The 249,223-nt window shown below is 40.2% G+C and overlaps 14 protein-coding genes and 1 long non-coding RNA gene across 27 annotated transcripts in view; 6 read left to right on the top strand and 9 right to left on the bottom strand.

Moving 5' to 3' along the window:
* The first annotated feature begins 6,789 nt into the window (after window positions 1-6,789).
* On the top strand, window positions 6,790-23,551 carry ptprc (protein tyrosine phosphatase receptor type C). 2 transcript variants are annotated; one of them, XM_079675935.1, is made up of 32 exons: window positions 6,790-6,915; window positions 7,027-7,136; window positions 10,055-10,081; window positions 11,172-11,378; window positions 11,511-11,648; window positions 11,867-11,896; window positions 12,118-12,390; window positions 12,485-12,724; window positions 12,821-12,934; window positions 13,254-13,388; window positions 13,476-13,622; window positions 14,046-14,198; window positions 15,086-15,300; window positions 15,403-15,463; window positions 15,613-15,721; window positions 16,014-16,051; window positions 16,348-16,457; window positions 16,619-16,709; window positions 17,073-17,149; window positions 17,262-17,298; window positions 17,379-17,476; window positions 17,631-17,756; window positions 17,951-18,108; window positions 18,739-18,874; window positions 19,988-20,137; window positions 20,280-20,370; window positions 20,503-20,639; window positions 20,898-21,023; window positions 21,130-21,252; window positions 21,377-21,537; window positions 22,026-22,161; window positions 22,678-23,551. In XM_079675935.1, exons 2-32 carry the CDS (start codon window positions 7,073-7,075, stop codon window positions 23,002-23,004), a joined length of 4,035 nt encoding a protein of 1,344 aa, XP_079532061.1. In that variant the 5' UTR covers window positions 6,790-6,915; window positions 7,027-7,072; the 3' UTR covers window positions 23,005-23,551. The 2 variants fall into 2 exon arrangements, with proteins under 2 accessions (XP_079532061.1, XP_079532062.1); XM_079675936.1 differs by having other exon boundaries at window positions 6,820-7,136; window positions 14,055-14,198.
* On the bottom strand, window positions 23,415-31,677 carry abhd8b (abhydrolase domain containing 8b). Of its 2 annotated transcripts, XM_079675955.1 has the most exons (5): window positions 31,438-31,677; window positions 27,445-28,167; window positions 26,588-26,758; window positions 26,013-26,229; window positions 23,415-25,926 (listed from the first exon to the last, which is right to left on the bottom strand). In XM_079675955.1, the coding sequence occupies exons 2-5, from the start codon at window positions 28,155-28,157 to the stop codon at window positions 25,642-25,644; spliced, it is 1,386 nt and encodes a 461-aa protein (XP_079532081.1). In that variant the 5' UTR covers window positions 28,158-28,167; window positions 31,438-31,677; the 3' UTR covers window positions 23,415-25,641. The 2 variants fall into 2 exon arrangements, with proteins under 2 accessions (XP_079532081.1, XP_079532080.1); XM_079675954.1 differs by lacking the exon at window positions 31,438-31,677 and having other exon boundaries at window positions 27,445-28,383.
* A 1,609-nt stretch (window positions 31,678-33,286) lies between these two features.
* dda1 (DET1 and DDB1 associated 1) lies at window positions 33,287-36,812 on the top strand. The gene is made up of 5 exons (XM_079652497.1): window positions 33,287-33,636; window positions 34,227-34,307; window positions 34,505-34,556; window positions 34,750-34,811; window positions 34,980-36,812. Exons 1-5 carry the CDS (start codon window positions 33,628-33,630, stop codon window positions 35,082-35,084), a joined length of 309 nt encoding a protein of 102 aa, XP_079508623.1. The 5' UTR covers window positions 33,287-33,627; the 3' UTR covers window positions 35,085-36,812.
* Window positions 36,813-36,964: 152 nt separating this feature from the next.
* Window positions 36,965-74,651, bottom strand: ano8b (anoctamin 8b). Of its 2 annotated transcripts, XM_079652383.1 has the most exons (21): window positions 74,545-74,651; window positions 71,627-72,036; window positions 53,174-53,284; window positions 51,529-51,661; window positions 48,441-48,579; window positions 48,104-48,200; window positions 47,747-47,863; window positions 47,452-47,579; window positions 47,209-47,370; window positions 46,961-47,113; window positions 46,628-46,754; window positions 46,444-46,499; window positions 46,250-46,324; window positions 45,940-46,074; window positions 44,492-44,739; window positions 43,956-44,115; window positions 43,455-43,841; window positions 42,477-42,668; window positions 42,047-42,178; window positions 41,166-41,276; window positions 36,965-40,715 (listed from the first exon to the last, which is right to left on the bottom strand). In XM_079652383.1, the coding sequence occupies exons 2-21, from the start codon at window positions 71,799-71,801 to the stop codon at window positions 39,990-39,992; spliced, it is 3,564 nt and encodes a 1,187-aa protein (XP_079508509.1). In that variant the 5' UTR covers window positions 71,802-72,036; window positions 74,545-74,651; the 3' UTR covers window positions 36,965-39,989. The 2 variants fall into 2 exon arrangements, with proteins under 2 accessions (XP_079508509.1, XP_079508510.1); XM_079652384.1 differs by lacking the exons at window positions 45,940-46,074; window positions 74,545-74,651.
* Window positions 47,267-69,953, top strand: LOC307020866. The gene is made up of 3 exons (XR_013802996.1): window positions 47,267-47,392; window positions 47,771-47,880; window positions 68,481-69,953. It is a non-coding gene; the product is annotated as an uncharacterized lncRNA (long non-coding RNA).
* A 1,478-nt stretch (window positions 74,652-76,129) lies between the features above and the next one.
* On the top strand, window positions 76,130-97,140 carry gtpbp3 (GTP binding protein 3, mitochondrial). Of its 2 annotated transcripts, none has more exons than XM_079652413.1 (11): window positions 76,130-76,268; window positions 76,746-77,017; window positions 77,573-77,659; window positions 78,430-78,512; window positions 79,078-79,197; window positions 87,589-87,661; window positions 88,747-88,890; window positions 90,152-90,317; window positions 92,615-92,745; window positions 93,048-93,234; window positions 93,688-97,140. In XM_079652413.1, exons 1-11 carry the CDS (start codon window positions 76,174-76,176, stop codon window positions 93,917-93,919), a joined length of 1,590 nt encoding a protein of 529 aa, XP_079508539.1. In that variant the 5' UTR covers window positions 76,130-76,173; the 3' UTR covers window positions 93,920-97,140. The 2 variants fall into 2 exon arrangements, with proteins under 2 accessions (XP_079508539.1, XP_079508540.1); XM_079652414.1 differs by having other exon boundaries at window positions 76,144-76,268; window positions 76,749-77,017.
* A 982-nt stretch (window positions 97,141-98,122) lies between these two features.
* Window positions 98,123-105,277, bottom strand: plvapb (plasmalemma vesicle associated protein b). The gene is given in 10 exon segments (XM_079652463.1): window positions 98,123-98,449; window positions 99,506-99,634; window positions 99,807-99,956; window positions 102,687-102,906; window positions 102,992-103,193; window positions 103,680-103,773; window positions 104,196-104,291; window positions 104,293-104,373; window positions 104,742-104,818; window positions 104,821-105,277. Coding segments are annotated over 10 exon segments (1,182 nt in total). The 5' UTR covers window positions 104,945-105,277; the 3' UTR covers window positions 98,123-98,440.
* Window positions 105,278-106,697: 1,420 nt separating this feature from the next.
* babam1 (BRISC and BRCA1 A complex member 1) lies at window positions 106,698-118,980 on the bottom strand. Of its 2 annotated transcripts, XM_079652473.1 has the most exons (10): window positions 118,842-118,980; window positions 118,422-118,466; window positions 116,552-117,000; window positions 109,285-109,343; window positions 109,078-109,198; window positions 108,902-108,980; window positions 108,762-108,786; window positions 108,527-108,656; window positions 108,288-108,374; window positions 106,698-107,776 (listed from the first exon to the last, which is right to left on the bottom strand). In XM_079652473.1, exons 3-10 carry the CDS (start codon window positions 116,984-116,986, stop codon window positions 107,576-107,578), a joined length of 1,137 nt encoding a protein of 378 aa, XP_079508599.1. In that variant the 5' UTR covers window positions 116,987-117,000; window positions 118,422-118,466; window positions 118,842-118,980; the 3' UTR covers window positions 106,698-107,575. The 2 variants fall into 2 exon arrangements, with proteins under 2 accessions (XP_079508599.1, XP_079508598.1); XM_079652472.1 differs by lacking the exons at window positions 118,422-118,466; window positions 118,842-118,980 and adding an exon at window positions 118,017-118,175.
* Window positions 118,860-127,002, top strand: ushbp1 (Usher syndrome 1C binding protein 1). Of its 2 annotated transcripts, none has more exons than XM_079652400.1 (14): window positions 118,860-118,992; window positions 119,890-120,113; window positions 120,359-120,495; window positions 121,008-121,171; window positions 121,388-121,543; window positions 121,707-121,954; window positions 122,499-122,639; window positions 122,784-122,872; window positions 122,997-123,102; window positions 123,364-123,598; window positions 123,882-124,043; window positions 124,701-124,798; window positions 125,372-125,494; window positions 125,906-127,002. In XM_079652400.1, the coding sequence occupies exons 1-14, from the start codon at window positions 118,987-118,989 to the stop codon at window positions 126,069-126,071; spliced, it is 2,055 nt and encodes a 684-aa protein (XP_079508526.1). In that variant the 5' UTR covers window positions 118,860-118,986; the 3' UTR covers window positions 126,072-127,002. The 2 variants fall into 2 exon arrangements, with proteins under 2 accessions (XP_079508526.1, XP_079508525.1); XM_079652399.1 differs by having other exon boundaries at window positions 118,861-118,992; window positions 119,887-120,113.
* Window positions 127,003-137,322: 10,320 nt separating this feature from the next.
* On the top strand, window positions 137,323-146,338 carry nr2f6b (nuclear receptor subfamily 2, group F, member 6b). 2 transcript variants are annotated; one of them, XM_079652436.1, is made up of 5 exons: window positions 137,323-139,102; window positions 140,019-140,113; window positions 142,384-142,709; window positions 143,672-143,918; window positions 144,148-146,338. In XM_079652436.1, exons 1-5 carry the CDS (start codon window positions 138,834-138,836, stop codon window positions 144,420-144,422), a joined length of 1,212 nt encoding a protein of 403 aa, XP_079508562.1. In that variant the 5' UTR covers window positions 137,323-138,833; the 3' UTR covers window positions 144,423-146,338. The 2 variants fall into 2 exon arrangements, with proteins under 2 accessions (XP_079508562.1, XP_079508561.1); XM_079652435.1 differs by having other exon boundaries at window positions 137,324-139,102; window positions 142,381-142,709.
* A 1,852-nt stretch (window positions 146,339-148,190) lies between these two features.
* On the bottom strand, window positions 148,191-165,992 carry LOC307023192 (occludin). 2 transcript variants are annotated; one of them, XM_079656303.1, is made up of 9 exons: window positions 165,738-165,992; window positions 160,325-160,952; window positions 159,259-159,450; window positions 158,854-159,021; window positions 154,613-154,776; window positions 151,490-151,708; window positions 150,108-150,279; window positions 149,886-149,927; window positions 148,191-149,329 (listed from the first exon to the last, which is right to left on the bottom strand). In XM_079656303.1, exons 2-9 carry the CDS (start codon window positions 160,931-160,933, stop codon window positions 149,231-149,233), a joined length of 1,665 nt encoding a protein of 554 aa, XP_079512429.1. In that variant the 5' UTR covers window positions 160,934-160,952; window positions 165,738-165,992; the 3' UTR covers window positions 148,191-149,230. The 2 variants fall into 2 exon arrangements, with proteins under 2 accessions (XP_079512429.1, XP_079512428.1); XM_079656302.1 differs by lacking the exon at window positions 165,738-165,992 and having other exon boundaries at window positions 160,325-161,285.
* Window positions 165,993-168,349: 2,357 nt separating this feature from the next.
* Window positions 168,350-197,142, bottom strand: mfsd12b (major facilitator superfamily domain containing 12b). Of its 2 annotated transcripts, XM_079645905.1 has the most exons (9): window positions 196,864-197,142; window positions 196,173-196,383; window positions 173,391-173,523; window positions 173,125-173,310; window positions 172,361-172,453; window positions 172,194-172,286; window positions 171,874-172,047; window positions 170,851-170,945; window positions 168,350-168,916 (listed from the first exon to the last, which is right to left on the bottom strand). In XM_079645905.1, the coding sequence occupies exons 1-9, from the start codon at window positions 197,132-197,134 to the stop codon at window positions 168,781-168,783; spliced, it is 1,392 nt and encodes a 463-aa protein (XP_079502031.1). In that variant the 5' UTR covers window positions 197,135-197,142; the 3' UTR covers window positions 168,350-168,780. The 2 variants fall into 2 exon arrangements, with proteins under 2 accessions (XP_079502031.1, XP_079502032.1); XM_079645906.1 differs by lacking the exon at window positions 173,391-173,523 and having other exon boundaries at window positions 196,173-196,264.
* Window positions 197,143-199,086: 1,944 nt separating this feature from the next.
* On the bottom strand, window positions 199,087-234,686 carry csnk1g2b (casein kinase 1, gamma 2b). 4 transcript variants are annotated; one of them, XM_079645922.1, is made up of 12 exons: window positions 234,533-234,686; window positions 230,262-231,061; window positions 216,631-216,700; window positions 208,257-208,405; window positions 207,668-207,902; window positions 207,289-207,374; window positions 205,635-205,719; window positions 205,389-205,537; window positions 204,751-204,834; window positions 202,238-202,339; window positions 200,953-201,059; window positions 199,087-200,231 (listed from the first exon to the last, which is right to left on the bottom strand). In XM_079645922.1, exons 2-12 carry the CDS (start codon window positions 230,487-230,489, stop codon window positions 200,177-200,179), a joined length of 1,350 nt encoding a protein of 449 aa, XP_079502048.1. In that variant the 5' UTR covers window positions 230,490-231,061; window positions 234,533-234,686; the 3' UTR covers window positions 199,087-200,176. The 4 variants fall into 4 exon arrangements, with proteins under 4 accessions (XP_079502048.1, XP_079502049.1, XP_079502050.1 ...); XM_079645923.1 differs by having other exon boundaries at window positions 205,389-205,534; XM_079645924.1 differs by lacking the exon at window positions 202,238-202,339 and having other exon boundaries at window positions 234,533-234,685.
* Window positions 234,687-236,426: 1,740 nt separating this feature from the next.
* Window positions 236,427-239,863, bottom strand: dmbx2 (diencephalon/mesencephalon homeobox 2). Its single transcript, XM_079645958.1, has 4 exons — window positions 239,757-239,863; window positions 239,053-239,228; window positions 238,068-238,243; window positions 236,427-237,303 (listed from the first exon to the last, which is right to left on the bottom strand). The coding sequence occupies exons 2-4, from the start codon at window positions 239,219-239,221 to the stop codon at window positions 236,803-236,805; spliced, it is 846 nt and encodes a 281-aa protein (XP_079502084.1). The 5' UTR covers window positions 239,222-239,228; window positions 239,757-239,863; the 3' UTR covers window positions 236,427-236,802.
* A 7,520-nt stretch (window positions 239,864-247,383) lies between these two features.
* Window positions 247,384-249,223, bottom strand: part of rexo1 (REX1, RNA exonuclease 1 homolog) — a 12,415-nt gene continuing 10,575 nt past the window's right edge. The window contains exon 16 of the mRNA XM_079693665.1: window positions 247,384-248,508. Coding sequence (XP_079549791.1) covers window positions 248,420-248,508 — 89 coding nt within the window. The 3' untranslated portion in view covers window positions 247,384-248,419. The remainder of the gene's footprint in view (window positions 248,509-249,223) is intronic.

Genomic DNA, 249,223 nt, shown 5'->3' with positions numbered 1-249,223 from the left:
AGCATATGCATGTATGTGGGGTGAATCCGTGGTAGATTTTGATTTACACATTCATCCTCATGCCGTGTGTGTATATAAATATATATATTTGATATTATACATCAACATTTAATGGCAGCAGGAGGGCGGGATCCACCACATTTTTCCACCTTGGTTTGAATGCACCAGATCTGTCACTACGCGGGGGGTAGAGAGAATGTCATGCAGGAGGTATGTCTTTCTTCATCGTATCCATCCACATAGTATTTTAATTGGGTTTTCTCTCCTCCGCAGAAAAAAAAAGAGAGGGGACAGAGGTGAGAGGTGGAATGAATCATGAAGGGGTGGAGGGGGGCGAAAACATGCTGCTCTGGGTTTCCATCCTCACCTCCCCAGCTATGCCGTCTCACCATTGTGGCCCTCACAATGACTACACTCCAACACACACATCTACGCATGTGCACTTCATCTAGCCCTCAATGGTGTTGCGTGGTGTTGTAACGTGTTTGTATTGAGCCTTATTGAACAATGCTGCAGCTGACATTCCTTCTGTGTTGGATAAGGCTACCTCATAGAAACATAATCACACTGCTAAACCGAAACCGTCTCCCAGTGACTGTCAAACACTCTCTGAGCAATGGACAAACTGATTGAGCCTTGGAAATGGGACAGAGAATGTATTCAGATAAAGAGCATGTGTGGATGATGTGTGTGTGTGTGTGTGGGGGGGGGGGGGGGTATAAATATGGGCGTGAGCATACATGCGCATGAGGGTGTGCGTGCGTTGTATGTTGATGGTTGATGTACAGGCCTGGAGGGCAAACGCTCGGGGCTGCTCTCGTTAAGAACCTGTCAGTCATCGGCAGAGAGGAACCAAAAGCAGTCCAAATCGCAACACTGAGCGCGTGTGTATGTGTGTGTACACGTGTTTGTGTGTGTATAAAATGCATTCAGCCACTTGGCTATTCCTAAAAACAAGTGAGGAGAGAAATGTTTGTGAAAAAGGGGAACAGCTCTAGTGCAACATGAAGCCACACTGCCCTCCAGTGGTTGTAAGTTGCTTCACGATTTCAGACATGTTGTGAAACTGGAGGCTGACTTTGTAGATTTATTAACCAAACATGGGACATACTTGATCACAGAGGAGATTTCAGAATAATAACAAATGTAAACTATTCTCAGACATCACCGAAAGGTGTGGCTTCATGTAAACATTGCACTGTAGGGAGGATTCATTAATAAAGCTCTAGTGTTACTGTGCAATGACACCAAAGAGTGCAGACAGGAAAGAAAAGGAGGAAGTGTAAAAGAGGTTGTTCAGTCTCTAATCTTTAACGCTGTTCACTGGATACATCAAATGCAAAAGTTGTATGTCTTAATTTAGTTAAAATGACATTACAGTACAGCAAAGATCAGAGTATTGTGTTTGTATGTAATAGTGGATGTTTTGGGTTATTGTGTTTTTGACTTACAGTGAGAACTGATCATACAAGTCACTTAAAAGCAGTATTTTAAAGACTGCACTGGGATGTTGCATCTTGTTAATTTTTTGATATATATTTCTGAGAATCAGTTGGAAGAGCTGGATATTCAGTCGCCCCCTCTCACTAGTCACCTCTAAACTTTATCATCAGATGCTATTCTAGCCTATATACCAGATTTGTATTTCTGTCAGATTCTTTATATGGCTTGGTACATTTGTAAAAAGCATGTAGCTCTTTTAAACACTGTAGTGTAATCTTTATGAAACTTTATTATCTTACTTTCCTCACCATAACTTATATTTGAGGTATTCATGTCGTTGTGTCCCTGGGACACTTCACCCCAAATTGCTCCTGTGGGGATTGCCCACAGTATTGAGTATGTAAGTCGCTTTGGATAAAAGCGTCTAACAAGTGACATGTAATGTAATGTAATGTATTTTAAACCTCTAATGAGCAATCAGCAGACATATGTTGAAAAGGGTGCATTTGAATTGCAGAAGGACAATACCCGAAACCTGTAAGCCACTTACAAAGTGTAGGTGCACTGTGCAGAGGGTGGAGGAGGAAAGTTGCATGCATCAGGGTGTAAGGCATACATCGCTTTGCAATCCACTTTTATCACACCTCCCTGTGGTCACAGCTGTGACTGCACAGAGGAACTGACTGCACAAACTCGAGTAGATATTCTGCGGCCTCCCTCCTCTGCTGTCCTCTCCGCCATTTGTTAGGGGCTTTAGATACTTACCATGATAAGGAGAGGAGAGGAGTGAATAGGAGAGGAGCGAAGAGAAGGAGATATGAGAGGAATCTTTTGAGCAACAACCTAAGACTGTAGAAATTGAAGAAAGAAAAAAGAAGAAGTTGGGGAAGCTGTGACACAGTTTCTCATTCAAACCACACCCACCGCTTCAGCCCGTATAAAAACATGCAGAGCTCAAAATAGAGGCCAGACTTGTGCTGTTATCACCAACAATTTCTCATCCTACAGTAGCTGGAAATCAATTAAAGAACATGCCCTCAGTTTACATTTAACATTCACAGTCACGCTATTGAAGACATAGCCGTTATACTTTTAGGCTGATTACATCTTTTTTTTACACTCTTGTTATAGCAATGGGAATGCACCTAAGCTAAGGTACGATCAGAAATTCCCCCAGAAATCTTACTAAACAAAGAAGTTCTGCAATGTGGGAGGAAAGACCGTCTAGTTTCCCTTCACCTCTCAGGTTTCAATCTGATGGATGTAAAACAAGCGCTCATCTGAGACTAGCCAGGGTTGATAAAGGTCAAATGGAAAACAGTAAGCTATGATTCGGTATCTATATTATTTTAGGAGTTTTCACTTCCCACACATAAAACTGAAATATACTGTATAAATGTTGTAGGAAATACTTTATTGTGAGGTGTCCCCCTATCTGTCTCCCCCTGTTGCCACTCTTTATGACAATAACTTTCTCATCTGACTTTCATCAATAAAGCAAATAAGTTTAATGTATTTCTTTAAATCTCTACAAATACATAAATAATATAAAAGACTCTCAGTAAGTAGCATTATTAGACTACTGTGTATTAACGTGTATAGGTTCAAAGTGTGAGCAAACAAAGCTGACAACTAATCCAACAGAAACACAGAAACGGCAGCAAATTGTAATAATTAACCTGCACATTACCCGTAGTTTTATTAGCTGATTCATAAAGAAAATGTCTGCTTCTAAGCAACTGAAGAAGTTAAAAAAGTGATCTCTCTCCGTCTAAATTAGTTGTAAATGTTAATCGTTTATTTCCCCCGGAAAGTTAATCCGTGCTCATATTTAATCTCAGTTTAAGACTGGCAGGTATCAAAACTTCCAGTGCACAGCACACAGACGATGAGAAAATACCTTTTTGTGCTAGACATCTCATGTTTAGGACCTTGAACTGAATTATATTTACATATTGAAAGAATCCCCATTTTTCTAAGAGTGATAACACAAATGTTTTGAGAATAACTGAGAATTTAAATGTTTCTGTTGCAAAACAATATCAGGCACACGTTTTAGAGCCTTTGTGTTATAAAACATGTCTGCAAGGGAACTGTAGATGGAAGAGCGAGACCAGAGGAAACTGGTCACCAAAACTGGGAAAAGTGTGTTTTAACCCAAGTCATGAGTAGAGTTAGCCATCAAACCAAAAGGAAACAAAAAATAATACCTGGTTATCATATTCATATGTTTGGAAACTAGGAAAAGATGACAACATAACCACAGCGTGTCCATGATCATGTAAAACCGTGGTCTTAAAAATATCAAAAGTGACTATTGGTGACTATACAGAATGGAAACCCACAGTCAGATGCCTAATCATGACGCCCTCGCACAACATCAAACTGCATCTCAAATTTAACATCAAATGACATTGACATTGAACACAGTTATTGAATGTCATATATCGGAGGCCTGTGTGTTAAGTCAATAATAGCAGGGTGCTTTCAAAGTTTGATGGAATTGATAAAATGTGTTAACATGAGGCAGATAGACCAATTACTTCCTGATTAAATAGATACTGAGGTCATGTGAGCTCTTTAGCCTATGCACCATTAAAGGGACCGCAGTGTCCACTAACAGCGGAGAGAGTTTAAGTGGATTTTCACAGATTGTGTCATTCTGTCTCCAGTGGCACTTCTTTTGTATCTTTGCCTAATGACACACAACTTCAAGTCTTTTGAAAGTATTTGTAAAGAACAAATAATGATGTTTTAAAAGTGTGACAGTGTTTCAGGGAGACACAGTGGTTAGCTGACAGGGTTCAGTGACTCACTCACTTGATATGTAACTTCTGTTTTTTAATTGTGGTTGGTTTAAGAAAAGACAGTGAGAAACTTAAATAGGCAACAGTTTGTCATTCAATTGAAACGTTGCATTGAATTGTGAAATTCAGACCGGAAAATATTTGTTCTATTTCTTTGTAATTTCCCAGTGTTTGTTGTTGGGATGATCAGGACACATGTTGTGCCCTAGGGTCTTGTGTATGTGAAGTACTATTGTATGAAATGCTTTAACATTATAAAGCAACAACTTTAAATAAGGTGGAGAAGAGCAGACAAAAACAGATCATTCTGAGCAGTGTTTCATGGTGTGATGATCAATTTCCACATCTGTCAGAGGCACGCTTCAGTGAACTTCAGCTCCCCCCTGACACTGATTCCAGCCGTGCATTTTAGCATGTTTGACTTTGTTGTAGGAAAGTCCACATGAGAATAATGGCCCATGAAAAAACAACATTACAATTGTTTCAGTTTATCAATTGATTAATATAATCACACAAAAAATGTGTTATGGGTAAACAGGCTAGTAATGGTCTGTATTTTGACCTCAGTGGCGTGCAAACAGTTCAGTACTGCCCTCAGCAGGAAGCAGCTTCACATTTGTGTTACTTCATAAGATAAGGTATAAGATAAGAAGACAAGATAATATAAGATAAGCCTTTATTCAATTTCTAGAGGAGAATCTGAGTGTTGCAGCATCACAAAGTAATAATAATAATTTAAGTTTAGAAGTATTGATATGGTAACAGATATGGTATAACAGTCTAGCTCAGCTCATAATGTAATAATAATAATTATTATTATATTACAGACTACAATTCCGAAGTGTCCCTGGTAACTCTTTAAAGTGCGCAGAGGCTGTTAAAGTGTGAGAGTTGGAGAGTTTATTCTCTGGAAATTGTAATTTTTACAACAATCACAATAAATGTATATATTTGATCCATGTAAATGTTTGCCTGATAAAAGAGAAAAGGTTTCGGGTTGTTCTAACAGCAATTTAAGGCCTCAGTCAAATAGTAAACATAAAATAGCTTTCTTTTGTAGATTCATCTGTGCAAAGGAGAATGTGCTTGTTGCTCCACTCTTGAGGTTAAGAAGCTTGCATTTCTATTCACATACGACGTTGTAACAAGTCATACATTTTTTGCAGATGTAAGGCCAATTGCTGGTGAAAATGTAATCTATTCTTATTATTTAAATGATGTCCGAACTGCCAACCACATCATAAGACAGAAATATGTTGCGTGACTGAATACAGATGAATTTGGTTGGCGTTTACTTCATTCTGCTTGCTTAAGAGCTACTTCCTGATAATCAGAATCTATATTCTCAGAAGTGGAAATAACCAAATGGCATGTGTGCCACTAGTTTAGGAGGAAATCTATATTTAGAAAATGTGTCAGAAATGTGGTGTTCCCATTGGACTTCAGATTCACATTTATGTTCACCAAAATATATTATTTCTAAGAAGGCAAGCAGCTAGTCTGTAACCTATTTAATCCCATCAGAATAAACACTAATATCTTTCTAAAGGTTTTATGTGATCTACTGTATGTGTTATTTTCTTGACTTTGTATTCTAAATATACCATTGAGATTCACATCACCCTCGCCTTGCTGTAGAGACTCTACCACCTCAGAATCAAAGTGTCTAAATTCTAAAATGGGTCTTCTAAGTTGCATGTATTATTTTCATTCAACTGCATGAACTAGCTGACTGTGTTTCATCCACATTCATCTCAGCCCACCACCCAGTGTGTGAGTCTCGATCCCCGGAGAGTTTCTCCACTCTTCTCCTTCCTGTTTTATCCCCTATTTTCTTGTGTATGTAAACAGAAGTGAAGCATTTAAAGCTCCAAGGCAGAGAATGATGATCAAACACTGTACATGATCAATGACTTTGAAGAGATCTAACAGCCCTTATACATGTATTTCACACAGAAGGAACAGCAGAAATGTAAAAAATCACTTCTGGAGCCAATGGCCACATGTTTCTCTCTGAAGACTGAAAGAAACAACATTTGAGAAAGGAAAGACTGCATCTTTTTTGTCTTGTACATTGTAGTGCGAGCTCCTCGTGCGCTTTTGATAACATGGCCGAACGTCTGTAGGCCTGTAAGCTTAAGAGCAGGGAGGAGTCAGCACCAAATAAGAGGAGCTGTGAGAGGTAGCACTAATGTATGTCAAATGTTTCAGAGGTAAAATAGCTCATTCTGATGTTGAACAGTCTAACAAAAGCCAACTAGACATAGGACATTGACCTGGGAAGCGTCCATGTTGTTTAACATCCCCATTGTCTTTCTCGCTGTCTATTGACATGGAGTCAAACTGTCAAACAATGTGTGCTAAGCATGTATCTAAAAAACCTCCAAATCATAAACTCTAAGTAAAAAAAAGCTGAAGTTCACTCTTTTGTTTCACAAGTCAGATGGTTTTCACACTTAAACACAAGAGAGTGAAGATTAGATGAGAGAAGACTTCCTGTTCTCGTGGTCTAGCTGAAATGAAGCTTCCTGTAACCAAGTGTTAAGGTAAAGGCAGTCTCTTTTTGTGTGACATCACTCCCACTTGCTTGACTTGAAACCAGAGGCGAGGTTTAGGGTTTGGGGAACAAGTCCAGGAAGCTGCGTCCACTGATAAGACAAAAAACGTATGTAGTTTTAAATAACGTCTTTTGACTAATTTTTCTCTTAGAAGTGAGTATAGAATAGGGGATACGCTTCTGTTTGACGGTGACTACCTGCCCGTTGGTCCCCACCAGGACTTTACTGCATGGTGTGTGTCCGAACACACCCTAACTCCTGGAAATGGCAGGTCGCTGTGGACCAACGACCCTGCTGCTCTGGGCTGGGATCATCGCTTTGGCCAACTGTAAGTACCCAAATATTCATTTGGTTGATGAGGAAAGGGAAATAAATGATGTTTTAGAAAGTTGTGCCTTCTTGATTGTCATCGGAAAGTTGTTCAGATGGAAATAAGTCTATATATGATGCAAAACACAAGTGATAGTCAACTGTACCTGATAAGGTCTTTTATTCTTCTGATCTGTTTTTGAAGCATATGGTTGATCGAGTTTATGAGAACAAGGAGAAACGATTTCCATTCCTTAGATAGACATGAATCTGTAAGCGCAAATACGCTTTATAACTTGTTTTTTTTAAACTGGAAAACATCAGCACACAAACTAAAGTCATTTAAACTAAAGCTAAGGGCAGAAATGACAAGCTACAGTATATCATGCCTTTGAGTTGCGCCTCCATTTGTGCTACTTCACGTTTCTTAAAGACATTACAGAGCACACTTGATGTGAGAAGCTGAAAAGTGACAGGTTTGGGAGCCCCTTTGGCATAAGAATAAACAGTTATGTTCCATCAAAGAGCGCTGTTAATAAGAAGACTCTTTAAAACATGTTCTTACACTTGGTACAAAGCTGTGGGAATTTTTGCAATCATGTTTCTGTTCTGCTTTGACATCGTGTGTGTGTGTGTGTGTGTGTGTGTGTATGTATGTGTGTGTGTGTGTGTGTGTGTGTGTGTGTGTGTGTGTGTGTGTGTGTGTGTGTGTGTGTGTGTGTGTGCGCATGCGCGTGCGTGCGCGTGCGTGTGTGTGTGTGTGTGTGTGTGTGTGTGTGTGTGTGTGTGTGTGTGTGTGTGTGTGTGTGTGTGTGTGTGTGTGTGTGTGTCAGAGATGAGAGGATTTTTCTGGGTGTGTCCCTTCAAGTTCTTCACTTCAACCCTAGTGACTTTGGGTTTTGTATAAGATACAAATCTGTGTGCGTGTGGTTTTTGTGTGTGTATCTGTGTGCATTGTGCAAATGTGCGTGTGTTAAGTGAGACCCTCCTTACTGCCTCTTGCATCACTCAGAGTTCTGCTACTGTTGAGCACATCAAATTATTTCTGCTATTTTCAGCTCAGATGTCTGTCCATGTGATCTGAAATAAACCCTTGAATCTATGTATCTTACTTAAGTGAAAGTGTACAAGTATAATCAGATAAATAAATATACTTAAAGTATTACAATCACATCATGCTGTTTCTGCCGAAAAGTGGCCTGTGTAAGGGAAGATATTTATTCAAACAGTACATACTTTTGACATGCAACACACATGTGTACCACAACTTTCCACATCATGACGTTTAAGCATAATATAGCAGCACACACAAACCAGTCAAAGACAAATCCTTTTCAAAACTAAGCTCAACTTTGTCTTCTTTAACCTTTTTAGATTTGTATTATCGATCACATGCACACCACATGTATATATTCAAACCAACTACATGAAGGCAACAGTGCCCCATTAAGATGGAAAATTGTCGCGCTCTCTTTAGCTGCTGCGGGACAGAGTTCTGTGATCAAGAAGTTGACCACTTCCGTGTTCCATTCGAGTCGCCTTCATTTCCTGGTAGAGCAGAGCAGAACACCAAGCAGACTCAAACAGAGCACAAGCAAATGACTTGAGAATTCATGAAAAAAGGGGAAGTTCAGTGTGTAAAATGAAGAAGTGAGGTCACAAAAGTTAGACACGATTAAAGCTGTTTCTCAGAGGAGGGGGAGCGTTTATGTCAATGCAAAATATGAGAAGAAAGTAGAAGCAGATTTTTTGATTGTGATAATGGTGAACCCTGAAAACTGATACATAAGAGATAAATCCAGACACTGTATCAGTTTCTTTACCAAATTGCAGGCAAGTAAATGGTTTCAGGGTCAAGTGTGGCGGGCAACTTTGCACTGTTACATTTATTCTTCTGCTTCTTTTTCTCTCAGATGTGGACAAATGCTTGTAACCTTGGAAAAGGTGATGTTAAAATATCACACTTTTCTTTCCAACTTAACTCTGTAGACACTTATTAAAACGTAACCAAAGGACCAACAAGCATCACTTAAAACTATTCTTAAAAACAACTTTAAAAAAAGATGTATTTATGATAAGAATTTGAGTTTGAATAACGTTTTCCCAGTAGCTTTTTGAATCACTCATAAAGAACAGTTGACACGTCTCAAACAACTTTCTGAAACTATTCAGATCAGTCACCACAAAGTACAAAGGTTGTAAATGTCACTGCAGAGAGCATGCATCTCTGCTCAATGTAGGTAAAAAAGAGCGCCAAACCACATCCTGAGTCTCATTGTTCATCTGTCCCCCATCACATCACCCTCACTGTTCACTGCTGTTACTATTAGGAACAATGAACAGCTGAGATGTGCTAATGGTAAACGTATTCTTAAGTTGTGTATGCATGTAGTGAGGAAACAGCCAAATCAATTAACATTATTATCAATAACACCTTTACATGTAAATGACATGTGCTGATATTGACTTGGTAAAACTAATGTAATGTAGAATGCAGAATGGTATGAATACAATTTGTTTTTGAGATATAAAGTATTTTTGATGACATGACTGGCATGAATGTTATTTTGAATGATAATAGTTTTCTAAAGAAAGGAGACAAAGACCATTAGTGCTTCTACATTGGCTTGTCTTCTGTCTAAACTGAAACTAATCTTGTATGGGGATTTTGTAGGTTTCATCGCAAAGCAGGAAGTAGCGGTTTGCCTTCTGAAATAGCAAATGTGGCTTGTTGCCGCATTGTCATAGCAACCAGGTTGCACAGTGCTGTCTCATGCAGAACTTGATGAGCACGGTTGCATGATAATGCCTCGGCCCAGCAGGAAGGGTTTCATCTTTTTGATGAAGTTGATGCTTTAAAACATAAAAAAATACTTTCCATTTTCATTTTTTCTTGACAAAAAGCCACAATGATTTACATGTATTTTCTCTTTGCAGGTCAAAATACAACTACAGATGCAACCAGTAAGTGGCTAAACTAAAATATTTAACTTTCCTTACATACATAGTATGTTTTAGATAGTTTTTATATTTTGTGCTCACTTGCTTTGCAAAGGATGTATAATTCACATTTATGTTGAAGTCCAGTGCAAACGTATTGTTAAATTCATACACAGTATACAGTCTTACTTTGTGTTAGGGCATTTTACCTGTTTTAAATAAATTACACCTTAAATTAAAAATTAAATAAATTAAACCTCATAGCATCTACACTTTTAGGAGTTTTAACTTATTCACATGGTGTTTGTGCATAATATGTTTATAATATTATACACAGCAATTATCTCATGCTTGTGTCCATAATAAAATGTATTAATGTTTTGTTTCCTTGTCTGATGTGCCTGCATAGTGAGTTTAAGTTAAATACAAGCCACATTTTATACTTTACTGTTACTTTACCAGTACTTTTCAATGCAACAAAAATAGGAATAGGACGAATACTAAATATATGTTGACGTAAATGTAGTTTTGAAAATGATAAAAAAAAATGTAATCTAATTCAATACTCCTTGTTTTATAGAAATACATTGTGAGGGTTTATCCAACAGGTTCTGTGTGAAAGCTGTAGAAATGTGTTATCATAGTCTTGTTTCATCACATCAAACTTTGTTTTTGACCCTGTGAAGAAGCTAAGCTAGGTAGCTATCATGTAACATCACTGTACCTCCCTTTACACAATCCTGTTCGAGTTGGCAACCTTGCTAGGGTTTTGTCATCCTAAAACAGGAAGTATTTAATCTCACAGCATTTCAACTATTCTAGCTGAATTGTCCTACTGAGCACTTCCAGCTGTATGCTTCCTTTCCTCCTCTGGAAATACATTTGGTCTTGCTCTGTGCTACTATGTGTGTTTCAACTTTTCTCCTCTTATTAAAACAAATGTATTTTAGGACACATGTATAAGAATTGACAAGTGGTAACACCATCTTTCTGACAACAGGAAACAGAATGAATGAATTTGCTGAGTTAATTTGTGTTCCTATTGCTCCTTTTGATGAACTAGCGTTGTCATATTGTGTTTGGCCTGATTTATTTTTATTTTCTTGGAACACAGATGTTTCAACCATCTTACCTCCACGCACCAGCACAAATTCCTCTTCAGCATTCAGTTTACCAAACAACACCTCAACTCCACGCACCATGACAGAAACTGCTGCCATATCTCCAGACAATCAAACAACTTCCCCCAAACCTCCACTCAGCACTCCAACACTCACCTCAAACCCACCAATGCCTTCAACATATTCAACTAGTATTTCTGGTAATGTATTCTGCCTCAGTTTAGACTTTTATTGGAAACAGCGTTGAAATCAGCCTGACATTGCTGACATCTGGTAGGACTATTGGCAGAACATTTTGTAGGGTGACCTCTAGCATGCTCTCCCTCTTACAGCCACTGCTGCTCCTCCTACAATCACCTCACCCTCACCCAAACCCACCACCACATTAGACTTGCCGACAAGCACCTCTCAAGCCCAGCCTCAACCTCCAATCACCACGTCCAACACATCAGTGACTACTAATGCCAAAGGTTGGAACGTTTTCTCCTTAACAAGCCCGCCATTTGTTCTTCTATAAGACTCTGATATTACTGTGTTACTATTATGAATGTAGACTACAGCTACTAGCACTGCTAATGAGTGTGTTACGTTAGGTTAATAAAATACACACAGTTGTATTGATGTTGTCATAAGCATATATTAAAATGTTGTTGTTTCTTTTTCTGATCACTTTGAATGTGTTCTCCAGCCGAGACTCAAGCCCCTCCACCTCTGGAGTGTGAGTATCAGTTTTTATTTTCAAGACATAATACAGTTCTTCTTCACACTCACCTTAACAAAAACGTTCAAACATTATGTTGGTATTTCTCCATAGTGTTATCCTTGGCAATGAATGCTATTGCAGAAAGTAAAGTTTAGATTCCCCGGAGAACTTTCAACATCTACAAAGTGTCTGGGATTAAAGGATGTCACCAGGTTTTGTTTTTATTTTGTGTGCAGGTTCTTTCACGGTCACACTCAGCAACTCTGGCTTCAACATTACCATGAATAAGAACTTTACGACTGGCAACTACATCATCAACATCAAAGAACCAGGCCGACCAGATACTGGACACAACTATTCTGTTCCGTTCTCCAATGAAAGCTCAACACATGAAATCAAACACCTGAAGCCCTGCACTGAGTATGAGCATTATGTGGCATTTAATGATGCTGCTGGCAAAAAAACACCCTGCACCTCACAAACAAATACAGCTAAGACAAATGAATGGAGTGAGTATTAATAATTGTTGAATATTATCTTCCTTTTTTAAATATAAGGAGACACTGACAGATGTGTTTGTTCTTTTTCACTTGTGTATTTCAGAAGAAGGTGATATTAAAGATGGCAGCTGCATGTCTGGATATGTTTGTTACCGTAGTGACTGGGACATCAGCTCTTCACTATCAACGTCAAATAATATAACAATTTCAGCTGAGACGTGCAAAAGTGACAAAAATGAGACCTGTTTCAAACCTCATTACAAAGACATTTGCACGGATTTGACTACGACGTTCACTTCAGGAAACTGTAAAGCCTTGAGCCTCACCAGAAACATCACTGCTGGTATGTACAATAGAGTCTTTGTCTGTTTAAAAATGCATGTGGTGTAAACCTCATTCATCATTTTTCATGCATGCACTGTTTCCTTTTTTCCATCAGATTTCTTAAATCCAAGTGAAATAAATCAAACAAGTTCAACTAAACTTCCTGCAGAAATAAAAACAGATTTGCCTCCAAGCTGCAATAATCTCCACATCACTTACAGCTGTCAGGGTAAGAGGAAGGACCAGAAGTAAAGAGTCTGTCACCAACATTATGACTGGATTAACATGGAGATATTCACATGAGATGATCTCACTTTAGAAACACATACAGTTTTATCTAAAAGTGTATTATTATTTGTTCTCGTTCAAGACAAAGTTAAAGTGTTGCTTTGTGCACTGTGTGAATACGTTTTGAATATGATATCTATTTTTCTTGATTGCTGTAAACATCTGTCCACATTTGAATATTATCCAAACCCAGCATGTAAGAGCTCACAGGGTTTTATGTAACTGCTTTTGAAGAAATGTTGTCTAACTTGTGTTTTTAGAAAATGGAAAACCCAATGAGCTGAAGAATCTTACTGTCCTGGAGCCCTACACAGACTACAGCTGCACCGGTCAGATCATGGAGAACAATGTCAACATAAAAAACACAACTGCTATCAAGTTCAGGATTGACTGTGGTACGTGAATAATCACCTTACCTCAGGGCAATGATAATAAAGATAACTATGGAGAAGAGAAGTTTAATGTCTAATGTGTCCCTACAGATCTTGCAATGAGCATCACAGTGACAAGTGTCACCACCACCTCCATTGATCTGAGTTGGACCACAGCCAGTAAGAAATGTGGAGTTGTCCTTCCTGAACTTCAGAAGTTTTCTTATGAGTGCAGCTGTACTCAATCATATGGGAAAAGTAAGTTCAAATATTTAGATTATCTATTTTGTTGCTCAGTTGAACAAAAAATTGGAATTTGGACATTTGAATCAGTGCTCCATGCTAACACTTTAGCATGCTGAGTGAAGGTAGGTGTTAGTCATAACCTGAGATGATAGAACAAGTCAATTTTTCCTGAAGAATATTTATATAATGTTCATGAAATATTATACAAATATATACATGTTGTTAATTTCCACATATATTTGCATAATGACACAATTTGAATACTTTAATTTGAGGGTGCATGGTTAGTGATCTACCAATGAGGGATGTTACTGATTGACTGAATGATTTATTGATTGTTTGATTAATAGCAACAGGTATCTTAACCAACAAAACAATGTGCTGTTGTATAATCCCAATGTTCTGTCTTTGCTTTCTCTATATTGAATCAAACAACTCATGTAGCTGACAAAAATCCATCTGGAGGAAAATGTCAAATGTATGGACTGAAACCATACACCGAGTATAACTGTGCAGTCCAACCCAAATACAACAACGACGGAAAACCTGCACTAAACAATGAAAAAAAGATTAAGACAAAGATTGGAGGTAAGTGTCTAAAATCTCACTTGGATAATATTTAGATCAAAAGTAATATAAACAAATATTTATTAAGGTATAATTTCCTATGTTGTTGAAAGGTACGTTATAAAGTCACTCATTATTTCAATTTGGAACATTAACACACAATTTAATATAATGAATGATTTTAGAATGTTAAGTTATAGTAATTACGTTATAGTACTTAACGTTTTTATCTAATTTCTTCTATTTAATATCATCATATAAATGATGTGACTAATCTTATTCTGTCTGTCTTTTTTTAACAAATGATATTAAATGCTGTGAATCAGACAGCATATCAATATACATCATTGTTTTTCAGGCCATTATAATGAACATTACTCTGTAGTTACAGTCGTTAGTGAAGAACAGTGTTTTTTATTGTATTGTATTTTGCTATAACTCTACCGACCTGAGTCTGTTCTGACCCAACTAAGGATTTAACAAATGAATCAATTTGAACATGATGTACATATTACATTTACGTGTCACCTACTATGCGGCTGCCTATCATATATAATTGCATAACTCATTGTAATTTCCTTTAAAAATTGCAATTTCCATTTCATAAATGTGATGCATGTGAAGTCCAACCTGCAGACTTCCCCCAACACACACTGTAACAGCCGTGTCAGATAAATGACACAACAAAAATTCATTCATCCTTAAAAAACATAAAAGATTAAAGAATAAAAACTTTTTACAATGAATTTATAATGATACATGTTTTCAATGCAACTTTCTTTGATTTGCAGTTTGTATTTATATCCCTACAACCATTCATCCAATGCAGCAACACACTTCTGATGCAAATCATTGTTTAAAATGCTGTTTAAACAAATTGAAATATCACTTAATATGTTTTTTTACAGTGCCTGGAGAAATTAAGAACCTGGTCTGGAATCTTCAAGAGCATAACGTGATTCACGCAACCTGTGATTCTCCAAATGATTTGAATGGACCTAGGAAGCGTTACATCGCACGTCTTTATAGTGGTGGTGATGATGTCCTGATTAAGACTCTGAACCAAACCGAATGCAAGTTTGAATTCAAAGATTTAAGCTACTCAACCAAATACAATCTGCAGGTGTGTATGAGCCAAACATTTGGTTTCCAAACACTATTAAAACTTTATTCCTCATATTTCTTCAAATGCTATATTTCCTGATGAGATCTTCTGTGTTTCCAGGTGACTGCTTTCAATGGACAAAACGAGGGCAAACCCAAAGAAGAAGCTGTCTCCACTTCCTGTATGTAGTGTTTTAATTCATGCCAAATCGTCTTGCATTGTCCTGTTAAATAAATAAATGTTCTGACCTATAAAATATATTCAATACCATAGATTGTGTCTTTAACATAAATGCCACAGCTTTGATATTATGTTCCCATCATTTTACAGATAATGACAAAGCTGTCATTGGGTTTTTGGTCTTCCTCATCATCCTCACGTCTGCGGCCCTGCTTCTGGTCGTCTATAAGATTTACGTTCTGAGGCGCAGACAGTCCCAGTGAGTTTCATTCAGCGTCTTTTTTACTTTCGCCTGGATTCTGGTTATGGTTTATTGCTGTGGTTGTTTTGTTGTAAACAAATGCAACTGCAGGTTTTATACTGATAAATCCATTTTGTCACATTTCCAGTAAATGAAAAGTGATATTATTGCATTATAGACATAACTAACATTACTATAGTTTACTATATTACTATATATGACTATATATCCTCTTTGCTTTCTTTTTCCATTCTTTAAACTGTTAATTAACAAGTCTTTGAAGCCTATTTTCTATTTTTTATTTTTGCAGCAATCTGGGTGAAAGCATGATGCTTATTACTACAGCAAGTGAGTAGACTTCATATTTCCACTTTCCTTTACTTAGTCTTTAATAACATGCTCAAAACAATCTTATGTAGCTGCTACCTTTCTCAAATGATGCATGATGTTTGTAAAAAGATTTGAATGCACACATGTATTCCTTGTCATACGATGAAGAAGCACGTTTCAAGACAAATGTCTGGGGAAATCAATTAAGTACCACATGTACATTGTAATTTAGAATAAGGGTTAGTAACAAATAAGCACTAATCCAGTATTACGTTGTTTCGGTGTCTTATCTTCTGGCTTGTTTGCTGATGTAGACGATGAGGAGAATCTGCTGGCAGTGGAGCCGATCGCAGCAGAGGTCCTGCTGGAAACCTACAAGAGGAAGCTTGCTGATGAGGGAAGACTCTTCCTGGCTGAGTTTCAGGTACATTTGAAACCTTTTGGGACATTGTTTTTCTATATTTATTTGTCTATTTTTGGATGTCAAGGTAGTAAAAGTTGAAGGCTGAACCTAGAAAGTTTGTTTGACATGGTCAGGACAAAGACATCATTTGGCAAATTACATTTCTTTTTTTCTGTTTACAGAGCATGCCCAGAATCTTCACGCGGTACACCGTGAAAGAGGCCAAAAAGGCGTGCAACGCCCCCAAGAATCGCTACGTGGACATCCTGCCATGTGAGTCTGTCCAACAACACATGAAACCATCACTTAGTCGTACCTGGCTTTGCCTACACTCGTTTGCCATAGTGTTTAAACGGTGACAGATTTATTTAATATCTATTCAACTGTTGAGGGAAATGTTGCAGATCTGTGAGCAGAATTTGATTCACAGATGATTGTTTGTGTTGTTGTGTTTTTTTAACTTTAACTCAAGATATATTAAAGTCAATATAAAGAGTAAATTAAAATAAGACATATGCATGTTATGTTTTTAACATAACTATAAACAGCTTCTGAATGGAATTTCAAGAATACTTATCCATTGGGAGTTGTTCAGTCGTCTTCTGTGATAATTATTTATTTTCTGTCCTGAACCAGATGATTATAACCGTGTTCAGCTGACCACTGGAAATGGGGAGACAGGCTGTGACTACATCAATGCCAGCTTCATCGATGTATGAACAATCCTATACTAAAACTATTTCTACTACTACTGCTGCATCACATTACACACTCATGATCTCTTTCTGACAACACACGCCTTATTGACATTTTTTCCTGCTGCAGGGGTACAAGGAATCCAAAAAATACATCGCAGCACAAGGTAAAGCAATTAATCACACAAACACTTCTGCACTTGTCCATTTATATACAGTATTTATGTATATATTGTGTGTGTTGTAGGGCCAAAGGAAGAGACTGTCAGTGACTTTTGGAGGATGGTGTGGGAGCAGCAGTCCTCTATCATCGTTATGGTAACGCGTTGTGAAGAAGGAAACCGGGTAAGGCTTGATCACTGCTTCTCTGCCTCATACACTTTATCAGATATATTCATTCACACTCATGCCCACACTGTGGTCTTGTTTCTTGGAGAATACTGCTGATAGTGAAAATGTACCAATATGTTACTGATGTCTTACTGATTTGCCAAATCAGGTCAAATGTGCGCAGTACTGGCCGTCTCGAGACCGCGAGGCAGAGATCTTTGAGGAGTTTATTGTGAAGCTGAACTCAGAGGACCACTGCCCAGATTACACCATCCGCCATCTCAGCCTTACTAATGTGAGTTCACCGGATAAACTAGAGGACATTTATTTTTTTACTTTTAGCCTGTGTGTGTGTATACATGTGTGTCTGTGTGTAAGTGAAAGCCAGTATATCTGTCAGTCTTTATCTCAATAAATATGAAATGTGAATTAATCTGTGTTTATATATGTCTTCGTGCATGTATGCATTACCCCCCTGTGCGTCTGCAGAAGAGGGAGAAGAACTCAGAGAGGGAAGTGACTCACATCCAGTTCATGAGCTGGCCGGACCACGGCGTCCCCGGAGAGCCACATCTGCTCCTGAAACTGAGGCGGCGCGTCAATGCGTTCAAGAATTTCTTCAGCGGCCCCATCGTTGTTCACTGCAGGTTAGTAGCCTACAAGCTTCAGCTAACAAATACTACACGTTGTTCTAATAATCAGAGTAAACAACATTTTTAATCTACTTCTAGTTGTGATTGGATGTGATTCCATTCTCCATTGTTTCCATTTGTCTTTGAGGCATGATCAGACCATATCTAATATATTCTGTGCTTCTTTCCCAATATTAAGTTCATTACTGATATGCCATACTTGCAATCATTTATACTGTTTATGCTGCATATTGTTTTGGTCATTTTCTATATATATAACAGTCACATCCCTTACAGAATATCCCATTTCTCCACAAAGTGTACAATACATGGGAAGCTTGAGTAATGCCAAACTAATCTTCTAATTGGAAAAAGTCTAATGAAATCACATTTCTTCCTACTAATGACTAAAGACCGTAGACAATCTAATGCACCAAGTACATTTTTTAAAGAGATTTTCAGACAGAACTGATCTTTCATGCTTCAATGACTTAAGACAAAAAAGGGATGACATTTTGAATCAGGGGGACTCATCAACCATTTCCCCTTGATTTGTTTCTAAACTAATGCTCGACTTCACCTTTCCTTGTGACTGATAAACATGTATGGATGTGTATCAGCCTAATGTTATTATCTCATGTGCAGCGCGGGGGTCGGCAGGACAGGCACATACATTGGCATTGATGCCATGATGGAGTGTCTGGAGGCGGAGGGCAGAGTCGACATCTACGGTTACGTGGTCAGACTCCGCAGACAGAGATGTCTAATGGTTCAAGTAGAGGTAAAATATCAACTATGGTCATATTTTGTGTGCGCGTCTGTGTGTCTCATGAGAGTTTAGCTAATCGGTTGAGTTTATTAACACATACAAATAATGTGACTTCAGTTCTCAGTATGAATACTCACCGTGCAAGATCAACCATATAGGAAGTGAAGCAACAGGAACACACAGCTAAACAAAGATGATAAGAGAGACAAAGATACACGTGCAACATAAAGACAACCAGAGAAAACCTTTAAATAGAGGTTACTTTTACAATAGTATGGTCTGGTGGCAAGACGTTACGGCAGTTCCAAGGGCATTTGAATAAATGAACAAGTACAGTTAATTTATATTTGTCCTGTAGAAAGTATAACTTTTTATGAAATGTTAATATTGTCAAGTAGATGATGTAGAATATAATAGACACACACGCAGGTTATTGGGATGACAAAGAATGTATAGTTAATTTCGGTTTAAAAATAAATTATTATTCATCAAATAATCAATTCATCAATTAAATAATCATTCAAATCAATTATTCAAGTTTAATAATGCATCATTTAAAAGTAAACATAAATAATATTTTTTTAATATTCAATATATTGGTTGATTATAACAACAGACCTTGAAAGTCTAAAATCATTTTCAGGTCTCATCTTGACTTTATCTTTTGATTATTTTCAGCTATCTTACAATGAATATACGGGATTGAGTTACACTATGATATAGTATAAATATAAAATGTACATTGCTACTTTAATGTGTGAATTGTGTGCCTAATGTTGTGTGGACTGAAGCTGTCTACTTTCTGACGCCCACCAGAGGGCAGAAGCTGAAACAACTTGTGCACAGTATATGTTTGAGCATATGCAGTGCATTAACAATACAATTCATTTATTTCTATATAATGAGTTCCAATCAGAGGACAAAGAAGGCAAAACTATTTGAGAAATGAACACAGGTAAAGATCAAACATTACAGAAGCAGAATTGTGTTTATTAAATCCAAACCATTCACAGAGAAGGAGAAAGAGTTAACAGGTTGTGGATGATTTCTGTCTGTCTTGTGAATAATGGCTCCATCCCCAAACTGTATATCCTTTTTTTATGAAGTGATGTTGTCCTCACGCAGGCCCAGTACATCTTGATACACCAGGCGCTGCTGGAGCACAATCAGTTTGGAGAGACTGAGACCACTGTGTCCGAGCTCCACAGCACCTTGAGCACGCTCAAACAGAAAAACTCCAGCAGTGAACCCACCTTATTGGACGATGAGTTTGAGGTATGGCACTCCACAGCATTAGTGGTCCCTTTAAAATGTAGTCCTATCCTTTTCCCCCTGCTTACATCTTATTAGTGTATATAGAAGGAACTGTAGACCTTTCTTTAGCACTATGATGAACAGTCTTTGTCTTGCAATTCAGAGACTCCCCATCTATAAAAACTGGAGGACATTCAACAAGGGGCTCACAGAAGAGAACAAGAAGAAGAATCGCTTTACTTCTGTCATCCCATGTAGGTTTCAGCTCAGCAAAGGGGCATTACATTTGACACAATAGAATAACATCCATAATACATCTGAGTGTATGCATTATTTTTATAAAGTGTACAATCATTTACCAAAGTTTATTTTCACTTCTGCCTCAGATGACTACAACCGAGTGTTGCTGAAATTAGATGAAGGACGCAGTCGTGACAGTGACCCTGATGATGAGGAAGAGGAAGAATCATCAGATGAGGAGGAAGAGGATTCATCTATGTACATCAATGCCTCCCACATAGATGTATGATTTACATATACTTTCGTCTAATTGAATAACCTCTTTCTGCGTACTTTACACTTTATGGAAATGGATTCCTGGACAAAAATAATTGTGTTTTTTTAAACTGAAGCATTGTCTTGCTCCTTCCCTGTTGAAGCAGGTTTTGTCTCTTTCACGCAGACAGTTGCATTTTTAAATCTAATTTGAATTCACCACATCCTGTTGGTTAGAATTGTGTGCAACAATAGATGTTTGATGGTTTTTTTCTTGCCCACACAGGGGTACTGGGGCCCACAAAACTTCATCGCAGCGCAGACCCCCCTGCCGGACACCATGGCTGACTTCTGGTTGATGGTTTACCAAAAGAAAACATCTGCAATCGTCATGCTCTCAGAGAGCAGTGAGGTATTAATTATGTTCTGTATGTACCTCGCATAGAGAATAAACCACATGCTCTTAGTACATATATGGTAAATAAACGTTGTGTGTTTGTGTGTTTTCTTGTGAACAGGAGTCTAACTCTATCTACTGGGACAAAGATAAGAAAACATTTGGGGACTTCGAGGTGGAAGTGGAAAGCACGGACACCTCCCCAACTTTCATCACCCGCAACATGCTGCTCCGTCACGTCAAGGTAACACGACAGATGCCTACTGAATAAAGTCTGTTATTTTCCGATGTTTATCATCTATCAGCTTAAGATGAGATGGGTCCTTTCCACAAGCTGTTTTAACCCCCCACACAACTCCTGTCCACAGAGGAAAGAGACTCGGTCGGTGAAACAGTTCCAGTTCCTGACGTGGTCCAACAACGAGCTGCCGGAGAAAGCTCAGGAGCTCACGGACATGATCAAGGGCATCAAGCAGAGCTGTGGAGGAGTAAAATCACAGAGGAACTCACCCGTTGTGGTCCACTGCAAGTAAGACAACCTCAGAACATGTCCTCGTGAATCTTAAAGGGGTAGTATATAATCAGAGCATATCCAAATGTTCTCATAAGGAGCTTTACAATATACATTTTAGAACTTTAAACTCTCTTGGAGAAAACAACACCCTACTGGTTTAAGTTTAAGATGAATGTGCATCAAAAAGGGTGTTACCCATTTTAAGATGTTGTGTTTTCATAGTAAATAACATTCATGAACATAACAGAAAAACATATATATGTCCTTCTGGGAGAGTTTGTATTAAAAAAAAAACATATCATGGCGGAATCTCAATCTAACTGTTTTGTGTGTGTGTGTGTGTGTGTGTGTGTGTGTGTGTGTGTGTGTGTGTGTGTGTGTGTGTGTGTGTGTGTGTGTGTGTGTGTGTGTGTGTGTGTGTGTGTGTGTGTGTGTGTGTGTGTGTGTGTGTGTGTGTGTGTGTGTGTGTGTGTGTGTGTGTGTGTGTGTGTGTGTGTGTCCAGTAATGGCTCGTCCCGGTCAGGGATCTTCTGTGCTCTGTGGAACCTGCTGGACAGCGCTGAGACTGAGAAGTTGATGGATGTTTTCCAGGTGGCCAAAACCCTCCGCAAGGAGAGACAAGGCATGCTGTCCAACCTGGTAAGAAAGAGGAACCAAATATCTGTCAGCCCAACGTTTCACAGCTTGAACTTCTAACAGCTTTGAGTGTGACAAGTATTACATAATATTACTGTCCGTTATGGACATAAAAAACCCCTTATATCTATTTGCAGTCTGCTGTGCTAGGTTTTAGAAATAAAGACCTAAAGAAATATAGATATAAAGCTTTAATGTATTGGGAATGTATTTCACTTTAACCACAGTTTAATGCTGTAAAAACAAAAAATGTCTCCTCTATGTTTCAGTTCCTTTGCTTCCTTCAAAACTTCCTTTAAAAAGTGTATTGAGAAGTGAGCTTTAGTGACTACAACAGCAGGAAAGGCGTATGTGAGATGACTCAAACAGTAACACAGTAACAATATGGCAAAAAGCTGTTTTCTGGTGCTCTTATTTGTGTGCTGTTCAAAGGGTCTCCTAAAAGTCCACAATCAAATGTTTTCCTCTACATCACAGCAACATATCTTGATGTTTTTACTCTGCCTGCGTGTCTCACAGGAGCAGTACCAGTTCTTGTACGAGGCCCTGGAGGGGGTCTTCCCTGTGCAGAACGGGGAACTGAAAGCAGTCCAGGCCTCTTCAGTCGACTCCGTCCAGGTTGTGAATGAAACCAAAGCAGCAGAGAAGCCAGAAGGGGAGAAGGCTGCCAGCACCATCAGCAATGACCAGCAGGGGGCATCAGAGAGCTCTCCTCTTGTGGCTGATGGTGGGAAGGAAGACAAAAAAGAGGAGCCTGAAGAGGTTTCCAGTGTCCCCATAGAGACCACCCCTCTGCAGGACACCAGCAACGGAGCCACGGTTACTGTGGATACTGTGGAGGTCTGAGGCGTCGCAGGTGGATGCTGTGACTTTTACTTTTAGGAAATAAGTGCTTCATCTGAATGCTTTCTTTTAATTATGTTATGAATGTATAAACATTGTAAAGCTTTTACAAAGAGATGTTTTTGTTAAGATTTTTTACAGAATTTGATCAAATATTTTATTGTCAATTTGCTAAAAATATGATTTAAATTAAGTTATAAATATTTTCTTAAAAAAGCTGTAAGAATGCAAATAATAGGTACTGTGAGTGGAAATGCTGTTGTCAAACTAGGGGCCTTGGTAATACTAGATGCCTTAAGTTTTTGCTTTATAATCCTCTTTAAAAGTGCATGGTGCGTTTATTAACTTTAATATAATACTTTATTCAATTGACATTCATTTTCAAACCACCATGCACTTTTTTCCCCCTCAACAAAAACAATTGCTTGAGTCTGCATTTATATATATATGGCATGTTTGAATAATTGAGTTGTTCATTTAAAAATGTTTTATGTGACATTGTGTCATTTCATTAAAGGAGACTTTAAGAAAAAGAGTATTTCTACCAGGACTTTTGTCAAGACTCAAGCCCATTCTTTTTCACACTATAGCCTACTATATCATGCTGGATTTACAAAATGTGAATAACATCTTTACAGGCCTCCAGAAAATATTGTATTAATCCGCTTCTTATTTTGATCCATGGTTTCTAAGTGATCATTTGCTTGATTTCAAACAGTTTTCATTAGTTCACATGAGAGATGCCATGTTGTCAGTGGTTTGAAGAAGGCATTTCTCTGTTGAAAAAAACACACATCACATTTTGATGTTTACTTGTCATATCTCAATCAAAGTCTGTTGACAGTTGTCGGGTTGTTAGCCAAGCTTATTTTTTGTTTTGCTTTTGCTTTCTGTGAATGTGTGCCCCTGTTTTAGGCGCAGAGAATGTCACACACACATTTCATTGTCTTTTAATACACATGGCAAAAGTTGAACTTGACCCGTGTTCATCAAAAGATGCAACAGTGGCCTGGAAAGCTTCCGGCTGATGGTTGCCAGCTGATTGTCTTTGAAACAAATCACGGATCATTTCCAATTTTTTACAACATGATTTTATTAATGATAAGCTGACGCAAGCTTGAGTCTCAAAACAAATGTGATCAGAACTGTCTTCAATTGATCTCGTGAATTCCTTGCTACAATGTCTTTTAGAGCTCTAAATATTCATCATGATTAGAAAAAAAAAGTATAAAAAGACGAATCTATGTATGAAAAACATAAAATGCCGTTTTGGTGAGATGTTGCACTTCATTGAAGCATCTCAATACAAGCCTTCTTATTATTGATTAACATCCCCATCATGTACAAATGATCAGTGTTAAGAAATGTGCCCTTTTTCTACATATAAAGTTATGATTCATTGCTGAGCCTCAACTATTGCTACCTAGTAACAGGATACACTCGACTGAACACACATTTTACTGAATTCTATGGGGGGCAGCAAATATACAGTACTTTCACTTCTGTCTTTATCAGTACTTGATAATGTTACACTTCAAATTCACAACTGAAAGAGTAACAAATCATCTTGTGTGTCTGTTGAATCAAGAAGCAACTAGTGTAATCATTAGGGTGAGTAGTGGGTCAGGTTACTTCTAATGCAAATGCGGGCGTAATATCCTGGTTCACCTCTTAGAGATGCAATTGCCAAAATACGAAATCAAAATGCCTTCCCATTTGTTTGATGTTCCATTTTGTGTATCATGAAACCCTCTGTTCCCTTTGTTAATACTCTCACCACTACAAAAGGTGAGAGATTTAAATGTATAATTTTGCGGTATGGCATTTAAAGACAAAGATACACAAAGCTAGCTCAGCGTGTCACAATTTGAAATTGAAACTGGGTAGGCAACTTTGGAGCAAGAGTAAAGCAAGCAAAGCCACCGCCCTGACACACAAGTAAAAACCTAACATTATAAAAATTACCGTAAATTACAAACATGGCTTTTTTTGGTACTACCGGGTTAGTTTTGGGAAATGTTGTCTGCCTAATGTTTTTATACATTTTTCTATTGTCAGAACATTTTCTTTATCGATGGCTGTTGAGATGTAAAGACAATTCAAACAAATAAAACTACAAGTGCTTCTAAAACGAATTTCCTACCTTAGCTTTCAACCTTAAGAAGTAGACTAATACGGTTTTTTCTTCCATCTACAGTAGCTAGTTTCAATAAGGCTTACTGTCTTAGCTGCTGGTTTACGTAAGGCAGCGTAAGAAGAAGTCAACCAGGAGAATGTTACATACAAAACTTTCCTTTTTCTTTTATTCTCCACAGTTCAGTATTGGAAAAGTCAGAGCAGGCAATCAGGTGTTATCCTTTCTAATATTATAACTTTCAGCAAGGCATGTGACAATTTGTCAAAAATGACCTTTTTTGTTAATTTTCACCGTCGCCCCTCCGTCTCTTCAAGGCACAGCTCCTCTTTTCTCTGTCCCTCAGCCCATCAGCTGACATAACTGATCAGACTTGAATCCCTTCATTTGGTCACATTTTCAGATGTCCAACATTCAGTTGCAACACCCTAAACAGTCTAAGATATTCAGGATTCGAATAGTGCATGGCCAGCCATGACACTGGTAGCTTCAGCTTAACGTTTCAGTCATTTCTTGGTCTTGCTGTCTGGTTTCTCCGCTGTGCCGCTGTTGGATGACGTTTGCCTTGCAGTTGCAGGTCGAGCATTAGAAGGTTCGGATAAAGACTTTGTGTTTTCAGTTCGGGCTTTGGCAGTTTCTGGACGTGCTTTAGAGTCTTTCTTTGGAGGGGCAGGTGTGGCCGGCTCCCACAGGATGAACTCGTGCAGGAGTGTGTTGACAGCCTGAGGACACTCCATCATGATCATGTGACTGCCGTCCTCCAGGACTTTCAGGAAGGCCAATAGGAGGATCTGACAGCATAACAAGAAATTACATTTTGGAATCATCAACAAAGCAGTGCCACTTTATGATTGTTTGGTTGATGAGGCCCACTCACCTCCGCCATGCGCTGGTCTTCTTCGATGGGGACAAACTTGTCGTGCATGCCGTGAACCAGCAGGACAGGGACTGTGATTTCAGCATGGTAGACCTCGTCCCCCTCAGGCCAGTACTGCCCGCTCATCATGGCGCGCAGCACAAAGGACGACACGTTGAAGGCATTGTTGTCTTTCAGAAGCTGCTTCTCCTTGGCACCCTGCCGAGCAAAGCCAGCCCTGTAGGCGGCAGAGCAGATTAACAAACAGCTTTAAAAAACTACAGGATTCTGATAACATTAGAGAACACAACATATATATCACACTTGGCCAAGAACATGTTTGCAATGATCAATGTTTCTATTATATTTTGAAGTCCAAAAGCTTTTTTTCAAAATAACTTTTTGTTTCCCATTATTCTAGATGAATGTTAAGTCATTACAGATTGGCCTGCAGCAACTTTAAGCTACATTGTATTTCATAACACCCTATACAAAAAAGTTATACAAGCTGGATCATTGTTTACTTACAGCAAAATAGCATAAGAAATGCACTGTTCATGGTAAAACAGTTTCTATTTTGTTGCTGTCTGTCTTACTTTAGAAAGCTCCAGGCTAGCAGCGGGGAGAGGCAGTGAAGCACACAGGTGGGCAGGTTGAAGATGGAGCAGAGGCTGGGCTCCAGCGCTGTGGGACCACCTCCATTGATCATCACCATCTTGTGGATCTGGTCCGGATACTCATGGGCCAGGAAGGTACAGAAGGACACGCTGGGGGAGCAGAGCAAAAGGATGGTTACAGGACAGGCCAGAATAATCAGGGTATCCTGTTTGTATTGTGGTTGTGGAAATGTATCATTTAAGCATTTGGGAAATAAAAAGCATTCACTTGTTCACCATAAGAAATAAGAAGAACAGCTGTAATGGCTAAACCCTGAATGACTTGCATTGAGCAATAGTGCATCTTATTGCTTATGAATTCAAATGTTCATTTATAAGAAGGAAATTGTGTTATTTCTCTTTTTAAATCTTAAATAGTCTTACTGTAAGACATACAGCTTGTACACAATTATATTAAACTGATAAAAGCAAATATATGTATATATATATATATATATATATATATATATATATATATATATCTTATATTTTCTTTATCTTATTAAATGTTGGGCATTTTGCATGAAGTTATTACACATTTGTAAAAAACACATTTGCACTTGACTAATCAAACTATCGACTAATTGATTAAACACTTTATCACATTACGTCAATGTTCAGTTCACTGATACTATACTCAATGTATTACACTATTTTTTAAATGAGATACATGATCACAATGCATGTCTGGGCTTCTAATAGTTCTTAATATTATAGGAAAAAAAAAGACATATAATCAGTTATTGGAAATATTTCAATTCAAATGTGTGACATCAATGTTGTGATCGTAAATTTACCCATAAGAATGTCCTATTAGAATATTCCTCTTGCGTGCATATCTCTTGAATATGAGTCTCATGTCCTCAGCCAGGGCATAGAAAGTGTATGCAGCTGCTATCTTTGGTGCTGAGCTGGCCCCGTGACCTGCCAGGTCCGGGGTGATCACCTCGTATCCCAGTTTAGAGAAGAAGTCCAACTGGTTTCCCCAGATATCCAGTGAGCCTCCCACTCCATGGATAAAGAACAGAGCCACGTCTGCATGTGTCCCTTTACAGGCTGATATCTTCCTCTCACAGTCGATCATCACAGTGCGCTTGGGCTTCCATCTTCTCTTCCTGGGTTGCTGCTGCTGGTCAGTCGTTCCAGCAGCCGGTGCTTCTTCTCTTGCTCCAGTTTCAGCTGTCCCCTCTTTTTCACCCTCAACTGGGTTATTTGGTTCTGTCTCTCCATTCTGGGAGCTCTTCTGCTCTGCACCCAAGTTCTCAATAAACAGTTGTCCATTACGATACACTGTGATCTTCCGCTTGCAGCTGACCGTCCCTCCCGTCCCAGTGGGTTCCTCCACCACCGGCCGGTCAGGGATAATATGTCGAACCCGAAGGACACGGCCTGGTTTAACCTCCACAAACTCATAGCCATCAGCTAGTTCTGAGGTTTCTACAGGACCAACAACGTTTGTTGACTTTGAGGACAGGCAGCAGAGAAGACCCTCTATAAAGCTGGTCAGCATGGCTGTCGGTCTGTAGGGAATACAATCATATAAAAACACACATAAATCACCACACAAATGCAAACATGAATGAAACAAGTCACAGAAAACCAAACACACAAACATTATAAAATGAACCAGGTCAACAATCCAGTTTTCAATATAACTAAGCAACAATAAATATATTATAAGGTCATTAAACAGTGGTTAAGGTGAAACCTAGCTTCTTATATTGACTATAAAAATCAACTCTATTACTTTGAATTACTAAGTGAAATCAGGTTGTAATAGATATACACCCTCAACCCATCAACGTCATTCTGTGGTGAAGTGTATTTACTCTTTATTGGAGCCCCACTGAATAGGTAATGTCTGCTATTATTGGCCATTGTACATTTCAAAATTAGTACATTATATCGAAATAAATCAACTTTAGATGAAAATAAAGAGAAGAAAAGTGCAAAATCTGTAAAAGACAATCCATACACAATAAAAACACATCAACAAGATGTTTAGTGGTAATTGAGATTTGAAAGATTTAGCAGATGATTACATCCGGCTCAAATATTTTTAAGTTAAAGCACACATCTCTCTTGTAATGATTTGATTAAATATCTGACAAGATTTGTATTCTACATTCTCATTTATTTGTATTGCTTACAGTACAAGCATCGGTCGAGAATTGTTCTATTAACCAGTAGTATGATTAAAAGTCATGCCATTTTTAAGATAACCTCTTCCTGTTTATCTTCAGTCTTTAAATCTTTACATTAAACGAGCATCTGGAAACATGAAATTAACCATTCAAAAAGTTATTGTGCTTTTACAATATTGCTTTTACCTACAACTCACACCTTTGAGACTTTCTCACAGACATAACTGAGCAGCATCTTCCTACAGTGCAGACTGCAGGGTATAAATAGACGGGACCAGTTATAGCTCCCTGAGTTAAAGCAGCCTGTCATGTGATTACTGCACCGGCGCACACTGCTATAATGTCTGTCAAAACACCAAACAACCTACATGTTCAGTAATAAATGTCATTTTTTAGAATACGGCCTGGTAAGTATGCTTCTGAAATCATGACATGCGGATAGGATACACATTTATATTTAGCAAATTAGAAGTTAAAGTTCTATTGTTTACTCCATATTGCAACCATCTAAAACAGCTAACTCTTCAATCATCAGAGGAGTAAACATCTAAAGAATGGATGAGACTCTGCATGGGTTTGTGTTAGGTTGTCAGTTAATTATCAACCCTGGCAACAGAAAAGGAGCTGAGCAGGGTCTGCAAGTCTCTGCCGGTTGCATTATCCAACCTTCCTGTTGCTCTCCTCCCTGCTAGAGAGGATTATACGCTCTCTCTCTCTGTCTAAATCCACACAACACAATCTGTCAATCTCCTCTCTCCATGAAAACAGTGACACTGTAAATCAAGCTTTTCCCCTCTGAGTGACTTGTTGGATCTTTTTTGCACTTGCAACCTATGCTTGCAACCCATCAGCTGCTGCTTTCACAAGTGGATTATTGACACATTGTATTGCAGCATTCCTGCTTTGCTGGCTATTCTCATGGACTTTCTGCTTACACTTGCACATCCTTTACACAAACAGCAGTATTGTACACTGCTGTGGACCGAGCATGTTAATTCTGTTCTGGTTTTAAGTTTCCATTTACATTAAATACTGATACTAGAATAGACTTTCACCCCTTTTGGACATAAAAACTCCTATTCATCCATCGTGACAAACTTTGAAGTTGCAATTTTCCACTCACACACTTGGAATAACATTAAAACAATCCATCCTGCCATGCATTATCCTGGATTTTTTTCATTGCAGTCTCCCTTCTAGTCCAGCATATATATCAATTCATCAATGCATTATTAAATGTCAGAGAATAGATGGTGTTGATGTGTTCGCATTAAAAGAAGGGCTTAAATGTCAATATCATTGAATGAAAAATACATATGCAAAAGAATCCTGTGAGAGAGGATGTGAGAAAACTATTGTGCAGAATGTTTCAGTTCTCACTTTCATAACATTCCCTAATTTATTGAGTTTGTTGGACTGAACCCTGTTTAAACACATATTAAATGGGAGATGGGTCCCTAGAGAGGAGGACACTGCTTCGGCTTTCCTTGAGTAAAGTTACACAAAATGATCTGGGAATCCATTCACTAAAGTACTGCTGTAGTGGAGCAGTCAGGTGTTTACTTTTATTAAAGGCCAAATCATAATGATAATAAGGAAAGGGCAAGGGCTACACTTTCACTTCAACGCCCCAATTATCAATCAAGATTATTCTGATAACTCTAGAGTCACTGCTTACCTAAATAATAGAAACGATTTTATGTATATGTAAACTTTATTTAATATTAACTTACTGTGTCATTATACTATCCGTTTGCCTCCCTGTTCTTAAAGTCTTACGTTTGGACATATCGTATGATGAAGCACTGCAGTGAGTTTTATTCCTCTTGTGTTGACGACGTACATGGCTTCTGTTGGCAGTGTCTGCAAGAGTCTGTTATGTAAAGATTCACGCAGGTCAGACACCATCAGTGTGCACTGATGCCCAGAAAAGGGCAGATTATCATCATGGGGATTGAAAACAACCAGGCAGTTCATTGATGATAAATAATAATCTGCAGGAATAACATAACATTGATTCCTGAATTTGCACTTGTTCCATGTTGTATGGCACAATTTCATCAAATTTCTGATTTTTTTTATATTTCATGGAAGATAGTTTCATCGTAAAAAAAAACAACAGAATTAAAGTAGTCTACTGGCCTACTGTCACTCTCAGCATGGGATTTTTTATTTTACTCAATTGTGGTGAATACAGTTGTTGAAATGAATTATTGATTCAGTAAACACGTCGTGCTGGCATATTAATTTAATAGGACATAATTTCATACCAGTTTGAGCAAAAATAACATATGATCAATATAAACTCTTCATTCAATTCTTAAATAGATTATTTGGCAATTTCGGGAGGATTAATCTCCTATATCTCTCTGGGGAGATGGCCCCTTCTATTCACTAATTATAATGAAGCGAGTTGAATAGTGAAAGCCAGGCCAGAACATAAACCGTTTTTCCTTGTTATGTTTATTTATAAACTTCATTTTAAAATGTTTAGAATATTCAATAATAGCCTCGGTTAACTGAAACCTAACATGATATCGACCTCTGGTTTGTTGCCAGTAGGCCTAATCTAAAGTATAAAGTACACTTGAACAAAAACACAGACAAGTGAAAAGATAAATACGTGGCCAGAAAGAAAATGCTTACCTTTGTATTTCCAACAACTCCGCGAGAAATATGATCCAATTGATGTGGTTTTCTTATGAAGCATCGAGGAAGTAGAAAGCTATAATCTGTTGCAGTCAATCCAATAATCTAATTTATCTGCTGTGCTGTCGGCAGCCTCCACCTGGCGGACAGTGTTAGCCTACTGACAGCATGGGTTCAGAGGTACTACAACCCATCTCTGTTTCAGCAGCACTTCCACGTCAAATCAGGACGCTTGGAGAAGCTCCAGAACCGGAGAGGGTTTGTATCAATCTATCAACTTTCGGTACGGCTGAACCATTGAAACCTCCAGGCTTACTTTGTGGATGTGAAGAGCTGCCCCCTGCTGCTATGAGACGACAGAGAACAAGTACCTTCACTATTTGAAAAAAAACACATTTATATTAGGCTACGTTCTTAAAAAAGTAGTAATGGTATGTTTATCATAATAATAATAATAATAATAATAATAATAATAATAATAATAATAATAATAATAATAATAATAATAATCGTAATAATAATAATAATAATAATAATAATAATGATAATTTTTAATACATTAGTTTATTTAACATTTAGCCTACTTGCATTTCAAATAACTTTGTTTCTATATTGTGGACCAAAAATGTTGCCCTATCAAAGATCAATCAATAATCTTTCTCTGTGTTCTCTGTATTTTCTCTGTAAAGTTTTCCTTTACAATACAATTTGTGTAATACCGAATACGCTGTGATGGGAGCAGAGTTTATGGGATGCTAAACTCACAGAAGATCTCCATCAGTCCACAACCAGCTTGATGAGCTACTTCTCCCTTTAAATGTGGTTGTTCATTCTTGAGTCCGGCTAGATGTGATACACAAAAGTTCATTTTAACTTTTCATTTAGTTTGAAGCATTTTGCAAGATTTGTTTTGGAGTTGTATGAAGTCAGAAAGACAAAGGAAGGACATGCATCTATCTTCTCCTAGTAAGTTATTGTTATACTATTTTCATGTTTGATGTCTGTTTAACATGAATCATCGATCTCCTCATTGAATACTTCCCTCCATCTTATCAGCAACCTATTCTCCAGCATCATGGGAGCTATTGCTGAGGCTGTTGCCATGGCTGTTGTTGCTAAGGAATTATTTGCAAGGAGTCCAGGAGGCAGGAGCCAGCAAACCACTGAACTATGTTGAGTGTTTCTCCAGCAGCAAAAACTTAGGTCAATTTAAAGTGTACCTTTTTTATAATGTGATGGTCGTAAGAACAGTATACGTTGACATTGATACTGTAATACTGTAGTTTTGAGAGAGATGGCTAAAAATAGCCTATGCCACAATTTACATTAAAAAAGGAATCAAAAACATATTACTTAAAATAAAAAGGATAGAAGTCAAATTGCTGTTTTAGAACCGTGTTAACCTTGCCAAGAGTTTTGCAGAGAGAAAGATCAGTACACCCAAAGCATTTTGCATCTAATCAAGAGGGAAACTTAATCCTTAAAAGGAATATGTCATCCTTCAGTTTATTAGAAATATTCAAAGTCAAAATCAAGTAATTTGTAGATCACTGGAAAACAAAGATATGGTAACTAATGCTGCATATATGCTAGAGGATTTACTGTTAAATGTAGTGGAGTTGAAGTATAAGTAACATGACATGGAAACACTCCAGTAAGTACCTCACATTTGAGTACAGCACTGAAGTAATAGTTGTTGTTCTTGTATTTTTTTTATAATAAGGTCATCATGTGGGGAACCAGTATTTCCGAGTAAATGTTTTAGGGAGGGGCTAAAATCTATTGTGTTCAATGATTGGCTGTCAGGTCAAGCTCTTACCACGTGGGATATATGGGGATAGACCAATTGGAACTTTCAGGGCGTGACCATCGCTACCATCCAGCCATCATGTTAGCTGAAGAAGTCCTTTGCATTAAGCTTTGCTAACTCATGAAATAACATTCCGGGTTACTTTCTCTGTGTATTGTTTAAGTTTTTCATGGACACTATGATTTAAGATGGAAACAACCACTGGTGTGTGAAGGTTGTTGTTTTCTTTGCCGGGAGCACCCTATCTGGACAGCTGTCTCGGATAACTAGCCTGTAAGCTAGCGCGGCTAATCGTAACAGACTCACACTGCCTGCCATCAGACAGCCACTCAAGACCAAAAGTCGGCGTTTCGACGTTGGAAATTTCTACCATCATCATGGAGAAGGTATTTTGTCCACATACGCCAGCTTTGTTACATTATCTTAAGCGTACAGCTCTCAAAGGCTATATGGTAATACCGAGCTAGCTAACTATAGGTAACAGATAGCTGCTAGCTACACCTGCTTCTCCTGTTGGCATTCATTCACCGAGGACAAGCCGGCTTCTTGTTGTTCCCTGAGCGGCTCAGCTCTGACTTGCTCATTTGAAGCCACTTGCTGCATATACTCTCTGATATCACCACCTCCTGCTGGGCACAGGGAGGGCAGTAGGCCCTTGAGCGTGCATGGGCTCCTCAGATGAGGGAACGCCCAACCCCGACTCACTGATAGTAATCCTCTGTCTACATTCATGTGCTCCTCATCTGTGTTTCTTACCACCCTCCGCCTATCTCACACTTGTATTAGCAAACTCTTGTCACTAATGCCAATCGATCATTTGGATTGTTGTTATGAATGGCCACAGCCTGTTTTCTAAATGTAGAATATCTTTGGCAGACAAAACTGAGGCAAGCAGTCTGTAAGGTTAAATGAAATGCAAGATGATGGAAACACAGGGTATAATAATCATCATCATCACCTCACCCTCTTCCCACAGGCTGATTTCTTGAAAGGACTTCCCGTCTACAATAAGAGCAACTTCAGCAGGTTTCATGCAGACTCCGTTTGTAAAGCATCTGTAAGTAGCCTGTGGTAATATGTATATCCTGAGACTGTCCATAGTAATGCTATGAATGTTTTGTATGGATAACAAGCTAGAAATTGTTTAAAAGTGAGCCCATACACTGTCAAAACACCTTAACTAAATAATACACAAACATTTATAATTTGACCCCACAACTGTAGTCTATAACCTTTTTCTGTTTTGTTTCACAGAATCGAAGGCCCTCTGTGTACCTCCCAACACGAGAATACCCCTCTGAACAGAGTAAGTACCAAACTCACAGCTAAGTCAAAACTGTGAGGAAAAGTCTGGGTCTCTTTTCACATTAAGGCTGTTTGTTTGTCACTAGTTGATCAGTGATGTTGTTTCATTACATGCAATATGTGTGGAAGCTGCAATCTAAAATAGCTTTTCACATACCTTTTTCGGTAACATGTTGACTTTGTTTGTTCTACAGTTATTGTAACAGAGAAAACCAACATTCTCCTGCGTTACCTCCATCAGCAGTGGGACAAAAAGGTGAGCATGTGTAGTCCCTTGGAGTTCATTTTATGAACAGTCTCTTTTAGAACTCAGTTCATCAAGAGCCTCGTCATGTTTGGTCTTTAGTCTAGTCGGGTAGCTTGTTGACAGGTAAACATTTTTAATGGTTTTATTGTCTGCTGTGTAATCCTTTGTGTCACACAGAATGCAGCAAAGAAAAGGGAACAGGAACAAGGTGAGGGTGACAGTCCGGCACCCCCAAGGAAAATCGCCAGGACAGATAGTCAAGAGATGAACGAAGACTCATAAGACTGTGTGAGTGTGTGTTTGCATACACAGAGTATAGCCAGTATAAACCAACCAAACGGTGTTCCCAGTGAATGAAATACTTCTAGTCGTTCTGCGTTATGGCAGGATTTCTTTCCTTGCCTGAATTCGAATCTCCCATCTTTCAGCAAAGGAGCCATTTATGGTGTAAAGATTGCATGTGTGAAAACGATGTAACCAGAAAAGATTGGAACTGTCAGTAGGAAACTAAATACTGGCATTTCTTTTATTTATGTTGGCTATTCTCTGTGTAGGTTATAAAATGTTTGTATGCATGCTGAGCTGTGAGTGTGTACAGTATGTGTGAAGTGAATGAAAAGTATCCGAGTAGATTTAAGATCAGAGAGGGACTGGACAGATCAAGTCAGACACTACCCTTAAAAACAGTCTCAAAACTGGTACATGACTTGTGTAGCCTTCTGTCACCTGAAGAGTTCTGATTTGTGCAAAGAAAACGTTTTAATCTGTTATACCTATAATTGTTTATGTATGGCAATGAGCTTCCTGCCAGCCACAGTGCCCACCCTCTCAGTTTCACTGCCCACTCTGCGACCACATGGGGGCATTGCGAGGTTTCTCCACACTGTTTGATTCAACAGAACCAAGACTTCACTGTGAAGATCAGCACAAAGTAGAAGCAACTCTTCCAGAATCCCTGTACATGTGTGTTCATGGTGAAACATTCATATCTTCATTCTATTCCGGGACGTGCTCGTAGAGTAAATGTTGTGTTGGTGAAATATGTTTACATCTAGCACCACCTTCTGGCTATTCGAGCCTAGTAGGAATAGGCTTTTCTGTGAGTTTCAGCTTCTCTTTCATCAAAAGAAGAAACACCTTAAAACGATCTTAAATATATAGTTGTACAATTTCTAATGTTTGTTTTTCTTAGTTGCACAACGAGGTAACAGCTCAGACAGTGATTTAAAAACTATGGAAAGCAATGTCTGGAAAAGGGATAAAATAATAAAAAATCATGTGTGTAAATAATTGTCAATTCCAGAACTAGTTGACCGTATCCAATGAAATATGTATGTGTTGGCCTTTTTGTAAAATAAAACATTCTCACGGACACAATAGAAAATGACCCATTTGAAAGTAAAGAGCCCCGGTGCCCAATGGATGTTACCTGGCCTTGCATGTTGATGTTTTCACAGCTGGGTATTATACTTCTGGATCAGTAATAACAGGGGCTGTGGTGTTATCTTGCGTGACTTTATAAGGTGTTAGCCTAGAGGCCTTACAACATTTCAACATGGGATAGCTGTACTCGTCGCCCTGTCTTTGAGACAGCCCTGGATGTTTTTTGTCTGAGAGCTTGCTTAGATGAAACCAGGGGGTGGATTATATTTTCAGCCATAGAATACACAAAAAGCATGCACAGCAAAGTGCAGTCGCCATCCTGCCTTGTTCCCAAGCTTCAGTTTGTATTGGTATCATATACTATACAACACTGAACAAAAACACATCACTGCCTGGCAGACTCGTATCAAAGCCTCCTGTCCTTCTTGTACTTTTATCAGTCAGTGCTGCAATGTTGGTTTAACAGTGAGGTCATCTTTCTACCCACAGCAGTCCGTTTCTGAAGCAAAACCCACATTATGCTTGTACTCAAATAGACTATCTACAACCCTGACATTGCCCCATTCTCATGTGTTGGATCAGATATGTTCTTTAAACCTTGCTGAAATAAAACTGGATTGAAATTGGGTTTTTCTCATCATGTGGTACTTTAATAGGTGATCATACGTCTTAAATGCTGGTTTTAAAGGATGTTCTGATATGTAAAATGTATTGTGAAATTGTGAATGAAGAATGTGCAGTTGGGATTTTGAAATAACTTGGTCACAACACACATGAAATGCATTTGAAATAGTTTTATTAACTATTGTTCAGGTCTTACAAAAATATGACAAAATAAATTAAAAGAAATAAATAATCCCATTTCCCAGTATTTTTCTTAAAAGATATTTATTTTACAGTGGTTCATTGGAAGAACAAACGGTGTTCAGTAAGTGAGGCTTTCATGAAGATGTTCGGGTCAGGTTTTAATGTTTTTTAATGAGAAACCCATCCGTTCCCAAGCACAAGAAGTACAATGACTAAATTCAGTCTGTTCCTACTGGTTTCACATTAGACTGTCTACATAAACCGAAATCCTACAAAAAACGCAGTTGCATTGAAAGTGAATTACAGACAGTTTATAAGTTTGGCCTGTCTGAGCTAGTGTCTTTATGTAAGAGAAGCCTGTGCTTGGCCCAGTGCTGTCTGTCAAGCTTTCAATGCGTATTTAAGAACCTCCATGTTAACAATTTGCAGTTGCTGCTGTTAAGAAATGCAAAGATGAAATCGGATATGAATAGATAGCATTAACCGACCTGGAGGAAGTATGTCGTGTATGAAGTTGAATTGTAAGATTTCCCTGAATAAGGAGGAACTACAAACATTGAGGAAGGACCTAAACTGTTGCTCTTTTCTCCGCTTTCTCATTTGAGTCACCTCTGCTTATAAATTGTCTTCTTATTTTCAATACAGAAGTTCACAAACTTTGAAACAACAATAAATGGACTCTACTGCATCATAATGTCACTCAGCCCTGAAATCCAAATGCTGCAGGAATAAAGGTTTGGATGAGACTACTACCCCATCCTGTTCTCTACCATGCGTCCCTTTAACAATGACCAGCCTGTCTTTGATAGAAGATATCACATATCTCTCAGCCTTGCACCTCTCATGTTACATCTATAATGAGCCATGACTTCCAAATATAAAAAAGGAACATGCTGTAGATTGACAGTGAAGTGATACTGTGAACACAAAATTGATGCCCTTTCTATTTCCTTATTGCATTGAAAGTCAGTAAGCTATGTGGAAGTACTTTTTGTGTTTTCTTTAGGCATTTGACTTAAAGCTGGACTATACTCCTCGAGAAATGACAGACGCATGAAAAGCATCAACATAAAAATATACGCAAACTGTTTGATGCTCAATGTCAACTTTACTCCTAGACTAGACAGATACTGTAAACGAAGGATGAGATTATGCTTATTACCTCATTTTGAGTCATGGAAGATTTCTTATAAAATCTGAGAAAGAGCAAAACTGAGAGAGCTGACAGTGGACATTGCAGGGACAGAAAGAAACAATGCATAGAGTCTGGTAGAGGATGATGCTGTATGCTGCAGGATATGTGCTGCAGGTGAGGGAGTACAAGTAAGTCTCTTACAACTCAGTGTTATTGCCAAAATCCTAGCCAGAGGTGATGGTGTGGAAATGCATAGTTAATGTTTCTGTCTCAACCTACAGTCTGATGGCCTCTAAACGTTTATCAGTGCGTACCTAATCAAATGTAACCATGATACATCTTCCTTGCAAAGACTTCCCTAATCTGCAGCCTAATGTTGTTGACCAATGTATACTGATGACTAGACACTGGTGTTAGGGGTCAATAGTACATCAGAAGCTGCCTAACAAAAATGTTTTGCTATACAAATGAACTCTGGCGCCACCTTCTGTTGACCCAGCAGAACAGAAATACCTGTTAATGGTAGTTGATGGAACAGTGTTGAAGTACACGTTAAACAGAACATACAGTACGCATACAGCTTGGGTTAACAGTATAGACTGAAAAATACCGCCTTTGTTCAAAAATAAAAATTCCCATCGTCAGCACTGCAATGCTGAAAGAATGCAGCAAATGGTGTGTATAAAAAGAGATATGGAGCTCAACATAAATAATATTGACAACTGTAGAAAAAAAACCAGGGCCAGGTGATTAGATAACATGTACCGTGTGAAAGGAGAAATTAAAAAAAATCCGGCTTTTGCATAATGTTATGAGGCGGGCTGGTGTCAGTCCTCTCTCCTACAGAACGAGTTGTTTTAATGCAGGTTCAGTGAAAAAGTGACTTCTTTACCTCTACGCTCGCTAGCCAAGTCTGGGGTAGACTGACTGCAATGGAGCCCCATCTGTGTTTACAAGGCTCTCCATGGGCTTGGGTGGAGAACAGCACTCAACAGCCATTTTCACATTCTTTTTTTGCTTTTGCTTTTTTTCTCTTTTCCCAATGGTCTCATGGTAAAATACTGGTATGTGACAGCTTGACAGTTTTTTATTTTTAATGAAAAAATCAGCTCACTGTCACAGGATGGGAAGAAATGTTCAGAGCTCAGACATCACCTCTGCTTTGAAAATAAAGCTGGTGATGCATCAGGGATGTAATTAATGGAGGAGTCGCGTGATAATTGATGATAATATTTATAACTGACCAATATTGCTTTTCCATTTTTTTCACTTCAATATAAAAGTGAAGGGCCCAAGAATTCCTCACAGTTAAAAATCAGACAAAAGCTAATGGTCACTTGTGTTGTGACGGCTACAAACACTCTCAGAAGTTATTTGAAGTACAATCTGTAATCCTTTCGTACCACTGTGGATATTTTTATATATTTTTTCCTTCAACGGGCTATTATGTCCTAGTGAGAGGTCAACCAGATCCTTACAATTCATGACTAGAAGAAATCAAGAAACACAGCTCCTCGCTTTAAAGGCTTAAAAATATTAGAAACGCAGCACATGCATTTCTTTATGTATTGCAGACAAGGAAGGATTTGTATGTCTGTGTAGGGTGTGTGTGTTTGTGTGTGTTTATTTAATCATGATAAGAGGGCTTATGTCTTTCTATAAAGCCTTTCTTTTTTTCCTCCTCAAAAAAGAAAACCTAAACAAATCAACTATCATCCATTTCATTTTGTCCTCTCTCTGCTTCAAGTACCTCTACACATAGTGTGTGATAGCATAGAAGGTAGGTCAGGCGTCTCCTCACAGTGAACCCATCACTTCTGCTGTGGAGATGTAACCAGCGACCAGGTCTGTTCTCTCCGGAGCTAATAGACTTTAGAGCTGCTCGTGTCCAAGTCTGTTGCATGTCCGTTCTCTGACCCTTCCCCCCCAGGCGAGGGGATCTCGTCTGGAACACCGTTCAAGTCAGACCTGGATGGCTGTCTGTCTGACGCCTGTGAGGATGATCCTTCCCCGGGTCTGAGCAGCACAGCCCCGTTCACACAGGTCCCCCCCTCAGATTTCCCAAAGTTAAACAGTTTCCCAGGGTTGAAGGCTTTGCTGGGTGACTGAGAACGCTCCTGAGAGCTGCTACCTGATGATGAAGATGATGCTGTGGCATTTGCTGCTGTGGTTGCAGCGGCAGAAGCTGCAGAAGCTTCCTTCTTACTCTCAGGTGATTTGAGGAATTTGAAACTCAGGAACCCGGGCAGCTTGGGCTCAGTTCCAGTGGGTGACTGAGGTGAGCGGGCGCCACTCGAGGAGAACTTGCTCTGCAGCGGGATGATCTGTTTCAGCTTCATCACGTTGTTGTTGGCCAACAGAGAGCTGGGCCTCTTGGGTTTGTCCGAGCCGCTGCCGGACCCTCCTCCAGAACGTGATTTACTACTGTGACTTTTATCGTGGTGGTGATCCCCAGAGGAGTCGCCCTTGCTCTCGTCCCTCTCCCTTTCCCTGCGGGCCATATGTTCTGCCTGCCTTTGCCTCTCCTCCTCCTCCCTCTTCCTCCTCTGCAGCTGCTGGTAATGCTGCTGCGCCTGTCGCTCATGCTTCTGCAGAGGAAGGGAAACAGTCCCTTAATGTATTTACCAGATTCAGCACTAACCTAGCGACACACTACAATACTGCAGTGCTACCATTAGAACAAATCCCTTACTAAGAATTCTGCATTACTACTGCATAGCTCCACTATATCCTAACCTCTTCTCATTGTTCTACACATTGTTTTTCTCTAAAATATCATTGCTAAAATATCAGTTTAAAGTAAACAAATATGTCCAAAAAAAGCTGCAGTGTTGCAGTACAGCTGGTATGCAGCAGAAAGGTGGGCACCTCTGGTGGTTACTGCAATATATTCTATTACATTACAGAACTCTGCACATAATAAAGTCAACTTTGAGCATTTATTCAAACAGCCTGTATTATTAGTGGATTCCTTCCATTTCTTGCGACTTTTTCACGACAAATTAACATTTTTGGTTCTAATGCTGTCACATATTTACCTTGAAGGCTTCCCTGCGCTGATAATCCAGTTTAGCCATCTCTTCTGTGACCCATGTAGGAATGTCAGGGATGGCCACATGGATGACATACTTCAGGAGGATGGCAAAGTGCTGCAGTTAAACAGGCAGGTAGAAAGAGGAGGTTTGGGACATAACAAAAAGAATTATTGAAAGCACAATCACAAATCAAATGTAGGGCACAGTGCTTCAGAAAAGCCTTCAAGGATATGTTACTTGAACACATGTTTGCACATCATCAACTAGGCCATGAAATCCTCCTCCTGATAGGCCCGACTTCTTTATCAGGACAAGACAGAGCTGCAGGCTGTTTACCTTTTTCCAAATATAGGCAGGCACAGAGTGCAGCGCTAACGGAACCTGTGTCTAAATATGTTACAAGTAAGAGGAGAAACATGAAGAGATCTTAAGTTCATGTGTTCATGCTTTATATAAAGATTGGAACATTGGAAACCCAATTCATGCATTACTATACATAACTGAGAACAGAATTGATGTGGTACTCTGTCAGTACCATGGATAGAAAAATAAATAGTTATCGCAAGACACCTTTTAGGTAATATTGAAGCTAAAACTTGATATCGAATTTGTATATCTCCTGGGTCCCTAGATGATGACAATGTGTAGTTATCAGAGATACATCTGTTTCAGTGAAAGAAAACATCTGTAGTTTTCTAATGAAGCCAGTAGAGGAAGGTTCAAATACAAAAAGTAGTAAAACTTTGCACTCTTAATACCTGGAACATTTTCTGATAGCTATACATTTTGTGCTGGCTTACAAAATGCTTGCACCTTCAAATAAAAGTTTGTAAAAGCACTGCCCTAAGCATTTCATCCAGACTTTCAAGAACAAGCTGCGGTACCTCGAGGATGACGATGGAGATTATGGCCATCTCGGGGCTGAGCCATGGAAACAGACGCTGTAGCTGACCACACTGACCAATCAAGTAACAGTTCACTATGATGGCAATCAAGCCCATGGCTTCCATCACAGTCTGTGAAGGAAAAAAAAAAGTTTAACTATTTGGTTTTCTTAAAAGGGACAGTTAACCCCTATCTCAGTTTAGTTCTATTCAGTAATTCCAGACAATTATGATAACGTAATGATGACTGCTACACAGTTACACAGGTACATGATCATCAACTGTTATGTTAATAATAATTTCACGATGGTTATCATTTCAGTTGATTTTTTACATAAGACGGCCTTACTATAAGAAATCGAACTGTTCCTGTCTTTGGGTGACAGTAAAAACCTTTTGACTGTTAACTCTCAGAGAGTGAGTTTCTGACCTGCCACTGGCCGATGCTCTCCACTCTGAGTCCAAACGGCCGCTGCAGACCGGTGCAGAGCTTAAAGGCATCACTTCGGATCTCAATGATGTTGTTGATGAGAGCGCACATGGCAGCCAGAGGGAAGGCTGAGGAGAAGAGCACCACGTAGCCAAACTGGACAAACATCTCTTGGTAGTCCTGAAAGGTGTCCTGAGAGGGGCAGAGTGGACCATTAAATCACAGCTCTACAAGTTAGTACAATCTCAAAGCTACTATTTAGCAAAAAGATGACAAATTAAATCATTGTGCTGTGGTACCAAATAACAAAAAAAGGATGTGTTAACCCTTTATTTAGCTGTAGTATAGTCAGCAATGATATTTTGGCATATAACCAAATGTTATTCACATCACACTCAAGACATGTCTGAGGTGTGATGTGACTGCTGGATTCACGTTGCAGTGCTGGTTTACAACATGTATGAAACCTGAACTAAGCTACAGTAATCATAAGGAGAGTGACAGTGAAGTGTTGACCCAGCTGGCAACATACATTATATGGCTGACTTGTTTACTATTGCACAACATGTTGCAGTCTTTCTCAATCTTTCCTAACTTAAAATAAACCAATTCAAACAGTAAATAAGGATGGGTTCATTTATGTGAGTTTTATGTAAAGACTTATAGAGAAATTAGTGTAATTTTCTTTTTTTGTCTATGATGACTATTGGTAACTCAAGATCTTTGGGAAAGAACGATTCCTGCAGACATGCAAGAGGTTTTTGTTCACTGAAGTTTTCTTTGGAAAGCTGTAAAAGCATCCTAAACCTTAACCCTAAGAATGTGTGTTTCCCAAATATCTAAAACAGAGGTGGTGTGTAAACCTCTATCTTGACAATTGGTCGTAGTGAGAATAATAACAATTACAAAAAAATAAGATTGACATACTTTAAAACTCTGAGCAAAGTTTAAAACATAAGGTCAGTGTGAAGTCCTTACAGAATAGTTCTGCATGCAGCTCTCCATCTCAGCCTGAGTAAGCGTGTTGCTCTCTCTCATTTCAGGGGGGTCGATCCATGATTCCCGTTTTGTCTTAGGCTCAAGTCTCTCTATGCTCCTGCCTCTTCTTCTATGTCGCACTGATGTCCTGCTCTCAGACCCAGAATGCAGCGGGGCGGCGCCGGCAGCAGCAGCATTATTTCTCTCAGCCACACCTCTAGCTCCGCCACCCGACTCCTTCACATCGTGGATGCCATTATCATCGTCATCGTCACACATCTCAAATACAGAGGAAGGGTCCATTCCTTTCTCCACCATAGTGGGGCTCCCCTCATCCATGTAACTGTGGTCTATGGGGGGCCCACTGCAGACTGGCCTTCTGTCCACCTTAATAACAACAACAACAACACATGTACTATATTTACTTTGCACATTTGGGCACATTGCCAGAGCATAAAAACATCAACACTTCCTGAATCGATTTTATCACAAATATTATACCTTCTCTATGAAGCTGACTTTCCTCAGCTTCAAACCGCAGTCGAGCAGACTTTCTTCCTCCGTCTCTCCCTCACTGAACCTCCCGCTGTCGGCCTCGTCCTTCTCACCTCCCTCTTCTTCATCAGGCACCCCGCATCCTCCATTTAAACACTTCTTTTCCCTGAGAGAAATTGAAGAGACACATCAGAAAAAATGAGTGTGTGTTTTAACCACTCACAGCGTTGTCTATTTCCTCAGTGTGCAACTGGAGTGACTCATAACTGCAGGCAGCGCACAGACAATGTCAAGAGTACTGTAGATAAAGTGGCAGAGCAGGTCTGTTTGTTGGGACTAATACTGTGATTGTTGGTTTGAATGACTGTAAACGCTTCATTGTAATCATACTGATCTTATGAGAAAGTGTCTACCTTATTGCATGCTTCAAATGAAATAGTGAAGGATTTGCTTAAAAAGGTTTGACCCCAAATTTGACATGTGCATTTGATTGAAGTGTATGGATTTATTAATCTAATAAGATATCAAATATTGTGTTTCACCTCCTATCTAGATGCCTAAACCCAGGCCTGGTGCCCCTCAGTCCAGGTCCTGGCATGGCGTGGTCGGTGGGAGAGACCTGTGCTTTCCCAGCTGCTAGGCGGGCGTATTTCAGCAGCACTGAGATCAGCAGGTCCCACAGCGCTCGCAGTGTGAGCTCGCCCAGCTTGTGGCGCTCATACAGGTAAGGCTGCAGCACCTCCTTCACATTTTGGAGAAACTGCCGTATTATGAGCAGAGTGGCCAGCATCTGACAAAGACAGTGAAAAACATACACAAAATGAGTTGCCAGGATAAACCCTCATGGAAAAAAAGCTAACAAATAAACCTAAAGACAAATATGTATGCAGAGATTATCCACAAGCAAACATTTCATTGGCATATGGTGCATTGAGGCCGAGGACATGAACATGGACATTCAAGACTTATTCCTTGCTGAACAAATCCAAATCACACACAACAGGATGTAAAACAAATCTTAACTTTTAGGATAATTCAGGCTTATAACAACTTGAGTATATTTACAGAGTTGAAGCTTCAGTACTATGTGTATTAAAAAAGTTGATTGCAAAATAAGTTAATTTGTGTTAAACCTATTGATGTTTATAACCTCTGCCAGAAGCCATGTTGTTATAACCCAGAATTATGCTTTTCTAACACTAAAAACCGAGCAGTCATTACATCTTCAGTCCTCGAATATACAGCTAAAAATACAAATACTACGAATTGCAGCATCATAAAGTAATTGTTTCCAAGTCAAAAGCACAAAATGCAAACAACAAACACAATGTCTTCCTGAGAATAAAACATGAACAACAGATGTTTTCCATTTCAGATACTTTAAGGACTACACTGTGTCTTCATACTGTACTGGTACTGGACAGCTATTGGTTTCTATTGATTTAACTACAATATGAAATCCTGTTTATACAAAGTAAATATACTTTGACAAATACTAGAAACTGGGCTGTACATGTTAGAATAAGCTCAATGAGGTGGCCCTCTGAGGGTGTATCTAAAACAGACACTCAGACTTAGAAATGATGTTAGTATGAAGGGTGTTGTTTCTTAAAAAACTGCTGCTGCTTATATATGCAGATGAGGAGAAACAATTTTTGACAAGACCAGTAAAAAAATAAACGAATCATCGGTAGAAATCAAACACTATCTCTGACAGCTACATATTAAATTCTCTCCCTCATCAAACCGCTCATCCATCATCATTCTGTCTGGTAAAAGTGTGTTTACAAAACATTTGATAATTTTCAGATGCAAGAAATGTTGTATTGATAAATCTTTTTTTGAATCTACAAAGGTTTACACTTTATAACTTTATGGAAAGCAGGTTCAAGTCCAGATTGACAGAGCATGCAAGGTGGGGGGCGAGGTGGTCAGAGAGGGACCATAGACCTCTAGACCAGGCAGAGGGTGTACAGGTCAGGGAGCATACTTTGGACTTGATAAAAGAGCTGAAGAACCAGGGATCAGAAATCATAAGCATCTGGATCTTGAAGAACATGAAAGGCAGCATATTGTCGTAGATCTGCCGCTGCAGACTCTTTATCAGAGACAACACCACCAGCATCTTCCACAGATGGGAAAAGGGATAGGAAATGGGGATGGAAGATTATGGAAATAAATGGATGTAAGCAGAGAAAGCAAAGCATTTAAGGATGGGAGAATGACAGATGTTGAGGCCAAATGAATTCCCTGAAGCTAATGTGCGACAGAGGAACATTTGAACTTTGGATGTTTCTTACCTCTTTCAGGCGCTCCATGTCTTTGAGGTAGAATCCAATGTAAAAAAGGCTGAGATAAGAATTTACAAACTGAAACTGTAAGAGAAAGAAATATCAGGTGTCATGAAGAAGAGCGTTATGTGAAAAGGAATTTGAAAATAAACATGTTTCTAAATCGCATGGGTAGTTTTAGATATTAGATCAAAGCTACTCACAAGAACCATTTTGATGATGAGATTTTTCTCATAGGCACTCTGGAGTCTATAGTTTTCTGGGAAAATATAAAATAAAATCAATGAATCTCAGATGAAAGCAATTTTATTAAGATGATCTTCTATAAGAAATGATCTGCTCTGACGTGTATGCAGATCTGGAGGAATCTGATCACTTTTCTCTCACCCATGTCATTGAGCCAGCAGGCGATTTTCCTGTACACCTCGTCACATGCAGTCACAGTGATAGCTAGCATGATTTTTGGGATAAAGCGAGCTAGCCGGGGCATTTCCTTGATCCCCATCACAAACTCCTGGAGAGACACAATTACAGCTTTTTAACCATCACATCCGAGAAAAACAAAAACATAGGTGTTCAACAGGCTTCATTACATTCACCCATGCAAATAATCTTACCAAACATAAACAAGGACAGATGCAGGCTTAAGCTAAGACATGTATGCTACATTTTAACAAGCAGGACACGTAAAAAACAGGTGCTGACAGCAGCATGACCGACCTGCAGCTCAAAGCAGATGAGCATGACCAGGAAGACAAAGCAGAGACAGAGGATACAGATGGGCAGGCTGACCAGCCACCTGAACACACGCCTCCGCCATGGAGGATAGTAGAACTCCTCACATCCTGTTATGGGACTGCAGCGCTTGACTCCCTGACAGAAAGAGGGAGAGAGAGAATTCAGATTGGGCCTGAGAGCGAATAGGATATGGAGATGGAAGAAGGAGTCAGAGGTTTTGTTTCTCTCACCCGGAACTGAGGCCGTGGTTCCTCCAGCGATTCGGATGGCGTATCCAGTGTTCCCCACTTGAATGCCAGCTCAGCCCCCCTCCTCTTCCACCGCTCCAGAAACAGAGTGGCCCACACCACGTTGAACAGTGCAAACACCACGCAGCAGATGTCACGACTCGTCTGAAACAACACAAACACTCAGGTGACCTTTTTTGTTTGATGATTTCAGTTTTGTAAGGCTATTATAGCTTCTCTTCTCACCTGATCAGACTCAGTGAGCATCCACAACACAAATCCGATCACAGCAGGATACAACATGGAAGTGGTGTAAAATCCCAGCCAGGCAAAGTACATGGCAATCTTCACCCCAAAATAGTCACAGATATCATCTGTAAAAACAAATGTAAAAGTACATATTGCAAAGGATGCTATGACACGACATCACTGCTAAAAGATATAACAGGGAAGCTTGAGCTTGGTTTCTCAAGTGTTGTGGTTGTACTAAGTGTTATGGACTGTGTATCTAAGAGTGTATCTGTCCATTTGTTCTACTGACCTAAAGGCTGTTTCTCACAAACAGCCTGGACCCAGGACTTCATCAGCTGACTGAGGATCCTCTGCTCATGAAGAGGAAACACCTGCTGGATCACACCTCTCGCACTCAGCTCCGGGACTGTCGGGAATAATAAAGTAAGTTAGAAATGACTGTGCATTTAATTTTCTAGAGATAGATGCATTGACAAAAGAAGAGTAGATATGATTCGATATATAAAGTTAAAACTATCAGCTAAAGTATAATATCAAATCAATCAAAAATGATGCCTCAATCTATTTTTAAAACCAAAACCAACTGAGGGATTTATAATCGATATTGATAGTCAAAACACATAACACATAAAGGAATAAAACTTACTGATTGGCTGACCCTCCAGGAAGTTGATATTATGCAGCACCTCCCCATGTTTGGCACGTAAATTGTCCATCCAATATTTAATGATGCTCTGCCTCTCCTGCAGCAACCAAGACAAGGAGAGAGTATAATCAGGTGATGACATATCAGCATATTAACTTAAGATCAGATGGACCTTTATTAATCCCTGTGGGGAAATTCAGTAGTTTAACAGCAACAAGGTAAGATTGAAAAACAGGTGTGTGTGTGTGTGTGTGTGTGTGTGTGTGTGTGTGTGTGTGTGTGTGTGTGTGTGTGTGTGTGTGTGTGTGTGTGTGTGTGTGTGTGCGCTGACACTTACTTGTGAGGTAAAGAAACAAAGCTCACTCTCGATGTTCTCGTATATGTAGTCCTCCTCACAGGAAAAGTTTCGGGTTCCTCCTCCAAACTCGTGCTTCACAGCTTTCCTCAGTCCCATCTCCTCAGCACCTCGCAACAAACTGCAGGACAACATGGAGAGAATCATTTACTCGTTTTTATACTTTTACAGAAATACTGTAAGTGTTCTGCAATTTGAAGCTCTTGCTTTGAGCTCTGAGCATTTTTTTTATATTTGCAATACATTTGTCAAAAATCAGATTTATCAATAATGAAAACAATTGCAGTCAAGTGGACGGCTGAATAGATTCTAGAAATCTAATTCTAGATGCGTAGCAAACAGTTTACTGGAAATTACCACAGTGTACTGGGCCAGTCTTTTTATGGGATTATCAAAACCAACAGCAAACAATACCATTAGCAGAGATGGATTGTCCTTCATAGTGTTAAAGTCATTTGAACTCTCCTCCTCTTAATGCTTCAACCTCATCACTCTCTCTCATCATCTGGTTTCCCATCAGCCCTTCCTCTATGTTTCTCATCTCTCCCTCCCTCCCTCCCTCCTCCTCCCTTATACAGCCCCTCTGTCTATTCTCCCCTTCTCTTTACCCTGTTATTTCTCAGAGTCCCGTCCTTTGTCTCCTTCTCCCCCTCCTCTTTCTTTATCCCATCAGCCCTTTCTCCTCTCCTTCTGTCCTTGCCACAGGCTTTGTGCTGAAATCGCACTAATAATGCAGCACCACGCCCACAGTTCCCTCCAGGCAAACTGCTCACCTTTCTCTGTCACATGTATATATAATTTATACGCACACATGCAGGAGCAAAGGCCAGGTGGGCCTGTAACATCCATCCATCATGCAGCTTCAGGCCGTACAGTGAAGCACGTCCTGCACCATGATTGATTACAGCAGAAATGTGAGGTGTAAGCTTTTGTATCACCGCTGAATACTGCTTAGTGTGCAGCATCTCTACAGAGGTCCTTGACTGAGGGGAGAAAAAAGGCTGTATCTATTTAAACCAACTGTTTAGCCATTCAAGCCAATAACTGCAAGGCTTTCAGAGGTGCGCAGCTCCTGCTCCTGCCAGCTTTTTGTTATTTCATTAAAAACTCCCCTAATACATTTGCCCAAATACTAGGAGTCTTAACTTCGAGACACAGTCAAAGGGCGTGTGTGGACAAAACTAACCTTGTAAAAGAGCAGAATATTGTTTAGGCAATGCACGTACAGTAAGGTTATGCTAATATAGCAAATATCTCTCAGACATAATGTGGAGCATCAGCAGAAACAGGATGCTGCCCAGTCAGAGCTGCGGAAGGACTAATGTATGGTATGTCAGCTAGGAAAAAATGAAGAGGAGGTATTTTCATATTTTATATTTGCATAGAGTATGGTAATTGCTACAATGAAATTATACAATATACTTGTATACTGTTTTCAGAGCAATAACACAGCTTTTTAGCTAATACCTTGTTTTTTATACTTATACCCTCTTCCTTTAAAAAAAAAAAAAGACACAAAGGAAAATAAAGACATTAAAGTTGTCAGCATAATACAAACAAAGCCCAGTTAACGGCAAAGAAAAGCTGGTATCCTCACATTGTAGGGGTTGAAATGAAAATTCTCACTTCTCTAGAATGCTTAGACAATGACTATTCAAGATCAAATTGGAAGGATGAAATACTTTATCTCTTCTATCTCATGAAATGTAGGTCAACTTTTCCAACAGCAGGTGTCTGCGTTTGCAAAAGAGGAGGCTGAGCTTTTTGTCACACAGAAATCATTTTACTTGAGGATTTCATCTAAAAACCCACTGGCACACTTTCAGAAAGCACTCTCTCCACCCTCCTACCACATTACCTTCCCTGTTGTTTTTCCCTTTGTCTTTCTGGTTTACTCCGATCTCTTTCTCTCTTGTTCTCTTAGCATCTGCCTCTATCTGCCTTTCTTTCTTCATTTCTTCCAGCCATCTGTCTATTCCTATTACATTCATTGGTAAAAGGTTTGTTTGAGGCATTCAGTTTTTTTTCAAGTGGCCCATTGTTAAATGCACAGTCAGCAGAAAGGACTCTACATTCACCAAGAGATGAAACACAGTATAGCACAGTAAGTGCCACCCTGATCCCCTGGATTGTATTCCTCAGTATTTATATATCAAAGTCAATGCTGAGATCAAAATGACCCTGGGCTCATCCCCAATTCCCCTGGAGATATTTTCAAAACAAGAGTGAGTGTGTGGGCACTGTAATCAAATAAAATGCAATCTACACTGTTCAGGCTGACTAACCTTCTGCACAGTTTAAATAACCTGCAGCTATTAGCGATGGTGCTTATACAGTAAAACCAGGCATCCCAGTGAGGGAGCCTGACTAGTTATACACTGTGTATGTGCTTAACAACTCTGCATGCTATATGGTAGCTGCAGCCAAATAGAATGCCAATTTTATAAAGGTCTTAAACATTACGCATATTTTTGACTTTGACATCCTGACTCCAGTGGTAGCTAAAACATAACTAAACAACAAACTACCATTTCATTTTCAAAAGCTACTGCTGTGGATTTTTGCCTGTATTTCAGGGTGATAGGGTATTTAATAGACAACTACAGTTTAACCAGCAATATCAACATTATACCTGCAACCGGACAGTGGTTAATATTTTTCAGCTGAAGCCTAAAAAAGTATCTCTGCAGTATGTTTTGTGTTTAATACATTTGTAATGAATGGTTTCGATATCCATCTACTTTCTTGCTTAGATCAAGATGACATATAATACACAAAGGAAAAAAAAAAAGATGAGAAGTTTAAACGTTTTAATCTTGACTCTACTGTATGTACTCTTATAAACTATACCGTTTTCAGAAGCTGGTTGATTTAGAATTTCTCTATTAGATGGCTATATATTTTGTTTTCAATAAACAAATAAAAAAAGTACTCAATAAAAAGGGGGATTAATAAATGTTCACTTAGTTGCAGTTATACTGTCAAGATTAAGCCATAAAATATTAATGACTAAAAACAACCTTGAAAAATGTGTGGCTCACAATAGCCAACATTTAAAGAGAGTGCTTACTTTTCATACGTAGCGGTGACGAAGAACGCGTAGACTCGCGTGTGCTTGTGATGTCGGATTTGGATGATGAGCTCTGGGATTCCTAGCCGGATGTGGTTCAGTAGCCATAGCAACGTGTGGTCATCTATAGTGTCTGTGGCAGGAAATAAAAATGATTAGGCCCACGCATCACCGTAAACACGAGCTGCAGGGAGTACTCCCACATACCTGTACTATTTATTGCTGAGCAGCAGCTGGAGGTTAAGAGTCATAATAACAAACAACACAGAATGACTACTTCTCTGCTTTCTTAGCTGCTGCAGAGATTCAATCTGGCCATAAAAAGCTTCTGCGACCTTCATGCTATGGCGAAGGAAATGAAATGAAGAAATACAATCAATACTGTCATGATCCTTATCTTCATTATCCACATTATATAACTGTATTGATCCACTGTTCAGCGTTCAGGCTGTTCTTTAGTGGAAAAATAAAAACCTAATATACATTTGAGCTTAAATTAAGTTTTCAGCAACAATTACAAATTATTAATTGGGGTTCTAGAAAATAATGAAAATATCCAATTATCACGAACACGAACAATTTGAAAAAGCTGCCTAGCTTGCTCTTTTGGTAGAGAAATGAGAATTAGAGCCCAATTTATTTCAAAATACTGAAATTATCAAGTGAGAAAGATCTGTAAGGACCTTGTGATAAATGTCCACCTTATTTAGAGTTTTATTATTATTTTTCACTAAAAATATGTTTACTGAACAATGTGTGTGCTTTCTTTGATAAAATACATTGTCTGTATCTTAACAACATTCAGGGTAAAGTAATTCTTTAGCATATCTTGATTAATGTCGGGCCAATCCCAAACCACGCCCTACACCCTACCCCTACACACTCCCCCTCCGTGACGGAGTGAACTCTGTGGAGTGACACTCGCAGCTCAACGAGGCTCCCTCCTGTCAGATGGAGGGAGTAAATACAGCGGCAAGCTTTGGGACAAACTCCCCTCTCTCCGGCAGAAACAGGAAATGCGGTAACAACGGTTTCAAATCAGCATCTCTTAGACAAAACATTTAAATTAATAACTCAAATAAAACTCCAAACATCTTTAATTGTGTTATTGTCTCTTTTAGTTTTAAACCTGATTTTTATAAGCTTCTTAGTTTTTGCAACAGTCTGTAAATACACACAACTATATAATAAAATGCAAACATTTACATTTTTCTAGACTAAACACAGGTATGATCCTAAGTTAAAACATATAGTATGAGGTTATCATGAGGTTGTTAACATCGCAGTTTATCAGTGGATGTTTGCTGGAACTACTTGTTAACAGCTTGTTTCCTAACGGACACACACAGCGTTGAGACCGGTCAGGTAGAGACCGGTCTCCAGTCAGCACCGCTGCAGACTCGCTGTTTGGTGGCTTGATAGCCCACTCCCCCTCCACACCGCTCCACACTCGTTGGTATGGAACAGCATTTAATGTGGCAGACCCTCCGCGCAAACGGAGGGGTAGTATGTAGGGGTAGGGTGTAGGGGGCGGTTTGGGATTGGGCCATCAAGTTGTAATCACAAAATAATTTCGGCCAGGGTTAACAGGATATGAAATTAGTATATAGAAATACAAATTTGTGAACATTTATAAGTGCCTGACCTGCAAATGTCATGAGGACATCACAATTCTCCGTGGGCACCGTCTTCATCCAAGACTTATGAGACATGATGTGTCTCCCAGCCTGCAGCAGCCGCTTTCCAAACAACTTATCTGAGAGACAGAGACAGAGAGACGGACAGGAAGATAGACAGAGCCAGTAGAGACAAAGGGGGGAGAGAAAGAGAGAGTTACCTTTTCAGAGTGAAACAGTGTAAAAAGCCATGACATTTTGAACGTTTTCTGCAAGCCCCTCTCCAAAACTCTTACCCCTGCTGCCCTAACATACAAAAAGAAAGACAGTGACACACACAGAAAGACACACACAAACTCATCCTTCTCAGCGGGACAGATTTAAATGTCACAGCCCTTCGCCTCACAACATGAGACTGACAGAGCTTATCCTGCCCTGCCAAGACCAGGGGCCACACATTGTCCACAGTCTCTGAATTGTCACAAACGCTCTCAGCTCAATCAAATCAACACATCTAAATGCAGCTATTTCTCAGTTTGGCATATGCTAATATGCAAACATACTGTATGTATATGTAACATTTTGTCTATGCCAAATATAGCGCTATGACCTCATCCTCATGTGTAAAATTACCTTGGCTCTATTCCCGAGGTCAACAGCACACCAATAGCAGCTCTAATGTAGCCACAGTAATGTCACATTATAACATAGGCAATCTTAATGCAGCAGTCTGAAAGAAAATAAAGCATGGTATATATTTCTTCCTGGGTGGATATGCTATTACGTCATTGGAAATTGTTGTACAGCGTGCGGGTTAAAATTAACTTTTTCTTTGACACCTCATTTATCTGTCATTGACCTACTAGTTTCTCCTACTGATATGTTCTTCAGAAGGGCAGCAGAGCCAAGTGAGTCTGTAGCCAATTTAACCCCAGCCTCTGCTCAGCTGTCAGAGGACAGTTTGTGAAAATCATTTCCCGGGTCCTGAATAATAATGACAGCCGCCTGGAGAGAATGCCCGTCCCACAACAGCTCTGTGATCACTGAGGCATGGAGCATCAGAGGAGGCGGAAAGTGGGGCACTTTCCAGAGATGACACACACATGCACATTTAGTATCTCAGAATTCCTCCCAGAGTATACTATTTGTTTATGCAGTAAAGGAAAAATATACCTTAAAATTAAAAGCACCGTGTCATCCTCCACATGAAGTTAATGTAAATCATATAACTGGTTTACGTTTGCTTTTGAAAGTGAGTGTACACTCAAGGTCATTCCTCATGGCAGGCTATAAATTGAACCAAGATCTCACCACCACTAGCATGATGCTATTAATCACACAGTATTTCTGCGTGTTCTCTGGATCCCATTAACACCTGTCACATAAAAACATCATTGTGCTGCTGCTAAGTGTGTCCCTCTACTTCCTGGAAGAGAAGGGCTTCCCAGAAATAAACCGGATGGTCTTTCCGGATAATTTGTTCTCCATGTATATAGTATTGTACGGAATGTATTTGCATAAGCACTGCACCAACATGCAATACAAAGCTGCTGAGCAAACAGAGTCATTATGCCATTTCTAACAGCTTGGAGTAGGTTAAATGTTTTTTCACTTGAGCTCTTCAGAAAATTGGTCTGTTGGCAGATGACCGGTTTTTAAAGATGCACTAATCAATCATTTTGACATCATGAAGCAGAAGGTGTCATTGAAAAGGGTTAGTAGTACAGAGTATAACAATAATCACACAACACTGCAGTAACCTTCAGGTATACAAAAACTTTTATCGTGTTTTTTATATAATCTCTACTTTCAATGGACTACTTAGTATACATTGAGCACTTGGCCTGTGTTCGTCTCTGGCTTTGCTGCATTTTCACTGCTGTACTACTTTACGAAAATTATCTTTAGAAAAAGCTCTGACAAACCCGCTGTATGCTGTTTGTAGATGTATTTGCCAATAAGCTACAAGACAGTATGCTACCCATTGATCACCAACAACAGACTGACACATTAAGTGATAGCTGGTTAATACAGTGGACATCGAGCAGTTTAAAATACAGATATGTTCCTCTGCATATATTGGTGATCAAACCAGAGCAACACAAAAGTGAAATTGAACATTGGCAAGAAGCACACCTCACCCAAAGAATACTTATGTTTCTCTATGCCTGTTCGATGAGTAAAACAGGCAAAAAAATTGAGCCATTATAGACACAAATGTTTAGTTAATCCAAGGTTGACCTTTTCTTAAAATTCCTCAAAACATATTTAGGGATGGTAATCCTTGTAAAGATAAATCAAAACAGTGTTATTCCATAATTGTACCTGAAAACAGATCTTGAATTAGAGTAACATTACTATTTAAAGGATCCTTCCCAAGTACTTACAAAGAGGTTCTGAAAACGTAATGTGTTTCCACACATCTCTTCCCCTCTGAAGAACAGTTTCAAACATTGAAACGGGCCGAACAGGAAACAGAGTGAGGTATTTTAGACGTTTTAATCTTGAGTGGTACTCCGGGATAGTAAAATCTGACCAACCGCTCCACTGGGTTTAAGAAAAAAGGCTGCAGGCAGTGCTGCGACATGACAGCAATTCTAATGAGTCCTGTATTCATCGCTGAGGGCAACACACACACACACACACACACACACACACACACACACACACACACACACACACACACACACACACACACACACAAGATTGGTTTTACCATTCAACAATGCTTCAGTTCAAAAGCCCCAATACTGAGCATGTTTTTCTGATGGTTTGCATTTATTTGTGTGGTAATTACTTGGTTGAACGAGGACTGATTCATACACGCGTCAAGGGTTCACTGCACGGATTGGACCAGTTTGCATACGTAAGACAAAACAACCCATAATAGATACGATTTAATAAGTTAAATGAGGCGCAGCTGATTTTTCTGTTATTTTATCACAAATCCTTAATGTATACAATTCATTTAGTTCTATTTTTGGTCTCAATCAAGTCGTGAAAGAATATATCGCATTCTTTAGATGTGAAATGCTCCATTAGCTAGTTGCTAAAGGCTGTTTGGTGCTGGGAATGAGATTTTCTGGTTAAAAAGAAGCCTGCTATGACTAAAAATGATGCAAGTGAGATAACATTAAACCAAAACTGCAAGTTGTGCGCCCAAACCCCGAAACAATGAGTTAAATAGCTCCATAGACCTGACCTACACAAAGGACATTGATTATAAAAAATATCAATCGCGTTTTTGATTGTCACAGACCATTATTCTTTTACGTATTTGATTATTATCCCCCCTTCCTGAATGTATATGGAATGTATGACTAATTTCTCAATGAAAAACATACTTAATATTTTAAGTTTTAATGGTTAGAGAAGTTAAGAAGAAGCTTATAAATGCTTAAAAATTATTTTCGGGATATCTCAAGTAAGTACAGCCCTGTTAGTTAATCTCTTTAAAAATAAATGTTTGAAATTACATAGAAAACTCTTCCAAAATGTCATTTATACTGGCAAAATAAGAGAAATGTTCTGAGTTTGAGAGACCCATTTGGCCCTGTATCAGAAACCAGGGCACCGTGGAGCAGCTTGGCCCAGGACGAGCAATGATGCAGATAAAGCTGTATTACTCATGGCCTTCACACTGAGACAACTGTTTCAGGGCAACGCTTATCAGACAGCAGCCAGACAGGCACATCAAGCAGAGTGTCTTTCTGTGATCTGAGTTGCTCTATTAAGCGTGTGTGTGTGTGTGCGTGTGTGTGTGTGTGTGTGTGTGCGTGCGTACGTGTGCGCGCTCTTGAAATATAAAGTACCAAGATTAATAGGGTGTAAATCTGTTATGAAACTCAGGCGAAGCACTGAGATGAAGGTCACAGCCACTAAAGAAAATATGATGCATTTACTGCCTTGGCTGGAGGTCAACTTTTAAGACTTTAGTCAGTCAAGTAGGGGTTATTTTAAATGTTGGGGTCCATGTTCAAGCAGCTGGAACAAAAGTTTGGCTCGGGTCAAAAGAATATATTACAGTTTGGAACGAGAGAGGTTTGCTAATTTAGCTTGATATATAGAGAACACAGGAGTCATTGAGATAATTTATGAAATCATTGCAGTTAACATATTTTATCCTGTAATTTAAACCTAAATCAAATGATGAACTGTAAACGGACTTTAATGTGTGATTAGTAAGGCATCTATGATTAAAGAATCAGGTATTTGAGCAATAACTTGGATAGAAAAGTTAAAGATTAAACAATCTGCCATAAAGCAAAAAAGTAGGCATTGACTTTTCCTTTCCGTTATAAATATAAACTTCCCACTTCCTTTGTATAATGCAGCTATTTCTTTGGTAGAGGGCAGCAGAAATATACAAAACAACTTAATGAACAATTTCTGCAAGTAGATTAGAACATTTACTTTGTACTGCAAACAAACAGTAATTAACTAAATAAACTATTTTATAAATTCAGCTCATATATTCAAATCTAATTTCTGAAGAAAGTGGTTGCAACACAGGTAGACTATAAAATAAAATGCCTAACAAAGAGAAAATGTGATCAGTAAGAAGTTAAAGTGATAACCTGTAAGAATGTTTTGTTTTTTCCTGGGAATCACTTAGGCGATTACCATTAATTGCTTTAGGGTTTTGCATAGAGGCCCCCCATTGACACTCACTGTAGCTTTCTAATGTGCGTTATTCTTTGAACAAGCAGCTGTTTTTGCTTCAGCAGATGTAAAACTTTTAAGAAAATAAATGTCCTTGGAACAACAAATGGTATTAAATGATGTTGAAGGAACCCTTTTTTCATATTGTCCCTTGTTTGTTTAACCAAGAATGCAATTATGAGACGGCAACATGTTTGCCGAGTGACCGCCAATGGTCTGTAATTAGAGGTGTGATCAGGGGATCACTTTACCAATTGATAGCATTTTTTTGTCATTGTATACACAGCCCTAAGGAAACACAAGGATAACACAAAGGCAGTATGTGGGTATAACAGCAAATATGGAATTCATTTTTACAGTTTTAAATGCATACAAATAAACAAAATGCTAAAATGCTTTTCTTAACATTGGCACCTTAATGCCTTTAAAAAGCTAGCATTATTTAGGAGACAAAATGTTCTCCTTTCCTAACTTTCTGAGGCCTGCAGTGCAGATTTACCACACTGGTTTGATGCTGAGGATTTATACTTTCAAAAGCACCTCTAGAAACAGATGCCTTTTTTAAAATATGCCTGGCAACAGTGTGTATTTCCTAAGATGCCTGAGACATAAAGCGAGATTTATCTTCTCAGCAGCAAGTCATTTTGAAGTTTATCTCTTATTTAGCCAGTCTAAGACAGGCAGTTAAACACATAGACATAATGTAATGAAAGGTACATACGCTGACATAACTCCCGAGAGACAATGAGAGAGAGTAGCAAACAAAATAGGAAAAAAAAACATTTCAAATGTCACATCCAGTGAGTTTGTGAATGGACCAAATTACCCTATTAGAACGATTACTGCAGAAAGTGGGACAGAGAGACTAATCAGGTTCAAATCAAACACACAACAATTTCCATTCCCAATATATGTACGTCCCTATCCCATACAGTCGAGTTTACACACAGCCACAGTAGACCAACCGTACTGACAGACAGCGCCTATTATAACCTGTTCCTAAGTCCCTAAACTCACACACAGACATGAATCAACTCACAAAGACATGCAGAAAGGATTAACAACATCACATGACTGCACATGTACATATAGAGAGGTGCACCAAGGGCATGCATACTAAATCATCGCATCATGCAGCTGAAATGTCTGAATTAAATACCAAATCAGACCGTTCCACCTGTGAAGATTATGGGAATCAAGCTGTGGATTCTGCAAATGCAGCCTACATGCCTTGAGGGGAAAAAGCGAACCATAACCCACCTCTCCTCTTATCTGTCTCTTTCTTTTCCTCCCACTTCTCCCTCCCTCCTTCATTCTTCTACTCTCAAACTCACTTTATTGGTTGTCGCAATGGCCGCCTCACTGCACCCTCTCAATGCAAGGTACACAGTCTGCATACATGTTGGCATCAAATCAACAAACACAAACAGTCCCAGTTCCATATTGAACCTCTCTTTTCCACTGGCAGCTGCACACACAGATGTGTTTTGGAGGATATGAAAGCCCCTTCTTCCCGTTGCAGCAGAGCACTCCACATTTCTCCTTTTCACTTTCTTTCACCTTAGTCTTTCAGCTCAGTCTCTCTCACTCCTGGTTATATATTTGTGTTGCTACCATCCATGGCTCTTTCTCTCATCCAAATCCTCTCTCTTAGCCCCCCTGTGCAGATTCTCTCAGTCCTTCCTTCTCTCTGTGCTTTTTTTTCTTTAAATCTCTAGCTCTCTCAGCTCTCCAGCCTTCCCTCTCACTCATGCTGTCTCAAGAGGTATTTGTCATCATCGTGTACACAGAGCTCCCACAGATGATGCCTTCAAAGGAGGCAGAGGGAAAGAAGAGGGGCAAGACTTGATAGTGATACAAATAAACCTGAATTGACAAAGTGCAGATGCTTAAGTGGCAAACATAAGTGTTTTTGGAGAAGCTTTAATTCTGACATTTGCAGTAGCATTTACAAACACCCATCTGTCATTACTGAATGACGGTACATTAAGAAAAGCATTAAATGTTTCCATACAAAGACAAGCAACAACCAGCTAGGCCAACATCAGTGGTGTAATGCATCTTTTATTTGTTTTTCTGATTTGCTATTTGCCTGCAATAATGCATGCTGCTATTTACCAAACATCTTTCTCCAGCCAGCCATTAATAAATAATGCTGACATAGAATAATTACCTTAGGCTTAAAACAGACATCTGCAATGTAATATTACAAATAAACTATATTTTTATTTTTAAAACTGTAAAAGAACCACAATTTAAATTAACAATATTTAGCAGGTAGCCTATATACAGGACTGTCTCAGAAAATTAGAATATTGTGATAAAGTTCTTTATTTTCTGTAATGCAATTAAAAAAACAAAAATGTCATACATTCTGGTTTCATTACAAATCAACTGAAATATTGCAAGCCTTTTATTATTTTAATATTGCTGATTATGGCATACAGCTTAAGAAAACTCAAATATCCTATCTCTAAATATTAGAATATCATGAAAAAGTATACTAGTAGGGTGTTCAACGAATCACTTGAATCGTCTAATTAACTCAAAACACCTGCAAGGGTTTCCTTAGCCTTGAAAAACACTCAGCTTGGTTCAGTAAACTAAATCACAAGTATGGGGAAGACTGCTGATCTGACTGCTGTCCAGAGGACTGTCATTGACACCCTCCATCAGGAGGGTAAGACACAAAAAGAAATTTCTCAAAGAGCAAGCTGTTCACAGAGTGCAGTTTCAAAGCACATCCACAAAAAGTCTGTTGGAAGGGGGAAATGTGTCAGGAAACGCTGCACAACCAAGAGAGATGACCGCAGCCTTAACAGCATTGTGAAGAAGAGTCGCTTCCAGAATTTGGGGGAGCTTCAAAGACAGTGGACTGAAGCTGGAGTCCAGGTATCAAAAGTCACTGTTCACAGACGTGTCCGGGAAATGGGCTACAATAGCCGTATTCCCATGGTCAAGCCACTTCTGAACTCAAGACAACGGAAGAGGCGTCTGACTTGGGCTAAGGAAAAGAAGCACTGGACAGTTGCACAGTGGTCCAAAGTCCTCTTTTCAGACGAAAGCAAGTTTTGTATTTCATTTGGAAGTCAAGGCGCCAGAGTCTGGAGAAAGGCTGGAGAGGAGCAAAATCCAAGTTGCTTGAAATCCAGTGTGAAGTTCCCACAGTCAGCGATGGTTTGGGGAGCCATGTCAGCTGCTGGTGTTGGTCCACTGTGTTTCATCAAGCCCAGAGTAAATGCAGCTGTGTACCAAGAGATTTTAGAGCACTACATGCTTCCGTCTGCTGAAAAGCTCTATGGAGATGAGGAATTCATTTTCCAGCATGATCTGGCACCTGCCCACAGTGCCAAAACCACCAGTAACTGGTGTACTGACCATGGCATTACTGTCCTCGATTGGCCTGCAAATTCCCCTGACCTGAACCCCATAGAGAATATGTGGGGTATTGTGAAGAAGAAGCTGAAAGACACCAGACCCAACAATGCTAATGAGCTAAAGGCCGCTATTGAAGCATCCTGGGCATCCATAACACCTCAGCAATGCCACAGGCTGATTGCCTCCATGCCACGCCGCATTGATGCAGTAATCCGTGCAAAAGGATTCCCAACCAAGTACTGAGTGCATTAATGGACATTTTCAAATGTTTGATTGTGTTTTGCTGTTATAAATCTTTTTTTTTTACTTGGTCTGAGGAACTATTCTAATTTTTTGAGATAGGATTTTTGAGTTTTCTTAAGCTGTATGCCATAATCAGCAATATTAAAATAATAAAAGGCTTGCAATATTTCAGTTGATTTGTAATGAATCCAGAATGTATGACATTTTTGTTTTTTTAAATTGCATTACAGAAAATAAAGAACTTTATCACAATATTCTAATTTTCTGAGACAGTCCTGTATATTTACATGTTAGCATCTAATATTTGCTGGTTAGCACAAATGTCGTATTGGTGCAGTATTGGCACAACAGGAAGAACAGGAAATCTTTCCACTAATCCATATACTATTTAAATCTGGTTACCCCTACTACTCGCCTTGGAGACATACTAAATGAATGTACTAAATGAACTGTTAGATTTGTACATATTTGTAGAGTTTTGTTAACAAGTGAAACCAAATTCAACCCATAATCTTTAGATCTTCAGCTGAATTATCTGAATGAAGCCACGTCACCAGGGATTTGTCAACGTTTTTGAAGTTCTTGTCGCCACATTGGATATGTTGCAGATGTCAGAAATGTGATGCCTGGCATGGATGTTTTGTGCCCTAAAATTCTCGTAATTCACAAGAGTGATAAAAGTATTTGTATATGATGTTATTGAGATTAGCACCGTCTTTGTTCAGGAGGGATATAAAAGGTGTCTGTTCCACCTTGGTGATGAAAATGTCAGTGCTGGTTGATGTCAGAACTCTGGTTTCCTCATTAACAGGCGCACAGAGGATAATAGGGACTCGTCCTTGGCCTCAAAATAACAATGATACATGTGATACTGGAGCCCCCTGTGGCTGTCTGCCAAGAGAAGGACAAGGCAAGACCATGTAGGAAGAATAGAGCCACAGTGCTCACAGCAGAATGGTTAGAAGTATCACTTTTCCACCATCCAACCTTATTTCTCTCCTTTACATCACTTTTTGTCTCAGCCTCTAACTTCAACAACTCCTTTATTTTGTACTGGCTTTTTGTTTCTCTCTTTCTGCCAAGTCGGCTAATCAGATGGTCATTAGGAGTTAGCTGGGTAATTTAGGCGTGCTAATGTTCCTCAGCGAAAAAGCAAAGACGATTGTGCTGTAGGGTGAAATGAGGAAATGATGCAGTCTACTATTCAGTCAGGTAACAATCATGAACAGGAGCCACTGCTTCATCTTTTTCAGGCCCAGACTACTCCTGCAGACAACCGCCGACAGGATATCTAACTGGCAGAATTGAGCATTGTCAAGAGGAGGATTACGAATTATGAATAAGCGAGTGGTGATGATGAATATAGTGGTGTGAATGGCAGCCTTTGTGGAGCAAACAGACCTCCTTGTTGAGAATCGGTAGGCAACTGCCAAAGTGGAGGAGGGGTTTCTGGTAAACACACAGAACAAAGACACACAGAATACACACAATGCAAACACATGCTTTTGGTCATTTCTGTGTTGTGTAGAGCAAGCTAAGAGTCAAGGCAGCACTGTGGCATTTTGGATGATACCAGGTTAGATACCCAGATACAGCGTGGCACAGTACTTTGAAAAAAGTGAAATGGAGATGGCATTGATAATGTACAAAAAATATGCTTGTGTCTTACTTGCCTAGATCAAAACATCTGAATTGCTCTTGATATATGTGAATTCAATATGAAGTTGGTTCTAGCAGCAGGTTAGCTTAGCTTAGTATAAAGGCTTGGCATAGGAAGATAAAACAAGCCAAATATAACGAGTAAATCAATTGGCCTCAAATGTATTGTCAGGCGGACTTTGTCACCTTAAGATGGAGCCATGTTAGCATGTATCCCTGTTTTTGTTCTTTATGCTAAAATTGGCTGTCTGTAGCTTCATGTTAAAAAACCTAATTGAGCATATTATTATATATATATATTATATATTATAATTATACATTGACCTCTTCATCTAATTTAGGGCAAGAAAACAAATAAATACGCTACATGTGCTACTATTCCTTTATATGCTAAAGGTTTACCTAGAAGTCAAAGAGGGAAGCAATCGAGTCACTATGACACAAACATTTATTTTTCAGCGCACAGAGGGTTATATGGAGGACTTAACAACTCAGGCGTTCATAGAAAACAGACTCATACATTTTTAAAATCTGTAACAGAGGGCATGAGTGTCTAATGTAGGCCAGTTACTGTACACCTGACTAACTTTGCCAAACTCAAACCTAGCAACCTTTTTTTCAAGAGTTTTTAGTGGAGTTTAATTGAATTATGGCAAGATATCAAAATTGAGGGGATTCACTTTGTGCAAGTATCTCAGGAGGTCATTCATAATTATAATCATTAGATAATTAAGCACTTAGTGCAGGGAAACTGTCCAATGGGTGTTGGGCAGACTGGGTATTTCTTTGGGAATGTCAAAATTGAAGAAGGAAGGGTAATAAAATAAGGAATTAAGAGAAGAAATACCGTAATATTTAGTCAGTCAGTCTGATACTGGTGGGTTAACTGATCTGTAGGATGGTACAAGTATCTATTCCTGGACAGGAAACATGTGAGGGAGGCTCCGAGTGCGATCAATAGAGGAACCAGTGATTATTGTACATTACTACACCAATCCTCCCATTTCCTTTCTCACTCAATGACAAGCAGGAAGACATCTTTAATGACTTTGCAGGCTTTGATTTCTCGTGCCTTTCGAAAAGGAGCCTGAGAAAGATCAATGCAGAATTTCAGTTTTGACTCATCTAGCCAACTAGAACTGTAGAAGCAGAATACTGTAGGAAGTGTGACATGGTTGTTTCTTAAAAATGTATGATTGAATAGATTGAACTTATTCAACTGATTGAATGGATTGGAGCAACTGATTTTATAGTTTTTCTTTAAGTTTTTCAAGCCTCTTCAGTTTTCTAAAATAAGTACGGTAATCTTCTCTATGTGAATGAAGACAGTCAGGCTCAAATAACTTCACACAAACTATGCTTTGGTCTCATATGCTTAATACACAATGGTCAGAAAGAAATGAAAAGCTGGATATATTTCCCTCAAATAAAAAAAGGTATACGGCAGTGCAGTTTAATTTTCTTGACAGCCCTTTTATTCTGGAATGATGAGACACGGCACAATCGCAGCCTCCAAGGGAAATGATAGGAGTAAAAGATGCAGCAAGCACAACACTGCACCAGAATCATGGTTCTGTGACCACATAACAAAAAGGTTTTAACCCAGCAACAACACAGGTATGTTTTTGCAGTTGGCACAGAATGTTTGTTATTGTATGCGTGATGTCGTGGACTGAATAGAAAACATGGAGAACAGAAAAAGGTAAAGGCCAAGAAAATAGATGAGAAAGAAGCTGCAAAACATCCTGTACTTTACTTTATAAGGTTTTTCCCAGTCAACATTGACAGTGTGCAAATAGATGAGCTGGAACAGCATGTTCCCCCCTTAGTTGTGGAAAGACCACATTCAGATTTGTATTAAAAGGCAGGGGCCAGAATGTGACGGGACTTTTCAGATAAGGACAAAAGATCCAAACTAAACAAAAGGGGGACGAGTGAAAACCAAGACTTTCCTTCAACCCCACTTCAGAGGACCGATCAGCACAAACTCAACCAATACAACTTTATTATTAAACTCTAGCTGAGCTCCCAAAGCTCCTACATAATTATTGTTAACTGTGTATATAATAATATAAATACTTCATTAAGTGTGACTTTCAAGTGGACAACCTGAAAGCTACTTAATAGAAAATGTGAAAGTCATCTTGTTTGAGATGTTTCTTTAATCTTTTAGCAAGAAGGTCAATTTAATACAAATGTAATATTTGAAACTTGACAATGTGAAAGGGGTCGCTCGTAGTGATGAATCTAAAAAGAATTATCCCTAAATCTGCAGCTCCTTTTGGCTGTACTCAGCAATAGCTTGTTTCAGCTCCTTGTTTAGCGTATGGCTGCAACTTTACTGTTCGCTTTACACTCCACCCTCTAATTGGTCTAGTTTTCAGCTGCATCAGGCTTTTCTGGAGCAAACAATAAAACTCATTGTACACAACCTATACTGCAAAAATAAGTTGGCATTTAGAAGCTTGAGATTCCTGCATTTCATAAGGAGATGATCAAAAACATAATTTAAAAGGGAGGTGAATATTAGACTTGCATGTGTATGGTACTTTATTCTAGGTTGTATTTGACAATTAATCTCAAACTAAAGGAAACTTGGTCCTTGGCATCAATGCCATTTTGAAGGTTAATGGCACTGGCATGATTACGGAAAGTTCAACAAGGGCTTCATGCAGTGCCTTGATGACAGATTTTGCTTGTGGCAGGCATACAAATGAACATTGTAGGAACCTATACATCAACAAAGAAAATGGATTAAAAAGGAGATTTATCGAGGGTAAAATTCTAGGGAATAGCTCTGTGCCAAGATCATACTGTATCTGTAATCTACAGCTGTGCAGTGCTCTATGCTAATGTCTGAGCGAAAAGTGTTGCGTCTCCCTTTACAGAGCTGTGCATAAGGCACTGTCTCTGTACACTTCAGTAGGAGATACTGGAAATGGTAGGGACGTAAACAAAGAAGAGAATGAAGGGCACTGATTCTGTTAATCATATTATCAAGCTCGCTTCCTGTCTTACACAATTGCCAAACAAGATAAAAATACAGAGCCACAGAGGGAAAAAGGATGGATATTAGCAGCAAAAAAAAATGCAATGGGAGAGTGGCTTCAGAGTAAACCAGAGTGCGCATTCATTTGGAGCAAACATTTCATGAGGGTGAGGTTCAGATGATGAAGATTGATTGCACATCTCAACCTACTGACAAAATATACCTGCTAAATAAAAGAAGTCACAGGAGGCACTTACAAACAATAGAGAGGACAAAACCCTAGAATACAGACTAACTAAGCCATTGAATGACTAAGCGCTAACTCTGATATGGATAACATTTCTAGTTAGACACCTTTCCCCCATGTGTTGTAGTTTATACTATCACCATCTTTCCCTGGAGGCTGCAGGGTGGCTCATGTGGAGCAATTCCCTTTGAATAAGGTAGCATTCTTCAATATGGTCATCATAACTACTTCCCAAAAAAGGAATAGAATCCACACCTATCAGTACAGTCAATGAGCATAAAGGACAGGGTGACCAACTCAATTATTTTCCCCTCAGGAATGTAATATCAGTTAGGAGGGTCTGTTTATTGACTTTGATCAGAAGTGAGCTTAAACTAACAGATAAGGTCTCTGTGATGGTCTTCCACACAACGCAGGAGACAGGCGACACCAGCAGCATTAAGCTCCGGAGTGTGCATTATCATTTTCCGCTTACAGTTTGATATTCTTCATGGCTATAAATGGAAAAGTATACATTTCCGGAGAGCATGAATGGGGATTTAGAAGTTGGTTGGCTAGAAGCAAAGATGCATTATGGGTGATATGATTAAGCCATTTAAAACTTGAGAATCTAGGGCAAGCGAATCACCACTGGCAAGACAAAAGATTTTTCACCACTATGGGACAGAAACTTCCTCAAACACACCACATTAAATGGCTCTGGATACAGGACTATACATAGCAGTAACAGAGGGAAGCTGTAACCTGAAGGTGTCTGATAGTTGAGGTGGTACTATCATCACTAAATGAAAACCAAGCCTACCAGAATCAGGTAAGACAAGGATCACTGAGCTGTTGGTCAGAGGGTGCGGCCACACAGATCCGCTTTTAGACGGATATAAAGTCAACAGAGTGCGATGCTCTTGGTTTGTTTAAGAATTCATTTGATGCAATAACTACTTTATTGTTTTAACACATGATGGCAACTGTGAAATACAGCAATCATCTCCAAAAACAGGAAGTCCCTCAACATGGGCAGAAATCAACAGATATAGTCTGATACTTTAACTCTATATGCAGTGATACTATTCTGTCTTTTAAAAAATAGTTAAACAACAATTCATTTGAAAAACCAAACAACTTGGTACTCATTGGACTCATTTGTATGTGACCCTATAGTATAAACTGAGTTAGATGCCCACCAAGACGGATTATTTTAACTAATAGCGGTAACACTGACATTTGACATTGATGAAGAAACTCTATTAAATGTGGAATTATTACTTCATGACTTATCCATGATCTGCTTAATAATGTCAGTGTTGGATTGGTGCATCCCTAAACGTTACAAGAACATGAGGTGCTGAATCTTGTGAGCCAATGAAACAATTAACAGCCATACAAATGACCATCAATTGAAATAATAGAGGCACTAACTGCAGTGTTTATCTTCTTTTAACCGGCACCTTATTCTGTAATGATCTTAATTATAAGGCAACTGCTCATAATAAATATAATGTGTTATCGCTAAAAGCCAGCAAATTCATTTTTACAGTATGTCTGATGGTCTGCTTAATTCTTCATGAGATGTTTCCTGCACATCAAGAGATGGTCTCCCAAAGTAATCTTTTAGTTGTGTGATTGATTGATCGACATGATATAAAGCCCGAAATATAGTAGCAGCAAGGTCATTTACCACACTGGATAATGCAACTAATGTGCAGCTCAGTGCTTATTCTCCAAGAGGAGAGGAGAAGGAGAACAGGAAATATATCTTTGTGGAGCAATGAGTGAGAGTGAGATGGGCAGAGAGAGAGGCATTAAGTTCAGACTCATTAGGCACAACACACTGCTGTCATTATATCATACTGCATTACATTCCTCAGCTTCTCCATTAATGAAGCTGTGGGAGAAAATCCAATTGCTCAGTCTGTCTGCGGCTGTGGAAAACAGAGCTTCTTTTGGGAAGTTCAGCATGAGGCTTTTTCCTGTCAACACTGCCCTGCTTTACACTGATGTATTTAAAGCTACCTGTGTGACACTGAACCTGACTAAATCTGTCTGAGGAAAAGCTGAAGTATTTTTCTCTCTGCAGCGAGGGGGAGAGAGCACAGCCCTGACTAAGAGTATAGATGAGTGCAGATCCATGCTTAATACATTTTTCTCATATATTTTGCAGACTGAAAGTGTGCATATTAATGCCAAGCATCAAGGATGGTGTTAAACAGGTTAACATGGAAGAAAATGGACCCTTCAGATCTCACCACTGCCTCAGAGAAGACCGCTATCATACTAGAACCCGGGTGAAAAAAAGGGTTTTGAAACTATTTTAGAACAACTTTATTTGCTGAACATGCACAATGTTTTTTTAAATACCTACAGTAAAACATATTTTTGTATAGTGTAGCACTTGGGAAATAAAAATAAGTTACTGGTTAAGACTGTCCTGTTATTGTGTAACAATTCCTACGTATTTTCTAATGGGCAATTCAGGGCGTCACAGTGGTTGTGAAAGTTACCCATGCATGCATCTTCAATTAATCACTGGGTATTGTTGTCCTGGTGAAAGTAACTAGTCAGTTATTATCTCCATACGCTTATTACTCCATACGGCCGACAACAGTCACTTCGTGTGAGTAAAAGATAAAATAGAAAATGAATAGTTAAAAACTAAGTATTTATTGTACACTAAAGGGAGTTCAAATCACATTTTTTGGGGTATTTGAGATATGGAATTTCAAGATGAAACTCATCCTCATCATCACTAAATTCTCACTTTTTCCAAAGTGAGAATTGTCCTCACAAATGTCCTAAATCCTGAACTACCGCGCTCTCTGATTGGAAGACCACAAATTACATGACCTGATTTCCATAACACAGAATCTTATCAACACTGGCCTCAGAGGGAACACAAACTAATTGCCGCGACTTTTACTTCGCATTTTCTAATGATGGTCGCTTGATTAATCCTTGAAACGCCGGCTTGTGAGTGTTTGAGCTACAAAGGGAGATGGCTGACAGGATCAAAGTCATTCCAGTCTACTGAGGAGGGATTAGGAAAATGTGGTGGGGGCATGGAGACAATCAAGCATCCAAGCCTCCAGTGAGGAATATCCTTCCAGGCAGAAACCGAAATCTAAACTGGAGAAATCAGCCTGACTTTCCGCTGCGCTAGCTGACTGACACAGCCACGTGTGAGGGCGGTTATGTGATATCATGGTAATCCCACTGCAGACCCCATAACCCATTCCATCAGCCTCATGACCCATGCGAGGAGATACAGGAAAGTGGGGGCAAGAGGTTTTAAGATGGTAAGAAAGTCAACATTTCTGATTAACATCCAACCTTTGATACTTATCAACAGCAAACTGTGATTTATTGTGATCTATTGCGAGTATTTTTTGCATTGTCTGAGATTCATGTCAGTATTGTTTATAAATGTAGCCCTCCCTAAAGCTGTCATTTATGATTTCATGGTCAGACATAATATTCCCCAAAAACAAAACAAAACGAGTGGAGGCCTTAGTTGTATTTGACAGTATTTAACACAAAGCAGGTGGTCCTACTGAACTGGAAGGAACATTCTGTCCACCAAACAAGAAAGGTGTTCCCAAAGTGGGTTACATCATTTTGTTAACCCTGTTATATATATATATATATATATATATATTAAATATAAGTTATTGTTTTGTTAGTTGCATTAGTTCTGTACTGAAAACCTATTTGTATTCACAATGTTATCTGTGAGCTATTAGCGCTTATTCATAGCATGATTACAGGTGTAATAAGGGAGCAGCAGGTAGCTGTAAAAATGTTCACATGAGTGTTTGAAGCGTATGCATTACACTATTCACTTGTGTTTGATTGTTAGACCCTGCAGTCAAAGTGCATTGGTCTTTTTTGTAATAAGCTACTATAAAAGAGGTTGTTTCCACTGTTGTTCTTTAACACAGTATACAAATGCCTTTATTTTTCAAGGGGAATTAATTCCCTCTCTCATAATACTCCTTAGTGCTCAGTGGGCTCAAGCAGAGTCTCTGTAGGTTTGAATGTAATTTAACATGTTCACAAACTTTTGATCTCAAATCAGGAGCATTAGCGTGATTAAAAATGTAGACAAGATGACAAGCCATCCGATGCCAGATTCAAGAACCATTATTAACCATTATTAACTCTTACATGAGCAGATGTTTGCTTTTTGTCTCTACTTGTTTAGACTAGTCAGCCTCTTTACATCAAATACTGCTTCAATCTAATGAGGTAACTAATCATCACATTTCTGACCCTTCAACCCCTATAACCCATTCAAGAACCAGAAGTGGCACTGCTGGGTGCATCGGGCTGCTCCAGTCAGCAGCTCAGGTACCTCTACCAAGTGTGGAAAGCAGCGCTCATCGGCTGACAGCCCACTGCTACACTGCATCACTCTGCAGCAGTATACTCGCTGGGCGCACAGAGGAGGCTCTGCACCCTGGCTGGGCAGTAAGGCTCTCTAGCCAGGCTAATGTTGTGCTCTGTTCCAAAAATAACATTGTTTACAATTCTTGCAACCTGATAGTTATGATCTGGCCTTTAGATCCGCTATCAGTGTCAAGTAAACAGAAAGCTATATATTTTAAGCTTTTGTTTTAAATGTAATACGACTTCCTAAAAATAACATAAGCTAATTTAGGGAGAGCACAACCAAACATATAATGATACCACATTTTGGGAATATTCTTATAATAATGGTAGCTTGTATGGCTGAACCCTCATTAAAATGTAAAAACATACACCTGCCCCATCCTAATAGCATGGCAACTGACACTGAGGCAATAACGTGGAAATATACATTGGTGGTCTAGTCAGGCTACTATAAATCCCTGGATGACATCATTAAGTTAATAAACCTTTGGTTACCTGGCAGATTATACATGATCAGGAATCAAATAAATAAAAAACAACTAGCCGCAAATAATAGCCTAAGTAGCCTACATACACTGTGGGTAAATAACTTAAGCACAAGGCTTGACGTGACAGGAGGTAACCTAGAATAAGGTCAACACAGACACTAGGATGTGCGAGCATGTAGCCATTTTCCCCAGGAGCAGAGAACATATCAATGGCTTATTTGAAAAGTCTCTCCTAAAACAAGTTAAAGACAGTATTTATAGGCCTGCAGTACAATAAAGTAGTCATTTTGGGACGCCCTCGCCGAGACAAAAGAACGGTGCCTCGAGGTGTTGGTGCGGTGCTCGTCTCGTTTCCAAATATCACGTCCACCTGTCGTTCTTTTATGCGCTTCTAAAACCGCATCATTCAAAGCAACACGCACACCGGACTCACCCAGCACTCCGGAGGAGCTTTGTGACGGGGCAGCGCCCGGGTCTGGCCTCTCTGCTTCTCCCTGCTGAGCTCGGTGTCGGTGCCGGGAGCTTTCGGTGCCTTCGCCCGCGGCAGCTGCACCACTGGCGGCCGCCGCGGCTGCAGCGCCTGACGCCGCCGTCCCCGCGTCGGGCATGCTCTCTATCAGCGAGGAGCGACGGAAGAGGAAGATATTCTCCGGGAAATTGTACAATGGTATCGCATCTCAGGAGGAAGGCAAAGCATGGGTGTAGCGCGGCGGCCGATTGGTGTCCGAATGAAGGGTTAAAGGAGTGTGAAAGTGAAGTGAAGGTTGTCGGTGCAGCAGCCGGTCATCCCGGTGGTACTCTGGAGCAGGATGCGCGGCTAGATGGAGAGCGCTCCTCCGACGACTAGAGGAGGGACAAAGAGAGGGGGGCGGGGGGAGGGGGCCGGGTGACACACACCTTGAAACAATTTGGTAGCCTCATGATTTCATGTATATTGTCCCAGATTGCGTGAGCGAGATAAGTTTACATTTGCTTTTAATATAAATGTTTCTTTTTATCATATCTCATTTTATCTTTTAAAATGTTTTACTCATGTGTAATGCTTGACAACACTGCTGCTGTGACCAAATATTTTTCCAATTTGGGATAAATATCTATCCAAATATATATATCTATCTATCTATCCAGGTTTTAAGATTTTACAGAAATAATTTGGTTGTTTTTTTTCTGTATAATGTTCATGTATTCTTACCGTCTCCAAGACATTTATCGCTATAGTGACCCCTGCCAGCAGCCAGACTTTCATTTGGTGCCAGAAATAGAATATGCTTGGCTTCATTAAGGCACAACTCAGACAAAAAAAATACATGCTGATGCGGATAACATTTCTTATTTGATCCCCACATTTCTGTTATTTTTGGAGATGTATCACCTTTAAGTTAAACATAATAATTATTTCAGCAGCAGACTGTCCCTCAGCATGTAGTTTCTGCAGTCCAGCACTATTGCTCCTTTGCTACTGTGAATGCACTTCCCTGTCCTGTAAGTTTATGCAATTACTTATTTATGCAAAACACATCTTTATAGAATAAACTAACACTCAGGTGTAGGGGAAAGTAACATCTCTTCACTTCAGTACTTTAGTGTCAGCTGCATGTCATGTTTATTTTTATTGCATCAACCTCAAGCTAATTGAAAGCATCACATCCTATTTTACAAAGCATGTTGTGTTGTCAGGTCTGCTTGCAATCTTATAAAATTGACAATCAATAATCAGCCTATGCCAAAGCAAGCCTACACCCAAACACTGAGGGAGTCAATCAGTTGGTACTGGCACTATCTTTATATCTTTCTTTCTTGCATCAGTGTGCAGTTTTATGACCAGTAAAGGAGTTGTTAGACTGTGTGTATGTTTAATGAAGGTGGAAGTAAATTGAGTCTTTATAAGATCCATGGTCTATTTACATTATTTTCTTGGTCAGAGATGTTTGTACTGTATTGATCCTGCAAAACAGATGGGGTGGCAGCTGTCATGCTTTGTGCACTAGAGCAGCCTATAAATTATTGAGACCTCACTTTAAAGATGCTCCCTGTGCCTCAGATCAAGACTTTTCGGTGTGTACACATGTATCTCCTTGGCCAGCCCTCCTGGATGCTCTGTTTTGAGCATGCAGGCCGATAGGCAGCCCTCCCCCTCATATGGCTCAGAGCTCAGAAGTACCTCCTCTTCGAGCAGAAATTCTGCTTACTCACCACCCTCTGGAGCTGACAGCTGCAAGGAGCTGCAGTGGCTCGCGCACACCCACCCACCCCCACCCCCACCCCCCCCCCACACACACACACACACACACACACACACACACACACACACACACACACACACACACACACACACACACACACACACACACACACACACACACACACACACACACACACACACACACACACACACCGCTTTTATTCTGTGTTTATATTCTGTGATATGCACAATTTATGTACACCAACTATTTTAGTACATAACACAACAAAAGATTATATCCAATACACAGCAACACTGTTTGATAATGGACTCTGGAAATGGCATACGACAACAGAGAATATGAGTTAAGTTGTTAGAAAACTAATGCAACTTATTACAACAGCCCTGCGATTAATCCTGCCTTCAAAAACATAAAGGTGACAATGTTGAGTTTCTGTTGAAACAGTTTTAAAAAGGCTCTGGGTCTCTTATGGCCATTTCAGAGACTGCTGAATTGTCAGTAAACTGTGAAGTGTTTTCGTAATAATAAATTCACCTTATCAATGTAATGTTATCAAACCATGTTGTGGAAAAAGTCAGAAACACCAAAGAGTCAATAAGCTTAAATAAATAGAACAAATTAAACAAAAAAATGTGGATTTAAAGTCAATAAAAATAAATAAATAGGGAACTTACCAAACAACTCTTCATAATACGTTACGATGTATGCACACATTTTTTGTTTATAGAAAAAGTAAATGTATGTAAAGGTATATTAAATGATATCAAACAGCTACATACTTCAACTTTGTCAATTACTGTGAAAGTTTGAGATGAACAAATGTTTTCCTTTTCCACAAGCAGATACAGCCGGTTTCTCAATCGCGAGGATACTGGCTTGGTAGTCGCATACTTCCAAGTCACTTCCTTCAGAAACGAAGCAAGTATACTTCCAAGCCACGGCTTCGGAAAACAAAGAAGAATGGAACAGGCTAACAAGTGTGCCACTCTCTCTAACGGTTTCAACATAAACTGTACCGAAAATAAATACCTCACGATGTCTATCTAATTATGAACTTGCTTTACTTTCAGGAACACATTTATGGTGATAACAAATGCAACAAAGTAACATATTTACCAACACATTTTCTACGCCACTACATACTTACATTTAAATGTGTGCTGCGCTGCGTCGGTTCAGCCATTCTCCGCAAGGGTTTTTGAAATTGGTCCGTGCGCAAAGCATTGTGGGGATTTGAAGGACGCGAAGGCCCCGTCTCAGGTCTGTTAAATGAAATCCTTGCTTCCCTCACTTGCGTCGTTTACCTGCGTTTAGTCCCTCCCTCCAGGGAAGCATGGAGGGACGCAAGGAAACCACGAGAAGCAGGGAAATGAGTTTTAAGAGCAATGGGACGTCCTTTCCTCCGGAGCGTCACGTGAAGCGACGTCCGTTTGTGATGACGCCGCACAGCTGTTCGTCTGACAGCAGCTCTGTCCCCGTTATTTTCACAAACACCCCTGCCACACATTTACTGACACAAACATTTGTATCATCTGTTGTGGACCCCAATAAATAAAATAAAATAAGAACTAATTCTCAAAAAAGATAAACGCCATTCTTAAAATGTATAAACGAACAATAGTTTGATTAATATTGATTAGAGTGCACAATAGAAATAAAATAATTGAGAGAAGAAAAATATATATATTATCTATCAAAACCCAGTTTGATTAACATTCATTGGATTGCACACTTTGTTTGTTTGTGTGGATATGTAGCACATTAACATTTTAATAGCACTTAATGACTGACTGAATGGAAATGACAGTAAATGAAAATATAAAACGAAAAAAGTGATCATGAAAATGTTTCCAATAAATGAATAAAATGATTTTTGACCACTTTGTTGTTCAGATATATCACATATTTGTAACTAAATTATACATGAATTGAAACAAAACACAGTTTAAACTGAGGAGTGACTCTCGTGGGTTTCATTTATTTTCTTCACTCCGCTGGGGCACTGCTCTCATGTCAAGAATGAGAGGATTTCATCGGAGGATGGACTGGTGGTTCCTCGATTATCGCTCCTCCATTATCGCTCCTCGCTCCTCAATCCTCGGTCCTCCGGCAGAAATAAGAGCCATGGGACGGTACTCAAGATGGCGCAGACAAATCAACTTCCGGTGAGACCGAGGACCGAGGAGCGAGGAAATGAAAATAGTCGACCTGAGACAGAGCCGTCTACCCATGTGCAGCCTCGAAATTACCCCAAAACCAAGGACGTGGCCTCGGTGGAATTCCAAGTATGCTGGAGATTGGAACAGTCCTTCGGCGGCACTCGATGACGTAGTATCCTTGAAATATTGGCTTGGAAGCCAGTTTCCTCGCAATTGAGAAACGGCCACAGCAGTAGGACTGTTAGCGATGTGCATTGACGAGCACCTGCAGCTACACGGACCAAATTGAATGGCGCACAGTAGGCGGGGCTTATTGAAGATTGACAGGTGCTGAACGAATAGGACTTTAGAATCTGCTGATGTTATGGAAAACATCGACCAATCACAATCAACAGAGGGCGCAACAGACTCATCGTGGTAAATGTAAACGGTTGAGTTTGTAGGTTTAGAGTTTGTAAGTGAGCCTTTCACAGCAAATGTATTGCATTGTTTTCATTTACCAGCTAACGTTACATTTACAGGATACACCGACATTTTATGTGAATAGCATAAAGGTAAACACAATGATTTTGTCAAGGACAGAGCATGTTATGCTGTCAGATTCTTAAACCAGCCTCATGAAACAGCACGTTTATTATCAGCATCTTAAAGTTATGCTTCCATCCATTTATCGTGGGATATGGGGAGCTGCTGTCCACACACTAAAGACAAGGTTTGTTACCAAAATTCACCTTCCGTTTTTGTATTCTCGCCACTTTTACAGAAGTTGACATAGGCTACTACTGCATGTTTTTTCCTTAAATATTGATATATTATTTGCTTTACATTTTAATTCATTCCGTACCCACTAGAGCCCACTCAGCCCAGTGATTATAAAAACTAAGTAAAACAATAGATTTTCAGATTAGATCTATACTCAAAGCACATATTAAACTTTTTCCACATCTTTAAATCCGTTGGTAAATAAGATAGTATGCTTTTTATTTATCCCTTTACCTCTTGATTAAATGCATCCAGATATAATAAATGTTGGTCTTCTATATTTATATTTTATTAACTCATATTATTCTTCAACTCCTTAGATTTTTCAAATTAATATTTTTGTCTATTAATTCAGTTTTTTGCTGTCAAGTTTAAAGTTGTTTATTTATTTTACAGTCCATTTAACTTTTAATTGGCATGTTATCAGCAGAGGAACTCTACCTTGCAGATTCTTATCCACCTGCGAGGGAGTCCCGTTTGGACTGGCAGATGCTGAGAGCATCTTTGCCTTATCATCGGGCCATGGCAGGTGTGGGGTGGCTGTGGTTCGAGCCAGTGGTCCCGCCTCAGCCACAGCTCTGAGATGTATGGCGGGGGTCTCACGCAGCCCTCCTCCTCCACGCACCGCTCTGTTACGCAGCATCAGAGACCCCATATCAAAAGAAGTTCTGGATCGTGGACTTGTCTTCTGGTTCCCAGGTATGTTCCCCTTGATAAAACACACATTTAATTACTTTTAACTACATTTCTGCTGTTTGTATTTTGGATATAGTCTACTTTTCACACCATGGATTGCTTTCCCATCAAATAAATCTAATACAGTACAATGTATGGTAATGCTAATGCAGAGTGGTCTTTTTATACCACTCTAAATGTAACAGTAATGGAAAAATAATTACTTAAAAATGGGCTAAAAAATAGAAAAACAAATTCGGCAAAATACTATTTTAATTATTTTCAACAGCACTGTGTGACTGACTGGTCAATTAAAAATATTTGTGAGATATTTTGTCTTTCTTGTATTGAATGAAGTATCTTTTGGTGCAAAGTGATGACAGACCAGCTTGATTGCTAAGTATTGATGTCAAGTCCGATCCCTTGTTATAACCTCAGAACAGTATTGAGTCTTGGAATATCAGTCATATCACCCACTTGTAGCAGGCCGAGTTTAAAGAAAGTGTTCATAACATTTGCTCATCTTGTTTATTTAAATGACCAAAGACTGTTGTTTTCTCCCTCTTTTTATGTCATCAGGTCCACACAGTTTTACAGGAGAGGACAGTGTGGAGTTCCACATCCATGGCGGCCCTGCTGTGATTACTGCTGTCCTACAGGCTCTAGGTAACCCTTATGAGTATAACATAATATTATTCAACTTCATATAATGCTTTACAACACGTACAGTGCCATATGATGCACTGTTTCTTAGCAATGTGTAAAAGGTATGGTTGTCCTCACAGTCCTGACGTTCCAAGCTGTGAGTTTTACAAGAAGTATTAACCCAATAACTGGTTGACTCATGTGACTGTCCATCACTTTGACTTAAAAGGGAAAACTGAAACATGACTTCCTATTTCTAAGATACTTATAATATGTGTCTTGAAAAGCGTGACAATCCCTCTATGACTGAAAAGTAATATTTTACTGCAGTTCTCCAAATGGCCTTTAAGGTGGCAGTATTGTATAAATTAGACATTTAAATGAAATATTCTTACCTTGCAAGATTTTCAATTATCAGGAATACATTAGTGTTTTACTTGAAGTTGATATCATAACCATAACAAAAAAAAGTAGTGACAATGTTGGTCATAATGACCTTGATTTTGCCAAACGATGTGGGTTCTACGCAGTTTCCTCCTGATGAGATTTGAACAATGGTTGTGAAAATAATGAAAACGTAACCTTTTTAACCTGCACAGTTGTGCCTGTTTTCATTCCAAGTGAACCCTGAGTGACACAGACCCTGCGGTTAATCCCCCCCCTGTTTGGGCATGTGTGTGTGTTGTGTGCATCATTCATGCCCGACCCGTGCCTCATGCATTTCTCCATGTTTCTCCATGCTGTGTGTGTTTGTGTTTGTTGGTTTGTGTGCGTGTGTGTGTGTTTCTCAGGAAGCGTGCCTGGCATGAGGCCTGCTGAAGCTGGAGAGTTCACACGGAGGGCCTTTCAAGCAGGGAAACTGGATTTAACAGAGGTAGGTCAAGAAGAGAATGTAAAAACAAAGAGACAGGTCTCTGCAGATGGCATACCAAGAGCCTTTCAGAGTATTTTAAAAGGTAAATGTGGAAGAAAGAGGTTAAACAATGAACAGGGATTTCAAGTGTAAGCATATCAACAATGAAAATATTAAGTTTTTCAATTGGCTATCTAATAATGGATTCCGTAGATGGTGATGTTCTATTCTCTAAGTATACAGCTATACTGTGAGCTCTGGACAATATGTTTACAGTTTTTAACTTTTTAATACAGTTTATTATTTATTCAATCTATATTATTTATTGACACAGGCCTTTCAACAATTGTCCTGTAGTCAAAAAATGATGTGCTTGCCGCACAGAACGTTAACAATTACAAGTTCTAGTCAAGACTGTAAAGTTGATTTAATAAAAAGACTGACTTATATAATCAAATGAATCTCTTCCTTCAAAATAAGTAATGGAAACGTTCCTAATCCTCACAGTTAGTCAGAATTAAAACGGTCGTGCTATAGATAAATGAAAAATGTATAGCAGTTATAACTATTATATTGCTGTGTGCAGGTGGAGGGGCTCGGAGATCTGATCCATGCTGAGACGGAGGCTCAGAGACGACAGGCTCTGAGGCAGATGTCAGGAGAGCTGGGACACCTTTATCAGGACTGGACCCACAGACTGAAACGGGTAGGTGATCCGATAGACAACGGTGGTGGGTTAGACAGTGGTTTCCAACATCCCACTGAGGCAGGGTGGTGTGCAAAATGTCTGGATCTCTGGGCTTGAGGGTGTAGGTGTAGCATTTGTGGCAGTAACTGCAGTTGCAGTTTGCTTTTAATCTGACTTGAACAATATTGTAACACTTTGGATTCATCTTAGTCTCCAATGCTACAAGGCCTGAAGTTGAGGTTTTCTTCCTATTACATACTGTCACGGCTTGGCTCTCAGCCATAACAAACGCAGCGATGAGACGATGACGTGAGTATGGAAAAAAGAGGAGTTTGTTCACACTCCCCAAAACAACCGACCACCAAACAGGGTTAACAAGCACTATGCAGGAGGATAGCTGTTCCGGGCTGCTCTTCCTCCTACGTTCCCCGGGCAGAGAGAGAGCCACTGCAGCCTACTTAGATCCTTTATGGAGGCGCTGATCAGATTGGGAGCACCTGGAGAGAGGCTGCACCTGGATACTATCAGGGAGAGAGAAGCACACACACCCACACACAAAGGCACACCCACACCAGCATAGGCAGTGAAGCAGGGGTCGTCACACATACTGTTTAAAACAAAAATATAGATTTCTTGATGTTTGGAGTGTTGTATGAACTGAATTGATCTTTACTACAAAAACCATACCCTCCATTTTCGAAAGAAAGTTTGGATGTTGGTAAAGTCTTAAAATCTCTGTTTCTCACACCAAGTCCTTTCTTTTTGTCTCTTGGCCTGAATGTTGACTTGATGTGCTGTGCTTATGTTCTTTGCTTCATGTTGACTCAAACCCAACAGTACCTTGTTTTTAAATGACAAATGCACATAGCCTCTTTGGACATTCTGTTGTTATATCCAATGTTGAGACGTTTTGGTTTTAGCAGGAACAAGTCGCCCTGCTGGAGTTCTCCCTGGAGAGATTTTGTCCATGTTCATGTGCTGCAGGTCAGGCCTCAGTAGTTACAGTGCACACCCAAACTGCAGCTTTTCCAACACAGTGTTGATGGATTCATTCATTGGGCTCTCACTCTTCCTGTTTCCATGTTGCTGCAGGACATTATTGAAAACCAAAAGCACTATTTGTACTAGTACATGTGTAAACAGGGCCGGACTGGGACAATATCTGTGAAACGCTTCTATGAGTATTGGCGAAGCCCTCTAAGGCTATCGCTATTGGGTAATCCCCCTGCGCACCCGCGCAGCACTGAAGCACTTGTAGTCCACGCCCACCCGCAAGGTGGGCCCCACCCTCGGGCTCCCTTCCGGAATAAATAGGAAGGAGGCCCGACAATCTGCTCCCACACAAAACAACATTTCTTCAGCTATTCATGGAGCCAGTGGGACCCAGCACTTAGAGGGCTACGCCAATACTCAAAGAAGCTGGAGTTACAGTAGGTAACTTCAGTTCTATTTCGTATATGGCTTCGCCCTCTAAGGCTATTGATATTGGGTTAAGGGTGAAGCATGATGTAGTCTGCGCCACACTGGGTCCGCCCGGCACTAGAAGCACAGACACACCTGCTCAATAACAACCCATGCCTATTGCGCCATGCGTAATGGCGCATCACCGTCCCTGGAATATAGCATAACAAGAATATTCTCCATGAGGAGACGAAGGCTGGGAACAATACATACCTGCCGCTGTGAAATGTAGAGAAGGTCATACTTTGCCCAGTGACAAAAAGAGGGGGAACAGCAGCTCTCTGCGTGCAGACAGGCAGGAGAGCGCACAGCTGGATCCCTGACGTCACTCACTCTGACCAGACACTCCGTACAAAATGTGTTAGAGGAAAAAGGAACATCCCTCTCATAAGAGGGGAAAAGGGCCGCTCTCCGCGTGCCGAGAGAGGCGCAAAGCTGGATCCCTGACGTCACTCACTCTGACAAGACACCCCGTACAGGGTGTGTCAGAGAGGAATGGGAGACATCACTCAAATACAATTGAATAAATGAACAGGGGGAAGACCAAGATGCAGCAGTGCAAATGTCTTCTACTGACATTCCTCCGTACAAAGCCTTGGAGGAGAACATTCCTCTGGTGGAGTGCGCACTGATGTTCTCCGGGGGATCCACCCCAGAGGAGACATATGCCTGTGACACAGCCTCACACAGCCAAATCAAATCAAGTTTTATTTATATAGCACATTTATAAACCATTTTTGGCCGAGCCAAAGTGCTGTACATATAATAAAAATAGCCTACAGTAGAGACACTTTACAGCAAATACAACAGCACAGATTATTCAGAATATCAGTATGAGAAAAACGACACCCTCTATCCTTAGACCCTCACATCGTACAAGGAAAAACTCCCGGAGAAAGCCCACAGTTTAAAGGGGAAAAATGGGAGAAACCTCAGGGAGAGCAACAGAGGAGGGATCCCTCTCCCAGGACGGACAGACGTGCAATAGATGCCGTGTGTAAATCAAAGAGATAATACATTTTACAGCATATAGACCGAATGTTAGGAAATGCATGTGTCTGTAATAAGAAGATGAATCTACGAAGATGTCAGCTACAATCCTGTGGAAGCCATCAGGGAAGCAGCATGACGAGACCCAGGCAGGACCGCAGAGACAGGTTCAGCCACGACCCGAAGTCCACGACTTAATCCAGAACTCAGGATAGAGGATCCAGGACACAGGACTACAGCAAGAGGATCAGCCTCGACTCCGGATCCCGGCGTCGATATAGATACAAAACAAGAAAAAAGATTTGGCTGGGTTAATCGGAACAAGAGAATACACAGACACAGACAGAGAGGGAAAAGGTCATTGGATAAAAGTTATTCTTGATAAGAGAAGCCTAAAAGGCCAGAGAGAAAAAGTGAGTTTTAAATGTTGATTTAAAAAAAAAAAACAGGGTCTGGGCCGACCTCACATGCAGGGGCAAAGTATTCCAGAGCCTGGGGCCAGCCGCTGCGAAAGCTCGATGCCCTCGGGTTTTAAGCCTGGTCTTAGGCACTATCAACAGCAGCTGATCAGCTCTGCCTGGGGTGTAGCGATGGAGGAGTTTGGCTATATAGGCAGGAGCCAGCCAGTGAGACAGCTGTTGTGCAGATAGAGTCTGCCCGATCGAGCGCTCTCTATAATGCACAAACAGGCGCTGAGAACGGCGCAAGGCAGCCGTGCGCGCCACATAGCAGGACAGCACGCGCACAGGACAGAGGAGATGAGACGGCTTCTTCCTCCGACCTGTGAGGAGGGGGAAAGAAGCCATCCAAGGTGATCACTCTCGACTCTAAAAGAGCTTGTGATGACCTTTGGCATAAAAGCCAGGTTAGGGCTTAAAACTGCCATCTCCTTGGATCCGGAGGCATGACGGAGCCACAGAGAGAGCAGACAAATCACTCACCCTTTTCGCTGATAGAGCCAAAAGTAATACTACTTTGGCTGATAACAGTTTAAGGGGAACCTGGGCCAAAGGTTCAAATGGGGCTTTGCTTAGTGCGCGTAACACCAAAGCCAAATCCCACTGAGGCGCCAGTGCGCGTGACACAGGTCTGAGTCTCCATACTCCTCGCATAACACGGCTGCTGCGCTCTGCGAGCCCCTCTGTTAAATTCGCCGGGAATATATATTGCTCTGATGAGAGCAACGTGTGTGCGCGCCCAGAACAGCAGCCGCCTGGCTGCGTTCAGAAGCTGCGCAGATCGTACTCCTCCCTGGCGATTGAGGTATGGCTGCTTCCATAGCCGTGGCCTGTTGTCTGTGCGAATCAACACATTGATTGTGCAGCAACGGGGCGACTCCCCTGTTCTTTTCCAAGATTTAGAAAAGTAGTGGGAGTAAAAACCGCGCAAGACTCTGTTCCTGGGATGACAGGAGTATTTCTTGTATCCCATGGAACTGCTGGGGGCAGAGGCTTCTCTGTGATGTGCCGTAATGGTCGTCATGGTGACGAGCCACGCCATCGCCCTCGCCGCCGCTGCCCGTGAGGCGAAAGGGCTGCGAGGGAGTTTCCACACGCTGCATTTCACTCCGTCTCTCATCATGAGGCGCGTACACGCCCAGGGGATGCATTCTGTCCACACGAGGCGTTATAACTGTGCTCGTGGGTTTATTATGACCGTGTGTAGGAGGCATATCTGGGACAGAGGAATGCCGCGAGCTCTGCAGTTTATAAACTGAGTAAAAGGTTAAAAACAGAAGGCTTCTGCAGCGAATGAACAGCCTCTGGAGTGTCCCCCTGTTGGAAGAGACCCAGGGCCAGGGGTATCATCACGTGACCAGCTGACGCCAACGCTGAGCAGCTGCGTCACTGAGAGGGCTGTGTGGGTTGTGACACGCCGGAGGAGAGCTGTCAGTTCCTCCACTCGCTGCCGTGAGAGCCGCGCTCTCATGCTGGCTGAGTTTAATTCCACTCCCAGATAAACGATTGCCTGAGAGGGAAGAGGAGAGCTCTTCTTCCCATTTATTATGAAACCCAGGCTTTGACAGATGCGATACGAGATGTAACGTCGAGCCAGCAAATAGCAGGTCGTCCAGAGAAAACCACACTCTCATCCCTCCTCTGTGTAGTGGCTCCAGCCTTCTCTACACAAAAATGTGAGGAGCCAGGAAATATCCGAACCGCAGACGATTGTCTGTTCTGATATTCCCTGAAATGAGAAACGCAAGAATTTCCTGTGTTTTGGGATGATGGGACGTGGAAGTATGCATCCTTCAGGTGGAAGTGAACCAGTCGTCCTGGTGAACACATTCCAGCAACTGTTTGATCGTCAGCATGTGGAATACTGACAGATCGAGGATGTCTCATTCTCCCAGTCTTTTTCAGGGATTAGAGTAAAAAAAAAAATCCTATTTCAACAGGAGTTCCAGCAGCTCTGAATGGAGCGCAAGACTGTTCCTGGGATAACAGGAGTGTTTCCTGTATCCCATTGATCTGTGGGGGGGGATAGGCAAACTGCAGGGTGTACCCTCTGCCTGATCAGCCTGCTCATCCATCTGTCCATCGGACACACTCTGAGAAACACTCTGAGAGCGGGCGCACATGCTCGAGATGTTCTGAGGTCGTCATGGCGACGAGCCACGCCAGGGAGCCTCCACACGCTGCATTTCATGAGGCGTGTACACGCTCAGGGGATGGATGGAGGTGTGTGCAGTGCTTTCCACACGAGGCGTTATAACGGCGCTCATGGGTTTATTATTACCGTGTGTAGGAGGCGTATCTCGGACAGAGGAATGCCGCTAGCTCTGCAGGTTATTAACCGAGGTTAAAACCGGCAGGCTTCTGCAGCGAGCCCTGCTGTCTACTTAATCAACAGATTAGTGGCAGCCGGCTTAATTACCGGCTCTGCTTCCTCGGAGGCTCTCGCGAAGCAGACCAAGAGCGGGAGAGCCTCACTCCCCTTTGACTCGCCGCCGGGAGACCCTGTCTCTGGGGGAGCGGAGACGCGGGACGGAGCCCCTGCAGCCGCCGAAGGGCGAGTCTGACGCCGAGGCGGTTGCTGTGGGCGTCTCTCCGCTTGCGGCCTCCTGTGGCCGGCGTAGACGCCGCGGCTGCTGCGGGCGTTGGTGCCGCTGTGGGCGCTCAGCAGGCTGGAGCCAGCTGACATGCTGGCGAATGTCGTCCGCCTGTTCCGTGGCCGTCTTCATGGACTCCACCATGGCGTGGAACTGGGTTCCGGACAGCCCGTACGGGCTGATTGGAACGTCCAGTAGCACTTTTCTGGCCGTCTCCGTAACAGACGCCTGCTGCAGCCAGAGGTGGCGCTGGATCTGTGTCACCCACGTGGAAATCCTCGTCTGGGAGACAGCGACGGACACGCACAGAGTGAGCGCCGTGCTGGCCGCCTTGCTGATTTCCTCTGCTCGTCTGCGGCCAAGGTGGTGGACCGCTCTACCAGTGTCACCGTCACCACCGAGTTGGAGAGCAGCGCGATGTTATTCACCGACGCCTGAAAGGCACACTGGTGCACCCGGTCGGCCTGGCGGGCGACATACTGGCCTCTGGGGGAGCTCAACGTAAGGCGCCGTCCGGCGATTATGTTGGCCTGTCTTACCCCAAAAACTCCGTCAGCATCTGTGAACCCCTCCACCTTGGTGAGGGGAACAAATGTGGCCACCGGAGCCTTCAGGGTCCTCGGGTTCGCCGCCGCCCCCTCCTGGAACCTCCTGATGGCCGGGAAGCGTGGCCAGATCGGCTCACTCTGAGTCCTGACCGTCTGCCCGCGAAAAAACTCCGGTCATGTCGTCCGGAGCACACCTCTCCTGAGCTAGGGGAACGGGGAGATCTCTGCAGGCGGCCGCCTTGCGTAGGATCTCCGGCAGACCATAATATCTGATTAACAGAAAAGTAGGAATAGTCTACTGAAGGATCCATTCCCCAATGTATAAACACAACTCATATTCCGTTGTTATTGTTATTCTTACTTTATGATGGCCAAAGGGCCTGAAGGGATCAGGTCCTCCGCTCTGTTTTGGCACCAGAACTGAGTCAGATCTCATGACGTTGTTTCCCGTCGAAAGCCACTAATAAGAGTTCAAGTCCAGATACCTAATTTTCAATGTTGACTTTCTAAGAACGGAACTTTTCAATGAACCTTATTTATTGTGAATTATTCCAGACAAAGCAACTGTTTGTTTTAGGACAGGCACACAATCCAAACATTTATATATTCTGAGCAGCAGTATTGTGTTTCTTATCAATACAGTATCCTCAAGTGTATACTGTTAGTATAGATAAGGGTCAGAAGGCTGAGTCAGTCTGGAAGTTAAGATAAATTACATTATGATTAGAGTGGAGAAATGAAGGTGAATGTACAATTCACATTAGGGGTTAGTGACCTAGCTGATGGTGAATAATCTATGCAGCTTTCGTCTAATTATTTTTAATCAGATATGAAGACATGGTTAGAGTTGTTCAGTACACATTTAAATGAATCCTATTCATACATTTTAAATGTACCTAACAATATTCAGTTTGTTTTTTTGTGCCTAGGTTTATGTTTTGGGGATTTTTAGTACAATGTTAGTGAGTAGGTAAGTGATGTGTCAGTAAAGTGTTTTGTGAGTCCCACTACTACACATGGTTGTCCTACACCAATTTATATTCGAGCCAACTTTCCAAAAAGTTAAGAAACTTTGTGCAGTTGAAACTTCACTTTTCTGTGGGAGAATACAGCAACATTTTTGCTTTGCAGTCGTCTAAAACCTTAGGCCTCTTTACTTGTTTGTAACAACACTTGTATTGTTGTTTTTTCCAAAAAGCCTGTTCCCCTGATAATGTGGCATATATGTTCTTATGTCTGTCTTGTTTACTTCTAATCAGAGTATCAGTTTTCCTCATACGTCCTTTGAGGCGGTTCAGAGCAGCAGGTCACTGACTGCTGATGAACATTTCACCACAGTGGATGCAGGCCAAACCCTCCTTCTTGTGTGAACTGTTTGGAAGAATCAGACCAGGGATCTTTCAACGATTTGGCACCAGATCTTAATAACCGGTCCAGGTGGTCTCCCTTGAGAAACTCTGTAAAGTTCCTTATCTCAGGATGTTTCCTAAAAGCTATTTGAGCGTCCCTGTGTTTGGGCTCACATTTCTGGGAATCTTGGTAATGAGACTTATACCATCTGCGGGGACAAACCCCCCAAACAATGTCGTTTTTTTAAACTGTTGGCTTCCCACTTTTTAAATGGATTAAAGTATGGGAATATGATGCTTCCTGTTTTTGTGCAGCTATACTGCTATTGTCTTTAGGTTCCACACGTCGATCAAGATAGTGATCTGTGCTGTGGAGGAAAAACTGGAACTTTCCCTTGTTTGTATTCTTAGTATTTTGAAGGAATTTCAAATGTTTGTTTACATGCAAAGTATGAATGTATGGAAGCACTTTGCCTTTAGGTCTATTGTCATCTAGGATTCTGGGATATAAATGGTTGCCATTTTTTACAAATTGTAATGAATGAATAATTAAACAATAATCTTTTTTTTTTACAAAAGGTCAACCATTATCGAACATAATTGTTAGATGTAACGATACTCTAATCAAAGTAGCTTTTCTTCATCACTGTCCTTGTATCACAGGTGCCCCAGGAATAGATGTGAGCTGTGGCACCAGCAGGATTAATCAAATCAACTTTTCATTGTCATGAATGTACACAGAACACACAGTGACATTTAGACTTTGCATTTAACCAACCTTGATAGCAGTGAACAGCTCTGCATTAAGAGCCTGGGTGGGAGCTGCCGCCTACTGCTGATTAACTGTACTGCCTGTTACCTGTCACTCACATTTTCTCTGCTTCAACATTTCAACATGCACTTAAAGTATGAAAATAATGATATAACTGTTTTAGAGTTGAATGTGTTAATTCTATAATCTGATTCAATCCTCTTCCTCTCTCTCTTGTCTGCTTTGTGTGTCACCCAGTGTCTGGCTCACGTTGAGGCCTTCATAGACTTCAGTGAAGACGAGCTAATTGAGGACGGGGTCTTAAACCAAGGTATGTGTACACTTTGTGCTCTTTACTGGAAAAACATGACAGAACAATCATTTCCTTAGGCTTTTAGAGGGCTCTGTTTCTCTCTAAGGAGATTGGAGTTTGACTGGCTTTCCTGTTTGGATCTTCAGCTGGCCATCGTGGGTGTTTGCTGCACTGTGGGGAGAAGCCATAGACATCAAACTGTTTAGAAGACGATTTCCTTTGAGGAAGTGTGGAGAGAAGGCCAGGGGGGACAGTAGAGGCATTAGTCTTGCCTTCAAAGCTAACCTGATATGTTGCTCACAGGAATAATGCAGACAGCAACGTACTGTTCTCTCTGTGACCAGGTTTCCCGTGTGTGTGTGTGTGTGTGTGTGTGTGTGTGTGTGTGTGTGTGTGTGTGTGTGTGTGTGTGTGTGTGTGTGTGTGTGTGTGTGTGTGTGTGTGTGTGTGTGTGTGTGTGTGTGTGTGTGTGTGTGTGTGTGTGTGTGTGTGTGTGTGTGTGTGTGTGTGTGTGTGTGTGTGTGTGTGTGTGTGTGTGTGTGTGTGTGTGTGTGTGCAAAAGGGATGTTCCCCCTGAGTCTGTCGCCTGCCGTCTGGCACTGACAGGGCTCTTCAGAAGCCTCAGATGTTGTGAAGTTATGACACAATAAAACCTGGGAATGATTGTTTATTCTGGAGGAAAGGAATGTGGGTTCACGCCTAAAAAAATGACTATAATAATAGACTCTTTCCCCAAAAATAGAAAACATAGAAACACTCTCATTCACATCCCATTTAATATTGTATCTGATGTTTTTTTACGTTTTATTTAAATGCGAAGTTGGATGAATTAATGTGTGGTCAGTCTAGATTTTCCTGTTTAGGAGCAGCTGTTGTTGATAGATTTGTTTGTCAAAAGCATTTTTCCGCCTTAGTCACAGGTGGAAAGGGATCGGTCCATGACCCATTTTTATCGTCCAGAAAAACGGTATCAGACACCGGACAGCCTTTTTTCCTTCAAAGGAGAGAAGTTCTCACCACAAGGCCATGAAAGTGAAATTGTAGAGAAGCCTTCATCACTGGCTGTTCCCTCATTTGTTTTTATCTCACTGTCAACCCCACAGTGGACCGATGGGTGTGTGATCTGCAGGCAGAGATGGAGCGCCACCTAAAGGACGAGAGGAGGGGCGAGCGGTTACGCAGCGGAGTCCAGGTGGTCATCGCAGGAGCCACTAATGCAGGGAAAAGTAGCCTTCTGAACACACTCTGTAAGAAAATCAGTGCGCACACACACACACACACAACTTGTGGTTGGATTACCATTAAATATATCTCACTATCTTAGAAATACTAACCTAACTTATGAATCATACTGCGGTCAGCCATGATTTGAGAGGGAAAGAAGGCAACATCTGTCATACCATAAGCAGCGTGGACTTACTTTTAAAATACAAATACTGAGCTCCATGCACAGGAAGTAATGAGATGCATCAATATCTATTGTATAATAAAACCCCAATCACCTAACTACTAGTGAATGGTGTGGTATGACAGCAAGGTCAAAGTAGGTCCAATTTGTGGTGCATATTACAATTATCTCTTCATAGTGCACAAATGTTATTTAATCACTAGACCACACCATCTGTGAATAGTAGACCTTGCTCTTTGCAAAATGAATTAAAGTATGACTTTTTGGAAAACATTAGATTCTGGCCGTGCGTCATGCGTTACCAGTCAAAGTCTGCTTTCAATTGCAACAGATTGTGTTGCAATGCTCATATAGGAATATGGAAAATAATATAAAAGCAAACGTAATTAGTAGTATGTCAGTTTTCTCATTCTAAATCAGGTCTTTGGTTGTTTATCCTCATTTGTTTTCAACCTAATGAGCCCCTTGTTTATAGTCTAAAGTTATGTTTATTTATGATATTGTATCCTTAAATCATTTTAAATCACAATCATACACTATCCAGAGAGGGGGCTTGGCAGGGTCTCCTCACAGCTTCCTACCAGAATAATAGACGTATTTATCAAACTTCAGATAAATTCCTGTTATCATTTCCTCTTCTTATTAGTCTTCCTGTGACCTAGACTTACACCCAGTCAGCAAAGACAAATATTGATGAGCTGGCAGCGTAATTTGACGTGGCTGATGCTAGCCAAGTTCTTGAATGACGAATAAAGAAAGGATGACAACATATATTCTTGTTTGCACAGAACTTGTGAAAAGACTATATAGATATAGAGATTTGTCAAAAAAACTCACAAAATGAACAATACATGGGCAAAAGGCCAACCATTATATACTATACTATTTAATATAAATTAAATATTGATTATAAGAGGCGACAGTGGCCACCTGTTTAAGGGAGTTATTTATAATTTTTTAGCATACAAAAATTGATTTGGGGTTGTTAGGAAATCAGACAGTTTTGATAATCACATTGTTATTTTTGGTGTTTTTTCATGGGATTTGTTGATCAAATATATAACATTGCCAACCTTATCCTTTAATCTTCTTTTATCCAGGCCAGAGACCTGCAGCAATTGTGTCTCCCATCGCTGGCACCACCAGGGACATAGTGGAGACGGCCCTGGACATCGGGGGATTCCCGGTCCTCTTGAGTGACACCGCCGGCCTCAGGGAGAGCCCCGACCTGGTGGAGAGGGAGGGGGTCCGCCGAGCTCGGGAGAGGTATATAGAATATAATTGGAGGGATAAAACCCTCTTTAATGGTCACACATGCAGAGCACACGGCACACAGTGAAATGTGTTCTCTGCTTTTAACCCATCCTAGTACCAGGAGCAGTTAGAGGACAAAGCCCTTTTATTTTAAATATCCCAAAAAGTGATTTAACTCAGAGTATGTCGGGTGTAATCGCACAGTACAGAGAGTTGCTGCTTCAGCAACTGCTCATGTTTGTATAATACTCAATCAAGATTGGCCTGAGGACCAATGGAATATGTCCTTGAAAACAAAGAGAGGAAGAAATAAGTCATTGCTTTTCCTCTGTACATCATGCTATATTTTCGTAATGTGTACCTTTTGTCTACATTTGTCACATCCATAGTTTATATTATTGCAGAGCCACAGATATAAATACCTAGGAAAAACACTCCCAGGAGGTTGCGTAATGAAGAGGCTCCTTTCCTTTTCTAGGAGTATTCACCATCAACAGGTTCTTTATGCACGGTGTAGAGAATGAACATACTGTATATGGCATTTTACTAACGGCCGCTTCCACTGTTTACACCAGCGAAGAATAGCAGTACTTATAACACTCGTCATCACTGCTTCATCAAATACAAACATGCAAACAGGCACGCACACAAACGTGAACACTGGCACAAAAAAAGATTAATCATTCAGCTTTTATTCACAGACTTTATAGTATGATTTTGTTGTCAAAGAGCAAGAGGAAAAAGCGTGTTACAACACACTCCGACATTATTTATCAATTAATTAATATTTAAAAGTAAAGTTTCGAGATTCTGTATAACCTAAATTAGAAAAAGCATTGCTTTAAATACTTGTTTGTATTAAAACGATACAGCGTGTTGGTGTCACTCCTGACAGTTGATTTAAATATAAAGAACTATAGAAAGCAGATATTCAGAATAAAATATGGCAATACATAAAAAAAAGACAAATGTGAAAATAGTTTCTAATATACTTGTGTTCTTGGCAGGGGATGAACAATATATCAATAAGATGTCATATCACCTCATGTGACGAATATCAATAAAGTATGTTGCTAATTTTAATGGGATTTGCCACACCTTTTCAACATAAGAAATACTCTTAAACATACATTCCATCAAATAATGTATTTTCCAAATCCAAAGATTCTTTGGGGACTCATATCCGAAGATAATTCTGATGCGACTGCATAACTACAATTTTCAGGTCAAATATTGCGTAATCACTTGACTGTTTGTCTAAGTTATTTGGGCGAGCTGGTGGCTCGGTAGGAAGGGTGGGCAGTTTGTGTTCTACGGGGAACTTCTGGTGTAAGGAGCAGGTCAGAGGCTCGGGACCTGGGTCACTACAGGAAGGAAGGGGTAAGAACACCATCCGCTGGTGCTGCTGACCTCACAGTGGGACCAAGTGCAGGAGGGTCAACCGAATACCATTACAAAACTGCCAAATCACAGTCTTCGTGGGACATACTGTAATGTTCTCTGAAACAGAACAACAGGCCTCTGCTCTGACGTGTCAGCTGCGTACAACCCTTAGCTGCAGCTGCATGGATAGGCTCATTAGTATATTATATAAAAGTATTCCACAATCTAAAATGTGTTCTACCCGGTACTGTGGCTGTGAGGCAATGCAGTCTTCTTCCAATCAGAGGGTTACGGGTTCGATCCCAGACCCTGCAGTCAACATGTTAATGTCACCTCGGGCAAGACACTTTTTACAATACATGACTTTTACCCAAAGTGACTTACTTACACTCAATACTGTGGGCAATCCCCACAGGAGCGATTTGGGGTGAAGTTTCTTGCCCAGGGACACAACGGCATGCTGACTGCAGGGGGAATTTAACCAGTGCTCCGAAGATCAGCGCACTAAACCACTGAGCCACATCCACCCTATCCCCGAGTTGCTCCTTATGGCATGGCCAACGCTGGTTAGCTTCCTTGAGCTGCTCGCATCTTACATGCTAGTCCCTGCCTCTGTATGAATGTGTGTAAATGGGTGAAGGCTGTTTATGTTAAAGCGCTTTAAGGAGTCATAAAGACTGGATAAAGCACTATTTGAAATCCATTTCCAAGTCCATTTAGTCAATACAGAAGTTAATTTACCATGTGGTCTACCCAGAAGAGTCAAACGAGTTTAGGAAACTGTTACCAGTGTGTCATCATATAGACAGTAATAAGTATTTAAGTTATTTGGTCTAATATCTTATCTTATCATTTCAGTCTCTGGAGAAGTGCAGTTACTAGTAATGTTTCCAGGTCAAATGTTGAGGTTGCTTTCTTTCCACCAGAGTGGAGCAGGCCGATCTGACGCTGGTGGTAGCGGATTGTGCTGATCTCCCCTCTGGTGCCCAGCAGGCTGCAGCCTTCCTCCAGGAGCACCTCAGGAGTGTCCTGCCCCCCCAGGAGCAGCCTGAGACAGGTAAGATATCTGGAACACAAATGTTCCCCATCAAACTTCATAGGGTGTTTGCTCTCCAAATCAGTATTGTACAGAATGTAATGTATTGTGACACAAGTTGCTCGCTAACAGGTCCATCTTGCATTATTAAATGATACTAGCGGTTGATTCAAGGACTACTTACAGTATTCCAGGGAGTACTGGTTGGAAGGAGAGTTTTGTGTCATCAAGAGCGATCAAATATAAGTCTCTATGCCTATACAGTACAAATTGAGTCAATGGTGATTGATCAACATTTTTTCTGCCTTCCTTTCTTGCCACAGTGTTTCCTGCAGACAGGTTGCTCCTGGTGCTGAACAAAATGGACCTGCTGCCTGAGGAGCAGAGGCTTGAGCTCGACGGGGAGCTGAGACGAGTCTCTGGATTCCCTCCTGTCTGTCTGATCTCCTGCCATACTAAGGAAGGAGTGCACGACTTCCTCACAGTGCTGCACAGCAGTGTTAAAACTCTGTGAGTAGCTTCAATTTATAATATGTTGGCAGAGCAAAGTCAGGATGTCTCGTTTTAATATTGTTTTATCTTATGCATATCAAAATGTACTGTATTGTACAGAACTTGTACATGTTATTGATTTTGACAACCTCAAATTACTTTTGTCCAGTTGTGAAAAGGATTGCATCTAACTCACATGTGTTTTGCACAGTTTGTATGTTTTAAGCATTGATTGTTTACAGTTTTAAAGGTTTAATTGCGAGCAACAACTAGTTTTGTGAGGAATATAGGTTTAAACTGCTTCAGCTGCAGTGTATCTTGAAACTACCACAAGGGTCCCTAGACTCTTGTCAGACATTCAGTCAGACAAGTCAAAAAATGCGGAATATTTGTGCTGCAAATGGTTTACTTCCTTTCTGAAATACAAAAAAATAAGTGTCTGTATCATTTTGATTCTGACTTCCTCTGTAGGTGTGGCGACCCTCTGTCTGGTGCCCCCACCTTGACCCAGGCCCGCCACAGGGCCCACCTGCAGCAGTGTTTTGCGGCCATGGCTCAGTACCAGCAATACCGGGATCTGGACCTGGCTCTAGCAGCCGAAGGTGTCCGCCTGGCTCTCACCAGCCTGGGCCGGATCACTGGACGTGTCGGGGCAGAGGAGATCCTAGATATCATCTTCAAAGACTTCTGCATTGGAAAATGAGCAGACGAGTGTCAGGGCTGCATTCTTGCATAGTCCCAGAGTAACAGTAAAGAAAACAAGATACAAAGAGCAGCGGCATTTTGCCAGGCTTTGAGACAAAGTAAAAGTGTTAAGAGTCAAAGGGTCATTTTGCTCCCAAGACACAGACATCTTTGTTTTATGTTAATGCTCTGCAAAAGACTGAAATAGCTTTAACGTGATGACAGGTGCCTCTGAGGCCCCATGTGCTGGACAAGTGTTTGGCAAGTCTTGAGTCATAATGTAAAATTAGTTCTTGAAAGCCTTTGATAGGTGAACATTGGGCTCTTGGGCCGCAACATTACAGCCAAGATTCTTACAGTAAAACAAGCCCGCTGCAGACCTGTGAGAGGTCATGGACTCAAACTGTGGATGTTTACTTGAACTGCAGGACAATGCATTTATTTTTCTTTTGGTTGGGGTGGGGGGAGGCATTCTAACAATTAAAATGTACTGTTTGTTATTTATTTACTTTTTAAAGTTTATTTCATTTTCAAAGAAATTAGTAAGGCTATTTAAGATTTGGACAGCAGTTATTTCATACAAAATAAACACATGTCACATTGGGTCTTGATGTGTAGTAGGGGGATAATAATAAATCAAATTTTATTTCATAAATCAAAAAGAGAAACTGAAAAAATCTTATATTAAATACATAAGATTATCTTTAAACCTGCATTCATTTCAGAATTTTGACAAATGTAGTGTAACAACTGATTGAATTGGTGAGGTCTAAATCCTACATAAAGCACATCATAATGTATACAGCATTTGGGTCGGAGTGGCCCCGCTCCCCTCTCTGCTCTGTGGAAAGGGGACGTTTTTGGAGGCAATGCTTTTGGTGCCCTTTGTTCCCCTGTCAATCTGAGCCCCATCAAATATTTGTGTTTCCTCGTTGAACTTCTCACCCTTCTTCCCCAGGCGGTTTCTTCTCTGACGACAGTTGCCCTGCTGTACTTCAGCATGGCTACCCGTCTCGCAAATTTTTGTCTCTCTCCACTTTGTCTCGGCTACCTGACCTTTCCTCTTCCCGCACTGTCCTGTCAGCCTTTTGGTCCTCTTTCATGTTCCCCCTGATTAATCACCACACCGGGGGAGTTGAAGCTAAAAGCAGGACTTGCTGTCGTACAAATTAAAGGCAGTAAATTGTGGAGCCTGGTTTGTCTTTGAAGTCGTGCCTGTGTGACATTTCTTTACCACAGATGTGAAAAAATGTGTTTACCAATACCTTGGGTTTCTACTGTATTTCCATACCGAAACAATACTTATTTTGATACCTTATTTTCAGAAAATGATTGCGATTGGTCTACAACTTTAAGTTTTGAAATGTATTAACAATATTATATGGAATGCCAGGAATTTTTTTAACAGTCATGGTCCCCAGAGGATGTCTCATAAAGGCTTTGTTGAGTCAATTTTATGATTTTTAAGTATTGAACGGGTTGCCATTATATATACTACGGATGATGATATGCACATCACAACCGTCCAGTTGTCCAATACTACAAACCTAATGACACTCCGACAATAAGGACCCGCCTCAACTCTACTTTGTGTATGAGCTACTCAGAACATTTTAATTGCCTAACAAAACACAGTTAATTAAAGGTGACCTATCATGCTATATTTGAATAATATATTGTAGGGCCATACCTATATAAGGCATATTTATACCTTTATATATACAGTCTATGATTCATACGGGTTTTTTTTTCAAAATACCAAACAGATCATGCATTTTAGCCATGCCTCATTTCGCTCTATTTTCCTCTCCTCCACCTTGTCTTTGCATGCGCTGCAGCTGACCACGCCCCCCTGCAAAGGAGGGGGCCGTGTTACGAGCGTCATGTTACCATGTTGTTACCATGCTACGGCAACCTCTCATTCCCCTGATAGGTGTAGAGTTGGCCATATAGGCGGAGCTCCTCGTCCTTTTTTTGAGATTTGGGTATGGAGGAAAAGAGAGACGGTTTTGTTTTCTGACACTTGGTGAGTTCCCTGACACAACGGGGACACATATTCAATTATAAAAGACGTACAAAAGTGCATTTTGCATGATAGGTCCCCTTTAAGTTAGCATATGGATATAAATATTAAAGTTGCTTAACATCAGCATGTAATAATCATCTTACCACAAGCAGCCATTTGGCTTACCATATGTAAAAAGATGTTGAGGGAAGAAAATATAAACACAAAGCAATATAAAACACATAATTAAAAGAATTAAGATAATTCAAATGAAAACATACCTTGAATAAGATGTAACAGCCAGATTTGGCTAAATTTCATCTAATACATATAAATATTCTTTACTGGATACTGGATGGCGCTAAAGGAGAAATCAGAAGAGTGATTAGGATTCATGTTTGTAACACATTTCATGCTTTAGTTGTTAAAACCTTTAACTTAAAACCACCATTACATAGAATTCCTTGTAATAGTTGTTGGGATATTTCAGGTCTAGACCAATGGTGAATAGACAGACCACAGGCAAAAGTAAAAAATCACAGCGTAAATTGGTTAATTATATAATGCAACTGAAGTGAGTTAAATACATGGAAAACATTTTTATTGACGCTAATCACTTATTCCACTCTTTTCTTATTATGGAAATGTTTATGTCATGACCTGGTTCACAGCCCACTCAGCAGCGGTACTGTAAGCTTTCTGTCTGTCAGCTTCCTGTAGTTATGATTAATGGCTGTCCTGAGAAGTGAGGTTGACGTAGCAATGTTGTGTACAGTCAGGTCCACCCTGGACCCATTTGACGTAGAGTCACTGTGCCTGTGTGTTCAGGTCTATACATGGCAAAACACTTGTTAAACAAAGGATTTCCTGAGAACAAGAGGCAGACTGACTCACCAACACTCTCAACCATCAGCGCAGTCAGTCTAACTGAGCGATTTAAGCTTGCCAGAAAGAGAACAGCAAGGAATTATGAAATGCCTTATGAGTAACAAAATTCAATAACGATTTTTAAATATAACAAATGCAAATGAATCGCTTCATGAAAGTCATAGATTCTATTATTTCAAATGTATACATCTTCTTTTTTTTTGTCAATGTATTCACAACCTCCATTCTAATCACATCTCATATCGAAAGAAAGTATAGAAATGAGTCATCACATTTCATAGTGTGTAAAATATTTGTTCAAAATGAAGAAAAAAAAGTACCAAATTCAATTAAAATGGTGTGTCTAACCCGTCCAGCGATGTGATGCATTGATTTGGAGTCGCTATTTTTTAAAGATTTGACTTTTCAATAGAAAATATATACATTTTCAACGATATATTCCTATTAAATAACAAAACCTCTGAAATTCTATTAAAATAAGTTTGTCCTAATCATCCAGCTTTGAGTAAGATAATTATTGAAAATAAATGATTGACTTTCAATAAGAACACAGCTGAATTTTCAAAAGAATATTTATATAATTTTGAAATTCAAAGAAGAAGGAACATTCAAAGATATGTTCCCTATTGTACATGTCAAGTGTAGTTTTAACAATCTACTTAGATTGTTAGGCACCGGGTCAAGTAGTCTAGACGTTTCATATTCGTAAAATATAGAAAAATAAAAAAGTCATATGGTATGTCAATAAAAAAGTAATCAAAGAACGTATAGAATTTGACATGATGACAAAATGTAACTGTTGCTCTGGGTTTCAGCAGGTAAGCCAATCGTTCAAAGGGAGGATTGAGGGGGGGAAACGGATGCAGAAACAGCAGGGAGTCACACGGCTCATCGTTCTTATGAAAGGAAAAGGAAGTAGTAAAGCTTTAGAACAGTTCCTATAACAGCTACTGTAGTGAACTCGTTAAATTCCTTAAAATTGCTATTAATTCATTTATTACTCAATTTTACTGAGTAAGAAGTTGAAAACTAACTGACCTATTCATGCTAAATCTCTTCCTTCCGATTTCTGGCCCCTAAATCTTTACGACTGCTAGCGAGTCCCTGATATGATGATGTATTTATGACTGTCTCTGTATGTATTGTCGTCCGGTCTGCGGAAGAAATTCACACATTAAATTCTGTGCTTTTGGATGCTATTTTAGGAGTATTCTGTTTATTGCAGACAGTGAGCAGCTGCCGGCCAAAGTCTTGTCTGAGTCTTTGTTTTTTATTTTTAATGACGTATAGAGACGAACAACACTGAGGACAATACAGTTCAGGAGGGAGTCAGTTTCTGCTTCATTTTATTTCCAAATAAAAGTACAACAAACATAACAAGACAAATATTTACACCAGTGTAATTGACATGTTTACATTTACCTTGGTTGGTACCAAGGCTTTTCAACCAATAAACGTAAACAAATTCATATTCTAATCCAAGTAGAGCTAAACAAAGTATGCACAGTCCAACAACGGCAAGTCATTAATATGGACTCTTTATTATGTACAAATTAAAGTTTGTTGTATACAGAAAATATACATGTCTTTTTTTGAAGATTTAAAGGCAAAATGTTGACAAATGTTTCTTCAGTTTGCAAGTTCATTTCATCTCCCCTGTAAGACAAAACATTGATTAGAATTAAATATCAATAGCAGCAGGGGATTTTTGAAAAATAAATAAATGTTGATGCCGACAGGTTTGCAGTAATACTTTATAAAACATATAGAAACACATAATATAAGGTGCAAGCTATGAGAACTACAGCTGAAGTTTGTCTATTTGATGCTAGTTTTAGCAACATTTGCCACATAGCAGCAGGGATCATAACTTCTTTTGTCATACAACAATTGGATCCAGACCGAATTATCCAAATAACTACTACATGGATTCCCACTAAATGTATTGAAATGTTTGTAGACCATACAGGACTAAAACTACTGAATTTGATTATCTTCAACTGTAATTAAGGATTAATTATATTCACAATTACTTTAACTTTTCATCTACCGCCCCCCTCACATCAAACTCTGTAAACTATCCAATTATTATTATCACATGATCTGTATACTCAACTAAAACACAAAATATGACAACACTAACTGTAAAGTCATTACTGTTATTATAGTAATCTCATGATGGTATTTATTTAAATTTGGGGGTTTGCTGATGCCAGCAAATGCTCCAATGGAAGCTTTGGGGACAACAGCCTGAAAAACGAATGAAAAAGGATCTCAGTATAGTTTAACATTACACACTGTTTTATATCTGTGCAGCTTTTACTGACTGTGCATGGATAAATACTCCTCACACTCGTAAAAAAAATGGGCCATTTTGTGAACTTATGACTTCTTGAAAATAGTTTCCCTTTGTTATCTTGCCTGTCCTTCCTGCCGCCCTTAGATTCTTCTTTTCTGCTGAGCCCTCACACATGACCTTACCTCTGCACTGCTGTCCAAGTAATAGGTGGAGTGAATATTATTCGAAAACAGAGGGTTTCATACACTCAGAACGCCAAATACAACACGGCTTCTTTTGAACCAGCTTAAGTTAAAGCATTGCATAATCACAACAATCTGTGCTGACTAAATCATTGCCTCACAGCTGCCTTCCCCTTTTCCTGACATGTGTTTGTAGAGAACAAAATGTCTTGTCCTCTGTTTTTGCTTTACCTTGGCATTGGGCTGAGCAGAGATCATTCGCTGGAGGTTCTGAAGCTCTCTGTCTCTCAGGGCCAAAGTGTCTTCCTGCAGCTTCTTCTGATCCCTCAGCTGGTTCTGCTCAATCAGTAACTTCTCCACCTTAAAAACAAATGCATATTTAAATAAAACATTATATAATGATCTTGCATTAAGATGGCAGCCCCACTTTTATATCCAGATACAGAGTGAAACAGCTTGTTCCGGGGATGTCTCCCTTGTTTCCACCCACACATGCATACACACATTCCTAACCACAGATATATAAATGTACCTGGTTATCGTGAGTCTTCTGTTTGAGCTGCAGCTGATTGGCTGACTCCGCGGCCTGCTCTTTGCGAGTGAGTTCACACTGCAGCAGTTCAGATCTCGTATGTGTGTTGTTCACCTCCAGACGACTGGAAAAGGCTTGGATCTCAGCCACCTGGAAGAAGAAAATAATTGTACTTTTAATAAAACGTTAAATATGTTCATCTGATTCCCAGATGGCACATAATTTGTTTTCCATTTGTCTATTTCTATGTACAATGGAGTATGAACACAATCTCCCTGAGAGACACAGCACATAGTTTAGTGAAAGTTGCACAACCATAAAATAAAGTAAATATTTATACAAAAATAGGAAATAAAAATGTGCCATAAATGTAGCCAAATGCTGTGAGATGTAGTGTCTCTCTCATCCCAAAAAAAAAACAACCATGACTAGAATAAAATTCCCTCAGAATTGGGTTAACATGGAGAAAAAAAAATTACCCCCAGATTTCTGACAAAGATGGAGACAGCTTAAGGAACTGCTACAGAATGAAAGAGGCAGGGGTTAAATTGGGCCGGGGCTGTCCGGGGCTCAGCCCCTGCACATAGGACGATGCTCTGACGTCATCAACCTTGCTCATTTGTCATTCGTTTAAGCCATATGTTAAAATATCTCTCGTTCTTAATATAGACTTTATTTAGGGTCGATATGTGTTGACTTTACTTTAAAATAGCAGATCTCTGTGACAGGATATAGTTTTTTCCGCTTTCCCCCGACCCGTCTTGTAACACGGAGCCCGTTTCCTACACCATCAGGGCCGGTTCTAACCAATTTGCTGCCCTAGGCGAGATTTAGCTGTATCCAAGGAATACACAATAGAATATATAAAAAAATAAATGAAAAATCTCTACAAAAGACCAATACACTACAAAAACAGAAACGTATGAACATGTTTTAATTGGGGTGAGGACGTCACATCCTCTAGGGGGGTCAGGGGGTACGCCCCCCCCCCCCCCCCGGGAAGAACTGTTTGAAAATGTAAAGTAAAATGCTTCAATCTGGTGCACTTTAAAGCACACATTACTAGAGACTAGAGCTAGGGGATAAAAACTCTAAAACACCCATATGAAAAAGATCGGTTTACATTTTAACAACCAAATATGTGAACATAACCAATAACATACCATAGCCAATAACAAATAAATGTAACTTATTTTATTTTTGTTGTTCATTTATATCTTATTTTACCTAGTTAATATTTATTTATGCATATTTTTTTATCTCTGAAGTTTTAAACGATATTTTTGTTTTACTGTCCTATAGTATACATTGAAATTATTTCAAACCTGTTTATCCCAATAATTATAAAGGAGTACCTTGGAAATATTTGGTTTACATAAATTGCATTTATCTCTCTCTCGCTCGCTCCCACGCCTGATAAGCCAACACCCCCCACTTTCATCACTTACAGCGCCCGTCGTACAGGGCAAATGAAAAGTGTAACCGGGTGAAAAGGGTATTACATTTAGTTAATTATGAATGTTTTTACATCAAGGCCGAAAATTAGGATGAGCGCAAACAGTCAAAAATGTGTTTTTCCCTCCCAGAGCTGCCAGCGCAGCGCCCCCTCAGATCTGGCGCCCTAGGCGACCAACTATGTCGGCCTATGCCAAAAAACCGGCCCTGTACACCATGCTAATTGTATGTCTGCATAAAGCTGAGTTATGATCGGTCATAATAACACAGAATTTGGTGATGATTAATAGTTTACAGTGAGATTTACTCCCATACTTTTGGCATACTCACGCAGCCCTACAAATGAATTGAGATTTCCACACAAATGTTCTTTCGCAAGTGTGCAGAGCAGTGTTGATTTAAAAAAGCAATTTGAAGATTGGATATTTGTAAACTTTTTTTTGTGTATATATATTAATAGTTTAAGATGTAAATGAATTCAGCTTATTTGTAGTACTTTCTATTTTTATTGTGACATTTGGTGGCATCAATGTGTGCATTTGATACAGATAATGGAGCAGTTGCTTTAGGGCCACAGTGTATATCCCTTAAGGTCAAATAATTAGATCCTCGACCTCCGCCCCCCACTCGCACCCCCCCCCCCCCCCCCCCCCCCCACATATCAAATCCCAACTTAACCCCTGGAAACAGATACTTGCTGAGGCTCCGATTTAGTTGTCCCATACTGTGCTGCTGTATCAGCAGAGAGACTCTCTTTTCACCTCGGCTTTGACCCTGAGTTGGCCTCGGAGGGACGTGTGTCTCTTTAGCTGTAGATTTATCACGAATGACGCAGCGGAGAGACTTCCTCCCCAGAGAACCTGGTTTCCTTTTCAATTTGTTGTTTGGAATATTCCATCACAGTTTAGGCAAAATGTAAAGAAAGGTTGGCAAGAAGTGAGAACAACCGACTACAATTTCAAGGGACATTTTTTTTGTAGAACCATTTCATGATACTTCATACTTCTACTTTTTACTCCAGGTCATTACCGGTTAATTTTGTTGATCTTAAGATCTTACATAAAAAACAAAGGATAAGCTTACATACAATTAATTGTTAAGATTAGACCAGTGGTTTGAAAGATTTTCACTGTAAACTGATCAGACGCTTTAATTAAAATAACTTTGCCAGGACAGAATAGCAGCAAAAAAGGGCAATTTAGGAAAGTCTGAAAATGAAATAAGTGTTTGTGAAGCATGACTTTTTCTTCTCTTCTACCTCTTGAATCACTATGACCCCTCTAAGTTCCTATAAGTGCTTTACTCTCTGCTTTACTTCTTGTCTCGAGGCTGTGAATTTAAGCATACACCAAGAAAGGCACACCCATCTGTCATTTTAGACATCAAGCCATCACACCTTACAGAATTATAAAGTGTTGCACTAACCTTGCTGCCCACATTGTCCAAATACAGCTGGAACTTATTTTCCACATCTTTGGACAGGTTAGTGCATTTGTTCCTGATCTTCTCCATCTCCTCCTGCTGGCTTTCGCAGGTGAGGTGAAAGGTCATGCGGTGGGGAAACAGGTTGTTGATCTTGGTCAGGAAATCGCTGGTCACCTTTTTGATCCCGTCCAAAGAGTGGGCAAAGTCCTCCTTGCATTTCCTGGTTAAAAAAAGAGATCCAAACCTTATCATGTTTATTCTTAACTGTTTTAGATACACACAGGCAGATGGGGGGTAGACAGTACTTGGTGTAGAGGATGAGCTCCTTATTCAGTATGGTGTTCTCCCTGCGCAGGGCGATGGCGTCCTGCTGGTGAATACCTCTGTCTTTGAGGGCGTCGTCTCTCTCCAGTCTCAGGTACTGAACCGTCTGGGTGAAGTTCGCCACAATCAGGTTGATCATGGCTTTCTGCTGGGCGTTCAGGGTCTGAAGAGTCTTCATTTCACCTGGAGGATTCAGTGGAAAAACAGTATTATCACAAGAAAGCTTAAAAAAAATACTTTTAGCAACATTGACCATTTTGCTTATGATAATATTAAGTTACCCATAATAATTTTCTTTAGATCAGTTATTAGATATAATTAAGACAAACGTTTGGGTTGCCAGGATGTGAGACATTGTTGAGTCTATTAAGAATGAGGATATTATTTATAATAAACCACCAATTCTACTGCCATAAATGTTAATGAGTAATAATGCGCCAGTGAGATGTTTTCCTAACCCTAGAAGCCAGAGAAACCATTATTCAAGCCATTACATATAATGTATAAGGAAGTGGTACCATTATTTGTTTATTTTAACGTTTAACTTATTTAACATTCACAAAACAACTTCCAACCATCGTGCCTAATATTAACCACATGGACTTTTATTTCATTGTACACATATTCAAAATATAAATATTAAAATGAAGAAGTACATCTATTACATACCACTGTTAGTGACAGGAGGGGTCTGGATCGGAGGGGTGATACGACGTGCCATAATGCTTGTGATTGTCGATGCACTCGTTCTCTCACAGGTAGCCTATACATACAAATACATATATGTATTTACAGCAGAATTAATATTGTATACAACATTTTTTGCATGAGAACTTTTACTTTTTATATTTTAAGTAACATGTCCAATTTTATATTTAAAGACTTTTACTCAAATGACATTCAATAAATAACATTTACATCAAATGAAGTATTTCTACAGATTGATATTAGTAATCTTCCCAATAAAAAGCGTCTGACTACTTTCACCAACACATGTCAACAAAAGGATAGCTGTAAAATGCCAAAAGAAATTATATTGTATAATTTGTACATTGTAACTTTATTTTAAGCTTCATCTCTTCGAGAATTATTTGAAGATGATTAAAATGTGTTGAAAACTATTTTAACAGCTGCACAAAACGACCTGCTTCTCTTAGCATTACACCAATCAAGTCATGTACTTACTAATTTATCTTTTAAGATAAACTCTGTCTTGTTGGTGTCAGTCTTCAGCTTGGCCAGCTCTGTCTCCAGAGCAGCTTTCTCTCCGGTGCGAGCTCCCCAGCTGAGCTCCCAGCTCGCCCTTCTCCTTCCTCAGCTGGATGTTGTTGTCACTCAGCCTGTTGAAGTTCACCTCCATGTCCTTCAGAATACCAATCAGACCACTCAGCATCATCACTGTATTACAGCCCTGAACATATTATATTTATAAACATAATAAGTATTGTAATGTCAGAAACATTGAAAGTGATGATTCAAGCAGCCTGCTTAAACACTAAGTTTGATCAAAATCTTCTGCAGAAATGATTTAATCAGATTATTCAAACCTCATCAGGTCTCTTTTAGTTATTCCTACTGTTTTGATCATTGTTACTTAACTTGAAAATACACTTAAGAGTTGTTTGTCAAAATATTATTAAAATCTAAGAATTGTCTTAAAACATGTCTTAAAAGAGATGATTAATAGCTGACAAAATAAATTGAGGTGATATACAAGAAGAAATCACTGACCTCGACTCTCTTCTCCTCGGCTGACTTCTCTGGCTGTCCATAGATGAGGAAGAGCACCAGGCTGACGATGATGAGGACTGGATCAGAGAGGAGAAGAAGAAGACGATCCTCATGTAGTAGCCGCAGCTCTTTCCTTTGTGTTTGTGCAGGGGCTCCCTTGCCTCCTGTCCAAACTTGGCCCGGGAGTAGTTGGAGCTGTACATGGCGGCTGGAGGAGAAATGGTGGCAGCTGGTTCTGGAAAGATCTAAATAGGAACTATTTTTTGCCACAAATCCACAAGGTTTCCGTTCAGATATGATCTTTGCAGATCAGGTGCTGCGGCAACAAGTAGACTCTGTGGAGCAGAACTGGAAGGAAAGCCAGATGTGGGATGATGGTCCGTCTTCTATAGGCTCTGACTGTCACACTGCCAGGGTACAGAAACGTACATGCAGAAATGGCATGTATGGATGGATGTAAACAATGACCCCTAGGTGTGTAAAGGGGCCATGTTTATAAACGCTCCTGGAGACACACTTCCAGTCCATTCCTGACCCAGCCTCCCCCCCCTCCCCTCCCTCTGTCGCAGTAGCAACCTCTAGCTACACCGCTGCCAGAATTATCACACGTCCGGGTCGTTGAGACAACAGGGGATTAATGTGGCAGAAAGAATTAATACATTTTAAAAATCCCCTCTACACATGTTGTGTGTAGAAATAATCTTTCCACAAAAAGTTTGATAGATTTCTCAATAATATCTGACATTTGAAAGTGTGAGGACTATCTTTTGTCCCTTTTTAACTTAAAAGTTAGGAAAGGATTTACATCCAGTAACCAAATACATGTTAACTTTTTAGTCAAGAAAGAGCTTATTTAACTTACTTATTACTGACCGTGCACTGTATTTATTTAGATAATCATGTTTTATATGTAAAATCTTCACCTAAGAAGTGACTTTAGCTGTCAAATAATTGCAGTGAAGTCAAAAGTCCAATGTTACCCCCTGAAATGTAGGTAGTAACTTGAGTAAATGCAGTAATTTTCCACCACTGTCTGCACAATATTTAAGTATAGCTACAGAAAGTCCAATTATTTTTCCCCTGGTGGTGGATGAACAATGTAAGGAGTAAAAGCAGAACATAACCAACCAAAAAAAATCCACCATATCCTGTTCCAGGCACGGAAAGGAGTCATAGCATTGGAGGAGTGAAAGAATGAAAACAATAGGGACCTGTCATTCTTCAGGGATGAGGGAATAACAAATTCTCCCTGCAGCCCAGACGCACTGGATTCCCCCCCGCGCTGTTTTCAGCAGTGATGACGTGAGGAACAGCCAACTCTTCTGGGGAAGTGTGTGAAAGGGGAAAGGTCCTCTGAGCCCGGGGTTTTCCTGCTCCCCATTGTCTCCCTGACAACCTGTCCTCACCGGAAAATGACTAATTTATGAAGGTATGTTAGTGACAGAAAATGAGTGACTATCAGGAGTCAGGCCTCGGATCAACTTCTGAACAAAAACAGGAAACCAAACGGTTGAAGACTGAGATGAAAACACCTCTTAAGATAACTGACTGGACCCATTTAGGGTGACAGGAAAATATATATCTTCTTTTGAAGTGATGCAAGTGCCATAGGTTGATAACAGATAGTGTTGTTTTTTTTAACATAATCTGCAAAAACAGCTTAATCATGAATACAGGTCCATGAAACAGAAATGACACACTGATGATGAAGCTTGACAGTGAGATGTCTGGAGGTTATACACAGACAAATGAGTAAAAAAAGCTGGAAAAACACTGATTAAAGCAGGAAAAAATGTATCAAAACTGACACTTGTGAAAATAATAACACTATTCTCTACCCTCAAGAACCGTAGCAGCTTTTTGAAGAAGGTCTTTGAATTTGTCAAGATTTCTGGAGGGACTTTGCTGCCATCTCCTGACAAAAACACAGAAAGCACATGAAGATGAGACTTGTCATTCACTATGCCTTCTTTTAATATCCATAAAGGGCTTCAAAAATGTATGTACAATGTGTTCTCAAGTGCAGCTAGACACGCAGTGTGGGTGGCCTTTTTCTTAATCACTCCATCAATGCTAAAGAGATAACTGTCAGAGGAGCTGCTTCAACATTACTGTACATTCACTCATTTTCTTTGGGACATACAAGAGTGACAAAACAACTAAAGATTAAAAACAACCCTGTATAAAATAGAAAAAAAAAGACAAACTTCGAAACGTGTAAACAAACAAACAAACAAAAAGGGAAGGCAATGTTACAGAAGTTGTGACCTCTGTGATACAGTACATCATGTTACAGTTTGTCCCAAAGGTCCAGCTACGAAGAACTGTCACAGGCTCGCACTGATTTCACTCTTTAAGACTTACAGACAGATATGTGTGGTCTGAGACTAAAAAGAAAAAACAAAGGTAAGGGAGGGAGTTTAACAAAGCCTGATGATTAAACCATCTTCATTTTTAATAATTTTTTGTATTTTGTCCTTCTACTTGTGTCCTGCTCCTGGACTCTCTGACATGTATTTCATCCTGTCACCTAGGAGACCTCCAGCACTTCAACAGCTAACAACCGGATGATGTTGTTACTTCCCCAGCTTAAAACAATTAATGACTCATAAATTTTTCTATGGAAACACAATGATTGTATTTACAGTAACTGCTGACACCCTCTTGTTTCTCTAGAAATTCACCTGGCTTCCCAAATATTCTTACAAATCATTTTTCTATAGCAGCTAATGGAGTTACCTCAGTAATGATTGGACTTAAAGAAAATATACCCAATTGTTATCAACTACATTGTGTGCATTTTACAGAGAAACAGGGCGTTAGTGTGTCCCGTTTTAGACCGTTGCCTCAATGTCCTGGGGGTCTTCCCCCTCCAGCAGGCTGTAAGACGCGTGGCTCTGGAAAGGTCTTTGTAGAGGGTGGGCCAGGAGTTTGGCCATGCAGTTGTGCAGCTCGATGGCCGGTCCAGTCAGGGAAACCTCGAAGCGATAGCACATTCCCTTTGAGTCCAGGTTGCAGAAAGAGGTGTAGTTGTCCTGGAGACAAAAATAGAAACAATAACACACCGTTGAAATGCAGCACATAGGGGAAATATCCCAATTACATCATCAAGTGAAAATCTGTCATATCTAGGTTGGTCTAAGGAGGGCTCTGATCGCTCCACACTGTTCAGACTGAGTAAGATGGACAGAAGTATCTGAATTAATTCATTTAAAAAAACAGGAATGAACGGAGTCCCTGAATGGGTCATGGTGGGATTTTTTTTACTTTACTCTTTGATCTATTTTTAAATTTCCTCTCAACCGGTTTCGTGTTCCCCAGAAAAGTCCAATCAGTGCATTGTGGGTTAATGTTTAATATTGCAAAAAAAACATGAAATTACTTTTAAGATAATGTTAAAGACAAAGAGTACCACTCTTTGCGATTTGTGATATTTGGCTGTAAAAAATAAAATGACCTTGACAAACAAACCTGAGCCAAATTACGACTTATGTTCTGGTTTAAATCTAAATGGATAATTGTCTTTTCATCCGTTTCTTCACTCACCCTCCAGCTGGTCTCATCCCCCTGCTCGTCCACCCCGTTGTGGAGGTAAACCACATCAAAGAAAAAATATGGAGACTGCAGCATTTTCTGTGGTAGGACACAAGAACAAGCAAGGCTTTAAATGTAAAATAAATGCAACCATCAAGAAAACAAGAGACAGAAGATATTGTCAAATTCACTATAAAAGCAACAATTTTACTCAAATTCAGTCCGGATATCTCAAAGAGTGTCATACTCACATTTACCGCCTCCGATGGGTTGAACTGCAGCTGTCCTGCATGGCGACTGTAGATGAGCACAGTCCGCACCACGTACGGCGGAGGGACGGTCTGAACATTGTCCATCGACGGCAACTCGATCTTCTGACGTCTAAAAGGACAACAGAAGAAGAAATGAACCTCAGTTAACACTTCTATGTAAAGTTTAATTTATTTTGAAGGAAACCAAAAAGGTTTACAGTCAGAAAGAACTTACATTACATTAAGAAGATCCTCAAGGTCTACAGAGGACAGTTAAGGTTAAAACTGGAATCTATTTGAAATGCTATTGCGTTATAGTTTCACATTTATTTTAATTGTTCAAGAGTTTGAATTGAGTTTTGAATAAAAGGATACTGAAGGTCTCGCACACATTGGTGTCAAGGTCGTACAGACAGCTGCACAGCTCTCTGGGGTCCGAGGTGAAGCCCGACAGCTGAAGCACATACACAAGTACATCACATCAGAAAACAGAAGACAATGTTCTAGAGAACTGTGTGTTATATTTGAAGCAGATTAAAACCAGAACTCACCCACAGAGCGTCATCATTGATCACTACCAGAGCAAACTCATGGCGTTTGTCAATCTTGTGTTTAGTTCTGACAAACATCTCTATCATCTTCTGGGATATGTTCAGGGCATTTATTTTAGACCTAAAGGGAAAGGAAGTCACATTAGGGGGTGATGACAAATGAAAAATAAGCTCTGAAGAATACATGTTTATTTTGCTGTAGCTTACCCATTAAAAGACTCCAACTTTGACAAAGCCATCTCTTCCGAAAGGTCTAAGCAGATGATCTACCATGAGGAAGACAACAGCAGATAGTACAGGACTCAGATGGATCATTTGGAGGTGTAAGAGTTACTTATCAATAGCCAGCATATTACTTACAGGAAAAAGTTTCAGACAGACAGACAGGAGTACCTGCACAGAAGTTGAAGAATGTTCTGCTGTGGACAGACAGGTAAAGCCTCAACATGTATTTGAGCCTCAAAAAAAAGGCCCACCTTTAACAAATTTGAACATTTTCATCGCTTTCACGTGCCTGACGGAGAACTGAAGCTGCTATCTATGCTCCCTCCAAAGCCACCAGACTTCTTAGACAAAAACAGTAATTTAACGTTGGAGAACACGAGAGTTGCTGATCTATCATCAGTAGTTGGTGTTTTTCTACATGTAAATGCTAGAAGCTTACTGCCAAAAATGTACCAGATAAAAGTACTCGTTCACAGCTCAAATCCGGAGGTACTTGTCATCACTGAGTCTTTGCTGAAGAAGAATATCCCAGACTCTGACATCGCTGGTTATAATGTGTTTAGGAAGGATAGATCATCTAAAGCTGGTGGAGTAGTTATATTCACAAAGCAACACCTCCAGTGACTATCGCCACTAGTAAATCTGTCCCCAAACAATTTGACCTACTTATCGTAAACATTAAACTGGCATCGCCCTGCCTCTGCCCCAGCATGTACCCTACCTGCTCTCAGCACCCTCCTGGCACCCCACACTCATTCTGAGTTTGTGCTTCTGGGGGATCTAAACTGGGACATGCTCAACCCTCCTGCGCAGGTCCAAAAACAATGGGACTCCCTTAATCTCTCGCAGATTATCCTTACTCCTACACGGTATAACACCAAAAATCCAGAAAAAGCTACCCTCCTTGATGTCATCCTCACAAATAACCCTGACAGGTACAAAACTGGTGTCTTCGGTAGCGATCTCGGGGACCACTGTCTTATTGGCTGCATTCGTAATGGCGGCACAATTAAACAGCCACTTCTTACCACTCACAGACGAATACTGAAACATTTCGACGAACAAGCCTTCCTCTACGACCTGGCTGCTATCAAGTGGGACAGAATTAGCTTGATCCCTGACATCGATGCTGCATGGCCCTTCTTTTATGACTCCTTTGGTATGGTAATCAATAAACACGCTCCCATAAAAAAAAGAGGATTAAAAACCGATGCATTCCTTGGTTCAACCGAGATTTAGCTGAACTGCTTCACCTCAAGAACTCCACCTGGCGCAGGGCTCGTCACTCAAAATCCCACGACGATTGGCTATCATTCAGGAAAACTAGAAATAAGTATATACAGGCTATCTGCAAAGCCAAGGTTGATTACTTCCCTAATCAATTCAATCTCTGTTGATTCAATGCAAGGACATTCTGGAAAACAGTGAAAGAGATGGAGAGTAAACCCCCATCCTCTCATCTCCCTAACTCCCTTGTTATTGAGGACACAGTAGTCACCGGTAATGAGCGCATAGCAGAGCTCTTTAACCAGCACTTCGTTAAATGTGGGAACCTATTTGACTGTATAGCGCCCCCTAAGCCCCCCACCAACACTCAGCCACCCAGCCCCTCTAGCGCAGCCCCATGTCACAGCTTCTGCCTGCAGGAAGTTAGTGAGAACGATGTGCTGGAGGCCTTTAGTAAACTTGACCTCAACAAACCTGCAGTTCTTGATGGACTAGACCCCTTCTTTTTTAAAGTTGCAGCCCCAATTATTGCAGAAACTATCTCCCACCTTTATAATCTGTCCAGAGACAGCAGTGCTACCTTCTGCCTGGAAGGCAGCCTCAGTGCAACCTTTGGAAACCAAGCTGACCCCAACTGCTATCGTCCAATATCCATTCTACCCTGTATAGCGAAAGTGTTAGAAAAGTTCATTAGCAAACAGCTAACATGGTTTCTGAAGGCTTACAACATACTATCTGACATGCAGTCTGGGTTCCGTGCAGGTCATGGGTGTGAGACGGCGACTCTCAAAGTCCTAAATGATATCATCAATGCACTTGACTCCAGACAATACTGTGCTGCCATTTTCATCGATCTTGCCAAAGCCTTCGACACCGTAGATCACCAACTGCTTCTGGGAAAGCTTAGATGCATTGGTGTCACTAACCAATCGATAGCCTGGTTTGAAAGCTACCTGTCCATGCGCACCCAGTGTGTAAAATCTGAAAATCTGATGACACAGCCCTATCCATCTCTAAAGGAGTATCACAAGGCTCTATCCTAGCACCCATCCTATTCTCAATATATATAAATGACATGGAGAAATCAGTGGGCAACTCCTCTATCCACCTACAGTGGGGCAAAAAAGTATTTAGTCAGCCACCAATTGTGCAAGTTCTCCAACTTAAAAAGATGAGAGAGGCCTGTAATTTTCATCCTAGGTATACCTCAACTATGAGAGACAAAATGAGAAGAAAAAAAAATCCAGAAAATCACATTGTCTGATTTTTAAAGAATTTATTTGCAAATTATGGTGGAAAATAAGTATTTGGTCAATAACAAAAAACAAGATTTCTGGCTCTCACAGACCTGTAACTTCTTCTTTAAGAGCCTCCTCTGTCCTCCACTTGTTAACTGTATTAATGGCACCTGTTTGAACTCGTTATAAAAGACACCTGTCCACAACCTCAAACAGTCACACTCCAAACTCCACTATGGCCAAGACCAAAGAGCTGTCAAAGGACACCAGAAACATAATTGTAGACCTGCACCAGGCTGGGAAGACTGAATCTGCAATAGGTAAGCAGCTTGGTGTGAAGAAATCAACTGTGGGAGCAATTATTAGAAAATGGAAGACATACAAGACCACTGATAATCTCCCTCGATCTGGGGCTCCATGCAAGATCTCACCCCGTGGGGTCAACATGATCAAAAGAACGGTGAGCAAAAATCCCAGAACCACACGGGGGGACCTAGTCAATGACCTGCAGAGAGCTGGGACCAAAGTAACAAAGGCTACCATCAGTAACACACTACGCCGCCAGGGACTCAAATCCTGCAGTGCCAGACGTGTCCCCCTGCTTAAGCCAGTACATGTCCAGGCCCGTCTGAAGTTAGCTAGAGAGCATTTAGATGATCCAGAAGAGGATTGGGATAATATCATATGGTCAGATGAAACCAAAATAGAACTTTTTGGTAAAAACTCAACTAGACGTGTTTGGAAGAGAAAGAATGCTGAGTTGCATCCAAAGAACACCATACCTACTGTGAAACATGGGGGTGGAAACATCATGCTTTGGGGCTGTTTTTCTGCAAAGGGACCAGGACGACTGATCCGTGTAAAGGAAAGAATGAATGGGGCCATGTATCGTGAGATTTTGAGTGACAACCTCCTTCCATCAGCAAGGGCATTGAAGATGAAACATGGCTGGGTCTTTCAGCATGACAATGATCCCAAACACACCGCCCGGGCAACGAAGGAGTGGCTTCGTAAGAAGCATTTCAAGGTCCTGGAGTGGCCTAGCCAGTCTCCAGATCTCAACCCCATAGAAAATCTTTGGAGGGAGTTGAAAGTCTGTGTTGCCCAGCGACAGCCCCAAAAAATCACTGCTCTCGAGGAGATCTGCATGGAGGAATGGGCCAAAATACCAGCAACAGTGTGTGAAAACCTTGTGAATACTTACAGAAAATGTTTGACCTCTGTCATTGCCAACAAAGGGTATATAACAAAGTATTGAGATGAACTTTTGTTATTGACCAAATACTTATTTTCCACCATCATTTGCAAATAAATTCTTTAAAAATCAGACAATGTGATTTTCTGGATTTTTTTTCCTCATTTTGTCTCTCATAGTTGAGGTATACCTCGGAGGAAAATTACAGGCCTTTCTCATCTTTTTAAGTGTGAGAACTTGCACAATTGGTGGCTGACTAAATACTTTTTTGCCCCACTGTATATGCCGATGACAAGATTCTGTACACTGCTGGCCCTTCCCCAGATACTGTCCTGAAAACTCTTCAGGATAGTTTTCAGAGAATCCAGTCACATCTCTCTGCCCTTGGCCTGGTCCTGAACACCACTAAAACCAAGATCATGTGGCTTGGCCGCAGTGGTGCCTCCCAAACTGGCAATATTGTGACCGCCGATGGCCGGGACCTCAAAATAGTTCAATCTTATAAATACCTTGGATTTTGGATTGACAGTAATCTGTCATTCAGAACATCTCTCCAAAATTCAGACCAAGGTTAAAGCTAGACTCAGCTTTCTATATAGGAATCGCTCCTCATTCACTTCATCTGCTAAACTCTCTCTGGTCCAGATGACTGTCCTTCCTCTGTTCGACTACGGTGATACCATCTACCGCTCGGCGTGTAAAGGAGCTCTCGATCATTTAGACCAGGGATCCTCAACTACATTTCTCCAAGGGCCAAAATGTATCCAATAGAAACTATCGCGGGCCAGCGATTTGCAGGGTTGGGAGGGTTACTTTGTAAATGTAATCAGTTACTGAATACTGAATACATGCTCTGAAAGTAATCAGAATAAAGTTACAGTTACGTGTCTTAAAAAAGTAACGTATTCAGATTAATTTTAGAATACTTTCTTTTTCCATAACAGATGGGTATGTTTTGGTGAACAGGAGACACTTGTTTTAATGGCTCATCAAGAACTCAAACACAACATCTTGGTGTCATTCTGGACAACTCCCTCTCATTTGTACCCCACATAAAAAAAATCACCCGGACTCATACTTGCCAACCTTTAGACCTCAGAAATCGGGAGCAATGCACAATTGGGGGGGGGGGGGTGCTAGTGGATCGCCGGAGCTGTTAGATTAACATTAACATGCTTATTGGAGTTGTAAGTGCACTGCCTTGCGGCCTGTAGCACCGTCCTTGATGGAGCATATGTGTGGGCTGGACCTGTATTTTACAGGAAAGGAGTGAGCAGAGAGTAGAGTAGTTGTTGGTTCTTGTTCTGTTTTCTGTGAATATCTGCCTCACCCTCAGACTTTGAGTTGCGCGTGCTACTAAAGAGACGTGTTACCACGGAAACCAAACAATGGTGTAGCTGTATTAAAGTCCGAGTGGAAACAGTCGTGTGTAAATCTGATTTTGTCAGAAATCGGGAGAAATGCGGAAGAAATATGACCCCGGGAGGAAACCGGGAGAGGGCAATGAAATCGGGAGTCTCCCGCGAAAATCGGGAGGGTTGGCAAGTATGCCCGGACTGCATTCTTTGTACTGTCTTAAAACCTTTCCTTAGAATATGTTACGAATTGTAAGGTGTCCTTGGGTGCTTTGAAAGGCGCCCCTAAATAGAATGAATTATCATTATTATCTGAAACGATGTAATAACTTTTAAAACTTTTTCCAGTCACTTGCCCCATGCATTCAGCAGCAGCAGGCCATTCACTTTGATTTTATTCCGTTATAAATGTCATCATTTCGACAATAAATAAATGCTACTTAAACGTTATCTTACACATTTTATCTAACTATCTCCGTTTCTAACTTTCAATATATTTAAAAAGAGATCTCTCTCTCTCATTTGCGTGGGGGGGCGGGGCCTCACAGACACGCTGCATCTCTCTCTGACATGCTGCAGCGCTGTGCAGTGTGCACACAGTTCTGCCAGAAATGAATATTACATTTTGTGAGGAAACTCTTCCACCAATAATGCCAATAAGTATTCCAAAATGTATTCACTTCAGGTTTACGAAAGTAACTGTAATCAGATTACTCGTTTTCAAATGTAACGCCAGCTGAATACAGCCTACTTGATTTTTGTATTCTAATTACGTAACGACGCTACATGTATTCCGTTACAACCCAACCCTGCTTCTAGGCTACTGTCCCGCAGCTCCAGCCTCTCTGTTGGACTCTGTCGCAGCGGGGCTACTGCTGTGGTCGTGCGGACTGCGGAGCTCACAAAGCAGACTCTTCACAACGAAGGATCACTTCTTCTTCAAGGGAGGGAAGGTTTCGTAGTAGGCAGTCTACTGTCCCGCAGCGGCTGCCTCTCTGTTGGACTCCGGTACTGCACCTTACTCACGAGATGTTGTAAAAAATGGGTGGGGGGCGAACGCACTAACCACTCCGCCAACGCCACAGTCACCCCCGTCGTGCGGGCCGGATGAGAATGTCTGGCGGGCCGGATGTGGCCCGCGGGCCGCCAGTTGGTGGTCACTGATTTAGACGTTCTGTATCACTCCGCCATCCGCTTCGCCACCAATGCCCCCTACGTCCTGTAGGGGTCACAACACTGTGACCTGTACTCTCTGGCTAACTGACCCTCTCTTGAGACCAGGCGCAACATCCACTGGCTGGTTTGTTTATAAAACACTCCTAGGCCTCACCCCCTTCTACCTCACACAATTACTGCAACTACGCCCACTCCCAACCTCCCAACGCACAACACCCGGTCAGCTACAAACATCCTGCTAAAGATCCCAAAGCCCATACATCCTTTGGCTGCTCCGCCGTTCAGTTTGCAGCAGCTGATCGCTGGAATATTACATTACATTACATTACATTACATGTCACTTGTTAGACGCTTTTATCCAAAGCGACTTACATACTCAATCATACAAAAAACCTTGAAGATGGACACCTTTATCTCCCCCGCACCTTCAGGGACACTATTACAAACACCCTGGTACACACATGCAACTGCTTTGCCTGATGCTCACTGTCTTGACCTCTCTTATGCATTGCCATGGAGGAATGAATGAATGAATGAATGGATGGATGAATGTTCTATATCATTTTAATGGCTGATTGAACCACAGCAGTATTGTTTTAGAGATGTTATATGTTTAACTGCTATGCCTGTCATCTCTGCTCTGTGTCATTGTGTTGTCTCCTGCGTTCTGTAGTGCCCGGAGTCTGTTTTTTTATTTTCTTCCTCCCAACCCCCATCCCCTCAGGAAGCCTTTTGCCTCCAGTCAGGTCATCATTGAAAATAAGAATTTGTTCTCAATTGATTTTCCTGGCTAAATAAAGGTTCTACTACTACTTTTAAATTGTTAGTTCGGATCCACTAAAGTCACACAATAACATAAACCAGCTATCCGAGTGAATCAGTGGTAAAGCAGCAGACCTTGTTCAGCAAGGTAAAATTACACATTTTGAGTGTGGTGGCTTTAAAAATAGAGCATAGCACAAAAGATATTGCCAATAAACAGCCAATTGATGGACGAGTACCTCATAAACCCCTACTTTAAAATCTTAATGTAAGGTAAAACTGTGATGAGGGCCTACCACTTTCTCTGGACAGTTGACACGGGGGACTCTGAGCTGGTACTCTGCTGGGGGAGGGATGGGGGTGGTCAGTGTGGGCGGCTGCTGGGTGGGCTTCGGCCTCTCTTTGGGTGCCACAGCAGCTGTGGACAGAGGGACTGTGACCCCAGCCGCTGCGGCTGCTGATGAAACTACAACTGGAGCTGCTGTCTGAGCTACAGCGGCTGACACGGTGGTGGTTGTGGAGCTTGGGGGGCTGTCGCTGGTGGAAGCCTCGCCCTCGCCCTCAACCCGACTCCCCACAGCGGGCTGAGGTATGTTGGGGTTACTGTTCCCCCCCAGGCTGCCCGTGCTGCTACGACGGTCCTCAGCACCTTCAGGGTTGGAGCGTGTCCGAGGGCGAAGCTCCACCACGTGCTCCTCTCCATCGGCTGGACCCGGTTCTGGCGTCTCCATAGATACTCAGGTTGCTAAGGAATGCAAATAATGACTTTGCTTGGTTGGCAGGTTTGATCAGTCATAACAAGAAACTGTTATCTCACCTAATATGAAATGTCAAGTCACACACACACACACACACACACACACACTAGAGAAATGCAATCACCCAGTTCAACACTGGACTGTGTTGTGTTCATGTCTGTATGCTTTAACACTGTCACACTGTCATGTGTTCTTAGGTAGGAGTTTTAATGTATGGTTGTTATGTTAGTTGTTGCACCAATTAAAAATGATTTTGACTATCAACAGGGACTGCATCAGTCAAGAAACATAAATAAAATGTCAATATATGTAAATAAATATGTAAAACACATCTATTTATAAAATGTTAAAAAGTGTTAAAAAAAGAAAGTGTTTTTTTAGGCAGAAACAGTTCAAATATAGTCCAAAGAGTGTGCGAAAGTTCACAGCACAATGTAAAGATGATATTCGCAACTATTTACCAACATAATGATCCAAAATGTGCGTTAAAGTAATTTTGTCATCAACAGATACGATTCGAATGCACGGTCCACCTTATGCCTACTTCTTAAATATATATATATAGTATTACCAATATCGAAAGTCCAATCTATAAATGTCTTTAAATGCTAAAGGATGAAAACAAGAGCTATGTATACAGTTTAACACAGGTCGTACAGTGGTTAAAGGAAAGCTGGATGAATCGGAGACTTTCCCACAGTGTCAATAATAACTTTATAGTCGTCTATCTCCTCTCAAAATCACGCCAGTATTTTGAGTCTGGTGGTATGAACGAAAGGTGCAACTTGTAGCTAACCGGTATAATAAATACTTTTAGCTGTAAATTATGGATAGATTATTTACTAAATGCATCAATGAATGCGTCCAGAGAGAGTGAGTTCATTCAAGCTAACACAGGTGATGTGTGGTGACAGAGCAATGTGAGCTGTTAGCATTAGCTTCAGGAGAATTACAAGTCGAGACACATCAAATGTTACATGTTAAGATGTTCCGAGAGACTTACGTGATAGGTAACTGTGAAACGTTCAGGATTCAAATAGAGTGAAAGTCATTGAAAGTTGTACAATATGTCAACGCCGAGCTAACATTTGTTTTGATCGGACTACTTCCTTACCGGAAATGACCAACTCCGGAACTACGAAGTAGCACTGAATTGTGGGTAATGGAGTTTAATGTGAAGGTTATGAATTTCTTCCTACTTATCTTCCTCTTTTCCTTTTCAATATAGTGGTAATTTAAGTTGTAAAAAAACGATTTCAGCAGTAACCAAATGTTTTTGAAAAAAAAATAAAGCCTTCAAATAATGCTAATCCATTTTGTAAAATCAGAAATGAATAATTTACACATGTATTCTGTAAATGTATTTCGTAATATATTTCACTGTTTTGCGTGATGCACAAAGACTCACCAAGAAGACAACATTGGTGAGTGGTATCACTGGACTTGGAAATCTCTACAATAAAAGGATATATTGTATAATCATGTTTTGCTTTAGTTGTTCACATTTGGCACAATGCTGCAGAATCTGTCAACATACATTGAATTACAAAATAAACAGTTTTTACTGCAGAGATTAAAAAAAAACACACAATTTAACAAGCCACTTAAGTTTGTGTCATGGTCGAAATTGATCATAACTTCACACAATTTTCGAATTGCACACCATCATAGTACATACTCCATTTTGCAGAACAGTTACAGCATGTATCCAGAGTTTACTCACTGGTGACTATAAAAGAAGCATTGAAGCTAAATGTGGACAAAACAGGAAAGGACACAAAGTGACGGGGAATGGGTGGGGATGTCTTTCTGAGTGTTTTCCACTTACTTCATTCATCACACTAAACGCTGTTAGGAAGACACTCGGAGGGCAGACTGCAGCAGTGACTAACTAACTACTGGAAAATAAAACACAAGCTGTGAACAAATTCATAAGGAACAAAATCCCTGCTGCAGACATCAGGCTTACCACAATGGAGGTAATTTATGATGAAGTTTGTCTCAAAAATAGGTCACTAATGATAAAAGGTTTTTGACTTTTAGTATTGTATGTTAACTGGGTACGTTTGACAATTGGATGTAGAGAACCTCTGACCTGTCTTCTGTGAAATGGTTTGCTAAGATGGTGCACTTTGTCTTCAAACAAGATCTCCAAAACGGAATAATTAGACAGAATTGCAGGAGCTTTAACCATCTACTATTGTGTTCATGAAGCAGTATATATTACTGCATGGCATCAATTTATCATATACATTACATTATTATTTTAGCCTCTGAATTGTAAATGTGAGTGTTTCTCTGGACGCCTATTTGAGGTGCCTCTTTGCTGTTTGCCCAGTGCATGCTTGGATATCCTTCCTGTGACTGTGAATAGGAAGCGGTGGGTATAGTGGATGTATTACTGGCTGGATAAGGAATTTAAAGTATGTTGCCAACAACCACTTGCACAATATGTGTTACAATTCACACAATCAAAACACATGTGTTACAAAGTTTACCATGTTGACAGATGTATAGGCATCAAATATACTTTAAAGCAGATTAGTTTAGCCAACATTCTTTGTGCAAAACTAAATATGGTTTGGTCTACACATATTTTCTAGACAGGAAGTTTGATCTCAGGATGTTTTAGTTTCCTCCTTTTCCGCTGCTCGAAACAATAGCCACTAAACAGTTTAGAAACAATCTCTTGTTCAATAGCATAACACATTTGTCAACCTGCAGCAAGAACAAACACTTTATGTGTTTTATATTGGGACACATTACTGTACAACTGCAGGGGAAAAGGAAGCCATTTGCTGCAGTAAGAAGCTAAATGAATGCCTTAAATAAGGTTGTTTTATTTTATATCCAAATACCACTTCATGTGTCAGCAGGATTCCTGCCTGCGTCGATGTTACAGCCTGGATGCTGGGTCAGTGTGTGACAGGGAGGTGTTGACCCTGAACCAACATGCGACCTTTGACCCTGAGGGCTCTGACCCCACAGCAAACCTGGACCCTTCCCCAGCTGAACTGGCTCAGTGTGAGGCAGAAGTCGGCACGCTGCTCAGCATCATTGCAGAACTGAACAAGAAGATGGGGTCATTAAAGGCACCAAGGTCAGTGAAGAGAGTAATTACATATGCAATTTCTGAAGGCTTGTCACGTATGAAAGCCACAACATTGATCTCCAGAGTGAAACCAAATGGATTTGGTTTCACTCCCAATAACTGTTTTGTTGGAGCCATGTTTGTCTTTACATATTTTCCCATCAATAAATAATATATTGGTCTGCTCGATTGTCTCAAAAATAAACACAAGGGTATTTGTTAGTAGAAATGTTAATGCTGATGGTATTCTTCAGTGAGCCAGGAGACCTGAGACCACCAGGACCCTCGAGGCCTCTGGTTCCAGACCTCCTGTCCCACAGGCTGTCCAGAGGATTCCCAGAGAGGAACATCACCTCTGCTTCCACATCCAAACCTCCACGGACCAACCGAGGTAGCATCGACACAGCGAACATAACTCTGGGTTTATTCAGGCAGATAACTTTTGACAAAATGTGCAATGGGAATTTGTGTTGAATTGGCAAGGATTACTTGATTACATCTAAGATACGGCAATTTTATATATTTTTTTCGAAGGCAACCAATGCTACAGTATATACTCATAATAAATGCATCACACATGTTGTGTGCCATATACTGTATATGGTTTGCACCGGTGCTTTTTTCTATGGGGAGATTTGAGTTGACTCAAATGCTCAATATAGAAAACATTTAAATGTTTTGTTTTATTAAATAGAAGGAACAAAATATTAAATAAACTTAAATGTTTATATCTGCTTTTTTTGGTGTAAAGTGAAATCAAAGTGTTCAATATTTGTATAACATATATAATTACAAAGTGATCCAAAAGTATTTAGATTAGATAACCTTTTTCTTATCAAAATAATAAAGCTACTCTCACTTTTACTAACATGATTAATTGCACCTATACTTTGCATCCACTAGGAGGCGGTGGTGTAGTGTGGACTAAACTGGAGGAGGTTTTAACGTCATTGGAGGACTCCATCAGCTCTAAGAGGTCCTGGGCGGCCCCAATCACCACTGCTGACCAGAACAAGCAAAGGGAGCATCTGAGAGCCGCCCAGGAGAGCTGGGCTAGGTCCACACAGGTATCAAAACTTTGAAAAACTCCCATGATTCTGCATTTAAATGTTCATTATTAAATGTGCAAATGTAGGGTGAAATGTGACACATTTGTCCAAAAATCAACTTGTCATGAAGATATTTTTGGAATTCAGTATCAAAGGATTAATTCAGCAGAAACATCAGTCTTTGTTCAGGCTATCTTTAGACTACTATCAACCACTTTTTCTCACTCCTTGCAGATGTTGGAGGAGATGGAACTAGAGTTTGGGATCTCATGCCCACCAGGCCTGCCAAAGGACCAGTATCAGGAGGACATCCTGGATCTGGAGAAGAGTCAGGAGGAGCTGGAGAGGGCTCACAGCACCATCAGCCAGGTGGAGGAGGAGAAGAACAAGGTACACAGGTTTTGTCTGATAAAGAGCTTAAAGAGAAACATAAAATGCCAAAAACATAAACCAATTCGAGAAGTGTTAGTATGTTAATGCAACCTGGTTGTTCAAAACAATTTATGAGTTCAAAAAATAAAATAAATGTAGCACCTGTTCTCTTCTCTTTCAGCTGGTTGGTCTCCATAAGGCCTGGAGGTCAGGCTGCGGCTCTCCTCCCTATCGGCCCCCAGCAGGAACTCTCAGTCCAGACTGGGCCTCTCCTCCCTTCCCTGGTTCACCGTTACTCCACAGACGGACATCCAGAGCTGGGATGCCTCTGCCTGGGGGTGGGGAGGGTTCTCCAGGGGGCTCTGTGAACTCATGCAGTCCTTGTCCAAGCCCTGTAAGCCAGGAGTCTGAGACAGAGCGACTGAACAGGTGAGAATCAGTCAAAGTAACAAACATCAGCCACAGCACACTGTCAACACGTATAACTACTGAGTGAGGTGTTTCAAGGACATATGGACATTCTAAATGAATTGAAGTAAACTGGGACAGCTTTTAACAACAGCGGAACTGTCCGATATCAAAACATCTGTTTACAACTTGGGTGGTATAATCCAAGTCCCTCATACTGTATGCTCACTTCTTCCCAAACACATGCATTTTTTCTTAAACCTTAATATGTAAACTATTTCAACATAAAACAGTTCTCAACCGAGGAACGTTTCTCGAAACCTTAAGAAAATATTTTAAATAGTATAGTTCAGCGAGTATGCAATATCCAATTTATTTCAATTCATCAACACTTTGATGTTCCGTCCACAGTTTTCTTCAAGAATTAAAGGTAATACGGGTTGAGTAATTGATGCACAAATTGTGGGTTAAGTAACTCAACAAATGCGGTAAAACTGTTTCTTCCTCGATGGAAACAGTTTGTGCTGTTTTATTGCTTTTTAACCTCATCCTCTCCTCATTACAGGTGCATTGAGAGGCTGAGGGCCAGAAATGAGCGACTGAGTGCAGCTCTGGAGCGAAGGAAGGGAGAGTCGGAGCAGATCAGTATGAAACTAAACAGACTGGAGGCGGACTGCTCTGCCCTGCAGATGGCTCTCAGATACTGGTACACACATAAAGCAAACCTGACTCACAAGTGCCAAGGACATTCAAGGACATTCAAATAAATGTGCACAGGTCAGCTATCTGACAGTAAAGTAGGTTCTTATGTTGTAAAGGTCGTATTTGTTTTTGTGGTTGTGATTGACAGTGAGGAGTGTGAGGAGGCCTACAGCGAGCTCCTGTCACTTTATGACGCCAAGAAGCAGCAAAGCATTCCTCCACAGACAGACCCAGCAGGTGTTTGAATACCGTGTTTTAATACTATTTACAACTCCGGGCACACATTCACTTATATACACAGTAGGTATGCGTGTCATTTACACGCACACAGTCGTGCTCACAGTTTTTTTTATCTCATCAGAGGCGGTCAGGGACAGGCAGCAGCCCGACACTGAGGAGTTGTCCACCTCTTTCTCAACAGCAGGAGTCCCAGAGGAAACAGAAACACAGAGAACTACAGGGCAGAGGTGACGTTTTTAAAGGTCTCTTTGTGGATCGAAGCTCAAAATTAGGAATGGGTAGAAAGCAAAACATGCTTTGTCATCATTGACAAATGGAAATTGCAAAAAGAAGAATATTGCATATATCATGATACCTCACAACTAAAGATGTACATGCTATTAACTAAATGATTCAGTAGCTATCTGGTATGTCTTAATCAGGTGACACATTAATAAAGAACTTTCCAATGTCACATGTTCAGTCACTGACTATATGTAACCCCGCAGGACCCCTGATTTGGGGGTGCGAGAGACTGTTCTCCGTCAGCAAATCGAGCGCCTAAAAAGGGATCGGGCTTCCATTTGTCTACCTAAGCCAAGCCCAGGAGTCGAGAGCAAAATGAGCCATGAACCTGGTCAACCAGCTGGACCGAGAGGAGGACAATTGGCTAAAGATATTGTCAAAACTCCTGATACCAAGAAAGAGAAAGCTTCCATCTTCTATGAACTCATCTCTGTCAGGGTAAGAGATGTGTGTCTTCATTTGTGATAGAACTACAAATTATGAAAAACAGCCAAACCTTCCATGCAAAGAGATCTTGAGATAAAAGAGTGGGCATCCTGATATTCTAATTGCTAAGGCACATACAACATCACCCCAGCTGGCAAAATGTATACACAACAACCTCAGAAAGGGAGTGGATAACATATTTACTTCTTGTGCGTCTGCCACTACTAGACACACAGCTTTTTCTTATTCTGTATCTGTGTTCAACTCTTTGTATTCTATGGTTTAACTGCTTCAGGAGGAGATGTCAGATCTACGCGCTCTAATCCGCCTGAAGGAGAAAGAGTTACGGTGTCTGGAGTGGGGTTTAATGGCCCAGAAGGCCCAGGAAGCAGCTGGAGCTTTCGTCCCAGAGAGCCTCAGAGAGGAGGCGGTGGAGGATCGTAAGACCGAGCAACAGGTGGGACACACTCCTGTTTTTTAATTCAAATAATACAAAGTCAAGGTGAAACGAGCAAGAGGGAGCAGGACGCTGGTCTACTGTGGCAGACCCGATTCAAATCTGGGTGTCCCACATGGGAAATCAAACATCTACCAAAGCAGAATCCCTTCAGGCCAGGAGGGATATTTTGGTTGCACAAGGTCTTCTGCAGGGCTGTCCTGGTGCTGCAGCAAGGATTCATAGCATTTCTCATTGTTGGATGAGAAAGAGCTGAAAAGCTACTTTAGATTTCTCCTTTCTGTCAATTACTGCAGACACAGGGCATTAGAAAGGTTAACATTGCATCCAAAACTGTTCCTTTTCTTCCTCAATATTTCATTTATGGTTTAAAATAACATAACATTTTTCTAGATGCACTTTGTCAGACTCAATAACTGATCTTATATCCTTGACATTTTTGAACCATAATAACAATGGCTTCTGATTGTAATTGCATTGTAAACATTATTCTGTTCAAACCTAGAGATCCCTACAAAGACAAATACATATTATGGGTTGCAAGATGGATGGGATGTCAAATAAACCCTTTAGTGACATATCATAGACCCCATTAATACATCATTTAATTTGGTTTTGAGCTTTCAAAAATAATGATATTTAAATGTTATGTTTCAGAGGCTCTGTGAAAATACAGCTCACCTAGGAAGTGATGTGGAAATCGCTGATCCTCGAACCAGACCCATTCTGAAAGAGCTGCAGGCCGTCCTGCAAAGGTGAGACATGTGACATTTCTCTGCAGTCCATTGTTTAAGGCAATAACACGGTAAGTATGAAAACACATACTTATCAGTGATAGCAAATGGAAGATTTGTTTTATCTCTTTTAAAGCGTCTCAAAAAGAAAACCTGGTAAATTATTAAATTTAATGTGTTTAGATCTTGGTATTCATCGATGTATTCATTTTTCAAGGAAATGTACCTGAGGAGGGAAGTTGGTGTAGAAAATGAATCATTCAGACATGCCTGGTTTTATCTGTTGCTTAGGAACACGATGAGCAGAACGTTGATATAAAGGGCTTCTTGTTCTCTCCATCAGGGGCTTCAGAGAGCATCCTTTTCTCTTCCGACCTCGAGTACTGAATACTTCTTAACAAAGCTCTGCTGTTTGCATCACACACCCAATCACACATTCTCTCTTGTGATTTAATGAGTCACAGACCCATAAAGACAAGACATTCATGATTCTTAACATGATTTGGTTTCTGTACACTAAGGTACTTTAAGTGAAATGAACAGGCAGGTATTATGTTTTCCTTTTATTTGACCTGATCTTACTTTTGTTTTCAGAGAACAAGCCCTGAAGAAGAGACTGGCTTTAGTCCAAGACTCTCTAAACTCCGCTCTGTCAGACAGCACGTCGCACAGGAGAGACAACGGAGAGCAGACTGCTCGGCTTACACAAGCTCACAGGTAGGTATCACAGGAAAAGTGTTTCCACGAACAAGCTCAAAGATATTTAAAAAAACATATTGAATGGCTATGATACTGTATGGATGATCGGTGAGGGAAATTAGCAAGACAGACCCATTTTTACAATCTATGAGTAAGACGTTACAGGATTTGTAGGTTGTTTTATTCTGATCCAATTGCTCTTGTTGGGTTTTCATAGCCTCATTTGATCAAGTTGTACACAAGAACAAAACTTGGGTGGAAAGCTAGGATTTGTATGTTCTACATTATGTTGTTTCTGCATTTAGTTTAGAGAGAAAACACTTATAAACAGGGGAAGGTCTTTATAAGTATTCAGGTTTGGGTCGCTATTTTATTTGTGTATAATAAAATCTAAAATAACCAATTCTGCATGTGTAACTTCCATTCCAGCAAAGCGTTGAGTTCGTACCGGCAGATTCGCAGGAAGTACCGGGAGCAGGTGTGGAGGCTGGAGCAGAAAGTGGCGGCCATGACGGAGAGTCACCACCATCAGAGTGGAGCGGCGACAGCAGCTGGGGAGGCCCCTGAGTGGAGAAGGGAAGAAACTGTTTTATGATTCCTCAGTGTATAATGGACAGCCCTGCTAAATTCAAGCTAATTATATGTATTTTTATAATTGTTAAAGTATATTCCATTTGATACAGATATATATATGGTATGTAGGGCGGCAGAACATGGAGCACATGGTCAGTTCTGCCGTTTCAACCCATACGAGAGTCACCAATAAACTGCATCGGAATCCAAAGCTTAACTCGTCTAACAGGACTCACACATCACAAGACACATTCCTTATTTCAGAGAAACAGCTGTCATGCAGTCATGAATGTGTGAGGCTGATTCAAGGACTGAACCCTCTGAGGGCCTCGGGACTGACCTCGAGAGCGCACATGTCCTCTTTCCCGTACAAGCCGACTGTATAAAGCAACTCTCGGCTGGCCGTGCTGTCACAAAGCTCAGAGAAGGGGGATGGGGGCCAGGACAATGGCTGATGTGCACACAAAATGTACGGCCAGCCCATTTGTCTTCTTAGCACTTAGTTCTCGCCATCTTGCTCTTTCTGCCTTTCACTATTTCCACTTCTCTCAAACAAATTACACTCAAAGCTTATTTTCATACTTATTTATAGAAGCTCTTCTGGTCCATAAATATAATCTAGAATTCAAAATGTGCTTTAATTGTAGTGCTTGAGTAGTACTTAAAAAAAGAAAAAGGAAAGTAATGCAAAAAGCCTTTTAAAAGTGTCTGAACAAAGCTTGATGGTGCCATAACGTCATTCCCTGTTAGAATTAGCCGCTAGGCTGGTTATTAAGCCTGCCTTAATGCGTTGCAAATAAGTGATGTTCAAACAAGTGTGTTCCCACCTTATTGTCGCATCAACTTTAAGAGCACTAATATACTTGATCACTTTTTGACCCATATTTTCTTGTAAATGTCAATGTTATTGTTTCAAGATCTGATTTTGTAAGTATTAAAAAAAAGTTGTAAGACTTGGTTTTGCTTTGTGCATTTCATTTGAATTGTTTCCAATCTTCACAAGTTAAACAGGACGGTCATTTGGGGGGAAAATGGCCCTGCTATTATCTTCCCTTCATAAACATCCTTTGCTCTTTACCTCTCACTCACACCTCCATTTCTCAGTTCTTAAACTCCATTTTCTCTCCGTCCATCTTCTCTCCTCACTTATTCCTCTATCATCTCCATCCCCTCCCCTCCCTCCGGCCGACCCCCCTGCCCTGATCCAGCTGCAGCTGTGCCCGGCGGTCAGGAGGTTAAGGCAAAGGTTGAGTGTCACACCCACAGGGTCACAGTGATGCCTGCCTGTTGTGTTAGCCTGTGAATGGGGGGTTCAGAGCTCCAGACGAGGTGGCGAGCCCCTGACGCCCTGACTCCTGCCTGAGCCTGCCCTTTCTCGGGGCAGAGGTCACTGCAGAGGGTCTTTCCTCTACGCTCCCCCAAACCTCCAGGTCACCATAGCTATTGTTGTAATAGCTGCCATTACAGCAGATGATACAATTATCACTGCATCCAATGTCCACTCCTCCTAAGATCTATGTTGAGCTTCTGAGATCATCAAAGGTTTTTTATACAACATGAGTGTTGTAACCCCTGGGTGAGTCTTGTATCAAAGATCCCACTTTATGCTCAAAAGTCCCCTGGTTGGTGATGCATTATGATATACTGCAATATAGGATTTATTCACAATGGAGCTCATTTTGGCCACTCTATATGTTGCAAATGTATGCCATGCATTGTGTTTATTCATTGTCCGACGGTGTGATATAGATTCATATTAAGCAATGTATAGATGTCAAATAAATTGAAGTCATTGAAAGAGGACATGAACAACGCAAAGCATTTAAATAGAAAATAAAAACTAAATGTAAACTAAAAATACCTCAAAAATTGTTCTCCAGTATTAGAACAAGTGAACTTCTGCATCAATCTCAGTATTACTTTCTCTTGAAGTTAAATATTTAAGTGAAACGCATACAACTAATACTTCAAAACCCATATTGAGTATATAAAGGTCTCCCACTTGAACTTATATAACTGATTGAGGTGTTTCCTTTTAAAAAATGTTGTTCAAACATACTTCAAACTGTTGAAACACTAAAACCTTGTTTTAACCTTGACCCAACATGAAAGGTTTAATCTAATCTCAACCACGATAAAATCATTGCTGGTGTACATGTCTGGTATAATAGGCATTGAAATGCAGTTTTGTAAAAGTGCACTAAAGAACAAGTGAGATAAGGAAGTCAAATAAAGCATATGAGAACAGACTGATTAAAAAAAAAAAAATGCTAACGGTATAATTCCTGTAACACTCAACATTTAAGCTCTCTGGGCACATTTTTAAACCCCCACATCTAACAGCCAGCGTTCGAGTCTTTATGGGAGTTTTTCAGTGCCTGGGAAAAATACTCACGCCATTATTAGACAACAACAGAGGCTGTCAATCAGTGTGGGGGGTTGAGACACACACACACACACACACACACACACACACACACACACACACACACACACACACACACACACACACACACACACACACACACACACACACACACACACACACACACACACACACACATCTAGAAGAAAGGGAGGGGCAGTTGACCTAGGGGTTTTAGGTCAACTCATTTACTCACTGCATCCGTTCCTCATTTTAATAAGTTGTCTCGCTTTAAGCTGTATAAAGAGATCACAGCCGGTGCCCTCTCTTTCTGAAAGCCATTAGCTCACCTGTCACAACCACTTCATATCCCCTCTCCTCCCCTCTTCATCTCTCTGTTCTCCGCTGTGTGCCACGCTGACCTGAAGCCTCTCTCCTGAGCTTCCTGACACCCATCCGCCCGTGGGGAGGTTAGGAGGATGGAGGGCACAATTGGCATGGAGGAGTGCGAAAGAGATTTGACCTCAATCAAATGGCCGATCCCATCCGCTTTGTGCTCCTGACACACATCAGATCTTGTAGCTGATGTAACTGAGTCCAATTATGGAGGATTTTCATGCTCGAGCTCCTATTAAAGGATTGCATGCCTGCTTGTCTCGAGGTTAAGAAAGTTGTTTGTTCAATGCCTGAAATTCCTCCTGGATCCTTGGGTCAATTTAATGAGCACCTGGCACACCTACTGCATGCTTTGTTTTATTTGATGACACTAAAGAAGATAAACAATTGAAATACTGCTTTGTATATGAATAAGCACTATTACAGAACAAACATGTAACAATGGTTAAGGTTGTCTTTTCAAGTCCGAGCTAACGCTTAAAAATAGTACATAAATATCCCTGAAGTTTAAGAGATTTATCCAGACTGATACACAGCTCATATAGCTTTTGAGAAGAATATAGTGTACTGTTCTATTTTATATTTGTATAAAGGTATAATTATGGATATTTGATAACAGTGTGTAGGTGGAATAATCATATTGAAAAATACTGTGCGTTGTTATCTTTTGTATGCTATATGTGCAAATGTAATATCTATGCATGTGTGTATGTTCATGAACTGTATGTAATCTATTAACATATTCACACAAAATAGTTTTCTTTTTTCTATGAACCCCAGGAAGACGAGCTTTGGCTGCTAACAGGTGATGGGAATACCTCAATTGTTATCTGGAAAAGGGGATGGTTATTAAGAAAGAGAAATGTGTTTTTATGTTTTTTTAGAATGTGTGGATTTTCTTTGTTACACACAGTTTTACTTTCCTATAATATTCTATATCCTAATATCCCAAAATGTACCCTTTTTACACAATAGCACAACACAAAAGACATATTTTCAATCGTACTTGTGGGTTAATACACATTTGTAATACATCAGTGGAGAAACATGACAAATACAGATGCTTTCCTATCATATCCAATATGCTGGTGACTTCAAAGTCACCAGATCTCAAGTCTGAATTACTTATTGTTAAGTTATTGTAAGTTAAATATCCACAACATGCCAAACATCGATTTGCTGTACTGAACCTCGATTCAGCCTGACAGCTGAATGGAGCTTAGCACATTTCTGTGATGCACCTGACACGAGAAGGCCATCGTATGGAGTCGAGCAGAATACAGATCACAGGCCAACAACAGTCCAGATGATCTAATGAGGTCAGTTTGTGTGCGCTAGATTACAGCAATAAAGTGTTTCGAACGGAAAGATGGCCCGTGGGAGTGGCCTCGCCATAATCCTGTTAAAGCATTTGAGACGTCTTCAGAGAGCTGATTAGGGTTAATTTGCTGCCAGCCTAAGCACCTTAGAGGACCTTTAGGCAGTGTCTGCCTTAAACAGAGCACAGGGCATGAGCAGGGAGCAACAGATTGGACTCAGGTTTACAAGAGATTGAACTTGGTGATCGGGAACACAAATGTTATGGCTGCCAAGAGCGTTAGGTTAATACCTGTCTGAAAATATCAGACTTCTTGGTAAATGGCAAATAAGTTTATCTTTTAAATGGGTAATCCGCTGACAACCTATCGACGGTCTGTCAATGGTAATAATTTTACTCCTGAAGCAATACATTTAGCTAAAGGACTGTTGCTAGTTGATAAACTTCCACCACTTTCTGCCCATCATTACAAACTATTGTCTGCCCAATCATAGTTCAAGCCATCGGGTTTATTTCAAAATCGAGTTAATATCCACCATATGTCATGTTGAATATCCATAAAGCTAAAATGGTCATGGATTGAATTATTTTAAATGCTTTGTTCATCTAATTTCATTATGACAAAAAAACAAATGATGCTCCATTATATTCCAGGAGAATGTGAAGGTTAGATGCGACCTCAAAGCCACCAAAAAAACCATCAACATTTGGGAAATGTTTTAAGCAATAGTATCAAAGGTGATAGCAGGTCAGTATTTACAACTGGACTCTGCTGATCTTTCAGTGACACTAGCACACACAGTAAACTAGAATGTGCTGCCTGGTGATGATCCAATCGTTTTACTTACTGCAGGACACAACTACAATATTGGTCAAATAATGAAAGATGCAGTATTTCTATATTAACAAACAGCTAGAGGTAATGTGAAAGGTTTCTTGAAGAGAATGATCATCCCCTCAGCTCGACTGAGTGTTTCAGCACTTTATTTTGGTTTCACGGCCAACTAGTCTCATCCCTCATCAGCCTTGTTTCGTGCTACAGCAGCAAAACAAATCTAATTTCCCTGTAGTGTATGTGAAGGCAAACCCAAACCTAATAGCAGAGTGAAAGTTGCCCTTATATCCATCAGGTGGCAAGAACACAACTTCAGACAAATGCTTATGTTGCTCCGTATCTGTGCCTGTTTACACATTTAGAGTAATAACTTGATACATCAATGTTTCTGCTGCTTCAAAAGTTAACATTTTATATCAAGGTGTCTTCGTGGCTAAGAGGTATGATAAGAGGGCCATTTAATTAAGATATTTCTGGTTTGTGGATGTATATAGCATGTTAGCTAAGCATTCAGACAGGAAAAAAAGGGGAAACGGTAAGCTATTGAAAAATGTAACAGAATTATTGGTAATATAAAAGTTCAATTGGAAAAGCCAGAGTCCAAACTCATTCAACAATGTGTCTTATCTTTACTGCCGTAAACATTTGTATTGACTCCTTTACAAACAAAGGGGTTGATACCTTGTTCACAGCAAACACATGATAGCTGATTTGAATGACAACAACACACACCAAATGGGAAGTTTCACACCATCCCCAGCAGGTCCTGGGAGGGGACAGAGGAGAGCAGGTATTGATTGGACGCCGTGTATTGCTCTGGAGTCACCACAGCAGATGCTTGTCTTTGGCAAGTTCCAAGGCCGTGTGTATTTGAAATTGCTCCGTCATTGGCTCGAGGTCAAAGGCCCAAAGATGGAGAGAGTGTTGGGAGTAGGGAGAGCGGGAGAGAGAAGGGCGAGAGGTCGGTTTTGTTGTGGCCTCTGGGCCAAAGGGCAGCAGGGGCTAATGAGGAAGGAGCAGGGAGTCATGTGCTCTTACTTGTTCACCAAGAGTTAAAGTTTAACCCCAGCTCTCCTATGCACTTCAACTAGTGCAGTTAACACTCTTCCAGACAAATAATAAATCCACCAATTTCCCACTCACACTCATTTTAACAAACTATGGTCACACTTAGTAAATAAAGAAATAAAAACACATGGCAATGTACTGTGGGTTTCTGTTATGTATTAGCATTTTCTCCAAAAAGAAATACAGCAATAAGTGAGCTGTTGCAACGTTCCATTACATCACGTGTAGTCAACTTTTGATACACCGACACAAGTGTCTTCTGTTCCTCAGGTGAGAAGACGAAGGTGCGTCTTTGTTTACCAGGTCACAGTTCAGCTGCTCATACAGTCCACAGGGTTCAGCTGGTTAAACCTGTATATCCTGTCAGTGTGTCACTCTCTGTGTGTGTGTGTGTGTGTGTGTGTGTGTGTGTGTGTGTGTGTGTGTGTGTGTGTGTGTGTTTTTCCATATTTACAGATGCCCTTCCAATACTTCAGCTTAGCTTAAATGAACGGGGCGGTGGTGGCGAAGTCCATAGGGACTTGGCTTGGCAACTGGAAGGTCACCAGTTCAAGTCACGGAAAAACCAAGTGCTACCCAGGTGTCCCTGAGCAAGGCACCGTTCCCTACACTGCTCCCCGGGCGCCGTACATAATGGCAGCCCGCTGCTCCTAACACCAGGATGGGTCAAATGCAAAGAAACCGTTTTGTTACATGAAGCTTAGCGTAAGTTCTTTCAGGAAGACTGGTATACATTCAGTCTGCAGCTGCTTATAATCAGCTCATCACGGGCGGGGTAATCACATTACATTCACCTCATTCTCCAGCAGCCAATCACCGTGCTGCAGCCAAACTTTAAAATGGTTCTCCTCTCTCCTGCAGTCAGCTGTGATTTCAGGTTGTCATGCTGCCGCCCGCTTCCTCCCCATCCACCTCCTTTCATCATACCCAGTGCCAGGAGAGTTAATCCAAAGACCTCATCACATCCCCTCTTCATCCCATCTCCTCATCAAATCCAGATATTCAGCAGCATCACCAGTGTCTAGACCCCGGGGGGTTCCCTATATGCTCACGGCTGCATTTCCCCCTTTAGATATACGATTTCAGGATCGGGGTCTAATCGCCAAAGACTTAACATTTATCACGTGACATGTGTCAATAAATGTTCTTGTACAAAATGAAGTTTCTCCTGATTGAAATAGTACCTGTACTACGTAGTGACAATAAGTTGAATCTTCAATCTTCAAATGTCCCAAAGAGGAAAATGTGTCTGTATATATCAGCAGCATCCATCACTCAAAACCACTTAATTGCTAAGGCCAATATTTACTGACAACAGTTGATCAAATAGACGTCACACCATTATTGTGGGAATTATTCCAGTGAAAACGTCTGTATTTCATTTTTATTTGATATAAATATGCAGCCATGTTTTGCCAAACGAGTAAATGTTTTTAGCTTTAAATAAACTGAGGGGAGATTTAAAGAGAGCATTTGGATCAGAGGTTTGTCGTCGTACAGTGTGTGTGTGTGTGTGTGTGTGTGTGTGTGTGTGTGTGTGTGTGTGTGTGTGTGTGTGTGTGTGTGTGTTCAGGTGAGTGTACTGAAGGTTTGGCTGCTCCACTCTGGACTCCTGACTGTGTTGAGAATTAACAGACTGCGCCACAGTCGACTTCACACTGAGAGCCGCTGCATTACTGAGCTGCAGTTCAAAGAGCAAAGAATACACCCACACAAACATTTCAGCACACTAAATGCTGCATCTGCCCACTACAACATATATATCCGCATTGTTTGCACACACAAACAGAGGCTCTGCTAACATATAAACTTTAGTCTGACATCTACACTGAACAGATACCGGTGATGAAAGTGTGTGAAGTCAGAAAGGTCAATGTTCCAACATCCTTCTTCACCGCGGTGTGCTTTGAAATCTCAAACTAGCATAGTATTATGCTAATAAAAATGATCATCATTATTGATTCAGGTCATTGGTTTCGCTTTTCTACTCACTGCCGGTTATGTTTGTACATGCTTTCCTTCTAACGTGTTTGAAAAAACAATTGACCTTGAAAGGAGTTAGCTATTGAAACTGATTCCACAATAAAGGAACAGCAAATATGTAAGTCTTTAGCAACTGATAATGACATCAAAATCTAACTAAATTGTATATTTGTAATCGCTGTATTTATTATTTATTTTCTTATTTGTTTTTCTTGCGGCCAAGGTCATGTTGTTGTTGTTTACCTTTTGTTTGTTCGGCTATATTGTAAATTAAGATTTAAAATACAGGTTCAATAAATCACTAAATGAATGAAGAAAAATGCAAAGTGTTTCTTTGGTAAATTGTCCTTGAGTTACTACTATTATCCCTAAAATGTTTATATTCCTTTTCTCATAGAGTTGTTTGTATTTCAGTAAGATGGACAGCGCTTTATAAAAACAGCAGACTGCAATTACAGTAGAGTTATGATGTTGTGAAGTTGTTGGAGCAGCAAGTCTTAACATATTCAAATCTTCACTGGTTTATTAGTGAATATTATCCCCCATGGTCCGAGCCTTTTCTAATAGACAGGCACAGCGGCTTAAAGGAAAAAACTAATTCAACTTAGTGCAGCCTAGCTTGGCCCTGATAACCTCTTAACCAAACAAAAGGTCTATCCATGCACAATGAATCTCGCTGTGACGGATGTGGGTTAAAGTTAGCCTACCCTATGCTCACATTCAAAAAGGCTGAATTAACGCCACTGGCAGAAAATTGCATTTGAGAAATCCTTCCTCTTCGCTTCAGCCTTGTTATAAATGTTTACCTTTTGTTTTTTTTGATATTCATACATCTTCTGAGGCGCAAAATGTTTCTTTGAAGAACACTAGAACAAAGCGTCTTGTTACTCTGGGTGGATTTCTGTGGAATCATGTGATGAGCAAACACTTTTGGGTGCATACAAGTTCTTTTACAGGCATTCTTGGAAGTGAATAACTCCTCTGTTGTTGTTTTTTCTCCTGTGTTTTGCAGCTGTTATTGGAAACCTGCTTACAGGCCCTGGTTGTTTACTTTATCCTCCCTTCACCTTGCTGGTATGACAGACAAGCAAGTCAGAAATTCCAAAGGAGCATTGCAAAGACAAGAGACTTTAGTTAGGTCTGTAAAACAGGAGCAGCATGTGACCATACCTTTGTTTCTGCCATCTTAAAGGGGTATTTCGCAAAATGTTACACATTGTACATTTTGCTCGTCATGACCTGAACGATAATCTCTTTGGGAACAGCAACCCAGTGTCTTAAAGTGGACCTATCATGTTATATTTGAATAATATAGTGTAGGACCATACCTATATAAGGCATATTTATACCTTTTATTTTTCAAAATACCAAACAGATCATGCATTTTAGCCATTCCTCATTTCGCTCAATTTAACAGTCTTTGCATGGGCTGATTCTGTGGGAACGGCACCATCTACAGGCCTGGCATATGTACTACAGCGTCTCCAGCGCTTTCGAACGGCAATGTCCGTGGCTGTCTCCTCCTGATTGTTGGAGTTGAAATTGGAGGGTTGTGTTTTCTGACACTTGGTGAGTTACACCGGGGACACATATTCATGTATAAAAGACGTACAAAAGTGCATTTTGCATGATAGGTCACCTTTAATATATTCTGAATGGGTGACTGCCAACAACTTGTATTTCAATGACAACTCTAAATAACGATCCTACCTCAAGAAGCATGTCCTTGATCTGCTTCACCGATTCATTTTTAATAGAAAGCGATATCACAATAGTAACCAAAGTATTTTTACTCGCACAGTAGCCTCTACTACTTTGTATCCTCTCACATAACTATTCACAGTTCAAAGGCTGTTAATTTAGGTCAAACAGCAATTTGCCTATACAGTGCAACTACAAGGCTATCTACTGTATTTGAATGACAAAATATGACACTCACCTTAAAATGTCCTTTGTATATTTCTTTTTGTCTTAACTTGTAACGACCAAAGAATGCTGAAATAATCTTTGCAGAAATTACGTGATTCTGACAAAGCAGCTACTGTTAGCGGGAGTTAGCCGTGAGCATTACTTTAGTTTTACAAAAAACGTTCTGCCCATTAGGGAACTGTGAATCACAGATAGTCAGGCAGAGCAGCTGGAGTTGATCAGAGGGCAAATCTGAAATGTTTTTCTCCCAAAATATGATCCAGTTTCACTAAAAACCAACTAGTGCCGATAAACCTTAGACATTTCTCCAGAGAGATTGTAATACCCTCTTAACAAAAGGACATAATGTAAAAACAGCTGTTCAGGGCTGGAGAGACACCATTCCCCCTATTAGGAGCCGGGGCACACATTTTTTTTTAAGGTCAAATGTATGTTTTTAAGGGATAAGGCAGTTACAACTGATGATTGAGGTTAGAATCAATATGGTTATGGTTTTTAGTTCATAAAACACAATAATGAATTGAGGGTCCGTGGTGGGTGGTGAACTCTGGTCTTATGCATGAAGGTTGTGTGGGCTGCTCCCCCAGTACCCTGACCTCTGCAGCCATACTTTCCACCTCACTGAATAAGCTACACTACTGTACCTCCTGAGTTCACATGAACATTGGACATACATTGTGAAATGCTAAAATAGTCCAGAGTGGTTGTAGATCCTAAAGTGACACTGAAAAGGTTGTCAGAATATCTCCTTTTCTAGTCTGTCTAACCACTTTCTGGAGATGAGCTTCTATTTCTTTAGATGTAAACATAATAACTCAACCAGGACCATCCAGGATGCAGTTGTTCACCAGGATCTCTGGCATCCTCCACGCAGACCTGTGAGTGTGTGCAGCAGGTGTGAAAAGAAGCCGCTGGTGTATCAAATAACCTTTTGACAAAGTTGCTCAACAACAGCATGCCTGCCCTCTCTGTTATTATTGGGTCAACAAAGTTGGAGGAATTCTTTGGGATTAGAGTGGAGTGGAGAACATGAGTGTGAGTGCCATGCGCTCGCTGTGTGTCGACCAGAGGGCCCCCTCTTTGTTTTACGGCAGTGTTGGGGTTAACTCCCCCTTTGCTCCCAGTATGGCCCGGGGTCAGGGGGGAAACAGGCAGCCATTCAGGCAGCCAGGCATTCTTTCTGTGTGTGTGTGTGTGTGTGTGTGTGTGTGTGTGTGTGTGTGTGTGTGTGGCTGCAGCCCACTCTGTGCTCTTTGACTCCTCTGGCCTTATAAGGCATCCAGTGCCATGGCAACGGCAGGGCTTGAATAGCAGTGTAAAATCCCTCAGCACACAGACACACGTTCACTCTCCCTAAAGGAGGGAGCGAGGCAGAGACACAGAGAGGGGATTGAGAGGAGAGGAAGCTATCTCTCCACTGCAGCGTCTGGCTTTCACTAAAAGGTCTATGACCGAGTTTTTCCTGCGCTTGTTTGCCTAATTTATTCCTGCCGGGGCCAGCAGACAGAAAGGCAGAACAGAAGAAAAAAGGGACAGGCAGAACAGTACGGAGTGCAACAGAACACCCCGACTTGCTGACAGGGAATGCAGAGAGGTCCTGGCCTATGTTACTGCTGGATGGACAAGCACGAACAACACGGGAGACAACACTCTGTGCAGCTTCGAGAGGAGGAGATTTCTCAACTCTGCTTTGTTTTGGCTTTTTCTGTGACATTTGAGCCCCAGACACCGCAGACTCTGAAGAGTTGGATGAGCAACAGGAAAACATAATTTCCCCACAGAAACAGATGAGGACTTATTTGGCACTTATCTGCTGCAAATACCACATATTCCAGGAGGGAAAGAGGTGTATTGTCACTTCTTATTTTAAGTGTTGAGTCTGTCTCAGTCGGAGCTTTAAGGCGTTCTGTCTAGCACACCAAACCAAAATACTTCTTATATATAAAAGCTGAAGTGGCTCTGTGTTTATATCTTCTCTAAATACCAAAGAAAGAACCAAATCCAATTCCAAAAACCTCACAAGTCTGATTTCTCTTGAGACATATGACTGAGCATTTCCAAAGCAAAATACTTTTTATCCTTTTCATCACTATCACCTCTGCTTCTGAAACAGCCCTGACTAGTCAAGAGTGAGTCTGGACTAGAACTGCCTCAGATCGGCAGATAACACCTCTGCACGGCAGGAACTGGTTGGACGAGTTTATAAGTTGGAGGAGAGGGCAGGGCAGTTTAACCCTGCCTGAAGGAGAGCTGTGTTTTATTTCCCTCCCACTTGCTTGTCCTTCTGGGAGAAAGTCGAGCGCAGAGCTTCTTTTTCGCTTTGAGAGCGACTCTTGTTTTGTCCCTTGTCACTATGATTAGAAGGTGGTGAGGTGTTTTTCTTTTTACTTATTCCAGGGGGGGGGGAGAGACGGAGAGAAAAAGTGGGAGGGAGGAAGAAAGAGAGGAGTCAAAGTGTAATTTATTGTGTTCAGTGAAAAGAGCAAGGCTGCACCCTTTTCTCATGCCTGAACTCTGAACCACTCAATGTGTGTCTGAAGTTTCTCAGAGCTCGGGAGCCATTGATCGGAGGTCAGGGCAGAGAACACAAGGGTGAAAGACAAGAACAGAGAGCAGAGGGATTAAAGAAGAGAGAGAGAGCAAACCGCACAGGGAAGGACTTCCAGGTCGTAACAACCAGACGGTAGAAGGGAGAAAGGTCAACACCAGAGCGGCCGGGACAACTTTATATCCCGTTTCTCGATCTTCTTGGACAAATCCTTCTTTACACACAAACCTGGACAACTATTCTTCTCTGTAACCAGTCTTTTGACTTAGAGGCGGGTTGGAAGCTGGGGGACAGGGTGGGTCTGTGCATGATCCACTCACAAGGCGGCGTGTCTCAGAGAATATGGCCATGGTGAGCGGGGGATGGGGCAACCCCAACGGTGACACTAATGGACTGGGGGAGAAGGCTTACCTGAGGAGGGAGGAAGAGGAGGGCTCGCCTCAGGCCGGGAGCAGCGATGTGGATGTCGGGGACGAGGACAAGGCTTGCGTAGTGGACTGTGTGGTGTGTGGGGACAAGTCCAGTGGGAAGCATTACGGCGTGTTCACCTGCGAGGGCTGCAAGAGCTTCTTTAAGAGGAGCATCAGACGAAACCTCAACTACTCCTGCAGGTAAGGGCTGCTCAAACAGTTACTTTTAACTTTACATTGATACATGGTCTATAACATTCTATAAGGTAGTAAGCAGGTATTCATGTTAACAGCTTATCTCCTTCTTGGGGCACCCATGAGTGGTAATAATATTAAATATAATAAAGTAGTAATAACATAAAATATGTTTCTATTAAAGAAGTTTTTATTGTTGACACATGATATATTATTAACACTTAAATGTAATATGTTTATATCTACTTTATTGAAGTGGGTAGTCAATAATTTATTCATGTTTATTTGGGGCTTCTAAAGTGCTAAATGTGGCAGGTTTCTTTTCAAAAGACACAGCCGATTAGTCCATTTCTCACTCCAGAGTGATATGCTCCAACCTTGGATATGTCTCACAAAGAGCCTGTGGAGAGAAAAAAAGGAAAAGAAATGAAAGCCTTGAAGGTCAGTCATGTGAGGATGGATTGCCTCAGAAGGGTAACATTCTCATTATTCTCCACAACAGCAACACAATGTTGCAACTCAATGTTCTGCTCTCACTAAGACTACTCTCAGCCACATGTTTCTTCCACATAATAATGCACTAACCCTGAATGGACGGTGTGTTTGCAGTCAGTTCGTCACGTTCAGGGCTAAAAAGGTCTTTCTGTGAAATGTTGGCAGACCTCGTTCCTGCTGTAAAAGGCAACACAAGGGCGTGTAAGGCCGATGATTTACAAAGGTCACAGCCTTGATGTCCTTTCGGCCACGCCAGCTCGCACATTTCACTCGTCAGGGGTCAGTGGGGGGGAGAAATGGGGAGCCAATTATGTGAATGCAAATGTATTTCCCTTTTTAAAATATTTCTAGAGAAAAAAAAACGGAACATATATGTTTTGATCAACACATTAAGTGTTCATCTATTGTTGTTGTTTCCCTTGTTCAGATCAAATCGAGAATGCCAAATCGACCAGCATCACCGCAACCAGTGCCAATACTGTCGTCTGAAGAAATGTTTCCGCGTGGGAATGCGCAAAGAAGGTATCAAAGCTTTGTCATACATGTGCACAACAAGGTGTTTAAAAGGAGTTTTTTCACCCCTAAAAGTGAACCTTTTAAGCGTCAAAGGATGATTCTCAGGTCTTTCAGCTCATCATTTTGGTTTTACAGCCCACAAATTAACTGTTTTGGATCACTCTCATTAGCCGTGTTTTCACAAGCACCAGCAGAAAGAGCAAAGGGAGAGATCTGGTTAACCCTCTGTACGTCGCCTGGCAAACAGCAGACAGAAACAGTTAGAGATAAGCTGGCGAACATAGTGGGGCATTTAACAGCTAAGAGACAAATAGGAGTTGATGGAGACCCAAACAGAGCTAAACATAGTGAACACTGGTTACATTGATGTTGTTTCATAACTGCTGGATGTGTAAATAAGCAACTGCCTGCTAGCCCATTTGCTGGATCAATTCAAAGTTAATTACACACCGAAACTGGCCAAAACGGTTACAACAGTTTAAAAGTGTAAATATACACATTTAAATGTATGTTCTGAATTCAACATTTTACTTAAACAAATTAGTATCAAAACAAACACTTTCTTCGTTAAATGGACCATTTTATAATTATTATGATTAAGCAATTTAATTTTGTATTTGGACAAGGTGGAACAAATTTCATTTTATTTTACTAGTATTGCATATAATGTTGATTAGTTTTGTCCTGATAATGTATTTATCATATTTATGATATTATTCATATATTAATATTATATAATACATTGATCTTCAAAGCAACTGCAGCTGTCAAACAAATGTAGTGCAAAGCAAAAGCAAACCTATCAAATTTTCCCTGAAATCAAATATAAAGGTGCCTATAGGAACACACAAGTGTTGTACAAGTATCTCAAATCATGACTTTGATTAAATGTACGCCGTCATTTTCCAGCACTGAGGTTTAAATTATTTATATCCTGTCCTTTAACACCAACACCCTGATTAATGTACAAACACCTATCAGCAAAGCACAAACACAAATACATAAATATCAGAATGGGTCATCCGCAGAGAAACCGCTAACCTCATCAGAAACAGCATCTGACATTTACCAGCGATCCAAGCACAATATTTATACTGTCAACCAAAGCATGTTTTCACCCCAGAGCTCGACTCCCTGCAGCTGCTGAGGTTCAGGGAGGGGGAAGCAACCATGTTTGATTTGCATAACAGAAAAAACAACCAGTTAACACATTCACACTGCTCCAGCCTCTGTGTTGTCTGTCTATATGTATGTAAGTGTCTTTATATTTATACACACATTTAATTACAGTTATGATTTGCTTAATTTCTCTCAGTTGATTAGTTGTAATACGAGATGGTTCCCAGTTCCCCTGGAGTAATTATTTTCATTCCAGCAATCCTACCCTCATTATCACATCACAAACTATTTTAAAAACATTTGTAATTGTATTCTAGTCGCCTATCACAGAACTTGTATTTCAGTCAGTGTCAGAGGACACCACGAGACGCTGTCCCATACATCCGTGCACTGAGGTGACACTGTGCCAGGGGTTATATTGAGCCTGGTTATTAATGAACCATGCTGACCGCGGCCGTGACGCAGGCTGCACTGTTTCCACATTACCTTGAAACGTCTATTATACCTTTAACCCAGTAAAGGAAGCAAATGCTCATTGCTTTAAAGGCAAAATGATAACTGTTTTTAATAATGATCTTCACACAAAAAGAATCCCTCTCAACCTACATTTGTGACCCACTAGAAGTGTGTGGCTTTGTCTCTGCTGAGACCCTGAACTCACTCTGGATTTTCTTATTTTGATGTGGTCCTTTTTGGGTGTCAACTTCTATTAAAGCACCCAGGTGCCAGATGATTAACATGCATGTAAGATTAAGATTTTCAGAACATTTGATATAGAACGTTTTTTTTAATGGGTCAAGAACATTTCCTCACCTGTAAGCTAAATGAAATAAATAAAAACCATGTCAGAATGCTAAATAGAGGGCTTAGTTTGAACTATGAATAAACCTTTTGGTTATGTTACCTTAGAAATGTAAGTCCATTTTGTACAACCTTGAAAAAACAATTGAAACATAAAACTGTAATCTACTGAGTGATTGAACCAAAAGAGAACCAAAAAACACTTCAATGATGGGGGCGTTTGGCTCAGACAGCACACATAGTACCTCCACCAAGGCTGCACAATCCATTAAATGTCATTATTTATAATAAATGATGTTTAGACCGTGGAGCTAACCTTAATTGTGTTGCCTCTCCTCCCTCTCTTTCTGCAGCAGTCCAGAGGGGTCGAATCCCTCCTGCTCACTCAGGTATCAGTCCCAACACCCTAGCAGCTGGAGGAGGAGGGCCGGGTCACATCGGGGCGGACTACTTCAACGGGCAGCAGGTCTCCGAGCTCATCTCCCAGCTCCTCCGGGCCGAGCCGTACCCCAGCAGCCGGTACGTGACACCGTACGGTCAGCCACAGATGCAGGCATCTGCGAGCGGAGCCTCCGTTATGGGCATCGACAGCATCTGTGAGCTGGCCGCCCGGCTCCTCTTCAGCACCATCGAGTGGGCCAGAAACATCCCATACTTCCCAGAACTGCCAGTCTCAGAGCAGGTGAGTCAGCACATTCAGTGCATGGGCTAGCCCTACAGATTCAGGGGCAAATGTTACAACTTGAAAATCATAAGCCAACATTTTAATATAACACGGGCCAATCTTTACAGCCTGACGTTAAACCATAAAACTAGCCCAAAGTTCAAGATCACAAACCCACCATTTGTGATCTTTAGGCTTCTATATTTTCCCTTATATGAAGTGAGAAGACTTTGTTTTAACATAAATATAGTTTAGGTCTATTGTCTCCACGTTGTACAAACTATCAAGCTCATAAGTGCAGTAAGCTTGTGTAATGTGTTAGCTACTTTCAGCTAACGTTAGCCAAACCGTTAGCCAAACCGTTAGCTAGCTTTGTCTCGACACCACCAAATAAATGCATATATTGATGCGAAGCAGAGTTCAATGTATTTCCCACATAATATACACATACTACATACCTGTCAAGGGTCAATACAAGATAAGTAAATCATTTCAAATTCCACATTTCTCTTAAGCTGATAAACGGCCAACCAATGTGGACTGTTTGGCGCCATATTTACCGCATAAAATATTGGCGTTGTCTCCTCTTATATATGAGTATATTACTGCAGCATGTAACAACTTACTGTAGGATACCACTCACTGCAATGATGTCCTGTATGTAAATACAAATGTTAAAATAGGGTTTCCCGCTTTGTGTGCTATAAATACTGAATTCCAGTCCAAGCTTGAGGTTGGAAATTCCCAATGTTCCTTAAGCAAGTGCACATACTACTCTCAGCAATCTAATACAAAAAACGGTTCATTAAGTATACTGTTTTTAAAGAATGTGGCCTTATTATAAGTAGGAACTCTGGCTTTGAGCAGCCTTCCATTGCCCTTTTTTCCAGTTAAAGTTAAAACATCTTTTGGTTTCTAGAAAACAGTTGTTCTATCTTGTCACATTACTCTAAGTAACTGTATTTCAACAAACCCTGCAGGTGGCTCTGCTGAGGCTGAGCTGGAGCGAGCTCTTCATCCTGAACGCAGCTCAGTCTGCTCTGCCTCTACACATGGCTCCTCTGCTGGCAGCTGCCGGGTTCCACTCCTCTCCCATGTCTGCTGAGCGCGTGGTGTCCTTCATGGATCAGGTCAGGGTGTTCCAGGACCAGGTGGACAAGCTGAACCGACTGCAAGTGGACTCCGCCGAGTACAGCTGCCTCAAAGCCATTGCACTCTTTTCACCTGGTAAGTCACATTTTGTGACAAGGTTATATAATGAGGGATGTTATTTGATGTAACTGGATGTCTGCTGTTCTCGGATCCCAGGTGTCTTTATAAAAGGCCAAAACATATTTCATATTGAAATGTCCAGAGGGGTAAATAAGCCACAAGTGTACAATATGCAACAACAGGGCTAACAGAAAAGAGTGCTAATAAATGTCAGAATGTTGATCTTTCTTTCTCTGCCTCACAGACGCATGTGGTCTGACTGACCCATCCCATGTGGAGTCCCTGCAGGAGAAGGCCCAGGTCGCCCTTACTGAGTACGAGAGGTTGCAGTACCCAAACCAGCCCCAGCGCTTCGGCCGATTACTGCTGCGCCTTCCAGCTCTGCGCGCCGTGCCTGCCAACCTCATCTCCCAGCTCTTCTTCATGCGGCTGGTGGGCAAGACCCCCATCGAGACGCTGATCCGAGACATGCAGCTATCAGGGAGCTCCATCAGCTGGCCCTACGTACCGGGACAGTGAGCCCTTGTGATTCCAGAGTGAGATAGACTGAGATCAGATTGGGAGGGTTCAGAGTTCACAAAGATTACATATAAAGGACAAACTGAATGTTATGAATACAAACTTAGACGCGTAAGGTCTTTGCTTGTGAGTTTAAAGGTCAGCTTTTTGCCACAGTATCTCTAAATTTTGGTGAAAGTCACACCAACAAGCTGCTTTCAGAGAACCACAAATGTGTAAATATCCTTTACCATATATTTATATATATATATGTTTGCAGCACTTGTCAGTTTTGCTCTGGCCTCCATCTGATCTCTCTGTTTTATTCTGGATAAAAACACAAGGCTTTCAGTGAAACGCAGACTCTATCTTGAGGCCATGTGCCTGAACTACCTCATCCAACATCACCCCTAAGGAGAGACTCAGTTTGAACCCAGGCTCTGTGTTTGCCCTCTGCTCTGTTTTTTAAAAGCCAAAATGAAGCCATAGTGACATTTCTACAGGCAGAGTTCTATATCCGGGACGTTTCGCACAGATCAAGTTGTGTCAGGTTTTTTTAAGTGAGCAGACTTTGTTACCAAATGTGTTTGTAAAAACCGCAGTTTCAACTTTCTACAGCATTAAAACAAAGAAGCGGCATTGGCATTGTATATTTTACTTTACTGTAAAGTATTGTATATACTTCTGTAAAGAAATAGTTCAACATTTTGAGAAAATGCGCTTATTTAATTCCTCGCAGATTTAGATGAGAGGATTGATTGCACTTACGTATCTCTATGATAAATATGAAGCTACAGCCAGCAGCTAGGTAGCTTAGCAGATATTCTGGTGCAGCTAGCCTGGCTCTGCTCAAAGAGAAACAATTAACCCCTCCAACCCCCTGATGCTCTTTCATCTACATGTTGTATTCTCCTATCAGAAAAATATTTCCCCTTAAAATTGAGAATTGGTGATTTGACATATTATTATTTGAGCAGATTCAACAAATGATCTTTAACTTAATCAGTGAGTTTTGGAGGTGCTGGAGGTTAGCTTACTGTTTTTTGGCTTTAGCTCCATGTTTACTATTCTCTCTGCAAGAAAGTAAATAACCATGTGTTACCTACATGTTGAGCTATTCCTTTGCTATTTATTATACATTAATGTCGTATGTCGCCACAAGAAGTGGAGGTGAATGTATTCAGACACACCCTGGATCCTCACTGTCACATCTCTCTTTATTACATTATTACCTCATGTTTTATACAAGACAAATATTATATATTCATGTGCTAAAGATAAATATAAAGGGATCAAGGCATCTTCAACAATAAACACAAATAATCCCCTACTTGTCTGACCATCAGACTTAGCCAAAATATATTTGAAAATGTTTTGAGATGTTATGCTTAATGTAAGAAGACCGCGAGAGTTCAATATACTCTTTTTCATTTCTTTCTAAGTTGTGGTCTACTTTAAAAGTAGTGTGTTAAAACATGGCCTAAAGTGGACAGAGGTCACTCCAGTTCATTATTATGCTTGTGCAAGGTACTTGTTTTGTAAGTGTTGTTAAGGTTATGGTGTTTGTGGTACTGAGATAAAGGGTACTAAGTAGTCACATTCATGGTTGTTATTGGCATGAAGTGCAGCTCAATGTGACACTTGTTTTTGCCAAATGAATGACTGAAACTAAAGCGAATGGGGGGGGAAATTGTTTTGGTATACATTTTTGTATTACACGTAAAAAAAAAAGGCAACAATGATCCCTGGTGCGGTCAACCAACATTAACAGCTCTTTGTGCTGTCCTTCAATCACTTTGTGTTTTTTGTTGGAATATAAACAATGGTGATTTGATTGTGTAGCTTTACTTTAAAAAGAAGCATGTTTCTATGACCACGCCAAATCTAAAATATGACTGGTTATTTTTGCATTACGAGAAATAAAAGTATGCCCATTCCTTTTGTGGATGACTTGAGTTTCTGAGACATGAAAAACTGCACACATTCGTAAAAATCAGAAACACATGGCAAGATTTTTTTATTGAAAGTAATTAATAGATTATGTGATTTGTGTAATTGAGTATACAAGCAAAATATTGGCTCCAGCCTTTCAATATGTGGAGCTTGTGCTTTTGTTTTGTTATAATTGAAATATAATTATTAGTTCAACTAAAAAACCAACAACAGATTAAATGCATTGTTAGTTGACGCTCAATTTTCTGTTATTTGACGTAGCTTAACATTACACATACAAGTGAATTGTGTTTTTGAATTCCAATATTACAAATTGAAAATCGTTATAAGGGGCTTTCCAATCTGTGCAGCACACCACACCTTCTGCCCTTTGACCCTCGATTGGGATAAGGACACTGATACCGGCCGCCAGATGGATAACGGACAAAAAAAAGAGGAACAGGGGAACCTCACCCAGCTGATAACATTTTTAAAGGTGCCCTATTATACTGTTTTTCATCAATATATTACAGGCTTCAGATATATACTAAACATGTCTCTGAAGTGTTTGGCTCCGAACACCAAACAGATCATTGTAGCATCCCATAATCCCCTCTGTTTCAGCCCTGTTTCAAAAGTGCTGATTCTCTGTCTGTTACTTTAGATGAGGGGGGGGGGTTACCTTGGTTGGTTATTGGTTAAGGGTTACACAAGCCAAAAAATCATTATGACATCATAAAGTGGCCAAAATCTGATCAGCTCATTTTCAGACAGGTTTTGCTCCCCATTGACATCAGTAAGGCAGAAAGCTTACACATCTTCCGACGCAGACTGAAAACTCATCTCTTTGGACTCCACTTCGAGTGATTGAATTACTAACAAAGCACTTATACTAATAAAGGACGGACTTATCTAAAGCCAGTTGAGCAGCACTTGAAATGTTTTAGCTCTATGAAACCTGATGTACTTATATGATTCTGTTTTCTTCAAGTTTGTATCTTGTTGGTCGAACGCACATATTGTAAGTCGCTTTGGATAAAAGCGTCAGCTAAATGCAATATAATGTAATGTTTTTATATAAATGGATCAGGATATAAAAAGAGAACTAATCTTTTGTCCTGAAACTTTCAGAATCTCTTTACACAGAGGGGACACATGATGATGTATAAAAGACATGAAAAAGTGGATTTTGCATAATAGGTGACCTTTAAATAAATTACAGATGAAGGTGAAACTGCTACAAAAATATATAAGTAAAAAAAGTATAAAGTCATTTCAGTCTTTCACTCTGCTTTCTCTTGAGTAGTTGAATTGATAGTGGCATTCCCAAGTTGAATTGTGCATTAAGGATCATTTGTATTTGTATACATACTAATACAAAAAAATAAGAAGTGCATACTATAGTGAGTTAAGGAATTTGGACAGCAAATGCTTGTGCTGAACAGCTCTGGTTAAAGTTTATTTTAAGTAGTTTACCAAAAGAGGGCAGTAGCAGCTTACCTTAAGCTGCTGTGATTGGATCATTGGCGTTTCCTGAAGTCTTCCTGCTCCCTGCTGGACGCTCACTGCAGATGCACAAAGCTGCGGATATCTGAAAATCAGCAGGGTCAGCAAAACATGGATGAATTATTCAAAAAAATAAGGGACATGTTTAATTAATTTTCAGATAATTAGAAATGTTTATTATTATTGAACACAATCCTTTTTAGACATCATACCTTTTGGAAGTACAGTTACACAAATTGGTCTTATAATAGCATCAAAGAAAATAAATCCATACAAAAATAAATGGTTTGCAAATGGTTTGTAAAATAACAACAAAGTTCTTCGTAAAAATACAAATGCATGACAAATCAAAAGGGTTTCTGAGCAATTTTATAATGTACACAGGATCCAAACACTTTGCACATGAAGTGGATTAATACAAAAATGATCACATATGGAATCAGCAGATGATCATTTTTCATTTTGGTAAGTGTAGCTTATAGACAGAAACAGTGTTTTCTAGTTTGTTGAGGAACATGATAAAAAATGTAATGAAACAGTGGATTTTTTGTTAGCTAATTTGCATAGCTTAAGCACAACTTGTTTGATTAAAAAATGCCACTATGGGTCTTGATTATGTACAAATAAACACATAACGTCATCCCACATGCTAGAATATCTGCTATAACTGTAAATGTGTTCTTGATACTTGGTATGAACATGATTCGTTTTAAATATATACAATACAACAAGTTTCACTGGCCAGTTGGTGCCCTTTTTGGTCTCAGTGCATCTATGATAACCAGTATAAAAATCTTAAGTTTTAGAAAATACAGTGAAGACAAATGGACCCGGCCGATAGCAAGTTACTTCACTGACGTTAAAATTAGTTACACTGACAAAGAAGATGAGAAAAGCACAACTTTAGTTAATTTGTGACAAAGATAACGCCATGCTAAGGGTTAAAGATACTGTTTGCAAAACAATCAGGTCCTCGTCTCAGCCTTCACTACGTTCTCTTCAATACTTTTCCACATCTAATCTGAGGAGATAAAACGAAGAAAAATGGAGAGCAAACAGAGCCGGAGCAGTGTTATCACAGGTGTCTGAAGGTCAGCTGACCTTCAAATAACCACACCCTCCTGAACACTCAAACCAATGAGCTGAATCTTTGGAAAAGGCAGTGTTTGCTGTGGGAGTGGCAACAGTTAAGCGCCCTGCTTCCATTTCTAGACAAAAACATGTTTTTATACATAACTGATCACGATCATCATTATTAACATACAGTATGTTCCCTATGTGTACGTGTCGGCTCTGTACAGGTAACTTTGGTCTTGGCATGTCTCATGAGTCTTTGTTTTGGAGTGTGTGTTGGCCCGTGTGTGTGTGGGTGTCAGGACTCAGTGGCTTCATCAGTGGTTCTTGTCGTAGTCCTTCACCATGCCTTTGATGTGGAACAGCTTGTGTCTCAGGCTGCGACACTCTTTCTTCTTAGTCTGGTAATCTGAAGTCTACAGAGGAGGAAGGGCATCAGAAAAGTCAGAAATAATACAAAGCAAACAATACAAACACAAGGATTTAAATAATACTAGACAGGGAAAATGTAAGCTCTTCTGCTCCAAATAAACAGTGATATTAGTGCTGTGATAAACATTCAGGGAAAAGGGTTCGGAAATATATTTTATGTTGGAAAGAATACTATTAAAACTTAAAGAGAGTTCATTGTGAAGCTGGATGTTAAGAACGTAATGCTTTCAAAAATACATGCAATACATTTTTAATAAATGGTGTGATGTGGTGAGTCCAAAAGTCAAAGTTCATTATACTAATCAAGTCAGATAACAGAAAAATAACCAAAAACTAGTTCGATAAACTATGAATTGCTATTATTCATGCTTAAGATATTTAAAACATCGCCTTGAGAAAATGGGGTGGCTTTTTTGACTATTTTCTAACCATTTATAGACCAAACCACCAAAAGAATCATCTTATTAATGATGAAGAAAATAACAATTAGCTTATTATGGAGGCTTGTTATTAATTGTATCATCAGAGAAGTCTCCCCACCTGCTTCAGATCCTTCAGCTGGTTATATTGCTCAGCTGCAGCCTGTGGAAAATATAGGAAAAACATTTGTTATGATTCTGTGTCCCTAACAAACAATCTTAGGTTAATAAACAAATAAAGTCCTGTATTTCTGTATATCATTTTGATGCTAACTGAGACTCAGTTTAGGCTCAAACACGCCTGCCTCGGGAGTGTGGGAGGTGAGCACTGAGTATATCTGACCTGGTATTTGGGAGAGGTCTCATCCAGCGTGTCCAGCTGCCGGCTGAGTTTGTTCAACTGATCGTTAATGTCGTCCATCTCAGCACACAGGCGCTTGTATCGCCTGAGGTCGGCATCAAACTCTCTCTTATACTCATGACGCTGATCATCAGTAGTTATGTCTGGGTACGTGCTGGAGGAGGAGGAGGAGGATGAGGAGGAGGAGGAGGAGGAGGAGGAGGAGGAGGAGGAGGGGTGAAAGTAAAAAAGATGAAGAGGTGAGAGATCAATCTGCATCAGCAATGAAGGTGCTAACTAGAACCAGGAATTTAATAGCCCCCCCCCCCCCCCCCCCCACACACACAGACACAAAAGATCCAGTCAGTCACTTTTACGCTACTATGGACAATTTTGCACTCCCTTTTGCACTATGTACATCTTCTTTTTCATATATATTCTTGCTTACTTGTAAATGGTTATTTTGTGTTGTTTTTGTAAATGATTGAGTCTTAGATCAGTCAAAAAAAACAGTACTTAGATCTTTCTGTGTGTACAAACATATTTTGAGATTGACAATAAAGTTGACTTTGAGAAGCATGTCTTTGTCTTAGCACATACGAGAACTCGTTTTGGTTCCTGGTAGGATCTTGTCAAAATGGCCCACCTGGTTCATAAAAGGGCTAAACATTGAATCATCTTAGCTATAGCTTTAAAGGGTGCTCACAAATACATAAGGCCACATCACCCTCTTTACCTGAGGAGTGTTCAAAGAAACATTGTATTCTATAGATAACGCAAACAAATTAAATTCCATATATTGTATATTTTAACCAACTTCAAATTGATCAATTGAGCCATTAGTCTCTTAAAGAACTCTTCTTGAACCCTTATTTAGAAGAGTGTAGAAAGACTTCAAAACATTTGCTGCTGAACCAAAGCAACGCAGAGCTCAGATTAAGGAGGAATACATTGAGTGAATTGAACTACAGCTAAACATAACAGCTTCCTCATAAACTAGATTGACTCCCATATTTTGTACCTTTGGCCCAATTCTCTCATTATTCCTGAGTACAGCCCATGTGAACTGGCATGCCTCAGAGGATTAACTCTCCTGGACAGACTGTAGCCTTTCCCATGCTATGCTGTTTAAGCATCTGTTTATTTACTGTTCTGTACTTCTATCCAAAAGATGTTCTTCTGCATGTTCCTGTTAATCATGTCACTATGCGTATGTGTGCTTGGTTTTCTAAGCTTACAGTCATTCATTTTAATCAACAATTTAGGTCTGCTCCTGAGGGAGCGACAGCAATCTACGTTGAGTGTTCTTGGATAAAGACATTTCCATCGTTAATCCGGACAAAGGATGAGCAGCTCAGAGAAACAAAAAGTACAATCATTCTCACTTCTCCCACTCCTCTCCATCCAGTTCATTGCCCGTTTCTCCTCCTGTGGTGTACTCTGTCTCATACTGCGACTCGTCCATATCTGGGTTACGTCTGCGTCTCTTGCCCCGGTTGGCCGAGGGTTTGCGGCCCCCGCTGGTCTCCTCTGAGGGGCTGGAGCTGATTCTTCCACCGTGGGAGTACGCCTCAGATGGTCTGCTGATGGTCCTCTCCGAGTACCTGCAGGACAGCAACATAAACATGGACACTTTAGAATAAAACATGATCAAAAGTCTTGTTAACGGGAAAGGAGAGATATTATTCAAAATAAAACCTTAAAAGGGTTAGGTTGTTGACTGAAAGATAAGATAAGATAAGAAAAGTTGGAACTTTATTTATCCCCTTGGGGAAATTCAGTCGTTTATAGTCAGAATGAAAGCAATGTGTATTTTACTGTTGCCTAGGTTTGGGATCACCAGAGGCCCCACAATATCTTATTTTTACAATATAATTGCAATTTTGAACATTCAGTAACATACTGCAATATAGTGTGATTTATAACCTTTTTTGAACGGCAAAGGATGGAGTTTGATTCCATCTTTCATTCGAATAATTATTAATCTAGTCATTTCTCAAATACAATATTAATACTTGGATTCTGTTTAGAGTGTCCCCCTGCATACTGTTCCCTTAGCGTCTATTAGCAGTGAGTTCCTATACAGAATGCACACATTTTCACAGCGATGTCAAGTACAGAGAAGCTCAAACCGGATAGATTATAAAAGCAAAACCCAGTGTGTGTGTGTGTGTGTGTGTGTGTGTGTGTGTGTGTGTGTGTGTGTGTGTGTGTGTGTGTGTGTGTGTGTGTGTGTGTGTGTGTGTGTGTGTGTGTGTGTGTGTGTGTGTGTGCGCGCGCGTGTGTGTGTGTGTGTGTGTGTGTGTGTGTGTGTGTGTGTGTGTGTGTGTGTGTGTGTGTGTGTGTGTGTGTGTGTGTGGTGGGGGAGGTTGGGGAATATTTCCCCTTCCCCAGTGGAAACTATGCCCTTGACCATATAAACCAATTTATGCTAAAAGAACATCATGACCCAAATAACAACTTAAGGGACGGTCTGATGTGAGACAGTGCTTACAGAAAACACATATGAACTGATATGACAGACAGATACTGTATGAAGGAAGGTAAACACTTTGAACCACTAATCATTACTGTGGCTCACACCCTACAATGTGACTCCATGCCACGCAGAGGGCCCTCAGTGACCGGGAGGCAGGTACAGCTCTTTAATAATGTGAGGAGGAAACATGCTCAATGTTGAAGGTCTGAGGGGATTTGTAGAGGATATTACAAGTTCTTTCAGAAAACAGAGCACCCTGACATTCTTTTGCTTATGAAAATGCAAGCTATGTTTACTTTTCGAGAGAAGGAAATGATTTCAATAATATTCTGGACTTTGGAACAAATCTAAATCCTGTTGATAAACTGCAGTGCACCTTAACCATGTCATTAGGAGCATATTTTCTAAAAACTAGCTTGGCTGGTTTTTTCAAAGTATCAGAGATGGTAAGAAACTGTGAAGAGCCATGTCCTTTTGGCTACACACAGACTTTAAGACAATAATGCAAACATGGTGCTTGAGAAATCCTTTCTACCTTTTGGAAACTAGCAAATACATTTGTTCACAAACATCCTGCTTTCTCCCTTTCCTCAGAGATTTTAATGAACAGAAGAAAAAAAACGGAAAAGTTAATCCAACAAGGGCTCAAAGGTCACGAACAGAGCTCATTTTGTGGGCAGGGCCATACTTTCAAGGGCTTTAAACCACATCAGTGATTAGATATTGCTTGTGTTAGTCACATGTTTGAGGTTGGTTGTTTGTGTGGTATCTATACAGAGTTAAATGTTGTAGCTGCTTTATTTCTACTATTGGACTCTCCGCACATCTGTCCAATTGGAAAGAGATTTACAGCTTAAGTATCTCTTAAAGACACAGTCAAATAAAACAATGACATTTCTGGTTTCACTATGAAATCAAATCCTTGTGAGCACTCTTGTCTTATTACACCTCTATTTGTCTTCTTGTTAAACCTCAGGGGGGACTCATCTTAAACAGTCAAGTGCGATTTGGGGCCACTCGCTACCTTCACTTTCTCATATTGATCCATGTGCATTGATCTTTGTGGCTAGCCGAGTGAAGCGCAATCTGTCTCAGGAAACTGAAATGCAGGTTCACCGGACCCTGATGTCAAAGTTGAATCAATTTGTATTGAGTCTGTGCTCACTTTTCTTTTATCTGCTGGTATCATTCTCTGAAGTTCAAATGTACTCAATAAGCTGGTTAATGTCTGTTGGAAAATATCTGGCACTGCACAAGTACTCTGCGGGATATTTACTTTCCAACGAAAGGATATAAGAAAGCCTGTCTTTCCTTTTCCTCCTTTCCTGTGTGACTCTTCCCGTCCGTCACATCTACAGTTTCCGCCGTATGAAATCCAACTCCAACTCGCACTAGTTCAAACTAATACATTTAAACACAACTTTATACACTTTGTCATCTGTCATATTTGTACTGTCTTATAATCGGTCCAAGTCTTGTGCCCTGGGTTTTATTTGTGCTGAATAATTGCATCGTGTGTTGTTTATTGTTCTCTTTTATTCTTTCGCCTGTATCTACTTGTCTTTCATCCTCTTTTTATAATGCTGTCGATATGTTGGGATTTTAAGGGTGTCTATTACCAACTGGCCGGGGACAACAGCTGGAAATGAGCCATGTTGGCTAAAGCTGCCCCATTTACTGTTCTTTTGTGACAGTTGATCAATCACGACACTATAAACAAAGAAACTAAACTATAACTAAATCCCATTTTTGCCGTATCAATACACCGAATGGGGATAAATATAGTTATTGACTGATAAACTTTGTTTACATATTGAAAAATGTAGTGATTTGTTCCTTTTTCTATTCTGTCTGATATAACAACACAGGTGGGAGCGGCGTAGCTGGAAGCCAACAGTCCTCTACAGCGTATTCATTTTTAAATTCCGTAAACAGCACCCACATCTTTTCCACTCGTCACAGTGCAGAAGATGTTCATTGTGACTTGTGACGTATTTGTCAACACGAGGAAGAATACAGATTCACTCACACTGTGTTGTCGAGGGTGTCCTCATTATAGGAGCTGCTGTCCACCTTGGCGGGGGGGTAGGAGATGACACTGTTTGCTGAGGCACTGAGCAGACCGGCCCCCTTCTCTGACACCAGCAGCGTAGGGGCGTCTTGGACACTGTGGCTTTCCTCCACATTGTTCACCTACAGCAGACAGGAAAAAGCAGAAGGAACAGAATCAGCAAACAAAAACAAACAAATGAACCCCTCACAAACATCAGGTCAGGCTGTAGCCTCATTTTATGACGAACATCCTGTTTCTTATATATTCATTTTGTCTTCTTTTCCTTACTTCTTAACTCCTAAAGACAATAAAAGGGTAATGTATTGCTTAAAGCCATCAGGCATGTAATTGGACAGCAGTCGAAGCTCCTCAGCTAAATGGAGGTTATCTATTTGGTTCACTGTGCCTGAGAAGGTCGAGAGAAAATAAAAATGGATGCCTTAAGGCTAATTGTAAAATCAAACCAACACTATAATAAATAAATGGTGTTCTTTATCGTGTAAAAAGATGGATGGATAGAGATGAAGATTCTTGTTTACAGTGACTTGTCTTAATATTTTCCGATTGTTATTAGTCTTATAACCTTACACGATCAATCATGAGGATATCATTCTTACAAAGAACGATCTGACTATTATTCCAGCTTTCCTTTCACTTCTTTCTATGGTCTCATGTCATCGTGAACACCTGGAACGGATGTGCTCCTCCTTTCTTTCTTCAAACTAAAGTAAACTGTGTCCGACCTGTAAATAGGTTCGCCTTAATCTGTATTTTCAAGACCTTCCTGTGAGCCCAAACGTCCTGCATGAGGGAATTCCTCACAATGAGGGCCTCGGGGGTGGCCACTGTTTCTCCCCCTACCACTGGGTCCAGTGACTGGATCAATCATTAGTGGCCTTTTACACAACCTCTACAGTAAAGTCTAAACTGTGAAGGGTTTTTCTGCTTCATGCAAGGCTAACTGGCTTAAATAAAGAAGAAAACCCATGGGTTGTTTTTCAAATGTATCACACATTCAGAAAAGGATGGAGACCCCCCACAAGAAAAAGCGGACCCAAACTAAGATTATTTATTGTAAAAGTAAGTAGGCTGGTTTTAAATCAGGCACAACATTTCTGCATTTGTACATAAAAGAGCACTGAGCATGTTTGGGGTGATGTTAAATACTGCTTAGAGGTGAACATTTACTATTCCTCAAATATTTATAAACCCTTCTGCTTACAAGGGTGGAACATTACGAAGCAATCTCCTAAATTCCTCACAGTGTGGGAGCATCAGCCTAACCCCCAAAAAACAATAATCATAATGGGTGGAGTTCCAGTGTGGGGGAGAGTTGCTTTCAATTCAACTGCAGGAGAAGCCTGGCGTGATTTGAAGACTATACTTCCTGTAAGAGTCTTAATAACGCCCTCTCAGTGTGCGACACAGCAGCGTCAGAGTGTAGAACCACAGTTACAATGTCACTCTTAATGCAGGAATGTGCTTCGCCAAAGATGATGCACTTGCAAAACTGGTGTGAATGTATTTACAGCAAGTTATCCTGAGCAGCAGTGATTGTCATTATCACCATTATTTAAAACAGAGAGAATGATGTATTTTCAGATCACAAGTGAAACATGCCAACTTGGACAGCAACATCTGTATTGAAAACTTTAGAAGGCAAAATAAGTCAGCTGTAGATAAGCAGGTTTACTAGAGAGGTTGAGCTTTCATGTGTCTTTTCACTTGATCACACTTAATGTAAAGCAAAGTAAAAACAGAAGACATATTCAATCCACTTGATATGGTATATATTGGTCAAGCTGATCACATTTAGATATTTCTACACTACTCCTCCCAGAAAGAGATCACAACACGTCACAAAGCGAGCCCAGGATGCTTTCACTCTGCATCTGTGCAGCACTTCAGTGTTTCCAGCATACAAGACTGCCCTGCGGGAACCGCTGTGATGACCTCATGCAGCAGACACAATGCCAACCCCCCCCCCGAGCTGAATGAAGCCAGTGTGTGAGGTCATCAGAGCATGCCAGGCCTGCCCGAGCTCAGCAGCAGAGATGGGTCCAATCTTAGAGCAACCACAACCTTAGCCTGTCACTGGCTCTGTGTTTAAAAGAGCCAAACAAGCCTGATGACTCTTTTTGTAGCACAGATACAGTACACAGGTAGCACAGGAATACAAAATGCATTGGAAATAAGAGGGAAATAAGAACAGGGGGTTTATTGAGGCTTAATATAAAATATGCAAATAATATACAATAAAGGTTCATGTTGTCTGACCTCTTGTAAAGATATGAGTCTATAGAGTCACATTAACATATGTTCCTTCCTAACTATAAACATGTTTTAAACTTTGAGGGCTTGAATAAAGATTGGTTTGTAAGTATTGAAAGCCCTAAACTTTTCAAAGATGAATCTTCTTGGAAACTCTTTGCCGTTTCACCAACCTTTATCTTGCAAAACATCTCTATGTCACAGCGGTATTACAAATGGTTTATATTTAGAAGAATTTAAAAAATGATGTATGTGTGTACACATCATTAGTGTACCTACAATAAGACGATGACATCAGTGAGCATGGCTATATTATCCAACACTATTGTTAGTTATAGGATTCACTCCAGGCTGCTCTTGTCTGCTCTGCTTGTTCACCTCTGGGTGCATGATGCCATGTCCTAGGCAATGACAAGCACTCAACAACAAACAGCTCTATATAATCAAATATAACAGCATGTCTGTTTAGTGCTTGGATAAAGTGTGACTCGAAGCATTCTCTGCATCCTTTGTTGACTAGTTTGATTAGATTATAGAGCTAAGTTCGTACAACTGATTCCTTTAAGTGTACTACTTATTAAAGCAAAATAAATGGTATCCCCTTTAAACGTGTGAGAGGTGTTGTGTAATGTCTTTCTAACATACATCAGGGAATTTAGATTCTGTATTATTTATCTGCATATATTTCAATTTTGCAATTGGCATGCAAGGACTGTTTGCCGCGTGTCTGTGTGTATTGATTTGTGTTCTTTACCCTCAGTGCCTTGTAACCTTTTGAACAAACATTGGATGTGGACATAATGTGTTGGAGAGGATGCTGAGTGACAACAGTATGTAGAAAACAGAAAGGAAATATTCGAAAGAACATATTTTGAGTTACAAAACAGTAAAATTGCTAACAAAAAAGTGCAGGGTGTGTTAGGGTTTTAAACCTGGTTCACAGAAAGTCAGAAATAAAGAGTTGTTCATGATAGGTCTCCTGTAACTCATTGTCATTCACTGCATGGATCATTTGAAAAGTGGCAGTTCCAATCAATAATCAACCCGCATCACAGGTAACAGCCTCACGTGACTAGCTATGTTGATATTTAGAACCCTAAAAGGGAGGCTCTCCAGAAACCTCCGGCCCGCTCTCTATCTTCTCCGGTGGTTAATCATTACTCAGAGTGAAACCAGGTAGTACTGCATGAGCAAACAATCACTGACTTCTATCAGCTCTGACCCTGAACAAAGTGACTCAGTCAGAGGAAACACTGTAACGGTAATGTGACCGCTTCCCTGCTGGAACCTATAAACTCATAAAGCTCTGGTTATGATGCTCATTTCTGGACTTTCAACTCACACACAAATTGAAACATTTAGAGTTTTGAACAGGGAAACAACATCTGGTCACATTTTGTCAAAAACAGGAACAACCTTGGGAATGTGCAGTTGTCCTTATCTGCACCACAATCATCCAACCTATCTTTATAGATGAGTACCTAAGCAGGATTACTGATGACCTGACTTCACTTTGCAATAAAACTATTTATGTAAAAGAAATGGTTGGAAACACATTTTTGTCAGGTAGCAAATGTGGGGACGGAATCTACGGATAGGGAAAAGCATATGTCTCTTAGTTTTGGTGGTAGAACCTCTGACGCAGAAAAAACACAGTGGTTAACCTTTTTAGCAAATCCGTTGGAGAACATTATATTACATCAACTTTCCTTAGGCTGGATTAAAACTGTGCATGCATAAACTCAAGGTCAGTTAAGGTTGAAAAAGTGATTTTTCTAAATCCCATGTTAACCCAGTACACTGGGAATTTGTTTTGTCCTGTCCTGTTTAGTCTAAATTCTAGTTTCTCTCTATTCCTATGTATTGTACGTCACTTCCAAGATTTTGTGTGCCGCCCTTTGCACGAATAAAAAAAATTATGTTACTACTATCCTGTATTCTCTTACCCAGTCCTCTACGTCTCTGCCCTCTGAAGCTTTTCCGCCAACGAGAGGCTTTTCCCAGTAAATGTTTGGTTTCCCGAAGCGCCAGATCATCCCTCTTGTTCTATGTGCAAAAAACGCAGCAACACCAAAGGCAATGACGACCAGAAATCCACACACCATGGCAACTCCCTAGAAGAGCAAAAACAAAGAAACAAATGTAATGTGATTTACCCAAAAAGGTAACCAATGCTTCATAACTACAGATTAGTAAACAACACAGGACTGGTAATATGGGAGACTAATATACATCTCTTTTTGAGTCCAGATTATTTCCTATTTCCCACATGTGAAACAGCAACATTACTCAAACAAAGTTAACCGTATGCATTGTGTAACATTCATTGTAGTGAATCTATATCTACACACCTCCTGTGGGTCCACGAAGCAGTAATGGTAGAGATACTGGTTGTAGATGGGGAAGCCTCCCACTCCTCCCATCTGTGAGTAGCTGGTCTGGTAGAGGTTCTGGCACATCATCAGCATGGGATTGTACATCATGTTGGAGGTGCCCTGGGCCATAGGGTTCACCCCGACGATGTAGACAATGCTTATGATGCCCTGGAAAAAGCATTGACAGTCAGAAAATCAGTCTATCTTTCAGATTGACCTATAGTAGTGCACCTCACTCCCTCCCTCAGTTCAAATATGACTACGGCAACACTGTCAGATAATCTTAAAGCCCTCATTCAGCAACAATCATATCAGTGAAGTATTTTTCTGAACATCCTGTAACTGAAAAATGGTACATTACAACAATTTATTCAAAGTCTCTTTCTAATCTAGCATTATTTTAGTCTGTTATAATACTTTGTCAGCTAGAAACTCTCAACATTATTATACAGCACCTTAGACGATGAATTTGCTGAGCACAAATACGGTGTAAAAAACAAAAGTATGTTAACTCAGCATAAATATGGTTTATGGTTTAAATTAACTCAGAAGTAGAGTACTGGGATCTGAACAAAGTGAAGCTGTGCACACAGTCCTGTTTCAGATTAGACTTCTGGTATTCAGAAGAAATCATGCACATAAATAAAATGTTCATAACAGAGATAGAGATAACAGTTTTCTGTTGATCAGGATGGTGCATTAGATAGAAATGTTGAGATGCTTAAGCAGGAAAATGCTTTTGTGATGCTGCTAATGTGATTCACATATCACTTTAAATTCTCCTTGGCCTGCAATGTAGAACTATGTATAAGACAGCAGAATTTAAACAGAGGCAAACATTTCTCTGTGTGTGCTGTATGTGATTTCACAATTTATTATTTGGTGTATTTTAAGCCTTTGTGGACTTGCCACTCCAGTATATAATATGGAAATAAACAAAACATGGTTTGCGTCCTCCACACAAAGTGATTGGACACCCTAAATAACAGAGAAGTAAAATGGCAAAAACATGAGGACACCATAAAATGTGAATGAGTCTCACCTCGAGGAAAGCCATGATGACGCTGGCTATCAGGAGGATCAGAAAGAACTTCCTAGTGTGGACCGTGTTGGATTTAGAGAAGCTTGTGATGAAGAAAGACAGTGCCCCTATAAAATTAATGGCTGCCATGGCAATCATGGCGGTTTTGGCTGAGTAAGGTTGGATGTAGTTACCGCCGTAGCCTCCTCCTCCGTAGCCTCCTCCATAACCACCTCCGTAACCACCTCCGTAACCACCACCGTAACCACCACCGTATCCTGAGCCGTAGCTGCCTCCACTGCCGCCGTACCCACTGCCGCCGTACCCCATTCCCATTCCCATTCCATACTGCATGTCCCACATGAGGGTGGAGGCCACGCAGGCAAATATGCCCACACACAGCACGATCACCGTACCCATCATGGCTTTGATGATCCCCGGAGGTGACAGCCATTTGTAGAAGTGCTGTGGTATGTCCTCAATGTAGTACGATCCTGGTGGAGGTGGGTATGCGTTGTAATCACTCTGAGGGCCCTGGAAGCTGCCTGGAGGGCCATAGCCATTGTTGGATGGCGAACTGAAGGGAGGACTGTAGACAGGTGGACTCTCGTAGTGCTGCTTGTCAAACATTGCTCAAAGATGTCCCAAACTGTAAACCAAAAACAACAAAACCAAATAAGTTTTGGTGGTTTGCGGGTAGTCGTGAGAGAGCAAAGTGTACTCCAGAGAGAAGGAAAGAGCCAACCCCTTCTGTTTTTCAGCAGCACTGATATGAGCTATGCTACGTGGAGATATGGGAAAGTTAGGCGTGACAGTCTTTGGTAATGAGAGGTAGTAACAGAGCAGTGTAAATGTTTTACCATTTCCAAGGGAGTGTGATTTATGAGGGCACAAGTTAGGCTTGTTTGTGCGTATTTTTCTTTCAGTCAGGTTCCGTAAATTACAAAGAGCAGAACGTTTATTTTGATCATATCATAAACTAAATCAGACCTGCTTTCCTACATCAACAGAACATAGAAATATTAGATGAATGACCTTAAGCAAAGGGGTCTCTGACCCAGCAAAGTCAGAGTGGAGATGTCGGCACCAGGACGGAGAGGGCAGCAAAACAACAATACATTCCTTTTTGCCTCTTCACAGGCTGTAGGAGTCCCTCTCAGCCCCCACCATGTCCAACCAGACTTTGAACATTTCACATCCCGCCGCTGGCTATTTTTTTGTTTTCTTTCTCGCTACAAATCTTATCCAGGGACACAGTTTATACAACTTAACAATGCCCATTCTTCTACATGGAGTCCTACAGCGAGGGGGGGATTGCTTGCATGTTGGAACGAAAAAGCATGTAATCAGCATGCGAAGTTACTGGAGAGGACAAGAAGTTAGATATGAAACATTAATACCTCTTTTCCTAGAATGCCAACTGTAATCTCAACCTGCATATAAAAACAATGCTGAGTCTTTGAGACTGATAGATTAATCCTATGATTGCAACTAATTATTACTTTTGATGCAAGCTATTTTTTATGTTGCAACAATTGTTTGTGCATAAATGGCTCCCGTTTGTTGCCTCTCTAACACCATGATTTCCTGTTTTTCTCAGTTTCTTCCCAGAATAAAGTGAATATCTTTGGGTGTTAGTAGCAAAAACAATCATGTAAAGACATGGCCTTTGAGAGACTGGGATAGACATTGTTCATTATTGTAACATTATATAGAGCCAATCAATTCATTTACCAAAAATGAATGGGACAAAGTTAGTTCATGAATTGTGTTGTCAATGTTAAACGATTGGATGCAAGTTTTAGATTTGTATTAAAGCTGTTAGTTACAGCCCTTGATTTATTAACTTGAAGTGCTATTGGATTTATCATCAAGAAATACATGTGCAGGTGCTCTCTATCTTCTAACCCACAGCACTGATTTTAACAACAAAGAAAGAAACCTCTTCCATTAACATCGTGCTCCTGTTGAGCCACCGTGGTGGGGTTTTGAGGGAGGTAACGACCATTCAGAGAGGAAGACATACAGGCGGACGGACGGAGACACAGTTCTTGGCACTGCCCACAGTCTCCAGTGATAACTCTCCTCTCTTTAAGGGTCTCTAGCACACACAGAAGAAGAGGTCTCGCCTCAGAGCCTCCATCCCAGACACCTTCCCATTATTCCCTCCCTCATTCCTCCTTATCCTTCATCCCCCTGTCCCACTAATCTCCTTCCCCCCTCCATAACTTCTTGCCTTTGTTTCGGGAGCAGGAGGGGCAAAAGTCAAGGCTGCTTGTCACGGGAACAGCGTTGCCATGGAGTTTGGGTTGAAAAAAAAGCAAAGAAAGTTGGGGCACTGTCTTTGGAGGATCAAACAAGGACTCCTCTGTGCTGCTGTGGGGGGGCAGGAGAGAGAAACACAGAGAGGGGAGGACAGGTGGATGTTGTGCATACAGTGGTGTCATGTGTCCTTTATTGTTGATCAACAGGCTGTCTCCTAAGCCAGTAGGTCTTAGTGTAATTTCTACTGCCAGTATTTGATTATATCAATAAGTGGCTGGAAGCAGTCTGAGGCACAGGCTCTTTCAGAGAAACCAAATAACACTGAGGAGGACCAAACAATTGTACATTCTGGAAAAGTCTACTTTGGGAGCCCCAACTGGGTTTTTTCTAGTGCATCTTTGTCAATGTAATAAAGTAGGATTTTTTATTAAAAGGTAGCTGTTAATAGGGGTCATATTCTTTAGGATACAAAAATTACATGGACAGCTTTTTTTCCTCATAGAGCGGCAATGGTTCAACTGATTTTTCAAAAATAATTCCAAACATCCGGTTTTATAGTAATAGTTAAAGGTGGGGTAGGTAATTTTGGAGAAACCAGCTCGAGTGCGTTAGAATTTGAAAGTACACAGCCGGAAAAGATCTTCCACTTCCTTACAGAGCCCCTCCTCCAACACACACAAACGTGCACATGACCAATGAGGGCACGAGATAAGTTTGTGCACAGATGGAAGGCTGACAGGCAGGTAGGCCATCCAGTTATTTTAGCCGAGCCGGCTAAAATGATTGGTCGTGCTTTTTACAGTACTACGGCTTCCACGGATGACATTTTTTAATGGATTTTTTGTCAAAGCACTTAAGATATTCGTTGCTATCGGGATGTTAAGAGCATTCCATGGAATATAACAAAAAGTGTATCTCGAGCCGGTTTCTCAAACTTACCTACCCCACCTTTAAGGGAAAATCATTTGGTTTTGGACTTTTTGTTGGATAAAACAAAGCTAATTGTGACATTAACCTGGGCTATATGGCAGTTTTCATCATATTTTGACATTTTATTGACCAAGTTATCAATTATTCAGAAAAAATATGCAGATGAATCAATCATTTAAATATGTTTTGTTAGAACAGTAGACTCAGTGCTTTGACAATAAATATGTGAGGGTGTCCTACTGATAGTAAAGATCAACAAAACTACAATACCTTATAAGGGACATTTGCTTTTATGTAAAGGCAAAGCTTTATGGTTATTTACTAGCAAATTCCCTAAAACAAGTGAAGTGTACTTTTTCTGAAGCAGCAGCATCACATCAATAGTAGGAGAAACAGTAGTAGTAGCAGTAGTCGTAGTACTAAAGTGTTGTTTGTCTAAAACTGGATAACAAATCTTATGTTCATGCTGGGCAGAAAGCAGAGTGTTTTGGACCAGAGTCACAGGTCAGGTCCCACACCCACCAGCCGCAGCCTGAGCTCCTCTACAACACAGAGACTCTATCATCTGCTGGTGATAATGGAATTCCACTCATACAGTCACATGTCTCACATCTGTCAAAAACAATTAGGCCCCTGCCTGATGTAGGCTGGGGCCCACATCATGTGCATACACACAGGAGTCAGCCAAGACTTAATGCGCAAACACACCCAGCTGAAAAATCTCCTGGGCTGTATAAAAGTCAGTCAAAATTGTGGAAAATAACAAGCCGTGCTATCAGTTGCAAAAACTCAAAAAAAACGTGAGATGTTGATTCCACTTAACTGACTTTTAAGAGACTGTGGTGGTGTTTTTGTTATGTATTATGAAGCACTCAAGAGAGTTTTTATTATGTTGTCCACCCAATAATATAACTGAAGGTTAATTATACAGATCTAAATAAACCTGAATGAAAAGAAAGTATTGGGTGGACGTATTTTATTAATTTATAAACTGTGTTGTATGCTTAATCATATATTTTACAGGGCTAAACTGTATATAGAATGTTGCTTCTAAGTTTTGGCAAGCTAAAGATAATGTTCTACTCTATAATGAAATGGTATTCTATTCTGCTACTTCATATAGTGATTATTACAGGGCTGCTGTAGTGGAACGAGGTGTACCTGAATAACTGGCACCTGAACAATATCACAAAACTCTCATTATGAGACATTGCGCCAACCAGTAAACTACAGTTTATACAGTCAATCGTTGAATTAGAATTATTTATGTGTCTAATTTGTCTTTACAATCTACAAAATATATAAACACACTGTAACATCAACTTCAGACTCATCACAAAAAGATTACTACTTGTGAACCTGAAGTTTGTATTTATCTTATTTTAGGACTGTTACTGTGACGGTTACTTCGTGTTTGTTATTGATCCGTAAGGCTTATAGTAGTAACTAAGTACATTACCTCAAGTACTTAAGTACAAGTTTGAGAGACTCGTACTTTACTTGAGTATTTTCAGTTAAATTGTGTACTTTTCCTCCACTATGTTTATTTAATACCCTTAGTTACTTTGCACATTTGGATTAATAGTGTGAAACATAAACAACTCATTAATAAGACTTTATATTCACCTAGTCACATTTACAAGCTACCCTGCAGTTCACAAAGTAATTAAAACCAGCTGCACATTTACCAGCTTTGATAAACACATTGATGCATCAATCATTATAATCAAATCATATAATATATATTATTCTGAAATGGGCTAATTTGCATAAGTACTTTAACTTTTGGTACTCTACATTTATGTTGATGCTACTATGCTGCACTCTGGTACTAGTACTTTTACTTCAGTACAAGATCTGAGTACTTCTCCCACCTCTGCACTTGGCTTGAATCAAAAGGTCATCAGATTTTCCATTAGCTATAGTAGACTAACGTTGCTGTTTTCTTGATGCCTTTGTTTTGTTCCGGTAGATCGTTCTAACGGAGTTCTCCATCACCATTAACAACCTGTAGCTAGCTGACTCGCTAACTCAATAACGGTGTTATCTAACTGTCCTTACTTTGGAAACAAGAGGGGTCCCACCTGTTCACCGTTACTCCTTTCACCCAGATACTTTTACGGTAAAAGACTTCAAACCACTTGATACAAAAATAATAATACAGGTTTGTTCAAGAATAATAACTTATAAAACTGGTTTTAAAATCACCTTTTAGTTTCAACTGTGTATGTTGTCTTACCTGAGGATCAAGGAAGGGGGAAAGAAAGCACAGTCAGAGCGTTTCCTTTCAAAACTCTCCTTCTTCTTAAAGTTTTGAACAGTTGAGAAAAAAATAAAACGGCCGTCAGGAAATGAATGTCCCGCGATATATTAAAAATAAAGTGAGGCTTTTTAATGTATCCGTTAAAGCCGCGACTTTAAGCTGCTGTCCCGGGCGGACGGAGAGACAACGGTTTCCTTCACAGCCTCTGAACTGAACAAGTGCTTTGTCCCTCCTGTCCGCGGTGATGAGGCCCGCCGTCCCACCGCAGCACCGCTACACCGCTGAGGCTCATCCGCCAGAGGGCGGGCTATCTGCGGCTTACAGAGAGCATAAAGGGACACAGAGACACTGGAGAAAATTAAGATTTCATATTAAATAAATTATATAACCATACATTTGAAACAACTATCATCGTAGTCTAACGCTAGACAAAATAGTTCTTAAACAGCAGTGGTGCAAAGTAAGTGTATTTAAATACAAATCTGAGGTAGGTTTAGTTTAAGTTTTTTTCTTTTCATGATTCCTTACCTCTAAACCTATAGGCTAGTTCAAAAAGCAACTGTTACTCCTCCTCAACCAATAGCCTATTTGACAGTTTTATTTAATTTACAGATGTTACTATAAATATAAATCCAATGAATTATAATCTTATGTTTTAGGTTCGGAAAATTGGCTTTATTCACAGAAGACAGTTGAGGCAGAGATGTTATAGGGGGGGATTAGTACTTAGTATCTTGTAGTGAAAGTAGAAGTAGGCTACCAGAGTGTAGAAATACTCTGTTACAAGTAAAAGTCCTGCAAGTATCAGCATAAAAAAGTACTCATTGTGCAGATTGGTCTATTTCAGAATAATATATGTTTTGATAATAATTATTGATGTTATCAAAGCTGGTAAAGATGCAGCTAGATTTAATTACTTTGTATACTGCGGAGTATTTGTGAATTTACTCCAGGTGTAACTAAAGTCTTATTTAAGTGTTGATTATATTTCACATTATTAACCCTTTAACTGCCAGCACCACCCTTTGGTAGAGCACATTTCGCGTCTGGATATCTGTTTAAAAAAAAAAAAAAAGTTGCACTCCATCTGTTTCAACCAGCTCTACCCTTTGGTTGACATGTTATGCACAAAACAACCTCTAAATGTCACTGTGGTTCAAACAGAAAGCCCTTAAGCTAGCTTCCACTGAGGAAGTTGGCAATGCTAAAAATCACTGCTGAAGAAATCACTCTTTTTGGTCAACTTTTGTAAGGTAACCATATCCCTTTCGACATATTTTAGTGGCAGGGCACTGACTGAACATAATTAGATAACTTGATGCACAAAAAAAGTTTTAACAAGGGTGTAATAATTTTTTGGAAAATATGCTCAACCAATCGGTCGAATTGGCCTTTTATGGTAAGCTAGCAATATGACTTTTTCAGAGTTTCAGAGATGTTTTCCAATAAAATATGGTAAATAAACGGCTAGATTCATGCTAATATTACTAAATCTATACTGCCTTATGAGTCTCAGAGTTAAAGAGTGATAATAATTTATATAGCACCTTTCATGCATGGCATTCAGCCCAAAATTGCACACAGATGAGCAAGTTAGGCCAACACAGGATATAGACATTGGCTGTTAGGCCAGTGGTTTCCTGTTAGGCCAATTCAGCATATACAGTAAGATGAGCAAGTATTTTTTTTATCATGAAAAACACTTTATATTACTTTTTTACATTTTTTTTTTTTTACAATTATAATTTATTATCTTTTATGAATATATTTGGTTGTATATATTGCTCATTTTCCATAAAAGAAACAAATGTATTGGAGTTTGTGTTTTATTTGAGTTTGATGCATACAAATACTGTACTGTATATGATAATTACTTTTACCATAGAAGGCCAGCTCGACCATTTGGTAGAGGCTCATAAAAAGAAAACTGTGTGGTCAGTCAAAAAAAAAAATGGTTTGTGCTTATTTGTGGCCCATTTGATAAGAAAATGCAAAAAAAATATTTTTCCATAGCTTCTTTCTTGGTCCGGCAAAATCTGCAAAGTCACTAAAGATATTCTATAAATGTAGTAAAGTAAAATTACACAATCCACCTCTAAATTGTAGTGAAGTAGAAATACAAAGTAGCAAAACAAATACTCAAGTAAAGCACAAGTATCTCAAAATTGTACTTAAGTTCAGAACTTGAGTAAATTAAGTTACTTTACACCACTGTATACAAACATATATCTCATCACCTCTACATTTACATTTCTTGAATTCATACATTTATTCTAGACATCTGAATACATTTGAAGAATATTTTCTGGTCATAAATGTACCATGTGATGTACAGCTTTCATAAAGTACAGTAGGTACTACTCATTTTGAAGAAAATAAACAACAGTTGAATACGGTTAAACATCCTTTAAAGATATCACCATATAAAGCTACCAGTATATTGCAATGTTATGTTTAAATATGCAAATGAGGAGTTTTTCTAACTTTTTGTGAGATTAGGAGACATCTACCGATACAAACGAACACAGTTAAAAAAAAAAATAGACATCAATGTGTATTTTGGATGTTTATTTTCAAGTAGTCTGAAGGAGGTGCTATGGAAACAATATAGCCCGAAATCTCAGAATTGATAAGTTCATTAAAGATACTAGGTTTTAGTGTTTTCCTTAAAAACCTGCACGAACCTTGAGGGAAAGCACTGTAGTTACAAATTCATACACTAGGTGGTAGCATAGCCTTATCCCCACACCATTTCCCTTGTCTAGCAGCAATGTTTCTTTCCAAGCTTCAAAATAATTAGAACAAAAATGATGAAGTACATGATGTTAAAATATTTTAAAAGCTTTTCAATCGTAAGACCTTAAATACAAATGTGCCTTGTATTCAGTTGATATTATAATACTGGATTTAAACAGAAAAATCTGAAGAAAGATCTAGGATTAAATACATGCCTCTACGACAATATTATGTAAGGTTATTACATCTATGGAAAGTGTGTTTTCTCTGTGTGCACAGGTCCCTAACTTTTCCGTATCCTGATTGGCCGGCATAGAATCGTGCACAGACATAGTGCTGCAGCCACGCCCACGCCCCCGGTTACCGACACCATGATGTCACGATAAAACCAGATGCAGTCTGGGCAGCAGGCCTCTGTGCTGTTAGGGAGAAAGAAAAAGACAATGGGTAAAGCTTTTGTAAAACTTTGACATAAAAAAACAGCTAAGATGTAAGTAGACTCAACAGCAATTAATAAAGCCGCTTGGATCCTTTCACATCGTAATATGTTATTGACTGAGCCTAGGAGATCATAGTTTCTGTTTACTGTTTCTGTTGACAATGAAGTGGAAAATAATGACAATGATGTTAGCAATGTTGATGTTGAAACTGATGTTGAGACTCAAACTAAACAAAGTGCTGTTATTGATGATATCAATCCAGAGGACAGTGCCTCTAACATTTCAGGTCCAAAGGAAAGGCAACACAAAACACACTCTAATGTATCTAAAACATCATCCACCGCATCTGCCAGGCTAAAAGCAGAGGCTGATAAAGTAGCAATTGTGGAGCGCATGAAGGCTTTAAAAAACATCAGTTGGAAGCAAAGGAGGAGGAACTAAGAAAAGAAAAGGAGGAACTAAGAAAAGAAAAGGAACAGTTTGCTCTGGAGACCGAACTAGCTGCAACTAATGCCAAAATCAATGTTCTGGAAACTAGCTCAAAATGCAGCTCCAAAAGGGATGGAATGAACTCTTATCTGGAAAGGAACAAGGCTCAGAGTACAAGGCAACTCAATCCTCAGGCTAATCAATTTGTCGCACAGAGAAATGACACAAATAACATGCAAAATGAATTTCACCCTAATGCCCAGGCTGTCACTGTAAGACCAAAGGAAACCTCACAGACCATCAGGTTTAAAGACACATCACAAACTGTCAGGCCTAAACAAATGGCAGTGTTACAGACGGACCTCAGACCACTATACACTCAAGCACCAACACAGGTGGTTTATGATGCTCAATAGACAGGACGAGCATCCTCCTTGAATATGACATGCAATAATGACACCCAAAATGACATTGTGAATATCATGCGACGCCAAACTGACATCACTACAATGTTACTACAGCAACATTTAGCATCCTCCCTACCAGTGAGAAATATACCCACATTTGATGGTGATCCTCTTCAGTATCATTCTTTCATCAGATCCTTTGAAAATTGTGTTGAGGTTAAAACTGATAATGCAAGTGATTGTTTACATTTCTTGGAGCAGTTCACCAGGGGGCAACCAAGAGACCTGGTGAAAAGTTGTCAGCACCTACCCTCTGCTCAAGGATACCAAAGAGCCAAATCCCTGCTTGCGGAACATTTTGGAAATGAATACAAAATTGCTTCTGCTTATATGGACAAAATTGATAGCTGGCCTCTGGTTAAAGCAGAAGATGTCAAATCACTGAAATCCTTTTTCTCTGTTCTTACGGGAATGGTCAAATTTAACACAGTGAATCATGCACATGAATGAGTTGGACATGCCATCAAACCTCAGAAACAGAAATGCTGTGTTTTAATCATTCGCAAATGACAAACTGTTATTCCTTACTGCAAGTTCACAGACAATGATGTCCTTAATTAACCCGCTGTGTTGTGGTGATACTGTACTAGCTAAGGCCAGATAAAGACAAATAAACTTCAAATTAACTTAAAGACCAGTGTCGACTTTTGACTTTCACTTGCAGAAACTACCTTGAAAGATGTCTGCGCTCTCAAATTGCCTTTTTTAGTTTTATACTTTACTGTATGTTACAAGGCTTAAGAAAGAAACGAAATTCCGCTACACAAAGGCATATTAATTTACTGCAAGGAGATATTGCTTCAACTTAAGGGTCCACTAGTGAAAAAAGGTGAAGAACTGAAGCTTTAAGGGACTGTGAGACCATTCACATGTAAAACAGCTGTCATATTTGGGAAGTAAAAACAGACAGTGGTTTATCAGTCTCTAGTAAAGGGCCTTGTCCTTTACTGCAGCTTCCTTCAAACGTTTTCATAGAATCTGTTGAAAGATCTTCTAAATGGCAGAGGAGAGACTCACCCACATGGCCGTGTGCTCTGGATGAGGAGGACACCAAGACCATTTGCCAACTTGTCTGCGAGGCTCATTGATCCATAAACAAAGGCTGCACTTCCCTGCCAAACAAGAAAGATTTTGGAGATTATTATATCTCTGTGAATAGAACATACATTCGATTATTTTTAGAGTGACTGAAAAAGGACGAGAGGCAGTAAAAAGTGCTCTGGTGCAAACCAACAACTACAAACCCTCCCATTTAATTTCACAGCTGACAGCTTTACAAAAGCTTCCTCCAACATGACTGTGATCGGGTGGCACCAGAATGAATGGACTGGTTAAACACAGGTTTAGTACGCTGAAGATCCTCAGTTAACTCTCCTGTGACTGCATGGTTGGCCCATTATGACGTGACATTTTAAACAAGAAGGTATCTGTTTGGTTTTTGGCCTTGTGACGAGATGTATCTAGAAATCATTTCTCTTGAACCTAAACCTCAAAGTAAAACTGACTTTTGTATTTACTTCTGAAGTAGCATGTGATTTTAAATATTTGTTTTCTGATGGATTAGCATTATTCTATTTTCTTTGGCCAACAAATCATGATCAACACTAACAATGTCTCCCTCTCGCTACTTCAACTTTCCCAATCCTGTTTATTTCCTCAATCCCCAAGCCCCTTTGTTTGTGTAAATCTTTAAAACTAGTAAAAACCAATTCAAATTAATGAAATGCTCTCTTATTTGATTATTCATCTGGCTGTTCTAGTTTTAAGCAAATGTTACTCGAGCAGAAGTCACACATTATTGCGTTTACCACTACATGTGCAGACAGTTTATGAACAATCAGTAGATTTACATGAGCGCTTACACCAACATGACTATTTTTGTGGGGGTTGCTAACTTAAATAGTTGAGAACCATTGCTTTATGACAGAGGAATAAGAAATATCAGCCTTTTGATAACAGATATTGTGGATAGGTGGAATTCATTATTTGTGGACCTTGTGGACTCTTCTACAAAGCTATAAAGTGATGTTGGTTCCCTACAGTCTGCTCCCCGATGAGAGTGGCCGTCATGGACAGGGACATGACCAGGATCGAGGCTGAACCGGCTCCCAGCAGCACGGCAGCTCCGTAGATCGTCTCAGCTCCCATGCTCTTGTCCACAAGCACCCAGACGGCGAAGCCAACTACCAACAACAGGCCGACCAAATAGGTAATCTGAGACAAAACACATTCATAATTTCAATACAACCTTTCTCTCAAATCACACATGTATCATGCAACAGACATGAGTTAATAAAACAAAAGTTATGGCTAACATGTTAACAGAGTTGTTACATATATCTTGTTAGGTAGAGACTCACACTGATTCCCATGCGCTTGCTGACTGGTTTCATAACCAGGGAGCAAACGAAGCCGCTGACATACATCACTAGAGGTATGATGGCAATGTAGTTCTGAAGAGAGAGGACATTTTTTATTTATTTTTCTACACGGCCGTTAATTCACATAATTAGTTGTGTAATCTTACCTTTGGTAACATCAGTGAGTTGGTGAGATAAACTGAGATGTAGGTCTGGGATAAGTTGACTATTAACCTGGTGCACATGTACAGAAAAGCCACCTGGTGCAAAATCCAACAAAGAAAACAGAATTGACATTTGTGTTAACCATTTTGAATGTATACACAGCTTCACATTTTATACTCATTCATTTTTTTTGTTTTTTACTCTTTTTCTAGGAAATATAAAAATTGTTTGGAACACTCTTTAATCTTACTGCTTCGTGAAATTGATTAAAGTAAAGGCTGCTATTGTTTGTATTTCTCAATAATGTTTCAGTATGGATTCCAAGATCTCAAAATTGTCCTTTAATGCACTGCTACATGTATTAAAAGAAAAACAAGGAAGATTTCTCTACAATATATTATTTTCTTAAAATAAAGCTGATTAAAATGGAGTCTGAAATGAATCAAACCAATTATATGAGGAAATATGTAATCCAAAATAAATTAACAAGACATTCAGTGGTTTTTTGCATTGGAGTTGTTGAACTAATTTGGTCAGTGATCGTACTATTTTGAGATTTGACGTCGAGCCAAAATCAGTCACGTTTGATGAAGTTTAGATTTGCTTAATTTGAAAATTCTGCAATACATAATAATGCAAGTGTAACTTTAACTAATATTAATGCAGACTTCACAACATAGAGCAATGAATGTAAGCTAATGGATCAGGGTATGAAAGGAAAAGTACATTCACAAACAAAAATCAGCTGCTCAGATTTTGGACTCACCTGGTAGAAGGACGGCTCCTTCAGCCAATGCTTCCACTGAAACACAAGACCAGGCGACTCTTCCTGCGAGGTTGACGGTAGGATCCTCTGATTTTCACTCATTGAATCTGTCACCTCCTCTTTAGTACCGATGTGGAATACCATAGAGAATAAAGCTCCAGTAGCCAGCATAACCAGGGCCAGAGTCTACAGACAGCGAGCGGTAGATTAGGTACAAATAGTAACCCAATAATTGCACAAGTGTTACCTCTCTGACATCCTCTTACTCTGAAAAGGGGGATGTCCACCTTGCCCAGGCTATCTGAGATGGAGGTGTCCATATTGTTCTGAGCCTGGAAGTGAAAGAGCAGCCAGGCCACACTGTACACGGTGATATTGGCCACCACAGTGAAGGCATACCTACACAAAAAGGAATATCATTTTATGTTTTACTGTTACACCTGGTCTTACAGTTTGGACAGCATTTTGGTGTGAATGAGATGAGGGTTGCACCTAAGAAATAGGAGAGATTGGGTAGGAAGCCAGAGAAAAGATTTGATGGAAGAATTGACCCTCATGATATCAGATACAGAACGATAACAAATATTCCAGTCTGAAAACTGTTGATTTTCATGTGATGACTTTGACAAAAGGTCATTTTGCAGACATCATTACCACATCTGTCTATGTATTCCTGATACCGTTGCTGAACTGTTAAAGCTTACTGTGAACTGCAAATGTTGTTGCTCTATCAAACTTATGTACAGTATAATCACCAGGACATGTTCTAAAGGACATAATGATAAGGAGTTTAACTTTGCTCGACTGTTAACCAATTGATCAGAGAGGAACCATGCAGTCACACAAGTTTTGACGCCTGAATAGAAAAATGTGACTGCGTGTTTCAACAAAAGGTTGATTCGGCTTCAGATTCCTCATAAGGTGAAACAGCAGCTCTCAGAATTGAGATGAGACAGCAATTGAATTTAGTAAATCCACAGATAATTTCTGTAGTGACCATTATTCAGCTAGTGGTTATTTGTTAGCGCAATTTGGCAATAACCTTTGTTGAGTACAAATTTGTTGGCACCTGATATAAACATCCAGCCCCTAGTGGCTCCTGTGCTGTGAGTAATTGTTGTTCAGTTGGTGCAAATAAACACAATAACGTTGTTGCGTGAGACATAATCCAGCAGATGTCTCCACGTTTGCAGTCAGCCAAAGTAGTGTAAGTATGCCAACGGACAAAAAAAACACACGACCACTATCGCTCAGAGTTTGGCCTGGAGTAAGAGCCGTTTATTGTTTCTGCGCATGCTCATTAGCATCACCACGTTTCAGGCACATTATGATGATGTCATACACATAAACATAAACATGACTTTGATATTATACAAATATGCTCAACACTCCCACTCAAAGAAATGTTGATAACTCTCTACAGTGGTAAACAGAATCCAAATAAACAAAACAAAAGCTTCTCTAGCAGTGTTCAATTTGTATACCTGCAATTTACATTACTCTCCAAACAAATACCCTTTGAACTTGTCAAATTGTGCCTTTGTCAACGGCTTGGTTAGGACATACGCTACCATGTCTGCAGTAGGACAATATGTAATAGATATCTTCCCCCCAGCATGTGCAGATCGTACAAAATGGTATTTGATGTCTACATGCTTGCTTCTCTGTCTGGATACAGGGTTTTTGGATAGAGCTATTGCTCCCTGGTTGTCCTCGTATATCTTCACTAGTACATGTGGGCTATTATGGTCTACCCCTTTTAATAACTGTACAAGGTACATGCTCTCTTGAGTAGTAGCCGCTAATGCCATGTACTCTGCCTCACAGGTCGATAGCGCCACTGTTGGCTGCTTCCTGCTTTTCCAGGATATAACCGGACCATTTTCAGTTAAGCTGAAACAATATCCAGTTGTGCTTCTCCTATCATTTTGATCGGCTGGCCAATCAGCATCACTGTATCCCTCAAGCTTTAGGCTTTCCTCACTTTTCTTGTAATGTAGCTCTTGGTCTATTGTACCCTTTAGATACCTCAACAGTTGTTTTGCTGCAGCCCAATGTTGTTGTTTTGGTTCTGCTAAGTGTTGTGATAGTTTACTCACAATCCAGCTCAGATCAGGTCTAGTACATGTCATAATGTATATCGAGCTACCTACTATCTCTCTGTATCCTGTAGAATCGATAACTTCACCCTCAGTGTCAAAATGTAACTTTTGCTCACATGGAGTTGACCTTGGTTTGCACTCTGACATGCCAAACCTCTCTAGCATCTTTGCTATGTGTCTCTTTTGGCTCATTTTGATCTCCCCCTCACTCTGTGTAAAGTCGATACCTAGGAAGTGTTTAAGTTCCCCCAAATCTTTCATTTTAAACTTCCTCTTCAACATCTCTTTGACATCACTGAGTGAGCCGTTGTTATTGGCCGCTGTAAGTAGGTCATCTACCCATATCAACAGAATAACTCTTTCTTTCTCAGACTCTTTTCTGTAGGCACAATGATCAGCATCATTTTGCACAAACCAATTCTCTGTAAGATGATCATGCATTAACTTGTTCCAGTTTCGCCCGGATTGCTTTAAACCATACAATGAGTTGTTGAGTTTGCACACTAAGTGTTCCCCTGTTTTAGATTTTGCCTCAAAACCTTCGGGCTGTTCCATATATAACTCGCAGTCTATTGGTGCATGGAGATAAGCTGTCTTCACATCCATTTGGTGTAGGATAAGATCATCCTGTATAGCCACCTGCATCAATGTACGTACAGAAGTCATATTTGCTGTCGGTGAAAAAGTTTCCTTGTAATCAATTCCCTCTACTTAACTATAGCCTTTAGCTACATATCTGGCTTTAAAAATCTCAGATCCGTCTGGGCTTTCCTTTACTGCATATACCCAACGACCTCCCACTGCTTGCTTGCCCTTTGGCAGTGTGGTCAGACTGAAGGTCTCATTCTCTGTTAAAGAGTTCTTCTCCTCTTTCATTGCATCAGCCCACATTTTTGATTTCTTAGAGCCTACAGCCTGCATGTATGTCTTGGGTACGTCACAAGCAACCCTGTAGAAATAATCTACATTTTCACCCTCATCATTACAATCAGCCTTACACTGATACTCCGTTAAATATTCTGGAGCGTTTCTTTGTCTAGTGGGATAGCGTCGTGCACTCTCTCCCTGCTCTCTTTGAGTACCATCTGTCTGGATCTGACTAGCCTCAATATTCTCATCACTATAGGACTGTACACCCACATTAGGCTCTCTTGGATTCTGGTTCACCATTTTTGTCCCTGCTGGTGTTGTGGGAATAGTTTCTCCATAAGTGTCAAAATCCATCTTATGATTTGTCTTAGTCTGACTATCTGCACTACTCTTTGTGATGCATTTTACCAGCCTATGTTTCAGGACTTTCCCTGTCTCAGGATAAAATACTTGGAATTCTGGGCTATATTTGTCGTATCCTACAAAAATACCCTTTGCACATCTAGAATCTAGCTTCTTCTTATCCTGCTTATACCCGTAGCATTCAGAGCCAAATATTTTCATGTTGGACAAGTCGGGTGTTTTGCCAGTAAAAACATGGTATGGTGTCTGCTCTAGACGCTTACAGTAACACCTGTTACGTATCCGTGCTGCTGTTTGTACAGCATATGTCCATAACTGCTTTGGGAGGTTACTCTCTAATAGCATGCATCGTGACCTCTCTCGGCAGTACCGTTCTGGTGAGGTTAGTATGGGGCACTTGTCTCGTGCCTTATCCCTTTCGTCCTAAGTAAAGTTTGAAACTCATGCCCGGTAAATTCAGTACCGTTGTCAGATCTTATTAACTTAATGTGTCCATATGGAGCAGTATCCGCTATTAATTTTTCAGTAGCTTTTGCTGTATCACTCTTTGCTTTGATAAAGTAGGGACAAATCATCCCACTATAATCATCAGTAAATGCTATTGCATATCTGTACCCGTCTTTATCTGCTGGTTCTATTGGACCGCATAGGTCTGTATGTACTAGCTCTAGTACTGTCTTTACTTTTGCATCTGCATGCCTGTTTCTGCTTTGAGTACATTTTCCCTGCGTACATATTTCACAGTTATGGTTAGACATGTCATGTTTCCCTTTGATCGACATACCTTTAACCACTTTCTCAAGTTTAGACACATCCTCAAAATTACAATGACCAAGTATTCTATGCCATGTCTGGATGTCATGACAACCACTACAAACATCATCAGTATTTTCATCCTCTACTGTGCTAAGGTAATATAGCCTACCATACACATCCATTTTAAACTTAGTACCATTTTGATGAATCAGCCAATCATCACCATCCTTGAAGAGGACCTCAGCTCCGCTGGCTGTCGCTGCTTTCACGGGGAAAATGTCCTGTTGAAAAGACGGGATGCAAAGCGCTCGTTTGAGCCTCGTTTTCAGAGAGACAGCAAGCGCATTTCGTGGGATCTGCAGGCAGTGGCAGGTACTTCCGGCATCTGCCACAGAGGTCGCTACTCCGTGGTATCTGTGGCAAGTATATGCCAGAGATGCCACAACTTGCCGTGGCATTTGCGCATGCTGAACGGGAGTTGCCACAAGATGCCAGAGTTAAGAGAAGGTTTACGGTAGCTGCCACTCGCCTTCCGTGGCAAATGCTGATATTTAAACCCGTATTTATCGCGTAAAATGTTGCTGTTTTGCCATGACTTTATCGGACTGATCTGTACACAAGACTGATGATCTGTTACTGATGGTCCGATCTCTATTTTTCAAAAAGATTAAACATTATATGTTCTATAGATTTTACTTGGAGAACGTGGTTTGTTAAAATAAATAAACGTGCTATTTTTATGATAATACTAAAGATATATTATTAGTAAGTTGACATAAAGATCTAACATTGTTGAACAGAGGTGGGAAATAGGCTAACTTGTATACTCAAGTACTGTACTTGTGATTTAGAAATAGCCTACTTGTGCTTTAGTTGAGTATGTAAATGGTATGTTACGTAGTACTTACCCCACTACAATTCAGAGGTAAATTGTGTAATTGTAGCCTACTCCCCTACATTTATTTAATACGCTACCTTTAGTTACTTACTACAGATTCTGATTAATGATGATAAATATAATCAAGTCTTAAATCAGACTTTATAGTTACTCCGGGAGTAAATTCACAAGATACCCTAGACCTAGAGTATACAAAGTCATTAAAACTAGCTGCACCTTTACCAGCTTTGAAAACACTTTAATGATCAATCATTATAATGAAAACATGTAATATGCACTTTAAGTATATTGTTATGCTAATCATTTTTGCGCTTTTACTTGAGTAACATTTTAATGCAGGACTTTTACTTGTAACAGAGTATTCCAACATTTAGGTTGGCTACTTCTACTTCACACTAGAACCGCCAGGGGTCGCTGTATAGCCTACCTAAAACCACCAACGTGTCAAATGAACGAATGCATTGATTTTCAAGGTACAATGTTGTTTTATTTATCATACTAGAACACAATGAGTGTTGCCACTACTCGCCGTGGCATGTGCCTTGGCATTTGTGGCACCTCCCACAGAGGCCACTACTCTGTGGCATCTGTGGCAAGTATATGCCACAACTTGCCGTGGCTAGTCTATATGCCACAACTTGCCGTGTCAAGTAAATGCCACAGATGCCACAACTTGCCGTGGCAAGTATATGCCACAACTTGCCGTGGCAAGTAAATGCCAAAACTTGCCGTGGCATTTGCGCATGCTGAACGGGAGTTGCCACAAGATGCCAGAGTTATGAGAAGGTTTACGGTAGCTACCACTCGCCTTCCGTGACAAATGCTGATATTTAAACTCGTATTTATCGTGTAAAATGTTGCTGTTTAGGCATGACTTCATCGGACTGATCTGTACACAGGACTGATGTGCGATCTCAATTTTTCTATCTTTCTATTTTTGTAAAATTGCAAAATTATTAGCATACAAATATACTTAAAGTACATAGGCCTATTACATGTTTTCATTATATTGATCATTAAAGTGTTATCAAAGCTGGTACAGGTGCAGCTAGTTTTAATGACTTTGTATACTGTAGGGTATCTTGTGAATTTACTTGCATACTCAACTAAAGCACAAGTATGCTATTGGTCGCCTGGTCGCTTGGCCATTGTGCTGACCGTTACCTGCGCAATAAAACAGGTGTACATAAGGGATGGATGGTGGCAGTTTTAGAAGAGGGATGATTTTAACCATTTTTATTTCCGGGGGGATGCCATCCCCCCTCAACTCGAGTACCGAGTATTATCATAAACATAGCACATTTATTTATTATAACAAACCATGTTCTCCAAGTAAAATCTAATATCAATTATAATGTTTAATCTCTTTGAAAACAAGAGATCGGACTATCAGTCCTGTATACAGATCATCGGTCCTGTGTACAGATCAGTTCGATAAAGTCATGCCAAAACAGCGACATTTTACACGATAAATACGGCTTTAAATATCGGCATTTGCCACGGAAGGCGAGTGGTATCTACCGAACCTTCTCTTAACTCTGGCATCTTGTGGCAACTCCCATTCAGCATGCGCAAATGCCACGGCAAGTTGTGGCATATACTGTAGACTTGCCACGGCAAGTTGTGGCATCTGTAGCATATACTTGCCACAGATACCACAGTGGCCTCTGTGGGAGATGCCACAAATGCCAAGGCAGATGCCACGGCGAGTAGTGGCAACACTCATTGTGTTCTAGTATGATAAATAAAATAACATTGTACCTTGAAAATCAATGCATTCGTTCATTTGACCCGTTGGTGGTTTTAGGTAGGCTATACAGCGACCCCTGGCGGTTCTAGTGTGAAGTAAAAGTAGAAGTAGCCAACCTAAATGTTGGAATACTCTGTTACAAGTAAAAGTCCTGCATTAAAATGTTACTCAAGTAAAAGCGCAAAATGATTAGCATAAAAATATACTTAAAGTACATATTACATGTTTTCATTATAATGATTGATCATTAAAGTGTTATCAAAGCTGGTAAAGGTGCAGCTAGTTTTAATGACTTTGTATACTCTAGGCCTAGGGTATCTTGTGAATTTACTCCCGGAGTAACTATAAAGTCTCATTTAAGACTTGATTATATTTATCATCATTAATCAGAATCTGTAGTAAGTAACTAAAGGTAGCGTATTAAATAAATGTAGGGGAGTAGGCTACAATTACACAATTTACCTCTGAATTGTAGTGGGGTAAGTACTACGTAACATTTACATACTCAACTAAAGCACATGTAGGCTATTTCTAAATCACAAGTACAGTACTTGAGTATACAAGTTAGCCTATTTCCCACCTCTGGTCAACAATGTTAGATCTTTATGTCAACTTACTAATAATATATCTTTAGTATTATCATAAAAATAGCACGTTTATTTATTTTAACAAACCACGTTCTCCAAGTAAAATCTATAGAACATATAATGTTTAATCTTTTTGAAAAATAGAGATCGGACCATCAGTAACAGATCATCAGTCTTGTGTACAGATCAGTCCGATAAAGTCATGGCAAAACAGCAACATTTTACGCGATAAATACGGGTTTAAATATCAGCATTTGCCACGGAAGGCGAGTGGCAGCTACCGTAAACTTTCTCTTAACTCTGGCATCTTGTGGCAACTCCCGTTCAGCATGCGCAAATGCCACGGCAAGTTGTGGCATCTCTGGCATATACTTGCCACAGATACCACGGAGTAGCGGCCTCTGTGGCAGATGCCGGAAGTACCTGCCACTGCCTGCAGATCCCACGAAATGAGCCAGGTCCTACTGCGTTTTCACTTGCCGTCCCTCGCTGGAGAGCGGAACAACTTCGGATTCTCCTCTCATCTTCGCCATCCCGGTCGTTTTCGTTCCATCTGCCAGCTCTATCACATGGTCCTTGGGTCTAAAGCTCTTATCGATTGTCTTAAACTTTGCCGGGTCATTAATCATGTGTGTCGTGGCACCACAGTCGACCATAAGACCTCTCTTATTTCCCACTTGATTTTGACAGTCACTTATTTTGGAAAAGAATGATGCACCGGTATCATCCTCCGTGTCTCCGTCTGCCTTCTTCACCTGATCACGGCCCAGCCCTCTGCCTCGGCCTCTTCCTAGGTGTGGCGTGTCCCATCGTCGCTCGTCTCGCCTCGCTTGGATCTCATTAGGGCATGTCCTAGCCATATGCCCCATCTTTCCGCATGTGTAGCATTCAATGTCAGCTAAGTCCATCTTCTTGCCTCTTCCACGTCCTCGTGTCCTCGTCCCGCTAGTCCTCATAACGCCGTCCTCGTTCGCATTCATGTCGCTCGTCCTATATTTGTCAGTGCTCTCATAGCTCCGCAGTTTAGCTCTGAACTCACCGAACGTTAGACGGTCGTTGGTTTGAGTGACGTGCACGACAAACAGGTTGAATGAGTCCGGTAACCCCTTCACTACCATGGCAATCTGCAATCCGTCACTGATATTTTCTTCGGCCCTTCTCAAAGACGTGAATATAGTCTCCGCTCGAATAATATAATCAGTAACGGTCTCGTTGCTTGCTTTGTGGAGAGAAGAGAGTTCACAGTACGGCTCACGACTCGTGGTTTGTCCTTTCTCGCGTAGTGCTGTCGGAGTATTGCCGACGCTTTTCTTCCATCTCATTTCGCGTCTCTCATTATGAGTGATAAACTCTTATTATCTAGTGTTAGAAATTAAAATCAATGTTTTGATGGTATAATGTAGCTTAAACATACCGTCAGTTTAAACGCTCTTTTATACTGAAAAACCAGAAATTCTTGTGCACAAGCAGTTAAGCTTTTATTCTGAAAATCCTTCATCTACGGTTAGTATTTAGCATGTGGCTAATATACGATTTCCTAAAGAGGTGAATTGAGTAGCGAAATGATATGGAGTGGTGCAAATCGAAACCTACGGATTTAACACTACAACTATAGATGTCGAGGTACTACCATGTTGAATATTAAATGAAAGTACAGTTTATTTGAATACATTATTGTTTACAGACGAGAGTAGCATGTGACAACATCCGGAATGACCGGAAACCAAACGAGCCGAGAAGTATTGTTTAGAGTATTGATTACAGCGTTTAGAATGTGTTAAATGAAAAGTGATGAAAGAGAATATGAGGAGAAACTGCGTGTTAAGCATATATTGAATGTGAAAAGAACCTATCCTCTGTTGAAATGCAATAACGGACATTGGAGACGAGGTGAGCCGGCTGGCGGGGAGGATCCAGCAGAGGATATATAACAGCGCCGGAGGAGAGATCCGCTCTCTTCTCTTCTTGCTCAGGAGAGCCAGATCACAGCTGTTTTCTGCCGGAACAATATTCTGTCTGTAACACTACCGCGCCTTTTTTAATTAAAGTATCCCATTTGAATCTTTTCAGAGACTCCATTTAGTCTCATTTTAAAGCTTCTCTCCTGGACGCGAGAATAAAGAACATATTTAACAATTGGCGAGCTAGCCGGGATCTCGCAAAACCGGGAGAGACTACAGCAGGCTGCTTGCTGGACCCGCTGGCATCCGTTCAACACACAGAGAGCTCAAATCAACTAGGTATGGAGAAACCTGTTATATCGAATTCTTCAATAGTTAATGTAGGACAATGTTAGTTCTGTGTGTTTGACGGCGGCCAGCGGATCCTGAAAATAGCTGTGCAATTTAAGTTAAAACAAGCCTAAATTGATAAATATTGGTATCATACCACGTGGCGTTGCTTTGTTACAGGCAGGGTGAGTTCAATTTCTTTTTTTCTATTTAACCCTGCATGCTATTCGTTTGTCTGTTATTACATGTCGGCTAGAGGCCAATCACTATATGTGTCTTTTGTTGCGTTTTACGTTTTACGTGAATGGTTTTAGGCCATTAAGCAGTCGGGACTGCTTGAGGCAAAGACACAGCCAAAGTTTGAAGCTAAGGTTATTGGAGTGAGTGTTTTGTGTAACAACAGTGTGAGGCTGTTTTAAAAAAGTCCTTTTTCAAGGAAAAGGCCTGAGGAGTTTGAAGCTTTCAGTGGTTACTCTATTTCTGTTTTTCAAGACATTGCGTTGTGGATTACGGCAGGAAGTGCGACATTCGTGCGTTAGATAGACGATATTCTTCTGATTGTGTTTGCTTAGCGTCCTATTTGTCCCATAAATAGCGTGTTTAAACAGAAGAGATGACCATACTGGCTCTTAAAGTCAAAACATTTACGTACATGGGTAGAGGGCTATGACGTAAGGGTATGAGGCCCATTTAAACAGAAGAGATGACCATACTGGCTCTTAAAGTCAAAACATTTACGTACATGGGTAGAGGGCTATGACGTAAGGGTATGAGGCCCATTTATCATTGTAAACTAAATAGAAATGTTATTTTAAACTACAGTGTTGTGTGTTGAATTTACTAGACAAAATATCACCTCACCAATTTCAACTCCAGGTGTTTTCTCAAATCCCTTTGTTCTTCAGGTCAAAGGTTGGAAAACCAGTTGCCATCTTGTCTTGACCTCATGTTCACGGTGAGCCACACGGCAGTCACCATTTCATGAAATGCTAATTGAAGTACTCTGTTTGCTTTAACACACTGAGGCTAGGCATTCCATCTTTTAAAGAACATCATACTTCTTGTTAGAGTTAGAACTATTGGAAGTACTTCTGCTGGTAAATGTGTATTGGCGGTTTTGTGAATATTCTTCTTTGCAAATGTGTTTTGGCGGTTATGTGCTGCGTTGTTTAACCATAGTGTAAATTCCTATTTTAAAGATATTTTTGAGGAAACTAAGTTTCTCCTTGTTAAAAACGAGTCAGTTTTGAAACAGCTATTCCCTAGTGCAGTGGTTCCCAACCTTTTCCAACTCAGGGCCCACTTTTAAGTCTTAAATTTTTTCGAGGCCCACCTTCCCATAAATACAGAGGCCATATAATGCGTTCTCAAAGCACTTTTTTTTATTAAAATTTGAACATAAATGGAGCACTGAATACAAGAGAAACATGTTGGAAGCTCTACAGTCGCTAACACAGCAGTGAGGAGCTGTACACACACACACACACACACACACACACACACACACACACACACACACACACACACACACACACACACACACACACACACACACACACACACACACACACACACACACACACACACACACACACACACACACACACACACACACACACACACACACACACACACACACACAAACTTTCTCTCTCTTTCGCTTTCTCTCTCTCACACACACACACTTTCTCTCTCTCTCACTCACTCACTCACTCTCTCACACACACACACACATTTATTAAAGCAGCTGTCCATCAACACCACACAGATATCAGAAATGACAAGCAATGGGCTGTCTGTAACCGGCTAATTATCAAATGATTAATAAATTACTATATCCATCAACAATGGAGAAATGCATTCTCATATATAACAATTTGACATCCAAATTATTAAAATTTGAACCTAAATGGAGCACTGAATACAGGAGAAACATGTTGGAAGCTCACTCACTCACTCACTCACTCACTCACTCACTCACACACACACACACACACACACACACACACACACACACACACACACACACACACACACACACACACACACACACACACACACACACACACACACACACACACACACACACACACACACACACACACACACACACACACACACACACACACACACACACACACACACACACACACACACACACACACACACACACACACACACACACACACACACACACACACACACACACACACACACACACACACACACACACACACACACACACACACACACACACACACACACACACACACACACACACACACACACACACACACACACACACAATTATTAAAGGAGCTGTCCATCAACACCACACAGATATCAGAAATGACAAGCAATGGGCTGTCTGTAACCGGCTAATTATCAAATGATTAATAAATAAATATATCCATCAACAATGGAGAAATGCATTCTCATATATAACAATTTGACATCCAAAATCAAATCAAAACAAAATCCAAATATCAAAAGTAAGCCCATTAAATCGATAGGCCTACAAATAAACACAAATCCGTTGTAAAGATGATGTAAATTCTGCTTGGGCTCATTAATGAAAAATTACACTTTGTATTTTAACATTAAATCATCTGCCTACAAACAAACAAACCAGTGCACAGATAAAGTTCAAAACTATGCATGTAATGTTAAGCCTCGACAGCAGAAAAATATTTACATACAAGTAAAAGCAATACTTGCAACGAAATAAAATTAAAGCTTCTATAAAGCTGCAGTGGATCAGTCCAACAACAGGCCCACAATATGTTGACTCACCTAATGAGACGGCTGGTGTTGCATGGCGGCAACCAGATGTTTGATGTCTGGCACAATGGATGAAAGTTTCAGTCGAAGATCTGGCTCAACATTCAGTTGGTTTCTGTACTTAGTTTTTAATCCCACGAGTGCAGAAAATCCAGTCTCACAGAGGTACATCGTTTGGAAAGGCATCAGGAATCTCACAGCTCTGTTAGCCAGATCAGGGTACTCAGAAGCAACATGAAGCCAGAAGTTTGTCAGGTGCTTCTGTGAGAAGATCAGCTTCAGCGCGGTGTCACAAGAGAGATCCAGGAGACTGTCTTGCTCTTTTGCACTCAAAGCAGCGAGAGCCTCATCACTGTGGCTGGCGAATGGGTTTTCTATCCAGTTGTACTGCACATCTGGGATGGGGAAGTATGCGCGCAGCTGGGTCCTCAAACCTTGCAGGTGCTCTCTGACAGCGTTGCTCACGGTGATGGGAAGTGGACTCTGTTCCGTTGTCAGAAAATCAGCCATATTTTCAAACGAGTCATAGTTTGACTGCTCGACACGCTTAGCCCACAGCGCCAGCTTTCTTATGGTTGCTTCAACTTTATTCTGGACATTGAATATGTTCACTGTTATCCCTTGAAGACCGAGGTTGAGTCCATTTAAGTGGCTGAAAATATCAGCCAGGTAACCCAACTTAGCCAACCACTCAAAATCCCTGAAGCGGTGTGCGAGTTCAAACGTTGTGTCGAGAAAAAACACATGCACTTCATCACGCAACTCAAACAGTCGCGTCAGGACTTTGCCTCGGGAGAGCCACCGCACTTCAGTGTGTAACAGTAGCTGGTGATGATCACTGCCCATCTCTCCACATAACACCGCAAATAAACGTGTTTGCAGTGGACGGCTCTTGATGAAGTTGACAGCTTTGACCGCCTCATCTAAAACCGTCTTCAGATCCGGGGGCATTTTCTTTGTAGCAAGTGCTTCACGGTGTATGCTGCAGTGGACAGATGTTGCCCGCGGAGCCACCGCTTTCACACGTCGGACAACCCCGCTGTGCTGTCCCAGCATTGCACGGGCTCCGTCAGTGCTCAATCCAACACATTTGGACCAGTCAATCCCATTGGAAACAATAAAAGTGTTCACAGTGTGAAAAATGGCCTCAGCAGTTGAACAGGTAGGCATAGGTTTACAAAATAAAAACTCCTCTTTTATCTCGCCACCATTTTCGTATCGCACATAAGCAAGCAGGTTTGCCAGACTTGCGACGTCGGTTGACTCATCCAGTTGGAGCAAGTAAAAGCGGCTCTCTTTTACGCTTTGGATCAGCTGCTCCAACACATTATCTGCCATTTCATCAATCCTTCGTTTGACCGTATTATCCGACAATGAAACGAGGTTGATAGGCTGCACTGCCTTCTCTCCCAACATCACCTGAACGATCTGTTTTGCAGCGGGAAGAATTAAATCCTCGCCGATGGTGTGTGGTTTTCCAGCTTTGGCAATGAGTTGGGAGACCCGAAAAGACGCTTCCACAGCATTTGTGTTCTCACAGCCCATATGCTCAATTACCTTCTTTTTGCTCTGATACTCCCTGAGCTTGTTCTGAAAAAAATCCCGCGGCTTGGTCGCATATTGTCCATGTTTTGTCTCGAGGTGACGGCGCAGTTTACATGGCTTCAAGGCTTCGTTTGACAAAGTCTCAAAGCACACGACACACAGCGGTAACGGCTCAGCTTCTGTGCCTGTCCAAAAAAATCCCAGCGCTAAGTACTCAGCACTGTACTTTCTTCGAACTCTTCTTTTTTGTTTGACGGCCAGGAGATCACCGGTCGATTCACTGACAGCCTCTGGTCTCTCTTTCCTTTTAATACTCCCTGTTGCTAGCCAGCTATCCATTTTAATACTCTGCTCTACTCTAACTTAATTACAGTTTACACAATCAGCATCAATCAAGTGCAGAGCTGTCAGAGAGTACTTTGCTGCGGTCCCGCAGCAAAGTAGTCCGGCCGATTACAACAAATGTTCCTATCTCTCTGCTCGTCACATATCTAATATTTTAAGGAAAAATGCAATGATGAAAAGAATAATTACATTTTTTATATCATTTTAAATATTATTCTGTATATTTTTATCTGATTTCCCCCCCACAAAAATCATACTATTTTGGAAAAGATTTGGCGGCCCACTTGCAATACCTTCGCGGCCCACCAGGGGGCCGCGGCCCACAGGTTGGGAACCACTGCCCTAGTGGATTAAGCTGGAATTTAAAATAGCGCACTCTGGTGGTAGTACAGAATTATTACCCAAATAGCGGAAACACCATAACATTGTGAATTTGAACCAAATTCATATTTCAAAGTCAAAACCATACACGGTACAACTTTATTTTAACATTTCATATTTTAATTTTGCATATTTTTTATATATTTAACTTTATTAATATTTTACCTTAAACTTAAAAAAAAAAAAATCTATAAAAATAATAAAACCTTGAGCAAGAAAAAAAAAAAAAAGTTAAAGTTCGGACGAACAGCAACGAAGGTGCTAGTCAGAAGATTAGTGCTTCATCTTTGATAAGTTCATAAATAATTAGAGAACATGTCACCAAAACAAACTAAGTTGAGACTAGACGCAGGGCCAGGCTCAACTGCAGATATCAAGGAAAGGGTAAAAATCAGATCCGATGCTTTAACAGTTTCAAGTAAAAGACAGAGGACATGGATCAAAGCCGGACAACCCTCTTGGTATGGACCTGTAAACATTGCTATGAACAGAGCTGAAAAAAGAAAAGCTATGGTTGCAAGTCTGGTATTCCATCTGGAAGATGCCAGCCAAGGATTGACAAACAGCTTACATGTGGAAGAACTCGGCAGAATAATGAAAAAGGAACTCAACAGAGGAATGGAAGAGAGACGAAAGGCAGTTGAAGCCCATAATGACATTATTGAAGAGAGACGAAAGTCAGTTGAAGCCCATAATGACATTGTTGCAGATAGACAACGGAGAGAACAAGAAGAACGAAGAACCGGTGCATATACCTCCATGCCATTGATAGCGGCTGGAAGAGGAGGATTTCAATACAAATCATGGACTCACAGGGACATGGAAGCATTAGTGTCAAAGCTACCTCCACTCACGAAAGGAGGTCAGAAGTGGGTGAATGATCTGAAGAGATACACAGCCCAGGACCACCTGTGCTTGGGATACATGAGGGCCCTGCTCGGACGGATTGAAAGACGACTTGAAGTGAGAGCAATAGATTCCGAGGCCAATTGCACAAATGACCCAGATGACACTCCATTCAACTACATCAGGTCGAATTATTGGGCTGCTATTCGTCACATCTACCCAACAACACGGAGTTTACATGCCCTCAACAGCCTGAGAAAAGAACCGGGGGAAGACATGTATGCCTTCCTGAAGAGATGTGAAGGAGTGTGGGAGGACTCCACTGCAGAACGACATGACGTTTCACCGTCTGTCGTAATGCTGTGGAAGAACGCGGTCATTAACGCCCTTCCCCAATCAGTGCAGGCAAGCCTGGGAGATGTGGTGGCATTAGACGCTATACCCATTGAAGAATGGAGACAACATCTCATTTACAATGATATGAAATACCAAGCAACCCAGAGATGTCAAAGACGTACAGAATTTCCAAACATGAACCAAATGCCGCAGACAGCCTGGTATCAACCACAACAATGAGGAAGCTTAGAGGACCAGACCATCAGGTGATGCATCTTCAGCACTAGAGTATTTGGAAATCCAGCTACATAGAGCCACATATGTCACCACAGGAGGGAGAGGTTGAATGTTATTTAAAAGGTAGTGAGTAGAATATTGCATTTACACAGAGCATCCACAGATTAGAAGTAACAGAGTAGAACATTTAGCAGACTATTTTTGTAATTATGAGAAGGAAAATACATTACGAGTGATGTTGTTCCCCCACACAGAAAACTATTGTGTCCACACAACTAGTGAGGTCAAGAAGACGGGCTTCCACCCAAAATATGCAAGGGGCGGCGATACACCTGACGTGAAGCTGTCCAGACCTGAAAACAGAAACTCGATTCTGTGGTGGTGAAGTCTGGCTACAAAGGGAGGTGTCCGATAGGGTCGCTTGTCTCAAACCAGTGAAGAAGTCAACAAGAACCCAGCTGAACTAGAGAGTGACTGTTAACGGGAGAACAGTGACGGAGCGACGGAGACTGGCCCAACATTTTCCAGCCAGTACATAGATGGACCCCGTCAGAAGACCGGGGCTGTGTTTAAAGGGGAACTTCATTTATTGTTAGCCAGAAGTGCACATTTATTGTTAGCCAGAAGTGCAGTTTTTAATCAAACAATTATTTGATTTATGGAGTCAGATTACATTTTTCTCATAAACACAATTTTATAATCGGTCTGAAGTATCTGTTTTAAGGCATGAGCTGCAGATTAAATAACATAACACTGATTGAGAGCTTGGATGAAGAAGTTGTAGGGTTTTTACAACAGTTTCAAGAATCAGTCTTTATTTATTTATTCTTGAGTAACTTTACTGATTTGTGGTGTTGTGCGTAAGGCAATATCTCATTTGAGTGAGGGGCACCAGCCCTTCATGCAGGTCACTCTCTGAGAGAATAGTTCATATTTTCCCTCCAGTTTGGAGAAATATTATTTTATCATATGTTAGTTCAGCAGTGTCAACCAATCCTCTAATCCTAGAATTATTGAGACGCATTAGCGACACCAGGGGTATTGTTTTTCGCAGCAACGATGATGCATAATACCATTACAAAAGCCATTATTGAAACAAGTAAACTATTAGAAGTGCTAATTGCTGATTTTTTTTTATAGTGAATATGCATTTATACCATCAGAAAACCATAAATCATACGATATTTTTGTACCCCTTGTGGGTACACGGAGAAGTTATATTTCTTTAATGCAACGTTATGGGTTTTACATGTCCTGTTCAGAATAGGGTAATCATTGCAATATTAATTGAGCATTTTATGCTCAAAGGAGGGAGTGTCATGATTATACAGATATGTTGATTTCAGTGACGTTGTAGTTAATAAATAATAACATGTAGTCAACAAGAGGTATGCCGAAGCTCGGGCCTTCTCCAAGGAGGGAGTGGTCCAGTTTTAGATATTAGACAAATAGAAGTGGATGAATATGTCAGAACTCTGAGTAATATTATGCAAGTTTTGTCTACACAGCAGGCTAGGAAAACTACAGAGATACCAGACGAGACACCAGAAGAGACTCCTGTTCGGCCAGGTGATTGGGTGAGGGTGAAAGTTCACAAAAGACAGTGGGCTGATCCCCGGTGGACGGAAGCATGAAAAGTTGTAACGAACTTCAAACGCGCTCCGGTTTAAAGGTAAAGAAAAAGGAGCAAATTGACACCACCTCACACATTGTCACCCTTCACTGGCGACTTCCAGAACATTATTGGGAGTTAGGACTGATTTGGCAGAGCTGGAACAAAACAATAAATAGAAATAAGATAAAGATAGAAACAGCTCAAAAGACAAATTGTCTATAGATTTTTATAGATTGTACATTAATGTGAAAACCTATTTTTTGTTTTACATCTGTAAAAAGAGTCCAATTTGTTATGTTATTTTTGTACTCATTATTTAAATTCTGTAACGGACACAACCAGGGATAAAATAGAGATGATGACGAGAACAAAGCCAAACCAATTGTGGGGTCCCCTAGGGATAAGAGTCAGAATAGCATTGTTGATTGTGCTCATTACACTTGGCACCTTTCTGGTTGGAAGGGGAGTACAATATTATGTAAGACATGGATCCATTAGTTCACTCATAGAATGCCCACATCACTAACAAGACTCCAGCTGGGTTTCGGAGACTTTCACTTATCCCCAGAGCCAAAAGATCAGCTGAGCAACAAGAGGAGGAGTTAGAAATACTCGGTCCCAAACAAGAGGCGGTTATAATCAAGATGATTCACCCCCTTATATGCAGTTCTTGTATCAAATGATGAGATGGGTTTAAGTGATTGGGATATGTAAGTGATGGGGATTTACAGATTAGGGGAATCTCTAAATACACTGGATCCATGTTTTAGTCCGTACCAGAAACACCCCCTGTTAAGCTATGAACAACCGATCGGTGACCTGAGCACAATTATTGAAAATGATTGTTAGACACAGGCTACTAACCCACAAGTACAGCTTTGTACGTACAAACTCTATGAACAAGATTCCCCAGCAGATAGTGGCGACATTGCAGATATGTCCAGTCACAAAAGTTACTACGGTTCTAAATAACAGTGAGATTTAAAGTGATGGAGAAAATATGGAGACGTTCTTTTATAGTGTGTGAAATATGTGGTGCTTGAAACATGTAGGTATTTAAATTTATAGAAGAAAATGGTTTCCTGAAAGAGTTAATTGGAATAAACATGTTACAGTGGGTGAAGGCAATGTTTAGGGATATGGTAAAATTATTAGTAGACATGAATTGTGTTTAGATGACATTTAACAACTAAGATGGATAGTAAGATTAGGAAAATAGAGTGGAAAAGGTTGGATTTATTTTACCTCAGTGTGTTAGAATTAACTATAGATAATGCGTCCCGAGATCTCTCTCTCTCTCTCTCCACCTGTCAGAACGCTACGACCCCATCGTCCAAGCAGACAAAAGACCTCACCACGGAAGACTCCTCCTCCTCCATAGAACAGACAGAGAACCAGAGCTGAACCAACAACTCCAACGCTGCATCCAGAACTATCTCCACCTGAGGCACCAAGAACCAAAACCAGGTGACATAAAAAGGCACACTCTCATCGGTCCCCCACAGGACATGAAGTTCCAAGCTGAGCCACAAGATTTGGGCACAAGAGCAGAGTGTGGGACATGAGAGCGGAATACGCCCTCCATGCAACAAAGTAGAGACTGTAAAGGAGGAGATGAAAAGCAAAGCAGATGGGACACTGAGAAGAGTTACAGCGGAAGGATCCAAGAGCAGATGGACTGAGGAGAAGGTGGACGGAGGAGAGGAAAGAACGGAGGAGTTGGCATGGTCCGGCAGAATGTGAGGGGTTCGTGGCTTGACAACCAGAGGGGGAGAGAAGGAAAACGGGAGTGAGTGAGTTTACACATAAACACACTTATTCACCAACGAGAAATACGTAAAGAAAAAGATTTATTAGCCATGAATTAATCAATTGGTGAATTTATAAAGAAAAGAGGAAACTATTAAATAACCCTAAAAACACACTGAGGGTAGAACATATTATTCAATCTTTTCATCATATGAACAAATTATTCTTTAAGAGTTTTTTATTCATGTGTGAATTTGGGTAAGATTTAATTTGTTACAGTATAGACCTACAGTTTAAAGGGATGGTTTTAGTAACCACTCTATAAAAGCAGACAAATCTTTATTTGTATGGAAAATGTTAAAGGTAGAGCTAGTACCAAGCCAAAGATGGTATTCCAATCTAGAGTATTGATTTCTCCATTGTAGCATGGTTATTACCTCAGGAGGGAAGATTAAGGTGGAAATAACATTTGTTTTTCGTCCAAGATGTAGAGTTTTAAAATGACACTGGGCAAAGAGCGAAAGCAAAGTTTAATTTTTTTTTAAAACTAATGTAGTTGGGAGCAATACATGCAGGGCCTTGGAGCACTCATTGTGATGGTGCATATTTGTTACAACAAACATCGTTTAGGGAGAAGGGGTCGCTCAACCCACCCTGCAGATGTTTTAAATCTTACTTGCAGCTTCAGAGGGAGCGCACGGCACCAGAGTATGAGTTTTAAAAGACAAGCGCCACCAGCTCCTAAAGGTCATCCATTCACCAGATGACCTGACATTTAGAGATGTTATTTAAAGGAGAAACATATCTGCCATTAATGTAAATTCCTGAATTAAACTACAAACCATTAATGAAATGACTTCTGTTTTTAAAAATCCTTGTTAAAGGAGGGAGTAATTATCACATGCTCGGGCACCCAAGGTTCCACACACTGTTGAAGGGGTTAGCATAGCTATTTAAGTAGACCAGAATTGAAAATAAATTAGTATAATGAGTTATTGATATTCCACCGGTTTTCACACCATTTCAGGGACTTTATCACTGCATTAGAACAGACCACCCAAAGGTACTGAGTAGGAACTTTTAAGTGATGAAACTCTACAACTGTTGTAACTGACCAAAATCTTCTCCCAGAAATGACTGTCTAGAATGCCGTACCCCAGAGTAGAACGCACAACGGCCCCCTCTAGAGAACATATTACTTTCATACCTTAAATGGTATGAAAGGAGGGAGGGTAAATTTCTCAGGAGGAGACAGTTACAAATGCTAGCAGAACAAGACGACCCACCCCGTATACAGATGTGGATGACAATGATGAGTTAGTTTAAATGATATGGATGTTCGGAGATGAGATTGATCAATGAATGTCCAGCCGATGTGATTCTTTAAATGATGAAATCATGTGAAGAAGTGAGCAAAATTAAAATGGAGTGAATCCATTTCAATTTACTTCATACTATTCCAAGATAGTATATTTTTAATATTTTTATTATTCCAATTAATTTTACACTATTCTAAGATAGTCCATTTTATTTGACTTTATTATTTTATACTATTCTAATATGGTAGATTTCATGTTGTATAAATCATTGCTATTCTAAAATGGTTTGTTTCTTTTCACTTTGTAAAAACAAGTGCCTTAACACTGAGTGTGGTATGAGAACGGTTTCTGTGAAAGGAGGGAGGAAGAAATGTTCTGATACCAAGCCATTGCTGCTATTTTGAAGAATGATATTGAATGCAAACACTAGAAGTTATACACAAGGGACAACTTTTAGGTTTGAACCAGGCAAATAATTTATTTTGTATTTTTGTAAAGTTAAGCCTATTGAACCATTCCATTTAGATTGTATGTTTGTAATATGAGATATGTACTATGCGAAGTTCAGATGAAGAACTCATTGATTTCAGTATTATACACACCTTTTAGGTGTGTAAGGAGGGACTGTTAGAAATTAAAATCAATGTTTTGATGGTATAATGTAGCTTAAACATACCGTCAGTTTAAACGCTCTTTTATACTGAAAAACCAGAAATTCTTGTGCACAAGCAGTTAAGCTTTTATTCTGAAAATCCTTCATCTACGGTTAGTATTTAGCATGTGGCTAATATACGATTTCCTAAAGAGGTGAATTGAGTAGCGAAATGATATGGAGTGGTGCAAATCGAAACCTACGGATTTAACACTACAACTATAGATGTCGAGGTACTACCATGTTGAATATTAAATGAAAGTACAGTTTATTTGAATACATTATTGTTTACAGACGAGAGTAGCATGTGACAACATCCGGAATGACCGGAAACCAAACGAGCCGAGAAGTATTGTTTAGAGTATTGATTACAGCGTTTAGAATGTGTTAAATGAAAAGTGATGAAAGAGAATATGAGGAGAAACTGCGTGTTAAGCATATATTGAATGTGAAAAGAACCTATCCTCTGTTGAAATGCAATAACGGACATTGGAGACGAGGTGAGCCGGCTGGCGGGGAGGAGCCAGCAGAGGATATATAAGAGCGCCGGAGGAGAGATCCGCTCTCTTCTCTTCTTGCTCAGGAGAGCCAGATCACAGCTGTTTTCTGCCGGAACAATATTGTCTGTAACACTACCGCGCCTTTTTTAATTAAAGTATCCCATTTGAATATTTTCAGAGACTCCATTTAGTCTCATTTTAAAGCTTCTCTCCTGGACGCGAGAATAAAGAACATATTTAACACTAGACACTGCACCAATTCAGCATGCCTCTGCATTCTTTGTTGCGTCTTCTTCAAGTGCTTGTTCGTCGTTGAAGTCTATCGCTGGCTCTTCCAGGATAACTTCAGTGAGGCCGCGCAGTTCCATGTGTGCCAAAAACCTCTTCTCCCATAACTCAAGTCACCGTCGAATAACAACTTGAACCACCTTTGGCCTCCTTGACTGGGCCCATAACCTGTTGCGTGAGACATAATTCAGCAGACGTCTCCACGTTTGCAGTTAGCCAAAGTAGTGTAAGTATGCTAACGGACAGAAAAAACACACGACCACTATCGCTCAGAGTTTGGCCTGGAGTAAGAGCCGTTTATTGTTTCTGCGCATGCTCATTAGCATCACCACGTTTCAGGCACATAATGGTGATGTCATACACATGAACATAAACATGACTTTGATATTATACAAATATGCTCAACAAACGTGTTATGTGGTGCTTCAAACAATTACGTTACAAGTTAATGAAGTTTGTCAAATATTAGCCTTCCCTATCCTGAGCCACACCAGCCGCCTATGACTTCATGTTTGTTTGCAGCTGTTTTTATCTGTGTAATTGTTTTGTGTCTTTGATGTCATTTTTTGTCTCCGAGTGACATTCTGTAGGTGAAGGCCAGGGGGGCACAGGCCTGTGTCTGTTAGGTCTGCCAGTAATCTATTACTTAGTTTAGCATGAAAACCGGACACGGCTAGCCTTTCAACAGCTAGCCGGGGACATGGAGGTAAAAAAAACTGCATTCCATCACATCTAAGCTATTGTTTGTTTAGTTCATACATAACCAAAGTTTAGCTGTTTAGCTGTTTTTGACAGACGCAAGAGATGTGACGTTTGATAGGAGAGATATATATATATATACAACTTTTTTTTTTGTTCATTTTCAATCTCGAGTGTCTACGTGATGAAGTCACCCACCTGTACGCGGTTAGCTCCACCCTGTCGCTCTCGCTGGAGACGAGCCCCGGGATGAGGGAGAGGTGAGAGATCTGAGTGGCTGCCCATCCGATCTGGAAAATGATGATGAAGGGCGAGAAGTAAAGTATTTGAGCCCACTGAGGAGTGCTGTCGTTACAGGCCAGGCATGGGTTGAAAATGAATGGAAAAGAAACAAGGACACAAATCGTTCCTGGGAAAACAAAAAGCGGATTGTTTTATTATTTTTAAGAATGATTAGATTCTACTACCTTTTGAGAATAAAAAAATGTATCTTTACCCCACCACATTTATTTATCTGCAGATTGAAACTTTTGATAGAAAATATGAACTAATCAATTATTATTTAGGCTATTAGTATTCACTGCAAAATGTATGTGATGTTCACAGATTAATGTTTCACCAATAATATACATATCACATATGAACCCGATAAGAGTCACCTTGCATGATTGCTAACATCAAGTGCATATTTATGATGACACACTGTTTAGCCTACTTTTACTTGAGTAAAGTTTTAAAAGAAGGATTTTAAGCTGCAGTATTAGGCTTTACTTGATGAAGATCTGAATACTGATTATAAAATCGTTTTCTGATACGTTGTGCTATTTTTGCTTGAAATAGTTCTGTACTTTCATTTAAGTCAACACATTTTCTCGGGTAGGCTACTTACCAAACAAGTGCCATGTTTTTCTCTTGCCGTAGAAGCACGATGTTTTGTCGGATTGATATCCAACCAAAGGCGTAGAGACTCCGTCAGCTATCTGCCCGATCAGCAGCAACACACCTCCATAGGTGCTTCGGAAGCCGAGCACGGAGTGGAGGTAGACCAGCAGGTAGGTGAACCACATGGAGGAGCACAGGTCGTTGAGGAAATGTCCTGCAGCGAAACAAACCCTTCTGCAGGCTGACAGAGAGCGACCAGCAGGCACAAACTGCTCCATGATTGATTTGACTCCTGTGATAAAACTTCCTTTATTCACAATAAGAGATCTGTCGTTGTCATATTTACAAATACATAATGCAAATAGTTACACTAACAGAGCAAAACACAGTTCAACCTTGTTCTGAGCATCTCCAAAAATATCCTTAATTGTTAATCATATAATAAATCGCAATGTAATGGATTATGTCAAGCTGGGTCCCCATGCTGGTCAGCTGAACCGGTTAATCGTTCAGCTGAATAATTAATGCGCAAACAAAAGCTCTTCTCAGCTATGAGCGGCACCTAAATTAACGTTAACACCTAGGACTTCACGCGTAAAGGCGCACTGCTGGCGCGCGTCCTTGCAGCATCCGGAGATGTGTCCTGTTTCAAAGCAGACTACACGCCTCCGGTGTGGTAACATTAATCAATAACAAAGCGGTGGTCATGAACTGTGAAAACTCGTGAGTTACAACAGTTACCAAACACAGTTGGTTCCTCTTTCTGTTCTTCACATGGCGAGTGATTCAAACCCACTTTAGTCCTCTTAGTCATGCTTACACAAACAAACATATCCCCTTCATAACTTAAACAAAATGATTTGTAGACACAAAAATAAAGAGGATGAGATTAAAAGCAAGCAAAATGTGTAAATATTTCTTCTGTTTTTACATCGCAGTTGTGTTTGGGTTTGTAAGTGGAAAAACAATTCCTTTTCATTACACACATGTTATAGTGATCATGGTATGGGTTAGGGTTAGTTTAAGTTGAATGCTCTTGAAGCTCAGGCGGTGTTTTTAAAGGGCACTCATTCACAAAAGTTGAGTAATTCAGTTCTGGGGTGGAGCTTTGTAAAGGCTGAAAAAAAACCTGGGCTTGACACATAACATTTTTTACAAAAAAGCCTGCATTACAAAATGGACATTTTGGGTTTAAAGTGGAAGGAAAGGTGTATGAAAGATACCACCCACCTGCATTGTGGGAAATGTAGGATCAGTGTTTTCTGGACCCCGTTTCTAAGAATAACTTGCTGCTGCTTTGATTTAAACCTGTTTTAAAAAAGAATCTGTTCATATAGTCAAATATGTAAGTCATTACTATTACATAAATAGTAGTGTATTAATCTGTTTAGAGTCCCCCGTTTTTATGCATGTGCAATATCAATATAGCTTGAGTACTCTAAATAACTAAAGACATTAAACGTTGCAATCTCTGATGGGCTAGAAACTTCAGGAGGGGATTTAAAACAATCCTGAACACAGGCAGAGACAGACATACATCTTGGCCTGAAAACTACAAAGGAATGATCAAAGAGGTACACGTTAGAGCTTCAACAATTATAGTCGATTAAATATAAAGGATTGCAAAAACATTCTATAAGTCAAATAACTTTTTTTTGGTTGAAAAATGACAAGCATTGAATGGTTCAAGGTTTTCAAATGTGAGAATGTTCAACTCATTCGCAGCTCTACAAGGAACTACAGCAGCAGCAAGGAACTCAAAGGGAACATTTTTTTTTTACAGTTCAGTGCATTTTGAATTTTGGAAAGGTTCCTTTGTTATCAGGCTCAGAAACAAACAGCAGCCCATTAACTTCAGAGACGATGTAGCCACGTACAGTCTGTGGATGTAGCTCACAAACAAGAAACCTCATTAAGGCCATGTCTGACTGTGACCTCCTGACAGAAAGAAACAATAGTTCAAACATACCAGACAGCACGCACACACTCACACACACACACAATCCAGATTTCTCTCCAGACCCAACAACACAACTGTACAGATGTGTTGATTTTTCATTGTCAGGGGGAAGGGAAGGGATGTATACTATTATGTTGGAGCAAATGGTGTGCACACAGCCATTAAAAACATTAACTTACAAAAACCTCCACACACAAACACACACAGAGACACAGTAATCCAGTGAGCATTTGGGACAGATTAGAGAAAATCTCATTGCGGGACACTCAATTGAGCTTTAAACATTTTACTTAAAAAGGCACAAACTATGATTTCCTGGTAAATTATTTTGATGTAAGAAATCAAAATGGAAAGACATATCCTTTTTTTTCTTCATGTAAATCGACATAACATTTTTCCATAACTCAGATATAAGCGTTGTGAAGGACTCCTCCCTAGATCAGTCTTTATTAGGATGTTTTTCTTAATTGTTAATTTCAAACCCTTAAGTTTTCCACTGTAATTGTTTTATTTTTTCCGAAAGTGCAATAATAATAATAAGAGAGCTTAATATCTGTTTCTCTCGATCTCCCACAGTACCTGAGGCCAGTGACTGTGCTACAAAGTCCACGTTGACGGACAGAAAGAAAGCCAGAGTGAAGAAAACAAATGGAACTCCAGAACACTACAACATAAAAAGAAGTTTTCAATGCAGGGATTTGATTTTGAAAACTGAGGATTCAATTACAAAAAAAAGAAAAAAAACATAAAAATCCTCCAAATTCAGTTTTAGAGATGAAATGCTTCCTGTGTCGCTCAGATTTAACATCAGCATGGTTCACCTTTTCCTCTTTACCTTGATCCCAAAACACACACCAAAGGAAGAAAAGAAAATCCTAAAAGGAGCAGATTTCTTTCATGTGAACCACTCGAATGGTTCCCCTGATCAACAGCTGACAACAGGTGCTCTTATGGAATCTAGAATACACAACTGTTTCAAACAGTATCTTTTTTCATATTCGAGCCACGGTATTCGAGTTTCATTGTTACAGCCTTTTTTAAAACTTTTTCTCAAGCCTCCGTTGTAATGCAGGTACGTTTATTTTTCGTCGATAAAGGAATCAAGAGTCTGTTGTGGAGTCAGTAGGACTGCAACATTCCTTAAACTCGCCAGTAGCATGGAGCACTGAGAACGAGAAAGAGACAGCGCGAGGGGGGGGGGGGGGAGGGTACAGAGTGACAGTGGGAATAAGGTGAGAGGGATAAAGAGGTGAGGGGGGAGCTGGAAAGAGATAGGGGACAGAGGGGGAGTCTGTGTAGTTGCTTCCATTTAAAACTTGACCGTGACCACAATGTTTCAAGTTCTCTCTGTGCTCTTCTTTCACTTGTGCCTCTGGAGGGCTTTCCTCTTTCTCCTTTTGAAGAAACAACAGCACCTGCAGGACAACAAAGGAACACTTTCAGTTCAGAAATAAAACATTTTGAGACACATCCATACAAAATATATTTGTTTATCAAAAAATTGTTCAACACACTGCTGGTTAGGGTTGGGTTTCAATAGCTCATGCACTGAATCACCTACGATCAACCTTCCCCTCATAAAAAGCAAAGCGCAATGTAGAAAACGTTCAGTGCATTTACATGCTTTCTCCAATTAGTCTGTTAGTTATCGTCATGTAAAACAAGAAACCTAGTATCCGTAGTTGAGCTAGTGGATAAGACATTCCTAATTTTCCTTAAATACATTTTTCCTAGAGAAAGCAGTCTTGGCCATCTAAACCCTGTTTCTAATCTGCCGTTTACAAATAAACATGGCCTGACAAAGACTACTTAAGTGAGATAATACAGATACATTTCTATAATTAAAATAATTCACTAAACAAAAAGTAGACCCTCAGGCTACATGGATTGGTTTTGGATGCTGCACAACTGTTTGTAAAATGTAGATCAGGAAGCAACATACAACAAGTATTTCACATCACAACATCAGTTAAGATAAGTGAGTAACGCTTCCTTCATAATGTTTGGGAAGGGGAGTAATCAAATGAAGATTGAGAAAATAAAAAAATGTTTTCTGAGATCAAATTGACTCCGGTATTTAGAATCTTTAAAATGCTATTAAACCCCAACCCTACTGCTGGGACAGCCGTTTCATACTTGGTTTCGTCAGCCACTTCAACCTCAGTGGGAGCGTTGATGGGAGCGTTGGAGTGTCCGGCTGTGGGATCATCAGTGTTCAGCTCGCCATTTGTTGAACTCATCACCTGCACGAGGACAGACAGGACACCAGAATAATCAAACAGATATATTGAGAAGCACTGACAGCAGGGTGGGGATGAACGCTCACATACACATTTGTAACCTTGTTTAACTCTAGTTATGTTTCCTCTCAGATAAGGAGAGCCTCAGCATGAAACCTTCACAGAAACTCAAAGCTTAGGCTCCCATTTGTTCATGTTTGTCTTAAAACAAAAGTTAGGTGCCCACATAGACATTGAAACAGGCCTGCTGTTATCAGTCCTCCTGGTTCAAATTACCTTTAAGAGTCACAGCAATAAGTCCAATGTTTTCAAGTTGAAGCACTTGGTGTAAGTGAGCTGTAGACTGGTGAGTTTAAATGTCTGGATTTAGTCCGACTCAAATGAACTCAAAAAGTTTTAAATCCCCAAATTGAACAAACTGACTGCTGAAGCGTTTCATTAGCTTCAGATAAAAAGAAAATATGAAAAAGGTCTTTAAAAATATGTCCGTAATTTTGCTTAGTATTAGTACAGGAGGAATGGTAACATCTATTTTGGTTTGTGTATAAGAGCACGTAAATACTGTTGTAAAAAACACATGAACATTTTGAACATATCCCTTTAAAGCTGCAATTCTATAAGCCAACAGTAGGTGGCATATCTGTTCCACAATTACTACAGAAGCCACTGCTTTTTTTTAAAAAGGCATACAATTGGCCTTTTTAAGTTAACATAGTTCAAGATTTTTTCATTTCATGTAGATGGCTCTACCAGAATTCTATTTAGGGAATTTAAAAACAAATATACATCTAATCTGCTTTTGGCTTATCAATTAATAATGTGTTTTCTAATGATTTAAGATTCTTCATTTTATGAGGTTTGCATGACAATCGCTTTTAAATGCCATCTTTGCATGGCCCTTCCTGTGGGCTGCCTGCACAGCAGATGAGGTGAAGGAAGCAGCGAGTGCGAACAGAACAAGCAAAGCACTGACACACAGGGATTCAAAAAGTGGGATGCAGACAGAGAGAGAGGGACAGAGAGAGAGAGGAGAGAGACAGAGAGCACCTGACAGGCAGGCAGTGCAGATTCAGTGTGAGAGGGGGGGTCAGACACATACAGAACAATGTGGTTTCATGCATTAGCCACCAGAGCAGCAGCAGCAGCAGCAGCAGCAGCAGCAGCAGCAGCAGCAGCAGTACCTGAACAGAGCCCCCCAGCCGCTCAGCTGTGAGGTGCGACCCCAGAGTCTCCTTATTGGTCACTGGAGTGGGCTGAGACTCACTTCCTTTGGGCTCAGGCGACTTGACGCAAAGAGCAAAAAGGGTTGAGGCAGGTGTTCGTGAAGTGGTGAGAAGGAGGAGAGGGGGGAAGGTTGTGGGGTGAGGGCGAGACAACGTTGTGGTGGGAGGGGGGGTGAGGGTAGAGGTGTTGAGGGAGGAGGGACAAGGAGGAAGGGGAGTGAATGAAAACAAAAACAAAAAAATTAAAGAAGACATCCTCCAAGCAGAAGCAGGCTTGTTAAGACAAACTATGTTAATAGGAGTAGAGGGAAGCTAAATGTAATGCGAAGCACAGAATAACACACTGTCAAAGTCATGCAGGAGTAAAAGAAAACAGCCTTGGTCCCCTCAACTAGCTCTGCATATTCAACAGACACACAATACTACTACTGTATTGAGAATTTGAGTAACAACATCACACGTTTAAATAAGAGTATTTTTTTTTAACATTGTGCTTTTGTTTGTGGACATTGAAATTGACTCTATACTTTAATAATCAATAAATATAACCTGAAAATACAGGTTAGTACAGTCATGGGAAATGTGCTGTGAACTGGAGGCGGTGCTTTGTGAGGTTCAAAAGGGTGGCAAGACGTTGCCCAGCCAATCTTGTAACATGGAGAGCCGTAAAAAGAGGTTAGAGTCCAATCATAAAATCTAATCCACGCCTTTTGTGGCTGTACGGGAAACAATGAGTCAGGCTCATCAAGTAAAACAACCTGATTTCCGGGTTTTGCGTCTATCAGAACAGTGTTTCCCCTATATGTTTTCAGCAGCGGCGCTGCGCCGCTGCTGAAATATGCGCGCCGCTGCTAGGGGGCGCAAGCCCCCAAGCAGATAAAAAAAAAAAAAAAAAAAAATTTTTTTTTTTTATTAAAATAATTATAAGTGCTGCCCCCTAGCGCTCGCGGCAACTTCGAGCCACCGATACGCGGGAAAGCTGTCATTTTCAGAGCTGAAGGAAAACTGCCTGACAAGACAGACAACAGCAAGTTGAAGCAGACATAACTTTATTTGGACACAATCACCTCAAGAAGAAGGTCATAACGCCATAAATGTAAGTTATTATAATTTAAAATGTTGTTACATTTAGATTAAGTAAATTAATACTTTGATAAAAGCCTACAGTTAAGAATGAATTACATCTAGCTAACTTAGCTAGTTTGTAAGGGATAATGTGCAGCGACGCGGTCATTATGGGGAAAAGAACACCCGACAGGCTGATCAGGATCCCGACGCGAAGCGGAGGGATCTAGATCTGCATGAAGGGTGGCAGAACCCAAGATATTCAAGTCACTGGGGCAGTGGAACGAAGTGGAGACATTTGGCACATTCATTACTAGGTGCCATGCTCTTTTGACACCTGATATTAAACTAAAAAATTGCCTGATGAAAGTGATGTAAATGAACAACAAAAATAAAATAAGTTACATATGTGTTATTGGCTATGGTAGTTTATTGGTATGTTCAATTATTTGATTATTAAAATGTAAAACAATCTTTTTCATATGGGTGTTTCGAGTTAGATCTAGTCTCTAGTCATTGTGTGCTCAAAGTGCACCAGATTGAAGCATTTTATATTAAAATGTAAAAACAAATCTTCCCGGGGGGGCATACCCCCGGACCCCCCTAGAGGATGTGATGTCCAACCACCAATTATGTTCATACAATACTGAATACATTTGAAACCTTTAATGATGTATGTGTCTTTCTTGTGCTGGCAGACAAATAGAAACATAATGGCGGGAAGCACTTCGCACGCGCACACACTTAAAATGTCCACGCGCGCCGCGCTCACATTTTGCTGGGCCCGCGTGCCTTAGCACCGCTGCTATGACTCCATCCTAGGGGAAACACTGCAGAAGGATATCTTTATAATGATCTACCCTTTCACTGAACAACCAAAGAACAAGGCTCGGATAGCATGCTTACAAAAGGACTAAATAAAAAACAAATATATAAATTCAACACTTTGTCACACACTAAGCATATAGCTTGTCATTACTGGTATGAACAATGCAAATTGCATTTTCAACTCATGCATGCAATGACTGGAGCTAAGAGTGGCAAGGTGTGAAGAATAAATTGAAGCTGAAAACGGTGCTTTGTTTCCCAGCTGGAGGAGAAACTGCCTCATGATCGTGCACGTCTACTCATCTACTGGTAAAGCATCAATATTGTCCGACTGAGACTTTCAGGGAAGGTGATGTCACTGCCCAGCAGCCGGACTGTAGACAGGAACATGAATCAAGGAGAAGTGGAACTGAGCGGCAGCCATTTTCTCCAGGAAGTTCATTACACTTGGGCAGAATAAAAGAAGCCTGGCAGAGGAACCTGAATGACCAGGCCGGCTGGTTGGTCGGTCAGATGGCTGCTTGACAGATTGGTTGATGGGTGTGATGTTTGTTATGTTTTACTGCTGATGGCCTCACCTGGTTTTTGGTCTGCTGTTGTGCTTTGTCTCTGCTGCTGGGCTGCAGGGGCGTGTCACCGGGGATAGGGCCTATTGGTGTGGGCTGTAGGTAAGACAAAGAAACCAACAGTGTCAAAATTCAGACCATTTAAAAAAGGACAGTTTAACCCAAAACCGAGTTGTAAAGGGCTCGAGATGTCTGAGTTCTACTGAACTGCCTGCATTCTCTCAGATACACACTCAAGAGTAATATCTCTTTCTGAGATCATGACCCAGTTGTTAATAGTTTCATATAGGAACTGTTTACTTTCTACAGATGTATACCCCCCCAGCCGCATGAGAAGAGACAAGGAAGGACGAGGGGCTAATGTTTACTTGTTGCTGCTTTTATCAATTTTTGTTAATAAATAATACTACAGGTAAGAGGACAACTTGTATTTCTCATTCAGGGGTGAACTGTCCCTTCTAAAGAGAAATAAAGACAACATGTAAATATCGAACCCCCATAATGTCAGCCATTTTATGCGACAGGGTTTGCAAAATGACTTGGTTATGATCTAATTGACAATGTTTTGACAAACTACAGCCTGAAAGACGTGGCTGTCTAATCAAAGGAAGAGGGTAAGGATGAGATATGTTTCAGTAAGTGGCACTCACAAGTGATTTGCCGACCCAGTCATATTCATAGTCAAAGACGTAGTTGTTCCTGTCGAACAGATCAGTGAAGAGCTTCCTCAAGTAGTCATAATCAGGCTTCTCAAAGAAGTCCAGCCTCCTCACATAGCGCAGGTAGGTGGCCATCTCTTCTGTAGCAAAGGAGAAAACGTTAATTTGCAATCTGGTTGAATAAGACCGAAATTAAATTAAATGGAAAACAAAAGGAAACGGTTTGGTTCTACTGACCAGGGAAGCTTTCACAAAGCACTTCAATGGGTGTCGCTCGTTTGGTGTCCCCGATTTTCTGATACCTCTCCTTCAAAGTGTCCGCCTGAAAGGAGACAAGAAAAAGGGCATATTACACTCAAATTAACACAAATACACAGTGGTGGGCAGTTTAAACAAATGGGTGTAGTATTCAAATATGTTTTATATGAGGCAATTATCTCACAGGGAGATGCAAATCCAGGTTGCTCGTTTTGAATTATTGAGACAAAACACAGATATGAAGAGCACTAAGGGCTGCTGCTTGTGTCTATTTTTCTTCCAAGACACTTCAGACTCTCCCCCAGTTATCAGAAAGACAGGAACACTCGTTCAGCACAATCCTACACCACTTTTACCAGAAGATGTAGCGACAACAAATAGAAGTTTAGATCTGATAATGAAAACGTCTGTATTTGTCGCAACAACAACAAGGCAGAGAGATTGTGGTGTTAGATAATGCTCATCATGTTCCTTCATTGTTTCTCTAACTAGGGCGACCCTTTCTTTAACTGAAAATTGGCCCTTTAATAGTGTTTTATTCGCCAGATAGTTTATACATTTTTTTTCTTGACGGCCAATTTGTTTATTTTCAACTTTTTAATACCGTTCTATTTTGAGATGTTTACATTTTAGAATTGTTTATTTCTACTCTTTTAATTTCTATGTATGGGCAATGGCTTGTTTTTTATGCTGCTGCAACGCAAACATTTCCCAACCTGAGATCAATAAAGTACATTTGATCTCATCTTTGACAGGAAGCATTCTTTTCAGGAAGTCTTCTTGGGAAACATGATTTGAATGAAGTGGTAAATGTACGTACCACAGTGTCATTCTATAGAGCCACTTTACACCAGTTCAATGCATCTAAAATGGTTGCACTTCATCGACTGATCATCAGACCAGTTTATCAGCAGTCCTCACTACACTGTAGCATTGTGCTGTTATACTTCATCTGGTCACTCTACTCCTCATTGTATTTTGATGCTAACCGTCATGATGTGTGTTTGTTGGTGAAAACTAGTTTTGTCTCGAGCCACCAGACATCCCCCACAGTCATCTACCAGGAGCTTCCTCCCACATAGCAAATGTTCAGATGAGGCGTCGTGTCTTCCAGTCCTTTCTTTGCACACCTTTGCTTTTGACGCCTGCAGACAGCCCATCAACAGCAGCTATAACCTGCCCTCCTGTCCTGACCTGTCGTCACACCTGTGTTTCCTGTCTTTTATCTCTCTCAGTGCACTGCACGTAAGGAGCTGGATGTCTTTGTTGAAATGCATAAGGGAACCCACATTTACAGTAGTTCTAAGTTTACTTTAGACTTTAGAAATATAAAAAATTCCCAGAGGTATAAATTGTTTTTCTGAGGGTCTTTTAGGTTCAACAAACAATACAGCTGGATCAGTGGGGAGACCTTGAAATGTCCCCAGTGTTAGAGGAGGAGGATGATGATGATGATGATGATAACTCTTTGTTGCTGAGGTCTTGCTGATGATAGCTATAGAACAGATAATGTACTGTAGAGTGCAGCAGGCAAAGGTGCATCTCTATTCTAAGCATTAAGAGGATTACAGGTGACTAATATAAATCAGTATGTCCCCACATTTGGATGATGTCAAATAGTACTAAAAAGTACCTTCAGGCCCTGCCAGGGAAGACTTCCTCGGAGGAAGTACATGAACATGTGACCCAGTGCCTCCAGATCATCCCTTCTGCTTTGCTCTGGAAGAAACAAGAGAAAATGGTGCTGTGTGAAATAAATCAATTGTATAGCCAGCTGGTAAGGTGAACAGGCGGCTGAGCAGTATGAAATGCAACATAGTTATCCAGGACTTCAAATTGTACATTATAAAAGGCTATGGTTAAGCTGAGAGGGTGGGGGGCAAATGTTGTTGATGTATCTGTACACATAACTGTTAGGACTCCATTAAACTAAATGCAAATGTGAGCAAATCGTGTCAATGCAAATCTAAAGGGCGAAACAAACTACAGCCCTGCTCTAGATATGTTCTTACCTTTTCCCAAGTGTGTGTTGATGCTCATGTAGCGCGCCGTCCCAGTCAGACTCTTGTGCTCCCGGTAGGGGATGTGTTTTTTGGTCTCGGGGTCTATGTACTCTTTGGCCAGACCAAAGTCGATGATGTGGATGGTGTGTTGCCTCTTGCTTCCAGGCCGCCCAACCAGGAAGTTCTCTGGCTTCACGTCTCTGTATATCAGACTCTTGGTGTGGACGTACTCCATCCGCGTAATCTAGACACCCAATAAGCAGGTCAAGATTAGTCATTCAAAATGTCAATTGCTCAATTATCCAAAGATTTAAAATATAAAAATAAACTATTTAAAGTTTTTTTTTTTTACCTTAGGCTATACTGAATACAGAGCTTTATTACACTATTACATTCAACTATAGTACAACATATTTTCAATGACTATCAAATACACATTTGTTTTCAAAACAGCAATGCTACAATGCATACCGTAGCATTCCCTCGACTATGTACATAAAGTAGCCAAAGTGGCACTTTATTTTCAGTAGATCTTAAAATAATAAAATCTAGCTCATGTAATTATACACCTGCAGCACTCCTCCTCCCCGGGCCTTACCAGCTGTATGGCTATCATGAGGACGGTCTTGAGGGAGAAGGTTCGGTCACAGAGGTCGAACAGGTCCTCTAGACTGGGGCCGAGCAGCTCCAGCACCATGGCGTTGTATTTCCCGCAAGGACCAAAGTAGTACACCTGAGGGATTCCCTCTGTGGAGACACAAATACACACCATAAAGATACTTTTGTCACAATAACATATTCTCCTCTTGCCTGACAAGATTTTTTTTTGTAGGTTGAGTATGGACAGCACATGCTGAGAAAAGCTCCAGAAACCACTCAACCATGGGCATCTGGGATATAAGGGTGCAGAGAGCAACATGAAAAAGCTGCTGATGTCATCACAGTGTTGTAGCATAAAAATGTGGTCGGTGCACTGTGACTTTTATTTTTGTATTTCCCAAGAACTAATTTCTTCTGTGTCATCTATGCGTCATATGAGCTGTGGATGGAATTTAATACTTAATATTTTCAAAACATGGTGACCTGGTTTAATACTTGTACTGATACAATACATATCATTATTAGTGAGGAGAATATGCAAGTGGAGTGAAAGGCGCTTCAAGAATCATCACCCTGGTGTGATAAGAAAGTTTGTGAGTAGACTCTTCATTGTCAAAACTGCAGCAATGACAAAGTAAACTTCAGTTGGCTTCCCTCAACATGTTTGTCAGAAACAGGCATGGCCTACAGTTGCTTTACCTCTAAAGTAGGATTCAAAGGAAAGGTGTCTAAAGAAACATCAGTGACAGTTAGCAGCTCACTGTGAACAACTGTAAATAGCCTTTGCTACTAGAAACCACCACACCCATTTTGTGGTAATGTGTATGACTTCCAAAGAATGTGGATGGATCAACATGGCTGTATGTGCTTTCTTAATGTCATGTTTTTGCCAGAGGGAATTGTGGGGCGTGGGTATATTTAAACTCAAATCTTGTACTAATTGGGTGCAAGGTAGGGTACTAAAACATCAAAAAAACAAAGAGTCTCAATGACCTAATGCTGCTGTTTCCTAACGTCTGCCTGACTCAGACTAAACAGCTTTGTCACAATAAAATGATCTGCCAAAGCCTGTAAAGAACCAGCATCGTATTTCACAAACACTCTTGAATAACATTCAACAGCCCACTGGAAATAGATAAGTTATGCTACGTAGACACAAAAAAACACTAATTCATCTAAGAGTTTTCAGCCCTGGTGTATTGAAATGTCAGAGGCACTTTCTCATGCATCTTTTTGCCTGAAAATTCACTATCTTCTGATACACTTAGAAAAGTTGTAGCCTATCAAGACTTCCAATACGAGTATTGGAAATATTTCCGATACAGCTTAAAATCCTAGATCGGGTATCAGCACGAGATATCAAGTTATCATATCCTCTATCAGTTATTTAAACCAACACAGATAAAACTACAGTTGCCACTTGCTACCTGATTCATACTGTGGATTTTGGTTTAACCCACAGGTGTCGGACTGGTACTCAGTATTGGCTGATAAGCAAGTTGAGATCTTTCCACGATCAAAACTACCTGGCATCTCCCTGAAAGCTCACTAACAATAAGACACCACATCAGTGCTGCTTCAAGAGCAGGCGGAGCAGTGAGAACTGAGAGTTACACAAGAAAATAAAGAGAATCGATGAGACAAAGATCCAGAAACAAAAGGAGACGGGGAACGAAAGAATGGGCAAGCACATTTCTACTGGTCTGTAAGAGAAATTAATCAAAGTTTGACAGAGATAAATCAGTTAGGAGTTAGGATTTGTAAATATTCAGTTTTGATCCTGTCAGCTGCTAGCCAGGGGAGAGTTTACAGTCAGATGTATCTGATGTACCTCTCAACACCAGTCCAACAAGACACACTGCACATATGCAAACTGACGCACACACTCCCATGCACGCACACACAACACCTGTCTAATCTTTAGTCTCTATGATGTTCCCAGTAATGAAGCCCATGACAGATGAAGCAGTGACAAGAGATCATTGGGACGGCTGATTCATCAAAGCCCGGCCCTAATCTAGAGGGCATTCAAAGCACAGTCATCACGAGAGGAAAAGCACACTGTGTAATATCATCTTCAGCTGGTGGATGTGAGCAAAGACTAGAGGTTTACGGCAGCTGTAAGCACCACACAGCACATTTTGGGGGTTATTTCTGTCTAACCTTAATATATATAGGGATATAACTTACTTAGAATAGCTCTGCAAAATAGTATATGCGAGATTATGCGAGATGTGATGATTGTCACAAAATTAAACATAATAACAAAACATTGAAATCAATATAGAATCCTGTAAATTGTCTAACACGGAAGCACTTCAAAATCAGGAGGATAAAGCATGAATGCCAAACATCATTTGATCAGACAACACTTGGGATGTCTTCATGAGCCAAATAACCCTTTCAGCAGGAGGCCTCTCTAAATGATAAACAATCGGAGAACTCAATTAATTCTGTATCAATAAATGCCTATAATTCTTTAGCATAAAGTAACATCAAAACAACATCCAACTGTGTTCAGCATTATGGGATATGTTCTGCCTTTCATTGCACACAATGTCAGCTGTGCTCTGACCCCCGCTGTCTCGAAAACACGAGTCAATCCAACCTATTGTATCTGCAGGAAGGCCTTCTGAGGGGACACAGTAAGAGGGGAGGCTGCATCATGGCAGCTGAAGACAATGTTGCCCTACAATGAAATGTCAGAGTTAAGGGCCAGAGCAGAGAAGGCTGGAGTAGAGAGGAGGAGAGGAGGAGGAGAGGACAGGGGATGCGTATTAAAGATTTAGATCATGAGTCGAGTGCACTGAGAGGAGAAGAAGACGTGACTTCCATTAGGCCCAGTGCTCTGGAGATGTTCTCACAAGGCTGAAATGTGATCAGCACGGCACAGACTGAGCCTGGACCTGTTAATGCAACATAGCTCCTGAGCAGAAGTATCCAACAAAATGCCAATTAGCTGAATATCTAGTAAGGGAATTTACAACAGCAATTCCTCTTTTGTAAACAATTCTATTTACCAAATAAAAGCTCGTAACAAGACAATTATTTCAATTTAAACTAGGGCACTTTCCTCTAAAAGGCAAAACAGCTCTCTTCATTCACTGCGAGCAAAACCAGTCACAAGAAGGTTCCCTATCAGATGGACTAGACCTTTTGTCTTTGAAATTATTCATGAGCAAGTTGTCATTCTTTATATAAACCATTGCACCGCTGCATAATGTTCCAGTTGGCCTAATTTGCTGTTTAAATTGCATCCTTTCCATTGTGATTGCTGTTCAAATGCGATGCTGAAATGACTCATCATTAAGCCCTACAAATAGACATGTGGTCAAGCCACCATTAGACAAATGGAATACTGGGAAACAATAATAATGTCACAATAAAAGGAACCCGTTTTAGTCACTATTAGCTTGCCATTGGGAAATAAGACATTTACAACATGCTCTTTTTATAAATCATAGCAACAATATTCATAAATAAAAATAGTAATTGTCAGCATCTGTTTTTATTAATTGTTTATTGTTAATTGCTATTCGCTTATATGGTGCACCTATCTCCATGGCCTAGCTTCTAGTGAGTTGTTAAAAAATAATCTTATCAATCTAGCCTGAAATAATTCTAGAACTGAGGTCCACACAAACTGTCTTTTTTTTTAAATTAGTAAAGCTTTGACATGGCATAAGAATCCATAATTTGTATGAAATAATATCATCAGCATTGGGCCTTTGTCACTGACCAGGCATATCGTGCCCTTAAAAGCCTTGGTGGGGCTCATAAATATTCACAGGCATGCTGATGATCACTGAATCATTTTCAAGGGGGAACCCTTCTTATGTGACACTCATTAACAGACACGCAATAGTGCATCCATGACTGAATGAAGTCAATTAGACACCAAAAAAAGTTACACAGTTTGACCATAAAATCAATCAAAGTTTATTTATATTTATCTCAGGGGACGTTACAGTAGGGCTGCTCAATTAATCTTATTTTAAATCGCAATTACGATTTTGGCTTGCAACGATTATGAAAACAACATCATCTAAATAAAATGATTTTTTTTAATTATTATTTTTTACAGGTTTTTCAGCTGAATTATACTTAAAGTTCAGGGTAATCAACTGTTAAAAACATACTGTTCAATTTTTTTTTTCAATAAATGGATGTTTTCAAAGTAAATGGATAATCGTTTTTAATAATCGTGATATCAATTATTGACCCAAATAATCGAGATTATGATTTTTGCCATTATCAAGCAGCTCTACGTTAGAGTTTGTAAAGAATTTGAATACGACACCCTCTGTCCTTAGACCCTCAAATCATCTCTTCAGCCAATCCGCTGACAACAGTAGCTAACATACAAAACACTCTTTACCATAAATCAGCCCATTATTTAGAGCTGGTATTACTAATTAGAGGAACAAAAAAATGACGGGTTTGCTGTATATTTTCCCAAATATCTGTGAACTTGGAAGCAGATCCAGCTAGGATGTGTTCAGGACAGGAGAGAATTAACAGTGTGCAGATAAGCTCCTCCTGGGCGTTAAGCGCAGAGTCGTCCATGCTGTGACATTTTTGAGGCTCTTGGGTGCAGGACTAACAGGGTCACATGTCCCCATTTAGCAAAGTTGACAACATAAGTACTTTTAATCTGTTGCCTTGACTCCTCCCATGCTAGACAGACAAGCCAGCCTTTTTGCCATATCACCGTGGAGCTAGACAGTCCTCAGCTGGAGACCTGCTTGAATGTGTACTATTATTGTAGCCCATATTTCTGTTCAGGAGGAGAAACACACCATCTTCTAAACATTATGAACATTTGGATATCAACATGTGTTTGGATCGGATATACCCAAATATCCCGATGCAGGTCTTTGTATGAGGGAGGTTGAGTTATGTAGGTCCTATTTTTTTTAAAGGTATTTTTTGGCCAGCGTTCCAGACAAAACGGGAGACAGAGGGGAGGACATTGGCAGCATTTAGCAGAATTCACCACCTGTTCAATCTGAACATTTTTTGATTATTTCAGAAAAGCAGCAGGATCTTACCAACGATTTGGAAATGCAATATATCTTATCATGTCTCTATTTTTGAAAGATTTTTAAAATAACATATGACAGTTGTCAAAGGTCAACATGAAATCACTAGTACTGCGTGAACATTATGCATAATAGAAACAGTGTATATATATTATAATATGATATATAATAATATAGGGATTTCTCTATTTAAATAAATACATCATGATACTTATAGGCTATGCTCCAGAATACGTCATTCAGAATCTTTAGATTTAATGTTGTTAGATATCAATGAAGCAAATCGATTTAGAGTGAATGAAAAAAGTCATTTTAAAACAATACATCATGTGCACGCTTTGATGCTCGCAGTATTACAGTGTGAAAATGGCCATGGCTGGGTGTAAGTGCAAACCACAAGTTTGCATACTATGTTGTTGATATAAGAAATAGAAATATAATGTGTGAATGCAACAAGTGTGCGATTGAACAACAGGGAAAGTGACAGAGTGGATGAGCTGTTAGGGATCGTTGCAGAGAATAAATAAGCAGTTAAGTTGAATCGATTTTATTAAATGTACAATCACACATGTAAACAATTAAATCTGATCATTCTTCTGATAAAGGATCAGGGAATAATATCGATGGTGAGTTTCCTACATCCTTTACGGTGTTAATGTGTCTCATACGCAGGGTGCGAACTCAATCTACATCACTTTATATTTTTGTTTCACCATGTAAAATGTGCCTGCTAATTTGAGTGAAATTTAGAAAGTGTGTTTTGTAAGTCTTGTACTTAATGTTGAATTGTAGTTCACATCCGTAAAAAGATGTGTAGCAGGAACTAGAATCATTTAGTCGAGTCACGAATAGTGTAATTATGTTCAGCATGCATTTGGAAACAGCGTCATGTCTGCTTGTTCTATTATTCACCTGTGCCTGTGACTTGTTGTGTGGAAGGGCTAGGAATGTGTAATGTTGCACAACCCGAGTCTTGCGTTAACACGAGTAAGGCTGAAGGTCAGCTGTGGTTTTATTAGAAGATGGTGAGGATGTGTTTAATGCACCAGAGGAAAACAACCAAAGCCAGATAGAGACAAAACTGTACGACAGGAATCCTCCGTATTATCACGTAAAATGGTAGAGGAGATGACAATTACAGTTACCTGCCTGGTATGGTAACTTGACAGTGCAGTCAAAGTCACAGATCGCTCGCCTGGTACAGAGTGCTATGAAAATGATGGTGGTTAAAAAAACACCCATCTCTCCAAAACATATACGAGCAGTCCATTATTAGACAGGCAAAAACAAATGGTGTCTGATCCCACCCACATACTCCAACCAGAATTCCAGCTCCTACCTTCTGGTAGAAGGTTCAGGGTTCCCAAGAGCAGGCTGAACCGCTATAAGCACTCATTCCTACCTATGGGCGATTGAGCTTCTTAACATTCACATGTAATGAAATGTACTTTTGAAATGTTGGCCATGAGGGGTAGTGCAATAGGTCGCCATTGTCAGTGTGTGCGTCTGTGTATTGTGTTTGTTCAAACAGTGTATGACTGATGATATGTGTATGTCTCTTAATGTCCACTATGTTTGTATATGTACATGTATGCGGAACGGCAAGACGGAGTCCAGAACAAATGTCCTTACGGGGACAATAAAGTATGTCGTATCGTATACTTTTGAGTTTATGTGGAGGCGTGCATTGGGTAACATTTGCTCAGAGATCAAAATGACAGCCATAAAAAAGGAACCACACCCTGTAAGCAATGCATGCTCGATAATTCCCCTGCAATCTTCAGGCAGCACACAGTCAATCAGGGAGCCAGAGGATACTGTGGGAAGCTATCCAAGTAGACACACCATAATGGCCTGACTGCTTTTAGAGGGCCGTCTAAAAATAGTCAAGGACTGCCCCAATGCCCCACCTCCTTATCAACAGAGGAGGGCTTTTGCTCTGGCATAAGGAGCCAGGCATGTGTCACAAAATTAGACCGCGACACACATTTGTCATACTGGGGAGGATCACTGTAACAAGAGTCTTACAAGGATATATGATATTTGATTTTTCAAATCTAATTTTTATACAATGATCATCAAGTACATACCCAAACAGAAACTCTCCGAAAGGGTCCAGTGCTGTCCAGCTGAAAAACTGAGAATCTGACAGAAGCTTCCCATGGCTCCTTAGGTCTGACTACAAACTCTACATTGCTTTCCATGCTACACTGAAAGTTATCGGTCAGTCTTCCCCAAGATGCCAGATCATATGTGCCTTTTATTAACATTGCTCCTGACTTCCAAGTTGCATATTTAAATAAAATGGATGAGAAGGTTAAAGCAGAATTTGAAGGAGAAGTTATCCCTTTAATAGACTAAGTTAGCCTACTATAATTTAAGCTAAAACAACATGTAATAACATGTCAATTGGGACATGCATTTTGTTAATTACAAAGGACAAAAAAAGAACTAATGGCGCATTACTCTAAGTAAGACACTGCACAGACATTTTTATCTTGTCGGTATGGCTAAGTAGTAGGGACATGTTTGCAATTTGTGTCTGCTTTTAAGAGCCCAGCCCAATCGACACATGCATAGACACAAACTTACAAACATGACAGGTGTGCACTTTCCAAAAACAGCCAGCCAGGATGTGATGAGGAAATAAATGAAGTCCCAGTTCCTCCCAAACATCTGACTCTGCCTCTTCTCTCACTCTCTGTAACTAACTGACCAGCCAGACCAGATCAAAGAGCTGCTGCCCTGGAGCCACTGCAGCTATGCATCATAGCACATTAACATGTTCGGGTCTATAGAGGTGGGATTAGAAGCCAGAAAGCAGGCTCTCCTTGCAGCCATTGGCTTCCACAGATGTAGAGACACACGCTGTGAAATTTGGCCTAAAGTAAGATGGAAGCTGTTGGAGTTTGTGTCTCTGTTTCCCAGAGCTTTTGAAAATGCATTTTCTCTTTTCCATTTTGCCTTACATCCACACCAAGCTGGCAATTTTCAAATAAAAAAAAGTTATTTTCCTGATTAGATGATTTGAATCTGAAAACAGTGGTCTCACGTTGTAGAGCAGAGAGGGAACCGAGCTTTTACAACAAAAAAATATGATCTATGCTAATTGAATGACAACAGAGGAAGGTCAATCTTATTTGTACATGCAATATAAAAACCTAAAGTAAGTATTCACCCATGTCTGTTTCTTAAAAATAAAAGGCAGAATAGGAGATGATGGAGTGCGTTCTCTCTGTCCAGCCAAATGGTGTGTGAAAGGCCCATTTACATTTTAACTCATCGTTATGATGCTGTCTATCAGAGAATAATAATAAACATATCTCTTACCTGAATTTCCCAACTGTTTGTAAAATCTATACTCCAAGTGGAGCTGCGGCGCCCTGGACTTTATAGGTTCCTGAATGAGAGAAGAGAAAGCAAAGTTAGTTTGAAATATGACATCACTTACAAATGAGTTAACGTCCAACACAGTATACTTCTACAATGACATGTTGGCCGCAATTCAAATTGTAGGGGGGAATCATTTTTTCAATAGAAAAAAATAGTGCCGTGTATATACAGTATATAAAAATAAGGATAATAAGCTCATTTGAAAGAAAGTCATTTTAAAACATGAATATTTGAACAGCTTTCAGTTCACACAATGCAGAGGAATTAAAGATTCATTACACAAGTTGAGAGCTTCACCGCAAGGGAAGAAAGTAGTCCGTGAGTGACAGCCTTTGCATACAAATCACCATGATTAACCCGGCCTGCAATAAACTTAAATACCTACAGTACAATGGTAATTTCAATGCCTAATAGAACTGAAATTAGGTCTGAGGTCCGACTTATGGGATGTGAGAGGATAAAGAGCAGTTCCAGCTGGTGAACAGCAGGCTTTTCTGATGACATGGCGATAATGATCCCACTTGGACATATTGTTCATTATATGGCTAGCTCCAGCTTTACAACCTAAAATGTAATCTGATTAACGGCCACTCCTATGATGACAAGGGCATTATGGACAAACGTGGAGAGGATAAAACAAACAACCAACTTAATTCCTTTCTTTAATCTTCAATAGCTGTGACACAGACTGTGTTAAACCCTATGGCGACAATAGCAGTATGGGGTTCCCCTTTTCACACACTGTCAACCAGCTGGCTGTACATGGGTCCAAAGACGTAGCCTACATTATCCTGTTGGTCAAATGAGTGGAATAAAGTCTGATATGCCAAAGTGCATGAAACATCCATACATAACATTTACCTCTAAGTCAGTCAAATGTGAATGTTTCGACCGTTTGAATTAAAATATAAGTATAAGTAAATAGAGTTAGTAATGAAGGCTAAAGGATGGAGATGACTGTAGCCCAAAACATTGAGTCAAGCAACTTCTCAAGAGGTGCTTAAAGTAAGATTTAATCTTTAAAAGTGTTTCCCTAGAGCATCTAATTCCAAGGCACTTCTATTTTGAATGGTATGAAATAAAAGCTGTTAAGCTCCCACAGTCACTCCATTAAGCCTTTATTAAATCAGGAGCATTTTCTCTTCTGCTGCCCTGCTACCGCGTAGGAGTGCAAACACAAAGTATGGGCCTTGCTTTTGTGTTGGAGATACTCAGTCCAATATGCTAGACAATGATATAACATTTGCAGATATTACCTAAGGTAAGAATTCACTTTGAAACTCTTTGATGGAAGTGAAAGAATTAATGATAAAAAGGAGAATATCATAAAACAATCGGATATAAGGTTAGATGTTATAAATGGCAACAAACATCTGGCAAACACTACAGGAAGTATGAAGTCTCAAAAAAAAGAAATGATGTATGTTGAAGAGATGCAAAACTTATAACAATTTGACTAAAGACTTCAAAGATGTAATGGAGACGATTGATGTCAACATGGAAAACTTTGCATTGCTACACCTATGGTTAATCCTGCTGCTCCAACATGAGAAGTAAGCAGCCAGTGTGCATGCTGGGGGAAAGTCATTAGGAGTGGAAACAGGATGGTAATACAGAGGAGGAGAGACTGTAGGAGGAAGACACGTGACCAGTTTGGGAGGCGGAGCGGGGAACTGCTGCATCCACCTCCCACATCAACATGAACAGCAAGCAAGTCTCTCACAAGTCAGGCTATGCCAACGAGGAAAGAAATCATAAAATATATAAATAATGAGTAAACAGATGGCATAAAACCACAGGACCCTTTAAAAAACAGCTTACAATAGGAAACTGAGGCTTATGGCAGCTTTACGTACTTAATAGTCAACTGTATTCTTAGCAGATGGACTACGGTTGTGTAAATGACCGAGCTGCAAATATCTTATGCAACATCTTGCATATGATGAGAAATGTTCAGAGCATTGCCCTTAACAAATAATCTTTGATCTGCGTGCTGACATGTTCGTCGGACCCAGCAGGGCTGCACCCATGGTAATGTTTTTGGGCGCTAGGAGTTGCTTTTTAACGGTCCTGACAATAACCGTGATATTTAAATATATATATAAGATATCACTTTAGTAATGCCATATATCACAATACTGTGTGAATAATCTGGCCTATTTTAAGACAAAACAAACAATAACCCAAGTTGAAGATACATTTGACTGTATTGTATTTCTATAAAGATTAAGATAAACATGTAAGTGTGAATTATTTTTACAAAGATGTCATGGTGTCATGCAGAGAGCAGCTTTCTGCCATGTATGCTGTCCTGTGTCGAGGGCAGCTGACCTGCAAACTAGAAGTGCCCTTCCCTTCTGCTAACCCACCTCAGCTGTTACATACTACAATTATAAAGAAAGAAATATGATCGGTTTTGCCTTTATGTAAATAGCTTTGGTCTGATTGATTATATGCTTTACTGCCACTTACTTCATCAGCATACATATAGAAAAGTAAGCCTACATGCTACCGGAATTGCAGTTCCTGGCATTTTTAATCCTATACGTACATGTCTGTGCATGTAAACAGACCGCCTCACATGTTACAATGTAGGACCACAACAACCAATAAGATACCACCATTTCTACAGCCACCCTCATTGGCTGGCTTGCCTGTGAAATCTCAACGAGGATTGCAGGGAAGTTGGACATGAGCACATATACTGACCTACACTATCTGCTGCTCACAGCTAAAAAGCTTAGAGATTTGTCGATATCAGTGCTACGAGCCAACACTGCCTTAGTGGGATCAAATCCTGTAATTACAGCAGCCTATGGACGGGTGTGAGATGAAATGTTACATGCCATTTCAAGGATCTCTCGAGTGAAACGCTGAAGCTTGTACCAATATATGATTACGTCGTGACAGATTGGGTGGTGGTTTCTGTGTTTTAACCTGTGGTAGCCTCAGTACAGTTGTGTGGATGGAGCAAGCCATCAGCCCCACAGAGTCCTCTTACTGGGATTAACCAACTCTGCATATGATGTCATCTGGGCTAAATCTGATCTCTGCTCCAACACAGCTGAGAAAGATCATATTTGACCTCAGTAACAGGATGGAGTTATGACCACCAAATGAAGGGAGGAACGGGAAAACTGTGAATGATAAAAGCAAGAGTGGACTGCGGCTGAAAAAACATGTTTTTGTAAAGATTCAGCTTACAGTAAAAACTTAAAATGTATACAAATGTCGAAATGTCAACAAAATGTGATATTGTGGATGCAAAACAATACTGTGAAAAAAAATCCAAGCATTTAATTCTGTTGATTTCTGTGGTCCTAATTATTCCTCTTGTGACCCAAAACATAAGAGTAAAAAAACAATAAGAGTATTTTGCTGCAGTCTTCACTATTGTTTGTTGGGGTCTTTAACCACAGCTTATCACAAACAAAACAAAAAGGGCACTCCAAAATAATGATAAAAGAGAAAGATAATCACAGTTTCATAAAAGATTAATAATATTAACAATTTTAAAGTGAACATTTTATAAATACACTGGTTACAGCTTAGTTACTTAGGGATTCGTTTTTTTTCTTTCCTTTATCTTCTTTCGTAGTTTATATAGTAAACGGAATCATTTTAGTTTTTTAACCTTGTTCTGACATTTTAGAACCAAACGAATAACCTGTAGTCAAGAAAAAAATCACCATGCTACATATTGAAAACACAAGTAGTTACCTTATAGCTAACTGTCTACTGATGGGACTTCACCAATATGCCAACATTCTAACATGATTTATCTCATAATTCAGTTGCAAGGATGTACTATAGAGACAAGTTGTGGTGAAATACAGAGAGACTTCCTTTTTACCAGACAAACAAAATCCTGCCTTTCAAACATTGTATAAGCTTGGAGTAAAGCAGACAGCTGCGATTATGTAATGTAACGCATAAAAAAACCATCTGTGTTGTTCATCAACTGTAAAGGCAGTGTGACATTCAACGTGTCCATGCATATGTCTATGTGTGTGCCATGTTGAGGGGAACAGACCCAGCATTATGCATCAGGCCCAGAATAGACCCTGACCTTTGCCTGACACCCAGTAAACCATTTCACAATATGCAACTGGCATATGACTCCCCTCATCTTAGACAGCACAACTCAAATGTCAACATAGTGCATCTCTACTCAGCAGCCTCCATAGAAGTATCAATGATTCTAACTGCTAACTGTGAGGCTAACACAAATGGAGAAGATTGAGGTGTTTGCGGTGTGTTTGTGGTGTGTGTGTGTGTGTGTGTGTGTGTGTGTGTGTGTGTGTGTGTGTGTGTGTGTGTGTGTGTGTGTGTGTGTGTGTGTGTGTGTGTGTGTGTGTGTGTGTGTGTATTAGTGTTGCACGGTTTACCGATACTTGACAGGTACAGCGATACCCTGCCGTTAAAAACGTTACGATTCCTCCGTTTCATTAGTATCGGTACTTTAAGAATGACGGGGAAAAGTACTCCGGTGAGAAAGCGCCGTTTTAATAAGAGCCGTGTGTGTTCAGCGCACTGCTTCCACTCCTCCCTGCACTGCAGCCGTGCCTGCAGTCCCTCCCATCTCAAGCACGCTCTAAGGTCCCCCCCTCTCTCGTGCACGCGCTAGCCGCCAGAGCATGTGAGAAAACGGGAAGCATGGCTGCAAGTGGGACTGGGACTGCAACTGCCGCTGCGCCTCGGCTTTTTGACAAAAAAGACGGCAGAAGTGAAAAACAAAAAAGGTGTTTATAGATGATGCTTAATCGTATTTAATACAAATTCTAGTCATTTATTTAATGTATTGAACTCATTGTTTAAAAGTTTGTGTTATGGTTATGGTTCTGGTGTGAAATAAAGCACAATAATTACATTTAAGACTGTTTCCCTTTTTTTAAGAAAAGTATCGAAAAAGAAATCGGAATCGCAATTCTTGACTTGGTATCGAAACCAAAATGTTGGTATCGTGACAACACTAGTGTGTATCTCTTTATGATTGGAGGTGTCTATGTTTGGGAGGTGGTGTTAAGGAGCGAGTGGTGTCAGAAAGCAACAGCTGGCCGGTATCCAGCACTTCTCCTGTTTCAGCTCAGATTTAACACACCCAGGTGGAGCCATAAACTGCCCCTCAAAAAACATAATCTGGCACTGCTTGATATCAGACAGAATTAGACATCAATTGTATGTTAGAGAGAAGTTAACTAGAGTGGGGTAACCGTGACTTTTGACCTAGGCTCACTAGATATGACGTGGTGTCACACATTGAAACCACGTTTGTTGTAGGAGAGGTGTGGTACAGCTAACCATGCATAAACCTATCTTATGTCCAACACTAAAAACGGTTCCACAGACCTCAGTATCATTTTCAGGCCTTGGGCGATTTTCAGAAAGTTGCCATGTACTTCTCAAAATTGGTGTGAATGTAAAAAAACAGTAAGTGTTCAGATTGTATTAACTTATATAATGGAAATAGCTTTGGACTCAGAAAGCTGTAAAGCATCTGCCCATTTTTCTAACAGCGTTCAATAACCCACATTTGTTATGTTGGGTAATGCTGGTTCTTTTACAGCACGTGTTCAGAGGAAGGCAAACAAAGCCTATAATGTGACCAGGGAGTTCCACTCAAGTGAACCCAAGAGGCAAGTCTCCTTTGTCCTTTAATAGAGGAGTGAGGCGTGGCATAAGTACAATGCATTGTGTACTTCCTTATTTGTTTAACTTTGAGCCTATACCCAATATAAATGTTTCCTATAGGTACTGACATAATTAGAAGTGATAACACAGTTCAGTCACTAAATAGTAGGATAAGGAGTTATTTTTCATATGCTAAACTAGGAAACAAAACAGTAGAAACAGTCAGCTTCCAATCTCTCTTTGTGTGCACTGCATATCCTGTCAAATACATCCCAAACGTTGCCTTTTTGTCTTGCTAAGCAAACTTTTAAAAATAGACATGTGGTCAATTTGGCTTCGACTCTTTTCAAATTACCATCATCTGATTCTGGTTGGGTTATTTTGGTTTCCTACTTTAATTACGATGCTTTAAAGAAAGCTAAGACAGGAAAGCGCAGTGTTAACTCAGTCATACCATAATGACAATGAAGAAATTGTGAGAAACTTGGTTAACTATGGCTATAGACTTGAACATATCATTTAGTAAACACAAGAATACAGTTTGAGCGTATCTTTAAAAAACTCTTAAATGGAAAATGAGATGTGCTATGCTATCAACGAGGATGTACACTCACACGGTACAATTACACAGCACTCACTGCTGGCACACACCCTACACCATATTCAAACCTATGTTTTTGTACAGTCGCACTTTCATTTTCTACATAAAACACTGTAACTTGTTGCTACTCTGAAGTCAGCAATGTTTAGACACTCCTGTAAAAGGTTTTATGACTGATACTAAATCAAACTTAAAGCAACAATGCGTCTGTGTGAATTTACTGTGTTGCTGCAAGCTACTGGTTCTTTAGAGGATTAGCTAGTTGAATGAAGGTAGGCTTTTACATGCTGTTGACATCCAAGGATGTATTCATACAGTCTGCCTGGCATGCTCTCTGGTGAGCCTTAGCAGGAAAGGGCAGAACTTAAATCGTCAAAATGTCACTTTAATTCCAGCCAAACATGCCGATAGAGCTTTTGTGCCTTCACAGTTCTTTGACAACTGCCTCATGGCGAGCTGGTGTAAGCTGCTGAGCTAGACTGCAACCAGAGTTGCTTATCATGCTTCAGTGGGCGGCGGACAGGAGGCAGCAGAACAAGCATCACGACTGACCAGCACACTTCACTTTGAAGCAGAATCTCACCACAAGCTGAACAACACAAAACTGTTGACATATTGTATTTAAAAAAAGGTCATGTTTTAAATGATAACATGTTAGTTGCTTACACATCTAGCAAACAGATATTGGCATTCATTTGTAGTTAGGAATCTGCAAAGCATTGGAAACCCAATATGTTGTCTCATTAAAGCTCTATTTTGGTCTTTTTTCATGGCTTTTTCTTTTGAGCTAGAAACAACCAAGTTTGTTGCCGAGCTGAACCACATTGGAGAAAGAGTACGTTTTCAGATGGTAAACCCTACACTTGTAGAACTGAAGGGAACTGCAGAATCAGGCGATTATTGTCTGTGGGCGTATCAATATGGTTGACGCCTCTCATGTTACAAACTTTCATTTGACCTGATGCACCAATACAAATATTACTAAGTGCAGCTTTAAGGAGTGAAACTGAGATTCTGGTTATTTATTTGTTATTCACACTTGAGAAAAACCTAGCTATCCAATTAGGTTGCCAACTTACATGATGCACTTAGCTAGATAATTTTCGCAGATAGCACCCTTATATTTACGGCGTCTTATTTTTCAAAACAGAAGAAACAGTCTTGTATCTATTGGAATACAGAATGGTGATTCTTTATCTAAGTTAATGTCTTTACCAGTCAGATAACAGCCAGCTGTTTCATTTTGTGTTTTGGCCAACTCATGGAATCAACCTTAATTAGCTTCATCTGATAAAGTCCAAAGGCAACACTTTACGTCATTTCAGCCTAAGCCATTAAATTCACAGGCTTAAATTAGGAATCAATCACACCAGCATATTTTTTGGAGGCAAAGGGCTTTTTCAATATGAGGTCTAAAAATCATCTGTGCTTTGAACAAGCAGGTCCAACATAGGGTCAAACACTGTACAATGTACACAGCTGGAACACAATGCACAGTAAGGCTCTGTGTTTACTGTGTCGTCTCCCTACATGGCGTCTCCATTATCAGCTCCCTCTCTCTGGGCGATGAGAAGCGCGCTGTGCTGTACAATTAGTCCCAACACTATAGCAATCACCTAATACACTGCTCATGTGTTGGGCAGATATTACAGCCACTTGTCATTGTCGAAAGTGTCGACCACAAAAAGGCCTCCAACAGTTTTATTACTTATTACTGATAATACCAGCTTTACAAGCGACATGCCACACAGGCACCTACTATCTGTCAATGGATGACCAAATACATGAAACGTGACTTTAATAAAGTACAAGCTGATTTGCAAAGTAGACTGGGGGAAATGTCAGCGAAAACTGATTGGCCCAAAGAATGGAGTAGATAGGTGTGGGGGCAGTGCACGTGTCCTGCACCCAGGGCTGAAACAATGATGGGTCAGGCGGGCCTGATGACCTAAGTAACGAAAGTCTCCTCAATTCAGGATAATGGCAGAGAGAAACACTATAAGTCAAATACAAAAATATGACCCAGTGTGTGAAATACATTTTAGGGAAAAAATAAAGGATGGTTACTTTCTTAGTGGACAGTTATGTCACCATGCCAGGAGAGTGTATCAATGGTGTCCCTTTACCCTTTAAACAAGCCTGATGGGTGCTAGTTTCTACAGTAGGCCATGACAGAAAGCTGGTATTACATGCTGCTGTTTCTTTAAGGCACTGGGATCTCCCCTGGGAGTAAAGCCTTTAGTGTACTTACAGCAGTGGCTATATGGTCCTGCCTCCATCACACAAGCGTTTGTCAGTGTGAGAAAGCATCCAGCTGAACCAAAGACTGAACCACTGTGTGTCGACAAGGCCCACTAACAAAGACGACCTTTCAGCAATCAGCAGTTTCCCCCTTCTATTTTGCTTTTTGCAGCCGCATTCACAGCAGTTCCAGACCCACTCACAGAGAATCTTGTGCACACGGGCCTGCCATACGTCTCTGTCTCTGCTATCACGTGGTGGAGCAGGGTGACACTGGCATTCACCTTTGTCCCAGGTGCAGGCAGGCACTCCCACATACCCGACTTTGCAAGTTAGTACACTCAGCACATAAAGGCCCCAGCTCAACACTGAATAATCACTATGTGCTGTCGTGCAGGGGCGGGAAACTACAATTTATTACACTGCAACAAAAGAGATTAAACTACTTTAAACCAGACAGATCACAAATCACACTTTGCTATCTAAACAAAGCTTCCTTATTGGTTTCCTGGTAGATCAACAAGACTTTATTCAACCAGTCACAGTGCAATAATTCACATACTTCCTCATTTGGGCCAACAGTCGATCATTTAAGAAATCTCCTTCATTTTAAAGAGTAGGGAAATAATAGTGTGTAGCATATAATAATATCTGTGATACAGCCAAAATTATAGGTAAACAAAAATGTATCAAGTTACCATGTTTCCCATACATTGATTTATTTGTGGCGGGCCGATAAAACTTTTTTTCTTTCTTCTCCTTATTTGGTGGTCTAATGGACAGTGAGGTGGGCTGATGATCGGAAGGTTGCGAGTTCAAATCCTGCCTGGAACACCACTACTAGTGTGCCCTTGAGTAAGGCACTTAGGCCTAGGTTACTCCAGGGAGAATGTCCCTGTAATTGGTAATTGTAAGTCGCTTTGGAATAAGGCGTCTGCTAAATGCCTGAATTGTAAATTGTATATTATATTTTTGGGAGAATAAACCCCACAGATCCTCAACTCCGGTGTGTTTCACTCATTAACAACACAACACAGAGCAACAAGATCGTTGTCTAACAAAAACGAACTAACAGGATCCAGCTAGTCAAATGTAAGAATTTCTCTTTTCATAAAATAAACCTAGATTTGAATTAAATGGATTCAGAAAATGTGATAAATAATCAACAGATTAATGATGATCAAACTATTTATTTATTAAGCCCTAATATGCTATACTCATAATATTGCATTTATTTTTACCCAATTAAGATGAAACCGCACTTTATAAAGAAAAAAATCAGCAACAACAAGGTTTTTTCATATTGCATATTCATTGCCAAAAATTATTTTTAGATGATATCTATAAGTGAGAAGCTAAAGTGACAGAAAGACAACAGAGGGGAAACCACTCATGTTGAGCATGTGTTAGCAAGTGCTCATAGATATAAGGGCTGTTATTTGTGTCAGTCCATAAGGAAGAGATCTGAAGCACCCTCTGACAGAACACAAGCCCTTAGCCCTACTGGACAGGCAGCGACATTCACTGGGTAACCCCCGGGAGCTGGCAGAGACAGAAACTGTGTGAGAGTCTGGGTTAGTCTGAGAATTGACAAGGGAGAAGCTCCATGATACAGTAGGCATATCAACACTGTTGCTAAGGCTGAAAACTACTTTAACAATAAGAGGCCAATTTGTTTAGTTTGTGTTGGATCTGTAAGCCTCAAAAGCCGCGTTCACAACGTAGTCCTTTTCTCACTTTAGTTCCGATATAGTTCCGAAATGTCGCTTTCACACCAAAAAGAGCCGGAACTAAATTTAGTTCATCAGAGCCTTTTTTACCCCCTTTTCCGTCCCTGGTAGAGAGCAGGTACCTTCATGGGAGAAAAAGGTTCCTATGTCTGATTGGCTGGGCGGAATGCAAACCACGCCCCGTAAAACTCCCAAAAGGTTTTGTGAAGCCGCCATTTTATTATCCTCGCATTAGCATTAGCTCCGCGCACAAACGCAGAGACTAACTTATGGCAACACAAAAGAAAACATGGGAGCGGTGGAGTGATGAGGAGGTGTCGGCGTTCTGGCGATTTACTCGGAAGGCTTCAGTAGAAGCTGCTGGGAGTCCCAGCAGCTTCTATTGAAGCCAGTCCCCAAATCCGGGGACTTCTGGCCGGGGACTTCGGGTGGCAGTCTACGCCGTGAAGGTGTTTGCGGCCTGCCAGTAAACCCAAAGCAGCAGAAGAAGTGACGTCAGCGGCTTCATTTGCCTAATCCTTCCCCAGGAACTTATTCCGGTGTGAACGCGATCTGTACTTAGTTTATGAGAACTAAAGAGTTCTCATGAGCTAAGTTCTTATGAACCTTTGTGGGAAAAGTACTGTGGTTTGAATGCGCCTATAGAGAAAGCTATTGTGGAGAGCAATTAGAGTCATCATTGCACAAAATACAATTATTATACAAATAAAACATGAATCACTATCTAAAATTAGTCATATATAAATCATATATAAACCCAGAAGCCTCAAAATCGGGCCCCACTAATAGCCTGACAATGTTGTGCCTTAACACAATTAGCACACTACTTCCTCAAACGCCATAGTCCTCACCATCCACACTGCCCTCTCAGACCTGGACCAGAGGAACACATATGTGAGAATGCTGTTCATTGATTACAGTTCAGCATTCAATACCATTGTGCCCTCCAAGCTGGTCATCAAGCTCAGGGACCTCTGGCTATACATCCCCCTCTGTGACTGGATCCTGAACTTCCTGACTGGCAGACCCCAGGCAGTACTTTTGGGAAACATCACATCTTCCACCCTGATCCTCAACACCGGAGCCGATCAAGGCTGCGTGCTCAGCCCTCTCCTCTACTCCCTGTTCACACACACGACTGCGTGGCCACAAACAGCTCCAACACCATCGTGAAGTTTGCCGACGACACGACCGTCATCGGCCAGATCACAGGCGGCTACGAGAAGGCGTACAGAGAGGAGGTCGAAAACCTGACATCTTGGTGCCAGGATAACAACCTCCTTCTTAACGTCAGCAAAACCAAGGAGCTGATCGTGGATTACAGGAAGCAGCAGAGAGAGGGACAAGCCCTCATCGCCATCAATGGGACTACGGTAGAGAGAGTCAGCAGCTTCAGGTTCCTCTGTGTCCACATCACTGAGGACCTGACATGGTCTCTTCACACTACCACCATCACCAAAAAAGCTTGACAGCGGCTCTTCTTCCTCCGCTGGCTGAGGAGGTTCAACATGGACTCCAGGACACTCTGCAACTTCTACAGGTGCACCATAGAGAGTATCCTGACTAGCTGCCTGGTACGGCAGCTGCACCGCCCTCAACTGTAAGGCTTTACAGAGGGTGTTGAAAACTGCACAGAACATCATCAGGACGGAGCTGCCATCCATGGAGGACCTTTACTCCCAGCGGCTCAGGAAGAAAGTCCTCAGGATTATAAAAGACCCCTATCACCCCAGCAACAAACTGTTCTGTCTGCTGCCGTCTGGCAGGCGCTACCGCAGCATCCGGACTAAAACCACCAGACTCAGAGACAGTTTCATCCCACAGGCCATAAGACTGTTAAACACCTGAAACAACATCCATAACATTCATCTGGCTGCTATTTAGAAATTATTTATCTAATATATCATATTCCAATAACTTGTATATACTCTTATTGCACTATTTCACTTTTTAAAAACTATGTTTATTTTTATATTTACTTGCACTATATTTATCTGTTTACCTGTTTTATTGTGTTGCACTGTTGGAGGAGCCTGTGATCTAAGATTTTCATTGTCATAACTACACTGTAGCTATGTTCGTATGACAAAATAAAAAACCTGGAAACCTTGAACCAATATACATGCTGATAAAGCCAAGATGATAAATGCTGGGTCCAGTGGGCCAGAAGATCTATGGAGGAGTGTTACTGCCCCAATGCCAGATCCAGATATAGCTGGACACCATGGGGTTAAAAATACCCAAACAGATGGGAGGGTTCACAGGCGGGGGGGGGAAGAGCAGCCAGCACAACCAGAGATTTCAGAGGAGAACTGCAATTACAGCTGTTTGCTAACCTCTGCCTTTTACGTGGTTAGCAAAGCCTTCAGTGGATGCCCGTTCAGAGATAATGACCTCGCAGGAGATACGATGTGGCTGAGATGACGCCAAGCCCACCCATCAGCTCCAGTAGGACTACTTAACTGGAGTTTGAGTTAGGCCTTGCTTACATCATGGCATTACCAGAGAGGAAAAAAAGCTGCCAGTGATCAAAGAGCAACTACAAGTGGCAACACATTTATAGCTGGGAAAAGATGCATAGAGGAAAGTTGATTTAGAGGAAATGGCTGAGCAGTCACCTGCTGGCCTAGAATCCAAAAAGCAAACACCTGACATTTCATGTGGTTTTTTGCAACCTGTTTAAATGCTATTTAAAACAGTGGCTTTGGGAAAAAAAGGGGTTCATGCTGACACAAAACAAAAACATGCAGTAAATTATTGATTGCACATGGGACCTGGAGTGAGCTTATTAGAAGGAGAGCTTCCACAAGAATCAAAATCCACTCCTCTGACTGAGGGAATTGTACTATCGGTAGATACACATTTTAAATGTTGGCTTACAAAGAATAGAGATTATATTTAAATAAAACAAGTCTTACAACACTTGTTTACCTCTTGAATGACACAAATTGTTAAGGCTGAAAATGTTTGTCCTATTTTTTTTTTTATACACACACACCACTCAAGATATGGTTTAAGATATTATTCAAGTCTTATAGTCAAGTCTTCCTCACCGCTTTGATAAACACAAGCAGAGAATGGTTGACTCATTAACAGCCTAGCTGTGGGAGGAAGGGACAGTTCCTTTATACTTCCTGTGTCTGGCTCACTTAGGTCAAATAGTCAACTGCACAAGAGTCTGCTGCACATCTAAATGAAATTTTGACTGCTAGAAAATTTAAATAAAAAGCAAGTAGTAGTCTTAATACAGAATACAGGATGAAGACTGACATTGGAGATGTACCAGAACAGTTTTGTGGTGCTTACATGGAAGTGAAAGCTCATAGACATTTCTTTTGGTTCACCAACCCTGAGGATGCACTTACCAATTTGATGGCGACATATTCGTTAGTATAGAGATTTTTTCCCAACCGCAGCTCTCCAAAGTTCCCGCAGCCGATTTTTTTACCCACACGGAAGTTCGGTCCAACCATAAGAACTCCGGAATTGGTCCCTGAACTTCGGCCCCCATGTCCAGTCCTGCTGCCTGTTGTCTTAGACATCTTTTTCCCTTCCTCTGTCTCTCCCTTGCCCCCTCTCTTTTCAAAATCCATAAGCTTGTGATACCCTGGCCTCTCCACGGTTATTCTCCAGCCATGCAAACCATAGAAACTCCAATAACAACGACAGAGGACGCTTTAGGGAGGGGGAGGGAGACAAACTCTCACAGGACAGAGGAAAGGTGTTGCTGTTAAAATGTGCAATGATTCAGAGGACACTTCAATGAGACACTTCAATAAGTGTCTATCAGTCGGGTCTTCTGCTGAGCGCTTCCCTTTTTTCTTTGGGTTCCTTGTTTAGCAGAGGGGTTCCTTCCTTGTGTGTTTCTCCAGCTCCAGTCTCAGAGTAGCATGTCCCTGCCTGAAGAATAGGCAGGTTGTCCTAGGATGTGCCCACAGATGCACATACAATTCTAGTCATAAAAAAGCACTCCGAAACCCAGCTACTGCATCCACAAGGACACTTGGGAACATCTCCTAGAGTCCCTCATTCCTTCTGGTCAGCCTTCAGTGACACAGTGGACGTTCTCCATGATGCAGGGCCACAGCAGACAAGGCAACCCAGACGCAGAGAAAACAGCTGGAGGAAAGACTGGTAACTGATGGGTCTGATGATAGCTGGGTATCTGAAAAAGCAAAAACAAAGAGATATCAGTTAGTACTCTGTATAGCCTGTTACTACAACAAAGATCATAAAATACACTCCAAATAAACTATCATTACTTTTTCTTAAAAATATTCTTTACATTAATTGAAGATGTTCTATATATTCACTCACGTCAGACAATATATTCTGTACTGTAGCTATCCCCTTCTAGATTTATGACAAAAAGTCCAACAGTATATAAGCATTATCTGGAGATTGTAATAAAAAAAAAGCCAAAACTCAAACCATTATTTGCTCTCATAATACTTCTGGCCATGTGGACATAAACAATATATATAATAACACTTTAACCTTTGACTTAAAGATCAATGTATGTCTACTATGGCTGTTCCTTACTACAGCTGAAATGAGATCTTGCTTCAGACCTGCACAAGGTTAATTCAATAAAGCAATCAATAGGAGCAGAAATATTCTACAGTGGACCTCAGGTATGAGAGGAAAATAGATAATCTCTTTTTCGATTAAACTCATTTTTGTAATGCCCAAGACACAGAGCCTATGAGTGAAACTCTTGTAAGCAAGACTAAAGTGTAAATTAATTGAAACACCTGAGCCAAGTTTCAGGCACAATCCTCAAAAGCTTTTGCAAAGCTCCAAAATGTCCTACTTACTAAAACAGGATATGATTCAAAGCCATACACTATTGTAGGAGCAATGCAGGGAACAAACAACATCAATCAAACCATCATTTCAGTTTTCATTAGCAGTGTAACTTGACCTTCTCTGTGCAGCATTTCACTAACAATCACATGCAGACATATCTGTCCAGAGCTGCTCTCCTAACTCCCCTACGTCCATGATCTAAGACGTTTGGTGGAGCAAGTAATGCAAGCACTAGTACTGGGCAGCCACTCTTTCTTATGGAAAGGCACTTACACGGATCAATGACTGCTGTAATGCCCCATCTCATCATAACATTTGCATCATTGGGAAGCATATTATTGGAAGGATTTGGATACAGTCTGGTCTACAGTTAGCAATGCTGTAACAGAAAGACTAAAGACTAAAATAGCCATCACAGGTCAAACATACGGTAATATGAGATGATTTAGCACTGGTTTATGATAATAAATAGGTATTCATAACATTGGAGTTATAGTTTTCTGATGTTTATCTGTGGTTAATTTGAGAGTTGGCTTTTTTAACGAGAAGGCAAAACTACATAAAGAAAATAAAAAAGCAGTATCAATGTCCAACGTTTAGTGAGCACGGGCGGGAGTAATTTCATTTCCTGCATAGACAACATTCTACCTTTTGTCAGCAACTTCTGACATCTATGTAAACACTGAATCAGTGGTGCCAGACAGTAGAACACTTGAATATATCCTTACAAAACCTTCATCCCTGCCTTAAATAGACTTGCTCTTTAAAAACAGAGTTCTAAATATAAAAAAGAAAAACCTATTTGACATGGTGGCAGGTGACCTATTTTGTTCCCTGCCACAGCCAACCTTTCCCCTTTATTTGGCAGGTGGCAGGTGCCAAGAAGATCATTCCCTTGGTACGAGTTCCTAAAGAATGACACAACGATTACAAATACACTGAGACTTTGAGTATGTCTGTACTCTTTCACTACTGCAGTCAGCCAGAAAAAAAATACACATTTAGGGAGGCTGTGGCTCAGTGGGTAGTGTGCTGGACTTCGAATCAGGGGATAGCAAGTTTGAGTCCCACTGCAGTCAGCATGTCGTTGTGTCCCTGGGCAAGACACTTCGCCCCAAATTGCTCCTGTGGGGATTGCCCACAGTACTGAATGTGTGTAACTCGCTTTGGATAAAAGCGTCTAACAAATGACATTTAATGTAAGTTATAAACCAAGTATGAGGTCAATCATTACACTGTCATGTCTACCTTGAAGCATGACGATACTTACTGTAGAAATAGGAAGAAACTAGCCTACCTGGTCACAAGATTGGAAGTACAATGAACGAGGTCGGTAACAGCAAAGTCAAATGATCACAACAACTGAAATGCACTAAGACAAGCATCTGATTTTTCAAGGTGACCCAAAAAACAATTCAATGCTTTTAAAACAAGTATGATAAAGTGTTAATATAAGAAAGAATAGTGATGGCCCTTGAAAAAATGAAATAGTTCACTGTCTCAGTTTAGAAATGTCGGCCACCATAGCGAAACATGTATCTGGCTGATTTCAGGAAGTTGAGTATTGTTTTTCCTGTCAGCTGTTTGATATAGATACAATATTATTGTATAGTGAGATGTTTTATGTTCTTAGTTTTTGGATGTCACATCAACTAATTGACAGAAAATCTGTGAATAATGCCTCACCAAACGAGATCGGTTCGTTTCTCACATTGTCTTGCCATGAACGTTGTAGTCGATGCAGTTAGCTTGTAATAACACGACACAAGACGAATTCAAACGTTATCAATATCAATCGAACAGCCATTAGAGCCGTTATAGACAAGTTTTGGTTGATACATTTTCATTTCCGTGTACAGAAGATCTGCCCTTTGAGCTTATATTAATGCTACTAGTAGCTAACCGAATAACGTCGGGGTTGGCAGCTGTCATTTAGCGCGTAACGTCAGTTTCAAGTGTTTAAATACAGCCGTTTTCTCTCTAAAGCGCTATGTTAGTTTTCTATTATGAGATGAGGTCTTAAAAAACGAATTCACTCCTAAAATCCGTCAATGCGTGTATTGAGAAGGGTTAAGTTAACATAGCTGGTACGACGGACAAGGCCAGATACTATGAAGTTAGCAAGCTTCAGTTAGCTTGATATCGTTCAATCGCTTGCTTCCGTTTAAACGTATACTTATGGTAGCTACATAAAACAACACTATCGGCACATTCTCCTTGAGTAGACGTTTATTCTATAGTTGACGCTTAATCGAAATGTCACATTAGCAGTGATAAGCTAACCGACCTAGCACTTACCACAAACACCGTTCTTCTTGGCCCAACGCCTAAATAAAAACGATGTACCATCGCTAATCTGTTAACAACACTTTACTATTTCAAACACCAACTAGCTAACCGTAAGCAAACTGATGCAAACGGAACAAGTCGAAGCAGGAACGATCATAAAATATTCATTGACTGACATTCGCTGTGCCACATTAACATGGTCAGTTAGTAAACGCTTAATAACTGAGAAATAACAACGTCGCAACTACTTAATGCCACAGATTGTATGATAAGAGGGTTAGTTGTTTCACCTGAGAGTATTGGTAGTTTTGGTTCAGCTCACAGCTGTAGATATTTCCCTGACCATTGCCTGCCGGGCAACTCCTTAATCCAGAACAACCGACTGCACACCATAGGCAGCCCGGATCTCTTACCGTTTAGCTTTCTAGCTAGCCATTTAGCAAGCTAGCCACTGAAACATTAGCAAGAACGCTCACGAACGGCGGGACGGTGTCTTCAAAAAACAACACATTTCTGTCGCTAAAGGAAAGCATGTTACCTTTAAATGTCAGCTACCAGAAGGCATTCGAAGTCATGGTTCTTCGTGTGTGGGTATCCTTCTCATTTCGTTTCTCTAGCCTCTCAAGTTGCTATGATTTTGCTGTTGTCTCTTTAAGCCTCCCTCCGCTGCCCGATACCCAGGCAGGCACAGCGTCACGCCGGCTCACAGCTCACACCACCACCACCGTACGCTGAAAAACTGACGCAACTGGTTTGGTGAATAAAGCAAAACATCAGGCGTGAGTAGCTCATTGATTAGCTGCTGTGAGCTGGTCCATTCGCTGGACACATTACACTCTTTATACAGAACTGAATATACAATGGTGTGCACTGGTGAAAGTAACAAAGTAAATTTGATCAAGCAAATAAGTAAACTGTTGAGGTACTTGTACTTTACTTGAGTATTTCCATGTTATGCTACTTTACTTATACTCAACTACAATTTAAAGGTACCCAGCAGTGAATAAAGTCATTCAAATGTGTTCCACCTTTACCAGCTTGATAAAAATAATTATAACTTATATATATATATATATATATATATATATATATATATATATATATATATATATATATATGATTTTGGGCTAATCTGCACATTCAGTACTTTTACTTTTGGTAGGCTACTTTAGTATATTTAGATGCCAACACTTAGGTATTTGTACTTTTACAATAGTAACATTTTCAATACATACTTTCACTTGCAACAGAATATTCCTACACTATGGCATTTCTGCTTTGACTGGAGTACAAGATTTGAGTACTTCCTCTACCTCGGATGGTGTAAAAAGACTCACACCACACATCTAAATTGGAATAATTTAAATCTGCTAATATGACTAAAATAAAGGGAGTATTGTCCTGAATGTAGTGCTCATCAAACATGTTTTTGCTACAGGTGTATACAAATGTTGACCAGTGGTCAAAGGGCTAGAACATTTACTCATATCTTGTATTTAAAGTGGCAATTCCACAGTGTGTAGAAATGCAAATTTTGCACATAAAAGTTATCCATTCCTTTTTTAGGTAAAGTTATTGACATCAAGCTAAACTTAAATAAAGTACCGCAAGTAAATGTAGCCTACTCACTAAACAGAGTCTCCAATTTCTGAATAACGTTCATAATATATGCCATTAATATTACTTTAATGTTGTAACTTGTAAAAGGTTGGATCATTTTTAACTACTGGTGAATTGAGCCCCTGGGCATTAATAAAGTTTTATCTTAATCTTTAATGTTAAGTTATATTTTATTTGTTGATTTCATTATGTAGTATTAATCTCAATCGGCCAAATAACTCATACCTTCAGATATCTAGATATAATAGTATAAAAGGGAAATAATCAAACTACAGTACTTGATTTAAGTCTAAGTCAATACTTAATTAATGTTACTTCTGTTATTTCATTCAGTACTTTGTCATATTTTGAATACAATTGTATTTGTACAACTGCAAATAATGTCATGCTGGCATAGGACCCACATCTGGAATTCTGATGCATAATTCTAACCAGATTCATTCAACAAATATTGGAGTTTATTTATGCTCAGACTGGAGATCTCACATTTTTTACAAAACCAAATTTAGTGCTTTGGGCTACACATCAAACTCCATGTAAAATGTGACAATATAAACTGCTCGATGTTGTCAGTGCTCACAAATTAAAACATTTATTTATATCCAAAAGAAGATCAGGCCTTATATTTGAGCTTTGCAAAGTGGTTGAAATCCCAATGTTGATACAAATTGCAGTAGTAAATCTGCAGTAAAATATGTTAATTTAGTAAAACCCATCATTTTGTCAGTGCTGCTAAACCAAAAACACAAATGAACCCCCAGAGAATTCAGGTACAAATAACTTTATTTCACATTTGTATGTTTCTGTGCCTAATTACAATGGGGAACTTTTTCTGAAATGCTTTAAAAAGAATTATAACTGCCGGTGTAACCAGCTAAATAATACTGAAGGTGGCAATGGTATCTTTAAATGGGATGTTGATGCTGCTTGTGATGATTAAAGAACAGTCTTGTTGATGCAAATTTGCATCAGTTGCAACCAACCTGTTGATTTTAATAAAAACAGACTTAAATAAGACTTGGAAATATGTGACTGTATAGATGTATTCCCCTTAAACAGATAAAATAACACTCTAAATTAAAATTGATATTCTGTCAGGTTTACAGTAAAAGGCAGTAAGTGCTTCTCCACCGTGTCTCTCCCCACGCAGGAGCAGAGATGTCGGGCTGGAGGTGAACAGGTCTACATTTACAGCCCCAGGTGAGGGTGAGGAGCTTTAGTAGAGCACACAGTCTGAAGGGAGAGGCTACAGTTTTTAGTAACAGAGGGCGGATGGACCCCGAGGGCAGAGCTGTGCTGTAAGATGGGCCAGAACACTGGGGGGAGTGCCAGCTCCGTGGACAGCACTCCTACAAGGGGCTGGTGAGGAGGCTGGCTGTAGCACTCCCTGAAGGGGAAGAGTGGAGGGGAGTGAAGGCGGAGGGAGCACCGTGAAACATCAGAGTCTGAATGTGTGCGAGGCGGACAAATATCCCTGCTTTTATCCACATGAGGAGGAGAAGGACAGCGATGAAGAGGATGATTGTGTCTGTCAGTGTGTGATGTGGAAATGTCCTGTTTGTCTCTGGTCCTCTCTTCCTCCTTTCCCCCCGTGCTATGGTGTGGCGCCTCCTCCACACTGTGGTCTCTGGAGAGCGGGGAGCACCTCTGACCTTTACGGTGCTTTGCCCTCCTGTTCTTGAACCACACCTGGACAAGAGAGAGAGTAAAACAGCCACGGTAAATGTATGTTTATGGCACACTTCATACACAAGGTAGGTCTAAAATGCTTGACACCGTTGCACATTCAAAAGAAACAAACTTTAGAAGACTGGCTCAAAATGTGAACATCTAGAAATGTAGAAAAGATTAAAGTTAAGACACAAAAACTAAACAATTCCATGGAACCTTTAAAGGGGAGCCAGAAATAACATGTTTGTTTTTTTAGCAACCTTTCACTGTCAGCATTCATACATTTGTTACCACATGAGAAATTGTGAAAGATAAGGAAAACAAAGTACTCATGTAAAATTGCCTATTTTAGAATATTATTGGATTAGAAATATTGATGCAGAAATGTGTTTATCACTTTAGTGTTGCTGCTAAAGGGTGTTTTAATTCCTCTATGGCTTAATCTATAATAATACATCATCATTTATTACCCTATAACTTGTAGTCGTAACAAGCTTTCTTTTTACATATGTACTGAATTGTAGTTGCCATTAGAGTAGAATACAAATACATATGTACTTTATGTAATTGTCACCACTTGAATGTCACAATTATGTACAAATGTGCGACTGTATCATTCCTTAACCTTCCTTAACCTCCCAGTTGTTTTCCCCATTAGAATTACACTTTAATATCAATATCAAATGGTAAGTGCAGCCTTTTATTACTGTGTCCCAGATTCAAACAAATGTGCATTATTCAGCAGGTCTCCAGTCAGGTGTGTTGGGGGAGTGTGTGTTCACCTGAATGCGAGCCTCCGGCAGGTTGATGCAGACAGCCAGTCTCTCCCTCATGCTCACGTCGGGGTACTGTGTCTGCTGGAAGGCTTTCTCCAGAGCCTGCAGCTGCGACACTGTGAAGGCCGTGCGGCTGCGGCGCTGCTTCTGCTGGTTTCCATACCGAGCCTCAAGAATAAGCTCTGGGCGGGACAGAGAGAAACAGAAGGTTATCACCAGTCACTCAGCAGCAAGTCCTCTCCAAAAACACTATCATAGGGAGCATGAAGTGAATTCATATTTCCCCCACACTTGCATGTTGTTTTTTCTTTTAAATCAGGGCAGTAGAAGTTTGACATGATTTTTATTGACTTTTATATGCTGAAAAATTGAATAATAGTAGCTTATTTTATAGGCTGCTGGACATTGTATTTGATGGATTCTAACAATGAACAGTGGTGGAAGAAGATTTATGTTCATCCCTTGGATGTTGCAGGTTAAGGTTTGAATAACTCAAATGTTCTTATAGTTCATCTTTTAAAATCATATTTTGTGTTATTATCCAAAAATAGTCAAGCAATTAAGTCCTCAAATAAATGTAATGACAAAAGGTATCAGTTATTTCACTGAAATGTATCATTAGCACAACATATTTATACTTACAGTATGTCAAGTATCTCAACAAGTATATTTGTCTTTTATCGTTCATTTTTGTAAAGCACTTTGAATTGCCTTGTGTTGAAAGGTGCTGTTTAAATAAACGTTCCTTGCATAGTTAATGCAAACTATTGATAATTTAATCATATGATTCAATGTGTTATAATCAATTGTTTATATTGTGATCATCAATTTGACCATGCACCCTCTTTCACCACATCACTATATACATAAGTTATGTGCATAATACAACATAACTCTAGGAAACAGAAAATGTGTTTTAAACTGTTAACTAACATTTATGTTCAAGTGTTCAGTCCTCTAAATAAAGTGTTGCAGAGTTACGAGGACCCACCTGCCAGTCTCTCGGCCACAGACAGGGTGTGCACCGCGGGGCTCGCGGCAGAGTACACACGGTACTGTTCCGCCATCTGGTGGCGCAGGTCGAACAGCATGGAGTTCACACCGTGGAGAGGAAACATGCCTCCACCGTTGGACGTCCCGCAGAAATTCAACGAGTTCATCTTAAATCTGAGGAACAGGAATACTTATTTAACCGACTGAAGAGTTCATCAGCATCTTAATATACAGTCACGGTCATTAAAGTCATTAAAACGTTTAAATTACAATAATGATCTGCTAATGGAGCAATAACTGCAAAATGAAAATGAAGAAAATTATTAGGGACCAACATTCTTTCATTTTATTCATTCAGTTTATTTCCCCCTAAAATGTAATTATCTATTCTTCATCTTCCTTTACTTTTTCTGAATCGGCTGTTCGTGTGATTTGGTAAAATTCGAGATTCAAAACATTAAGTTAAATATGACATGTGATTATCATCATATTTCTTACGGATTTACTCTTTCACAACATCAGCCAATTTGACACATATTATACAAGCTATATGAGGAGAGGCAGGATTTTGAGTCCACATATTTCAACTTAAAATCGGAAACATTTGACATCATGAATTCGAGACCCTTCTTTCAGATATCCTTTTAAGTTATAAAACATATTTGGAAACGTTTTCGGTTTGTTGTTGCCTGTGCTGTTTACCTGAGCTCCGGACGGTGCTGGTGCGCCTTTACGCACAGAGGTCTGGACCCGGTGAGCTGTGTAGTCTCCTAGTCCAGTTTGGGCCTTAAATCCTCACACAGCAGCGCTTTGTCGTGATACGGATCTGTTTCTCCCAAACCATTCTCACCCACGACTATTTAAGACGCATTTACCCAGGCTCCCCTCAGCCATTAGCCAATAGAAAGAAAGGTATTAGCCGGGATTAGGTGGGATGAGGGAAGAGAGGGGGGTTGCGAGGAGCTCAAGTTTTTGAAACTATTGAACTTGAGAGATTTATGCCAAGGATCCCCCTATAAGCGAGCGTTTCATTCCCTCCCGTTAAAACAATTAAAACAATGTGGTGGGCTAATCTCCGAGGCAGGACAGATTAAAATAACAGCCTTTGATTGTGCTCTGCTTCTCAGCCCCTTTCTCTCAGGCCGCTGGCTTTGACAGTCTCCCCTCGGTGGGGGTTTCTCTGAGGGTTTGTTTTGCTAACAGGCACCATATTTTGCCCATAAACTGTCACCATGTGAAGTTAATCTCAACGTCCTCAATGAGAAGTATTTCTTTATAAATCCTGCTGAGATAATTAGAAGTCTTCCCAGGAACAGAAAACAGGAAAAACATGAAATCTTGAACAACATGAAGTCCTCTAAACTAAAGGGCAATTTTATCATCAACATTTTCATCACCACCAATTACATTTGTTTTAAACAATACTGCATAGGTGGAGGAAAACTAGCATTTACTTGTATCATTAATAATTTGTTTATACACCAGCCACAACTACATTTATTTGATCACTTCATTTACTAGTTATTGTCTGATTGTGATTTGTTATGCAAAAATCAAATCAACAAATAAATAAAGTGTATTATTGTAGATTAAGCAAATACTAACCCTTCTCCAGGTGCAGCATTAAAGCAATGAACACAGTAATGCATGAATACTTATGATCAAATATATTGAGTATTTCTTTCTGTATCGAGCCTATCTGTAAAAAGAGAACTTTGAGACTTTTGATACTTAAAGAGTATTTCTACACTGTGGTACTGTCATTTTAACGTACTTAAAATATCTTGGCACACTTCTTCCACATAGTCTAACATCAACATTTTTACAACATACATTACTATCTATCACAAGAACCTCCATTAGAAAAAAACTCTACGTCCAAAAATAAAACTCTAAAAACGGACATGTTGATATCATGTTGATAAATTGTTGTTCAAATGAAGGAGAGCAGAATAATTGTTAGTTTCATGGTATTAACTTGTCAAGTTTTCTTGAAATGTTATTGTATTCTCTCAACATAAGAATGGAAAGTAAACTTTGCATTGTTAAGAAAACTCTCTTCAGTGAGTAAAACATAGATGATAAATAAGAGGCTGCAGGTACGTTCCTCCATCACATTCCACTGCAAATAAATAAATGGCTTGTTTTTGGTTTTAATAATCACAGATAAACATGTGAGTCGTCTTGACAGGTGTGTACTTTGAGGCTGCGCTCAAAAATGTTTGATTCACTTCTTCCTTTCTCACAATCAACTGCTCAGACTTCCAAAATATGTGAAAATTGTTGTGCTCTTTATTCCCCTTGCTTTTTTTCTTTCCTCCTCTTTTGGCCGTTCTTGGCTGTCAAGCTATATTAGTGTCCGATAGAAATAAGTCATTTAGAAGAGGCTCTGTCGGCCAGCCCCTCAGCTCCACTAAAAGCTCCAGGATTAGGTCCCAGAGGCCTTTGTCTCCGCAGCCCGCAGGATTAGGGGAGATTTACTGCGAGCAGAGAAAAAAAGTAGTTATTTCATGGCACTTTCATGATGAAACCTGGCCAAAGCTGTGTTGGCTGGGGGGATTAAAGGCACACAAAGAGTGTGGTTGTGTGTGACCCTCCCCATTGCAGAGCTGCCACCACTGACTCACTCAACACCCCCTCCTCCTCCCTGGATAATTTCCCCTTCTTCAGGGCATCACCTCCAACCCTTCAAGACGACCAGGGTTCACTCTAAATGAGAAATGGCCTCTTAAAACAGCCCTGTCATCCACAACTTGCTGACTAAATGAAGCTATAGCTCAGAACATCATCATTTTTAATTAAGGTAATCAGCAGTTTCGTGAATTCCAATCAAAGAAACAGGCCTCGGTCTAGTCACTAGGATGTGAGTGTTTTGCATTAGAGCCTTAAAGGTGCAGAGGTAAATGAGAAGTTACTGGATTTAAGTCCCTCCTGTAGTGTTAAAACAGCTTAAAGGGAGTTATCCTGCTCTTAGAGGATCTACTTACACATGCATGGATTACAGTGAATAAAAGACAAAAGGCCAAGTCACATCACTGACAACAGTCTCACCGCGGAGCAGGTGGAAACCCACGCAGGTTTAATAACTGTTGTCACATAGCAAAAGGGAATTACAGTGAGAAAATGACAACATGAATAGTGACCGTCAAACATTCAGTCTTTATCCTTTTTGATGGCAAATAACATGAAGTTATTAAAGTTCAGCCTTTAAAGCCCTTTCTTGTATATTTCTGAACTGTGGCAAACATAGTCTGAATTTATTGCCAAACATTTGATACCAGGCGCTGCCTTTAATGGTTAATGAATCTTTTACTGCAGTTATAACCAATAACTTTTAGGTGGGCAGGTTTTTAAAAATCTCTTTGACTAGTTTGATCTAATTTAACAATACACCTGCAGACTTAATTATTAACCCTCTGTGTAAATGAATCATTAACACTTAAATAAATAACTTACTAGACATGAGAAACTAAGAGGCATGCATTAAAGGGTGAACAACATTATTTTGTAGAATATTACAAACATATTGAAATTATATTGATTTCCTGACACCACAAGAGCCAAACAAACCAATTAAATCAATCAAGGCAGTTTCTAACTATTTTCATCATTGATTCATCTGGCAATAACTCATCACAAATGCATGAAGCCCAAAGGGATATCTTTACATTTTTACATTCCTTTTTTCACACAATGACCAGTCACAAAGCTCAAAAATATTATTAGGTAGTTTATTATCAGAGGAAACTAAAAACACCAGCACATGTTGTCATTTTATAAGAAATTAAAAGTGATTGTTGTGGGCATTTAAAAAATGGCTGGTTCTTTTTTGATCAAGAATCAACTATTCATTTACGTTTGGCTATAAAATGGGTTATAATTTGTATTCAGTGTGGGTGACACAAACTCACTTAAATAGTTTTCCAATAAATCTGAATTCCCCATCAGGATTTCAGCTTTGGGTCGTCTGGCAACAAGCAAACATTATTACACTGTGACAGAGTCAGTTTGTGGTGTAAAGTGAAGTCTAACCTACTATGACTCAATGTTTAACTTGGAGAGTGTTCTCAATATTTCTAGTTTAAGATCACATAAAACAAAAGAAAAGCTTTAAATCCTCACAATGGAGAACCTGGAATTAAAAATGATTTTCTATATTTGCCTGAAAAACAACTAAAACGATCTGCTGATCAAAGCTGCCATTACATGTTCCCTACATAGACTAACAACATGAAGTACTGATATGATATGTTATCATTTAAAGTGTATTTACTAATCGGATTTGTATTGGATGAAAGTGAGAGGCAGTTGAAGTAAACGAGGCTGGGGGGGGGGGGGGAAGTTACTTTTCTTTTCTACTTTTTCTATCACCAAGAGGTTTTTGTTAATGTCTCCTGTTTAACAGCTGTTTCAGAAATCAATCCTCCCCTTATGTTCAGGCTTTCTTTAATTACTTATCAATAGTGGACATTTGTATTGACAAGGGCCTGTCAGGAGGGGACCTTTGTAGTTGTCAGTTATCTCAAAGGAAGGCCCCCCTCTAACACCAACCGGATCGATCGGCATGCCAGACACAATTGAGAGGCCTTCAGGGGCGCCGGTGATAGTCCGGGAGCATGTGGGCCGAGGAGCGGAGGGCTGAGGGTTCTTCATCGGGGGGGATCGATAGGGCCGACTGGCCTTTGACCTGGGGGAGGCCGGGGGAGCGGGCGGCGGGTCACTCGCTCCTCTTAAGCCCCAGGATCACGCTGTGAGGCCTGACACTGGCTATGACACACTCAGGGCTTAGAGTGACATTGACCCGGCTGCAAACACACCAAGTACACACAGAAGAAATCTCAAAAACACACACAACTGGCGCTGGTACAGAGAGCAGAGTTTAGACAGGAGGATCATTTTTTAAAACCAGTCAGATAATGTTATTCTGAATTGACTGAGATATAAACTAGACTTCATCAAGGAATTATTAACTTCCAATTAGCTTCTTATGATCTCCTGCCCCTGGGAGCCCTGCTACAGCAGGAGATCAATAAGGACTGAGGGAAGATCAGTCTCTTAATTGGAGAGAGTGCTATAGATTAAAGACGGAGAGACAGGGGGACAGGCAGCTGCGGGGGTCCCCAGGGTCAAGGGCGCCCACAGTGGGCCGGACTGAGGTGTAAGGGGTGAGCTTGGACCAACAGACCTGTTTAAGCCTTCGTCTTTCTCAGCACCACCTTTAAGACCCAGTTATAATACGAACTGTTTAAACAGAGATTTAGGATTGAGCTTCATCCAAACTGAGGAGGAACGAGGTAACACAGGAAAAAGGAAACAAGCCAAGTGCAGAAGGGTGAGAACATTTAAAGGGTGAATATATGCACAAATACTGGTGTTGCTTGAGAAACAGAAAACCCTTTTTCTGAATTTGATGCCTCCCATTCCTCTTTTTTGTATTATTTACCTATTTACCCTTTTTGACAAGTTCTTATTCAATGAGAAATGTACAGCGCTTCCATTGAGTTAATTAAGCATGCAACAGATTGAGAAACTTTACTTAAAATAACTACTAAAACTCTGAAAAAGTTAGATAAATAATCCGTTAGTGGCCGACAATTAATCGGCAACCATTTTGATAAGGATAACTGTTTTTATCATTTTTTTAAAAGCAGAAATGGACACCTGCAGGTTCGAGCGGCATTTGCTGTGATAGTAAGAGAATTATCTTGAATTTGGAGCGGATTTTCAGTATATAAAGACATCTGAATATAACACATTGTGACCTTTGTATTTAATTTTACATTTTGGACAAGATGATTTATAAGGCAAATAGTTGGAAATAAATCAATAAAAATAGAAAAATAAAATAGTCATTAGTTTTGAGATTAATGGTCTATAGTCCAAATAAAAAGGTCAGCTTTGAGTCCCAGGTGACGTCTTCAAATGTCCAAAAAGCAAACATTTCATATTAATAGAAGACTAAGAAGGCAAGCATCACATGAGGAACCAGAATGAAAGCTGTAGCCGGTAAACCTCTGGCATTTTTTGCTCAGTTGAATGATTTAAGGATTCATCAATTATCAAAAGAGTTGTAGGTTTATTTTATGCTGATCTACCAATCAATTAATGGACTAATTGTTTTGGTCTGCAGGCGGGTTTGTTTGATCCTGCTCTCACTGAGATAATGCAGCTCTTCATCTCTCAGCATGGGGTCAGTTTAGGAGGCCCCGGCCTGCAGATTCCCCCCTCGTGACCCCCGCTAGTTAAAAGGTGATCACGGGGGAGAGAGAAAGAGAGGCGCTGATCAAATTTGATAATGAAGACGACCCCTCTAAGCTGCTTTGCTCCACATGTTCAAAATCTCTGCAACACTCGATAAACACTAGGAATCCCCCCTCCCCTGTCACTGGAACATTGTGTAGGTATTGATCCCTAACTGGCTCTTTTAATACCTGGGGTCTGTGGCCCGGCCGGGGGAAATACATACTGACATGTGACGAGAGGAGCTTAACAGGCAAACACACCGAAGAAAAGATGGGCCTCTCAGTTTAGCATTTCGCTCCCATTTTTTCTCAATTTACACATCTGCTGAAGAAAGGAGAATTACAGCCACTGCACCTGCTGTTAGAAAAAGGGACATATAGACCACAAGAGACCCGGCACTGCACCGAGAAATAGCTGTCACACTGTCAAAAACTATTTGTGCAGCAGGTGGAGGAAGGATTCAGATCTTTTACTGAAGCCTAAAGTAGTAATACAACTGTTTAGAATATACTCAACAAGTAAAAGTTCTACAACAAAGGTGTAATCAGAAAGATATACATACACTAAGTAATTTGAGAGCACTTTATTACTCAGAAACAGTTATTGTTCTGACCATAAGGCTTTGAAGTCTTCAAAATAACTTCCTAAAGAAACAGGATTTTAGTGGACTTCCCGGCAAGAAAAGTTAAACCTCTGCAGAGTATGTTGATGTAGTTTGAAGAAACACATGATTGATACCTGTTGTGTCTTGAGGTCCCATGTCATGCTTTTCCGGTTATTACCCGTCCCCTTGTGTGTAATGAAGGTTTTTCTGCATGTAAACGGTCTGCAGAGTCAAAACTCTAACACAGAAAAGACCTGTATATGCTGCCCCTGAACGCCTCGTTGGAGATTTTTCTTTTTCCATTTGTTTCTTCCTGGAACCAAAATGGACCAATCCGCGGAGCTTCTCACACACCAGGATCCCTTGGAGTCACTATCAAATGCAGTGGGGGGACCTTTAGCGTACATTTTCAACTAACAGGGAGTCCCTTTGACTTGCATAGAGCTCCCTGGTTGGTAATAGACGAGTTGGGATCGCGGAGAAATGCTCGCCGCAGACCCATTCTCACAGCGTTTATAAACCTTTTTCTTACTCAATATCAAGCCACACTTATTGTTTTTACTTCGGCTGTGAGTGTTTGTGTGTGCTCAGGATGAGTTTCACGCTGTCTCGCCGACCCGGAAACCACACCAGTACGCCAGCTCACTGAGCAGCGAGCCTCGCAACGTCCCGGCCAATCAGAGCAGGGGGGGCAGGAGCTCCATCAAGCCGTTTAGGACAGAGAAAGAATACATATACTAAACAGAGATCCTGTATGAGAAACCAATGTGAGTTTGGAAAATTGCACAATATACATTTATTTTAGTTTACCTGAACAATGGAATTATGATCAGTAGAAATGGCCATAACATGGGACCTTTAAACATCCAAAGGAGAGTAATGACTTATGTCTTTTCAGAATTATAACAACAAAGATAACCACAATTAGTTTGTATCAAATCCAGTTATTTAAAATGTCACTAAAATCTCCAGAAGATAATCAACTGTAAGACTGTTAATCAATAAAAAACGAACTTTCAAAGTGAGAAAATGTAAAACAGAAAGCAGATCTGTCTGTATTGTTTAACTTAACATCTTTATTGTATTGCAAGTTTTATATGAACTGTTAACTTAGCCTTTCCTAATTTTAACAACTCATATTTCAAATAAAAAATAATTAAACTAAGTTAAATTAACTCCAAACACCAGGGGAAATTACATTAGTTTGAACCTCCTTTACATTATTTACAGTGTGTACATGCCATGGGTTTTTTAATCTGCAACTGATAAACTGATCACGTTTTGTAGGTAAAATCTTACTGCGTCAGATAACCAGTACCTTTAACTGTCAGATAAATGGTGCTAAAAAAAGCCATTTTATTTGGAAGTGTAGTGGAGAAGAAATATAGCGTGACAAAAAATGGAAATATTTGTAATAAATTACAAACGTATGCAGTACTGGAGAACATCTACTAGCTGTTGATACAAAGACAGGGCAACATCTTCTTTGAACTAATATCTTTTAATAGAAAAAGATAAACCAAAAAATGAACAAATACAAAAGGAAACGTAGCGTATTTACAGCACTCGAGTATTTTCTTCAGTCATTTTCAACATAAAAACAGCACAGGTTAGCTGGTACTCGCTAAATGAAAAAAAAGTGTCTGCAGTTAATAACCCACGTCTAATTCAACAACACTGGATCTAATGTGTTTATGGAGGAATAACAGTTTATACCTGCTGTCACAATGATTCCCGTGGCTTTGTTTCATGCAGTGCACATGATTGAGAATATAGTATGGATGTAATTCGTCAACTATACCACATAGGTAGTAAGCAGAGATTTTACACTTCTGCTGAGAGTTTATATTATCAAGTATTATAGGATTCAGAGCCATCCAACAGAATGAGCTTGATAAACAAAGCGTCAGTGACGAGAACAAGTTGTGAGTAACAAGTGCATTTACATAGCAATGTTGGACAGACTCGGACATGAACGCACTTAAGTGTAACTAAGAACAGGTAACATGTCATTCATTAAGTGAATGTTTTTATAACACAAATGAGGTACTCCTAGACTTGGGCCCTATACAAAAAGAGCATTTCTATAGTGCAATTTAGGCTGAAGATAGCCTGGCATAATATTATATTAACCATTTTTGTTCGGCGGACAATGCCCTGGCATTTTCAGGTGTTCTTCTAAGGAAAACGTTTTATTAACTAATTGTTTGAGGCCCTAAAAGAGACACGGCTCAAAATAAAACAGAAATACATTTCAATTAGCATTATTTAGAAAAAGAAATACAAATAAGCAAATAAACGCTGTTAATTTGGGCTCCTATTGCTTTGAAAAGGGACTGGCAGTTCTCTTATTCAGTACGATAAGCAGCAACAACAAACTTTAAACTGTGCTGAAAGACCCCCCCGACACTCTGACCTCTCTGAGAGCAGGTGCAGGCCTCCTGGACTCTCCACTTCCCCGACACCGACATGAAGGAAGGAAGTGGAACTGAGGAACGTGGAGCAGAGGGGTCAAAGGTCATCTTTTGACCTTGGCATCCTCCTTGATCCTCCACAGCATCAGCTCCAAGCAGGCGGATGCATCTTCACTGGAGTCATGGCCGTTAACTGGAAACACATCAAACATTTTTTTTTTAAAGATTGATTTGATCAAACAGTGCCTTTATTGTAGAGAACCGCAATGCGGCAAATGGTCCCGGGCCGGATTAAAACCCGGGTCCTGATGGCCCGCCAGCTCTACCAATTGAGGCATATGATGTTTGGCGGCCCCTGTGGTAACCGCAGGTATGATTTGGGATTTTTGGTGCTTGTCATTTTTCCTGGGAATGTTGCCACAAACACCAGTTAGTCATACTGCTAATTTAAGGGCTTTTGTCAAGGGGCCATTGGCTCAATCAACATTTAATTACCTAATTTGAAGATGAAAGGTGGCTAATCAGAAATGTATGCAGAGGAAAAGTCAAGAGTTCATCCGGAGAGACCTAACACTGATTTCCCTGGCATATAGAGGGGTAGAAATGGCAACACAATTGCTCCTCTAGGAATCTTTGACTCTGAAACTGTGTTAATTAGTCCAAAAAAGATCTTAAAGCTGAAGCAGGAACATAGTGACAGAGAAACAAGACATTTCAAAGGCTTTGAGGTGTTTCAGCAAACCGGACCAAAAATGGGTTTTAACCTAACACTGTCGACCCGTGTGTGACATCTGCTGGCGAAAAGGATGCAGTGCACCTACAGTTTAGTGGGCTGCACTGCATAAATATCAGCTCCAGAAATAAGAAAAAGTAATTAAATACAGCCAGGGGTCTTACATTATTTGACC

This window comes from Notothenia rossii (genome assembly GCF_949606895.1).
Source record: "Notothenia rossii genome assembly, chromosome: 1".
In the NCBI taxonomy this organism is placed as follows: Eukaryota; Metazoa; Chordata; class Actinopteri; order Perciformes; family Nototheniidae; genus Notothenia; species Notothenia rossii.
Note: the sequence above shows the minus strand (reverse complement) of the source record. Positions and strands in the feature narration are given on the sequence as shown.

Excerpts from the sequence above, each read along its gene's own strand:
- ptprc (XM_079675935.1), top strand. The coding sequence starts at position 7,073 with ATGGCAGGTCGCTGTGGACCAACGACCCTGCTGCTCTGGGCTGGGATC. Across the intron at positions 15,301-15,402 it reads CAACCAAATACAATCTGCAG|GTGACTGCTTTCAATGGACA; the intron begins GTGTGTATGAGC and ends CTGTGTTTCCAG. Across the intron at positions 15,722-16,013 it reads CTGAGGCGCAGACAGTCCCA|CAATCTGGGTGAAAGCATGA; the intron begins GTGAGTTTCATT and ends TTATTTTTGCAG.
- abhd8b (XM_079675954.1), bottom strand. The coding sequence starts at position 28,262 with ATGTTTGTGTGTTTGGTTTTCTGTGACTTGTTTCATTCATGTTTGCAT. Across the intron at positions 26,759-27,444 it reads CTAATAGGACATTCTTATGG|CGTGTCCTTCTGTACCTTCC; the intron begins GTAAATTTACGA and ends CTGCTCCCCCAG. Across the intron at positions 25,927-26,012 it reads AAGACCAGCGCATGGCGGAG|ATCCTCCTATTGGCCTTCCT; the intron begins GTGAGTGGGCCT and ends TTATGCTGTCAG.
- dda1 (XM_079652497.1), top strand. Across the intron at positions 34,308-34,504 it reads ACTCCGTTTGTAAAGCATCT|AATCGAAGGCCCTCTGTGTA; the intron begins GTAAGTAGCCTG and ends TTTGTTTCACAG. Across the intron at positions 34,557-34,749 it reads AGAATACCCCTCTGAACAGA|TTATTGTAACAGAGAAAACC; the intron begins GTAAGTACCAAA and ends TTTGTTCTACAG.
- ano8b (XM_079652383.1), bottom strand. The coding sequence starts at position 71,801 with ATGCCCGACGCGGGGACGGCGGCGTCAGGCGCTGCAGCCGCGGCGGCC. Across the intron at positions 51,662-53,173 it reads TGTCCTCATGACATTTGCAG|ACACTATAGATGACCACACG; the intron begins GTCAGGCACTTA and ends TTCCTGCCACAG. Across the intron at positions 46,075-46,249 it reads ACATGGAGCGCCTGAAAGAG|ATGCTGGTGGTGTTGTCTCT; the intron begins GTAAGAAACATC and ends CATCTGTGGAAG.
- gtpbp3 (XM_079652413.1), top strand. The coding sequence starts at position 76,174 with ATGAAACAGCACGTTTATTATCAGCATCTTAAAGTTATGCTTCCATCC. Across the intron at positions 77,018-77,572 it reads ACTTGTCTTCTGGTTCCCAG|GTCCACACAGTTTTACAGGA; the intron begins GTATGTTCCCCT and ends TTATGTCATCAG. Across the intron at positions 93,235-93,687 it reads CACAGCAGTGTTAAAACTCT|GTGTGGCGACCCTCTGTCTG; the intron begins GTGAGTAGCTTC and ends CTTCCTCTGTAG.
- babam1 (XM_079652473.1), bottom strand. The coding sequence starts at position 116,986 with ATGGAGACGCCAGAACCGGGTCCAGCCGATGGAGAGGAGCACGTGGTG. Across the intron at positions 108,787-108,901 it reads CAATGTGTGCGAGACCTTCA|ACCTTGAGGATCTTCTTAAT; the intron begins GTATCCTTTTAT and ends TGTCCTCTGTAG. Across the intron at positions 107,777-108,287 it reads GGGATGAGACCAGCTGGAGG|GACAACTACACCTCTTTCTG; the intron begins GTGAGTGAAGAA and ends TTTTGTCTCCAG.
- ushbp1 (XM_079652399.1), top strand. Across the intron at positions 120,496-121,007 it reads ACCTCCACGGACCAACCGAG|GAGGCGGTGGTGTAGTGTGG; the intron begins GTAGCATCGACA and ends TGCATCCACTAG. Across the intron at positions 121,544-121,706 it reads TGGAGGAGGAGAAGAACAAG|CTGGTTGGTCTCCATAAGGC; the intron begins GTACACAGGTTT and ends CTTCTCTTTCAG.
- nr2f6b (XM_079652435.1), top strand. The coding sequence starts at position 138,834 with ATGGCCATGGTGAGCGGGGGATGGGGCAACCCCAACGGTGACACTAAT. Across the intron at positions 142,710-143,671 it reads AACTGCCAGTCTCAGAGCAG|GTGGCTCTGCTGAGGCTGAG; the intron begins GTGAGTCAGCAC and ends CAAACCCTGCAG. Across the intron at positions 143,919-144,147 it reads CATTGCACTCTTTTCACCTG|ACGCATGTGGTCTGACTGAC; the intron begins GTAAGTCACATT and ends TCTGCCTCACAG.
- LOC307023192 (XM_079656303.1), bottom strand. The coding sequence starts at position 160,933 with ATGTTTGACAAGCAGCACTACGAGAGTCCACCTGTCTACAGTCCTCCC. Across the intron at positions 154,777-158,853 it reads GCAGAGACGTAGAGGACTGG|GTGAACAATGTGGAGGAAAG; the intron begins GTAAGAGAATAC and ends TGTCTGCTGTAG. Across the intron at positions 150,280-151,489 it reads GATGGAGAGGAGTGGGAGAA|CACGTACCCAGACATAACTA; the intron begins GTGAGAATGATT and ends CTCCTCCTCCAG.
- mfsd12b (XM_079645905.1), bottom strand. The coding sequence starts at position 197,134 with ATGGAGCAGTTTGTGCCTGCTGGTCGCTCTCTGTCAGCCTGCAGAAGG. Across the intron at positions 196,384-196,863 it reads AAAAACATGGCACTTGTTTG|GAACGATTTGTGTCCTTGTT; the intron begins GTAAGTAGCCTA and ends TTGTTTTCCCAG. Across the intron at positions 172,454-173,124 it reads AGGAGCCGTCCTTCTACCAG|GTGGCTTTTCTGTACATGTG; the intron begins GTGAGTCCAAAA and ends ATTTTGCACCAG.
- csnk1g2b (XM_079645922.1), bottom strand. The coding sequence starts at position 230,489 with ATGGATTTTGAAAAGAGAGGGGGCAAGGGAGAGACAGAGGAAGGGAAA. Across the intron at positions 204,835-205,388 it reads ACTGGGTCGGCAAATCACTT|CCCACACCAATAGGCCCTAT; the intron begins GTGAGTGCCACT and ends TCTTACCTACAG. Across the intron at positions 201,060-202,237 it reads GGCTGGGGGGCTCTGTTCAG|GTGATGAGTTCAACAAATGG; the intron begins GTACTGCTGCTG and ends GTCCTCGTGCAG.
- dmbx2 (XM_079645958.1), bottom strand. The coding sequence starts at position 239,221 with ATGAACTCGTTGAATTTCTGCGGGACGTCCAACGGTGGAGGCATGTTT. Across the intron at positions 238,244-239,052 it reads TGTGGCCGAGAGACTGGCAG|AGCTTATTCTTGAGGCTCGG; the intron begins GTGGGTCCTCGT and ends TGTCCCGCCCAG. Across the intron at positions 237,304-238,067 it reads TGCCGGAGGCTCGCATTCAG|GTGTGGTTCAAGAACAGGAG; the intron begins GTGAACACACAC and ends TCTCTTGTCCAG.